The sequence below is a fragment of the Gasterosteus aculeatus genome, chromosome 9 (genome assembly GCF_964276395.1).
Source record: "Gasterosteus aculeatus chromosome 9, fGasAcu3.hap1.1, whole genome shotgun sequence".
Lineage (NCBI taxonomy): Eukaryota > Metazoa > Chordata > Actinopteri > Perciformes > Gasterosteidae > Gasterosteus > Gasterosteus aculeatus.
The window spans coordinates 5,061,807-5,344,508 of record NC_135696.1 but is presented as its reverse complement, the minus strand read 5'-3'; the positions used below and the strand labels follow the sequence as shown (position 1 = coordinate 5,344,508).

Sequence of the window (282,702 nt, the reverse complement as noted above, 5' to 3'; positions counted from 1 at the left end):
CATCTGCCACAAGCAGGCGTGTGTGAATCCCAAATGAATATGAGTTGCTGGCTTCAAACAGCAGCAGTCTATAAATTGTAACTGAAAGAGGAGCACTGCTGTCTCTGGGACGACCCAACTCAACCCTAACCGCACCACGCACACACACATACACACACACACACACACACACAGTTATAGAAACACTGGTCATTTACTCGCTTTCTCTAATTCAATCTCTTCTTGTCCTCTCTCTTCTGTCTGTGTCTCTCTCTCTTTGAAGACGATACCATCGGAAGTGGGTCAACAGAGAGCAATGTCAGCTTTTTACTGCTATTCGTACAGAGAGAGTGCGATGTGTGTGTGTGTGTGTGTGTGTGTGTGTGTGTGTGTGTGTGTGTGTGTGTGTGTGTGTGTGTGTGTGTGTCAGAGAATAAGAGAGGTTACGGTCATCCCAAGATCCCGCATACTACGGTTGAAATGATATGATGATAACCGTCCAGCCCTAATAGTTGATGGCAATTTACGCTCTTACTGACAATTTGTGTCTATTAAAGGCTGATATACAACCTAAATCAAATTCAACCTTTTTTCCCCCCATTACAAATGCAACCTTTGATTTTGATGAAATTGAAAGACACTTGAAAAGATCTTTCTTTTTCTTTCAGCTACAGAAGGAAATTATACATCTGAAGTTCCACCTCTTAGTACAAAAGAAACGTTGGCATGAAAATGAGTCTTGCTCTGAAACATGACTGTGATTGCAGCTAATTTGGTCCATTTGCGAGACCATAAAGTCACAGAGGTAATCATTCATTATTGTTAAGCTGTACGGAACAATGAAGACCCGGGCAGCTAAGTTCTCGTAAAAATAAAAAAACTAAGCTGGGTTTCGGAGTGAATCTTTCACCCTCAAAACCTTCCCACCGGCAGCAGCAGCAGATTCAATTAACAGACGTTTTGTTTTGTCACAGCAGGACACAACACGAGTGAAACTAATGTCTCATCCTCCATCAAGCATCCCAGTTACAATATGCTGCAACTCACCTAAACCGATCGCTGATCAGGAAAGAGAGCCACATACCAAAACTCTAATTGGGAGGCGTGTTTGTGAGAGACGAATATGTGAGGCATCAAAGTCAAGCAAATGCGTTACAGACCACCAATGTTTGTGTGACACCTTACAGCAAAGGTGGGACGTCTCGCTGTGAAACTTAACGGTGTCAATCACAGTCATACTGCTTTGTAGCTCTCATACAGTCACATCTGTGTGTGTATGTGTGTGTGTGTGAGAGAGAGAGTGTGTGCATATGTGCTTGTATATGTGGGCATTTGCTGGAGAGGTGCTTGTATGTGCAGTATCTATGTGTAATAATGTCCGGCTGCTTATGGATCAGGTGTGCGTTAGTGTGTCTGTTTGTGTGTGTGGGACTAGCATAGACGATCCCCACATGAGACCTCAGACACAAAGGGGGTAATGTATGTATGGAAGGGCCTCCGTGTCCCAGTCTTATGGAAATACAGTCTAGCTCACTGTCTCTCATACGTCCCGGTGATGCCTGCTGCTAAACCCCAAATGGACCATTATGTGTCTGCAGGGTGGGGAGGGTCAAGAGACCCCTGATGGAAAATGGAAATGGGGGTAGGACACATTAATTCAACTTAGCTCGAATGATACACCACGTGACGCGCACTCCAATGGGTTGCACACAAACACCTCCAAGCACCCGGCAGATGCACACATCCACCCAAGAAAGGCACACACACACACACACATTTGGTGGACACGTGTGTTTCAGGATATGCATGCACGATTAAATGCACAGGATTCAGAGACACGCACACGTATAGCCACACTTGTCTTGGACTCCAAAGCCAATGATGGACCTAACTCTGTCCCATAATCTACACGGGCCACATGCTGAGCAGATCAATGCCGTGATTACACCAGAATGGCTCCGGCTCAGGGCAGCGCTCGGCTCTGCTCTCCGGTGCGACCTTATCTCCCAGGCTTAATCAAATTGCCAGTTAGAGGTACAGGCCTGGTGCTGAAGGTTGTAGATGAGAGATGGCCCAGGAGAGAGGGAAGGAGTGTGTGTGTGTGTTTGTGAGAGAGAGAGAGGGAGGGAGAGGAATAATGAACACCACCAAGATGCTCCGCTCCGCCTCAGAGAGGGAAGGTGTTATAATAGATGTGGACAGACGTTCACTGTCAGGAGCCGGTGCTCAATTCAGCCTTTCATCTGCTGCATTAACACTCTTGTGCCATCGCTTCCCCCCCCCTCTCACCTCTACGCTTCGGCGGTTCTATGTAACTTCTTGCTGTATTTGGCCATCAACCTCCATCTCTCCTTCCCTCCCTCCCTCTTCCCTGTCTCTCCCCTGCTGCAGTCGGACACCCCCCCTATCTACCACCTAAAATCCCTCTCCCTTATTCTTCTCCTCTTCTCCTGCGCTCTCTCTCTATCTGCAGTCTCTCACTCAGATCTACATATCTTCAGCAGTAATTGACATTTTCCATTTGCCAGCCTCTTTCCCTATCGGCTGCCAGCCAGCGTCACCAAGGCAACAGCGATAGGCCCCTGTGCTTGGCAAGAGAAAAACACTGGGTGGAGGAGAGGGAGGGTTGGGGGGGATGGTGGAGGGGGGGTGTAGGTCTGCCTCCACACTGACTTTTCCCTAGCGCACACGAACACACACACACACACACTCCTTTGACCTGACAAGACCCTCGGCAGCCCACATAGGGAATAATTAATAAGCAAAAGAGAAATCATGAAGGCAGCGTCAAATAAATGCGTTTAAGCTAATTTAAGGAATTAATGAGCATTTTATGATCCCCCAGGGCAAGAAGGGCTGGCGATGTGCTCTATGTACACACATATAACTCTCTATGATGTTGTGTCCATATGGATTATGATATGAAGAGCTATTAAATATACGCATTTACATTTCATGTCTTTGTTGCACTGTAGCTGGTTGATGTGTGCGTCCGGATGGACAGATGGTACATCGTCCATTCTTTGATTGGTCTGCGCTTACCATTTTTCCAATCTCCTCTCCGTCTTTCTTCCCTCAGTTATCGTGTTTGTCTTTCTTTTCCTTCCAAACATGTAAAGTGACTGATGTCCTCGTTGAGTTCATTTGTGACTTGAATTACTGCAGCGTGCGCGAAAGGCAGCTTTGTTAGGCAAATAACTCAATAGCAGTGCTTCAGTCTCCTTCCCTTCAGCCACGTTCCAGCGTCCGTCCGAAGCACATGATACATGAGCATCATTTTAAACGACTCAACAACTCTCACTTACTCATTTCTTCTGTTCTCATTCTATTCATGACGCCCATAGCATGCTACTAAATGAAAATGCCTAACATTTGACTATGTTGGCAAATGAGATCAAATAAAATAAGTTCCAGCTATAACATGGTTGACAAAAGAACAAAAGGACCGTCAAAGATTTTCCTTAATTGACGACAAAATGTCCGTTTCAATCGCAAACCAAAATCCTGCCCTTCCCGTGTCTTTTCCTAATGATCTGCCAGCCATTAATGCCAGCCAGTTTTCCAAGTCGCACCGAAAGTGATGGCAGACAGCCCAGACAAAAGAAGAAGATCAATGTGAGCGCAGTGAGATAAATCGGGGCTATTGTACATTTGTGTTTTTGTGAGTGTGTGTAAGAATGTGCTGTCACCTCACCGTATGTACTGGGGCCAAGTAATGAGAGAGCATAGAGAGATCTGTCACCCTCCTCGGTCGTTCAACAGTTTTCCTTTTACTCATTATTTTGTTTTTCTTTCTCTGGTTATGTTTTGGGTCCATATAGCCCTTTTGAAAATGTTTTTTCTTTAAAGAGTTTAATGATCTTTCTGTAAATTGTGCACAGCTTTATGTCTTATCTGGATCAATCTTAAGGTTACGCATATTTGTTCACATGACAGAAGTTCACATTTCAAAAGAAGAAGCTTGTCACGGTGGATTTATTCTGAGGACACCAAAAAGCACTAAAAAGCTTTTATCTCTTCTTGGTTCGATTCTGCATTGTCCGGACCCCCATTACTGCCGTTTGAGGTGTCTTGTCAACACTTTGAAAAGCTTTTGGAGTACCAGTTGTTTTTTTTAGTACCAGGCAAACTTGCAGAAAGGCTGACTTTCCAGTTTGCTGTGCAAAATTACTCTTTTGTACCAATTCTTTTCAATCTCAACTTTGAACTCTGCAGTGTTTTGTGCACCTTCCAGTGAAACGTACTTTGCACTGCGAGTCAGATGGCAGCTTGTTATAGATACCTACACCACTTTCCTGCAATAGCCTCTGTAACCAAGTGAACTACAGACAGCCACTGACCTTAGTGGAAGCACTTTGTTGTGCGTGTTTCAGCCATGAAGTAACAACAGAAAAACAATGTATTCACTCCAACAGACTATTTGTTAGGTTGTTAGACATTTCAGATTGACTGGTGGTACCATAAGCTAGCAGATTCAAATGAATTGTTGCTTGAAAACAAGATCTGAGTAAGAACCTATGAAGGACAAAAGCAACGTATACGATGTATGCATCACTTTTATGTGCTTACATTCTCCCATGATCTGTTTTCATCTCTCAGAGACGTGTAGGTCAAATGAACTGGAAGCTGAAATGTGAAAGACCACTCGCCATGCTAAGGAACAATAACTGAAGGGGTGATGTGACATATTAAATATAACACACACACACACACACACACACACACATATATGCAATGTCCTTCTCCATCCTCCGCTTAGCATGCGGAGAAGGGAAGAAAGGAGGTGATGGCGGTGTCGAGCTCAAAGGATTGATAAAGCACATAATCAGCAGGGCCGGATCCTCGCCTCGTAAACGGCCGCGATGGCTACAGTGAAGTGATTTTCGTCCTCCTTCGGCTTCACACCGCAACCGGCGGAGCTGTTGTAGACCCGATCAGGGAGGAGATGGGCGAGATATGCCGGTTCTCCCCGTAACACACAGTCCTAATCAGAATTATCTCACAGATATCCAGTCTTTTCTTGTCTTTAGAATTTGGTCACCATGGAATGCAATCACACAAATAGGCCGTTGGCATGGCAAGGCCGACGCTCCAAATGACTTTGGCCTCTCCCATCATGTGTAATAACAGGAAGCTTTGTCAACACTGTGTCAGTTTTTACTTCTGTAGGAGAAAAGGCTCCTTCCAGGTAAATTGCTCCACTTCTCTCTTTGTCTGTGTGCCTGTTTTGACGTCCTCGCTTTCTCATCTCTCTCCTGCTATAAGTCGAGGCCTAGTCTTCCTCCCTTAATGAGCGGCTAAATATTTCAATTAAAGTGTCACCTGTCAGTCAGACAGCTCCAGGTGATGCCTGGTACTGTTGAGCCTACATCACAAATCCCTGAACTCAAACTGCCAGCGGAATTGATTTCAATCATCTCCGCCCGTGCACGTCTGAACCCGGGGACTAAGACAACCCCCCCCCCAGCCTCCACGGATACACGCACCTCCTGCAGCCCACCATCTTACATCCCCCACCACTGCCACCAACCCACAACCCACTCCGCTCGTCTCCCCACTTTAATTAGCTCTGGATTAAATTAAAAGCTATATGTTGGTGTTAATTGATTTATCGTGAGACAGGGTCTATAATTACCGGTTCTCAATGGAGAGATCTATTATGAGACGCTAGAGGCTTCCCCTCATTTCATTGTCTGACACTGTGTGTGTGTGTGTGTGTGTGTGTGTGTGCGTACTCATTTACGTGCTTCCGGTGTTTGTGTGTGATCGCCGCTGTAAGCATAATAAGCAGTGCTCCAGCCAGTCAGAGGTTAGCGAGCAGGCACCACTCAATGAGCGAGGGAATAAAAGATGATGCAAATAGATGTCGTCTCGCCATAATGAAACACAATTACAGCTTTATTAGAAGATGTAATTGCTTTGTTAGAGCGTCTCAATTTGTCCTTGTTGTGCGTCGTTTACTTCTGCCATCATACAATGCAGACGCTCATGCATACTTGACCCGCTTTGTAATATGTGACACCGCCCCTTCAGTTATTATTCCTCCAGCATTGCGAGTTGTCTTTATTGTTTTTATGGAGGGATGTGGGCTTTCACCGGTGACGGGTGCTTTGCTGTGAAGTACAAAGAGGGACCCTGAAGGCTTCGGCTGTATCGCTGGCATTTGGTATTCTGTGGTGCAACACGCGCATCGCACACACTGGAGCGTGCAGACAGCTCCTGTAGCACACTAGTGTCAGCATGGATACACACAATTTAAATGCAAAAGCACGCAGGCCCGCCGAAAAACTACAATGCACTCTCTTTTTTTTCTATATCTCCCGACCCAAGCTCGTCTCACCCGGCTCATCTAATCGGGGGGAGAAAAGTAACCTGTCGCACTTGAGCGTTTCCTTTTGCTTCCCACTCTTACTTCACAGCATGCATCCTAATCAGGGCCAGCAGAGGGCCGGGTGCTGCATGTCTGTCAGTTGTAACACCACGCGCCGGCCGACTGGCTGGCAGCAGGCCTGGAGGTGTGAAACAAGCCCAGTGGGGGGGGGGCTGCAGTCTGGCTTGAGCACAAGTCAAACAGCTGCGGACATCATGAGTGAGGGAAAGAGATGGTTGATGCGGTGCGGGAGTCAGTCAGCGCACAGAGGCGCTGGTGAAAGAAAGAAGCGTATGAAAGATTGAGAGTGAGAGGAGGGGGAGCAAAAGGAGAAAAAAGGAGGAGGGGAAGAAAGAAGAGGCCGACTCATGTGGAGAATGAGGGTGAGAGGAAAAGAAGGGAGGAAGATGGGTGGAGAGAGGGGATGAGGGATGGAGGGACATGGCTCATCTGCTGCTGCTTTCTGGCTGCTGCGACGTTGCAGGATTTCCTCGATCAGCCAACTGTGGAAGTGAATTTTTCCTCTGCTTGTCCCCCCCCCCCCCCTCCCCTCTTTTCCGCCAGCTCTCGTGCACTTTCTACCTCTCCCTCATCCCTCACGTCTCCTCACCGTGACCGAGCAATGGATTATATTCCTATTTCCTTTCCAAAGCTGTTGCTATGTCAGATAATAATCCCTTATCCCCCGTCTGTATGTCTTCCCTGTGTCTACATGCCTCCCCATTGTCACTCTATTCCCTGTTTCCACAGTTAAAGCCTGTTGTATATTTAATAACTGGGTTGTTACCAGATAAATCGTCTGAAGGTAGATGATCTAACATAACCTGCGGGTAGGTAGGTACATGGTAAGTTCAGTGGTTGGTTCCCATCAAATACTTTGGGACGGATGACAATCACTGCAAACGGATAAGAAGTTTAATCATGGAAAAGCATTTTTTCACTTTTTCACAAACTGATTCGGCAAATACTGTCTGTCACACATTTCTGACTTCCTGGTTTGATGTCTGGTTAAGTGTCTTGTCGTCATTCTTTTTTTACACGAGAATGTTAAAATCAAGTCCCAAGGCTCGCCCCAAAACACAGAAAATTCAGCAGCTTCAATTTTTCATCCAATGTTATTCCTGAACAGGTGAATGAGGGTGGCGTTCATCCATAAATGTATACATACAGCTCTGTCATAAGCTGGCATGCTGATCACAACACTATTGGTTCCAAACACATGAAATATGGATGTGTCTGGAGCCACGGCCTCTCTGCGGTTACATGTTTCTGCATCCATATTGAACTGCCATTCTGCGTGAAATCCATCAGCTCAGCTCCATTAGAGGGCACCGCCTGGGTAATAAAAGTCCCTCCAAAACTCTCTCCCCCTTTTTGCTCTGAGAGTGAGTGCTTCAGACAAGAATAACAATAACCGTGTCTCTCTCTGTAGAGGTTGCCTGTAAAAAGCATTCAGTTCAATTCCTGCAGGTTGCACCACAGCTTTTCAGGGAAAGTATAGTCTTCTGCTTTCGACACATTGGACAGAAGGTCGCAGCTCAACATCAAGGGACGTAACCTCAGTGCCTTTAACCCTTTAATACCCATTAAGGCAATGGCTAACGCCCGACATTTTTTGAAACCCAGAGTACCCAAAGGAAAGAATAACTCCACAAAGAGAGGCCCGCCGGCAATTCGCTTCTCAGACATCTAAAATCTCTAAAAAGAAATACGATATTGCTTTGAATTTGTTGAAATATGCTTATCTGTACTTGTGGAATGGGAAGTATTCCAAGGGCCTGCTGTGTAAAGCTGTAAGCTAGTGACAAGTGGTTAGCCTCAACCATTCCATATCTGGCTAGCTGTCAGAAACCGAAGCCAACTCCCCATCTAGATTCCAGCCCGCCCCATCCATCTCTCACGTCCTCCGGACGGACTGACAGAGATTAGGCCTGGATCCGCGGCTGCATACTACGCCTCATACTGCGCTAAGTGACCTATGATTAATTGCACATTATTAACTTAACTGAGATTGTTCTTCAGATACGTAGGCGTCGATAATGTCGGTTCCCTCTCTAATAGGCCACTTCTGACAGTGTTCGTGATGTGCCATTTCCTCCTGATGCCTCCCTAATGTATTCCCGCTTTGTGAAAATTTCACTAATTCGGGGAAAGGGGAGGTGGGGTTGGGGGGGGGGGGGGCAAAAGGGGACGGCAGATCGAGAGTTGCAGTATTCTCCCATCGGTTAGTTCCCCCTGAGGCACGAGGATGCCTTTAGGGATGAGGGATGTGTTAAATCCCAATCCTGGGTTCAGTTACCCTTTAGGGTTATCGGATGGAATCTCACCAGATATTTTAGAGGTTACACTGTTTATGTGTAGGTCATTGCTAAATTCCATTTTCCATTATTGTTTTATTTATTTTTCATATCCGAATGGGGGCCTTTATGCTGTTCATGACTCGGGGTGACATTCACACATCCAGTGAAGCAGGACAGGAAGGAACAGTATCTGTGATTTAAATCCAACAAATCCAACAAACTCAACTAAAGGCTATTTCCAACTTAATGCATATTTAGCCGTTGTGTGTTCTGTTACTTGTTTATCTTTTTTAAAACCTGCTGTACGTATCTGTCCTTCACAACTTTCTTTCTCACTTTCTCAGAGAGATGTGAGATCTCACATCTCTGATCTCGGCTCAACCACTTGTGTCGCCGGTTGACCGCCTTCTTCTCCACTTTTGTTCATCTTTCGTCTCTCCAATCTTCTGGGATCAGCAAGCCGTGCACCCTATATCTCCACATGAGATGTCCACACAAGACTGACTTCATCTAATGTCTCCTCGGACAGACACCCTCACCACACACACACACACACACACACATTTGAGTTCCCATCTGTGCACCACTCGCTCTCTAACATCCCTGCTCTCTCACTCAGGTGTGTTTGTGTGTGCGCTGTGTGAGAGACAGCGGGATTTATCTTCGGCCTCTGTGTGATATGCCAGCCTGCAACCCCCCCCCCCCAGCCTGCTCTGCAGCAGGACTTTAAACAGCAAAAACACTCATTGCCCCTGTAAATCCCACAACTTTGACCAACTAAAACCAGAGAGGAGACTGGCCGTTTCTGATGTTTACAGTAGAAAAAAGAGGGAGAGAGAGGGGAAATATATTGCTCAGTTGTATAGCAACTGTGGTACAATAGGCCGGAGCTGACTGCTTAGATAGCCAGAAGCACAGCAGGCGGTGATGGTAATACTGCTGTGTTGACATTAGCCAAGGTGGGAACGCGTCGCCGTTGCGTCGCACTTCTATTGTTGGCCAATTAATGCTTAATTAGGAAGCTCGCATCAGTCGGCGGCAGGGTCGTTAAGAGAGACGTCGAACAAATGTTACCTTTACGGATGCTAATCGAGCTGCTGTTTTTTAATTTATTTCACTTTCATTTTTTTCCCTCTTCCCTTTTTTTTGTCCTTGCGCCGCCAAGCGTACGGAGGGAGGCATCCATCTCGAGCTGTATGTGGGTGCTAGAGGGCTGAACTTTCTCTCGCCCGCCGCTGCTGCTCATTTTGTCTCTTTGTCCGTCTTCTTTCCTTTTTTTATTTACAACGCAGCTCCGATCTGGTTTATTATGTGCTCCCGGTTGTTATTTGGAGATGGATCTGCCACGCCACTGTGCTGTCACACTCCAACCTATGGATGGAGGCTGGGAGGGGCAAGGAGGCAGGGACGGATGTCTGGGTTTGGGGGTGGGGGGGTACAATAATTGGAGAAACGGTTGTGCGTGCTTGTGTGTGTGTGTCTGTGTATAAAGGGGGGTGGAGGGGGGTTAAGGCTTAGTTGGGGGAGAGCCAGGGAGAAGGAGAGCATGCAGTGTGCAGCTGGAAGAGGCAGAGATGAGCGGAGGCGTGAAATTGGCAATGCACCGTCCACAACCCACAGCCCCCTCCCAATCTCAGCCTACCGCCTGCTTGCCCCCCTCCGCCCCGTTCCACCGCGGAAGGGACCACGCTTCATGTGTGTGCATGAGTATTTGTGTGTGTGTGTGTGTGTGTGTGCGCGCTCCAATAAGCCACGTATGACACGTCGGGTTGGTATGCCCAAGTGATGCATTCTCTTGCTCCCTCCCCTTCGTTGACACACACACACACACACATCCAAACCTCCCTGCCTGCCCCTCCTACAGAGTGGTCATAACTCACCTTAATTGTTTTCCGTAGGTGGTGCTCGGACGCAGAGTGCGTGGTGAAATGTAGTTGGGACTGTGCGAGAGCGGTAATGGGAGTGAGGGCAGGACACTAGAAGGAAGGAAACGACCGACCTGCTGGCCTCTGAAGACACACATTATGCGTTTAGGGTGGACACACACGTACACACAGTGTAAGGGTGGCACGTGCACAAACACACGCCATGCAAACCCCTGATCACAAGGTCAAACGCACACACATGGAGCACTTTTACGTATATCTGCATTAATTATTAGTTGTGAATGAAGGTGTGTATGACACTTATTGCAGCCCTTTTCCTTTAAACCTGAGATTTTTGCATATGCTGGGGACCTTGAGACGTCAAAGTCCGGAATGCACAATGTAAATACTAATAATCCACATTGATGCATCCACATTGCCTGTAGGATTTCCCCTCAGACACAGCCACACCTCCAAAGGTGGTTGCACACGTGCACTACTCCGGACAGCCTTTTTAATCCGTGTCATAGTAAATACAGGCTCTGGGTCTGAGGTTGGGTGGCATGATAAGCTCATCTGTCCAGTGAGAAAGTTTTCTCTGCTACAGTGTCGACTGTTCTCATGTAATTAAAACAGCGGGCGCAACAAGGACCTGAAAGTCCTCCATTGTCACTCACACATCAGCAGCTAACCTGGACAACCTGCATTTGGGTTGACACACGACAGAGACGGTCAGTACGACGCTAATGAACTGCGCCAGCAGGACGGATTATGTGGCATTTAACTAAACATGTCCATAGGAAGAGGATGAGGAACAACAAGAAGTCCCCCTCCTGAATCACCTCGATAAGAGTAGATTGTATTCAATTCCTCCCTCTCCATCTACTTTGCATTGTGTGAAGGTACCTCTGTGTCACAGACCAACAAAATGCATAAAAAGCTGCCGTCTGGTGGGATGGACCTCCAACAATGTGCTTAGCTCTTTAAACCAATTCAGTCCTTGTTTTCCAACCAACGTTAATCTGGCATGTTTTAATTGTGTGACAGCATTTACGAAATTAACACAGTTAGAAAGTATTTTTTTCCTTTTTGCAGATGAGCTTGATGACTGAGATGAGGGAGTAGGGAGTAAACGAGTATGCGATTTCAGACACAACTTGAGTCTTTGGTCAGATTTCAGGAGTTTCTGCGAAGTAAATACAGAAATCTTCCTAAAATTGTCCTTCTTACTATATGTGTTTGTGTGAAATACGTTTTAAAACTTGTATGTATGTTGTATATATGGTTTTGAATGTCTGCATGCGTCTACAATGGATACTCACAATCTGTATGTGTGAATGTATAATGAAGTCTGTTAATAGGGCATCATCCGCCCTTACATCGCTAACCTTTTTCTGGGGGGGGTTTCCATCAGACAAGGCCTGGTAATGAGAGGCCAATTGACTCCACAAAGAAGAGAGCAAACCTTTCCATTGTTACGTCTTCTTCCACCCTCGTCCAACCCTCCTCGTCGGTCAAAAGCAGGAATTTCATTCCAGCCAGGCCCTACTCCACACCATCAATTTGTCTCCTCACACCCGCGCCCTCCCTCCTTCCTTCTCCTCTCTACCTCCTTTCTCCAATGCCTCCACCTCCTTCCCTTTGCATGTCTCCCTCTCTCCATCCATCTCTGTGCCTGTCACTCGCTCTCCCTCTCTCTCTCTCTCTCTCCCTTCGGCCTGTCTCTCTCTCTTTGCCTCTCGCAAGGTGATGGAGGCGGGTGTGTGTGGGTCTCAGAGAGCACGCCTCAGGGATTATACAGCTCGCTCGCATGAAAGATTCATGATGCCGGAATTGAGTGTGTGTGTGTGTGTGTGTGTGTGTGTGTGTGTGTGTGTGTGTGTGTGTGTGTGTGTGTGTGTGTGTGTGTGTGTGTGTGTGTACCTCGTGCTCCGGCACGACTGGAAAAGGGGAACAGAGAGAGAGACAGAGGGAAAAGGAAAGAGGGGGGGGGTGAAGAGTACAGAGTGAGACAAATTGACGGCGCACAGCAAGGCTTGCTCTCCAGGCTGCGATTATACCACCGGCTCTTTTTTTGCCCCCACTTTCAGACGCCATCTTGGTCAGGCCCAGAAGTTAGCGATTACAAAAGTCTGAAGAACAAGTGTGTGAATGTTTTAAATAAACTGAAGTCTCGATACTTTGGAGGAGGATTGATCTAAATTGACAGGCGCAGGGATGCCCTGTATTCACTACCAGCCAACTACCGCACACATTTCTCTAAAGAAAAATAACCAATATCATAAAGAAAGCTATCATGAAGACTTGTTGAAAAAGAAAAGGCCACTAAAGCCAAAATAGAATTGAATGAAGAATTCAAGACAGCAGTGTCCGAGGTAGAGACAAAAAAGGAGGCTTGGACGGCAATAACCGAGGTGATGATTGCTGTGTCCCCTGACACCAGAAATGCGGCTCAAGTAAAAAATAAATACATTTAAATGAAAGGAAAAAGGAATGAAAGGCCGAAGGAAACAGGTGGCTGAGAAGGACGAGGACAATTGGCAGAATGATTTGGAAAAAAAGACATTCGTAAGTGGGATAAAGAAATGAGAAAGGAATGGTGACACCAGGCATCACCCAATCAATCCTTTCATAAACATCATTTTCACCGCAGCCAAAGAGTTGAATCAAAGATTTATTCGATAAAAACTCAATGTATGCTTTGAAATAAATGATGAATTTAAATTAACAATAAAGGGTGTTCAATATGTAATATTAATGCCTTTTTAATGAAAGCACTTTTAATGTGAAATGCATTTAGTCTACAGGTATGTGATTGTGCTTGGGAATGTATTAAGACACTTAACAGTAATTACGGATTCATTGTTTAAAGTTTCTGAATTGGTAACTCTAACTTGCCTGTAGGTGTGTGAGTGTGAATGGTTGTGTGTCTCTGCGTTAGCCCTGTGATTGGCTGGCACCAGTCCAGAGTGTAGCCTGTCTCTTGCCTGAAGTCGGCTGGGATAGACTCCAGCCCCCCCTGTGGGCAGGATAAGCAGTGTGAAGATGGATGGATCTGGTCCAAAGTCTCACCTCTTTAGACTGGACTTGTGAAAAACCTGCTTAATGTATGTGTTTTAACCAGCCGGTGTGCATCCAAACTTCGCTTGCTTTGGTTACTACTTCTTAGAACTGAGTGGGTGTGCGTACCAGAAATAGCCCTGGAGTGTGGTCGTATTGTGGTGAGATAAGATACCATTCAGAAGTCTAATTTGAGTCACGCGTCCGGGAGTTTGAGCCGCCATCAGACACAAGAACACTACACAGTGGCTTATGGTGCCATGGATGGCACCCCCACCGTGCCGACCCACCGACATAAATGAGGGAGCTGTGTTTCTACGCAGGTCTGGACACTGATTACACGTAGAGGCTTGTGCCGCCAATGACCGCTCAGGACCTCGTTCCTGCACTATGTGTTGGACGTCTTGCCTCAGACAGACGCAGGGGTTCGGTTGTGCCTTTGGGCTTGTACATTGGGGAAAGGTTGTTGGTCACGAGTGCACAGCTCTAAGTGATCAATGAGGTTGGCAAACTTACCGCCTCTCACACTCTTAATCTATCTCTCTCTATTTAACTCCCTCCTTGCCAGATCCATGCCAGAGAGGACTGGCTGGCACCAGAATTAGTTCCGAGCTTGCTCAGCCAGAGAAAGTGTGTCACTGCCAAGTATCTATTGGTGCACGACTCGACAACTCTATTCATGTGCCTTCACCTTGGCTGTCTGTCTGCGAACAAAGGGACGGGAGGAGGAGGAGCGTTGGCGCTTGTGGGTGCACGCGTGTGCGTGTGTGTCATGTGTATGTGTTTATCTAACCTCCCAAGCCTGTTGCCCCCCTTTCCCTCGCCAGCAACTTCAAACACATTACATTATTGCTGCTTTTGATTGCATTTCAGATTAGAGAGCGCTGGTGGGGGAGCAGGAGAGTCAGATAGACAATGATAGAGAGAGAGAGAGAGAGAAATGATGGCCGAGGGAAAGGGATGGATGAGGATGAGAGATGTGGAACTCAGGGAAGAGAAGGGAAGGGCAGATCAAGGGGAGACAGACAGGGAAGATGAGAGAGAGTTTAAATGACAGACAGACACGAGAGAAGAGGGGAAACGGAAAATAAAATAAAAAAACAGAGAGGGAGAGCCTCTGGGGGAGCGTATTATACGGCCGTTACCCCCCCTCCGGTGCGGCAGAGTACCCACTATTCCTGTGACCTTGGAGGTCAGTTGGAGGAAAGCAGCATTAATCAAACTGACGCCCGGGCTGAGGCGGATGATGGCAGTGATGCTTACAACCCCCCCCCCATTTACCCACACCAAACAGTCACCCACCCACCCATCAACACCAGTAAACCCTGCACCACCTTTATTTGCATTCTCCCTCTACCCTCTTTTATTCTTTCGGTCTCCCGCTTCCGTTTTTATAGTTCTCATTCTTTCCGCCTCTCTTTCTTTTTTTTCCCATCATCCATCTCCCTCGTCTTCGCGTGCCCTGAGCCTACCCCGGCTCTCTGGATACAAACAGTGAATTAACCCATCTCCACCCTGTGTTAATGGACTTCTAAATACCAGCCCACGCCTGTGGACATGCCACCAACATTTGCATTGAATGTGGGATTGAGTCAGTTGCCTCCCAGCCACTCGCAAGAGCGTAGATATCGATTTGCTTGTTTTGCTCTCTGCGTTTGTGCATATTTTCGCTGAAAAGCCCGGTGGCGATTCAGATTGTCATGTTCGTGCAAATGCGTGTGTGTATGTAATGAATGTGCAGGGATATGTGAACAGAAATGAGGGGACTCTTTCTAATGTCAAACATGCAAGTAAATGCAAAAGCAATCATTGTTTGTTACAGCAAGCCACAGTTTTGACCTTAAGTCAGCAGTGAAGTAACTCATTTTTTAAACTTTTTAAAAACAATTGCTGAAAATAAATCTCATCCATACAGCAACAATGGGACTTATTTGGCCCAAAATGGACAGCTTTAACGCTCCACCCTGCCAGACAGACAGCCAGTGAAAATTCTCCAGGCAAGTGTGTACATGTGGTAGTTCTGTGTGTCAGTCAATGCAAGCCAATCAATACACCCAGGGCCTTTACTGGATCAGGTGTGAGAGAGGGAGAGGGGGAGTGTGTGTGTGTGTGTGTGTGTGTGTGTGTGTGTGTGTGTGTGTGTGTGTGTGTGTGTGTGTGTGTGTGTGTGTGTGTGTGTGTTTGGGATGGAGGTTGTTAAAGGAGGCCGGGTTAATCTGTGACTGCTCGTCTGCGCTGATGATAGTATTGATCTGGTGAAGATCATCTGAAGGTCAGGATATGTTGTCTCTCTTCGGAGCGCCTTGATGTTAATGCACTGTCTGTCCTTTCCCTGCTGGTTAATAACGGCAAATACCACTTCATTTCTAATAGAAACATCAAATATAACAGCCGAGGGAGCATCCAGACAGAAAAGGTTTTAGAATTTAGAGTTCAGACGGTCAGCGTTTGAAAGGATGGGAAAGTAGAAGAATTTATTCACAGCATCATTATGAGCAGCTTCTATAGCAAACAGAGATGCTGTGACGTTGGCCTTTTTTGATTGACACCTCCACTACCTTCAGTCTCTCTGTGTGTCATTATCATCATTTCAGAATGCTGAAACAGAAACTAGGCTTGTTAGCACTTAATTATTCGTTTAAATCTATAAAGGCAATCAATTAAGCTTAAGTGTGCAATAAATCTGATTAACCAGTCAGTTCCCAAAACACCATAAAATCCACGCAGGTCTTATACCCTGGTAATGAGTTTGCAAGTGAGGAGGGGGAAGGGGGCCAATAAGTGTGGGTGCTCACCGACAAACACACACACACACACACACACGCACACAAACCACTATTGTGTTTTTTACCTTTTTTTCAGGGTAATAATTTGACATATTAGCATTTGGGGATGAAAGATAAGCAGGGCTTAATGTATGCTAATATTAAGGTCTGCGACTTGTAACAAAAATAAAGCGAGGTCATCAGGAAAAGGCGCCGCTCTAATTAATAGATGAATTCATTACAAAAACAATGACTCAGTTTAAAAACCCACTCATTAACAAGATAAGGGTTTGAAATGAAACGTTAATGTGTTGACAATGAGAGCGACTACATTCAACCTTGGGATGCCGTTAGTGCAGCGTGTCTGTGCCTCTGATTGGGAGAATCTGCCCCCCCCCCCCCCTCCCTCCAGCCACCGCTGTATCATTCCTCATTATTCTTTGACACATTCCCTCGCCGTCTCTCCGCCTCCCTCCCTCTCATCCAGCGTCCCTCCGTCCCTCCCCCCTTCGCTGGCCTTTTACCTGCTCGCTCGCCTCGGGGGAAATTACCACAGCTCAGAAACGCTGTCCTATACTGCAACGCTCCACTCTGCCCTGCCTGCCTCCACGGCACACACAAACACACACACACACAAACGCACAAACTGTGGACATGTGCTCACTGTTTCTTCATGCTATTGTCCTCCTCCCTACAATGCATTAATACTATTCAGAGGCACAGCAGTACAGGGAGGATTATATTATATTATCTGGCATGTTGTTACCAAGGTCTGCCTTGGATTTGTATGCAGGACTTTGTACACGCAGGCGTGTGGGTTTTAGTGCAGCGTGCATGCACTCATTTCTCCGTATAATGGCTTTTATGTGTCGGACCTCTTCTGTTTAGGGTAATTCTTAATGAGAGTTAATGAAAAGGATCTCTGCGCCTCTTAAGGATTACCGTGCCGTCAGCTACTTGCAGTCTGTCCTCATTTCTCAATGCAACAGCGCAGACCTTGGAGATGAGCAGCTCATGCGGCTTTTAAACCACTCTTTGCTGTTATTTAATGGATAGGCCCTTCAATTACCACTGCTAATCAGAGTGAGGAAAAAAATTTGCTCACAGCTCTAACTTGCCAGGCTTTCAAGTAGCGGGAACACTTCTCTTCTTTCATGTGCTGATAGTAGCTGCATTCATTTGACTCCCTGCTCAGTCCGAATCATCATCATGACGGTCCCTTTGCATATGTCAAGTCATCCCTTTGGAAATGTCACTTTGAGCGAGGCAGCAGTGGCTCGCTGTCTAAATTTTGTTTACTCACATGAATTGAGTACAGATTGTGAGGCCTGCTTATAATCAATACCATAATACTGCCCCCCCCCCTCCTCCCACGACTCATCAGTCATTCTGCATCACACAGCAAACTTATCATCGTCTTCTTCTTCCTCAAGAATGCATTCTCACTGGGGAATGAGGATTTAAAGCGAGATCTGCTTTTGGATTCAAAGCTGTCATGAACTTTTTGGCAACCCCTCAGATCATGTTTGTCTGGTTAATTCCACAAGATTAAATGTTAAGCATTTGGGTGGCGCTTTGTTTTTCAAGCGTCAGGCAAAAAACATACTCAAAATTCATTCGATGATCCCATAAATTCATCCAGTCTGTCGTGAACTATGGAATTTATTTTGACTGTTGAAGCAAATATGTAAAGGCTGTTGGGATTTTTTTTGGATGCAATTTGTCTGATGTGTCTGCCTTTCATGAATCAGTGAGATGAATGCTCCTGGATGGACTTACTTTCTCTAATGGGAAACATGTTTAAATGACAAAAATGTAGACACGGAGCACACGCATTAAATATGCATGTGACACGCAAGCGTGCATGTGTGCACAGGCAACGTGAGATTGAAGCCAGCGCGTGCGGTTCTAATAAGAACGGGCGGTTTTGGTGTGTGCACATGCATTCTTGTGTGGGTGCGCATTTGTGGCAGACTCCGGCGGCAGGCTGGAAATGAAAACCGCATGCGTAACGCGGCTTATGATTGGACTGGAATTAAAACAAAAAGTCACAGGAGTGCACTGAGAGGGGAAATACAAGGAGAGGAGAAAGAGAAAGCGGGAGGAGGAGGAGGAGGAGGAGGAGGAGAAGTGTATTGTGTGAGAAGGGAAGGAGTGAGCGGATGCTGCAGTCCGACGGTTTCTGTCTGGGCTGCTTCTTATCAGAATGTCAGAGCGGACCTCTCCCAGGCTCGCGTCTGTCAGCAGTCTGCTTAAATGTGAAAGCAATTGGGGAAATTGGTAGAGTCAAAGACATATCTTAAAATAAGCTGTGATGACCCGGAGAGTGGCTGTGCAGAAGGAAGTGTGTGTGTGTGTGTGTGTGTGTGTGTGTGTGTGTGTGTGTGTGTGTGTGTGTGTGCGAACACTCGCGCGAACACATGTCTGCACGCAGAAATGTTCTCTCTCTCTCTCTCTCTTTCTCACATGCATACTCTCCCTCTCTTTTCATGTAGTTTTTCTTCTCACCAACATTAACGCGCGCAGACGTGCACCGGCGTAGCCTTTGATGGGTAAAATCATGTCAAACCAACAAGTCTCGGCCGTCCTTTGCAGTGCACAGATTTCCATCGTCATCTTTGATAGCTCTACATTTAGACAAATGATGCCACTTTAGACCCCGGGCTGAAGCCTCGAGTGGCCCATTCGTTCGGAGCCCGCACGGAACACAATTAACTGAGATGGCATGAATGAAAAGCAAATATCTGCATACAATTGCACAGTCTGTGATCTGCATAGACCTAAACATCCCTTCAGGCAATTCTCAAGGCATTCCCCTCTCCTCTCACCTCTTTTAACCCGGAGTATGCAACATCTGCTTTCGCCATTCAATCAGAGCTTGCTATTTCATTGGCTCTGGGCATCTCGCCTTGAAAGGGAGAGAGCAAGGGAGAGGGAGAGAAAAAGTTTTGAGCCAGGGCCCCTGGCTTTCTCATTAGCAGTCTTTCCCAGTGATGTATAGTGGCCAAGAGCTTTGGTGAGAGAGTTCTCACTGGTCAGACTTCCCCTTTGTGGGCTGCAGCCTTGACCCCACCTCACTGTGTGTGTTGTCTGTGCACAGAGCGGACATTTCCATGAGAAAGGGAAGCAGAGAAAGGACAGGGGCCGCGTTTTCTTTCTGCGAGAAGGCTGCAGACGCGGGTCTGTGGGTGCGTGGGCGACGGCCTCATCTATCATGCAGCGAACGGCCTGGAATGATCGGCACATGTCTCAGGACGTCACGTGATCAAGTCATTCCTGACAAAGGCTATCTCGGGTGGAGAAAACATTTGAGAATGCTAAGTAAAGTTCCCCAATGTCATTTTAAACCGCTTGTAGACTTTCACGACTCGTCTATTTCTGTGTCTTTCTTGCATGTTTTTTTTTATTTTGAGTACATTCTACCCGGACGAATTCCACAACAGCGCCCCATTTCGTTCTTCTCTGAAGCTCCCACAATTGGCTGCGTGCTTCAGCCACAACCTTGGAAACATGAGCAGCCCCCGTCCGTCCATCCTCTTTGGACGCTGGCAAACGGAGAGGGGCGGGGGGGGGGGGGGGGGGGGGTTGGAGTCCGCCTCCGCCGTTTTGGTTGGTCGGGAGTGACGTGTGTGGGCGGCACTTCCTGGTCTGCGTGCTCCCCGGGAGGAGGAGAGCGGAGACTGCGGCGTCGTTAGTTTGAACAAAATGGCTGCGAGGACACTGTCAACGAGAGCTCACTGAACGCCCACCATGGCCGTCCGCTGCGCTGTCTGGATCCTCACAGAATGTATTTCCCCGGAGTCGTTTCTCACTCTGCATCATTCGCGGTAGCCAGCCCGTCGCTAGTCGTCCAGCTGGCGACCTAAACAACAACAACAACAGAAAAAACACATTTATTTTGCACTTTAAAACAAGTTGGCTGACGGCTGTTGGCTTGCTCTTTTGACGCGAGAAGTCATCGGCGATTTTTTTTTCTTTTTTTTTAACGGAAAAAAACGCCCGATTTTTCGGTCGACGGGTATCGACGTTAACCGGCTACACGCCAGCTCGCGACATTTTGCTGCTTTTTTAAAAGTCATTTTTATTCGTGCTTTTGTTTTTGTTGTCAGTGGCGTTTCGTCCGCCTCCCCACCCCTCCTCTCCCACGCATTGTATCGTGACGCTTCTAACAGTAAACACTATATCGTTTTTTAAAAGTAATTTCACGGGATATTTTTTTTTTTGGGGAGGGTTTGTTTTGCTGAAAACATAACATTACCGTACCTGCTGTGTGGCCGCTGTTTACCTCGCTGTCTGCCAAGTCGGACTCGAACTGCGACTGAATCTGCGCTCCATCTCTTTACGGGTAACTTCTAGAAAGAAGACTTTGGACGACGCTTTTCTGCCTATTTTGTTGTTAGTTTTTTTTTTCCTGCCGTGAACCGACTCTACACCGAAAGCGGCCAACAACTGTGCTTAACGCAAAGGTAAGCCTCCAACACGTAGCTTCTTTTTTATTTTCTCCTGTGATGCCGATATTAGTGTTCAGAGGAAAATTGTCCAAAAGCTAGTTTCGTTGCGAATATCAAATACAAAAACAAAACACTAATCCATCTTGGCGTCGCGTCGCATTGTTTTCACCGTGCGACGCGAACAGCACGGCAATCAATGTCATCAAAGCGCCCTGCCACACATGACCGGTGCTTATCTGATACCCCGTTTCTCCACAGTATTCCTATTATAGGTGGCATGCTCTCATTGTGTGGGTTGGAGACGGACCGTGTGTGTGTGTGTGTGTGTGTGTGTGTGTGTGTGTGTGTGTGTGTGTGTGTGTGTGTGTGTGTGTGTGTGTGTCAATGTGTTTTTGAGAGGCGTCCCCTGCAAAGGAAAAAAGAAAAGAGCAAAACAACAGATTTGATCCCAAGTGTTCTCCCATGCGCTGCTTCTGGACGCTTGCGATGGGCCGATGCAGTGTTGTTTGTGTTGACTCGACATGGACGTGTTGGAAACTTTTCTGTTATATCATCGCTTTTCTGGACTGGAGTACACACACTCACACACACTATATGTACATGTGAGCGTGTGATGTGATGGTTTCTCTAGCCGACTGAGAGAATTGCATCGCCCCCTCTCCCAATCTTTCTGCAGTAATCAGGAGGTAATGAGTCTTTTAAAAAAAAAAAAGTAATCTATCATTCATAGCCTGCGCAGAGTGTGGTTGTGTGTTGTGCTCTGCACGCAGAGGCTGCGGTGTTCCCTCAGTGTGACACCCCCCTCCCCCCATCGTTCCCCTGTCACTGCTCTCTGGGTTGGTTCTGTATCTGTAGCGCTGTCGCATCCTGTATCTTTGCACACTGTTGTACATTCTCCACTCTCCTTTTTACAAGTACACTATTAAAGATCCCCGGCTTGGTGAGCAAACCCGGTAATACTGATTGAACTGTCTCCTTCCACACACCCCTCTTTCTACACGCTGTCCCCAGGCACTGGAGTATAGCTTTTAATATCTCCTACGCATGTCTTAATTGAAGTACATCATTTCCCTTTTACAACCCCCCCCCCCCCCCCCCCCCCCCAACCCCCTCTTCTCTCTGTCACCACGGTCTTATCTCCATCGTTACCCACCAGCAAGGTGTTGAAATAAGAAATGCTTGTCGAGTTGTCGCGGCGGCACAGGCAGCTGCAGTGAGCTGGTGGGTCTGTTTGGGGCACTTGCAGTACGCTCCCATTGGGGTGCCTGAAGCCGTGCCTGTTCCTGCCTATGTCTCGGGATGTAGGCGCACAGTGTGTGTGGGTCCGGATCGGCCGACGAATACGCACGTGGAATGCCGGCGTTTTATGGAGTTTACAACCCTTTTCGGGTGAACCGCAGTTGGTCAATGCGCTGCAGTTGCTCAGGTTGACTACCCAGCTGGGGCTGACCACATACACACAGGGTCAGGGGGTCCCCCTCCCTCCCCATGGACACAACTGTCTGTCCAAACGTCTGAAGAGGACGAAATAAGGGGATGACAGTGAAAGTGAAACCCAAACCCTGGTGAGAGGAGAGTCAGATAGACCGCAGAAGTAGCCACTCAGCTGGGCTCCCACTTCCCTGGTTGTAACCATGTAATCGCTATAACTAGCACTGCCGCCCCAGCAGGGGGTTAATCTGCAGGGCACCATACCGTGTGTGGGTGTGTGTGCATTAGGTCATCGTTACTGAGAGGGGTTACCCTAGAAGCGGGATGGGTTGCACTTTACAATGAAGATGAAGGCAGTGCTTCAATTGCTAGACCTTCTTAACAATGTTTTGTCTTTGTCTACAGAGCGGTATGAGAACAACAAAAAGCTTGGCTTTGATACCTATTTGGTTTTGAGGGGAATGCAGACATTTCCCGTCGGGGGGACATGGGGTAGCGCTGAGAGGCCGAGGGGGGGGAGGCATGGAATGTCAGTGAACGCTCGCCAACGACTGCAAATCCAAACACAAATTGCACAGAGCTATATGAATTCTCTCTGTCTATAATTGGTTCTTGCTCGGAGCCCCAAAATGAGAAATCCAGCCCCTCACAGGGGGCCAGAATAACATTACTTCTTGTGCCATTTTGGCAGCACCCTCTCATGTAAAACCCATAGTCCACATTGGCTCCGGATCCGACCCGTCTGTAGGCTGTTGGCATCTAGACATTGTTTGTGATTAGAGTGTATTGTTACAAAGCCACAAGGATCAACCCTCCACCCCCACGGCTCCTTATCGCCGAGGAGACAGCGTCATCCTTCTCAAAGGAAACCGAAAGCCTCCTCGCCAAAACCTGTACGGACAAAACATGGCCGGCCCAGTGGTCAGGATGCCGTTCTTAAACTGGTTCCCACTATGGGACGAGAGGGACGAGGCTGCTTGTCTCATGTCCCTGTATCGCCCATAAACAGTGCTGGGGACGTGTCGTTTGTGCTCTGCTAACCCTTCCTTAGTTGTGCTCTGGTGTTGTCAATCCGACCACGATTAGCCCAGGTATGTCCACGCATTATGTGGCTTATCAAACAGCTGGCACAGTCCTGATAGGTGCCGCGCTTAACACTGCCGTAGTAGTAGTAGTAGTGTTGGAGAGGGGGGGTTGTTGACACTATAATCAGTTTGATTCAATGGGAGGCCGTCAAATGCTGTTGCCTTTTTCCTCTTCAGTCTGGATGGCTATTTTGCGGGGGGGGGGTTGTGTGTATTTAGACTGTGGTGGGGATAGTGACCATAGGCAGCAAAGAAGCCAGATGTGGTAGTAGTACCCTCACTCGGTTGGACACCGCCCTAAAAGCCTAACCGTGCCAATCTCTCATTAATAATTCCACGTGCTTTCTTGACTGCGAAGGGGTTCGTTTTTTGTTGTTGTTGCATTTTCGCCTGTGTGTCTGTGCACGGTTTACACAACCCGGCTGCTCCCTCTAATCAGCTTTGGAATGAGACGGTGATCTCGCATTATGATAGTCATAATCTTCTCTGCAGAAGTAGACGCTGCCAAGTGTGTCGGAGGGGGCACTGCATTCCTTGTTGATTGATCATATAAATGCTCGGTTCTTCAGAGGACGCTCTGAACTATCGCTTTGGTCACCAGGTAGGAGCTTGTGACCAGTAGTCCTGTGCTCGGGTTTTGGCACACAAGAGCTTTTGGGGGAGTTTTGGCCAATGAGCGTTGGGCTTCTGGACACGTCTTCTTGTCCGACCTATGTTCCACCGAAGGGGGCGGAGCTGAAGGGGGCCCACTGAGGGTAAACGCGGCCGGGGATGGAATTAGTGGAGGGAGGGTGGGGGTGCCAGGCTGAAGCCTGTGAGTCTTGGCTGGAGTCCAGGGGAGTGTTCAATGTGCCCGAGGTCCAGTGCCCCCCCCCCCCGTTCACACACCCTCTTTCCCTCCCCGATGCTTCATGCTGGCTAATTGGAGGGACGTGGAGAGGGGGGAGACGGGCCGTCACGTGGAGGATCACAGAGAGTATGCAGGGATACAGTGCTCCCCTTCTTCTCGCTCCAAAGTGACCTCAGACGGCCGAGCTCGTTATGTAAAAGGCCTCCGGCCCCCACAGCGCTCCCAACGCCTTCTGTTTCCGTCTGTGTCAACAGCGCTAGCAGCACTCTGCTCGCTCCTATGGCCAGACCCTGGCTAGTAAGCTCAGATCACTTGTATTTTTTATTTTTTTGCAGTATTGGCAATGTTCGTTTCCTTCAAAGGGTTTTCATTCAGTTTGTGTGCGGAAGAACGTTTTAATCCCGTATCTGGAAATGGCCTCGTTGAGGAAGGGTTAAGACAAGTGTGAAGGCTAATTTATGTTGATTAAGGCACAATATCTGAGGCCACTCACGAATACATCAAGAAAGCTGTCGGCCCGACTCGTCGTCATATTGTACCTTTACTTCCAAATTTGCTCTGGTGTTATTGTCTGTATTCTAAGAACCACGTCATGAGCTACAATGCACATCTGCAGGATACAACAAATGAGCGGGAAGATCTCGCCATGCCTGTCCTCAATGGTACGATCAAACAAACTAAGCCAATGTTGCTCAGTACGCCAATGTATCCTTGCTAGCTCTCTACCCTCCGCTTCCAACCGTCGCCCTGCTTTTTCACGTCCTCGCCGTTCTCCTCCGAGTCAGTGTTATTGCTTTTGCCGTTGACAGCCAGGGATTTGTTGATTTGTTTATGTAGGTCTATATGTTAAACTGCAGCCTGATATACTGTCGGCTGTTTGTTGATTCACAAACAGCCAGAGAGCCAAAGCCCTCGCTGGTCAAATTCAAAGCTCAACGCATGAGTTTAAATGAAGAGGTTCTCATTTTTGGTCCGGGGTTAAAAACTAAGAGGAACTTGAGGTAAATTATTCTATTAGCCAACAGCACTTCATAACTATCTAGGGAGTCACCTCACAGCCTCCGAGCTGCTCGACGGAATATGTGCGTTTGTTTCAATCCAAAGAGTCAAACAAACGAGCGAAAGACACAGGCCAACGCAGACTGCGTCCACCTTTCCCCGTGAGCGCAAATCCGTCCCAAGAAAGGCCCCGCTCGGCTCTACGGCTTCTCCTTGAATCGTCGTTTGGCTTTGGCTGCGTTGCTGGCAGCGAGCGGGCCCACTCGGCCTCGTGCCTCACGCTGTTTTCCCCGTTTTAATGAGCTACTGTCGCGTTCAAAGTTTCATATCGACTCGGCAGAGGAAGCTCGGTGCTAATTTTCCAAAAGGCAAACCTCAAAGCTGTTATTTATAACGCAGCTCTGCCTCTCTCCCCGTCTGATCCTTTCGCTCCCTCTCGCTTTGTCCCCCCGTCTTCCTGCGTCGCCGCTCTGCTCCCGCCCGCTCCCCCTCGATTGGTCCCTCGTCTCCGCATTCCAGCAGCCAAGAATATCTCCGCCACGGCCCATTGAGCGGGTTTCCGGCCCCTTGTAGCATCAACCCGTGCCGTGCACATAACCACGATGCCCCCCCCCCCCCCCTCCACCCGGCGAACGCGTAGCTGGGGCACGAGGCCGGTGGCGGGGGCTCTGGGACGGAAACGTGCGCGCTGCAACAGTGCTATTCCTTGCCTGTCAACCATGGCATTTACTGGCCTCCCGCCCCATAGACTTAAATGCACACCTACACACATTTTGTTGGGGTACGGGTGAGGTCCGTGGCCTGAGTAAGGAGATAACCCCTGCAGGGCCTCGTGGCTTCGCTCAGGCCACAGGAATGGCCGGCAACACTCTGTTACCCCTCTTTTCTTTTTCTTGCACCTCTCTCTTCCGTTCTTTGTGTGATTGGTGTTGTGTCTGCGGCGCAGCTGCATGTCCCCCGCCCCCCTTCGAGTGCTCTCCCGGTGTCTCTCCCTCTTCCATTTGTCTCGCTCAGTCTTCACACTCCTCTTTCCCCCCCAACCCTCCTCCCCCCCACTATTCTACCCTGTGTAGTTTTCCCCCTTCACTTTCTCTGCATCTCTAGATACCAGCGACCAAGGTGCGCAGGTTTTTTCGGTACCTTTTTCTACCCCCCCCCCCCTCCACACGGCCGCCTATCTCTCGTTGTCTGAACCCCCCCCCCCCCTCCACCTAGCAAAATCCTCCGTTTCTCAAGTGAGGACTTCCTTTCGTTTCCCTCCCCTCTCTCCCTCCCTCCCTCCCTCTGTGTGTGCGCCCTGTCTGGTTCTTCGGTGGCTGTCGTTCTTAATTGGTGTTGCTCTGCGTCTGCTTTCATCCTCAGCCTTTTCCCATCTCCCTCTCCGCTGCATCCTTGGTAGAAAAAGACAGACATCAGACAGGCTGCCTCCTGGTTGTGCGTGTCGAGCTTCCACGTTTTTTTTTTTGTGCACGTTTGTGTTGTGAGTTTTCAGCCCCCTCGTTCCTGTACAGTGTGTTCTGGTTGTCATGCCTCCTTCTCTATAGCTCGAGCCGTATAGTCCCGGGATATGTGGCTGTTTTTGTGCAGCACAGGAAGAGAGGCTATACAGTGCCGCTCCTTCACAGTTTCCCGATTGTCCCAGTTTTGGGATGTTTTCATACTTGTCTGTATTCTAAAAAAAATAAATAAAATAAAAGCCAGGCTCAGACTACAGTAGTTTGGACCAGTCTCCCCCACTCAAAAGCCTGGGCTGTTAGCTTGGTTGTTGCCTTGTTCTAACCGTGTTATCTTCATGTGGGGGGGAGGGTTTCTGGTTTCTCCAAACTTAAACCACCTAAACATCTGATGCTTTTAATTGAAGCGAGCCTTTTAGTATTTGTGCTACAGTAAGCTAAAGGAAGGACCACCCGGCTACCTTTGCATCGTTACCCGTCTCTATTGGCCGCCACGCTGACTGACACACTATTGCTGTGTAGGTCAGGGACATCGGAACGGGACATATTTTGCCTAATTGTAGTGCCACGCTGCCAGTGAGGGTGAACCTGATGCACGGAGGACACCCCGGGGTCATTGCTGAGGGAGGGAGACCGGGGAAGGCAGGTAAGGTATATGTGTGCCAAAAGAGGTCAGGAGGGAAGCTAGGCCTCAGGAGACATCTGTGTTCTACCAGGCTGTTTTGTGTGTGTGTGTGTGTGTGTGTGTGTGTGTGTGTGTTATAAACACTTGAATATCATAATAATATAACACTTAGCCAGTAAATATCATGTGCGTCATGAATTCATTGGGATGGATGAACCACATTTGTCCATCAAAACTCTTAGGCTGGCTGACATAAATAGGGAATGGACCGTTATTAGGATGATCCACTGAATATGCACATTTTTGAAAGTGGCATTGATTTGAGACCACAGTCCTGTTTTAAAGATTAGTGCCCACTGCACTTAGGGAAGAGTAAACACACACATATTCTGTCCCACTGGTCCGGCTCATGCCTCTTTAGTAGTTCCCAGGAGCTGTCACCAATGCTGAGCCAAAGGAAAGACAGCCGCAAAAGTGGCACTGAGCTTCCGCGGCCCCCCGGGCCAGCTATCTATCTATCCATCTAGTTCGCCCACTAGAAAAAACTTTTGTGTTTCGTATTCTGTCAGTGTGCTTAAAGCCTGGTGTCCTTTCTGTCCCTCTAATCCTGTGCCTTTTTATCTTCCCGCCATTCCCTGCTGTCTTTGAACCAACTCTTCACACTGTTACTGCTCTGTCGTGGGCTTTGATTTATGTCTCTAACTCTTTTCTGTTCCTACGTCTCCATTGCATCGTTTCATTTTACAGTGTTTGACCATGAGTGAAAGTGTTTCTCAGAAGCACCTGCGATGATTCTTTTTTCTTTTAGGTTGATGATTGTGAATTGGAAAAGTTAATTTGTCTCTGAAGGGATTTAAAGTACAAGGCGCAAAAAGAACAGAACTTACACGTGGAATATGTCTTGTGTGATGGGAGAGTAATAGTAAAAAAGACGGAAGCAATGGACAGCGTTCATGTTTCATTCATAACTCCCTCTCTTTCCTTTCTGGGCAGCTGAGAGAAGCTAGCAACAGAAGAAAGAGAACCATTTGATGGAAGAAAAGCGAAAGAAAAAACAAGAAGAAAAGAAGACTGACGTCGCTCAGAAAAAGGTAATCGATGCACTTCTCCACACACAGCACACCAATTGAATGATCTTCACGTATTTCTTTTGACTCCACCGGCTGGCCCTTAAATATGCCACTTTTAGGAGTGTAAAACCTATTTAATCAATAGCTTTTTTATTCAAATCAACGACTGGCTTAAGCAGCAAAAACAACTTGACTAGCATTGTTTGTCGCATCAAGTCTGGAATGTGTCCCTGGTTTTAGATAAACAAAGATCCTGATTTCCTCCCCCCTCTCTTCTCTCCCTACAGGCCGCTGATCAGAAACCCAAAGGTGAGTGTCACAATAACACAACGCCCCCCCCCCCCATACCTTCCATCCACTGATCTGCATTAATAAGCTCTGGTTAACAACACGCTGACCTGTAAAGGCGCACACACACACACACACACACACACACACACACACTGTTGTGTAAGACTTTCTCATGCAAACATGTTATTTATGCACACAGTTCGTACTCCCGTACACAGATGGTCACACATGACGTGCACATGCATGCACAATTGTGCCGTTTGACTCTCAAACACACATGCTTACACACACACACACACACACACACACAGCAGAGCAAAAACAGCCTAGACTAACGCAGAGCGATGCGGAGAGACGCCCAGTGCGCCCGCAGCACCAGTCAGTGAAGCGTGAGTGTGGTTGGGGGGTGAGGGGTGAGGGGGGGGGGGCAGAGGGCGGAGGAAGAGCGGAATAAAAGAAGGACATGGCGTTTGGTTCAGATGCAGAGGTAGTGAATCCGAAAGGACGGCGTCCTTGCATGCCTCCGAAGTGTTAAGACGCTGAAATAGATCATAATAGACCACCGCCAGGAAACTCAGTTTTGGAATTCAGCGGTTTACAGAACAGCTGGAGTTGTTTCTGGTGTCCTCAGTTGCTTCTAGCTATGGAAAACGGTCACACCGAGCATCTTTCTGTGTTTACATTCGGATATATCAGTTCATTCATGCAAAACGCTGGAGATGAAAAAGAGGACAGAATGTGAGGTGGCTACCTCTAGCACCGCCTTGTGTGTGTCTGCCAGCGCCCGAGCACCCCCCCTCCCACGCAGTGCGAGCAACAGCTTGGCCATCTGGGTGTAGCTGCTGGGCCTTTTTAGCAGAGGTCACCGCGGCTCGCCTCGGACGATGACCCGTCTATTTAATTGCCCTCCCACGTGTGTGTCGCGTGGCCCCTCGTCCCAACTTCCAACGCCTCCACTCGCTTTGAGCATGCATCATAATGCCACTGCTCTTATGCTCGAGTGATTTAAGATGGAAATAAATTCTGTCTGGGCTTTATTATGATTCAGTCCCAAATAATTGTGCTGTATCTGAATACTTTTTTTAATTCATTTTTTATTGTGTAGAGCTTGAGTTTCTTTCGTATTTCTTTTTTTTACTGTTGGTTGCACAGGCCAGACAGCGTGGTTACATAGATTCGAATAACTGGCTTAGTCGGACTGAAAACAAATTATCCGTTTCATGTAAACACCTTTGTCCGACTGTGCGGTCCGACTACGATCCGATTAACACCCCTGGATAACTCGATCCAATCCAGTTGATAGTTCGACTATTGCGGCATGTAACGGTGAATCGGATAAGGAACTGGACTTTGCGTCTTTGCGCATGCTTGAGATCCCGACTGCGTCTTCTCTCCGTTATCAAGTCAGCCAATAGCGCCATTCGCATTCGCTGTGCTCCTATTAACATCATGCAAAGATAGTAGAGGGTTGTAGCTTCACCTTGCTCTCCGTTCGCCATATTTCTCGTAATGTTGATGTTGTTATTGTTTGTTGTTGGTAGTGGTGAAGCGGTCAAGCGGAAATGGCTGTATCACAACTCGTTGTAATGAAAACAGCGCCACCTATCGTATCGGATATGACATGCTTTCGGCCAATGGTTCGATTTATTCACTGTCATGTATATTGGGATAATAGCACTTGCCCCGAAAGATAGCATAGTCCGACTAAGCAAAGATTCGAATTATACCATCATGTAAACACACTCACTGTGGCTCTTTCTCCGGGAGCACACTGCCTCCTTGCTTACATTCACACCTGGAAGCGGCCTTTCACACCCACAGTCATCTCCGCTGCACTCGGAGCATGGCGGGGGTTTGAAGGCGTTGCTCGTCCTGACCTCTGAGAAATGGATGTTTAGTTGTTGTTGTCGGATGGTGGAAAACCCACATGGCCCAAATAAAAATGACCCACGTTGAGCTTGGGCACCTCAGCATGCAGCTCGGTGTGTGTTTGCCCTCATCTGTCTTGTGTTCAAACATGCTATTGCAGCAACAGTGCTGCATTTCTGTGGGCCAAGTGTCACTGGCCGGAGCTGCAAAGGAAATGTCGAGAGGGGAAATATGGCCTAGGGACAGGGGGCACAGCTGAGAGAGGGGGTGAGAGAGAGAGTGTCTCGGGGGCATTCCCGAGGCCACATAAAAGGGGAGAAATTAAGGGAGGCCAGAAGAAAGTAATGAAGCAGTGAGCGCTTCAGACGTGCGCCAAAAAGGGCCGTCGGTGTTGATGTGGAATAGGGCTAATGGCGTGGGCATTCGTTCTATGGGATGTTTAATCAGAGACAGCCAGGAAGGGACTGAGCTGGCTTTTCATCCGTGACACTAAATAATAGAGGTGTGTGTGTGTGTGTGTGTGTGTGTGTGTGTGTGTGTGTGTGTGCGTGCATCAAATATGCGGTGGTGATTTGTGTGCCTCCATCCATATCGGTGAATTTTGCCTACCTTATACACTCAGATATTCATAGACACATGCACATTGCACAACACTCCTCCACCCCGGCCCCCAAAACCTTTCTGTGCTTTCCTCTGCGCGGGTCTTCTTTGGGCATTTCGTTCATATGCATGAAAAATAAGATAAAGCTTTGCAGCGGAATGAACTCCTCTGCCCCCATTACGCATGCAGCTCCTCTGTATGCAGGGATCCAGGAGGCAGTGTCCTGCTGCCCCAGACCCCCCCCCCCCCCCCCCCGCCCCCTTCTCTCACACACACACACACACAGGCTGGACCCTATTACCTCAGAGGGATGCTGATTACTCGCCCCCAGCACACACGGAGCTTCACAATCCCCCCCATCCCCACCCCCACTGCAATCATAATCACTCGGAGTGACTGACCTGACAAAAACATGCACATGCCAAGACACACACACACACACACACACACACACACGCATATTTCCACACACAGAGGGAGTGGGTGAGTATCCGCCGAGCAACATTAAAACTGAATTTAGAGCCTTTTAATCTGCTACGTGAGCGAAGGAAATGCTCACAATCCCCGAATTGCAAGAGCAGTCATGTGTTTTTGTGTGTGAGACAGGGGTAGAAGGCCCCAATAAACGGTAAATGGACTGTACTTGTATGGCGCCTTTCTGTTCTTCTGACCAAGAGCTTGTGCACTAGATGTTACCATCCACCCATTAACAGCCATTCACACACTGATGACAGGAGCTCGCCCACAACTTCCCTCTGCCATGATGTGCTTCCACATCGGAGGAGAAACGCGCTTATGCTGCATTATGTTTGTCAAAGCGGCGAGGGGCGTCCACAAAAGACGAGAGTGCGTCGGGTAAATTCCGGATCGGATTAATTTGCAATTTCACATGCTATTAATTGCGTCAACACTTTTGAAAAGGGTATTTCATGAATCACAATCTAATTAGAGGCTAATTTGCTTTAGCATTCGGGCTGCTTTTCTTTTACGTTAACCTCAATTTATAAACACTCCATGAATTAATAGTGAATAGCTTGTGAATTACATCCTGTGGATTTATGACTGCCAGGCATGGTCCCCCCGCCCCCACCACCCTCCGCCCGGCAGACCCGGCGCTGCTCACCCGGCGTGCATGTCAAGTGTGCTAGTGAAGGATGGAGGGGGGCAGAGAGGGAGAGAGTGAAGGGAGCACAGACTCAAACAATGCAGCCCTAGTTGCGTGTTTGCCCCTCCCCCATCTGCTCCTCCCCCAACACTGGGCCGCTCCAAGTCAAATCTCAGGCTAGATTAGTAGGATGTAGCACGACAGATATGCATGAGAGTTCAGCTTGTGCTTTTAGGCAAAGGTATGGGGGGGGAACACACGCCTGCCCAAGGGGCCCCTCACACTCTTCCCTCTGACGGTTGAATTTGGCTCTGTGAGATCATTTTTCCGTGGATGCTTATAGTGCCCGTAAAATAAGTCCCAGTGGGGCCGCTGTGGGACGCTCCCGTTTGCCCAGCTTGTCCCCTGTGCTCTTTGTCCTCGGGGGCAGTGACTGTGGGAGACCACGTCTTCATCCCTCACCACAAGTCTTTTTTTAAAGACGCCCTTTCGTCAGGCAGCCGCTGTCCTCAGACACTGATGACCTCGGGGACGGAACCCTCAAACCGGCTTTTTAGGGCTAGAAAGGGGTTGTTGGGGCAACTCATAATCTTAACTGGACCGGAGGGGCACAGCTGAGTTGAGCAATCCAGAAAAGAGCCCAGCATTGAGAAAAAGGGGTGGGGGTGGGGAACTAATTAGTGAGAGGGGGAAAGAGGCGCGTTATGGGAAGAGGTCACAGGATGCACAGGAGGCGGGTCGCGAGGCAAAACGGAGGTGCGTAAGGCAACTGTCAGTCCCTATGGCAATGGGCCCTGTTATACGAAGGGAGAGGGGTGGGAAATGTTTGCCTTTTCTTATTCTGCGTGAGAGTGAGGCTGCTTCTGTTCTTCTCTTCTACTGACAGATGGGACCTCATAGAGCCCCCCCTCTTGACCCTCCCTCGTGCGCACATGCATTTTACCTCCTGTGACCAAAAATATATTATAGAAAAGCGCCGTGGTGAAAGAGACTATTGTCCCCAGTGTTATGGACCGCAGACCGGAGGTATGCGGGGTGCTGCGAGGTCTTCCCTTCATCTGTCTGTGTCCCAGATGAAGATGCAACGTTATTGGACCAAAACCCGATGGGCTCCTTTTTACTCATCGGCTAAAAGAAAACTCATTGCGCTGGTCATCCTACAGCACGTGTACCACTGTTGTACACAGAGAACATGCTGTATGCCGCTTCGCTACCGCTGAGCCTTTATTGGATCAAGTAATGCACCATTGTGTGGGGTAGATAGGCCTGTGTGGGTGTTGCCCCCCCCCCATTCTATAAACGTGTCTGCATAATAAAGTGACTCTGCAGACAATAGACAGAAGGGATGTGGGAACCTGCTCCGCCCGGCACTGGGCTCCCAGCGGCTCTTGTTCGATAACACATGGGCCCCACTGTCATGCCATATGGATTATTACCTCTATATCTGGTTGCCCCCCCCACACACACACAGCGCCCTCTCTTCATCTATGCTTACTCGCTCTCCATCCTCCCACGGTTGCTCTTGCCATTTGGTCTCTGTCTCCCTCATTGTGTGTAATTAACCATTTAAGTGTGAAGAAGGGCTATAATTAAAAGTTTGGCGCAAGGTTGCAGAGAGCACCTCCGCTGGAGGGGTTTCACCGGCTTTACAGCGCACTCCATCCAACATGTTAATTTAATTGGCTCTCCTTTTCAACTGCAATTAGCGGAACCAAGGCCACCACCACATTAAAGTCTAAATGTGGCTTTCACAGCACCGCCGCTCGAATAGGTCTGTTCTAACCTCGGCATTGATAAAAGGATTGTTTTCTGTCTCTGCATCATGTATCGGTTTTCTCATTGACATCGGTTAACTTTTCAGCGCTTTCGGTTATTCGTGACCCCTGCAGAAGAAGGAAAAAAAAAAGTCATTCGAAGAGCTATTCATGAAATGCATTTGTCATAAGCCGTCAATTAATAGTGCTAGAAGTATAATCCACCCGCAAGAAGGGCTTTAATAAGAGGACAAGTCCCTGTTAGTCTTCCAGTTGAAATGCACTGAGCTTGCAACTTTTCGCCGTGTGGATTTCATCATCAGTGGAAGCGGCAGCAGACGCTTCGCTTTCCTCATTTAATCGTTTACAGACGCAATTTTCATCCATGGGGTTTTCCTCACGTTGCTCTAATTTGTTCCCTTCGTCGTCTTTTTCTGCCCCCCCCCTCACACCTCCTTCAAAAGCACTTACCCATCCGTCGTGGATTAAGAAAGGATCTCTCCCCCTCAAAGTGATGAAGGCTGTCTCAGTTAATGTGTTTATGTTTGTTCGGTGTGTGTGTGCGTGCTTCCTTCTCAGGAGAACATTAATTCTCACTGATCCACTTGATAAATATGGGTGACGGCATAGATGGCCACACATTCCCCGATATTACAACAGCAGCTCTTGAATAATGAACGATGTCTCTTGGTTTTTTTTTGCTCACACAGAATATTCTTTTTAAACAGGTCAATGGTGTTTTATATGCATCACGACTATGTTAGAGTTGGATGTTATTGCTTGTGTGGGGGAAATTTAGATGTGGTCATCTGCAACCGGAGGCTACACCCTTGTTACTACAACAACAACTACACAGAGTGGAGGTTGCCGGTGAGCTCAGAGAATCGCGTGTGTGTTTCTGCGTTCATCTTCCTCCTCTAACTCTGGAAGATCCTTTTGTGTTTTCTTTGAATCAGGCCACCGGCGAAATGATTTCTTTTCTGCTCATGTGCGTAAGACCACCACTCTCCATTTAGTTGGACTTCTGCAGATGTCAGGACTTCTGTTTGAGCAGCGAGCTGCACCCAACAGTGTGACCTGCATCTTCAAGCCCCAGAACCCAGTTCTACTAGTTCTTCAAAGGATTTCAGGGTTCCTCACAAAATGTTTCTGAGTTGAAAAAAAGAGATGAAAGAAATGGAATAGGAGGCAAACACAGGGTGGAGAGATATACGGGGGGGGAGAGAGAGATGCAGCATCCCCCGGATGGAAAGGGGGCAGAGTGTATTCACCGGGCTGCTCTCTGATTGGCTGAGGCTGCGTCAGGCGGGCCGAGGTGGATTTAATCAGAGATGTGCGTCATCAGCTGTAGTTCCGAGCCAACAGCCAGCCCAGATACTGCTGGAGGGGGTGGGGGGGGTCTCTCTCATACATGTTTTATAAGTGGAGGCGCCCACGCGACAGCGAGTGTCAATACATCAATAGAAAAACAAGGTTTTGCCTTCAAATACTTTGCTTCATTTGTAGTTCTCTCGATGCCGAGGGCTTTTATTTTGGAACGTAGATTCTGTGTTTAGTGGCATATTGAAGTTCGCCCCCCCCCCTCCACCACTTTTGTGCGTCAGCGGTTCGGCAGGCGTCTGGATTTGTGTTGCGCTCGCTCGGAGGGACGAGCTGACCGAATACCTTCTGCGCTGCAATGTAGCAGGACCGTAGGAATAATTCAAACTTTAATCAAACAAACTATTTCCATGCCAATCGATTTACCTCTATTTCATGCTTTGAAGAAAACATCCCCTCCACACACACTCACTCACACACACAAACAACCTGAGCCGTCCTTGTCTCCGTCTCTCTCTCCATTTGTCTCTCTCCACCCCTCCCCCCCTCCCCTGGGTGAGGGCAGTCTCAGCTGCTGTGCTAGAGCAGCTATATCTATCGGGAGTGTAGAAAAACAACATGGTCATTTACCCGCGGAGCAGGAAACCGCGATCGGCGGCAGCTCGTAGGCCCCCCAGCCGTCCGGTAGTGGCCCGCTGGACGCGGGTCCCGCTCCTCCTGCGTGCATGCAGACAGACCCACGCCGTCCTGCTCTTCAGCTGTCCTCGGTGTTTCGCTTGCCAAGGGACACTTTGGCCAAGCTCGCCGGCAAGGTCCCGCTAATAATGACAGCTCCCGGGCTAACGCTCAATTAGACGGCCGGTCACGTCAAGAGTCCGGTTCAAGCCAAAACAGCAGGGAAAAGTGTGTGTGTGTGTGTGTGTGTTTGTGTGCTTAATGAAGGGGAGAAGAAGTGTCTCTACGCGTTTGTCCGTGTTCAGCCAGCAGAAAAAAAGCTTGACCTTTTCTATGAGTGCGTCCGGGCCGGTAACATATGTTGGACAAAAGGCTGCACGGAGCAGGTAACTCAACGGCACAGTCCACCCCAACGTGCAGTGCGTGCTAAAATAATCAATTATCAGCATCTGCTGGGTACTGTACACAAGAATGCACATACTTCAACTAGCGGGGTCACCATAATATAACTGGGCAATATCCGATATTATGATGGTACTGTGACTTGAGACGAGATGTTGTGTTGTCTTCTCCTGGTTTTAAAGGCTGAATTACACTAAAGGGATTTCCTAAGCTGACCACAATGTTGAAGCTGTATTTGCTTTATTTCACTTGGTGATGATTATTTATCAAAAATCTAATCTAATCTAAAGGAGTTGACTTGAAATGATGATGACTACAATATCCTTTTTTATTAAATATGAATACATGACATACCATGGCATTGATTAAACTGGACAGTCAAACTACTCCGTTCTTTTGTCAGTACTAACAAGTCAAAGACCATTTTGCTTCTAATTAAGGTGTAATAATGAGCCAGCGATTAACCCCTTGCTGCCTGCATGTCTCTCTCTGTCTCTGTGTGCTGTATCCATCCAGTGCCGGAGCCTGCTCCCACTAAGCCCAGTCCCGGCCCGCCCCACCACCTCCACCCCGCCAGCCCTACGCTGCCCCTCTCCTCCTCCTCCTCCTCCTCTTCTTCTGGCAATGGCAAACGCGCCTCCTGCAGTAGCCAACTCCCAACCCAGACTCCTCCTCTGCAGCAGTGCCAGTTGCCCTCTGCCAGTGCTCGCTACCCGCCCAGAGAGGTGCCCCCGCGCTTCCGCCAGCAGGAGCACAAGCAGCTACTAAAGAGAGGCCAGCCACTGCCCGCGGGAGCCCTCGGCGCGCTCACCCTCTCCTGTTCTTCTTCTTCTTCTTCCTCCTCCTCCTCTTCTACGAGTACCAGCAGCACTTCCCCAAACTCTGCTGTGTCCGCTGCGGGAAAACTCCACGCAGGTTTGTGTTAACACAGTGAAAGATGTTTGAAAAGAAAACATTGGCCCTGGATGCACTCTGTCACTTTGTTTTTGTTTGTTTTGTGGTGGCCATGTGCAAATTGTTTCACCCTCCAAACTTCAGTTGGATTTTTGTTATCATTTCAGTGCGTGTTTATTGAATACTTCACCCGGTGAGCTCATTAAGAGTCTGGCACTCTGCTTCCACCTTTGCTGCACCCACTTTACTTTTCCATAATTGTTTGAGACAAATCCCGCAGTAACATGCAGGAAATACTTGTATGCCACATTAACCTTCATTTCAGTTTTTCTTTTCACTTTGGCTCGGCACAGACACGGCGGTGTGCAGGGCCGCATGGACAGATTTACTGTAAGCATGATAAATTACGGTGATTGTAATTGCAGCTTACCGCCGCACCTTCACTTCCCGACAGTGTGAAATGATGTTGAGATACGACCCTTAAATGATGCGACCAGGCAGATTTAGTGTCTGAGCTGTTTTCAATTGGTCGCTTTGCTCTTCTTTCCACCCCTCCGACCTTCTCAACAAAATCTGATGGATGAATGTTCGTTTCCCACAGTGTTATTTGTGTCTGGCTTTGGATACAAGTGCTTCTAATGGTAACGCCAAATTCTTTCCAGGCTATGGAAAAATCTTGTTTGGATGTTTTTAGCTCATATCATAAGAACATTGTTATAGATCTTCACAGGACAACACACACACACACACACACACACACACACACACACACACACACACACACACTGTCAGAGCTCCATAGCCAGCGGTACTATTTTAATGAAGTCACTGGTGGCCGCTAAGATCACTGAGACTGAACCTGCCTCAAGGTGCCCCTTGTGTGGCTGCTTGTGTGCGTTTCTATGCACAGTGACGCATTGATAAAGGATAGCCATGGTTTATTTATTTAACGGCCATTACACTTCATGGACCACGCAGTGTTTCTTTTCACAGGGTGTTTTTCTAATCAATATTTCTTCTTTTTTGGGTGCATTCGTCCAAAGGGTTTTCCCTTTTTTGAAGAGCAATCGCAGCCATCTGCATAATGATGTGCACAGACCCGATGGTGCGCCTCGCGTCCTTCGTCTAGCGCAGGACGCAGTGACTTTGAAGACGTGGATTGAAGGATATCTCTGTATTGCGTTGTTTTTATGTGCGGGTTAGCAGGAGTCTGCTTGCATCTCTCCTGAGTTTCACTTCTCTCAGTCTATCTTCTTTTTTTTTTAATCACTGCTCCTCTGCTGCCTTTCATTACTGTCTAAAATCTTCCCGGGACGACACGGGTCGCTCCGTGAACAAATGTGCAGCAGCTCAGTTCTCTGAACTGCAGTCTGGTGAAGGGGTTCCCCGGCTGAGGGCTAGGCCCTAAATCTAGCTGCGGGCTCCACTCACTCAAGAGAAGCATGTCTTTTTAGATTTGAAAAGAACACGTATCTCTCATTTGGGCTTCAAGTCCAGCTGAGAGAATGGACCTATGATATCCCTATTATTGTCCCATTCCAGCAGTTGTCTTACTGTTCGGCCTTCCCCTGGGCGACCTGCTTTCCCAGGGGCCTCTGGGTACAACACAGCCCGTGGCGGTGTGGCCATTGGCTGGGTTCCCACCTTGTTTGCCTCTGGTTATTTTGTCTTGAGGGCTTCCCCACACAGCCGGCTGGATCCCGTCTGCTTCTCTAATAGCCTCCAGCCCGTCGCCCCGTTGATGCACATTTCGGCATGCATAATTCACAGAGAGGACGATGTAGTTTAACTTACTACTCTGCACTTCTGCACCTCCTCTGCTATATTTACATAAAACATGACTAATTTAGCAGTGAAAAAGCTTGTAAAAATAACACCAAATAAAACCACACCAGGTTTTTCTTTAGGCAGGCGGTGGTCGTCTTTGTAGCATCGGAAGGAACTGAAATGCAAAACTCCTCCTTGTATGTTTCGTTAGATAAGCCTGCGAGTACCGATGGAAAGTTTTCAGTGTAACTGAGAGTGAGGGGCGAACTCTGTCCTGGAGACATTTCTCTGACCTCTCTGGGACATTTCTCTGGCCTCTCTGGGGAGGTTACGGTGGCCCAGAGGAATGTGTTGAATGTTCCCTCGCACACTTTCACTCGCCCGTGCAAACACACAAACACATGTATGTGGATGTAGTGGCGCTGCAGCAGAAAGAACACACTAGTCTGACCTAGTTGTGTCCTCTCTGATCTGTGTCTGCCTTGCAGGCCAGCTGGCTGAGTTGAAAGGGTATGCAGGAGCACGCACGCTAGCGCACACACACACCCCTTTTATAGTTTATAAGCCGCTGCAGTAATATGAGTAGATATCCTTAGGTGGTTAAATACGCTTCCTTCCTTTGACCCATTTTCTGGGTGCTTTCCTCACATGTGGATCAGTAGTGACTGCTTTCCTTGGCCGTATTGAGTTTCAGTGTGTGTGATTTTATATCATCCTTGCTGCCCCCATCCACAAAGCCTGTATGGTTAACCCCCCCCGCCCCCCACACTCCTAATGCAAGTGTCTTTCCCACCACTCCCACGTAACCTCCGCTCTCCGAACCCTCATGTCATTGTCCCAAAAAGCAGACAGACAGACACCCCCCCCCCCCTCCCTCCGTCACACCCACCAGCCCAGTCTCTCCAGCTGACTGGGGACCATTAAGTAGTAGCAGCTAGCAGCCATCCAGACAAGCTCCCCAGTAGCAGGTGCTGGAGTGGTGGGGGGGGGGGTTCTCAAGACTGTGGGAACTGCGGCCCAACAGCTGTTTGTTGTACCCGCAGAAGGAGCACGCGGCCAGGCTCTCTGCTGGGTGCCGCCGAAACACTCTGCCCTTTCATTTGGGCCCTTTTGATCTGCAGCTAGCGCCGTTTGTTTTTTCTGAACACACATCTTGTTTAGCAGGGATGTGACGCAGTTTTGCTTTCCTATTGAAAAAAACCCCAAGATCTGTTAAACATATAATGTTCTAGTACCTTCTCACGGGCGCGTAGATCTGCCTCTTCAAGCATGGTACCATTAAGATGTAAAAAGAACCTCCCACTCAGATCGTGTATGTTTTTAAAATCATAATCACAAGAGCACTTGGCGCTAATGAAGCCGAGGAGGTATAGATTTGCGCCATGTGTGTGACACACACACACAGACACACAAGTGATAGAACCCTCTAGTGGGTTAATTAATCCAGGCTCTGTCAGGGAAACCGGAGAAGTCACCATGGTCTCGCTCTCTCCTGCTTTCTCTCTTCTCTTGGCAGCGGTAAACAGACGTGAATAATGAGCTTTTTAAACCCTCCTGTGACCATTTCCTCAGTCTTTCTTTTCCTCTCTGCTTCCGGAAAAACAAGTACGCCGTCTTTGATTGGGGAGGGGGGCGTAAAGCATCCCTCAAAGGGGAGACGGAGAGGGTCTATTTGGGGACAAAAGGCTCCTAAACGTCCCCTCCCGCTCTCGTCTCGGTCTTACGTCACCGCATGTTCTGCGCCTGATGGAGGCCGAGCCGAGTCTCTGGGCTCGCCGCCAAACGGAGGATTCCGTTTATCGCCACGCCGTTTCTCAGAGATCTCGTCGTCTCCCTTTTCTCGTCCATCGACCACCGCAAGTGCCCACCCCCCCCGCCCCTCGAGTTCCCCTGCACCTCTCCCCACCTCCCCCTCTCTCTTTATGTGCCCCTGCCTCTCTTTCCATTCAAAGGGGAGGGGGAGACGGAGACATTTCATTCTTGGCTACCGGCCCGTTCCTTTGATTATCCGAAGCTCGTCTCTGGCTTCTTTGCGTTATTTCGCGTAGCTCCAAAGAGAACGAGCAAAAGGCAGCCGTGCTCCACGATGGCAGCTTGAGGAGCCGTGGAGCGCCCCGTAGTTTTTTTCTTATTTTGGGCCCTTTTGTCATTCACAGAGCGTAACGAGTCTGCCCTCCTAATTGCAGCCGCAGTGAAAGCGGCAACATGTTACTGACACATGGTTGCAAGTGGCCGACGGAAATAATTGTCCCCTTTTTCCTGTCGTTCCCGACCGCCCGCGGACAAATCGAGGCTCTGCCAAGAATCTGCAGCCCTTTTGGAATATCTGGGTGTGTCGAAAGGGGAACCATCGGGGCACGTGAGGCTGAGCGGAATAAATGAGTCCACATGCGTTTATCCACATATTTATCTATGAAGTGTAATCCGAACCAAAAGGACAGCGATAAATACTGCGCCGGTGGGTAACAATTTCCAGTATGTGTAAAATAATACATGGCAACAAAAATGCTTCTGCTTCTTCTTCTTCTTCCTGGCTTTTTGTTTTATGTCAGTTTTGCTGCTTGGAATGTGGCTCGTTCACGACAGGAGCGCTAAAAGAAATCCGGCTGCTTTCCTGTCTTTGATTCATTTATCATGTTACCTATTTTTTGAACGACGGACTGAGGAAGAGGAGCGGGTGAGGGTGGACTGAACAACGTTTTCCTGAGGCTGCAGGCTCTGAGCTCCCCGGCTGTGTTTCAGGTCTGATTCAAATGTCACTCCTCTTTGACTGCAAAGACATTATCGACCGAGCTGGGACAAAAACCCAAAGAGGGGTAACAGCCCTGGCCTTTTCACGCCGCTGTCATATTTCTCTCTCTGCTTTTACAAAATAAAATACACAAGTCATAACTATGAAACACATATACACTGAATATTGTGCATTTGCGCCATGAATGTCTCTACACATGGAAACACTGGATTGGGTTTGACACATCTGTTCAATGAATGCAGTTGCCCAGGTTTTTTTTTTTTTTCTACATCCTTTGGAGTGAAATCCTTTGTCCATTTAAAAGATCTTCCAAAATGCTTCATTAATTAACTTCGAGCTTCCTGTGTTTTGGGCACCGGCTATACTCTTGTCCACTTTTAATGAAAGTTTGCTCGGAATGGTTTGTGCGAAAGAATTACATAGGCTTTGAAATTAGGCGTTCGCCTCGACCCTCAAGCCTAGTTTTTTGTCAGCTCGCAGAGAAGTGTGTGTGTGTGTGTGTGTGTGAGTGTGAGAGACGACCCTGTGCGATAAGGCTGTCTGGGCAGTGGAGATAAGTGTGTTCAGGCGAAAATTGCATTCACAGCCGCTCTGTAGCTTGTTGCTCAGTATCTTAAAGCAACATATCGGTCTCTTCCCTCATCTGACTGGATTGTTTGGGCCACTGGGTTCTTATCTCGTGCTGGAGAAAGTATAGCTATTATGGAATTCACCGCAACAATATGATGGAAACTAATAGCAGAGTAATGTAAGATAAAACGGCTTAATTACCAAACAAGGCAAATATTATATAAATGCAGCCTGGGTTGCCTAATTACCGGTTAGTGAGCCACGCTTACTGCAGCAGCTCAGGAGGGGAGCCAGAAATGTATTGTGTTGTTAGTAGGCTTCTGATGCCTGCTGAAAATGACTGCTTTCGTTTGATACGGTTCACCATCGAGCTTCATTCATTGCCAGTTGTGTTCTTAAGAATCAGGCATGTATTGTCATCAGGAATATAACGTCTGATAGCAATACGCGGTACTCATGATTGCATTGTGTCTGTTTCCTAATGCACGTGCACTATTGAGATTCCCAGCAGTTCTTGTCGGTTTTCGTGAGGCCGGCCTAGTGGATGTTCGCATGCTGGGTCAATAACCTCCTTGCTCTCACACACTAGCATTAATAAGATCATTGATTGGCTGCCTCCCAATGATTGATTACCCCTTTACAGCATTGAATCGGCCTATTATTGCACCCCCTCTCCCTCCCCCCCCCCACACACACACACACACACACACACTTTGATTAGATGCTTTTGTGTGCGATACCATGTTGGTATGAGATACTTGTTGCAAATGCTCCGTCGTGTGGTATTACACTGGTTAATCATGCTTGAATCTTGTGAGTAGGAGAAGATTTAGATGCAGTCCTTAGTTAGAAGAAGCCAGCAGACAGGCACACAAATACAGTATACAGGTTGTGTTCTGCAGTAGCTTAGTCCAGAGTGGTGGTGGTGGAGGAGGAGGAGGAGGAGGAGGAGGAGGAGGAGTAGCCCCAGCGGAGCGTAGGGAGTGATGGATGAGAAGCCGTCCTGGTTTCGTTCCAATAAATGAGCGGCGTTCCACATGGGCTTCCCTTCACAACCCCACCCAGTGAAGCCACGATGGAGACGGATGGGCCTCTCGCTGTTGGGTGGGAGAGAGGGAGGAATTAAAGGGGGGAGGAAGAGGAAGGTGAAGACAACGAACAGGGGCAGCAGGGAAGAGCATAGACAAGAGGGATGGAGTTAATAGGAGATAGAAAAATGGATATACCATTACTGATATGACATGTAGCACGCTTGGCTGTTAATTCTGATTATTTGTTGGATTGTGTAACATAAGTGTGACCATCTCTAATGAGTCTGATTGCTAGCATTAACCAACCAAGAAGATAAAATTGGTGCAGGGGAGTATTGCATCATTTTTCTTAGTCTTTCCCCATCCCCTTTTTTAACTGGCTTTTTATTTTCTCTATCCTTTTGTCTCTACTCCCATTAGTTGAGTGGCTGTCAAACTTTTTCTGTTATGACTCACTTTGGAGGAAGAAATAAACCGCCCCGGCCCACCAAAATTGTATATGATGAATTTTGATTTAAATAACATCTTTGTATGCTTTTTCAGATAATGAAAAAAATGCAATCACTTTCAAATAAACCAGATTTCTTTTACACTTAATATCTTTTCAAAACGACAATGTGCAACATGTGCAAAACTAAATGAACTGAGTGCATTCTGCGTTGTGTTCCTCTGTTTCACTCAACAATTTTTCTCTCTCCCCTTTCTCCTTAGACACGTCCCTCCAGAGTGGCTCCTTTGCCCAGTATGAGACCTCTCATTGGGGAGACTCTTTGCCAGTTGACAGCTCGTCCGGCACCAACAGCTGGGACAAAGTGATTTCTGACCGAAGTAACACAGAAGTTTGGCCCGCCATAGGCCACAGTACTCAGCCCTGCTACCCCGCAGCACCAGAATGCTCCTTAGGCTCAGCTAGCTCTTACACGGACACGAGTGCTGTCACTACTACCAGTGGTAATAGTTTCATGAGTATGGCCACAGGTGCCGCAGGCCAGCAGGCCCACTACTCCTCTCTTAAAGCCAACAATAACATGATGACGGGACCTGGGTCAGCCAACACATGCGGTAGTAGAGGCTGGGGCTCGGATGGGAAACAAGATGGTATGAATGGTGGTCGAGTAGGGGGGCCCAATAACTGGGGCTCTACCAATTTTAACTTGAACCTCAATCCCAATGCCAACCCATCAGCTTGGCCTGTTCTGGGCCACGAGGGTGGTGGAAGTTGTAGTATTGGCCCCAATGTGGTGTCAAACTCCCCATCCCTCCCACCAGGTATTAACTGCAATGGAAACATGGGAAATGGGAGCCTGGGGGGAAATGACGGGGGAGGTTGGGTTGGCATGATGAGTGCTAATGAAAATGATCAACAGCACCCTTCAACTAACACAAGCCTGTCCTTCAAGATGGAACCTTCTAACCTTAACAATGATGGACCAAACCACACTAAGCAGCAGCAACAAGCTCAGGAGCCTATGAGCCCTATTCACGGGATAACAGGCTGGGGAGGCCAGTCCCCCACTGAATCCTCCCAGCTCAATGGGGACACAACCGGCAGCTCTGTATGGGGTAGTGGAGAAACCAAGGCAGCTGACTCTCCCAAGGAATCGGGCTGGGACTCTGCTCCCTCTGGAGGCCATTCTGCTTGGGGCCGGCAAGGCAGTGGTGGTGGAAGCAGTGGAAGTGGTGGCTGGGGTGACTGGGGGAAGTCCTCTGGCGGCGGAGATGCACCTAAAGGCTGGGAGTCAGTGGATGCTGGTAGCTCTGGTTCAGGCCAAGAGCAACAACTCGGCTCATGGGGTCAGCAGCCCAGAACAGCCCCAGCGAGCGACGCAAGTGGCGACAGCAACGAAAGTCAATCTGGCCACAGAGACAGGTCCTCCAGCACAGATTGTACCACTGTGCTCCCTCGACACGACCTGGACCCTCGGGTGCTGAGTAACACGGGTTGGGGACAGACCCCGATCCGACAGCACACTATATGGGAGATGGAAGAAGCCAACTTAATTGAAGGAAAGAGCAAAGGCAGCTCAGCCTCCACAGGAGGGCACAGCTCTAATGTTGGACCCTCATCCATCAATGGAGGTACCATCAACCCGAAAATTGGCCCCAGTCAGAGGCCTGGGTCTGGAGAAAAAAATGACTCCAATGAAGGATCGTCTTCCTCTGGCTGGAGAGCCCCTCCACCTCAGCCTACCCAAACTGGATCAGGATGGGGGAACCTCCCACAGTCGCACAGCAAAGCACCAAATGGCACTACCAGTGGCTGGGGTGAATCTGTGCCTCCCAATGGTCCCAGAAATGGAGGCACACCATCCTGGGGTTCTGAGGAAAAATCGTCCGGTTGGGACCATGGCCCCGCAAAAAGTCAACCGACCAACTGGGGAGAGGGCCCCAAAAGCTCCCATGGATGGGGCAACAGCAATGGCGGCTCCAACGGCCCGAGCAGTGGGGAGTGGGGAGAGACGGAGGTCAAGAACAACGGATCGTCCAGCAGCATGTGGGAAGGAGAAGGAGGTAATGGAGGAAGTGGAGGCTGGAAGGAAAGCCCCAGGGGAGGAAATAGAGGAGGAGGCTGGAGTAAGCCCGCCCCTGCTGTGAGTAATAACAGCTGGGGGGAGAACCCACGCGCCAATGGCACGATGCAGGGGAGCTGGGGTTCTGCCAAGCCTCAGGAAAGCAGCAGCAGCAGCAGCAGCAATGGCAGCGGAGGAGGTGGAAGCATGGGTTCATGGGGTGGTCCTGGAACTGTAAAGCAGAACTCATCCAACTGGGGAAATGGCAGCAAACAGGACCAAGGCATGGATCCCACTGGCTGGGAAGAGCCCTCCCCTCCCTCTATCCGTAGGAAGATGGAGATTGACGATGGAACGTCCACCTGGGGGGATCCCGTCTCCAACAAAAAGACTGTCAACATGTGGGATCGCAACAATCCCAATAATAACCCGGGCAACAGCGGCCCACCGCCCAGTAAGAGTGGTGGAGTGATAGTGCCCAACAATAACAACCCCAATCACTCGGTTGGCCCTGGCAACAGCAGTCACCATCACACCCACCACATGCACCACCACCCCCCTCATCATGGCCAGCCCCCAGCTCACCTGCAACACCATGGAAACAACAATGGGTCATCCAACAATGGCTCCTCACATCCAGGTGGGGGCCCCCAGGACAGAGCCCCGCTCGCCAACCCAGGTAACCCAGTAGATGAAAGTAAAGATTGATATTCAAAACAATGTACAACTGATGTGTATGTTTAGAACAATTGCAAGTCTCAGGAATGTTTAAAAATTGCATATTTATCTATCAAAAAGATTTTCCTTTTTAAAAAAAAAAAAAAGGAAAGCATATATTTTACTTAATCTTATTAGGCGTTCGTATTGGGGTATTAAGGAGCCTGAAGGATATCTGAATAGTTGTTTTTTTACTCAATGACTCACAAAGTGGTAAAACTACCAATTAAAAGCATCAATGGTTATTCCATTTAAAGATTAGTCCATGGAATAATTCTCTCAGTGATTACTGAGCAGATATTGTCTGAGATATTTCAAGCCTCTTAATGGCTATGCATACATAATTAAGACTGCACTGCACACTCGGGTCCGTTCAAACCTGAAGACAAAGGCCATGCTTATAGAAATGGCACAGCTCCAACACCCAACATTCTCCTATCCTTTTGATAGTGAATGAAACCATTGCCCCCTGCTGTTCACTAATTGCAGTGCAGCTACCAAAAAGCATCATGGTCACTGTAAGACGTGCTGATCCGTTACAGCGAATCACCGAGGGGAGGAGCTTCCACCGGCTTTCTCCTCCTCCTCCTCCTCCTCCTACGCCTCCATATACACACACACACACACACGCACACACACACAAATACACCCCCCCGGACTAGACTGAGCTTGTAAATGGCTTTCTGTTAAAAGTAAAAAAGAGTATTGCCTGTGAAAATAGCTTTGTTCTAATCCACCTCTTTTTTTCCAGGTTGGGGAGAACTTCCCAATGTTCCACCTAAGTCTGAGCCTACTTGGGGAGAGACGGCGGCTCCAACAGCATCCGTGGACAACGGCACCTCTGCCTGGGGCAAGTCCACAGGGGGAGTAGGAGGATGGGGCGACGGGGGCCACGAGTCCTCTGGACCCTATGGCAGACCCAACGGCCCCACAGGTTCTTCAGCCTGCAAGCCAGGTAACACACACGCAGGATTTGCATTGATAGTGATGCATTATAGGAAGTAGGCGTAGGCCGAGATGCAGAGATACGGTACCACCTGCTCTTGATAATAGTCACACTGCCATACTACCAAAGCACACTGTTACACAGATGTGCCGGTGTACCACATTGCCATGTTGACTGGGAGGCCATTTGAGATTCGGGTAGTGTCCAGAGGCGCCACACCCTGTAAAATACGGATTGAATGGAACATAAACATGCGGTGTGTCTCCAGACCTGTATCATTGGTGCAACTTTGAAAGGTTTTTGTCAGTACTGTATTGTTGCTGGGATTAAAGCCGCTCCACACCTCAGTAGGTCTTGGTTCTTGGTTCTGTTGTTTTGAGCTTGTCCATTCCCAATGTCCGTAGGAAACGTCAAGGATAACCGATAAGTCATTTCATCGCTTTCACAGGTCCCAAACCTATGCAAGACGGCTGGGGAAATGGAGGGGAGGAGATGAGCATGAATACAGGCCAATGGGACGCTGAGGACGGGGACATGTGGAACAGCCCCACGTCCCAGGAGAGCAGCTCTTCTTGCAACTCCTGGGGCAATGGACCCAAGAAGGGCCCGAGCAAGGTGAGAAAACACCTGGAATAGGCCCACAGATGTTGATGGCAGGAGTCAATGTCTTTAAATAATTAAAATAATGATGATGATGAATGTGCTTGTGTGTTGTCAGGGCAAGATGGGCAAGCCAGATGAAACTTGGATCATGAACCGGCTCATCAAACAGCTCACTGACATGGGCTTTCCGGTAAAGTTCCGAAGTTTTGTTTCCCCCTCCCCTTCCCAACTCAGCGAAAACTATGCAACCTTTTGGATCTCCTAATTACGAGTGCAGAAACCCCATATAGCATAGATAATCAAACCAGGAGGGGAATATACCATCCAATGATAAACACAGCCCTCTGAACTCCTGGATACTGTTAAAAAGAGAAAAGTCATTCCAACCATGCCTATGTTTCACCTGCGTTACAGAGAGACCCTGCTGAGGAGGCTCTGAAGAGCAACAACATGAACCTTGACCAGGCCATGAGTAAGTTAAGATCACAATTGAAAAACATCCGTATCAATCATATGGGAGAATGACTTTTTTTTCAATTTTGTTTGGTGACACTGTATATTTGCTCGACTTAAGTCCACTCTCCTCTTTCCTTCTCCCAGGCGCCCTGTTGGAGAAGAAGACGGACCTGGACAAGCGGGGCATGGGCATGTCTGACTACAGCAACGGCATGAACAAGCCTATGGTGTGTCGGCCCTCTGCACTCTCCAAAGACCCCTGCGACCGCACTTCCTTTCTTGACAAGGTCAGATATGAACTGCAATAAGGCACTAAAATATCTGTTGAAAATGATTAGTTTAGTAAGCCGAAGGGTTGTAACTCCAAAGATCTGATCATTTTCTGTTATCAGTACCAACTTTAATATAACATTCTCTCACTTGATCGTTTATGTTTCTCATGTTATGATTATTGTTTTTTTCCTTATCCCTGTATTCCCTCATTAACCATTTGTGTTGATGTGGTCCAGGATGGTGTTCTGTCAGATGATGCCCCCCCATCACCGTTTCTGCCTTCCCCCAGCCTGAAGCTCCCCCTGGCCAACAGTAGCCTTCCTGGGCAGGGTCTGGGGCAGGGCAACCCGGGGCTGGCCATGCAAAACTTGAACAACAGACAGGTAACAACGACAGCATGCAACTTACCCAATGCTGTAAGAACTACCTCTGAACTGCAGGAGGGCACAACATTTGTGATGATATGTAAAACAGTATATGCATTTGGTTCCAAAATGGATAGCAACTATCCACCAGAAACATTCATACATGTTATTTGTGTTCTACAATTTCAAGATTGCAAAGTATTTGTGTCTTTGAAAAACCTGAACGTCGTATTGAGATTCAATGGCTTGTTCAGGATTTAGGTGTATATGATGCAGGGACAGAAATGGATGAATATGAGTTGTTCACACACACCTTTCTACCCACATGCACTCTCAAAGCTCAGCTTTTTTATTGCTTCTATTGCTGTCTTATCTGTCTATGACCTTGCCTGAAGTGCCCATTGAAAATCTCGATCAAATATCCCCCCCAGAAAATGCTCGATCAAATATCCCCCCCAGAGGCGGTCATGCCCCAGAAAAACTACAGTGCGTCCTTGAAGCCCAAACAAAAGCACTGAATAGAAAGAGATTTTTATCACCACGGAATCCAAAATGTGAATGAAGCCCTTCTGATAGAGAAAGTAGTTACCGTTTTGTGCTCTGTTCAGTGTGCTTTGGTGAGCAGCGTATAGTGTGAAGTTAGACCTTGGAGGAAATGCTTTAAAACGTGTTTTTAGACATTGCTATGTGGCTTGAGGATATCATAAACCCATGCGTTAGCTTTTGAGCAGACTTTTAAAAAAATCATCCAATTCAAGTGCAGTAAATTAATGTAAATTCATAAACCTCCTCTTAAGGTCTTGTTTGCCGGAGTGGCCAAGCATGCACACATTTCCTCGCAACTCTGCGGCTCAGCACTCCAGCTAAGAAATGGCCCCAGTGGTTTGAATAAACGGGGAGCTTTTGAAGACGTTTCATTCCACCTTAATGACTCCTGCTTATAGATACCCAGTGGAATGTTTGGCAGTAGTGGAGCAGCACAAACCCGGGCGATGCTGCAGCAGCAGCCTCCTCAGCCACCAGTGCCACCTCTCAGCTCCTCCCAGCCTAGTCTACGTGCTCAAGTGCCTCAGTTTCTCTCCCCTCAGGTAGATGCACACACATAACCGCGTATGTATTTAATATGAAAAGGACTGATATCCCATCTCTGATCTGTTTACTTAAACTGAGGGAGGACTGCAGGTGGGGCTGTTGTTCTTTCAGCCTTATGTAGCCCTTGATGATGATGATACGTACTCAACAGTACTATTGCAAAGTCTCGATACAGCTTCTCATTCAATTGAATGAATGTTAGAAATATTCAGATTTAATAACCACAAAAGACGTGAAAACACAATATTTCTTCTGACAATCATTTTTATATTGTTACATTTCTACATTCCTTAATATTTAAAAATATGTTAATTAAAATAACGTTATGTATGGTGTATGTATATAATGTTTACATGTATAATGTATATGACAACGTCCGAAAAAAGAAGAGTTTTATAAGACCCTTCTGGCAGACGTTGCTCCTCTCTGTTCCGCATTGCGTGCAGGTAGTAGTGAGTAGTTTAGTTATTTTGTAATTTGCAATGACTAACGTGTCATCTATATTTCCTGTGCTCCCTCTCTTTCCTACCGACCAACCTTCAGGTCCAAGCACAGCTCTTGCAGTTTGCTGCAAAAAACATTGGTCTGAACCCTGCACTTTTAACCTCACCAATAAACCCTCAACAAATGACCCTCTTGTACCAACTTCAGCAACTGCAAATGGTGAGTCCAGGTCCTTCGTTCCATCTGTAATGAGGCCGATGTCACCTAAATTTATGTTTAAGGAGATGACGCCAGACAAACAAATTTGAGATGGGATGGGGTGACAAATTTAGAATCTGTCCATGTTTGCCAACACGTGGAAAAGTAGAGTGACGAGAGACCCCTCTTTCCTACTATTTTGTATTTTCTCGCTGTGTCATTGTGTTTTTTAATGCGTGTGTTGTGCTCGCTGTTCCCTTCATTCAGGCGTATCAGCGTTTACAAATCCAGCATCAGATGATGCAGGCGCAACGCAATGTTTCCGGCCCCATTAGACAACAAGAACAGCAAGTGAGTTTTTTTTTGTTTTTGTAAACAAACATAATGATTCTCACATGATGGCTTTACATCAACAGAGGAAACAAAACATCATGTATCACCGCAACAGTATTTATGCAAATTGTGATACATGAGAACAGGTTACTTCCCGTTTAACATGCTGCAGAAAGGCTTTCTCCTTTTTGTTCTCCTTTTTTTGCCTTTGTTTCTGCAAGAAAGCATCCTGTTGAAAGAAGAGGTGCTTTTGTGCTTCCTTCCCCCTGTCTACTCCGCTTTCCAAAACGCATTGATTGTCTTTCCTTCTCCTCTATTTCATTTTGAATCCCCTTGTCATCCCGTCCTTCACTGCTCAAAACGTCTTTTGTGAAACCTCTTCTCCCGTCTTCCGTCTCCCAGGTTGCACGTACAATCACCAACATGCAGCAGCAGATCCAGCAGCACCAGCGTCAGTTGTACCAAGCGCTGCTGATAAAGCAGCAGCAACTTCCCTCTCACTCCTCCTCCTCCTCCGCCGCTGGTCTGCACGCCCCCGGTGCCCCCTCCGGAGGCCACGGCTCCGGCAAATCAAGCCACGACTCCTACGGGGGCCCCCACCACACCCCGGGCCTCGCCGACACACTGCACACCAAAGAGCCGCCGTCTTCGCCCAACGCCTACAGCTCTTACTCCCTCTGTGAGTCTGGCGTGGGCACGCTGTAAAGGGGATTTTGGCACATTTGTTTTTTGTTCGAATCGTTTGAAGCTCCCTCAATGTAGCTGGCCTGATGGGAATAGTAGGTGTTCCTCTGCACGATGCATACATAGTGACCTCGTACTGTACTGGGTGGCCCCCCCACAATTGATTCAGTGAATGCATTTATTTGAGAAATCTGGCAACAATAATTGTGTATTTTCCATTTTTGTTTCGAGCTACTGTAGTCAGCATGAATGTCTTACCACTCACTGATATAACATGGATACGTCTCTAATATCCCTTTTTCTCCATGTTTAGCTGGACTAAATACAAACATGAATGTAAACTGCATGGAGGTTGGGGGTTTGTCCCTGAAGGAGCCCCCCCAGCCCCAATCCCGCCTGTCCCAGTGGACGCACTCTAACTCCATGGACGGCCTCTCTGGCAACTCCTCAAACATGGAGAACAACCACAATAAGCACGGTATGTGGAAGAGCTGAACGTTATTCTGGATCCCCCCCCCCCCCACCCCCCTTGCACATGTGTGGTGTTGTAAAGTACCACTAGGCTGCTTTCCCTTCACATTGATTTGAACCACAAGAGAAAAGTAATTTCTTTCAGTAGATCCAATCGTTATCTTATTGATGAAAGTGTTTAATGGTTCATAGCTTATTAAAGACTTCTTTTGAATACAAGCTTGATGGAAAAGTTTGGGTAACTCGATAATGACCGTAACTTTCACAAGTAGTGTAAAAAATTGCCGATCACAATCGTTTTCCCACCTGCATTGTTGTTTTCACACATTCTGGCTGCAAGTTCCTTCTCGCTAAGACAAAAGAGGCTCAAGCTCTTTGGCTCTCAGTAACTACGGTGCTCCCCGGATTCCGAGCCCTGACACCCAATGGTGTCAGAGCTGGTAACTTGGAAATATTAAGTCCTTGAACATAATACAATATGAACAACTCTTTGGGGCGTTATGGTGGCAAAGTACATTCATTCATTCAGGCGTGATGTTAACCGATGGCCACACCACATTCTGCTTGTTGTGTGCTCCAGCTAGAGAAACCAGTTAACACCAACTGCCTCTCTTGTTGACTCTTACACTTTTGAGATATCATCGCTTTCGGAAAATGTTTTTTCACACATTCTCTCATCTTCAGACCTACGCTGAGAACAGATCCGTTTTAAATTGACATCCGTGTTTGCCTGACGTGTATTCTGTGTCGATGACACAGACATCCAGAGCATCACCACACGCATGACAACCAGCAAAATGTTATTCAGAAAAGACCTTTGATGCAAATGTATAGCACTGATGTTGAAGCTAATTATATGAAGATTACAGCGTATCTTGTTATATTTATTCCTCATTATGTTGTACAGCTTTCATTTCATTCTGTTCCTCGTCTTTGCGTATTCTAGGTGCCATATCTGCTGCCTCTTCCCTGGGCCCCCCTGGGAAGCCCACCCATCTGGACGACTCCTACAGCCCATACAATCTAATATCCAGCTCGGAGTCCCCCACCAGCCCCATGGTGTCCCAAGAAAGCTGGGGCCAAGGCAAGAGCCCCAATGAAAAGATCTCCAATGGGACCAACATTAACTGGCCCCCAGGTGAGGACCAGATCCACATAGGTAGCGGCTCGAGTGCCTTATGAACATTTTCAGTAGTGACGCTGGCATCAGAGGTGTTACTGATAGTGAGTCATGAGTCGAGTGTGACCGTGAGCCAGCAGGCACAAGACCCTGAAGATGAAGCAGATTATGAACTCGATCATTATGAGTTGTACTTTTCCTATTGTGACATGTCAATATGTTCTCTGTGAAAACAGACGTAGGTCAATTTAGTTCATGGTCCTGAGTAAGAACTGCAGCAGCTGGGCAACCGTATCACCTAATTTACAAAAAGGTTAATATTTTGGTAGGCAACCTACATATAAGGTTAAGTTTAGTTCAAAAGACGATGCTAAAGCCGCAACTACAATTTAAAAAAATAGGAACTGACTAATGAATTTCTGTGTCGCGCACCTGTTTCCTCCACGTGAGATAAGCCCGAGGAGAGCAGCGGCTCAGACTGGGGAAGTCGTGAGATGGCAGAATCCTTAATGGAGCACTTCTTTTTGCTCCATTAGAGTTCTGCCCGGGTGTGCCATGGAAGGGCCTCCAGAACATCGACCCCGAGAATGACCCCAACATGACTCCAGGCAGCGTCCCCAACGGCCCCACCATCAACACCAACATCCACGACGTCAACCGATACTTGCTGCGCGACAGGAACGGAGGTACGAACAGGAATCATTTCAGACGACCGGGAACCGTTGACAAATTAATGTGTGAATGTCAGCTCACTTTAGAGGTGCTGAGCCGCGTTACTCTCCCTCCCGTCATCTGCTCTGTACGGACGGATACGTGACGTCTTTTTTAATGTCTTGTTTTTCTCACCGTCTCTGTCACCTATGCGACAACATAGCCACTTCCCCAGCGCCGCCACTTCAGAATGACCCTCTGCCTCCCGCCAGCAGCGACTGGCCAGTCAGTGGCCACTCTAGCTCTTTTCAGTCTCTCTTGTCCTCTGATGGAGACGGCTCAGGTACACATCCGGAGCATCTTTCCTCAGTGTGTGGACCTGCCAAACCTCTTCCCATCCAAATTGGAGCCATACTTAATTGTGTTAAACCTTGCCCCGACCCCCGACCCCCGACCCCTGACCCGTGTTCATAACAACCTCTTTAAGTCACACCTAAACCGGCACCCCTTTAGACAAAAGATGTACCGATACTATGACAGCAACCTTACCCACATGTCACCACCTTCTAGCTTCTGCGCCTTTTTGACTCAACCCACAAAAAAAAAGACAAGGCTCACCCAGCCGTGCATGCCATCGACCCCCACCCTGTGTTGTGTGTGGGTTTTTGTTCAAGATGACTGTGGTCAGACACTATTCCATTTTAGAAGGAAGTCAGATATTTCACTGAAGTCAAGAAAAAGCGGTTTTGAAATTGAAAAATAAACTCGACCATATACAGGTCGCACATAGCGTCCACTCTCACTTGGGTGTTTTTTTTGTGTCTGGCACATTTTACAGCAGATGGATTCCAGGTGGACGCAGTGCACTAACGTTTACCTTTTTTTGCATGCATTGGTGTAAAATATTTCTTAAATTGAATGACATTAGGAAAAGCCACTGAAGCGAACGCTAGCATTAGCATTAGCCTAACCAGTCCATTGACAATATAAATATAAATGTGGGGAGCCTTTTAACCAACTGTGACGCCACATCGTGGTCCGTGACGGATTTTCCTCCCTGTCTCTCTGTGTAAAGGCAAGCTGTCTGAGATGAAGTCCACCTGGCCACAGGGGCCCATCTCCCAGGGCCAAGCCTCTTTGTCCCACGAGCTGTGGAAAGTCCCTCAGGGGCCACGCAGCAACGCGGCCCCTTCACGGCCCCCACCAGGCCTCACCAACAGCAAACCCTCCTCCACCTGGGGCGGCAACTCTCTGGGCCTGGGCCAAGGATGGAGCGGCTCCTACGCCTCTGGTGAGCACGCTCCTACACCACGATGCAGCGCTTTCATTTCTACTAGCGACGCCTGACTGACGTAGATCTGTCGGCCACAAAGTTATTCACGGTTCCTCTTCACTTTTCAGCCAACCTGCAATTTCAACTGCATTTCAGAGCATGGAGTAAAAAGAAAAAGGAAATCTGTGGAGCATCTTATGTTTGTTGGCGTAGATTCTCTACTCAGGGAACATTGCTTAGCGTGGGACACTCAGGGAGGTTTTTTTACCCAGACTTTATTCAAACATCCCATCATTATAAAGACACAAACATCATGTTTTTGCTGAGCTTTTTCTGCTCAGTTGAAAGCCATTTAAAAATCTGTTATTGCCAATTACATAAAAAAAAACATATCAACATGGGCTTGAATTGAGGACAGCTCTCATTAAAACGAAAGCATCAGTCTCTATTTCACACCCAGTCAACGGGTGTAGGTGTGCAGAGGTTCACAGCTGCAGCAGTGCGCTTGCTACCTAAGCGGGAACACGCCCTGCTAAACTGACATCTTGAGGTTTACCGGAAGCCTCATTCAGACATCATGTATTTATAGGGGCCTTTTCTTCTGTCAAAACACGTCTCACTTCTCGCAGGTTGAAGAGGAAGTTGAACTTGTAAAAGTGTCAGACGAGAATCATGTGAATCACTTGGCAAATTGAAAAAAACATTACAGGCTGAAAATAACACATTATTTAGAAATTCTGTTTGAAATGAGTTTGAGTGATGTCACTTTGTATTTGCACATTGTCTACTGCACCAACAGTATTGTAAATCACTAATACTATTTCACCAACAACATTTTGTTGTGACGAGCTGTGCAGCTCTACTACTTTTCTGCATACACTTGATACATAACGCTGTGTGCATTTCTTGTTTCAGAGGGAACCACCTGGAGTACTGACAGCTCCAACAGGACCAGCAGCTGGCTGGTGCTGAGGAACCTCACCCCACAAGTACGTGTTCCGTGCTGCACATTCTCACTAGGTTGATGTTGTTATCAGGAATCGGAAAGATCTGCTCGGTGCCATGTATCTAACATGTAATTAATATTATTCTACAATTCTGCAATGGAAACAAGTGTTTACTGAATAATCTCAGATATTAGCCGTCACTGTCAATTGTGTTGACTTTTGTTTTCTGTGGTGCTCCAGATTGACGGTTCGACTCTGCGGACCCTGTGCATGCAGCACGGACCCCTGGTCACATTCCACCTCAACCTGACCCAGGGGAACGCCGTGGTGCGCTACAGCTCCAAAGACGAGGCCGCAAAGGCCCAGAAGTCTCTGCACATGTAAGCCTCAGCGGTCTTGCGTCAGCCAAAGTGGGGTCGGGAAATGAAGGAAGCTTTAACACTTTCTTTCCCAACTTCTCCTGCTTTCAATAGGTCACAGTGAGCACACGGTCACACAGCTAGAAAAGGGTTTCACCTAATGTTCCCCTTTTTCTTAGTGGTTTCCCATGCTGCAACAGCTCAGCGTTTCAGACGAGTGCAAACAATGTTTTATGTGGTGATTCATGCAGCAGTCATCTGTATTGTAGTAATAATAATAATGTTGTTGTAACAATTCCATTTTGAATGGAAGGAAACACCAGCTCACTGCCAGTCTCCGGTCACATTTGTTGTTTCATGTCTAATTGCCTCAGGTTTGACCTAAATTTGGCTTTGCTAACAGTGGCAGCCACGGCAGCTGGTTGTCATAGGAACAAAATGCAAATTATGTGACCCACTTTATCATTTGCACGAAATGTGGTTATGGGTGGGCCACAAAATCAGATAATAGCATGTTAGAGCCCTAAACAAACAGCACTATATGAATGTCCGCTATATGCCGTCCCCTTTTTTACTTCATAACATGAAAACTACTAAGTCTCAATTTCTCGGTTTTCCTCTCTTGTCTCTCTCTGCAAGGTGTGTGCTTGGAAACACCACCATCTTGGCGGAGTTCGCCGGCGAGGAGGAGGTGAACCGCTTCTTTGCACAAGGCCAGTCCCTGGCGAACAACACCACTAGCTGGCAGGCCAACCCAGGAACCAATCAGAACCGTATGGGCGGGGCGGCACAGTCCCACTCCATTGGCCAGTGGAGCTGCGGAGGCAAGTCCGGTGGAGGCGACCTGCTGTGGGGCGGGATGCCCCATTATTCCAGCCTGTGGGGGCCGCCAGGCGGCGACGACGGCCGTGTGATCGGGAGCCCCACCCCCATTAACACCCTGCTGCCTGGAGATCTGCTGAGTGGAGAGTCCATGTAGGATGACGCCACGATACACCAACCAACCAACCAACCACCACCACCACCACCATGTCACGTAAGCCATCGGTGGTGGGTGGTTTGAAAAATAAATAAAAAACTCAATATGAACAGGAGCAAAACCCAAGCAAATCATGTGGCGATAATCAGTATCAATTTGAGCTGTTTGAACTGTGAACTGTGAATCAGGAGGTCGGAGTCCGAACCACATAGACTGCTGACTCCGGTCCTGCTGTTTTGCATCGGTCCGTTTTTCCTTTGGTTTACCTTTTTTGGTATTTTCTTTAAACGCATTGTATAAAACAAACTGAAATGAGACACGATACAAAGAAACCTTTGGAGTGTTTTTAGTTTTTCCATAAGTATACATGACGTTCTGTGTGAAATTGTTTTGGAGACTGTTTTTAGGAGAAGCAATCAAAGCTGCCATCTGAGACTTTTCCTTTTTCCCTCCAAAAAGAAGACAAATCCCCAAATAAGACTTAAAACGACCATTCCCAGCATGTCCATGGCCAATGATGGGGTTCAAAGACCTTTACTAGTTCCGTTTGTTCCTCAGCACTAAAATTAGCCTTAAGTGCTCTGTGGCCCAGGTCCTTCCCAAGCAGCCTTTTCTTTGTTCTTTCTTTCTTTGGTAACTCAAGAAATAGCTGAAATCTTGCACAGTTTCACCTCTGAACCAGCAGGTGTTACAGGACACGACTGCCACTGGGCGCTGAGCGACGTCGTGGCCACGTGACTGGTCCCTACCAATCATCAGCTTGATTATTTTGCTTTCTCAAAGGGATTGACACAGCTGTAAAAATGTTCCTTTTTTTGTATGGCTAGACCCAAGCGTTTTTTTGATATCTACGATATATAAGCTGAGAGAAGATTATCTGTCAACCTCACTGCGTGTCTCTGGTTCCGTACACGCCTACGTAGGTCCAGTGGCACCCAATCACTGCAAGCCCAGATCCTTCTGGTCACCTTCAACCCAGTCGCTTACTGGTGCTTTGCTGAATTTTCTATTGTCAGATTTGTTACGAAGCCCAGCGGTTCGTATGGTCGGCCAGAGAGAGAGAGAGAGAGAGAGAGAGAGAGAGAAAAAAAAGAAAACCAGAAGAAAAGAACACAATTTCACCTTACATTGTGCAATATACACCATAGACCTTTCTTCCGTCCGCCGCAGCTGGTTTCTTATTCGTTCTCTCGATTGTTGCCGATCGCAGCAAAAGACATTTGGATCGTCACAAGCCGAACACCCTTTTTCAAAACAAACTTGGATTCCCTCCAGGCCGCCAATCCCCCGCCCCCCCCGAAGCTGCTGGGGAGAACTCTGCAAGGAGGAGGAAGCAGCTGTTGAACTGTACTAAAGAGTGACACAATAATGCACACTTCCTCTCCGCATGCCACAGCCGCACCCAGCAGAGAGTCCACGGTGGGATCGGACGGTTCTGGGTATCTGGCACAATACCAAATAAGAGGGGTTTCTCCTAATGCAGTAGACCTTCGAGTGTTCCTTGCGTTTGGTACTGTACAAACAGAAGAGACTTTTATAAATTCAAAGGGTTTTATCATAGCACTTATGAAGAGCAAATCGCTTCAACCGCAATCCAATGAATCAAAATGGAGGAGAAAAAAAGGAGCAGCGTGAACATTGAAAAAAAAAAAAAAAAAAAAAACGAAAGAAACTCTGCTCTTTTATGTACTATATGTGTTGTGTTTTTCCTCCGGTAGCAGGATGAAGGGAAACACAAACTGAAATGTACCATTGGACATTGGTGAACAACTGCAGTCTGTTTAGTTTCTTTCCTCCTCTGAACGATATCGAAGTGAATATCACTGTTACTCCAAATACTTTGCCTTTTTCTGTTTGGAGGTACGGGACTCACAACGTCGGGGGGGGGGGGGGTCTGTGCTGTGGTCGCTCTGGGGGTTGAGCGGCGGCCCCTACAGCGCAGCACTTCACCCCAGCCCCCCCCGCCGTGCCAGGCAAAAAACGCCTCCCAGACTGGCAACTCATGGCTCACAGCCCTGGACCCCTGGACGTTCGTCCCGCCCTCTCCCCCAGCTCCACGCTCTTTGACACACAGATCACTTTAGCTGGAAGAGGGAATAGTCATATTTCTGGAATTTTCTTTGCCACTGTTCATTTATTTTTCTTTGTGGGAAAGATCCTTCTGACTTTATCTGTTCCAATGTGTCGTCGCCTGCAGTGGTCCACACAACTCTGGCTGCTGAACCGGCCCCCTCACTGTTGATATGCAGAAACACTTTGGTCAGAGGTGCCTCTGCACGTTCGCCCTGTGTATTGAATGCAAAACGAGGATCAATACTACGGAGCGCCATTGATTGTCAATTTGTTTTGAACTGATCGTGCTTTTGTGTTTAACAGTATTCTGTAGTACTTCCAGGTAGTACCTTGAGATGTGTAAAAATTGGGTGTCTCAGACGAGGGGTCGTGGGTGTTTGTTGCGCCAAGCTGCTCCGCCTGTTCCAGCCCCCCTTCCCCCCCCCAAACCCCGCCCTCGCCCTTTGCCTAGCTGCTACACGCTGTGACCTCCTCTCCGGCTCCGCCTCAACCAGACCCAGTAGCCCCGCCTCCTCACTCTGACCAGGCACCGACAGGCCCCTCCCATCTGTTTCTATGCAAAAGACTCGAGGCTGGGGCCCTTTACAGCACGCCCAACCTCACTCGGGAACGAGCACTCGTCCCAGAGCGCGGCGAACCCCTTAGCGCCCCCCCCTCAGAATGCGTAGAGTCAGGCTGAGCCCCCGGAACCGTACCCGAGTCCGAGCACTTAATCAAAAGGTAGGGCCTTCCTCTGTGTGCTGGAGACCCTTCTGTCCACTGTTACTCAGGGTCGGGCAGTAGATGGCGGCGAGTGCGAGATGGCGCTCTCTCGGCCCTCTTAGCCGGGGGGGGGCAGGCAGGGGGGCAAAGTCTTAAACGGGAGGACCGTCTGCGCTTCATGAACGGACCTCACGCCTCCAACTCGATCCTAATTGGAAGGGAAAAGGCTGGTTTGGGATCTTTTTCTATATTGACTGCGTCGGGGGCCCCGATAAAAGTCACCAACATAATGTGCCAATATAAATTAGCTGTGTCTTTACAGAGAGCACTTGTTCCCTGTTTGGAGGAGCTTTGATGACCTTTGCAGAGGGCGCAGCGGGGGGACAGGAGGGATGGAACAAATGGCGGCAGCATCACACCCTCAAATGGCTGAGAGTTTATTTGATTTGTTATGCTTTTGTGGGGATCGCCCCATGCGATGGAGAAAATCTTTACTCAGTTGGGTTTTCCCAGTTTGCTACAGTGCACAGTTGATGATGGGTAATCCCGGGTACATATTTTTTTAAAACCAAAAATAAAATTGCATTTTAACGTCATTTTTATGAAGTTTGACATAAAAATCTTAAAAATGCTAAAAAATCTAAATGGAGGGAAAAAAAATCTATAATATGTTAAAGCTCTGCACTTCTAGCTGAAACGTCTCCGGTCATCAGCCTCTACTACCACCATCTAAAGGGGTAGACTGGTGGCCGGGGTGCCTTTTTTGTGGATGCTGTATTTATCTGGATTTTATGTTTGTGTCCCGCTCAAAGCGCGACCGCCGAACTGTACGTGTCCACAGACCCAGACGGCTCGGGACAACTGTATCAGCCTCGCTCTCCTCGCTCTGCGGAGTGGGGGTGGGGGGGGGGGCACATCTCAAGAGGTACCAAGTCTTAAAAACATTTTGGAAAAAAAAAAAGTTTAAAAAAAAAACATGGCGGAAGAAGAAGAGGAGAAAAAAAAGCAGGCGGGGGAAAGGCTACCTTTCAGGACTCGCAGTCCTGCAGCACACAAGCAAAAATCACTATTGCCTGTTTCTGTAACTGCCTTGATCCAAGCTCAGACAGACCCAACAGCCCCGGACCTCCTCCTGCACCCTGACCGTGAAGGGGTTTCCCATGCTGCACCAGCATCCAGAGGGCCTCCTCTCTACACCTCCGCTCTAGATAACCGTGTGTGTGTGTGTATTTACATAGACGTGTATCTATATATGCACACACACATGCATACTGTCAGTTTGGTGTGTGTGTGGTATGACCTCTTCAGACTTCTTGGATCGTGACCTCTGAAACGTTTCGTTTTTGTTCGAAAAAGATCTTAGTTTCACACAACTGAAAAATGAGCAATATGTATTTTCCCCGCAAATAAGTGAAACGAAGGAGAGAATTTGGGGGGGGGGAGAGGGAGGGGGGTGTGAACTGATACTTTATTGATTGGAAGCATCGGCTTTCTTGTATGGAGTTGGATATGCACGTTCCGGTTTCGCTGACATATTACAGTACTCTGAAGTGCTCGTACTGTACATATGTGTATTTGTTTGTTAGTTAGCCGTCTATAAGCCCAACACAACCAGTCCAGTCAGAAATCACAGACATATCAAAATAAGACAAAATATTAAACGCAAATACTTGAATCACGGAGCGCCAACAATGTAATGTGAAGTCTTTTTTCTCCTTTTGTTCTCTCCATCTGACAGGTACACCCAGGGGCTTTTAGACAATAGAAAAACATGTATTGCATCGAGTTACAAATACAAAATCTTTTGTGGAAAAAAATGCAAACGTCATCTTTGATGTGTGCGTGAAGGTCAGATGTTCGTATGAATGTGTGCGCGAGAAACTGTGTAGCGGGCACGCGGGCCGCTGTAATGCTCCACTCAGTATGTTACATTTCTTTTGTTTTATTTGTTTTTTTCTGTCAAAAAACTATTGTGATAGACATTGTTATTATCGTCTAACGTTGCACTGAGTGTCTTCTGCCCCTCGCTCAGCTAATCGTAGGTAAACGAGTTTAAGTACTGAGGGGAGACGGTGACAATTCACGTGTTCATGTTTACTCAAGGACTTAATGGATTTGTGTTCATTCTATCTGTAAAAAGTTGATCTACCTTATAGTGGCTTTTATTGTGGAATAATCCAGTACAAGGATTATCATTGAGTATTGCACCATTTTGTTCAAATTCTACAAAAAAAAAATGGAAAAAAAAATGTAACATAAAAAAAGTTTTTAAAAAATTATAAAAACAAAAGGGGGTAAAAAAAAAAAACCAAGAACTGTGGCCATAGATAGTTGTAGAAGGACTAGAGATCCCTAAGTTAACTAAGAGAAATAGAACGGGATGACGTGTGGGAGGTGAGTTTGTTACAAGACTCATTTCAGAGGTGCCTATCTTTTCTGTTTGTCTGTTTTTTGCAAAAGCCACCTGTCGTTTACAAGCATTTCATTCATCCCAAGTTCAAGCTAATAGGAATTTATAACGGGAATGTTGAGACAAATTGAGACTAATTTCATCTTCCATCAAATGTGGACATGGAAATCTTGCAAAATGAAGACTATTGCTACTTTTAAGAACTCTGGGATTGATCAGTGTTGCGTCATTTCAATAGTTCTTTCGTTCAGCGTCGACAGACTATCTCTATGTATTGAGTTGTGATTTTATATTTCCTGTAAGCGACAGTTTGCTCGATATCTTGCACACTCATTAAAGATGTGGATTTTGTCTCAGGAAGGCCAGGGTTCCAGATCACAACTCCATCATTTCTAGATTTAATGTTTTTGTGAAAAGAATTAAACTCTAAGCGAGCACTGAAGGTCACGAGTTTAACAGAATATAGAAAGTACCAAGTAACAACGAAAAAACGTTTGTAGCAAGTTATATATTTACCAAATAAGACTAAGAATCAACTTTGAAAGAAAGCCGAGCGCTTTACATGTGAAATCTAAGTATAATTGCTTTACATTTAAACTGATCAACAGTTTGTGGAAAAGACAGTGACAGAAAAATGCATTTGTACGTTTTGACTTTAAAGTTTCCATCCTGTGGTCCAGGAGCATTGTGCAAGTATTGTATTGTTTTGTTTTAATGATTCTTAAGTCATCTCTCCTGTCTGTCGGCATGTCTGCTCCTGCGACAGGTGCTTGGAGGTTGGTTGACGTGTAACGGATGGTTCTCAGAGGCACGTTTGGGGGGAAATAAAGCTGGTTTTTAAAGGATCATGATCTATGCACAAGTGGGAGGGAGGAGTCCGAACCGAGCCGCTGTGCTGCTGCTGTTTGTCGACTCGGACTCTGGGGTTCAGGGTTTTATGTGGGCTTGTTGTCGTTTGTTTTTCTCGTGCTCAAATCTCCTCCAATCGGCGTCCCTCATCATCATCATCATCAGCATCATCGACATCTAATGTTTGAGTAAGACTTTACATTGTGTGTAACCCTTAACCAATGAGCGCTTATTCTTCTGCTAAAGCACTGTGGGTTGTACTGAAAAAAAAAGCCCAAGACTTTTAAGGTCATTTTCTTTCTTTTTTTTCTATGAACTGGGAGGAGGAGGGGGGAGGGTTGTGGGCCAATCGGGGAACTCTGCCTTTGCCTTTCTCTTTACTTAGGAAAAAAAAAAAAAAAAAACATTATGGAAAATGTCTGTAACTGAAATACAAAGTTGTGGCTTTTAATGTTGATTTGTTTCTCCTCATAGAATGTGATTGTTAAGAACATACACCGGAAAATGTTTCCGTGGATTATGGATCTTCTTTCGGACTATATTAATAAATTACAAATTTTCTTGGCTGTTATTGGGTGTCATTTTTTTTAAATGTGTCCCCCTGGTTTCCATCAGTGATTTTTAAGTATTGTTTTATTTAATCAATACTGAATACGTTTAGAGAAGCAACAGCGAATAATAAACAATTTATTCAAGGGTGGGAGACAATACAATGAAATGGCATTTAAAAAAGTCCTAGTATTGTATTGGAATAGCACATTTCCACAAGCAATTCAATGAAAACATCCAAACATGAAGCAAGGAGACTTAAAAATAGTTTGAGGAGCAAAACAGCAAACAAAAGTCTTTAATCTGGATTTAAAGGAGCGGACTACGCAGCTTTCTGGGACTTAGTTTCAGATACAGTATGTGGAACTGAAGCTGCTTTGACTGGGAACAGAAAGTAGACCCGTCCCAGACGACCATCACACAAGGTATCAGCAGATCCGAACTGTACCGTGGCCCCCGAACCATTCAGTGCGCTTTAAACCGACAGCCGGGATCTAAAGTAAATTCTTTGACAGGAGGCCAGTGTGAAGACAACTGGAGGGATGTGATCCACTTTCCTGGTCCTAGTGAGGACTCGAGCTGCAGCGTTCTGCTTGGCTTTTTACAGAGACGCATAAACACGCCGTCCCAGGAGTCAAGCGTACTGGAGATAAATGCATAGACAAATGTCATTGAAAACAATACTTTGGGGTCAATAAACCAGGCAGCTCGGGCTGTACCGTCACATTATCCGCAATGCCAGCGGGTAATGTGGTGTGCAGGAGGTGCAGCGGTTTGTTTGGTTCTGCAAGGAAACCGCTTGTTACGCAGGTTAGGCAGATTGGACACTTTGGTCTTTCAATTTGTGATTTATTTTTTTAGAGTGGCCCCATAACACAAGGCATCCATTACCACCTTTGTTTGAAAAGAAATGAGAAATAAAGGCCACATACGAACCAATAAACAGGATCTGTATGGAAAAGTTTGATTGATTCTTTTTGAGGATTTTAGGGTCAATGTAATAAGTTTGTCAGGTATTTAAATGTAAACTGGGGAGTTTTTGGCAGATTTTAGTGCTAAAGAGAGGGGGGCGGGGGGGGGGGGGGGGGGGGGTACAGACTCCCTCTCTCCTCTCCCACACTCCTGACCTGAAGACGTGCAGGGGGAACCTTTCTGTCACAGCCTGCTGGAGATACTGCAGAGGTTCTATTGTACTAGTTAGCAAAGATGGGGCCAATGTCTGACATTTCATTTCTGAGCATCACTCCGAGGGCCGAGGGCCCCGCTGGGGCTTTCGTAATGGTTTTCGGGACAGGATTTCTTCTGCTGGCAGTTTGTGTACTCAGATGAAGCCTGTTCCTCCAGATGCCGGGGTTGCGGTTTTCGACCGAAAGCCTGCAACCCGGTCATCTCCTCGTAGATGGGGGCCTGAGGGTGGGACTTGAGGGTGGAACTGCTGCGGGCTTTGCCCTGACGATCATTGAGACAGAAGCAAAACAAATCAGTGAAGTGCAAAAGCAGATTTCCTGTTAAAATCAAAGTTTGTCCGCTTTTATCTCGAGGCAGAATCTTTAACACAAAGTCCCAGAGTGTCACCGTTAATAATAATAATGGATGTTTTACGATTGTTCAAAATACACCATCATACACTTCTTAGATTCATTTCTCGTCTTACACTCAAACTAAAAGAATTAGGACTCAAATTTGAAGAAAAACATGGTTACAACTGACAGCAACAGGTTTTGAAAGTACTGTGGTTTTGTGGTCACAGACTCGCGCCCTCAATATGCTGCTGCTTTTCGGCAACGTGTAAACTCCCGCCTCCTTCTCCTCGCATAGGACGAGAGCAGCGCGTTACAATACGAGGTCCACTCACTTTATAGAACACCACAAACAGCAGGGCGAGCAGGAGGATGAGGATGACCACCGCTGAGGACAGAGCATACAGCAGGGTGGAGTAGTTGGAGCAGCCGCACTGACCTCCTGTGAAGAAGCACATGGAGACGAGAAGTGGTGATTTAAACGGCTGCTGGGAGAAGAAAGTGCATTCACAAAATAGCGTAAGACGTAAACAAAAGCAGTACGTTAGTCTGTGGTTTAAGAGGCGGCTCGAGTGCGATGGGTTCAGTGGAACTGCAGAAGACCACAGAGCCGAACTTCCTTCCCATTTGTAGGCTGCAGTAATCAGCAGCAAACAGATATTTGATGGCTCAGACACAAGAAATATATATATATATATATATATATATATATTTAAACAATATATAAATAATGCTTTAGTCCAAGTCTAAGGGCTTTAGTCTAAGGGCCACAAGTATGTAGATTAAATTATTACTCAAACATTTGATGGCACTGTCGTTTTCAGCAACTGTCACTCAAATTCACAGAAAACACTTGTCAGAAGGAGACTTCCATTGTTGTTTCCGGTGTTTTTACATGACTGATAATAGGAAATCTTTAGATTAGCAGCAGACAGACCACCTAAGACACATAAATGTGGTACTGCTCAACCTTGACATTCAGAAAGTGGGACTGCACCAGAATGATGACGACATACACGATTACGGGAGGATTTAAGAAAGGAAAAACGTATTGCGTTAGTGACGTCTGTTATGGTCTAGTTCTGTCGGTAGTGAGCACACAGTGAAAAGTGCTTCTGTAACTGAAGAGATGTCGACATTTCAGATGATTTCTATTCAAATGATTATTTGAAGAGAAACAAACAGACCGAAATTACATTAAAACAGTTGTTTTTCAGTCCCAGCCGCTGATACGAACGTTATTAGTAGCAGCTGTGTGAGCAGAAGGCGTAGAGACGGACATCAGAGACCAGAACACGTGTGCCACAAAAGAACCAAAGCCCGAAAAACAAAACTTGGGTGAGACGACGTAACTCCGCTATGGAGTCTCCCCCCCCCACCCCTGCAGTGATTTGACCCACCTTGCACGGACACAAAGAACGCACGTGTCCCCAGACCGGTGCTGGTGTCGGGCCCGCCACGCAGGAGCAGCTGGCAGCTGTACAGGCCGCTGTCGGCCGGCTGCAGCTGCAGCAGGGTCAGGTTGTAGGTGATGCCCCCGGGGCCGGGCGCCGAGGACAGCTGCACCCTCTCCGCGGAGAACCGGGAGGACGAGGGGGAAGGAAGGGGGCTGCCGCCGTGTTGGTGACGCTTTGAGTGGTACAGCACCTCCGCGGGCGCCCGGCCCCGCTGCCGCTTCAGACTCACCCCCTCAACGGGCAGGGCCTCGCCGTGCGGGGGGAGGCAGGGGAGCACGGCTGAGCCCCCCGAACACGTCTCTACCGACCCTAAGTCGGCCATGGCGGGGGCATCTTCAGGAAGGGAAAGGGGATAAACCTCAGAAGCCATTTTGGTCTCGCCGCTGAAGCTCAGCACGGCCGCGCCGTGTGAGAATTCATTTCTGATCTTTTGACATTAAACTCTCGAGTCAAAGTTAGTCTTGTCTCGGCAGGTGGGCACGCGGGGGTTTGGTGGTTAGCAGCCTTCCTGTGTGGAGTTTTACACGTTCTGCGTGTGTGTAAATGTGAGAGTGGTTGTTTGTCAGTCTGTCGCCTGGTGCCAGCTGGGACCCCCCCCCCCCCTAAAGATAAGCATATAAGACTATCTTGCTTTGGCAGATCTTGCCGGTGTAATACCCGACAGCAACATAATATACTTCATATCTTTACAGTTATTACCCAGTGTAGGGTTCATATTGATTCCAATAGCACACACTTTAGTTCAGTATTGGTGTAAAAAGTAACACAATGGAAACTTCCTGAAACCAAATTGCGCATCTATGTCCTGAATGAGCTTCTTTCTTTCTCGCGGTGGCTTATTGGCACACACTTCCAGGCATTAGTCATCCTTTTTGAAGTTGTAGTTCGAGTGCACCCGGACCCAAACCTGGATGATACACCAGCGTGATACTCCTTTACCACACGCTTTGTTTCACAACACAAAAAACACCTTTCGCAAAAACCAACACTCTTGTATTTGACCTTCTTGTTAAGAGTCGTGGAAAGCTCAAGTTCCCCGTGGGAGCAGAAAACTAGTGAAAAAGGTGAGTGTGACGTGGGAAGAAAGGAACGGACGCTCACCGGCCGTAACGAGGAGGAAGAACTCGCTGCTTCCAGGTCTCCGCTCGTCCTCGGAGGAAACGGTGGCCACAATGAACTCACACACGTAGCGGTCCGTGTCCGCCGCACTCAGCTGCGAGATGGTCACATTCAGAGCGTGGAGGTTGGCGTCTCCGCTGACTTTGATGCGGCCCTTGTCCTCGCCGTTGTCTACGGTGTGCTCGTGGCCGACGTGCTTGAACAGGACCTCGCGGGGACGCAGCCAGTGGCGCTTCAGGTAGACCCCGAAGGGCGGAGATTCCCTCGGCTCGACGGCGCAGGGGAGAAGCACCGAGTCGCCTTCGTTCCTCTGCAGGAACACCATGTCACTGCGTACTTCATAGAAGAGAAACACACATGTTCATCCGTGTTCTTGTCTGGTGATCACAATTCTCTACTTTCAAAATGCCAAATGATCAACTCACCAGATCCAGTCTGGGTGATGAAGATGAGCAGAGCCCACAGGGGAGCCACCTTCGTCATGTTGAACGCCGCCAGAAGACACTAGTCGCGATCCTGGGGCGGTAAGTCGCTGATGTAAACCATCACAGGTCACATGCACGCAAGAGCTGGAGAAACAAAAGCTGTGGGTGTAAATGAAACCCAAGAGGAACTCCATGAAGCTCCACCTTCAAACCTCAAGACACAAGAGGAAGAACACACGCACGCACGCCAAAGCTTCGGAGGCAAAGTGAATTATTGAGGCATTTCATCACAGCTCAGAGCAAAGGTTCCGTTCACATGGATCCAGCATCTGCAGTGGGTCACAGCCAAAGACACTCATTCACTTGGGACCTTTTCAGGAGGAATCAGGAATCATTTTAATGAACGCCGTTCACACGGTCTGGTGTCTCAAGCACTTCATATTTTTACAGGTTCCAGAGGTAATGATTGTGACGGACGGCCGGCGTCCGAACGCGACAAGTCTGCTTTCTGATTATTTGCCTGAGGATTCTCGGAAAAGACGCCTGCCGACTGAGCTTCGATACTTGATTGACGAGCACTGATCTCAGCTGCTTTTATAATTTTAATGCTCTGATTAAAAGGCCGCATGCTCCTGCTCCAAAGGGGGTCTGCAGCCCCACAGTCATGTGCATTCAATCGTTTAATCAATCACATTTAGATCACCATAAGTTAGAATGTCTCAGGGAGGTGGACCAAATGTTTGTGCGGTCTCAAACTTGTGCAACACAGCATGTGCTGAGCCTCGAACCACAACCTCACAAGGATGACTAATGCCTGGAAATGTAAGACAATAAGCCACCGCAAGAAAGAAAGAAGCTCAATTCGGACATAGATGCACAATTTGGTTTGAGGAAGTTTCCATTTCATTACTTTTTACGCAAATACTGAACTAAAGTGAGTACATTACATACAGGTTAACATTAAGTAATACTTTGCAATATGGTCAAAAAGGAAGGAAACAATATGAACCCTGCACTGGGTAATATTCCTATTTATAAATACATGATGAAAGACCAGTTGTGTATTACCTACACAAAAATAAGTAAATTAACTAACAGCCAAGACCGCAGATATCTCGCACGCACACACACACACGCGCGAAGCGATTTAAATGAACGACAATAAACAAATGCTGATAGAGAACATGATGAAATGTAATTTAATAAAAAGTGGAGATTGGAAATACGACATATGTATTTTTAGACTAATTTTAATTAATTTAATTTAATTATTTTTAAATGAATATGTAACAGGTAAAGACATGACCATTAATGCTTCCATCACTCACTCAGTCACTGCGGTTATTAAACTTTGGACACAACATATTAAGAGCAAACAATCTATAAACATATTGGATCTAAAACCAGATATTTTGAGGGTTTCTGTCCTTTGAGAAGTGGCGTTAAAGTAGATCATTGTAGTGGCTGAATGACATCCCATTTAGGCCACTAGAGGGAGTCTTTTTTTTTTTTTTACTTATTTAAATTCCTTAGCAGTTATTTTTAATTGTTTATTCTATATCCCTCTAGCCCATAGCCTTATATTTTATACCGTAACGTTAAATTGTAAATCTCAAATTAACACGCCATTTTCTTGTACTATGTTGTCTTGACCGCCAAGTCAAATTTGTTGTATGTCAAACACATTTAGGTAAATAATGTTTCCCGATCCCAAAGACAAATAGAATAGGCTCCAAAGTAATGCAATCACTTTATTAAAAAGAACACGTGACACTGACTGGTTACATATTAATTAAATGGCTTCTTAGAGCCGCTGGTATTCCCCAAATACCAAAACATCTGCTCCAAAAACTTCATTTATACAAACATGAATTTGTTTGTTTTTTATTAAACCAAAGAAACACCTTCCTTAGGCAGAGCGCTCCTTTTCATAATCCACACTATTCAACATAAACATTTTCCATCAATAAAAAAAAGGATTTACATTTCAATGCCCAAGTTGTTGTACCTTAAATCACTGAAAAGGAACCACGGTTGCTTCTCTCAAACACTACACCCATCTAAAAGTCCTCAAAAAAAATTAACAGTTTAAAAACACTACATGAAGAAACACGACGCCTAGCGGCCCGTCGTACAGGACAGACCGGGACTAAAACAAGCAGGTACTTACTGGGTGTAACTGACCTTCTCATGCCAGCTCAGTGGGTTTTAAGGCTGATACGGACGGGCTATGAACAACAGAAACAAATACAGAGGAGTAAGTGATGTGCGCAGAGGAAACAATGATGCCACTCTAAACACCCACAAGAACCCCCCCTCCCTCCCCAGCCCTCCCGGTCCACACGAGGCCCAAACAACCCGAACCCTCGTGTCAGCGGCCCGATACCTCAGAGGCTGCGCGGCTGATTGTCAACGTTTAGGTCAGATGAACCAAACCCAGCAATACAGAACAACGCAGCAGAGCAGGTCGCCTCAGGCCGAGCTTCATGCCCAAATGACAAGTAGGGTTTAAGAATAGACGTCGCCACCATCCACTGTGAGGGATTTCTTCTGAACTCTTGCTTTTTGATTATATCATTACATCTTGAAGCAGGAAGGTGATTCAGGGAGTTACGTCACTAGTCAGCAACGTCTGCATCTACGAGTCATTTAAACTATGAACCCGATCACCACTGAATCGCAGAACTCTGTAAAACTGGACTTTGACTCAGAGCTGCTGTGTTGTTGGGTTTGTTGTTTTGCATTGCCCCCCTGTAGTGGGGACACGACAAACTAACATTACAGCATTCATGCATGTTTGAGTACTAGTATACATGTAAAGAGGAAACGGTTAATAGATCAGGAAAGACATTTAGTTTCCTTTTCAGAGTGCATCTCCATGTAGTATGTAATCTGCAGCTATGAGGTAACATGCAGTATTTAGAAGCACAAGTTGGCCAACATCAGAGCTTTGCGCTTGTGGTGCACAACAAAATCTTATATCTCCTTCTGACCTAATGCAATAGCATTTTCTTTTGCAATATGTATCCTTATACGATGCGAGGTGAACCCTCAAACAGATGATGGCAAACTTGGTTTTTAAATACCTGAACCCTGGTCGTTAAAAAGAGCATAAGTACACCAGTACAAACCTTCATCACTCACCTCCACGCACGTCAGGACAAACCAGCATTGAATTTCAAGATGAATTTTATTACAACAGATTCATAAAACATTACAAAGGATGCATACAGGAACCCTCTTGACCAGGACATATTAAAAGCAAACCTGGAATAAGGATAAAGCTACGGACTGAAGAGTCGTGGATTTTTAACACTACTGAAGTCGGAATCATTTGTCACTGAGACCCTCACCAACCAAGGTTGGGGACGCAAGTCCAACAGCACCTAAGCGCGCTGTGAGGGCCCCAATCTATCCAAAATAAAAAAGAAAATTCAAAGAATCAAATGTTTACAAGAGAAACTTGCCTTTGTAAGGGGTCGGTACGTTCATGTAACTCCAGCAGCTTCAAAAGAAATATGAATCATTTTAACACACTTTACTTCTATAAACCTGAGTGAAACCTATGTGTGGGGAGGGGGCAGGGGGGGGGGATATATATTCTCACATGAAACCAGATGACAACAAAATAGTTCTCAGGAACTTGTGTGGTGATTGGCTGTTCTCCAATAAAGATGTTACATGAAAATGTCCAATAGTTCTAACAAATGTTTGTCTTCACCACCGCTGGTCTTACTGCGCTTTGCTTTGCAGCTAGGTTTGAAAAAGCACAAGGATGAGAGAAAGGTGTTAACCCCAAACCTAATGTGGTGGCTGCTTTGCCGCTTCAGTAGCGCCCAGCCGGAGACATGACGGGCGGCCTCATGCCCATGGGAGGGCCTCCCTGGTAGGGGGGCACCATAGGAGGACCCTGCCCGTAGGGAGGCATCCCCCCAGGCATGTAGCTCGGCATGCCCTGAGGAGGAGCGCCGTACTGACCTGCAAGCAGAACACAAGGAGAGGACAGTGCGTTAATACTGCTATTCTAACAGATCCCACAGCTTATGTTTAAAACTGCAGCTTATGCCGATTCCATCGATAAACACATAATTGTAAGTAGTTAGACCGTGTCCTCTCCACTATTACAGAAATGTGTTCAAAAGTATACTGGCGTCCATCTCGACACACATTACAATCCACCCAGGCAAGACGAAGGTGATTAAAGTACAAATCAGTAAATCACCAAGTAAAATCAAAAGTGAAGCAAGTCAAGTAAATACATACACCTTGCTTTTATAGCATCTGTGTACTGTTCCTCTAGTTTGTTCACCCGAGTGGTGGCTGCTGGAACAAAGCTGTTTTTATAGAGCTTTCTTCTACAATACATACCCCCATCTAGAGGGAAGAAGCTGAATGTCACTGTACAAAAAGGTGGAAGTGGTCCTTTAAGATGGAGCAGGTTACCCGCTGTAAAAGTCTAGTGTACAGCTTTGACTCAGACAATTCCAGTTTCTGTTCTTTAAAGGAGGTTTCCAAACCATGACACCAGACAAAAAGATGGATTTAATAAAAGCACACAAGTGGCTGCTTGTACTCCTGTGTGGCCTGTAGGCAAACTGCATGGGATCAAGTCCTTCTCAGTTCTCCTTAGGATTTATGACTTTTCATTACAATTGATGTGAGAGCAATTTGTCTAAAATCCTTTAGATGATATCATTAAGATAGCGACAATAAAGTGGTTCCATTTAAGATTCACAAACTCAATACATTTAGTCTCAGGTTTGGATCTTCGGGCAGAAACCACGTCCAATGTGCATAACAAGCATCTTCTTACCGTGCATGGGGTGCCTCATGCCAGGCTGTTGTGGCAGCATGCCTTGCTGTGGGGGCATTATGCTGCCCACAGCCGCCACAGGGGGAGCAGCAACGTGGACCTGACCCGGCCTGGGTGCAAGTCGCTGGTAACGGGGCAACTGGGCCCTCAGTTCCTCCTGTTGGTAGAGACAACACAAGAGCGCATGTTCAGACTGAAGAAAATCTAGTGTGCCCTTTACAGCACAAAGATAAACACTGACAAAAATTAGGAGGAATTGGGTACCAATGATGCCGTGCCCTGATTTCACACTGAGGACATTCAAGTTCAGAAACATCCTTTAACAGACCCACAAAGGTGCAACTACACAGTAAGTGTATGGAAATACAGGCTTAACGGTTGGCAAGCTTCCTATAAAAGTCTAACTTTACGATGACATTAACATTAGCATTCCAGACTAATGGCACACCGACCCTCTCATCCATAAACGTGCTCTTATACGTATCAGTCATTACTTACTGTGAAAAGGGCAAAGTAGAAAGCTCAAGCAACTTACCAGTGAGATATCCTCATCAGGATGGATCAACTTACTAGTTGCACTCGTGGTGGTGAGGGTGGCAGGTTTGGTGGCCACTGTGGCCGGGGGTTTGGCCACAGTGCTGCTAGAGGGGTTAGAAGAAGAAGCAGAAGAGGAAGAAGAGACAGAGGGCTGGGTGTAGGCGGGGAATGTTGCTTTGGGCGGGTCGGAGGCGGCAGCTGTACTGTGGGAGTTTGGAGCTGCAGCTCCTGAAGTGCTCTGCTGGGCCTGTGAAGAGACGCATGTAATGGTAAGTGAACGGTACGCCAAGAACCTGGCGCCTCATTCTGCGTTAGCTTGAAGCACATGCACAGATATAAAGCTCACGGAGAAAAGGGTATGTCAGTTGTCAGGGATAACTGTTCAACAACATTAAGGCTGGCGTGTTCCTTTTGATGCAGTGTCATTCCCTTTGGCAATGGGCGTTGTCTAAAGCTTGAGAATTAACAGGCAGAGTTCCTAAATAAGCAACATGCAGCTGCCACAGACAAGTCGAAGGCCTGTCTGCGAGCGTACTTGTGGGGAGTTAGGAAAGGGAGGCTGAGAGGAGGCAGACTGAAGGTCTGCAGGTGGAGAGGAAACTCCGGCAGCGTGGCTGTGAACACCAGCGCCCATCTGCAGCATGGCGGAAAGGAGATCACATGTAACATGTCCACTCCATCCAAATTCAATAATGAGAACTAAATGTCCTACATAATAGCGATGCTGATTGAAAAGTAAATGAAATTGCGCTGAGGAAGTGCAAAAGAAGAACAGCGGATTACAGAATGTGATAAGCGGTACATCGGAAATCCGAAGTATTGAGAAGTGAAAGCAACTGTGTTGACTGGAAACTGCAGGGACAGTTTAATAAAATAAAGCATTGCCAACCATCTACTTTAAATCAGTAGACAGGCTTAGATAAAGCTCTAAACTAAGTTCGAGCATGTGCTGCCGACTGGAGGAGGTGAGGGGGGGGGGCTGCGCATGGTTCCCACCTGTGCCGCACTGGGGAAGAGGGGTTTGGTGACAGCCGGCTGGGCCACCGGTAGTGCCGGTCGACTGGGCATCACTCCGGCTGCAGCAGCTTGGGCCATGTGGGGCATCCCTGGCCTCGGGGCCATGTGAGGTGGCATTCCTAAACAAACGACCCAAACAGGTCAATTAACCTGTCTGGCACCAGAACATTGTGGACATGCTATTTGTAACCACGTCAAAAAATAAAACCACAACTCACCGTGGGGCATACCGGGCATCCCAGGCATCATGGGAGGCATCATTCCACCCATCTGCATCATGCTGCAAAAGGCAGAGAGACCATGCTGATTTGGTGTTACAGAGGAAAGCGAGGATGCAATGATGCATGTGCGGTAACGCAGAGACTTTTATTACTATTATTAAAGAAATAATTTGAAATTCTGAAACTGAATAGCATTAAATCTAAAATGGTAGCATTAAAACGCATCAATAAGTCAATCAATACCCTGGTGGCATTCCATGCATGGCAGGGGGCATGCCGTGCATCATGGGAGGTACGCCAGGCATCATGGGAGGCATTCCTACAACAACAAGTAAGACGATACGTTTTGATTAAACAATACATCACTCCAGACCTCTCAAGAGTTTCCACGTCACATCTTTACAGCCGCTCAGTCAGCAGTAGTAGTTCAGAAAAGTAGTGTGTTGAGTTTAATTTATTTGAATTTACGTGTGTTTAACATGAAGGTAACCATGAAAATAGGGGATGAAAAAAAGGGAGAAATAGAATTCACACAATGTACTGTTGCATTTTTGAGTATGAGGAAAACCTAACATCACAAAATCCTAAAATGTAACTCTCTAATTATCAGACAAGAACCAAGTCAAGGTCTGCCACGTCTCATTCGTCTAAACACCTAAACATTGAAGGCTAAAATCAGTCATTATTCATTTTTCAACACGAGTTTATGCCGATTAAAAACTTCTTTTTTTTTTTTACAGAGCTCCTTGCCTTGATATCCTCCATGGTGCATCCCAGCTACACCGGCCAGGGGCGGCATCCCCATCTGGGCCATCGGAGCAGCGTAGCCTGCTTGGGGCTGGACAGCAGCGACCTGCTGAACTGATGGTCCTGCTTCATCGTCGTCGTCGTCATCCTCATCAGAGTCGTCTTGATTGTTTGATTTCTTCTTTTGGCTCTCTGAAAAGAGAAAAAACATATTATTTAAGGTAACAGGAAGCTTACACAAAATGAAAGTTAACTTAAGGTTCTACCAAAAGAAAGTGTTTTTGTAAGCACACCGGACGTAATAACATTGTAGAAAATACATTTAACCAAGATGGGACACCCAATGTTTACCCACTACCACTTGGGGGTCTTACCATATTTAAATGCACATTTAATCAGTCCAAATACACAAAGCCATTATAGGAAATAAAATGTAGGTAAAAACAATAAATTCAGCTACATAGCCGTTGACTGAAATTGGAATGGAAAATACATTAAATTATACAAACCTTGAGATTTCTGTTCTAATGTTCGTCTTCTTTCCTGCATGTCTTTCTCTGGAATACCCTCCATACCATAGATTTCCAGCTCGATGTCAACTCTTCCAGGAATCGCATTTGGTACACTGTCAATTGTTTCTTTGTGTACCTGAAAACCAAGCAGAGTGAGCCAGTGGATACGATAAGTCATTCACTTCCCACTTTCTGCGGAACCAAAGACACTCAATAAATTAAGTTAGATAAATGACAATGAAAGAGTCACTTACCTGCATGCAATGGATAGCCAAGCCCGGGCCTGTGTACAATTTCTTGTGGCAAATATGGCATTTAAAATGCTTTGCCTTCTGGTGCTGGATTAGGATCTTTTCATCATCAAAGTCTCGATTACAGTACCTAGAGTCAAGAGTTAAGGATTGTGTTCGAAAGAGAAAGCATCACCATAATGACGGAGCAAGTTGTAAATCGGCTTATTTGATGAAATTCCACTTTCGTGTTTCTCGATCTTGTATCCTTATGGTTGAAATGCACTTCTTCAAAGTCGCTTTAGATAAAAGCGTCAGCTAAATGATATGTAATGTAAAAACTCACCATGTACCACCCGAGCCAGTGAAAAACATGCAAGCCTCAATCATAACGTTAGTGATTAAACATAACGATATTGAGCCAAGGCGTAATTAACATAATTCATGTTCACTTGTGTTAGACACAACTGGAAAACCGCACGTTTCTCACTAATCCAGCTCAAGCCCAGTTAGATGTGTCACTGAAACCTCGCCTCATAGCTAACAGTCTAACCATTAGCGAGCTAGCATCGGAACGGAGACAGCTCGCTCACCTTTCCTCTCAGCATTAACTCGACGTAATCCGTTACCGTTAACTGCACACGACTTCAAATGTTTTTGTGGTATCAATCCTAGACTTGACTAAAATAAGAAAATAAAAATCCCAAACCAATCTACTAGAGATGAGCGAGTCGTTAAGATAGCGTTAGCTTACAGGCAGATAAACCCTCCGAGAGGCTAGGCTTAGGCCTTCCTTTTGTCAAGCTAACGGCTAGCCTCTGGCATTTCTACGGCGATATTATGTCACCGAGGCAAAAAGGATACCAGCACCATGGCTTCATCTGCTTCTTCTTCTTTCGTCCCATTTCTAAAGAATACTGAAAGAGGAGTCTTAAACGTTATATACTGGTATTATTATCTGTATAACAACAGCATGCTGTAGTCCCGTAACAACGCCGAAAATGGCGCCGTGCTCAAGGAAGTTGTAGTGGAGGCTGCAGTCTCGCGAGCACAGAAAATAGACGTCATGTCATAGACACGCCCCAAGTTTAGGAGACAGGTTGATATGATGTACTACCAGAATACTGTCATAACTAGAACTAACTGCCATACGAGCGGGTGTGTTGTTGGTGTTTTGGGTCAGCATCTCGATTTTAGTTCACTTGGGATTAGAAGAAAATAAACCAACTACCACGAGTTCACCGAAGCAATTGGAGACATAATTAAACAAAGTAGCTCTTCTCAGTCTGAAACATCCCATAGCTGCTTGACGTTACTGTGACTTGTTCACGTCCCTGTGTTTTGTGGACATGTGACCTAAAGTGGCCGGTGAGTGTAGGTTTACTTTAGCACTAGTTTGACCAAACCAATGATAACCGTCAAGACAAATTCCTTGTATGTTTAGCATATCTTGGCAAATAAATATTTCCTGATTCCTGATTCCTGATGATACTAGCAGACTTTAACTAATTCTGCATTGACAGCTAGGTCAAATATATAAGAATCATTTAGTTTTAGTCTTGTGTGTATATTAATTCATGAAAGTGCTCCTCAACCAATTTTCTGGTTTCTGGAAATTGAATAGGATCCAGTGGCCGTGGTTGTGAAACTAAATGTGATGGCACTACATTGCATTAGAATTACGCTAATTAAAATTGTGCAAAAGCAAACTTAAAAAATAGCAGGTGTAGTGCAACAAGTACAAGCCCATTGACATATGCCATGATTTTGGTGGTTCTAGAACAGGGGTCTCAAACTTGCGGCCCGCGGGCCAATTGCGGCCCTCGGGACGATATTTTGTGGCCCCATCCTTAATATGAAAGTGTAATGTTAGTGCGGCCCGCAAGTTTTATACTGTAACCCCACTGTCAGCTGCTGTGTGGGACATGTTATGATGTTCTGGTTTCCTACTGTGTGCTTGTCCAGTGAACGTGGCATGCATGTGACTGACATGGGGGGCGGGTCGTGTGTGTCGGCCGAGGTGCAGAGAGCAGGAGGGTGAAATTCAGTTTCCTGCTCTCTTTCGCGCAGGTGATCATGTGACTAACCGTTAGCATCGCTCGTTTAATAAAGTTTTCCTTTACGACTCACACTAACAACACATGAAGCATCTGACGTCACCGACGAGCGTCTCCGTCCATTACTACGCAGCTTCGATTCACGTAACTTCACGTTTGGCCATAAAGGAATTCCACGGTCACATGACCTTAGGTCTCCCCCGCTGAGTTAAAGGAGGACTAGTGTTGTAGTCTCATTCGGACCGATCCCCCAGGGTGGGGTTCAATGACTGCTTTTGAAAGTGAGTGTTAAGTTGTGTTATTGTCGACCATGTCGTTCGGATGCTAGTCTGGCCCGCGTTCAGTTGAAGTGGGCTGCATCTGGGCCGCAGCTGATTTGAGTTTGAGACCCCTGTTCTAGAATCCATAACAGTGGAGTTATTGAACGTTATTTGCCATAAATATTGAATATTATTAATAAAAAACACTCAAAAGCCTTTATCAAACAAAATAACAGGTGCAGTACAACAAGTACAAGGCCATGGACCTATGACATGATTTGATTTGTAATAGTGATGTTATTGAATATTTCTGTAATGTGTTTTTCCGCATTGCACTTTGCAGACGGTCCCTCGTCTCACGGGCGGCCGCTCATTAAGATCAATGTGATTTGTACCGCTCCTGCACTGGTACCTTATCGGTAAAGTTATTGTTAATAGCGGTTGTACTTCGCTGTCAACATCATTACGGTTACAGAAAAGTGTCGTTTGTGTTTTAACGGTGTTCTGCTGACGAGCTGTTGAACCGTGAAGTCTGAATCTGTGAATATTTTTACCGAATCTTACCGAACTTTATGTTGCGTCACCGCTTGATGGCGACAACGGTGCAGAAATATGACCCTGGTCCGTGCCTTGTCAAAACGAGTCACTGTTTGCCATCTGCGGTCTTCTTGGAAAGCACGTTTATATCTTTTACAAAATGACACATGTATCCCTACATATCTATCTGACATATATATCCACATTCTTGTTTCAACGCGTTTGGTTTGGTGCTGTATAGTTTCCCCCCCAACAATGCCCCTGCAGCCAGAAAGAGAGAAGTGGGACTGTATCCAACCCATCATGTCACAATGAGATGTTCAAAACATACACATAATATAATATTGTACCACATACGTTTGGCCACGTTGGGCCATAAATGCCTGTTCCCTGTAAACACCAGAGACCAGTGGATTGGCCAAAAGGCGCAGTATGATATTTACTGATCAGCATGTGTTTCATGTCCAAAACAGTAAAAGCTGAAGGAATTGTATTTTAACCCGGCACTGATCCCACACACACACACGCAGGCCACACACTGCAAAGACACTCACACTGCTGACAGAACAGGGTGGCAACAGGGTTGTGAACGCCACCGACAATGTTTCCCTCACAGCAGCCTCACCATCAGTTTGTTTAAACAATGGTATCGTTGCGTGTCAACGTCAGTCCGCTTCTTGCGTGTGAAAAAAAAAAGAAGTGAAATAAAAATGTGGCCTGATTGTAACAAGTGTTGCTCAGGCACCGCAAATGCATTTGCACAGATTTTCCTCACCTGTAGCTTCACTTGTCTTCTCTTTCTCACCAAGATGACTGATTACCTCTGAAATTGAAGATTTATGATGGGGAAACCCAACTGAGGCAGCTTATCTTGCCTGCCTAATGAATTCTTCATTTTACACCTTTCTCTCCACATGCTTGTGCCGGCTAGACGGAGACCACTTTGGGTAAGAGCTCAAAGGGCCCCCTCTCCGAAAGGGTGATTATTGCACGTATCATTGATCACTTTGACGTATGCATTTCAACAAAGCCGGCAATCTACAATGAGGCCCGGAGCTCTAGTGAACACCGGGATTGGAGTTTAAATTAATCTGGTTTCAAGGCAGCAAACCTGCTTGTTTTTAGCACATCTCTTCGCCAAACAGGGGAGGAATTCCTGTCCCAAGAAGAATATTGAATACAACCTGTGTGTGTGCTTGCATGCATGTGTGTCATGAGCAGAATCCAAAAAAAAATCCCATTATGTTTCAGTATAAAAGTGTTTAATGTACTCCAGTATGTACATATCAAATCTACAAAATATGCATAATGTTAAAATATTATCAACACTCATTTTTGTGTCATAAAGCTTATTATATACAAGCCCGGACCATTTTGAACCAACTTTTAAATAGGACACATACAGAGTACAGCTAGCTCATCACAATACAGACCGACCAAACACTTCACATAACGTACAGTAAATGTAAGTAAAGAAACAAACTTGACAGCAGATGCATGATAAAATATTAATTTGTTTACAATTACATTATAATAATGTTTGTGCGAAGCAGTTACCAGCGTAACATGAGGTTAAAGTACAGCACCGTATGAGATTGACAGCTTAGTGCTGGGGTCGTTTCCCATCCCGGTTCAATGAATTAACAATTTATTTTGTGACAGGAGGTAATGAGGGAGCATTGATTTACCTCTTTCCCCCCATGGCCTCCTGATATGGGAGTGAAACGACCCCAGCCAGGATGTAGTCGAGGTCAGGCATGTGTGCTCTTCTTATTTGGTTATGAGAAAGAAAAAAAAAGCTAAGGTAGAATGTGTAACCCCGCTTTAATTCACTATCTCTCAACATCTTTGATATTGTCAACCAATCACAAAAAAACACTGCAAATATCCAGAAGGGATAACAAAATAAGAAAAAGTGTGTCAGTGAGAGATCCATTACAGATCATCAACATTTTATGTTACACATGACGGACAAAGATTTGTTTTGCCTGAACAAGATGTGGGATGTGCTCTTCCCCTCAGTGCTTGAAGCAATGTTTTGGCATCATTTTAGAAAGCTTAGGAAAAGTCTGAATGGCACTTCTGCTTCTTCTCTTTTTTTTTTTACTAATCTGTTCGCACAATAATACAATTTTCACACCACTTGCACACAAAAAAAAGACACAAGTTTGAGGTCCAAATAGGGTTGAAAACAAATGAATCCTTTTTGGGGAAGCGCCAACTGCTGAAGGCAACACTGAGAATCAACCCACACTTCCTTTAAAGATAAATTAGTTTTTCAGAGGTTGCTGTAGCCTGTATACTCCATGATCTCTGTGCAAACGCAGAGACCTTCAGCCATCCTGCAGTCTGCTTAATCTAAATCTCTCATGCTTATGAGCTGTTTGTAATGATGACAAAACACCATCTGAGCCTAGATTCTTATATGACCTTACCATTAATGTATTGGTGAAGAGGCTGCAGGCAGATTACAGGATTTTCAGGAACTCTTCTGTCAGAAAACCAATTGCACCGCAGGGTTTCACGGCTGTCACCCCACATGAGAGGCAACTGTGCACAAATACTTTTACCAGCCTGACATCTCCATGAGAAGGCACCGTTGGATTGGGGAGGGAGAGGCGGAGAAGGTTAAACTATGTTGACCGCGCTGCTCCAGCCGGTTTCTGTTGAGTTCGACCTGAGGCTTCTCATCCGTTGTTGTGTTGGCAAGAAAAGTCCCACAGACTGATATGCTGGAGACAAATGTGCAACAGAGAAGTAGACAAAGAGCAAGCGAAGGTCGGGCTGCATTGTGAGCAGAAACGACGGCACGGCTTAACCACAAAAGGGGTCGGATGGGCGGAGAAAGGTGTGAGGAGAAGGGCTGCTGCTTGTCAGGTGCCTCCCTGCGTCAGAGAGGTGGATGTAGGACGAGGGCGGCTGTACGACGACCGCGCCATGAGGCTGAGCTGCCTCATCCAGCCCGGTGGTCAAGAATAAAGGGAATGCGGTCCGTAGGCGGCCTCCAACGAGCCGGTCAAGGCGTCGGGGGCAGTCGCACGTCGAGCAGGCCGTAGGCGAAGATGTTCCAGAAGACAGCGCAGAGCACGAACAAGGCGTAGACCGAGAAGAAGATCCAAAACAGCGACTGCTCCTGGAGCCGCTGCTCGTAGTTCTGCAGCACCACCACACCCAGCGTCAGGCCGACCACCACCCCTCCCAGGTGAGCTACGAAGCTGGGATTGGGACATGGGGGAAAGGCCGGCGGGTAGAAGCGCAGCCACACCGCCCGACCGAACTCTACGCTCACTAGGAGCCGACAGAGGGAGAGAAGGCACGTGTTAGCAAGGTTTCCATACGGAATGACAGATGTAGTGAACAATCTGTAAAGGAGTTTTACTCTGCTGCCAACAACTAGAAACCTGCCATTGAGCTGTCAATAAATTAGATTGTTAGACATGGTCCATGTTCGTGTTTCCATGCTGAGTTGCAGTGGAGGGGCAGTAACCAAAAAATAGGAGTTTACGGTTACTGTATTTTTTATTATTTCAACCCTTCTCTTGTTGTTGGAGGAGCTGAGCGACACAGCAACATACAAAAAAAGGCCTCTTTGAAGCGACAATAATAATCTTCTCCCCTTCACAGACATGTATCCACTGCAAGCAAGGACGTGGAATCCCACACAGCAAAGTGATTTTACTCACTTTGATTGATTGTACATAAAAAGTAACTGCTGAACACTGAAAAGCCACACAGTTTCATTTTAGACAAGAAAACCATTGCTCAGAGATCAAAGTCTGCTGATAGAAAAACATACAAAAAAGATTGTGCATATTTCGGGTGGGAAATGATTCTTAAAATGAGGCGAAAGGGGCGTGTGGCATCTAAACCGAGACTTACTGCAAACCAGGGCCATGGCCATCCGGAATAACTTAAACTGACACTTCATTCCCGACCAGTTCTACAGAAAGAGAGAGAAAGGGAGGATGTGAGTTATTCAGAAGGTCATTTTTTTAAGTTTGGATGATGAAGACAAAACAAACTGTGCTAGAAGGTCAATTCCCCCTCAGAAACACACATGCTGCCATGATACGACATGAGATCTCGTCCGATTCGCGTCATCTCTTAAAGCCCCGGAGACACTCTGACCCCCAGTCTGTTCCTGCTGCGTTAGATAATGTGATTCCAGCTGAGAGGAGGGAGACAGGCTCTTCCATCCCAACGCCAACAATGATGTGGAGTGTCTCGCAGGGTGAATTATGAGGCACCTATTGCAAAACAACAGAGCTTCACCTTGAGCGCCTCGGCCTAATGGGCCTGTGATGACCCCCGGGATGGGGGAGTTTTGAACAGAGCAGAGCAGACACGTCAACAGAGCGCAGTGCAAAGGAAGGTCTTCACATGCACACACACTCATAGGAAAATGGGAGGAAAACGTGTGATGACAGTAAGGAATGTATGGCATCTGCAGATAAAGCGGCACCTGCTGATGCTTTGATGACGGCGATGCTCTGTAGTGACAGGAGGACTGAGTGATGTGAAAATCGTCCACACACAACACGCAAAAAAACTCACCATGACCACATTGGCCAAATGTGCTGAGACCAGAGCATAGACTCCCCCGGACGAGCCGACCACTGGGGCCGTCATGTCGGTGACAGACACCGCCAGAGACCCTGTAGGGATGATAAAGGGGACAGGTGTGCAGGTAACTACCACCTCAGGACGTTTTTGTTTCATTCAAATTACATTACATTAAATTCAAGTTCATGGGATTGGAGGACAGAATGTTTATTTAACTAAACTTTATTTGATTTGTCTGGCAGTCTGCATTTTTGTGGATGAATGTATGTGCAAATTGTCTAATGCTATAATGCAAAAGTGATAAAGGGTGTATTTTATTTTATAATGTGTTGAATGCTGCAGTCTTCAATACAAGCATTTCATGAAGAAAGCTTATTTGTGTTAGCAGACGCTGTCTGAGTAATTTAAACTGTTTTTTTTAACAAGCTGTGGCCATTTGTGGACTGAAAACATCTATTTTGAATGGCATAGAGGCCGTGATTCTACTCTCTTTTTAATGTGGGTGTATCATAAGTCCGCCTTGCTGAATAGACGCTTGCTCATATGGTACAAGCACACACTGAGATTGTATCTAAGGCAAAATGCATTGGTACGAATTGAGCTGCCGAAAACAGGGAATTGCTCTGCTTGGCGCCTTAGTACCAATTCATCGCATGCACAAAAGATCCAATCAAGCATTCGAAAGTTGAAATGTGGGTACATTCAGAGTCATCCAGGGAAACATGTTTTTACCACAGCTGGAGACAGAGATGTGCTTTGTGTTTCTATTAAAATTGCAAATTTTATTTTATTTCTCCCTCCATTGTTCTTTAACTCATTTCTTTTCCTTTTCTTCTTTTTATGGCACTGACTTGTGTACACTTCTGATGCTAATGAGACACGACTGCCCACATCCACCCACGTCCACAATCTTCCCACCTTCCTGCTCTCTAACTCTCTATCAAATACAAATGTGCTTTACTTGCCTGACGCATTAATGCATGCATGCATTTATATAACGTATATCACAATTAACATACATGCAGATTTGCTACCTCTCTCATTTGTTGTTTGCTTCAATAGTCAGTTTTTTGTTCCATGTTCTATCATTAAGTCTAAAAATATAGCTTCGCTGCCATATAACAAGAAAGGTTGGATGACTAAAAGCTCATTCTAGATGGATAGGTGTGTGGTACATAGTGCAAATATATCTTTAAATTGAACCGACTATCGTCGAAATCAGTAGCTTTCAGCACCGAGGGGCCAGTGAAGGGGGCCACAGGGTCAGTGAACACGATTTCAATAAGCAAGCCACCTCAACATGTACAGTACCAGTCAAAGTCTGGACACAGCTTCTCATTCAACGGCCTGGTTCCATAGCGCAGTGATACCAAAGTTCCAAAAGGAGCTCATGGCCTTGAGAACAGAACGCGCTCAGAGTTCACAGATTCCAAATCATCATAAGGAGGGAGGATGCGATAAGCGATGACTTCTTTGCATCAGATGAACCCTTTGTTTGAAAAGGTTCCTTGGGAGAAAATGGGGTTCCATTAAGAACACATTTCATCCAAAGACCCCTTAGAAAGATGTCTTAGGGTTTGATAAGCCTTCAGAACGACTCTGGAATTGTTTATAAAGAAAGAGTCCCAAATCAGTGAGCTGGCTTCCAACCCTGTGATTTTAAAGGAGCACATGAAAGGACTTCAGTTCCTCCTGTTATGTGTCCCTCTCAGGTGTGAGCCATAATGGCAGCGCAGCGAGGGAGAGTAATAACAGCATCTGACTCACCAGGTCATTGAACACCGAGCAGCTAAATGACCACACACACCCACACATGCCGCTATTAGCCGATATCATGTTTGCTTCTCTCTAAAAGGAAGGATGGCTTCAAGTGAGAATCCTTTTCTCAAAAAAGTAAATAATAATATTTAAAAGTCTAGAAAAAAAACTGCCACCTTTAATATATTTTGCACTGCCATCAATATATTAACATCAATATTAAAGTTGAACAGTATTATATACAAATAACACAAATCCAAAAATTACACTAATTTAAAGCACTCTACGTTGCTTCCATCCTCTTCAAACACACACAAACACATACAGGCATCCAGACACTCAAACACCTGGTTCCTGTGTCTGGGAAGTGTAGCTGGCAGGATGATCTCCTTCCCTGTAATTAACTCTGTTTGATAACACTATATTAGTCTGGTTGGGTGTGACACAGACACACACACACACACACACACACACACACAAGGTGTCTCATTGTCATTTTTTGTCTTTTGCGGTTGAGTTTGTTTGACTTCACATTCTCTTTACCGCTGTTGTTCCTGCCAGTTGCTGATCCGTCTAATGTTCTTTGTACGGGCAGGCCTGTATTTATTTTGCTGTCTATAAGTGAGTACTTGTTTGTTTGCATGCAAGTCCATTGATTCCATTAAAGTGTCAGAGTTTGTGTTGGCCCCAGAGGGCGATCGACGTCTCTCAGAGTCATTACTTGGCCTCTGAACTCTGCCCTGACCCCTGCTGTGTGGGTTATGTGCCAGCTGAGTCTTTCTCTCTCCACAATTGCTTGTTGTTCACACAATCTCATTGTGTGAACATATTTAAAGTCGTTGTGTGCATGTTAACTGAAGACACAATGAGGTATGCTTAAACATTCATGTGCTCGCCTAATAATCTATGCATAGTGACACACAAACACAAACAGAGTTTTGTGAGATATTTGCGATTCAAAATAAAAAGGAAATAAATAAAAAGAACAGTGAACGGCATGGGAAATTAAATCATTATTTCCCCCATTTATCTATCCTATCCTGTCCTGTTTTAGAAAAATGATCATATATAACTGCAGCCACAAATACAATGATTAGCAAATATCAACTTCTCACATCCACCAACGTGTTCCTGGATGCTGAATTGTGAGTTTGGAAGAAAAGCCAGGTCAGACACAACAAACCCAGCCTATTATAGCCAAACACAACCAAATGGGGCCTGTCCTCTTCCCCTGACGGTCAATATCTAATTAAAACAGCAGACACGTGTGTGTTGGTCTGTGTGTGTCTGATTTATGCTGCGTTTCCTCCTCATTGCAGTGCAAGGTTAATCCTACCGGCCACCACAGCTGGTATCCCCAGGGTGTTTGTCACTGACCCCTGCACGTGCGCGCACACACACACACACACACACAAACACAGACAATTACAGATGGACACTCAGAGATGGACAGAGAGAAATAGAGACATCCTTTCCATGAATATTAAACAAAATTGCACTGACTGGAATAAATCTCTCACAATCCGCTCAGCTTTTTCATGCTATTTGTCACACACGCAACATAAATGTATATGCAGTGCGTATAGACACCACATACTCACAGCCACACAGTGTCACAAAGCGGATGACTTTTATCGATGCAGTGGAGAAAAGCATAGCCCGTGATCGCACGTGCACACGCACATAGCAACGTCCAGTCTCAGCCGAACACGGACGCTGCCTGAGCTGCTGAGGTTGACGGCGAGGAAGAAAGTGAGCGGTGACATTTTGTTCTTCTCTGTTTAGTTTTTTGTTTTTTTACTCACTTTCTAGTTGCTAGCTCGCCTCCTCCTAAATCTCAGCCACTCTTCTCCCATCTCGATGTTTCTCATATCCTGTGCACCCTCTCCAAACCCTCTCAGGCTTATTAACACTTGTGTATTCATCATCCCCTCCTGCGTCTCCCCTCTCTCTCTCTCTTTCGCTCTCTCTTCACCCCTACCTCACCCACTCCCCTTCCTATTTCATTACTTTGTGTTCTTCCGACCGAGCTCCATTTGAGAGGACTCTCTCTGCTCTGCCCTATTGTACATGGCCGTAGGGGGATGCGGGGGCTTTGCCGGGACCCTGACAACCCCCAGCATCCCAACACGTCTGGTATGGAAACAGAAACACAAGGCCATCTGTCCTAAACATCCCACACACACACATACGCTAGATATTCTCATTGACCATTATCCACCAACATACCGGCTGCAACCCGATAGGCCGTTGGATGCATGAAAAAACATGCAACAGGCAGATGGAACAACGGTGGAGTTGAAAGGGAAAACTCCATGATGTGTGATTGGGTTTGTCTCGGGGGAAGAGAGAGTGTTTAGATGAGAGGGAGGGAAATGTCTGCAGGGAGTGGAGAAGGACTGAGATTCGTCATTGTTGCATGTGTGTGTGTGTGTGTGGGTCCAGATGTTCACCTGCCAGCACACCACACATGTAGACCAGTCCGATCCGCAGGGCTCCGTGGACCATTTCTAGAGGGACTCCCACCAGCAGCTGCATGGCCATGTTCAGGCTCAGGTGTTCAATCCTGTGAAACACACACATCCAGTGAACCATCGGTAATCACAATCCTTGCTGCTTCATTTTCAGGTGATCGTTGCAGACAACAGGTGTTATCTGGCTGTATTTGTAGATGCCAGATAGTAGTAGTTGCTTTTTTTACTTTTAACAATGTAAGGAAAGAGATGGTGGGCAGGTCAGCACGTTAACCGTTTGGTTACTTTGGTTTTGAAAACTGGGAAGAATCAATGTTTCTGTGCAGCTATTGAGTATGAAGAAATATGAAATTGCTTGCATCACGTTTGGTGATGGATTGAAGCTGTATTTACTGTTTCAGTTGACACTGTAAATGAAACACACCAATGTTCACCAACTCCTTCCTTCCTTCTCTCTCTCATCGTCATCATTGTCTCTCTCTCACTTCAAACACTCCCCTCCTCTGTTTTCCGTCTCCGTCTGAATTCCCCTTCCACGATGCGAAAAGAGGATGACAGGACAAAAAACATCACCCCTCCCCACCCCCCCCTCCGATTCCACAGTTAGACGACAAACAGTTTGTATGTCCGTGCGTTTGCTCAGCAAACAGCTTCTAAATCCCAGAAACGAACACGAGCCTCCAAACACAGACAACCAAAACCAAGCAAGGAAGACAATGCATTTAGTTTGAAGCGACCGAGACGTCTCGGTTACAACGCCGACAGAGAGGATTGTTGCAGTGGTCACGGAGACAATGTTGGATCCAGATTGGCTTGGAGAGGCCAGTTCAAGTGCCCGAGGACAACTTGTTTATTTCCATGCGGCCAACGAGGCTGTGAGGTTGCAGGGCCGCACCGACATGCACATCTGTGGACACCCATGAGAGGTCCTGCTGTCTCCACGTCTTTCAGGGTGCTCAACAAAAGGCTTGACTGGCGAAATTTATTTTTACGTCTCAGATACATCAAGCTACTTTAGAGGTTACGATGCGGTTGTACTGCAACAGTTTCACTCATTAGCGTAAGCCACACTTTTCTTTAGAGAGGTGGACAGAAGCCGGACAAACGCAACAGGAGTACTTTACTCTCCTGTAACATCTCTTTGCTCTGACAGGAAGATCAGCTTCCTGAAGTTTTCCCAAAGCACTGTGGACCCATTGTGAAAAAAAGGTAGATACATTAAAATTGAAAAGGGTGAGAGGGAGAGTATGCATAATCCTTTTCTGGGAGGTGTTTTGAGGCCAATATTTACGCTCTGTTTCAGTGTGGCAAATTGGGAAGGATCAGTTTGAATGAGCTGACAGGATCATTACGTGCACAAGAGGGAGAGAGAGAAAGAGAGAGTTGAAACTGTCAAAAAATAAATAAACCATTGCCATTAAAATTGGACACATTGGTGGACGAAAGATAATTTCCTTTTTTTTCCCAACCAAATCCCCTGAGGACCAAAATCTTTTCAATGTGCTTTTGTGTAATTGGTGAACGTTAAACATCCCACTTTCCTTCTTTTCAACCTTCCATTCATTCGTACTCTTTTATCCACACACTGTCCTCCCCGCCATCTGTCTGTGGCACCTCCAGGTTCTCCTAATTAAATTACCATTTTATTAGTTCTCACTGTTGCCTGACACTACATTTACCCGCAAGGTTAATTAAGTTTGGACACCCTGCGCTCAACTGAAAATCAAACAGTCCTCGGTAGGACTATGTTAGGACTCCTCTACTTGCTGATTTGTTCTGTAACATCTTTCATTGAGTTTTAGAAAATACATCCAAAGACTCATTAGCAGCCTCATTAGCAGCTGTAGCGATCTCACGTATCTTCCTTGTTTGTTTCTTTCCCTCATGACTGAAAAGGATTTCATTGCACTCAGTGATTCAATTGAGTGTGTCCCTGCAAATTAATTGCACTGTGTAGTTTTGTTTATTAAATCGTTAACGGGCTCTGGCTCACAGAGTCTTTCAAACGTCACTCATAGATATGCAGTACCTCTAGTTTGGATTGGGCCTTCAATAAGACATTCCGTCCTTCAACAGTGTCACACACACGACCCTTGAAACATTGTAGAAACACTCACCCAGTGTGCATGAATATGTAGCTGAGGTATCTCCAGGCCTGTGTGCGTAGCTGTGGGTGGTAAGGCAAGGGGCTCTTCAGGAAAGACGGGCTGGATACCTGCAGGACCAAGCGGTCCAGCTGGAAGCCGTAGTACATGAACACGGCCACCTGGGAGAACACAGACGAGTAAACACAGCTAGTGTGATTTCGGGGGGAGTGGAATCAATACACGCGCCACAATAAGCACGATGAAATAGTGGGAAACAAACAGGTCATATCATCATCTACACTCACAATAATCGGGAAAAGTACATTTAAAGAATATGCTTTTGCGTTGTGTGGCTTGCAGGCAGTTGATACTCAAAAGCTCTGCAGCCTTTAACCTTTAAGCAGACGCGCTTTACAACACAGTTTAGGCTCATCCTCCACAGACCAATTACCTCAGCAATAGTAATAGCCAGGATGAGCCAGGGTGGGGGACAGTAGGTGTAGCTGTCAAAGTACCACTTGCGGTCAACCTCGCGGGGCAGCGTCTCGTAGGCGACGTGTCGGATCAGCCGTTGGGACAGCCCCAAACCCGCCTCGTCCCTGAGACTGCAGCCCTTCAGCTGCCGGCCCCCCTGCAGGATGGCCCTTCGGAAACTGTTGGAGCGCTTGTTGCTCATCTGGAGAAATGCGGAGGCCGGTTTGGGAGACAGAGGAGGCAGAGGAGGAGAGCCAGACAGGGAGAAAGAAGGCGGAGGGGAGCTTTAGGGAGGATTTAACATTAACAATCATCCAGTTTTATTAGACATGTGAACTTTAAAAGGTACTCCATTAAATATATGTACAAATAGATTCTCAACGCGTTCTGCATAGAGGCTACACACCCACACACTCATTACTCCAGCACCAGGATGGGCCCTTTCCCCCTCGCCATGGCAACAAAAGGCCAGTAGCATCACCTAGCAACCACCAAACCCCTGTCTTTGTCCCGCTCTTCTTTGAATAGTTTACTCCAAACGTGTGTATATAGGTTCATTTTTTATCATCATTCACAAAAGATCACACCAGTCGGTAATAGTTTTTTTTTCAAACCTGACAAAATTAATATTCTGCTCCCATTTCAAGAGGGTTGCCATCTATTTGATTTAGTCTGGCTTTTTTGAGAGCACGTGTGTCACATTTTGACACACACACACACACACAGCTCAGAAAGAGTGTCCTTGACATTTAGAGGCTGAGATAATGAAAATAAAGCAAGGGGTGAAAATGTACTCAGCATACAGTGAAATAACACCTGCTTCTGCATGCATCAACCACTATCTACAAACGCATGAACAACTGAACAGGCTCAAAGGGCACAAGTGACAGGTCCCCCTTGGCCTGCATGGGGATAATGAAGGGACTCCGAAAAACCACAATGTGACACAGAATCATCACAAAGAGGCACAAAAAAACTGCAAAGACAAACAAAATGCCGACTACAAGGAAACAAAACGCCACAAAATTGACAACTACAAAAGAACCACAGCTAAGTCAGGGCTTTTCTGTTTCAAATCTTTTTTTACTATCAGATCGTATTTTTTCTCTTTCAAATCTTTTGACAGTTTAACAGACACACAGCCTTTTTAATAGACACTAGAAAATGATCCCAGATATTATGATTATACCATAGTGGCATACATGAAGGGAGAGGATTTATTAATGTAGGGATTTTGCCATAGCTGGAAATTAAGCATAGAGCATCAACTAGCGTAATGCTATTCGACCAGCTCAAGGTCAGTGTCAGCACAATCTCCAGCTTTGTCAAAATCCCTTCATAAATAACACACACTGCGCTGCATTCACAGTGGCAGAGAGTGGTGGAGATTCAAGTGTGGTTATTGAACGGTACAATGGGCTGGATTCTGCTCCACAGCCACATCTGTCTGTCTAAAATGCTGCCACTTAATCATTCAACCCTGTTAGATATTAGTGTATTTTCTTGTCAAATTCACATGAAATGAACTAATTAATGGAAAGAAGGAAGGAAAAACACCACGAAAATGTAACAATGGGTTCCGCCGTGGTGGGTGATGCACCTGTAAGAGGCATATGCTCAGGATATATGAGTGCAGCTGTAAGCTTCATCCCACTGTGGCTAAAACAGAGTGATTCAACCTGTTTGTTAATATTTAAGGAAGTATATACTGTGTAGTATACGGAGTTTGTCCTAATACATAACAGAGCCAGCTTCTACCAACAACAGACGCGATGCATTCTGCATGACAGAGAGCCAGAAAGAAGAAAGAGCCCAGGAAGAAGGTAAGGAGAGGGAGTGAGCCGTGATATGAACGCTGACTGTGACAAAGCAGCCAGCAGGCAATTACTGACTATCGCATTGATGGAAGAGCCACGCTGCTAAGGGGAGACGGCAACAAACAAAGCCCTCACAGGTTGTCTCCGTCTGTCCTCGACTCCTTCTCCGCTTCTATTCCCCTTCCTTCCTTCCTTCCTTAGAGATGCACGTGCAGAAAAAACAGGCAGTGACAATGAGCGTGCTGGAAGAATTATAACTCTCTCTGAAGCTCCTAAATTGCCTTCGACTCCTTTGATCCTTAGAGACCATTAACGCGTGTCCCTTAGAAGGTCCGTATTTTGTGTTTACATACCCTACATTCCTTGAGCTATTCTGCTCACACGTAGAAGCTCGTCACACCAGTGTTGGTTCACATTGTAGAACATTTAGCCTGAAACCCGAAAACATTTGATGATGTAAAAAAAAGAGAATTCACATGTGTCCTCAGATTTTAGAGGCTGAAACCAGAAAGTCGTGGTTACTGACAGCTTCACCTATTCACAAATGATCAAAGCAGCCGTACACTGACTTTCTGAATTATTTCACCTCTCAGTACATTATTTAAAGCCATTCTGTTGTCATTAAATGTTTCAAATGTTCCATTGCTCAGCATCCCAAATATTCTTTACAATGATTTGAAAAATCAAAAAAAGAGCAACTAATCGTCACATGTGAGTAACTGGAACATAAATAAATATTGCATATTTTTGCCTGATAATTGATTAATTACAAACTAAAACTAAAAACTGTAACCGCTCTTCCCCATTCATTGCACAGCGTAATTTAATAAGAATAATCATGAATACGTCACCCTACTCCCCCTCCCTTGTGTTTACCCCCTTTGCGGCTGCCTTCTGTGAATACATGAACCAGTGAGGGGGTCAACACAATAGAACACACAGATGCCGGCACCCCATTCCTCTCCGTCCCAACTTCAGCTGCATGACCCACAGCCGGTCACAGGGCATGAATGCACCAGTAGGAAACCTACAGCAGAAAGCCTCCATTGACATGTTTCCAAGCTTCCTACAGTGCTCCTCCCTCTCTCACTGTATCAGACAATACGCCGCTCTGAGGAGCAAGAGAGAGACGGGGAGATGAACAAACTCCCTATGCTCTCTAACAACGCGAGGACCCCTCACGGCCACCCGGTGGGAGTGGTAATCTGTTGCCACTCCCACTGCGATCCCACTCCACACCTTCCCGGGTCAGCAGCTCGGCCTCCCACGAGGAGCAGCAGCGAGACGGTGGAGAACAGAAAATTAGAAGGTTATGAGGCAGCAGCACTGCTGGAGATGCGTGAGTGAGCCAGTGGAAAAAACGGCAGCCGGCTGCAGTTAGAAGGTGAAACTGAAAGTGGAGCAAGGTGAGCGCTGAGAGGAGAATTTATTGCCAGACTCAAAATTGTTTCCTATGAGGAAGACTCGCCACTTACCTGCTGAGCTGATATACGGCTTTTAGACGTGGAAATGAACAAAACTGACAGCAATAATGCATGCCTCTTAAAGTTAAAGTTTGTATTTATTACATGCAAACATTTAGAGGCAAAACGATCAAGTGTTTTATGATAATGGGAGGTACATATATCAGTTGACTATGAAAACCACAGCATGCAAAAACATTTAAATTAAAATAAATTAAGGACAGAGGCGCCAACAAACGATTGAGTTTCACTGGAGACGGATATCAGCGAGCCCAGAAAGGATGAAACATCTCACCAGGTTGACAAAGTCTTGGTAGCAGATCTTCCCGTCGGCGTTGCCGTCGGCGAGGGCCAACAGGACTTCTAGTTTGTGGGGGTCGAGCTCGGAGCCGTAGGTCGCCAGCAGGTCCCTGAACCGCTCCGTACTGATGAAGCCCGAACTATCAGGGTCATACTGCGAATAGACACAAACACGGACCATGTGAATAGAATAGACTGAAATAATCTATCGATTACGTGCATTGAATCAAATAAGCACCAGATTCAAATGAACATGTGAGAAGTTAATGAGCAGGCAAAATCCCCCCAGAGCCCATTTGTCTGTGCAGCCAAACATTAAAGGGCCAAATCCATCGGCAGTGGTTTAGTCACAGTTTGAGCATCTTATAAATGAGCCCTAATTGCTCCGAAAAGGTCCAACTGTCGAGACGCGGCAGTAACTTTTAACAGCTTTGGGTTTTACTTTGAAATGACCACATTTGACCACAAAGCCTTAAATACAGCCAGAAAAGAGTTAGGCATTTAAATGTGTCTGAAAAAACACCAAATATTCTGACAAAACCAGAGCTAGAGATCCCGAAAGCCTCCCGAGCAGCAATCATCAAGCACTCAATGGGAAAAGAGCTGTGCACTTTCCTCTGGCTTCGTCACCCCACATCTTGGTCGCACACATTCTTTTCTTTCCTTAGCAGTTAACATCTTCGGGCTTCAAATGTTAAGTGACAATTTGGACTGAATGTGCCACTTGAAAATACACAAATCTAAAAATCCTTGTGTTTCGTGTTGTAGACTATCTCTAAGCAGCTTCCAGGACAATGAGCAAGGACACTTATTATACTCCTACTCCCTTTCAAATGGAACAGACAGACAGCAATTCTACCTGGAATCCTAAAAATCCAGTTGCTCTTGATCATCAAAAACAGGGATAAAAAAATATATTAAAAAGCAGCTTTGACAGTATTAGTCCGTTTTAACTGAGGCCAAACTGGCCTGGGATACAGATCAAGGACTTGAGCGTCTGATTTGAATGTCAGCTTGTTAGTGGATGCATGCATAAGACAGCTGCTACCTCTCTATAAGCGTTGTGTGTGCGAGTGTGTGTGTGTGTGTGGCTGTGCGTCCTTGTATCTGTATATTTGCAAATGTGCTAGTGTATCCAAGCCCAAGTGCATAAATAAAGTGCATTCATGCATAAAGATGTGACATTTAGACATTATGAGCCGCCTGCCAGATTCCAACACCCCTGAACCAGAAAGAGTGTGTGCGTGTACGTGTGTGAGAGTGTACGTGTGTTTGCCGTACGCCGTTGTTGGCCGACTGAGTAAAGCCAGGCTGGCAGCTCCACCAAATGACCACGGGGAGAAGAGCTTTTGGCTCTGATTCATGTTGTTTTTTTCTCCATGTTACCTAACAGTGATGAGAGATTATTTTTAGCCGTTAAGGCTGCAGTAGTCAAAATAACTTTCACTTAATGTACCGTAAAAAATGTGATTTGTGGTGTATGATATAGGATTTCCTTCCAATAAGCGTCCCTGTTTCTGTGTGCCAGGCGAGCTGATGCTATAGTTGTGCTATAGTAGGAAAGTGTAGAAATATGGCAAAGAATAACTCCAGATGTAAGATCACACACCCACACAGAGGTGAATGTCAGTCTGTTCTCTTGAAGGAGGCCTCCACCTTTACCCCCATCACACCTGTTGCAGGCAGTGAGTGCAAGAAGGCATCACAAGAACGAGAGGAGGAAAAGGGCTGCACCCTACCACAATGACACAGTTGAGAACTTCAAGTTCTATTGCAAAAATGGATATTTTTGGTGAAAACAATAATTGGTAGATGACAATAATACAAATGAAAAGCTGTGAGAGATGTTGTGTGTGTTTGGCATGTTTTACCACCAACAGCTCAGAGCAGTATTTCCCAAACTGTTTCTTTTTGTGGATCCACATAAAAATGTGTCGACCCAATTCACGACAAGTCCTTACTTTAGACCAAATTTGTGAGTAAAACGACGTTCCTGATCTTGTAAGACCCCCCGACTGAAAAACGATGGGGTCGTTCCTTGTTTGTTTGCCTTATATCAGCTTGAAAAAGTAATACGGTTATTTAGAGGAGACAAACGTTAAATACTTCATAAATAAGACCAAATAAATGCATATAGGTGGAGATGACAAAATCTGTTTTTTTCCTCTCATCAGCATAACAAACCGAATGTTATAAACAGGTTAAAACTTTCAGACCGTGCAGTGCAGATACAAACATGCAAATCTAGAGGCACGCATGGTGAGGAACATTAAACTAAGGAGGTAAAGTATATTCATTCACTTTAAATCTTTTTCTGCTTTATACCTTACAATGACAGATTTGCTCGATTGCATCCTTATTATGTGACAATTTACTTAGGCAGTGTGAAGAACCTCTTATTCTGGTGCCATCTGATGTTTGCATTTTGTGTATTCTTGTGTGTTTGGATGAGAAAAGGCAACTCGGGGGGGTCACAAGTGTAACCTTACCAGAGATGAGCTGTTCAGCTATAACTACCGGTTTCAATGTGCACCATCTGCCACATGGAATCCACCAGAAGAAGAGGAGGAGGAAGGAGGTGTGGCATAAATCATTTGTACAACCCTGTTAAACTAGACAGTAATCCCACAATGACTCCGCAATTTTCCGGTGCTGTTACGGTTATGGAAAGGCATACAAACAACAACTCCCTAATGGGGTAAAACTAGCACGGCTGAGCCAAACATACACAGCACCTCCTTCCAACAAGTCAATCTCTTTCACACACACACGGTGCATTAACACTAATACGGGGGCTCCCTCAGAAGCAAACATTAACGGTTCAATAAATGTGCCAGCGATCTTTTTTTCCTGTCACTACCGGAGGCAGGCAGCCATGCGTCCGTTTCCAGGAATACTCCCAGGCTCCCTTTCTCCCCCCCCGGGCTTCATAGTTGGGGGAGCACAGTGTGAAGTCAACAGGCCGGTGTGACGACTCGAAGAGACGGTGAAGATGAACTTCCTGTTTTATTTTTGTAACCACGGCACTTCCTGTATCTAGTTTCCCCCCACAGCTGAGTTTAGTTTGCAATCACCCCCACCTGTATTTAAGCCTTAGTTCCCCACTTGTCTGTGTCAGGTTATCTTTTGTGTTTCCTAGAGGTGTATGTTTGTAGTTAGAAGTCCCCAGTGCTGTTTTTGGTAAACTTGTTTTTTTACTTCGTTGCCAGGCTCTCTTCCTTTTTTTGTTTCTTCAAGAGCGTGTGGATTCCGCCTTCGCCTGTGCACCCTTTTGTCTTGCATTAGTTTATTTTTCTAGTAAAGGATTTCAAACCTGCAAAGAACCTTCTGTGCCTTATTGCTCTGCACCTGAGTCGAATTCATGACCCCTCACAGCCGGCTTCTGGGGTGCAGCAGGCGGAGGGGCACACAGTCAACAATGGGCCTCCCATGGCAATTTCATGCAAGGTCCAATCCATTCGCTCCAATTAGGGTTTGTTTCTCTCTGATGCAACTGGAGGTCCGTGCAGAGGAGGACATTTTATGATACAGGAACAACTCGCCATCCGAGATTACGCAAGATCACAAAAAACTCAACATTTAAACGTGTCAGGATTTAGGACAAATCTCAGACGGTTCGTTTTTTCTGATAATCGGCTGCCGAAAAAAAAGTTAATTCATTCTCAACGATAACTGAGATTACCAGCAAATACTTATGATTCTGAGCTGGAACTAGTAAATTATTACTATAAAAAAATACTCTTAAAGTTAAATCGATTAATGCTTACATTTTTACTCAATCGTATTGCCTTTTTTCATTACAGTAATGTAATAATTAATTCGTGCAGGATTGCTGGGAATGCAGTTCTTAAATACTAAATAGTGTATCAAAACACACTGAACTTTTTAAATAAGCACATTTTCTATTTTCTTTACCATGGTATTGTATCCGCTCCATTAGGCTGGTTTTGCAAACAGCAAAAGGCGCATGATGCAAATCCCTTAGATTAACAAAAGCACAAACACACACACACACACACACACACACACACACAAATCCTAATGCAGACGACTACCACACAACATTCCCTGCCAATGAGCTTTGGTATTGAGGCCATGGTGTCAGTGGGGAACAACCGGGGGGGGGGTAGGAGTAGTAGGAGGGTTGGTCTGGGCGGTGGTGGGGAGGGAGGGGGGGGAACATTGCACACAATGCAAGGCTTTTTGTCTTTTTCATAAATCTGAATATTAAGTGGAGGTTTGTGAGGGTCAGGGAGTTTGTTCTGACTACTGTAGTTAGCACAAAAGCCTGGAGAAATTCTGGGCCAACATTAAATATACAAAAGACTAAAGTAAAAAAATATACTCAAAATAACTTAAATTTGAATAAATATAGCCGGTGGGGTGAAAGACTGAGCAATCGCAAGATCTTTTTAAAAAGTAGGTGGATATCACTGTTTCTAATCATTTTTTCTCATCTTGCCCATATATATGTACATATACATTCATGAATGTACTGTAAAAAAATCTCACTTATCTTATTGTTGAACTGTTTCCATTAATAAATTCAAATTAACTAAAAAAAAAAAAAAAGTACAGCTATAGATGTCCTCTGCTGTGCCTACGGGGTTGGGTACATTATGTTTTTTGAAGTTATTTGAGATTCTCCAATCAACTTTTCCAATACAATAACATTTGCCCAAAACCATCCGGGTGTTTTGAGCTGCAGTTGAGCTGCTCGTGAAAGAGAAGAGGAAAATGTGGGGTGTGAATGAAGACTAGTCGAGGGTCATTTAAGCCAGTGAGACAGAGAGTAACTCAATCCTGTACGGGTTTACTAACAGAAAGCTGGCGGGCGCTCTCAGATCCTCTTACAACTACACGCACAGCAAAACATGTACTCAAGGGCTGATGCAGTGACTGACGGCGCTGCAGCAATCGGCCAGCAGTGGAGGACAACGCTTTATTCTTCAAAACCGGTCCAAAAAAAGAATTTCCCCTCTATATTTGTCCTTCTTCAAAGTAATCATTTTGTTATTGTGAAACAAAATGAAAGAGCAAAGAAATATCAGCAGCTACATTGCTGACGATAAACAAATTAATGCGGCGTCGGCAGAAAGCCCGACCCACCCGGGGAGCTGTGGGGCAGACAGCTCAAAGTGTACCATGTCATCCAAAGCTGTTGGCTTTGAACTGGTATGAAGACCTTTGCTGAGATTCATCCTGTCACTCACACTTTGCAGAAATGCTTTGAAACAAACTGACAGGGGAGCAAATTCTTCCCTACATGCCCTTAAAGTATTTTAATTAGACACAGGAAAGTAACACAACCAAGCGTAACAAAGTCAGCGCCGTAACACGTGGGACCTGTCTCAGAAGAAATGGACACGCTACCTGAAATGCAACACATGGCTGCTGCCCGAGGCATTAGCAGAGGCTGTTCGTCGCATGATCATAACATCCTCCGGGCTGATGCCGCCATCAGCATGGCAAGGCTGCACACTTACACACACTCCGTTACAGCAGGTGGAATGGAAACACACTCACCTTCTCTTACCTAATCTTTTCAGACCGTGCCCTTAGAGGGGTTTGCCTGTGACATCTTTCTCACCTCTATAGCTCACACACACACACACCCACACAGACACACACAGACGATTTTTGTTACATTATCTGACACAGCTGAGGGAAGACGGGAGACGCTGTGTGGTTTTGGGGCTTTTCGGCGGCCCCCGGTGGAGGGCCCCCCCGATCTGGTCTCATTTGAAAGACTCGTTCAGGTTGAGCAGCCGACAGCATGTCGGCAGGCGGAGGCTCTGAGTGGCGGTGATGGAGAGGTGAAAGGTCAAACAGACTGAAGGCTGACACACAGTCATTACAGTCATGGGTGAGAATCGTCACTCCAGTGAGGGGGGTTTGTGTGATGTTGGTTTAAGTGGCCGTGTGAATTTATAAATGACTCTATAACTCATAAATAACTCACATCTTCTCTATTGACATCTTTCAGTTCATCCACCACTTTTGGACGTGCATCATCAACAACTATTTGAGGGATTGCCATGATAGTTTGTATAAACATCCATTGTCCTCACAGGTTATATACAAATGGACCCTTCTGACCAAGAGACTTTTATTTTTTTTATTCTTTTTTATTTAAACATCTCTCCGACTATTGGATGGATTGAAGACCGTTGTTCTACAGGTATCTGTAGGACGTTTTTTCTGAACGTAATGAGAGAACAAAGCTAATGGCATTCCCTTAAGCCTGGGCTTTAGTGTGATGGTAAGTGATGATAAGCACAGTTTAGCATTCACTTTCACAAATTCAACACGTCAGATTTTAGCATCAACGCAATAATTCCCTCGGCCATCAAGCAAACACCCAGTTGAAGTATGATCCAGATAACGTACAGATAACCCTTCTATTAAGAGCAACTTGTCTTCACTGAGCGGGATGTGGAGCCTTGCACACACGGATGGACACATAAAGCGGCGGTGCGCTCACAGAGGTCCGTCTGACATGAGCAAGTCCAATCTCTAGTCTGTGTCTGACATGACAGCTCCCGGCTCGGCGGGCGCTGATGCTGGGGGGGTACCAGCCAGCAGCCAGTAGGTCGTTTCATTGTTCTCTGACAGAGACAGAATTCAGAGTTACTCACACAAGAGCGGTACTGTTCAGAGGAGGAGAAGCGAAGAAGCGGGAATGTTGCAGCATCTAACAAAACAAGCTCGGGGGAAGAATTGTTCCACGAGTTGCGTTGGATGCGCGTTCTATTAAATCTCAGAGGAACCCCTCCTTCTGTGATGACAAAAAAACAATCAGCTCAAGTTGACCGTGTTACACGGAGACTCTTTTCAGTCCGGCTCTCGCTTAGACTATCCTTCCATTTTGCAATTTCATCATCATCAAAGCATTGGAATTGAATTTGCCTGCATGTCACCCGCGAACCAATTCCCTTCAGATGGGCCGATCCAATACCTCCGCGCTGCTCGCAGTCAGGGTTCACCTCAGACCGCAGCGGTGCAGCGGGAACGGATGAGCCGTCGAGGTTCCACACCATTAATTACCCAGGCAACACCTCTCCCGGGGCGGAGGATTCTGCAGGAAAAGGTCAGCCGTCTGGCTCGCATTAAGACCAGCTCACCATGCATGTCACGGCCCCCCCGCTGGCCCAACAAGTGCTCTGCCCACGTCAGACTTTAGACACATGACTAATGCCTGCGCCAGACTACTAATAGCCCCCAAAATGCCACAGCAGTGCCTGTGAATGCCGCCAAAAACATCACCAAGACACTGAGGCTGGATTCTTATTGTCAAAGTGGACTCGGTTTCCCTAAACACGGTTTCCCTTTTCCCAATGAATTCTCCTAACCGTCTTACCTTGACCCCGTGACATTTTCCACAGAGGTCAAGGAATAGTGGTTGGGAATGGACGTGGCCACCGACAAGTAAGGAAAGAGAAGTACATCAAGGACAGAAAAGGAGTAAAGGATTCAAAACCACAGAAAATAGGAGAAGCAATAGATTTAACTGTAGTTTGGCAGTTCAATTGATACTCGTTCTTGTTCTTGCTTTATCTTTATCAATACAGGCCGGGTTTAATCTCACAGTCATGCTGCGTCATATTGTCTGTTGGAGTTATAATTGACAGATAGTTTATTCAATCGTCTGCAGAGTAAAAGTAAGCAAATGAAAAAGGGAAAAAAGACTGCGGTGATGCAATATCGTTATTTATTTTCAATTGCATAGAAATTACCGCTGAAAATGAGTGCTGGACTACGTTTACTAATTTAATACATTAACTTCCACTCTAAGAGCATTTGGGGAAGTTGGAAAGATTATCAGGTAATTCAAGTGTTTGGGGAATACCAACATCCTACTTTGGAGAAATTGAGTAATGATATTACATTACATTACATTACATTACGTGTCATTTAGCAGACGCTTTTATCCAAAGCGACTTACATTACACTTTAAACCCACGGCTTTTTTCACATTTTTGCCCGGGGAGCAATTAGGGGTTAGGTGTCTTGCTCAGGGACACTTCGACATGGAACAAGGGGCAGCCTGGAATCGAACCACCAACCTTGTGCTTCCCAGCACACCTTCTCTAACCCCTGCGCCACGACGACCCCATATGCGTAGCTTAATCTCAAAGACTCTGGGCAGTTTCTGTGTGAGCATAAAAACACACTAATTGGTGGTGGAACTGGCCGCAATTCAAACAGGCACAAGCTAAAATATGTCCTATGGCTCCGGCAACGGCCAGCGATCGTCTCTGCAACAAGATAGCATAATGATGCATGGAGTGTGTGCTTTAACAGTATCTAAAGAAATACCCAGACCGTGCCCAAATAAAATCAGCATAGCTGGCTGGACAGAAATAAACCACAGTTGCTGGCAGGTGAAATTGCTGCGTTTGATAGGATTACCTTCCGCTGCCGAGTCGATTAAGAAACAATCTGACGAAGCATACATCAGCAAGATCAACAAGCTGAGAGAGGGCCCCGCTTGTCCCAGCGCAGCACTCTGTTATAACCCACTTTCATTACAGCACCTCCACAGTTTCTCACCCTCTCTCCTTTCTCTCCATCGTTACTCATGTTTGTTTATGAGGAGTACACCCCCCACCTCCCGACCTCCTCAGGGAAAACTCCAGTGAAAGACCGGGGGTACAAGTGTTGCAAAGACTGCACACTTGAAGTTGTTATTTTCCCGGCTTATTGTGCGAGGAGATAATTATTGTAGGGCGCAGACTGAATGCACTCTGCTTTGAAGTGTGAGGAGACAGAGGAAGGGAGACAAAAGAGGGGAATAAGGCCAAGCAGCCGATAATTGTGAAGTGTTGTTTGTCATTTTTAAATAGAAAGCAGTTGGTAAGGGGTTTCACACTCATATTGATTATTTTTTGTGTTTTGGAAATGAGAGGAAAGCTACGTGAATACATGAAGAGAGAAGCATTTAAACTCAGACGCTTAAGTTCTCTCTGCAAGCAGTTGCTGCTATCCAGACCTGCAAATTATTCCAAGTCACATATCAGTCCAAAAATAATTGAAATTTCAAGTGAACGGCATCACTGGTTGAGCTATATTCCCTCAGATTAGATTCATCAGCAGGTACAGAGAGAAGTGTCTGCAGGTCCTTCTGGCCACTCTTCCTCCATTCTCTTCCTCTACTGTCTTTATTTTGCTCATCCTTCTTTTCCCGCCTGCATCTTTTATGTTTTAATCAACCCTTTTCTCCCCTGCTCTCCTGTCCTCTGCAATGGGAAATGCACATGGTCTGCCTCAAGCAATCACATTCTCTTGCATTTGTACATTTCCTCCAACTCTCACCAATAGAACCAATAACTGAGTACACACAGCCGATATTCATGGACAAAATTATTCTTCAGACGATGCACTTTGATGCTTTTCTACATGCAAAATAAACTTTTTATTTTAGCGACAGTGATTTACTGCAAAATAAGATAGCAGGGAAGAGCAGATCTTGCAGATCTACACTGCAGTGAAGGTGAATTCAGTCACAGATTTAAAGCAATCATTGTATGAATAATACGCACGCCAGATTTCCATATGGTTCATTCGTTAGATTTCTGTTGCTAAAGTCACCTGAAATTTCTCTTTCACTCAGAATAACTAGAATTGGCCTTCTATCACAGTAAAGGTGTTTCACGGCGGATGGATGACTGACTGGCCTTATCAACGGAGCGTTGGGTCACCTGCCTGCTTGACAGATTAGAAGCCCTTATACATCTCTCACACACACACACACACGCACACACACGCAGTCATCTGACACTGCCGCAAATTAGCACGGACCATCACGTCTCCTTGCCAACTGGCCTGTAACCAGGCAACGTTGGTCGGTGTGAAGATGTCTTAAGTGGGTGCATGCGCATCTAGAGCGTACACAAAGACGGGGATTGACATGTGCATAGGTGTCAGACAGCAAGGTATTACTTTTCAATCCCTTGGCGTCTGATCCCTTACAGTGCTGAACCTGAAGCATTAGTACACAGCACATGAGCACACACGCAGACACACACAGTTATATACCAAGACAGAAGCAGCTTTACAGTTTTGTTAGCATACTCTGATCCAACAGGTAGTTACATCCAAACCACAGGAGCTGCTTCACCTTTAGCAGACACCGTCCGCTACCGTCCCATGTCACCTTGATCATTGATGGAAATCTCAACAGAACTGGGGGCTTTTAATAAGGTTAAAAGCCTTCAAGACACCATCCACTTCAGACCACATAAATTAAACCTCGGATTGGCCAGACATCAGAAAAATAGATCTCAGATCATTTAAGACCTGAGCATGGCGGGCAATCCAAGCGAGATGATGTTCAGTGTCTCATTCCCTCAAAGCTGCAAGTAAAATCAAAGCAGCCAGTTGAAGTCATTTCAAGTTTACTCTTCCTCTTTCTTCGTCATTGAAACTTAGGGTTTGAATGGTGCCTGCGGAGCTGGTTTGTGCTTTAACTTGTGTTCAGCAAACCTCAAGCAATATTAGTTTCTGCTGAGTGGGTGAAATGTAAAACCTTTCCTTTCCCCGCCACCAGGCCTGCCCATTGTTGTGAATAATGCTGCCGTCATCTTCATCATCGTCACTAATTAAGGTTGAATAATGAAATAGAACATAAAAAGCAGCAGAAAACTATGTTACTCAACATCTTGAAGACCCGAGTACTTCATGGTGCAGCTTAATATAAATGTAGTGTTTCCAGGCAACGGTGTATCAATACGTTTGATCAGCCTGCAGCTCGTTCTGCCTCCGCCCCTCCGACACCTTGGCTAATTCCCATCGTGTGGCAGCAGCTCACACCACAGACTGCCACTCAGTGTGTTTACATGATGGTATAATTCGAATCTTTGCTTAGTCGGACTATGCTATCTTTCGGGGGGTGCTATTATCCCAATATACATGGCAGTGAATAAATCGAATCATTGGACGAAAGCATGTCATATCCGATACAATAGGTGGCGCTGTTTTCATTACAACTAGTTGTGATACAGCCATTTCCGCTTGACCGCTTCACCACTACCAACAACAAACAAACAACAACATCAACACTATGAGAAAGATGGCGAACGGAGAGCAAGGTGAAGCTACATCCCTCTACTATCTTTGCATGATGTTAATACATTACATGCTATTTAGACCTTCAACTCGCATATAAAGAAGACTTCAAGGACTGCCTATTTTCATCTACGTAACATATCAAAAATCAGGAACTTCCTGTCTCAAAGTGATGCAGAAAAATTAGTTCATGCGTTTGTCACTTCCAGACTGGACTACTGTAATTCTTTGTTATCAGGCTGCTCTTGTAAATCTCTTAAGCCTCTCCAGTTGATTCAGAATGCTGCAGCACGTGTATGAACAAGAACTAAGAAAAGGGATCATATCACTCCTGTATTAACTTCTCTGCACTGGCTCCCTGTTAAATCAAGAATAGATTTTAAGGTACTTCTCCTCACCTACAAGGCACTTGCTGGTGAGGCACCGTCGTATCTTAAAGAGCTTGTAACACCTTATTGCCCTACAAGGCAGCTGCGCTCCATAGATGCTGGGTTACTTGTTGTTCCTATGGTTTTAAAAAGTAGGCTGGGGGCCAGAGCCTTCAGTTATCAAGCTCCTCTTTTGTGGAACCAGGTTCCACTTTCAGTCCGGGGGGCAGATTCGGTCAGCTCTTTTAAAGTAAAACTTAAAACGTTCCTCTTTGATTCTGCCTATAGTTAGGGCTGGCTCAGGTTAGTCCGGACCAGCCCTTAGTTAAGCTGCTATAGGCTTAGAATGCCGGGGGAATTCTTAGGACACACCAAGCTCCTCTCTCACGCTCTCGTTCTACCATAATTCAAGTTTTATTAATGCACATGACTAATTCAGCTACTTTCCGGGAGTTTTTTTTGTGCTTTCTCCCCTATCAGGTCTCCGTAGATCGTAGTTCCTTCGGGACCCTGGTCCTGACACCTACCGTGGCCATGCTGACGCCTGCTGCTGCCATCATCATCATCATCATTATTTTAGATATTAATCATATTACTGTACTCATAAACCGACATTACCCTCTCCTAAAGTCTCTGTGCTCTCCCTCCCCACAGGCTTCTGTAGATGGTGGTTCTATCTGATGGTGGTTGCCCCTGCAGTGGTCCTGCTGTGCGCCTGGCTTACTACTCACTATTACTTGAATCATTTCTGTCATAGGAATTGCATGTATTATACATTGTTCATTCTGTACACATGGCATCCATTGTAGTCTCTCCATCCCGGGAGTGCAATCCCTCCTCTGACGTTCTCCCTAAGGTTTCTTCCCTTTTTTCCCTCTTGGAAGGGTTTTTTCATTTTTTGGGGAGTTTTTCCTGTGCCGATGGTGGGTTTCGGGGCAGAGGATGTTGTATGTGTACAGACTGTAAAGCCCTCTGAGGCAAATTTGTAATTTGCAATTATGGGCTATACAAAATAAAATTAATTGAATTGAATTGAATTTAGCGGACGCTTTTATCCAAAGCGACGTACAATAAGTGCATTCAACCATAGGGTACAAACTCAGGAGCACAAGATAGGAGCACAGCGAATGGCGCTATTGGCTGATTTGATAACAGAGAGAAGACGCCGTCGGGATTTCAAGCATGCGCAAAGACGCAAAGTCCAGTTCCTTATCCGATTCACCGTTACATGCCGCAATAGTCAAACTATCAACTGGATCGGATCGAGTTATCCACGGGTGTTAATCGGATCGTAGTCGGACAAAGGTGTTTACATGAAACGGATAATGAGATTTCAGTCCGACTAAGCCAGTTATTCGAATCCATATAACCACGCTGACTGACTCCAGTGCCTGTTCACCATCTCTGCCTCAACCCTTAACCCTCAGTGTGAATAGGTCAACATGTGTTATCTGACCTGGTCAGACACTATTCAAAACAGGTACACAAAAGTGACCAAAGCACATTCCTTTGCTGCACTATAGAAAAATCTCTCTTTTTAAAAACGGGAAATTGCCCTAGACCTTCATGTCCTGTGGAATAACATCTGCAGAGGTTTGAGTGCAGCTGGTTTGAGTGCAGCTGGTTTCTTCAGAAATACCCCATGTCTGCTGCTGTATGTCTGTGTAATTCAAAGTTATCCCCTTGAACACGAATTCTAGGACCTCAGATAGAATTGGAAAAAGCACAATTCTAAAGCCAGAAGTCTAAAGGAAGCTGAGAGGACGAAACAGAGGGTAAAAACGATCCGCATTAGTGTGGACGCGGTTTGGCGGCAAGATGCAGCAAAACAGAGCGATAGTTTAAAAGCTGGGGGGAGAGTCTAAATGAGAGAGATCGAGCTGCATTGCCCCCCCAGCTGCCTCCAGAAGCAGAGGGGATCGCAGCAGAAGCGTCCGAGCGGCCCTCAGCAGACTCCAGCGTGTGCTTGGATAAACACTTAACCCCCTGCCGCTGCTTGTGAAAGCATTCACACTGGAGCGAGGCATTTATAAAGAGACACAACAAACACAGAGACAATAACGCACACAAATGGGACTTGAGCCCAAGAAATATGAACACCCGGCGGGAGGGAAAGGGCTTGAACCACTGTGGCCGTCACTGCTGCCCCCACGGACACAAACGTGAGACGTACTTGCCCAAAGGCACAGAAGTCAAAGCCCCGGCGACGGCCCTGCCATGCACACATGGAGCTGTGATGGAGAACCCAGCTAAGGCCACGGGAAGGTCGCTACAGAGACGTCGATGGAGATTGGTGACTTTTTCTCCCAAAAGCTGCCGATTATACAGAGGTGCGAACCCCTCATTAACCAAAGGCCCGACCGTGCACTAAACATCCCTTCATCCCCGCACGCATTCACACAATAAGAAGGGGAACAAAAAGAAGGGAGAAACATTGGTTTAACACGCTGTCCCCGGGCTTTCTCTCTCTGCCATTCAGTCCCCTTCTTCTGCTCCCAGTCTTCCCACAGGTCAATCCCCACCCCCGCCCCCATAACACCATCAAAACCCGGCACCACTGACGGCAGCGGTTCCATTCAGCATAGAGATTTATGATCTCTAATAGCTGGCAAATGGACCCGGGGTGGGGGCTGCCTCGAGGGGAGGCCCCGACTTATTTTCTTTAAATCCGAAGAAGAAAAGGCACCAAACAAGGGGCAGCTGAGCAGGGCTGAGGACGGGGGACCGTCGGAAACATTTTCAAGCTTGCCATCTGGGTCGGGTGGGACCCTTCATACCGTCTGTCAATCTTCAACCAGAAACCCACCCCCACGGACATGGCTGTCGGGTGTAAAAGGACGTGTTACGATAGAATAAGTGACGACTGTCACCACTGACACTCCACTTCCTGAACGGTTTTGGGGACATTTTGGCAAGAAGTAGCTTTTATAACTCTGCAACAATCAGGCGGTCAGCTGTCTCCTGATCCTCGGTGGTGCTGCTGGTGGAAAGCCCCACTTGGGCCCTCCACCCTCTACTTTATAATCCTATTCCCATAATCCTCAGAGGTCAGCGCTGCAAGAAACAGTCCCTGCTCTCTCTATAACAGACTCCCCTTTCCTTTTAAGGCGAGAGAAGGGTGTTTTTCAAACTGCATTATTGGAGTAAGAAGAAAAAACTTCCAGGAAAAGCACTTCAGGGCCCTAAAGAGGTTAGGCAGAAATAACAGCAGACAAAGAGATTCATCACATTCATCACACACACATGAAACCATGAAAAGAAATTCAACTATTGACGAGGAGATTAATTTTTATTTTTACTTAAAATGATTATGAAGATAAGAAATGTGCTCAGTTTATTCAAGATTCAAAAGTTTTCTTACCAATTATCTACCTGAGCTTCTTTTTCTTTGATTGAAAGGAACGGTTCGTCCTTTTGGGGAATACATTAATTTGCTTTCATGCTGAGGGTTGGATGAGATGGTCAATACGTTTTGTGTCTGGGTAGATCTCTTCACACAAGAGCTGTAACCCTGAAATGATCTAGAAGCAACCTGGACGAGTGTTATGTGAGAATGCAAACGTGTGAATCAGTTGAACCCAACAGAACCCGACTGCAAAGTCTCTATAATATCCAACTGAGCCCATTTGTGGATAAAGTTACTCATTATTCAGGGTCAAAATCAGTAGTTTCAAGTGTTCTTCTTTACGGCTTCATGTTCATTCTGTAAGTTACAGTAATTTAGAGTAGAGTAGTAGTAATGCATTAGGACACACCTTCAAGACCGGTTTGCTAAATATTGTCCAATAATGAGATAAAACCGGTCCGCAAGGCACAAAAGGTTGCGGGCCGCTGCTTTAGAACATGACGACCTTGTGATTGATAGATTGTTACCAAAGTGTTGCCTTCGACTTGTCTGGGGTTTTGTCTTACCATTGTAACCGTTTCAGTGTATTTTCAGTTCATGAAAGCAACATTGTTTTCTGTTTCCACAAACCAAGATGGCAAAAATATCCCATACAACCAAAGTTGAGGCGTCTCAACTAGAGTAAAGTCCCCAAAACAACGGCTGACGTCACAGTGACTGCGTTGACTTCATCTGCACCTACACACCAACGTAAACACTGTCTACACACGTACCCAGTTAAAAAAACGCTAACTAGGGCTCTGCAGCAAAAATCATTTATAAAAAGGGGCCATGCTTCACCTGTAATGGAACTGTAAGTTATCACAACCCTGGCAGCTGTTCCACCGAAGGAGATCATTTTATCGTAACGACACCCGCCGTGCCAGAACCCGACAGGCGCCCTGATGAGCCGCTGCATCTGCAGCTGTGGCTGCGGTAAACCTGGCGTCAAAGATAAGAATTCCCCCCAGTTCGGCCACGAAATGCTGAGAGGATTTCTATTAGACGCGACGACTATGTCAGGGGCGATGATGTTGTCAGCGGACGGGACGGCCTGAAGGCTCTCCTCGGCCCCGTTTCCTCTCTCAGCACAAACTTGCAGTGATCCAATTCCAAGCATGCAGCTGTAAATATCAGGGAGACTGCAATCAGAAAGCATCAGGTGCACACTGGGATACAATCACATCCACGTGGGGCGATGACATGACAGATTGTCTTTTGGCTTTAGAATGGATGCGGGACAGATTCACACTCACAGCCACAGAAATGTACTGTAAGGAAATTAATACTGGCCACATCCCACATGGCTGCGTGGTGGCTGTCGGTATTCAAGAAAACAGCACACATACAGCTGGTGGGGAGGTTCTTGAGAAACCTCGAAATTGGTGCAATAAATGTTGTTGTTTTGAGCATCAAATGAAAATGATAATAGCAGATCTCCAAGGGGCCGGGGAGTCATCTGTCATTCTAATCTGCTCCCAGTGCAGCAGCACTGCTGACGGCCACCACATCAGGGAACTAAGAAAGTTTCTGAGAACGTTTAGAGAAAGAGATATCAAGTACAGCACAGACACCTTGAAATTGTAAAACCTCACAAATTATCTCCGACAACTTATTTTTTAAACAATCGGGGAGGAAATTGTGATACAGGTTTATTCTGAATCTACATCCACGTCTTCCTGTTACACATTCGAGTGAGGCTGTTCTAAACAGCACATGAATTCTTGACTCGCGCTAAACTAATCATTGAATTAGGAATAACAGAACACTGGTGTCAGATCAGTTCAGGTTAAATTGCTCAAAAAGAAGAGATTGGATCGGAGCATCATTTTCAAGAACCAAACCAGAAACCAGATTGCAATCAGATTTTTCCACCAGCTCAATCATGGAATGGCTCACAAGTCCTCAGAGAAGGGGATTGCTGACAGACTTTGGAGTAAACGTGAGGACATTTTATTATGAGTGGGTCCGACGCCATCCGTGACCCACTCTGTTGTGTTTGTGCTTTTATCTTTTTTTTCCTCGCAATATCCTTCATCACTGAATCATACGCGAGACGTCAGCCAGGTTTGCCCTACACGGAATAGTTCCATGTCGCTGTGTGCTCTGCACTCATGATTCACTTACCTCTTCTACGAAAAACACACCAGCAGTCAGTCACAACTCTGCCGCGAGGTCAGACCTCTCACAACGCAGTGGAAGGTCACAAATGGCCGTATTTCCCATTGGTCTTTTTTTTTTAGAGTGGTGTTTTCTCCTTGTCACAGTCTCAGCACTTCTGCACTGCTGCCGCGTTCTGGCAGCGGTGCCCTGTAAGACGACACGGGGGAGGACAGGACGGGAACGATCCGAGTGAAAGCCGAGCACTGCCGCTCACCTTGGGCATCCGCTGAGCCCGCCGAGCCGGGCCAGGCCGGGACGGGACGGGTTGCCATGACAGCAAAAACAGGCCATCCGGGGATAGCTGAAGACTTTTGGTCAACAAGCCCAAACCCAGGCTTTACTGTGCTGGAAAAGTCAGCAGGTCATGTTCCCGAAAAGTGATGTGGACTTGATTATCTCAACATGTGAGGGTGATAGTAGTAATCAGCACATCGATAGAAGCAGTACAAACGTTACTAATTAAGACTTTTTTTTCAGTTAATCTAAAAACAAATGGGTCATGCTGTGTTTTTGGCTTAAGGCCGGGTTCTTTCAAATCCATATTATTACTTTGATCACTTTTTTTTAATAACTTGTTTGAACTTTATTCTTCTCTTTACGGTTAACAACGGGTTGTTAACAAACAGGAGAATAAAGCCACTTTAAATCCAAAGTAATTACAGGAGCGTAAACAATCCAAAATAAATACATTTTTACCAGGATTACTGCAATGAGATTATGTTACTTTGTTCCCATCATCTGTCTTTAAGAACTGATCTTGGAACTGAGACAACCACAGAAATCTGGGGAAGCCACTTGCGTACTTGATTTATTTGAGCAATCTTACATGCTCGTCAGGCAGAGGAATCTGAGGCAGGCCTGCAGAGAGAGAGAGCGACGGCCATGGCAGGAGATTATCTCGCTATAACATAGTCCCAAAGCTGACTGGGACCCCCATCCGATTTGAGCTCAATGTGGAAATCCTTTTAATTCCTGTAAGTGAGACAAAGCGAAGACACTCTGCTTTGAGAGGAAAGCTTTAAGCTTCTGTACACAAAACAGATGAAGGACAACCGAGAGAATAAGCAATGGGCTGTACATGATCTCTTTAATTTGCACAGAAAGAAATGCTACTTAGCAAAAAGAAATGAGCAGCCTAACCCTAACCCACAAACCAAACGTTCACCATACATGGTTTGGCGTTGGTGTCGAAAGAGCAGCAGAAAACGCTGTTACATCTGAATAACGAGGGTCTCAAATTGCATTGTACACACCGCAGCCCGCTATGACTTCAGTGCCAGCTCTCCAGGGGGCGGACGAGAACAAGGAATAAACGGTGCTTCCCTAACAGCGAAGCAACAAATAGAAAGGCAAAATTATCTGAATGCCAGCAAACATCTTGGAGTTTAAAATCCACGTGTAGACGGCCCCCTAAATCCAGCGCCCACAAGCCCGAACATCTGCGCCGGCAGTCGCCAGCTTCCGTTTGTGGTGGTCGTCAACGTTTGCCATCTGTCCCGGGAAAGACTTAACTTCTCTTCCAATGGGGCAATGAAAGAGTTGGCGGAGTTGAGCGCCCGGTGTGGAACATTCCCTAACAGGCAGCGCTTGATTGGAGAGGCAGAAATCAGTTAACGCGCGTGCACACACACACACACACACACACACACACACACACACACAGGCTTATTGTACCCGTGTCAGCAGTGCACCTGCCAGCCTTCACAGCAGACCTGATGTGCTTATGGCATCGGAATACGTATGCGTGTTTGGAACTGGGAGAACATTCCTATGGTGACTTTAATCTCTGTGACAGAAAACAGATATTTTCCATTGTGTGCTTCATAGGTCCCTCGAACCTCTAAGAAAACCCCAAAACAGCAGGTCGACAAATACGTCCCACACTCTCGCACACATCCAATGCACACGCACGCCATCGGGAACAGCCCGTCCCCGTCAGCGGCTCCGTAACCATGACTGTGGGAAGGTATTACAGTCCCAGCCTTCAGGAATGAATGGACCCGCCGTGTGTCTTTGATCCCCCCGGCGGATCAGAGAGACGCAGTGAAACGGGAAGCAGTTTTAAACATTGGTGCTTCATCGCTGCGTTGCAGTTCAGGAAGTGATCCTCTAATCTGGTCCTGCTGACATACGCAGACCCCAAATAAATAGCCTATTGATACACGCTGGCGCTGCCTTCACAATAGAGGCATCTTGTCAGATGGTCACATTCACTCTATCCGCACTCACTTCATGCAACCATTGGCCAGGTGTGCAAAGTTTAGAAGATAAGCAGGGTTTAAACCTCCTACTAAGCTCCACCAACCTCCACCATCTAGACGTGGTGGTCTGTTTAACTGGTCCAGCTTAACCACGATCAGAACAATAGGCCCTCAATTAGTTTGTTAAGCCTCAATGCTTGAAACATGAAACTCTTCCAAACACAATTAGGTCACAGCCAGCAGTGACAAAGGCTCACTGAAAAACACTCTAAGCTCCTCGATCTTCTTTTGCTGATTTGCCTCCATTTTTGGTGTCAGTATTGCACAACAAATGACTTAGCGCTTTGAGACAGAGTTGATCCAAAGAGATGAAAGCGTTGATAAGCAGACTGAGACTGAAGCTGCACGTCCACTTGAAAGCTGGTGGCGACTTAATAACATAAAGATGAAAGAGTGAGAGAGGTAATAAGTGAAAGAGAGTTGGAAAAGAAAGCAGACACGTCCGGGATAATCTGATTTTACAAAAGTCCTTAAAGGCAGCATGCACACACACCAGGGGCTTGTTAAGTGGGTGTTTTGTGCTGTCAATACAACTGCCTCCCCTTGACCTCCAGTGATGGATTTACATTTTCAGGCGTGGCGAGTGCTAACATGCTGTATGTGCACACACACCTAAAACACACAAAGCATATGGAGGTTTCCAGATCATAAAGTTGTTTGACTGTCAAAAGAGACACTTTGGTGAATTCATTGCAGCGGTGGAATGAAACCAATTAGGAGTAAACACGCACATCTTCTTTCTCACATTTACAGATCGACATGCAGGCAACAGTCGCCTGCTATTTTTATCTCAGCAAAAAAGCAGAGACCGTATTCACACTGTGCCAACTAGAACGGTGCCTTTCATTAAGGAAATCTATTTAGAGCTCAGCAGTGGACCAAGGCGGAGGAGCAGGAAAAGATGAGCTTAGATTAAAAAATCTCAATGAAAAACATTTGAGGCTCCTTCTGTTTGTTCATCCCCACACGGGCCCCCGGCGTTTTTTAATGACGTCGGGCGGGGCGCCGACAACTACTTTCACCATCCTCAATGAAGACAAGGTGGTTGGACACAGCATCGCACCAGAGTGGTTGTGGTTGACTGAGCTCCAGGACTCAGCTGGTGTCAATCACCAGCCAGGAGTTAGACGAGCAGGTCGGCAGACCGTGACCCCACCATCTGTGTGTGTGTGTCTCTGTGGCAATTAGCACGACATGCATATCAATATCACAAAGGTAAGTATAGGGGGGGAAAAAATACTCATCTACCCAGTGTGTGGGGAACAAATTAAGAAAAGACAAGGGAGACGGGAAATTGCTTTGGTCACACGTTTAAAATAATATCTTTTTCCATTTGTTGAACTCCGATCAGATCTAGTCTTTGAGCCCATGCAGCTGAAATTGAAGAACCTCACGGATGCATAGAAATACCTTCAGAACAGCTGCATCCACAGTGACCGTTATGATCTCACCGTCTAAGCCTCCTTCTTCTTTTAATGAAGGTGAAACTGACGGGGCGTGGCGAGTCACGCCATGCCTGCTCGCACCGGTAAACGCAGCTGAGGGAAATCCTCATCCATTAAGTGCCTGTTACCTGGGCGCTGGGCCGTTCATTTCAAGTGTACTCAAAGAAAAAGAAAAAACTGAAGAGGATGCCAGCTGCGTTGCGCACGCAGACGACCAGGCAAGAGGGCACAGGCAGACAAAACACATTTGATTAAGGACCTCTGTCAGGGTTGGGTAGGGAGGCAGGACTCAAATGCAGACTTTAGAAAACAAAAGACTTTTAATAGTCAAAAGCAAAGGGGCAAAAACGCACACAGGAACCGTGGCAACCGTGGTCATTTGGCCGGCTCCGGAGCGGCAACTGCAGGGCACGGAACGTCTCTGGAATGGCTGGCTCGGGGACACGGGAACACCTCCGCAGTCGGCGGCGGCGGCTCGGGGACACGGGAACACCTCCGCAGTCGGCGGCGGCTCGGGAACACCTCTGCAGTCGGCGGCGGCTCGGGGACACGGAAAACCTCCGCAGTCGGCGGCGGTGGCTCGGGGACACGGAACACCTCCGCAGTCGCCGGCTCAGCCCCCTCCATAACCCCCTCCTCAAGGGCCGGATCCCAGGCGGCCCTCAAATCACCGACGGGAGGGTGGGAGAGGACCACGGGATGGGGAGGGAGGGAGCCTGAGTCTCTGAGCGGGGACTGGAGGCGTCGGGGACATGAGTCTCGGAGCCGGTACTGGCCGAGTCGGGGTCGGGGCTGAGCGTCTCGGGGCCGGTACTGGCCGAGTCGGGGCCGAGAGTCTCGGGGCCGGTACTGGCCGAGTCGGGGCCGAGAGTCTCGGGGCCGGTACTGGCCGAGTCGGGGTCGGGGCTGAGCGTCTCGGGGCCGGTACTGGCCGAGTCGGGGCCGAGAGTCTCGGGGCCGGTACTGGCCGAGTCGGGGTCGGGGCACTGCGGCGGCCCAGCGGGAACGGGGGATCGCTTCTTCCCCCTGCCAGGACTCCTTCTGGGGTTTAAGAGGTCCCAGAGGTCGAGACAAGCCCTTCGATAGCTCCAGGGACCGAAAATAAAGTCTGTTCTACGCTGCCAGAAGGGACTTCTTACGTCCAGGTAGTTCGGTCCGAAATCTGGCAGCGGGTCTCCTGAGTTCCTTCGTGGTCGCGTCATTCGGTCAGGGTTGGGAAGGGAGGCAGGACTCAAACGCAGACTTTTTAGAAAACAAAAGACTTCTAATAGTCAAAAGGCAAAAGCAAAGGCCAAGGGGCAAAAACGCACACAGGAACCGTGGCAAAAATACAGGCAGGGACCAAGAAACATCCACGACGATTGACAATGACGCAACGAGTGACAGGAGACACACACAGCTTAAATACACTAGGGAGGTGCAGGTGATTGGACACAGGTGGAAACAATCAGACAATCACAGACGATGACAGGACAAGGCAGGAAGTGAAGTTACCCAGGGAGACAAGAAGCAGAAAACTACAAAATAAGACAGGAAATAAAACCACCGTGACAACCTCGCTCTTCTCTCTGGACCACTGAATGTCGGGCTGACGAGTCCCTTGCAAAGCATGACGGACACCACTGGGAACAGGTGGCTTCCCCGCCATTGAGTCTCCTTTAATTATTGACGCTAGTTGGGCTTTTCTGACACCACGGCCCACTGCCATTATTTCAGTTGCTAGGTGACGGGGTGGTGATCATAAATCAAAGACCACGCGGCACACAGTAAGTCCCCCGGGCCAGACGACATTCCTGAAGGATCTGAAAGACTCGTATTTGTGGTTTGAATAACTTTTGGATCATAACTTGAATTCAGAAGCTTTGTCAGGCCACCAAGCAAGAAAATGAAAGGGGGAGACACTTCCATGAAAAGTATGCAGCCATGTGAAAGTGTTTAATAACTAATCTCCTTGGGCCGCGTGCCTCGGGCATTTCAACATGCCATTGGGAGCAGGTTGTCAGCACAAAAGGCAACCGAGGACACACGCACGGACCTCTTTCTCACACTCACACACAAGTCCAGAGTCAAAGAGAAGTCTTCTTCAATTTCAACAAGTGACACACGTTTGTGCTGCAAGGCTGCAGTAACAACGCAAACCAATATTGTCCTTTGGAAAGAAACTGCAATGATATACAGTCTACAGTTTGTATACACCTTGTCTCTACAGGTTCGTCACCTTCTTTGAGTTTGTTGGGTTTACAAGCACTGGGACATTCCCAGTTCCCTTCAATAAATACTTAGGGAATGTGCGCTCTGCGTGAAGCCCACCATAGTAACCAAATCACTAACTGTGCTAGGACAACGAGACAGACATCGGGGCTCTGTGTATTCCTCTTGTTAGAGATGAAGACCAGAAGCAAGAAATACTGAGCAAAAACACAAAAGAACTAAAAAGGGTCCTCGAGGAACAGTGGAATGGGGAAATCCCTCTGCCAGGCTTCCCAGGGAGGTTGCAGTTTACGCCCATGCCGTTCTAAAACTTTGTTCTTTCACTCTTGGACATTGGTGGGAAGTTTGAACACTAAATTCGAATCAGTTCAACCTTGAATCGCGGTAGACGTTCATGCCAGATTTGCGAATATTCCCGAGATATTACATTCATGGCAATTGACCGACGGACAACCCCAAAGACATACAGCAGAGTCAACTTTAACAACACATAAATTACATGTAATCCAGCTTCCATGGCCGCGATCTTCCCAGATTGGTATGTGTGTGTGTGTGTGTGTGTGTGTGTGTGTGTGTGTGTGTGTGTGTGTGTGTGTGTGTGTGTGTGTGAGTGTGACAGAGGAAATGCAGAGGCACTGTGATTATGAGGGAGGCAGAGAGGGCAGACTCCCTCTGTGTTCCGTTTGTTTCAGGCGATAGCGACACGAATCAAAGCGGCCTGTTTGCTCCCTGACTTCCTGCGCGCAGAGGAGGGAAGCACTTATACAGCAACAAAATCCTCCCCGGGGAGAAGGAAAGAGGAGTGAAGGGGAAAGCGGACAGAGCAACCCAGCACTTTGATTCTGGCCCACGACGGTCTGAAATCCAGAAACCGATTCACACGGGGGGGGGGGCGCTCAGAAATGATACGACGGGAAGGCTTTTGTGCACTGCCCAAACGGATTTAAAGACAACAGAACAACTGAGGACAGTCAGAGTCCTCAAACAAACAAAAAAAGAAGGATGCTGGGGCTGAAGATGATGCTGTCCGTCCTCTGGTGTGTAAACATTGCTAATGGGATGGACAGAAACTAATGCGCCCTGCGTTTGACGAGGCAGGGAGGCCAGAATTGGTTAACACAAGAGATACATCGTCATCTTCATCTCACATCTTACATTGCCAGTGTATTACATTTCCTGTAACATCTTGTCTCAGACATCTAGAGTAACACCATGGATACTTTTCACATAAAGAGCCACAATTAAAATGTGTCGGAAAAGCAGGCTGACGGTTAATCGCAGGATTTCTCTTTGTAATCCTGCCTCCTCCTTTTGGCCAGTGTGAAAAGCGGAGGCGAAAGCAGCCCATGCGATGTAATTCTTGACGGGACGAACTACACATGCGCCGGTCTTAGAGGCCCTTTTCTCTCTGATGCGGAGACGCGTTCAAAGCCCTGCTTTTCCTCGTCTTTTGTGGCCCTTCATTCCTCTTCCATGAGTCGCAGAAGCCGGGGTCTGGGAGGTCAGCTCCCCCCGACAAATGGTGCGACTTATTGTGACGAAGAAGGAGGCGAGCAGAACAAAAGAGGTAAAAGGGCATTTGTTGCTGGCAGACCGAGCCAATCCACGTGGTTGTCATTTTTTGGGGGAAATTCAAAGCTGTGCCACACGCATAAAGGCAGGCTGTTTGAGAGGCCCACTTGCTGCCTGTCTATTGAATATGCTCCATTACTAATACAGCCGCCCACACACAAACACACACGCAGAAGCACCACACCCCTGCTCGCCTTTCACATAATCCCGTGGGACCTCCGTCCCTCCCCGAAAGAGTGAGCCTGACACGAGCCTGTGATTCAACCCTAAACATTCCCGCTGCGCGCGCACACACACACACACACACACACACACACACACCACCCCACCCCCCCCGAAAGTAGGGGGCACCAGGCAGGTGCTGCAGCGGACGGAGCCGTGCGTGTGAAGGAGTGTAAGTGTGTGTGTGTGTGTGAGAGATAGGAGGGGGGGGTGCATTTGCCGTCTGCCAGTCCAACATGCTGCATGCACAAAAAGCCGGTCTGGGTTCCTCTTCTCCTGGGGTTTCCTGGCCTTATCAATGTGCATGTGTCTTTGTGTGCGTGTCTGTGTGTGCGTGCCCACGTGTGTTTCTTACAAGACCGTTCTGACTGGTGACAATGTCGGATTATGCCCCCCCCTCCAATTGCATTATCAGGGTCAATGTGAGCCGCCGACACACCCTCGGCCTCCGGGGTTCTCCCGCTCCTCTCCTCTCGGCCCTGCGGGTGGTTGGTGCGACAAAGCCGCGGCTCGCTTACATGTTACGCTGTGATTGCTACCCAGCAGGCAAAGGATTTAAACCAGCGTCCGGCAAGATTTTGATCTAAAAATATATTTGCCTGATCCGCCTGAATCACAAACTGGGGCTGCAGTCTTCTTCAGCTGAGATCTAGTAGTTTCACCTCATTTAGACAAATGAAATTCCAACAGGAGGAGACAAATCAAAAGCAATCAGTGATGCCAAAACGTACAGACTGCAGCGAATGAGCGCTCAGCGCTTTTAGGATGCTCCGAGCTGCACGGATCAGACAGGATGCCAAACGTGCGTGACGTTTAACACTTCAATATGTGATTTGAAGCTGGAGTTACATTGTTTTTTTCTGACAGCTACCTCTTTGGGCCAATGTGAAACATTTCTCAGTGCAGCTTTAAGTCGGTTATAGACAAAGCCACTTTTACAGCATAATTACAATGCTGAGGCCATGGTGCATGCATCCAGATATTTCAAAGTAATTAATAGAAATGTACTGTACCAAAGCAAGAGGTAAGTTTTTCTCCAATGCTCCGGGTACACAACTACATCGAAGTTCCTTCAAAATATTCCCCATGTTTCATGACCTTTAACCACGAACAATGCAGCGTCTCATCTGGTCGACACATCTGCGTTGGTCAAAGCTAATAATGCAGGTCACCCACAGTTCACGCTCAGATGGGGGCCTCCAAAGACAACACTGCTCCACAATGAATACAAGAAGACGGTGAGTGACTCAAGCCGCGGCAGCTTGCAAGTATACATACCTTGTCAAACAGAGACTTCCATTGCTGGGGCGAGGAAAGAGAAAGGAAAGAAGCAATGAGTGACAGAGTGGCAATAGAGAGGCAAAAACAAATCTCAGAGGCAGGTGCTGGAGTGGAGAGGAGCATCTGTTAGGAAATGATAAGTCTAGGGCCAAAATGACTTCCCTCTAATTGCAGTCTAGAAATCCCCTGCAGTGATTATCTGATCATTGTGTTCAATGAGACAGAGCAAAAGACAATAAGGTACAAAGCCTACAGGGTTTCTTATTAGGGGCTATTTGAATTAGCAACGGCGTGTGTGCGTGTGTGAGTGAGCATTCCTGAAGGATGTGCTGTGTGTCTTTGTTGGCTGCTCCCCTTACCTCAGTATTCTAAATCCTTTCATCTCCAGTAATGCCATGACATTTAGATAAACCTTCAGAACTTAATTGTTGGCTCATGCTTTGACATTCAACTCAATACAACCACCCTACAGCGTGGATTTGCTCGTGCGCAAAAAAAAGCGCGTCCTGCTGCGTAAGATCCACAAGATAAACTAGCGGAAAGGGGGAAGCAGTGTATCATAGGTCCCTGTGTGCTCAGTGTACTCACGTCCTCTGGAGCGACGGGGAGAACGTCGGTGCTTTCCAAAACCTCGATCTCTTCGCCCTCCGCGTTGGACGCCACCGCCGGGGAAGAGTTCACGGGTAACTCCCGGGTTGCGCCCGCCATCCTCGGGCGGCTCTTCTCCGAACGACCGCGCGGAGAGCTGCAGCGACCTCAGGAGCGAGTCCACATGGACCACAAACCCATTTCGGCCACTAAGTTTGCAACCAGAAGCAGGTTGAGAAGAAGCAGAGCATCACCTCCAAGTCGGAGCTGTCTTGCCTTGCGGAGGGTCGGTCCTGGAGAAATAACAGTATGCGCAGATCAATTCCAAATAAAAAGGTTATTCCATGCGCGCCCCCACGCGTAAAATCAATCTTAGTCACCAGCTGAGGAAAAAGTTGATCTGAATGATTGTTTAGTAATAAATCATAACAAAATAATAGTGCTGGGCCACCGTCCGCCACATCGTTAAGTCAGCTTGTCACAGCGGTTTGCGAGAGCTGGAGGAAAGCCTGCTGGGCGCGCTGGGTCGCCAAGAACAGAGAGGCAGCGGTCCAAGTTTGTGAAGCAGCTGGAGGGGGCGGGGGGGTCGGGGATGGGGGGGCGACGTTTCGCAGAGCGAGTCTCGTCACCTCGACAGAGGCGACTCAGCAGCGGTAGCGATGGAGGCGGCGGCGAAGCGCAGATCCATCTGAAAGAAATGATGACATCATCAGACACTGGAGATAACATGAGACGGAGCGAAGGGGGGACAGCCGGGACTTGGATGAGACTTGTGTAGGGGAAGCAGGTGTAACTCAACTAAAACATCTTCCGGGAAGCTGCCCAATTATGTATTTTCTGGTGCGTCATGATACCTGGCACGCAGGGGAGACATCCGCCTGCTTTCCACTGCGCGTGCCGACGAGGAAGCCTCAATGGGAGTCGGGGGGAAGAGTGGGGGAGAACGGGGGGGGGTGTTGTAACACGTACCGACCGCCTGCGTTGGGACTGTTGCTCGGTTCAGCTCCAGGAGACACCGGCACTCGGATCTGCACCAGCCGCGTGCGTCCCTCCGGGGATGGAGGGGGGTGTCACGGTGTGGTTCACTTCCTGTCTTATTTTGTAGTTTTCAGCTTCTTGTCTCCCTGGGTAACTTCACTTCCGGCCTTGTCCTGTCATCGTCTGTGATTGTCTGATTGTTTCCACCTCTCTAGTGTATTTAAGCTGCTTGTGTCTCCTGTCACTTGTCGGGTCATTGTCAATCGTCCTGGATGTCTCTCGTTCCTGCCTGCCTTTTTGCCCCCCCAGTTCCTGTGTGTGTTTTTGCCCGTTGGCCTTTTGCGTTTTGCCTTTTGACTATTACAGTCTTCTTTTGTTAATCGAACTCTGCATTTGAGTCCTGCCTTCCCACGCACCCCAGACAGGGGGGCGGCGGGGCTGGATAGCGGTGAGGGAGGGGGTCACCTGCTGCTCCCTCTGACGGGTTTCGAGGAACTACCGTCTCCCGTGGGTGCTGTCTGTCCCTGGCGCGGAAGTTTCATGCCTTGTGTGCGCATGATGATGAGTTGGAGACATTTCCTCCCCCATTAAAGATTAAATAATGTCGCCTTTACAGGGTTTTCAGGAACCCTTCATTACTGGTGAATTCGGAGTTCATATTTTGTACATGCTTTACAAGACGACAAAACATGTTTTGTCATCTTTTTTGTTCATTCTTTGTTTAATATAAATGTTAATTTAAGAAAACACAAATAAAGGGACGTTTACCCATTTCATTCATGTTTGCATTGATACATTTAATATCCAAACTCATCGGGATGATTTGTACATTTTCATTTAATTGGATGTAAATAAATATATTTTTGTCCTATTGCTAAGTGGTCTCTGCAGTGAGGGTCTTTCTAAAAGAAAGTGTGAAGGAAGAAACAAGTTAGGGATTATAATACATCCAATCATTTTCAGCAGGGTGTAAAAGGCCACTACAATCATCCAAATGATTGGGTCCCATTTCAGATAAACACCTCCCCAACAGAACTAATAACTGTGTGGAAGCGATGCAGAAACGATGTGTCTCACTGTGGTTGATCAGCATCGTTCTCCCCCAGGTCATTTATAAAATAAAAACAATATTAGTTCATATTTTTATATATATATATATATATATATATATATATATATATATATGTATATATATTTATATATATATATATATATTTATATATATATATATATTTATATATTTATAACAATGTTGGGTTAAAGTTCAATTGTGAAGCTCAAAATAACTTCCTTTTTTAGTTTGTGTAAAAGCAGTAATAAAATCCATATGAAATACATCAAGTGACACACTCTAAAAAATGTCACCGTAAATTAACGGTATTTTACTGGCAGCAAGGATGCCAGGAATATACAGTTTTTTAACGGTATAATACCATAAATGGTTTTTACACTATGTTACCGTAAACTTGAACCAATTTTACTGTGAATTAACTGCCATTTACTGTCAGTCGACGCTAGTTACTTACTGTTTTATTTACAGTGCCCTACCATAATATACGGTATGTTGTCGTATATTGGATTACAGTTTGTTACCATGCGATTACTGTTTTTGTGTTATAAAACCAGAATGTTACCGTTTACTTATAACCGTATACTTTTGCATTTAATTCCCGACAAATCAAAGAAAGACAACAAAACTCATTTTGGTTATAGTGGTTGGAGTTTATTAGATGCCTTTAAGAAAAAAATGTTAGGCATTTGTAACCAAGAACAAAACCTAAAATATGCCGCATGTATACAATAATAAAAAAATGAATCATAAAATTATTAGGAACAAGGTAAACTAACTGCAACAATACGCTATGGAACACTTTCAATTGACTGCACCAAACGGCTGGCGTCCTTAATCCAGAGCCTCTGTAAAACAAACCAAAATAAAATATTTAGAAACACTGTTCATTGGAAAATATTGAAATTACAAAGATGAGGAAGACAACAAGATGTAAGGAAAGAGAATGTTAATCATGCCAGGCAAATAATACTTACCAACGTTACTTGGAGAGACGAGGCAATGACAAACTCCTCCGATGTTGAACTGCACAGGTGTTCTGGATGAACTGAGATTACACGTCTTTAGGCAATTTAGGCAATGAACACAATAATACAAATATTTATAATCTTTACATTCCAGCCACTGAAACGACAGCGAAGGTGGCACATGGGATAGGGAGGGTGGGCTGTGCAGCGCAAGGTCGGTGGTTTGAATCCTGGCTGCTCCCTGTGCCAAGTTGAAGTGTTCCTTGAGCAAGACACCTAACCCCCAAATACTCCACATTAGTTTATGTCAAACCACGGGCGTTTTGGATAAAAGTGACAGCTGCATGTATAGTAATGTCCTGTAAGTCAAAGTCATCATCGTAGCTCATGAGATACTTATATCTGATTATGATGACTTACAGGACTTGTTTTTCAGTGGCTGACATGGGCTTCCATACATTAACCTACAACAGATTTAGATTGTGATTCACCGCACTTGTATGTGTATTTCCACCACTTCATAAAATATATGTAACATGCAGTTGAATTACGGTAGTCTGCTATTATTATAAATTGACAGCTTTAACTGTTTATTCATGACATTGGCCGTTCATTTACATGCAAGGGATGGAAATTTAACTGTATGTTACAGTTATGACATACTGTAAGATACCGTTAGAAATTCACCGTAAATTTACAGCAATTACAGTGCAGGGCCTAAGCGCCCTAGACCGTTTATGGAGAGAACGAATAATAGGACCTTTTTGGCTAAATTAAACATATAATTAACAAGGTAAATCCATTAATTAATAAACCATGTCAGTCTCCTGAGGACCGATCACATCCCCTCTTTCACATTTTAGGGAGCAGAGGGTATTATTGTCTTGTTATGCACCAATGGGAATTTCCATTCAAAGTGGCTAATTGGACTAAATAAACTGACGTGGCAGCTGTCATGTGCAAACGTCAGCTGCAGAGCTGTGACACGACAGGCAGAGGCATGAGTGTTTGAGCCAAAAGCAGAGAAACAGACACGATATCTAGCGGGAGAAACACCCGCTGTGGGGAAATGAGCTCATGTTGCCATTAGGTTGCCAGCTGGGGAGTCTCGCCTCATTTTGACAGGAGTCGGGTGTGTTTGCAGGCAGCGACTTGCTCCCAGAGGCTCTTCCCTGTCCCGATGGACCCAGGTACACTTTAATCAAACAACATTAGCAATGTAACACATCTGTTCACATTGTTGTTTGTAAAGTGGACGTTACACACTGTTAATGTCAAGGTCAACGCTTTGGTCCAGTCCGAATTAGTGACACTGTACATTAAGAGTAGAAGAAGTGGGATATATCAACCATTGGCCAGTTTGGTCTTTGGAAAGACCTTAATGCCCTCTTTGTGTCCCTCTGACACACACATTTACCAGTGCCACCAGGGTAGGCGGTACTGGCAGGGGACTCCACTTTAGTGGTTGAATAAGTGTCTGACCGTCTCACATAATTGTGGTGCTTTAGCAATGTAGTAGAACAAGAAAATACTGCAGAAGTCCAAATGCAGAATTTTGGGTTGAGTTTTTAAAAAAGGTTTGTCATTCTAGTCTAGAACAGATGAACATTTAAGGTTGATTAAATTAAAGCATATAATCCTCTCAAGCAACATCTCTCATGGAGCCCTCCACATTCTGCCCAGTTCGTTCAACTAAAACAGCTCAAGACTAACGTGCTTACATTTTTCTGAAACATGGTGAGTAAATTGGACTCAGAATTGAAGATGTACCAATTTTTAAGTATTTGATAGTCGGGTTGAACTGAAACATATTTTGGAAACCATTTGTGGGCAAAATCAAGTATTTGAATGATTACTTTGTACTGTGCTGGACTAAATAATGCAATAAAGATATTATATCTCAGCCACAAACTCAAAACGCAACGTCCTCTTTGTCTGACCGCGGTGCTCCTCCTCGAGCAGCCGGCTCCTTGAGGAAGTTGTTGTTCTTGTCAAATCTCATGAACAGACGTCAGTCGGTTTCACACCGCATTTTAGAGTAACTTTACACGGCTTCTACTCATTTTATTGGCAAGTCACGGTGGATTTGGCTCAAGCAATGCTGCCATCTTGTGTCGCAGTAGGTCCGGTTTTCATATCATCACAAGATTTATCCGAACAATATGAATTTGATGAATAGAACCTATAATCTTGTCGGAATAGGATTTAAAAAAAAAGTATATATGGTGCTGAATCACTGTCCCACACATGTTCATACAAATAAACAAAGTAATGACCTGAATGTATTCACGCGAAAGCTGCCCACTACTGGCCCCAATCTGCAAACGTCTTTGAAACTGAAAATAATTTCCTTCACACCAGATGTCATACAGATATTTGTTTATTGTAAACTCTTGGAAAGGCGGGGCTGAGTGAATACATCAAACTAAACCAATCGCATGGAAATCCACATCTTGGGCCACGTTATTGCATTTTCTGTGATCAGTCGAGGTGAACGGAGATCACAAGGGCTGTTCAACTTTACCGTGCCGCAACCATTTTAAGAGCTCCTGTCAATAAACATTACTACTACTACAATTCCTGGATCATTGGAAGGTGGGAAGCAATGTGGAGAACTCGGCATGGTGGTCCTTTAGTACAGCAAGTGTTAAAACTCAGAAATGTGATCGGAAAGTCAGAAGCATGCTAATACAAAATGTAGTGGCTTTGAAGGGTCAATGATAAATATGTTAGCATACACTGAGGGAGGGGGGGGGGGTAGAGAGAGAGCAGCAGCAGACGCTTCCACACATCCAGTGATCAAACACTGACCTGCTAACACGTACAAAAAAAAAACTGTGCATCCAAGTGTTTGGGCCTCAAACAGTCTGAATGTCTGAGGTTTGTGGGGGTTCAGAAGCAGGCGGTTGAGTGAATGATTTCTCTGCATTCACTGTTTTGAGCGGGAATCAGACACGTTTTTGTTAGAGACAAACAAATGTGAAGTCTACTATATCATATGTGCTATTTACAAAGTTAAGTCTAATAAAAGCATTAATGTTATTGCAAACTATTGCTACCACAGCGGAAACGGTTCGCTTCAGTCAGCAAGCAACCAAAAAGCAGCGATACACGTACGCAACTTCTTGTTAGTCACTATGGCTCATCAGCAGCTTACCTCCTCCAATAGAAATATATTACTTTGCAAACATACAGATCAAGGAAATTGATAGCAGTTTCAGTACAAAATTCAATACTGTTCTGTTTTATCCCCATTAAGAGAAAAAGACAAATGGAAAATAAAACAAATGTTTGGTAAACTAAGCTTTGACACGTCAGCCAGATGTGGTGACGGGTCCCACCAGCTCCGGATGAACCGCGGGGGGGTAAAGAGAATCACCGCGACTTGAGCAGCAGCCTGTACATGGCAAAGCCCAGCATGGCGCACACCGAGGCCCCGACGCTCGCTCGCAGCCAGAAGGTGGAGCTCTTCAGGTCCGCTTGGCTCACATGCCTGTCAAACAGAGGCAAGCACAGACGGGCTGAAGGGACGGGCGAGAAAGAGTACCGAGATGAACGGACAACGTGCCAGAAGAGCATGTGGATGCAATGGCGAAACAGGGATGCGGCCTTGAGACATGCTGAGAAGAAGCCAGTCAATCAGATGAGGGACATGCAGGATTATGATACGAGACAGCAAGACCAGAAATGATCTGTGACGTCTCTGTAGGCTGAGGAGGCAACTGTGACACAATCAAATAGGATAAAATCAACAAGGAGGTTCACAACAACCGAATGAAAATGAGACGGAGATCAGAACGGAAAAGTGCGGGTGGACGATTCTACTGCAGTACAGAAGGCAACATCAAGGAAGGAGCTAAATGATGGATAAAAATTATAAAAAAGGACTCTGAAGTGTATAAAAGAGGAGAAAAAAGAGAAATGTGGCAGGGAATTATGATGTAGAACATGTACTTTGCAAAACAACTTTGCAAAACAAAAAAATAGCAAGCATTCAGACAAATGAGGCAATGAGGCATTGTCGACCAATTAGATGTGACGAAACTGTTGCAAAAAAGACCTTCTGAGCACAACGGCGTAGAGTTTGGCCCTGACTGTCTGCAGCAGCTCAGAGTTGAGGAAGTTCTGACACAAGCAGAAGGTGCACCGGTTGCAAGTGCACATGCAGCGCAACCGGGCGTGGCTGAGGAGAAACACACACCAACACGCCGTTTATAATCACAAACACACATGAGGGAGAAAGGCACCGTAAAGAGTGTTAAGATCAACAAGGAATAAGCAGCATGAGGCAGAATCCACGGACACCGAAGACGGATAAACGTCCACCAACCCCGCTGAACAAAATGCAATTCCATTATTTACTCATTTAGGAACAACGGTGAGTGAAGGAAAGAGGCTCTGAGATGCAAGAACGAACTAAAACTCTGGTCACCAGTTTTCAGTCACATCTACATCGTTAAATCGATATCTCTCCTGTGTTCATGAGTAAAGGACTTTTTATTTCTGGCTCATTGAGGTGAGTTTTAACCTTGTCGATGCGCTCGAACCACCAAAAGGGCATATTTTGTGTGTTTAAAAACTAATGACCTTTGTTTGTTTTTTAAACGTGGACATGAAACCTGAACTATTTAGAACACGGAGAAGTGGTTCAGCCTTGTGTGGCTGAAATGTGCACTAGAACAATAAAGATGATCCTCACCACAAAACTGTTTACTGATCTTTTATAAAGAAAAAAATAAAGATAACACCTATTTTTCACATGTTTTGAATGTATAAACACCACCTGCCCCTCAGCAGTGGTGTTTTTTACCAATGATCATCAAGGTTGTTTAAGAGCGGTTTGCTTTACCAATTTGATCATAATAGCACGTTAGCTTCGCAACTCAAACGTCATGACAAATTTTCATGACCAAATTACATACATCATATGTTCATGCAGGATGATTTTACTGTAGAACTGTTTTATTACACATCATTAGTTTCAGCTATATGCACATGACAGTGCTAAATGTCCTGTAATGACTAATTTTGGACCAGAAAGTACAGCCTATAAACAAACTGGATTTTGCTACGTCAACTAAAGTTGCAACACTGACAAGTAGAACAAATGCAGATCAACCGCTCTGTACTCACGGGTACATGGCCACAGTGGTAAGTTTGGTGAAGATGTCTCTGCTGGGAGCGGCCGCGGTGTTGCAGGTGAAGGACTGGGGAGGGGGCATCTTGTGCTTCCTACAGAACTCCAGAGGACTGCAGCCGTACACCTGTTTGACCTCCGGCTGGTCCGACTTCGCTGCGATCATCATGCACGGAATCTTGCTGTCCATGAAGTATTGCTGAGGGAGAGAAAGAGGGACGGTTAGGAGTCGAGGTGTCGGTTGTGCTCCGATGGGACGTTCATGCCGCACGCGCAGCTTTTACCTTGAAGACTTTGGCGCAGTACTCGAAGGAGTAGGGGTTGCCGACGTCGTACACCAGGCCGACAATGTCACAGGCCAGATCGCCGTCGGACAGGTAGTCAAAGTCAGGGAACACTTCGTGAAGCTGAGGGGAGGGTTAGAGGACCACGGCTGACTTTCAACAGTAGTCACATGACAGACAGTTGCAGGTATAAAAATAAGTTTTTAGAAACAAGTTGCAATTGCGACAATGAAATTGTAAACCAAGTAATACGAGTGGAATCTTTGAAACTCACAAGCAGGTATTTCTCCTGGCCGTATACGTAGGTGGTGCTGATGGCGTAGTAGGATCGGTGTTCCTCGCTGATCGCTTTTTGGCGCTGAGGAGAAAAAAGACCTCATGTAACCACAGATCAGGACAATAAAATGTAAAATATGATTGAAAGCTGCACTGGGCCAATTCTGTTTACTTTTACATTTTTGTAGAAAATGAATGAAAAAAAAAAATGAAAAATATGTTGCAATAGTAATCTGGCTTTATTTCTGCTCACCATGAGGTTTCTACCCAGGAACGCTTGCAGGAAGCCGCTCTTGCCGCTTCCAACGTCTCCAAAGACGTTGCAGCGGAAGACGCTACGCTGGGTCTGCTTCTTCTGGAGGTCAATCTTCTTAGCTCTGGTCACTGCCCGGGGAAACATTCAGATTTAACTGTCCACTAGTTGGTGTTACGACGGTGTTGATTTACAGAGTTATAATGTATTTGTGAGGTCACAATAAACAGCATTTATCGTTACATTGGGTTACGTTGGGTTTGCATGGGGGAGATGTTGTAATTCACCTGTAATTCCCGATGCTTGAGACTCCTGCTCAGCAATTATTGAGTAACCGAGGTAACCCAAATACTCCAGGCATCGTTGGACATCCAGATACGTTGTTAAACTGAACAAATGCAGGTTGAACCCAGAAGATAAAAAAACAAGACATTTGTCAGTTAATTGACTAAATTTGATATTAAATGATAATTCTTCAATCATGAAGCTCAGTGCCCTCGTGTTAGATCTTAGGGTTAGGGCTAGTATCTCCTTGGTCCTGCCATCAGAGGGCACCAAAGTAGAACATCTAATCATTCTAAAGTCAACATTTAAATACTGCACAGTTGTTGTTTTTCAAAAATGTATTGCTTTTTTTTTCTCCCCGCATTAAGTCAAAACCAAAAAGAACATTTTCACCGCGGTCAAAAAGAAGTTTGTCAACGACACGTCTGCATTAACAAAGCAGTCCAGCAATCCACTTACATTCATATTGCCATACACACACACATAAACTTTTTTTATAGACATATATATATATATGTCTATAAAAAAAGTTTTTAAAGGCTTAGTAGAAGCTCTGAATGTAAAAATAATGACATTCTTCACCCCCCTCAACTTGACTAGTGGCCACTTACGTCCACTGGGAGAGGTATCCCTGGTAGGTGATCCAGCCCTGGTCGTTAGTGCAAACTGTATTATAGACATCCGGACCCCAGGGCATGTAGGGAAACACATCAAACAGGTCCCTCGTCTCCTCTGGTGACAAGGCACAGTCACGGTCCTGGTGGACACAGAGCTGGGTTACCACAGCTAAACAAGAAACGTGTTGCTCGACGTGGCAACACTTAGTTTGTCGCCGGTCGTCTGTACCCGAGTGAATGAAGAGGACGGACCGGAGCGCAGATTCACGCGGCTCGTGACTGCGACAGAAAAGCAGGTCACTCTCACTCATTGACTTCCATCCTAACCTTGCGGCTAAGTCTCCTGTCAATCCCTCCTTAGTGGCCGCACGTTAAATCAGGCCTCAGCAGGTGGTCAGCGCCGGCTATCTGGGTGTATTTTGGTTTTGCTGCCCCATTTCCACACTGAGCAGCTTTCTGTGAAATCCTCTCCGGGTAAAGCACATACAGAACCGCGGTTCACGGGATCGTACCTTGTCATGTTTGTCAAAGACGCTCTGGAGGAAGAGGTAGGCATTGTGGTTGAGCTCGGTGGTGCTGTCTGCGGGGAGCTTCAACCTAGAGACAGGGAGGCATATCACTCATAGCAGGGGTCATGGGTCAATGAGCACAGCACCAGACGCACACAGAGAACACTGGGAAACAATGGGACACATGTTAGAAAAGGGAGAAAGTGAAAGGGTGCATTTCTAACGTGCATACAAATCCTTCATTGCTCACAACTACAGTGTTGTATCCATTATTCCATTTAAGGTTTTGACAAAGTGAGCAAAAGTGCGGCATCACCCTCGAATGAGTGACAGCGAGTCCCTACACACAGTGAGGGGAACAAGGAGGCGCTTCGATAAGACTCACGGCGGGAAGAGGTAGTCCTGATTTAACTCCAGGTCGTCGTCGTAGCCAAACCTCCTCAGCACCGTCCACGTCGTCTCATGGCGACCTCGCTGGATGAACAGCGTGTGGAGGAACAGGAAGCCTGGAGGAGAACAACCCCAACGATCGGGACCAATGTGACGAGGGATTTGCGTGTGCACATGAACGCAAGAGAACCCGTTCAGTCCTACCTTTCAGAGTGAGTCCGTTGTCACACACTCCGTCACTCATGTTCTTCCTCACCACATTTTTGACATCCTCCAACGCCTGGGACTCGAGTGGGGCGTTGAAGCACGTCCGCTGGGAACGGTCAGAACGTCACCTCGCCAATTTGGTTTCATTTATTTTACAACACCGGGACGTTGTCGGTCACCGGCCAACTTACTTGGAAGAAATTGAGCTCGTGGTCGTTGAGGATGCCATCGTTGTCCAGGTCCGACACTTTGAAGATGCGAGTCAGGGCTTTCACACAAAGTGGCTTCATCTGGGAATCAAAAAGCGTAAAACTATATTTCCTTTAAATAAATTATTTTGTGACTCGCCTGCTAATTTTCTGTGATGCATTCTGCTTTAGACAAAACTCTCCAAAATGGTTAATAATAGAATTATTGTTTTACTTCAGCCACAGCATCAGAAAAGCAGCGTGGTGGAATTCACACAGGACGTTTCTCCCTTACGTCTTTTCTCTCTGGGCAGTAAAGAGGACCCGTGGGGTGCAGGACGGCCTTTTGGGCGTAGTAGAACAGCTCTGAGATGTTCTTCAGGTTCTTTGCTGAACACTTTAAAGAATAAAAGCGAGAATCATCATGTACTTAGAATCCTGTCTGCCGGGCACCAGGATGAGATAAAAGCTCAATCGAGCCAAAGTACATGAACAAGAGTACTGTTGCAGGCCACCATTGAGAGGTACCACCGGGACAGGTGACCTGCACCCGAGTAGGAGGGAACGGAGAAGTAGAGGTTGTGACGTGTGGTGCAACACGGCAGCGTAACGTGTAAATACAGTAGGTGTGTGTAGAGATAAGTCAGGGTATTAACACACAGGATCCGTCTCAGCGGCAAGCGTGTTTTAATTAGCTTGTCTGGGGAGAAAAAAGAAAAAAGGTCACAGCGGGTGTTAATTGTTTAAATCCTTTTGTACAATTGTTGAGCTTCCGCGTCGTAAACACGGGACATGAGCAAATAAATAGCGTCTTTCCTGAAAGTAGGAACTAGAATCGCTACAGCTTCCATTTATATCCCTCCAAAATGTCATTGTTATTTCATTTCAGCCTATAACTGTGTATTGTGTCATGGCGTTACATAAAAACATAAATCATCTGCTGCAGTGGTCAACAGCCTGGGGATATAAAAGTATTATAAAGGGGTCAGAGTTTAAATAGAAAGGATTACTCACACATCTGACAATTCAACACGTGGTTTAGGGAGCAGCACGCGTTCTTTCATAAACGTTCATGAGCAAAAAAAGGTCCCAGAGGGCTTTGCTGATAATTATGGTTAAAAAAAACACTATTTTAATATTTTTACACCATCTGTGAAACACTGCCAATGAAGTAAAAAGGACAGTCTGCATATTATTATTTTAATGTTCTTTTCAATAATGATAGATGTCGATCTCCTTTTCTGTTTACATCCCCTTAGACTTTGTGCACTGAGCAACACATCAATACTCCGTCTGTTTCTGAAACCAACTAAAACACATTACTTGAATGTGGAATAATGAATCAGCCGCTCTAATGCTTCAGTATGCGGAGACAGTGGGAGCGGTAAACAGATCCGTCGCTCACCTCGACGCAGGTCTCTATCTCGCTGTGCCGATTCATGATGGGCAGTATGGTGTCCATGCTGCTGTGTTCCACCAGGTCGGACTTGTTCCCCACCAGAATCAGAGGGACCCTGAACACACAAGATTCCATTTAACAGGACTAAAAACATCAAATGTAACAGTAACCTTTTGTTCAACGCAACACTTTTCTTTTGATGGACTCCACGACTGTCCTCTATCCACAGAAAACAGTCTTTGTTGGAGCAGTTAGGCCAGAACACCCTCTTCTCCTCACATTGCATGATCCAAAACCTTCTTCAGACAAAGAAAACCCACCTGCTGTCCTTGTCCGTGTTCTCCGTGATGAGGGGGATCCAGTGGCTCGTCACCTACGGAAAACAACAAGGTAGAGAAGATTCAAATCCAATACATCGCCCCCCCCCCCCCCCCTCGAGTGCCACTGGTCTGGACACCAACACCCCCCCCCCACCGGTTTTATGGGTTAATTGAAACCAATTATGGAAATACTGGACGCAGCGGTCGCTCACCTTTTCAATAGACGTCTTGTTGTTGACAGAGTAGACAATGCAAATCACGTTGGCCTGTGAGAGAGAGCGACACAGAGACCCTTTAAGCTCACAGCTGAACGCAGCATTCCTCCCAGGAGGCAGTGTAACGCACGGACCCACCTTGGTGATCTCCTGGAACAACTGCTCATCCGTCTGCTCCGCCTCTGCAAGAGACAGAAGTGTGCGCCGCGGTTAAACCAGAGGAACGCATTCGTCGTTTTCACCCAAATGTACAACTTTGTTTCACAAAATGTGTAACCATAAATCAATGCATTTGGATCCTGAGGAAAGAGACGGAGGCTTAAGGTACCCGAGTAGTCCACGATGTGTGTGGGAACTCGTTCGGGTGTGACATCTGCAGGTATGGTGATTTCCTCAGCCCGGTAGGGAACCTGGGACGAACGGAAAACACGGCCGGCGCTTAAGTCACACAGACAACCAGTGACGGGTGCAGATCAATGGTGTCACACTCCACAAAAGTTCATATCAAGGTCGCGTCTGGGAGGCGTCATCAACTGCCAACGTGATAATCATCGATTCTTACCACGCTGGGGAACTCCTCGCTGACCAGCGACATGATGAGAGACGTCTTCCCCACTTTGGCTGTTGGAGGAGGAAGAGGAGAGAGGTGACGGTTTAATGAGACACGGCTTTCAGCAAACGCGTCACCCTATCTGCTTAACAACACATCACAATTATTGGGCTCAACAAGCTATTCGGGCCACGGGGCTGGGACACGGATGACGTGTGATGGAGATCACAAGCACCACGTTTGATACATTATGTGCACGATGTGAAAAAAGGTGGCCAACACAACATGTTGGGAGAACAGCTGGACCTCCTGGGAAGGAGAACCTACCTTCTTCCATTATAGAGAACATTTTTGCAATTTTCTGCAAGAAAACATGATAAAAGCTTGCAATATTTTTCCAGATGTTGAGATGTAAACATCCATTTTAAAAAAAGGAACCAGCCATTCCCAGACTAGGGACAACGTACAATTAAGTGAAACCGAATGTTTCAGGAAGCTCCAGCTGATGCTGAGGCTTTTATTTTTGAAGGACGAGTGAACCATCATCACGAGACAGAAGCCCCGCAGGCAGCTTGAACACCGCTGTCCCAAACACCGTCCACACTCAGCTGTACTTACGCTCTCCCACTAACAATATCCTCACGTCCTTGCGCATCCTCCTCGCCGTCGACGGGCTCCTTAACCCGGCCTTTGATGCACATGCACGCTCCGGTCCGGGTGAAGGGTACAAGCGGCCGACGCTCCTCGGCCCCGGCTCGCCCGCTAGCGGCTACACCCGCACATGTCAGCACAGGGCAGGACGCGCACTGTTCGCACGGCCGTACAAACCGCCAGGCGAGCGGAACGCGAACGGCGGCGTTTCTTCACTGCTCTCCGCCTGCGGGGATCGGGCGGTCTGCGGGCGGTCAGCGGTGCAGTGCGGAGCGCGCTAATGTTCACACAAGCTCGGCCGGTGACGCGTCAGAGGGCGCCGCTGCGCTGCGCCACGCCCCTTCTGGGTGCCAGCAAAGATCGTGTATTGATGACAGAACCGCTTTAACAGCCACAACCTGAACGCATGCAGCGAACGCTTCACAAGCTGTATTGTTTTAGATGACATGATGAGACTGTGACTTAAAATCAGTGGTTTAAAAAACACACTATATTCTTTAAAAATGTCCTACATCCTGGATTTCAGTAGTGTTCCAGTGTGGTGTGGGCCCAAAATGAGCCCTAATACTCCTCAAGGGTTTGCTCACATTCTAGTATTCTATCAATAGTGGAGAAACAAGTTCAAGTGAATTATAAGCCTGAATTGGAAGGTAAATTCAAAATACGTCTTTGTAAGTCTGTCATTATTATAGCAAAAACACTGCACAAAAACCAATGTTTATACCTACATGTAAGAAAGTAACGTTCCCTATTAAGTAGCATGAAATGAAAACACAAGTTAACTAAAAGTACCATATAACTTTACTTAAGTTCTTAATAGTTTATCTCTGGCTGGTTAGCGACGTAATATTTCTGGTACTGGAAGAATGGCGTGAAACTTAATTCACATGCCTTATCAGACATGAAACTATTAGAATTTGTGCTATTTAGGCTATAATTTGTCCAATCTCATTGGAAAACTCATTCATCAGACACATTTTTCCATTGAACGTTGTTTATTTAATTTGACAGTCAGACGTTCATACAAAGCACCTCTACTTCAATATACATGGGACTAAATCATAACACAAGACAGACTCTGTGATTCTGTAAGAAAGGTAAGAAACCATGGCATGAACTTGTTTCTTAGCCTGGTTGGTCCTCTACCCCCGACCATCAAAATAACCAGCCTATGCCTCATATAATCATCTACTGTCATCTGTGATTAATCACCAATGGATACTGTTACTGAAGAGGAATACAAATGTAAGTCTAGAATTCCAAAAGCATGAAATAATTGTTTAAACAATATATTAGACATTAAGAAACGTAATAGACAATCAAAATCAACAGTGTGTGAAAGGAATGAATCTTTCAAAATGTGCAAATTGAGTGAAACCGATTAACAAGATAACTACGGAAACCACCGCACTTACTCACCACCTTGTTCGCAAGAGTTAATCCTTCTGGACTTTTCTGCTTCATTTGACGCAGTAAACCACCAGATCTTTATCTCTTCCCTTCAGGAACTTGGTGTCTCGGGCTCTTTGAAATGCACTTATTGTGAGTCACTTTGGGGTCGTCGTGGTGCAGGGGTAGAGAGGGTGCGCTGGGAACCGCAAGGTTGGTGGTCCGAGTCCCGGCTCCCCCATGTCCCAATCCGAAGCGCCTAACCTCTAATTGCTCCACGGGCAAAAATGTAAAAAAAAAATTGTATGGGTTAAAAATGTAATGTAAGTCGCTTTGGATAGAAGGTAATAATGTCAATAAATACTACGCTAGGTTGCAGTGTTCTCACAAAGAATAATTTTGATTTTCACAATAACTCCTCTGGGCAGTGACTTTACGAGCTGAAGCAACGCGTAATCACGGAGGCACACCACGCAAAGTGGCATTGGCAGCTTGTGCCGGTGAAAGTGAGCGTTTGTCAGGCACTATGTCTTTTCCAAAGCAGAACCTTTTAGTCTCTCATTTCCCCAAATCACACTTATTGCACCGGGACCTCCTGCAAACCAACACGTGGAACTGCTCACGTCATTTCCCCCTTATCATGTTGGCTTCGTCTGCATCACAGAAGGAGTGGAGAGAGGGGTTAGGAGCTCGTATTCACACACCGCAGGATCGTTATTGATGACAACAGGATCTTACTGGCGTAGTCCTCTGGTGTCATGGGTTGAGCGATGACCTTTCGGAAGGCCTCCAACCACTCCTTCTGCTCCTGCTGCTGCTCGCACATGAAGACAAACTCCCTGTCCGGCGTCTGCAGCGTGACGCCGCAGTGCCACCGGCCTCCTCTGGAGCTCGGCCCGCCGCTCTCTGCAGCGGCGTAGCCGTGGCTCGCCGTGCCGATGAAGACGGCGCCCAACTCAGAAGCATCCTGGTTTCGATGCATAGTCGTCGTATTTTTGTTCCAGAGCACATGTTAGAATTAATGTCAGGAACTCACACATGAATGTAGACGTTTGCTTATTAACGCAGTCGCTTGATGCAAACATCACAGACTCTGTGGAGGGTTTCTGTTATTTACCAGTGGGTTTTTAAAATACAGAAGCTTCCTGTTCATTGAGCACAGTGTGAACCATCTCTTCTTGAAGGGCTCCCGTTGCTGAAAGACACAAACATGAATACACACACACACACACACACACACACACACACACACACAGAAAGAAACACACACAAAGAGAATTCCTTCAATTCATGTTCAAATGCACAAAAATGATAAATGGATGAAATTGGTTTTTGGAACAAACTGAGAGCATAGACGAACCGTTGGCCCGGTTTTCTCCATGTACCCCTCCTTCACACAGCGTCCCGTTATCTGAGGTATTAACTGTGCAAAGAGGCATCTCCGTCAACTCACAGAACGTTGCACTTGGACTTTAACAATCTACACAAGCGACTGATTTCAAAGTTTCGTCTTACGTCGTTGTCTCGAAGAGTGGGATGTTTCCTCTGGAGGTACTCAAGGCGCGTGGCCCGAATGGCGTTGAACAGGGACACAATCACCTATACGGCATCAGATATTGAAGAGCAAATCAGAGGGATATCATCTGCATCCAGTTCACTGTCTGCAGTTTCATACAATTCAGGTTGATTAAGAAACTACTGTATATTTCACTATGACAAACATGGATTAGTGTATGTTATGATTAAAATGCATGTCGACTGTGAGGGCATCCCTTTTGTACTTCTAGTCTTTGAGAAACACTCAACTCTGAAGTGAGGTGTCTCACTAAAACCTTTGGTCACTATGGTAACGGCTCACCTGTCCTTTTTCGTGATAAACAAACAGATTCCTTGTGCGTTTGCCGTTGGCGAAGGAGATTTGCAGACCGTTAGCGTGGTTGATCTTCTCCGGCTGAAAGACTGCGTTAAGATCCGTCATGGAGATTACGGCTTTGGGAAGCTTTGACTTTGGTTTGAAAGACGCACGGGGGGGGAAGGATTTCACCAGATTAGAAACAAAAAGGGTCTTTGTACGCTCATCCAACATTGTGGACTCCACGCCAATGTGTCATAACTCACATCGTCTTTGATAAAGTATCGGAGGGTGAAGTCTCTCCGGGACAGCAGGAAGATCCTCTTTAAAAACTGTTTTTTGTTTTTGCCCTTCTTCCATAGTGTTGACTCAAACTGGTCTGGTTAGATCAAAAGAAATGGAGAACCACTATACTTACAGAATCATGTGTATGAAAATATGTTTATAGGGTGGCATTTGATTACCTGAGCAATAACTTGGCTGATTGTTTTCTCCTGTGAATTCTCTCCTTTCGTACTTTGCACGGATCCATTGATCCTTGAGGACACTACGACAAAACATTTCCATTTCCTCATGGGTGAAAGACAAGTGTGAATAAATAAATACCAGAAATGAAGTAGACCTGCGTGGTCACACTGTCTGCAAGGACAGATCCACCTTATCAAGCAGCCTAGTCTTTGTTCCTCCTTTTGTACCTCCCCACACCCATCCACCAAAAATACACTCTGGCTTTCCCTCCCATTGTGCCCACGAGGCGAACGGAGGGTGAACGGCGTCACTTACAAGCAGTCGTTCTGCTGCGGCCGATAGAAGAAGGCAGGGACGCACTTCTCATACAAGGCCTTGGCTGCAGAATTCCCCCCCTGCCGCATGAACTGAAACCACAAGATGCGAGGGACAGTTCACAATAAAATATGTCTTTCCTCTGGCTGCAGTACTTTATCAATCATTTCAGAGAGTAACTGTTCTAGTTCCCTTAGGAAAAACTTCCAAATGTATTTATACTTTCCAACATGAAAAACAAAGCAAATAACTGATCATACTTTTTTGTCAGCTATTATGTAAAATGAATACAAACTACAAGACGATACCTCTACTAGTGCATCGTCCCAGATATCCAGACGTATGGATTTCACTTTGCTGATATCAGGCAAGTTGCGGTGAATGCCGGAGCAATTCAGGCACACGAATATGCCGAGCGTGTAGGAAGCCCAGTCCGGCTCTGTAAGCAAGGAAACGGAACTGCTAATTATGTGTGTGTGTGGGTGTGTATATATAATTACCACAAGAAAACCGCCGCAACTTCCCCCCCGATTATGAACTATGACGTTGGAGACAGTTCTGTTAACAAACATTACGTGGCCTGATGGCGCAGACTGCTGTTTATAAGTCCACCAACTCCAATGAAGAAAAGCAAGTGACACACACAGAAATCACGTATGATGGTTTACGACAAAACATAATCATTTTGGAAATCAATCAGACAATGTTGGAATAAAGGTACTCACCAGGAATTCCACAGTCAGCACACGTGTTGTTACCAGGCTGTCTCACCAAATTGAGCAGGAATTTGTTATTTCTGTCCAAACTCGCCATGGGGGAAGGTTAGTCCGTGTGACTCCCGATTAAAGAGCCGTCAGGTGTCATCTCCATTCTGAATGTCCACATGAACGCTACGGTGCTGCCCTGCTCCGCAGCAGGTGGATAACATCACTTCTTCTCACTGGCACGGTGGGGCAGCGTTTCCTCTTACCGGCACAGCACCATGGAGTCCATTGTTCTGCACACAAACACAGAGCTCCAGAAATAACAGAGAAAGGAAGTGGAACCAAAGTCTCGGTGTAGCAGGGCGAAAACAAAACACGTTTCTTCGCTATAGGAGGCTTTAAAATAAATACATTCAAGCAAAATAATAATAATAACAAAACCTTTAATAATGTAGGATTCACCGGTTATTGCATGCGTAGTTTTAAAAAGCTCTAAACAAATTCTTATTATACTCAAACCAATTATCATAAGTGACTCTGGCTCTTTAGGACATGACGTTCCTTACCTTGTTTTAATAGAAGTGACCTCATGTAATTTCCGATAGAGCTCCATTCAAACCTGAGCAGGTGTTGCCAGAGGAACCGGTAAAATTTCACTTTTGTGAATCAGTGTGCAAGTCCCGCCCTCTTTTACCGTTTGTTCCGCCTTTGTCTCTGAACTTCTGGTTGCTGAAAACACAAACCTAGGTTCACAATTATATATCAAATAATTAATCTTTCTTTATTAAAACGTAAGGACAGACGTTTTGTATTTTATTGAATCTTTGAATAACACATATTATGATGCCATGAGCTTACAGGCTGCATGAAACAATATTTCTACAGAATCTAATTGAAAAGACTAAATTACCCTAAATTAGGTAACTCTATATTACAACATCAACAACAACAACAACTTTAGTATCGTTATCATTTGGGTTTCATCAGCATCATTCTTTGACAATTTATTTTATTTACAAACGCTGTTTTATCAGGAGGGAAACCCAATTCTACCGGGGACAAAGTTCCACACCGGAACCATTGCAGTACAGCTGTTGTTTCACGCCGTCGGACTTGATCGCGTTGGACAACAACCGAAAGTGCAGAGTTATGCAAACTGTATTATGTTGTAGATAAAACAATCGACCATCTATTTGAATTTAAAATGATGTGGGTCGCCAGGCGACTGCTGTCGTCTGTCGCTCAGAGAAGTATGTTGTGTGGAGACATTTTACTCGTTGTTTGCGCACATTTATACTTTGCGGACTAGCAGTGTGAAGCTAATTTGACATGGCTAGTTTTCATTGCTAAGTTCAACGGAAGCAGCTAACGGTAGTAGTTTTGTTTCAGACAGTTATCTTGAGTTTACGCAGCCTTTGAGTCGGACTGTCCTTCACAGTAACGTTAAGTGAAATGTCACGAGAAACCTCCACCCATCACGTGGGGAGCCCGTGGTGTGACAGCTCTGTATCCCCTCTGACAGCGGTCCGATCTGACCTGCCCGATCCCCTCTTGTCCGTCCCCCAGCAGGGCGGTACGCAGGCCCGCCCGCCTTGTTCCGTCACCCTCGTCACGGCTGCCTCCCGGACCTGGAGCCGCGGTACCTCCAGTGTACGTGTTGCTGGCGCAGCCGGGTTCCCGTGGCCGGTTTTGAGACCCTCAACGCCGCCATCTCCTCCACGTCAGAGCCCTGCGACGAGGACAACCGGTCCCTGGACGCGTGCTACACCTCCGAGCAGCGGCACGCCATCCTGCGGCTGCTCAACACCGCCACGCCGTCGGAGCTGGCCGGCGTGAAGCTCCTGCGGGGCCGCAAGTCGGTCAACATCGTGGAGTACCGGACCAGAAACGGGCCCTTCCCGACCCTGGAGAGCGTGGTGAACGTGCCGCTGCTGAAGCACAAGAGCGCCGTCACGGTGTTCAACTCCATCCTCAACCCCGTGAAGAAGGAGAAGAAGGTGAAGATCCAGTTGGCCAAGTTCATCAGGCCGGAAGTGGACAGGTCCTGGTTGGAGGTGAGCTGCACAAACTGCTGGTTTTCATGTGGTGCCACGTGAGGGGGGACAAGCAGAGACAAAGTCCTGACTTTCAGCCCCTAGAAATAGTTTTCAAAGTTCCACAAAGACGGCATCCTGTATTTCCCTTTTTTGTTCCGCACTCGTCTGCCTCTACACTATAATATACAATAGTATAATTGCAAAGAATCATTTGCTTTGACCACCTTTCATGCTTCTGCTTCTGTCCCGTCAGGATGCCAGTAACATTGTGTCCCTCGTATGTGGGACTAATAAAATCGCCTGGGCTCAAGTGGACCGGGGGATGACGGTGCTGGATTGGCGACAGGTGGAGTGTCCAAATTTCTTGAGGGGAACATACATGGCGTCCGCGTACTTGAATGATGTGAGTACGAATACAAAAGTGAGATTTGTTGAAATTCGTAGGTTTTCCGTTCATAAACTATATTTCTGCTATTGTCCATTTGAGGAACTTAAAGAGAGCCCCATATTCGACTGGCAATTTCATTCTTCCTCCCGTTAGGTTTCAGAGGTGGTGGCCCTCCTCCCACCGGCGGACTTCTACATAATCGAGAAATCCTCCATCTCGGTCCAGAACACGGCCCTGTTCCCCATCATGGCCCACATGAGGACCGTGGAGGCCTTGCTGTTCGCTCTGCTTGAGCCCAGAAACGTGCCCCCAGAGTCCAACATTCCTCCCCGGTGGGGATTTTCGAATATAGAAGACGTCAAAACATTTTTTATTTAGTTTGCGAGTAGTTTTTGACCTCCCCCCCCCTCCTCCGCAGAGTTCTGAACATGATGCGCGCTGCGGTGGGACGTCACTTCGGCCTCATGCTGGGCGAGTCGCGGACCAGCGGCGCGCAGACGGTGCGGCGGCTGATGACCGAGTCGGTGACGCAGAAGCTTCCCCGCTTGCGGTTCCCTCAGGAGCTGCTGTTGAAGCACAGGAATTCCTTCCAGATGGGCAGCAGGAGAGGCGGCGAGGAACTGTGCGACGCTCTGCTTCAGGCTGTGGCTTTCTACGAGCTGCTCAGCGAGTCCTCCAGTTAGCCCACGCCGGGTGCGACCTCTGACCCCGCACTACGCCGGGTGTGACCTCTGACCCCGCACTTCGCCAACCCAGAAAAAAGGAACTTCCTGGATGGCCCTCCGAGCCCCTTTGGGACTAAAGCTGAACGTTTACCTCAAGGAAGAGATTAGGCGCTGACTCGCGCTACATTTAAAGTATTGGATGTTCTTACTGTTACATGTTTGGATCTAAATGCTGTCGGCCATCCTCCCGCCGTTTGTTTGTATTGAGTCATAAAAAGGCCCAGCACATCAAAACAGTCGTAAAAAATAACAATTTACAAAAATATATTATGTTTTATTTCATTTTTCATGATAAAACATAACACATGAAAACACTGTTATCTTAACTGCGTTCAATTTATTTAAAAAGGTGGAGAAAATCTTTATACAGGTGAGCTGACTGGAGTAAAGCAAGGGAGTGGATCAGGTTGTCGAGGAGAAATCTTCTGCCAGCAGTTGAATAGTGGACCTCGAGAGGCCCAGCTGTGTGCTGCTGAGGTACCTCAGACACCTAATGAACATCAATTATTTTAATGCAACATTTTAACCTAAAATTATTGCATCAACTTAGACAATATTAGTTAGATCGGACAAAATATAATGGGTGATTTAGTAGTGCGGTTTAAAATAGACTTCCATCGTCTGCAGCTCTAAACGATAACATTATCAGGCTCACCTGCTGGGCTCTTTCTGTTCCTGCGCACTTTGAAGGCGACAGATGTGTCGGAGGACCGCCATGTAGTCGACAGCGACCGCTCGCCTGCTCCCCAGCAGGCCGAAGGCCGCGCTGCCGAGAATCTTCCTGCTCAGCCCGAACCTCCTCCTGCGCACGCTGGGGGAGCGGAAACAGACGTTAAAACAGACGGCTGACCGCGAACGACCAGAGAAGGAGAGCGGACTCGCCTCGGCGCGCACGGTGCACCGCCGCCGAAGGTTAGGCTCTGTCTTTTTGAAGAGGCGGGCCTTGCGTCTCCCACTTCCTGTCTGCACTTTGCCGCTTTCGTCGACGCCTCCGACATTCTCCAGCAGCACCTGTGACACCCGAGTCCCTCGACGGCCGCCCGGATCTCCAACAGCCCCTCTCGCCTCCAGGTCCCGCCCACCTCGTCGTTGTCCTCGCTCATCTCGTCCAGCGAGCCGTCCGTCACCCCGGCTCCCGTCCAGACGAACGCCTCGGGGCAGCGTGGGCCCGTTGTGGAATCGAGGTAGGACATGAGGTCGAAGAAGTCCGCCAGGGCCTCCAAGCGGCCCGTCACCGCTTTGCCGGCGTTCGCCTCAGTCTCGTCCCCGGATCCGGTGACCTTCTCTGGTGGCAGCGGTGATGATGCTCTTGCAGATGTGGCCGGGACACGCTTCCTTTTGCCGAGTCGAGATGTGTTCTTCCCCCCGGCCTCGATGGGCAGAAGAAGCTCCAGGTTGGAGTACAGAAGAGGAACGTGTCCCCTCCAGCTCTCGGCCAGGAGGCCCAGGAGCTCCTTCATGTCCGTTTCAGCCCAGACCTGCAGCTGGAGGATAAAGGGAAGGATCGACAAATGGTGTTTGTTCGTTTCCATATGCAAGGCGTGAATACTTACCATCAGTAGGTTTAACAGTTGCCGTTGGGTCACGCGGTGGAGCCCCAGCGAGCTTGCAGTGCAGCCTGGGTCGCCTGAGTCGTCTCCTCTTCCAGCAACACTCGGGTCTATTTCGGGGGAAAAATATTCCTGCAGATTTGTTGGGTTTGGAAAAGAAATTCTTGTCAGTCTTTTTTTTCAGAGCAACTCACGGCGCACACGAGAAGGCTCCTCGGGCGAGGCCCCTCCCCCGAGCACCCACAGCTGCAGCTGCAGCAGGCAGCGCCTCACGTCCACCCCGAACAGCCCGACGAGGCCGTGGGCGTCGTCCGACTCCAGCCGCACGCCCTCGGCCAACGCCACCAGCCGCAGGTAGCTGCAGACGTTCACCTTGCAGAGGACAGACGGAGGAAGTTTCACTGCGAGACTACCGGCGCAAACACGAGATAAGCGCGAGCTCCCCGAGGAAAGACTCGCACACGTCCTCCCGAGGTGCACCAGGGCGTGGAGAGAACGATCGGACTCACCGCCGATGGCGTTTTGAACAGCATCTCCTCCAGGCTGCAGTTGAATCTCTCTCTGAATAAAGGATCTGAAGGAGACGTTCATTTTGCATCACAATTTCATCTTTAATTTTGAGTTTCTTCAGGAAATAACACTGTGCATTTACCACTGGTGGTCAGAACGACTGGTCTTTTAGTGGTCGTCATGAAAGTCTTGATGGCTGTGAGGAAACCGACGTCATCATCGAATATGACATCGACCTGCGGGGGCGGGCACATTTGTGTGGTGTGGTATCCGTAATAGGTAATGCGTCTTACAGTGTCGGGGGGGGGGGGGGGGGGGTGTTACCTCTTCAAACAGAATAAGTGACGTTGCCGTCTTTCTGTTCTTCGGCACCGTTTGACCGCAGCCCGGCCGCAGGCCGTCGGGTTCTTCGCCATCTGTTTTTGGACCGCCGAAGTGAGCGCGATCCGCTTTGGCCTTCTTCTTGAAGTAGTCGGCCAAAGTGGCCGCGGGTGCAGTGGTTTTTCCGCTGCGACTGCAGCCGCCGAACCTCTTGGCGGCTCTATTTCTTGAGGTCATGGTGGCGATTTTGGGACGCACCGTTTTTCCTGTTTAAAGAAAAGAACACAAGACAAATGCCTGAGGTGAGGCCTCCGTCACCATGGAAACACCACACAGACCGGACGCCAAAACTATCAAATCAACAGTGATTATTGGGGTTTCAACGAGCTCTGTGAGCACAATCATCAGTCGTACCAGGGAACGTCTCAGATTTAGGAGGGCAGCCGCTGGCGGCGTAGTTGTTGAAGTACGTTGGTGTCAGTGGGTCCTTCCCCGAGACCTCCACCAGGTGGGACTGGGTAGCTTCCTTCAGCTGGGCAAGAACGTGGCGCCCGCTGCGCTGCGAGGAGCAGTTCACCTCAAAGACCTTAAAGCCAAGCTCCTGAGCGCAGGCGTACACCGAGGCGGTCTTGCCCACACCTGCAGGTCCCGTGATCAAGGCGGTGCTGCACGGCGCCGCCTCTCCGGCGTCGACGTCCTCCGGCCCGGCCTCGCCCTGGAAGTCTCCACAGTCCCACGAGTCTGCACGAGAGGACCTTCGTTACTTTTCCACACCCCAAAAAAAAGGGGGGGGGGGGGTTTCCCCGTTGGTCATGGCTCATTAACCCTGTACAGAAGGGCGCCACATGCCAGCTCATACATACGATTGCTGTTTTCTTCTTGTTTCCTTTCGGACATTTTTCTCCTCTCGTCACAGTCTGCTCTTAGTTTCCATTTCTTCAACCAACTGGACGCCATCGAGGAAAAACGATAAATCATGCTCACATTGATTTCAAGTTCACTGCACGAGTGGAAGACAGAAACAACATGAGGAACAAATGAGGAACTGACATTCGCAGTTTGTCCACGGAGGCAGAGTTGCCGATGATTTCACTCGAATGCCGAGGACTGTATTTGTCTGTCCATAGGACGTCCTCCGAACTGGAATCTTTGCAGAAGAGATGGGCGAAGGGAATTTAAATCTCGATCTGAAAAGGCATAAAATCATGTCAATGGGCAATCAAACGCGGGACGGGTTTACCCGTTTGGGGGAGGCCGCAGGTTTTGAGCTCCGGGTGATTCATCGGTCCAGAGCTCGGTTCGCGGCCTGCGGGGTCACCACTTCTCCTCAGTCGGTGAGCGCGACCCAGCTTGTTGCAGATAGACGTCTCCAGGCCAGCCGACGAGTGACAGCGAGCCACCCCGAAGGGTTCCTCCGCAGTGGGACTACACCGCAGACGCTTGGGCTGCCTCTCAGGGCCATCGCTTCCTTGTTTCCTCTTCTCCTGTAGGTCGTTTTGTGGGGACCTTTTAGTTTCTGCTTTTGAAGAAGATAAAAAAGGGGTGCATAACTGATCAGAGATGAACGAGTAAAAGATACAATTAGATCACATTCAGGGTAAAAACTGCTACTAAACCTCACCTGTGGTTCCAAAATCCTGCAGCTTTTCACCTGTGTTCTTCTGCAGAGTGCTGAACACTGTTCCGACTGGAAAGGCTGGGTTGGCTGTTTGGATTTCTTCCAGACAGATGTGCACAGCTGAGGGTGACAGCTGTCCCCTGCAGGAGATATTTACACTCTCTGTCTCACTTCTCACCAGTGGCGCGCGGGGAAACCGCACCGATTCCTGCGGCTTCTCCACCGGCCGATCCGGCCTCCCCTCGCGGCGCCGCTTAGTTTTACCGTGCGGCGTTTTAAGCAAGAAAATTGGCGCGATCTTGACGTCTTTTGGGGGGGCTTTTCTGCAAGAGGCGCCTGCGGCAGCGGCTGTACCTCCTCCCGGTGATGTTCCATCGCCCAAGCAGCTGGACGTCCTCACCTCGGCCGGGCGCAACACATGTTCGCTTTTCTTGCTCCGTTTGAGTTTGTTTTGCATCGCAGAAAAGGTCACAGGTCAGACTTCGGGCTTCTGCGCGCGGCTAACATGGTGACAACATGACGAAAAGAGAACATTTTATCTGACACCGAACGAGGTCGCTTTTAGCGCACCAAGACCTTTGACTTCAATTCATTAAAGCAACAAATACATTCGCATTCTGGGCTTTCAGCCGGTTGGTTTTGCATGAAGTGAAAAAACGCTTCGGAATGACGTTTAAAATGTGCGCGAGGAGTTCGGGTTGTAGCCAAAGATCGTGTATTTATTTAACATCTCAACGAGCCTCTCGTCCAGTTTGACAAGTGAAACGAACCGATTCATATGAAGAAAATCACACAGGACTGGACGTTGTTGCTTAAAGCTGACGGCGTTACAAAAAAATAACCACAATGTACGAGATATTTTGATCTACAATCACAAACTCCGGTCCGCGGTTTTTTCTTTTTGACGAGCAGAATAAAAAGCAGAGTGGTACCTCTGCTGTTGTCACACGCTTTGTCAGAGCGTGTTTTCATGAAGTAAGGTTTGACAATTGCGTCTAAAGGAATTTACATTGGTGTTTGGTGCTTATAATACACATATCTGATTTTATATTTAAAAAATCCAAAAATACACCTTTTAAATGTATTTTTCTCTTTTGTCACAGCTCATCACAATGTCTAAAATGCTCTTTATTCCGACACATCGCAAACCAGTGAAGTCCAACTGGACACACTGTTCTCCAACAGCGAAGATGGAACTTGGATGAGTCTTGAAAGGACACTGCTAGAAGTAGGGGGAATAGACACGTTTGAAGCATTTACATTTTTTGGAGGGAAGGCGGATCAGTCTGCAGACAGTTCCCTCATGGAGACACTTTGTCATGCCTGCACTCTGGTTAATCCTTTTTATTGTCGGTACTCACTAGAGATGCAACGTTTCATTTAGCATGAAATATTCAGTGTTGCCGTTCATTATCAAAAAAGTTTGCATTTTAAATGCTTATCAACACTGGAGCTCAACAGAAAGAAGTTAACGAACACTTAAATTAGTTCGTTGACTTGCAGTTGAAAAGATTGGTCAATTGAATCCGGCGATAAGGACTGCATGACGCGGTCAAGGGAAAAGAAAAAGCAGCAAGAGCATTTCAAGTTAACAAAAGCATCCATTTGGAATGGATAGGCAGAGATTACGAAGTGCAATGATGCAAGAGTCCAGAAAATGGCTACAAAATGACAGACCCAAATAAGGACAAATTAATTTTATTTCTTTTTAAATATAAAAGTCCCCCTAGCCAGAGTGTACAGTTACTGGTTGTTTTGATAACAGTGAATGTGTCTCCCTTAGTCCAGATGGACACAAAACCTTGAATGAAAAAAAGGGAGGAAGGAAAAATGTTAATTTGGTCGTTCACAAGGAAAGTCAGATGAAATTACAAATGGAATGAACACAAGTAAATATTCTAAACAATATACAGAACCAAGAGACTGGTGAAAATATTCGCCTTTGGCATAAACTGCACTTAACAGGACAGACAGAATAACTGACTTGGACCTGTAAGCCATCCATCTAATAAACAGCATTTTGCTATGAGAGAAAAACAGCAATCTGTTTATTGTTGGGAGTCACGACGGGGCACGGCTCAACATTTGATGCGATTACACGTAAACACAATTCGGTCAAAGCTTCTGGTACTCAAAACACATGTCAGAGGAAAAAACAAAACTAAGCACTTGTGATTGCAACTTGGTCGAACCTCAAAGTGAAATTAAACGTGAAGGTGATCTTAACATGCTGTGCACTCTGCGCGGGAGGAGGGGGGGGTGCTGGTTTTTGTTACGGTAAATCATTTGGAAAAAAAGTTATTTCCTGGTTTGCCTTGAGCTGTGATCAATGCAGGCCGAAAGGCTTAGGGTTGAGTAGTAGGGTTTTTGTTTTAGCACAAACCCAGACAGAAATGATGCTCTTGTTGGGGATCCGAGGCTTACAGTACATCGCTTGTCATGGCAATCTACCAGCACAACCCGTTGGGGGTCCCGACACACGCGAGACACGAGTGTAGCCGTACGATCGGTCATTCACCACAGTGATGTCAAACCCACTGACACCAGAGGAAACAGCATGAATAAAAACAATGTAAAAAAAAAAAAAAGGTAAGTCTTCTAAAATACAAACACACCATGTGCTAAAAATAAACCAGCTAAAAGGAGAAGATCTCCACAAGGTTATTGTGTACAAATAATCATAAGTGACATTACCAGTACATTTGAACTGTGGTCCGGATGCAGCGGTCTCTAACGCGGACGTACCAAAGTGCCACACCGCTGGACTCCATTTGTTCTCTGCAGCAGCTCCTACGGCTCCACTCGCACTCGCCAGCCCTCAAATTCTTGATTCGTGCAGACGTCGTTGCTTCACTTTTATATTCATATTTGGTTCAGTTCTCACATTCCGGAAACTTGTACTACCTTGTGTACTAGTCCGCTCCAGGTCGGACCCTTCAGCTCCTGCACCGACCGAAGCGCCAAACGGTTGGTAATGTTCACTCAAGGGAGAAAAAAGAAAAGAAAAAAACCTACCAAAACAAAAACACAACAATCGTTGTTCCATCCCTCCAACATCAGTCCGTTAGTGAGCTTTTTGTCCTCTTGCCCTGCTTCCCCCCCGTGGAGCTGACGGCGTTGCCGTTGCAGGCCGCCGCTGAAACCAGAGCCTGGTCCTGCTCCGCGTCGGCGGCCGGGAGCTCTTGCTGGATCTGCCGCAGGCGGGCCATGGCGCGGTCGATGGTGGCGGTGCTCACCAGGTTGAAGTCGTGCATGCTGACGAGATGCAGCAGGAAGTTGCGGCAGAGGTTGCGACGGACGATGTGAGCGCCGACGTTCTCCGCAAAGAGCATGATGGCCTGATTCATCTGGTTGTCCGCGATGAAACTGCCAGGGGGGGGAACCGGAGAGAGAGAAGAGCTCAGTTCCTAGAGTCTTAAAGCCGAGTAGCTCAATCAGACGGAGAGTACAAGTGGATTTCTAAGGGCTTCGAGTCAAAACATGTACTTCTAGTCACCTCTTGAGAATGAAAACTGCTTAAATGTCGACAATAAGCGCCCCCCCCCCCACTCCCTCCAGGGCTTTTAACTTCAGTGTAAAGGAATATTTAAATGGAAGATGGAGCGATTGACCACCACTTCCCACGTACCCGTACTTCATGACATGTAGGTTCCACAGCTTCATCACTTCCTTCTCTCCCTCGTTGACGTCGGTGAAGTCATCCAGTTGCTGTATAACAAATAAAAAAAAAAGACTACATTTACAAACAGACACAATTATGGGGGCGCGGGACACCAGAACTCACGGCACCGTCAATACCTCGGAGAGGAATGGGACAGTTCCTCTTTGGACCTTGATGAAGACTAACTACTGCATGTAAAGCCAGAAGTCACAGGGAATCAATACTGAAGTGATCAACATGCTGTAAACAAGTGTAAGAGCGGGCCGAGGGAGCGTACAGTGTTGGCAGAAGTTATTTATGGGGGGGGCAGAATGAGTATCCCCCCCTTCATTCTCTTGGCACTGCAGAAACACCACCATTTTTATTCCATGATAGTAACCGATGACACAGCTTTCCTGTCACAACTCTGTGCTTCTCGACCTCCTGCAGTCCACGTCGCTACAAAGCATCACGGCGTGAGCTGAAGAGTACATTACGATCCTGCGTCTCCATGAGTGTGTGTGTGTGTGTGTGTGTGTGGGGGGGAGGGCTACTCAATTCACGCCATGAGTGAAGGGCCTCTCACCGTGCCAGTCTTCTCTCTCAGCCACTCCGGGTCCCTCTCGTCCTCGCTGTCCTCCTCCATCTCCTGGGGCCGCAGCGGCATGCAGCTGTCGCTGTGGAAGTAGAGGCGGTTGTGTCCACTGACGTACGTCCTCTGCTGCTCCAACTCTCCGTCCTCAGTCTCCAGGAACTCGGACAGACTCGGTTTGGTCCTCTTGGGCCTAGAGGACACAGCGAATCCCTTTATGAGCACTGCGAACGCTGGGAATTTAATCTCACTTGTTAAATATCGCGTGTAGCGACACCTCGATGACCTCAACACTGGTTTCTACATTTTGGGTGAGAATTAAGTTCTGATCACTGCTCATGATCAGTTCGTCTCACTTCATTTAAACACGTTATTCCGGCTTTTCCAGCAGCGTTGTAGTTTACCTGCAAACCAGGACGTGAGTTACAGCGGTCCTCTTCACGGGGCCGTTGCGGCTGAAAGCGAAGCCAGGTTGGCTGTGGATGTCCTGAGGGTTGCCAACGTAAGACCCGTCATAGCACTCGTTGATGGACACGTCTATCCTGGCTCCTTTGGGGTGAGGCTGCACATTTATATAAAAACATTAAAAAAGAATCAGTGAAATGAATGGGCAAGCCTGCACTTCATGCCAACATTACGACGCATTTGCACACCTCTTTGAAATGGTGAGGCATCTTGGGAATAATTATGACCACAACGGGCTCCTTACCACATAATTGAAGATGAAGCGGGAGTGGGAGAGTTTGAGGTGTTTGAGCAGGCTGTAGAGTTTGCTGCAATTCAGGGTACACCAGGGACAGTGAAGATCATCTCTTGCCTCTGTTTGCTGCCGCGTGTTATTGTTGTACAAGAACTGAACACGGACAGATCACGTTAGTTACGAAGCAAAACAGAAAGGGTCCACCTCCAGCAGATGTGGGAATGTTGCGCTCTGCGGTCCATAAATGGAACGGTCCAAAACACATTTAAAAACAAAAACAGACATTTTGCATTTCAGCCACCTGCCAAAAGTGTCCATGTGAGTCAGTGTGTCCCAGGGGCGGGCGTGTGGCTTACTGTGGTGCCGTGTACCTGATAAAATATACGGAGCTTCTGTCGCGGCTCACACAGGACCTGCTCTTTCCTCGTCTGAATGTCTGTACTCACCGACTCTTTCACTGCCGACGGGAACAGATGGAAAGGTTAACAAATTCATGTCATACACTCAACGTGTATGTGAGAAAACATTGAAATATAACAGTTTGGACCAGAACATCCACACATCACTTTGCTAAAGCCTCTTTCAGACATGGAACATTTCAGGCTTCATCTTCCACAGGACATTTCCATCACAGCCTGAATGTAATGAGAGATTTCAAACATTTTTTGGAGTGTTTACAGGTCTTTGAAAAGGTTCATCAGTGATGAATGTTGAAAAAGAAAAACAGACACCAGGGGAAACACCGCATGCTGTTCCTTACTGATGCGTCATGACTTGCAGCGAGACATTTCTTTATTCAAAAGAGTGACAAGTCAAGAGCAAGTCTCAAAAGGACTCAACAGCTGTGCTGTGACTCAATGACTCCTAAAGCAATATGACCCATTCAGCTTTACTCTGTACTGAATGTTCTGTACTGGTGTACTTGTCCAGCCAGTTAATAAAAGCAGAATCACTGTAGAAGTATTTATGTTCGCTCCTTCCTTCTTTAACTATGGATGTCTCCTCTGCTCCAACATGGGACTAAATGTAATTCTTCTTTTTTGCAAAAGATGATGTTTCCACAGAACGCCATTATCACAACCCCCCCAACATCCCATTCTCAGCCAGCCTGCTCTTCAGAGAGGTGAAGCTACACCGCGGTGGTCCTACTCACTCATGAGGGCGGCTCTGTGGTTGCTGGTTCTGGTCTCCATGGGGCCTGAGCTGTCAGAGTTGCGCGTAGCGAGGGGCTTCGCCACGGGGGCAGTGGACTTTCCGCTAGCGTCTCCGGTCCAACGCAGCATGAACTGCAATGTGGGTCCCTGAGAAAATGTCTCAAACGGCGGCAGTCTCTGTGGGGGAGTCAGAGAGAGAGAAACGGTCAGCGATGAGGAAAGGAAATCCAAAAGCTACGAAACAGAGCCTGAAAAACTGCATCCTCATCAAAACAGGTGCTGTTTTGTAGAGCACCTCCTCACCTTTCCATCCAGAATGGTTTCCCACGTAGCTCGCTTCTTGCTGACGGGACTGTCCTCCATCCCTTGCATCGACACCTCGTACTCCCCGTCCAGCAGCTGTAACCTCCTGCAAAGAACCAGTCAGGTGACTTTCACGGAGCCAAACCAAGGAACTGCAAAAAAGTCGCCCTCAAAACGTGAAAAGGAAACCGTACCTATTCTTATCAAAGACGGTCATCTGTGCAACGAAGGTCTCCGTGGTCTCGCCCTCCTCTCTATGAGATAAACTCCTCTTCTTCCTACTGGGAGTATCTATTACATCTTTAAATAAAACAGAATGAAAATACACAAGAATAAGAGTGAGACATTTCGAAACAGCAGCCATCTCACATTATTATCCAACTGCTGTGCTTGGACAAAGACCAGCAGCCTCCTGTGGCTCTCTACTGAGCCATCAGTCTCCCTACGCTGATAGAACTAAATTAACCGTTAAATAATTCATCCCAACGGAAACGGTACTTGTGCAGCCAAATCAGAAGATGAAAAGGGCTTCGCTGGTGGAATTCCTACCAATGTTCTCGTTGGCCTCTCCATTGACCAGACCAACAGCGTCCCTCCGCCCTGTGCGCGACACCCTGAAGAGGAGCGAGTAGGACTTGACCGTGTGGCTGTTGCTGGGCTCAAACTCGTTGCTGGAGACCAGTAAGGAAGGGTAGGATCCGTGCTTGGTTTGGTTACCGTCAGGATTCAAAGGCACCTGCTTTTTACCTGTAGGCACTTGCTTTATCGGGCAACTGACATCCTGGAGGGGGGAGAAGAAACACACTCAATTTGACAGAACAGAACATTATGTAACATTGAGCTACTTGCTGCTAAAGCTGCCATGAGAATATTGGACTTTACCTTGCGTTTTTTATGGCAGACTTTGACAAGTAGCACCTCTAAGGACACAGAATTTTGTTCATTTTCGGAATTCTGAGATGGCTTTTCTGTGTGGGGAAAAGGGGGAGGAGTCAATCCCTTTGTAGCACAACAACAATCCCGGTCCCTGCTGTCACCATTACCAGTGTGTGTTTGAACAATACGGACAATGAGCGCGTTCACAGGCATACTAATCATTGGGTTTTGGGTCTTATTTGAGGTTTCCATCCAAGATGGAGAACCCCATCATTTTCATATCAGCCACTATGTTGCGTAATAACATAAGGCCTTAATGTCATGCAACATCAACAGGTTATGGGCCTGATGATCGTAAAAGTAGAAGCTTGAAGATAAACACAAAACCTCTTTACTTCTGCCCATTTATTTATGCATTTGGAAGTACTTCCCATTGCACAAATAGGCTCCACATAAGCATTGAGTAAAGTCTGCTTACCATCCTTATGGAAGAACCCAGTGAAGGTTAACTGTAGATGTGATGACAAACTGAGGAACCAAGAAGAAACGCACAGGTGAAATTGGGTAATACCAAGTGATACAACTAATAATATAAGGGGTCACAGATGATGTCAATAGGATTTATTTTTCGATTTTGTTTTCCCCTCAAAAGTACCCAGCTGTTACCTTAGAGAATCCTGCTCTCCTTTCACCCGCTCGACTGTCTGCAACATAGCATCCACTTTGAATGTTTTCCTGGTAGAAGGGAACACAAGGCAGAGAGCGTACAGAAGTAATCTATTAATTTTTGTGGCTGAACAGAAATGAGATATAAAACATGTCATCAGAAATCACATCATCAGATCTCATTACCTTCTGGCGTTTGATCGTCCGTTTCTGTGAGACATGAAGGTCAGCGTCCTGTGCAAAAATATGGGCTGGAACGGAAGGAAATGGGAATTCACTAAATCATTGATTTTCAGTGGGCTATTGAATAGATATGTTCATTTGAAAATATAGCTCAGTAATTCACTCACTGCAATCAAATTCCTTGTGCGAAGGAATCTGTATATCTGAGTTGGTTCTGTAAATAGCAGGGGGAAAAAAGTGTGATTGTGGTATTTTCATTGGACACGATGACATCACTGTGTTTTCACAATACGTTTAAAAACGAACCCACTAAAATCTGAAACATTAGAACATCCATTCTGTGGTCGATCTATTTTGCTGTGTCAAAAATAAAATAATCTCATTGCTTAAACATCCCCGAATAAAAGGGGGTGTTAACAGGTGGTGGCTGTAAAACACCCAATAACTTACCAACCAAAAGTCTATGAGTTTTGATGGTTTCCACTGTGATCACTGCTACGTGAATACAGTTAGCAGAAGATCCGCTGAGTTAAAACAAACAATATAAAACTCCCTCGGGGGAGGCAGATAAACGAGGGCGGCCTGTCAGCCAAAAGCAATTATTAAAAACAAAACCAGTCCCCATAAAGTTAAGCGGTTAACTGCTGTAAGCCTGTTGACTGCGTCGGAAAGTTCTTCTGACGTTACGAGAAAGAGAAAAAGTAGCACTGCTGGGTGAAGGGTGGTTAAAGAAAAGCTCACTTTCAAAGGCCTGCAGGAAGAGCTCATGGTCGGCCTGGATCTGCTCCATCTTCGGCTTCTTCACGGAGTTCATCATCGCCGACGAGGCGGGGTACACGGCGCCGTTAGCTTTGCAACTCGCCCCGCTCATAGTATGACCGGAGTTCTGCGCGCGAAACAACGGCACATGCTAATTAAAGAAACACCGTAACGGGACAATCGGGGGCACGTTAGCCAGTTGGAAAACGCTCGCGCTAGCTAACGTTAGCTCCGCTAAGAGCGCAACGCTAGCGCGTTAACGTTAAGTTCGCTTGGTATTTCGGCGTAACTTAGTAGCCACTCGTTCATTCACGCCGCGATAAACACAAAATGATTTTTAAAAATCGGCACTGTCGTAAACACTGGTCATGAATAACGGCGACCCACCCTGGCCGATGGCATTAATTTGTTAGCCTCGCTGCCTCAAGCACAAGCCTGACAGGCTCAACAGCAGAAAGCCATGGAGGTGAAGAGGAGGCGACGAGACGCTGGCTAGTTAGCTAGCAATGTTAGCATGGTTGACTAGAAAACAAACCTCCGTATGTCGGAGACTCGCAAATAACAGTCACGAATATCGTTATATATATCAGGGATGGTTAGAGTGTTGTGGATATCATTGTAGATAATCTATCTGTAACGTATTGTCGGTGTGGGCTCCTTCAATTCGTACTGAACAACAGAGCTGTAGTCAGTCGTGAGCCAATAGGAGACGGGCTCGGACAATCCAGCGCTGTGATTGGCTGCTGACCTGCGGGGACGACACACCGCCCGCTCTCGCTTGCTGCGATTTTGCGGGAAATCGAGGTAATCAGATTTCTCCTGAAGAAAACCCTGCAGCTGTAACTGTATTCTCCTATTATAATCATCTGCGACTGTCAAGAGATGACAGTTATTATTCGTGTAAATTCTGGGTAGTAGTACCACAGTAATTATACGGTGTTGTGCCATTTGTATTATATGGAAAGAAGGTCAGAACATTGTAATTTACACAAAATAGTTAAACTAAAATAGTAGTGGCACACTTAATCATATATCTCATACAATCACATTCTCGTTTAAACTTAACTCTACCTGCAGCATAAATGAATAGGTGTGCATGATACAGGTACAGGCTACATGGGCATTGAAAATGTAATATTTCTTTTTTGCAACATAAAGTACATTTTTTATGTGTTCTTGGGTCCATATGCTCATTGAGGAACCTGTTACATCTCCTAGACCTTTGATAAGGTTCAATAAAATATTCAAAATTAATTTTCTGACTTTGTTAAATTGTTTTTGTTTTATAATCCCCACAATGAACAATGTTGCATTTACTTTTACTTTTTTGACTAATACATGTGTTATTTTGTGCGATTTAAATGATGGATCTGAATATGTTGCAGCATTTAATTTTGTTTAGCCATCCAGACGCTTAATCAGAGCTTTGGATGGGTCGCTAAGGAGAAGGATATAGTGAGTATATTGGATAAGAGGTATTGGTTCTGCCGGCAACTCTTCCATACTGCCACAGCCTGAACACCTTGAGCTGATGAAAGATGAATGTGGGGGAAACAGTAAGATCTTGAAATCATGCATCAGGAGGATTTATCTAATTAAAAAACAGAGTCTTGATGAATGATCAAAGTTGCAAAAAGTCCATTTATTACTTGCAAGCAGGAGGCCAAATACACCAGCACGTATCACAGTGCTCTGTGGAGATGGCGTCTCCGAGCAGTAAAAGCGCTGAGTTTTATACATATAGGAAGGCCATTCTCAGTGGCAGGTACGAGAATTTGCAAACCAAGTCGAGATAAGAACCACGGTTAAGATGAGGGTAACACACACTGCTCCTTTGTACGAGCGCCTGTGAGAGCAAGTTAACTCCCTTTTTCAGACACAGCTGCATATGGAAACCTTAAATCTTTTCTGCTTTTGCACATCAGGGTCAAACACAGACACTTGAGACACAGGTTTAGCACAAGACAATGTTATAACATATTTTTACCATTACAATACTCAGTGATGATTTATCTGTGTTTTCATGTGAGATGATGGGCACTGCCTTACTGTGGATCGTGGACGTCAGGTCAAATAGATTGCTTCAGACGAAGTGCAAGGTTCGAAATTGTGCCACTCAGGAAGCAAAGAGGATTTACTGTATGAGATACTACAATCTCCACCCAGAATCCAGCAAATGCGGATGGTGCTTCATTTTGTTTGGGTCCCGGCCCATGAGTCAATAGCAATGAGAAGACGTTTAAAGCAGCCTAAAGCGCGTTGATGAGTGAGAGAAATATTGTTAATTTAAACATCAGTAGGTCAAAACCTATAGTAGTGATTTAGGGACAAATCAACTATGGCAGAATAATTAGACAAGTAAGATATCTATCGAAGCAGAAAAGGGGAGATTATGACAAGACCAAGGAATGGCAACACTAGTCTTAATAGTTCCCCTTTATGGAATAAGAAAACATAATAATGGAAAGTGTAAATTCTGTGAAGAAGAATTAACTGTGGACAATGTTTTATTGTTCTATCGGAGGTACGATTCAGTGAGGGAAATACTATTAATGTATTAAAGAAACGTTTCAGTGCTAAATCAACAAGAGTAATGAATATAACCTGACGATTCATTTTATTGTCATTGTTTGGTTTTGTATAAGATATTTATTTTGCGTATAAAAAAACAAACTTCACATTAGTGGGTGGCAATAACGCGCCCACCGCCATTAAAAGCAAAAGAAGAAGAAAAAGAGGAAAAAGAAGTAAAAGAAGACGTTCGATCGTGTTTCCCGACGGAGCCATTTACAGACGGAACCGGAAACGCGGCCAATCAAAACTTTCACACACACACACACGTGAGAGAGCGATTCCATGCTTGCAGTCGCATCGTAGTTACAGTTTAAAGCGGCGTTGATCCACCTAATATCCGCGAAGAAACAGTCGGACGTGAACCCGTAACGGCTTCGTCGTCAAGATGGCGGAGATCGTTCAGCACCGGATCGAGGAGCGGATCCCCGAGCTGGAGCAGCTGGAGAGAGTGGGACTGTTCACCAAGAAAGAAGTCAAGTAAGGCGTTACATGTCATTTAAGGCAACATCTGGCAGGAATACGGAGGGACAAACACATCTGTTCTGTCATGTAACGTTGGTTATTACTGTGTCATTGACCTCTCCACTACAGAGTGGATCCAATGACAAATACACACTACAGCAAATTCAAGTTGTAGGTACGGTTTCACATAAAAATGTACAACGGTTCTGATTCGTGAGATTTAAATATTTCATCATATTTTATTTCAGATCCATAATCAAGAGAGCAACGGCTCTGGAGTACAAGCTTCACAGGTTGATCGTAAACAAGGATGACTTCATCGCATACATTCAGGTAGGGCTCCTTCATCATGTGACCCATGTATTGTCTTTGTTACGTTTTTAATTAATAAATGCACACTGACACATTTAATTTTATTTCACAGTATGAAATCAACATTTTGGAGTTGATCAAGAAGAGAAGAGCGGTAGGTGGTTTGCTTGTTGTCTGCCATTCAAAGGAATATTGGCATGACACATTGTGCTCGTGTTTTTTGTCACGAACCTTTTGTTTAACATCCGTGCCGATCAGCTTTCTCTGAGATGATGTGGCACTAGTTGACCCGGCCTCGCTTTGCTTTGCAGCACATACACTACCAGTTCAAAAGAGAGGAGATCGAGTTCCCCATCATCCATAGAATAAACAGCGTCTTCAGAAGAGCGACAAACAAGTGGAAGGTACCGTACAAACCATTTTATTTTATGGGAAATTGTCAATGTATTTGGGATGATTTGCTCTCAATCCAACTGATAAGGACTTTTTGAGGCTCTCATCCAAATCGTTTTCTTTGACTCCACGTTGCCTTTTTAACAGAATGAGACATAGATAGTTTAGTTAGTTCTGGCTGCCTGACTGACATGCCGTCTTTCAACAGGACGACGTGCAGCTTTGGCTCTCTCACGTTGCTTTCTGTAAGAAATGGGTATGTAACTATCTTACCATTTTATTTTTAAGTACAACTTTAAGCACCGCTTGTTCTAACAATGTCCGTCCGGGCGTCTCTCATTAGTCCACCAAAGGCCAAATCAGCAAGGTGTTCTCATCCCTGCTCGCTATACACCCCGACAAACCAGGTACACAGGATTCTGCTTTTCAGTCCATTCTAACAAAGTGAATATGAACCGTTATGAGCCGTGACGTTGTGCACACTCGCCCTCTTCTCTCAGCCCTGTGGATCCTGGCAGCCAAGAGTGAGCTGGAGGATAGAAACTCCTCTGAAAGTGCCAGACACTTATTTCTGAGGGCTCTGCGCTTCCATCCCGAAGACAAGAAAGTCTACCTGGAGGTAAAAGCAGCCATGTGTCACCTGTGCAGGGGCGGGAGGTGTCGTTGGAAGAGCGGTGATTCATGTGTTTTTCAAATATTTATTTCCAATTGTCACCCACAACCTCCATGTCAGTACTTTCGTATGGAGCTGCTGCATTGCGAGAAACTGAGGAAGCAGAAGGAAGAGCTGGAGAAAGCCGAGATGGACCTGGTGAGTGGCGCAAATTCAACAAACTATTCCAAAGTCCATTCGTACGTGCACATAAGGGCTGGATGCAGTGCTTGAATACTCCTCTCTTCATTGCCTACAGGGTGAATATGAGTTTTCTGCAGAGATCCTCACTGGCAAACTGGCTGAGGTTGTGTACCGAGAATCTACGGGGAAAATCAAAGGTAGGCGGTTGTATTTCTTTTTTTAAGTTGATCTCCAGTTCTGCTAATGAAAACCGATATTGAGTTTCCTCATTCATCATAAACTTAATCAATCTGTATGAGTTATTTGTACATTGAGTAAGAATAATGATACATTGGAGAAGATAAGAATTGAAGTGAAATGGTTTGAGTCTTATTTGGAAAATATGTCACAGGTTTCCCGTCAAACCACAAACTGTTGTCTTCACACTGTCTTTTTCAAGATTATACTAAAGTGTTTTGGGTAACTTTTGGACAGCCGTTTTGCACTTTTATGCTATGCTAAGCTAACTTCTCTGTCGTATTCATGAAACTGACGTGAGACCAACTCTGCCAAATGTCCGACTACCTTTGTACCTAATGGTCTTTCCTTTCTTTTTTTTGGTCCAACAGAAGCAGAGTTCGTCATCTCACTTCTGAACGTAGCCGCTATCTTCGACTTCACCAAAGAACTCCAGGACTTCATCCTGCAAGAGTGAGGCCCCAGCGTGCTCCTCCATTTCATTTTTTAACTCCAACACAACTTCACTGCTAAACACAAGTGTCGTGTCGCAGCTTACAGACTAACTACACAGCCGACAGCCTGACGTGGGATTTCATGGCTAAGAGGGAGCTGGAGGCCTCGGTGGCCGGGGAGGAGCTGCTGACCGCCAGGGGCCGAGCCGCGGATATCAACCGCCGAGAGGAGCGGTGCTGCCAGGTCTACGAGGAGGGGGTCAAGAGCCTCAACACCGGTAGGGGCTCAAACACACACGTGCTTATTTGGGCTATTTTCCTAAATCACTACCTGTGTGAAGTTTCAGTACAACAGTCATCCAAAGTATTGAAAGCAGTAAAAAATACAGTGGCGTTTTAATTACGATGCAGAGACACATTCCTTTCCAATTCATGTGCTTTAGATTAACAGTATTTTTTTACAACGTTGTGTTCGCTGTTTGGCTTGATGCACGTATTTAAGCAGCTGTTGCTGTGCCCTGCAACCTAGAGCCCATGTGGTCGTCCTATGTGACCTTCTGCTTGGAAAGGCTGAAGAGAAAGACCAATGTCGACGAGCTGAGGGAAAAGGTAAGTACAGAAAAAAGATAACGTCACAGGCGTCAGAGTTGTTAGAGGGGGATTGTTTACGTGTGTGTGTGTGTGTGTGTGTGTTACAGAGGCAGCAGAGGCTTCTGGGAGTGCTGCAGCGTGCCCACGACTCCTCACTGCTGAAAGAAGGTTATTACAAGAACTGGGTAAGATAATGGCTTTGTTTAAAGGTGATTGTAGGAGGCCTATGTGCAAAAACACAAGCCGTCTTGGTTTTAAAACTAGTTGGCCCTTTTTTCTTTCATGCATGACACACATTTCCTGTTGACGTCCACTGTTTACTATCTGCTTAGCTACGGATTAATTTAGCTGCAGAATCAAAGTTGAAGGATAGTAATTAAAAAAAGGGAAATGGGAGGAATTTCCATCTGTGACTTTCTCTTTGGTTGTCAAATAAAGTTGCAGATGCTGCTCTCCACGGGAGATGCTGAGAGAGCGGCCAGCGTTGCCATGGCAGCCACGCAGCGCCACAGCCAGTCGGTGTCAGTGTGGAGCCTGAGTCTGCAGACGCTGATGCAGTTGGGGAGTGGAGACATGGGCCGGCTATTCCAGGAGGCTCTCGCACTCGTCAATCCCAAGGTACACCGACCAATCACACGCAGGTTGACTTCATAGTTTGTCCTCAATCGCAGAGCTTTGCAGTTTTCTGCCGCGCACGCGGAGCTCATACGCCTCGTCTGCTGTGCTCCCACTGAACAAGTATAATGGTTTTCCCCGGAGGATGGAGACACTTTGAAAAGGACGTGCACCCTTGCATACACACACAGAAAAGCCAGCAGCACTGCTGTATGAGTGGCCCATATTAGTGACCCAATTAGTCTCTATTTCATTATAATAAAGTCCCCCAAATGGCCTCCCCCCACCCCTTTCCTCATGTGAGGAAAGCTTCACGCACTTAAAGCAACCGTACGAGATGAAGCCCGACGCTAAATAGCTTGTGTAATTATTTGTCATTAGAGGCCACCTGTTATCTTAATTCAACGTGAATCACATATTATCTGACCGGTAAATGAAGTCCGGTGGCTGTAAAAACTAGCTCAGGAATTATCCATTGTCCCAGAGTTTTAACCATGGTCGTCTACATATGGAAACGTGCATGTCATGAGTTACTTTACAAACAAAGACCCGGGACGAGCAGAATGTGAGTAATGTGTATATACTTCAAACACAGCGGCGTTAATGAGCCGTGCTAAAGGAAGCAGACATCAGGGCGCCGCTGCCAGCGAAGCTACTACAGGAACCCCATCAGAGTGCGACTGTTTAATAAGAAACACAGTATGCCACACATTTCTTTCCTATTCTTTGGGTTACCCCCTTACACCTTGAATACACTTTGACTCAGAGCTTTTGCAGTAGTGAGCAGGATATCTGGTTGGAGGGGGAGAGGGGGGCTTCACAAGTGGCCCTGAGAAGTAGTTGTGTGAGCAGGATTACGCTGCGCTGCTCATTAGGCAGGTCTTTAGTCTCAAGATAAACTCTCCTGGACTGTTGGGAAATGTAATAAACCCTTCAGTGTTTCGGTAAGTAGGCAGCGCAGAAGGAGACGTGGATATATGAAGGAAATGAGTGAATAGGCTTTCTTGATCCAGCTGGATGTTGATTTCCACTGACTTTGACCTGAGCACTGTGGTTTGAGATTAAACGCAAGGATACAAACCCAGAAGCCTGGTATGATCCCTGCGCAGTTCTAGGTTTCTTTTAAAATTAAATTTCAATTTTTCACAGTTGTTAAAGTTTACAAGCTTAAATGAAAGGCATCAAAGCGTTAAAAGTAACATTTATTCAATTTTGACAGGAGAGTCTACCGCTGTGGCAGCTGCAGGTCCAGTGGAGCGTGGCCAACCAGAGTCCCGAGGAGACGGACGATGTCTTCAAGGTAGTCTACTATTACCACACCGTCACTGCAACAAACCAGGCGTTTGTCACGGCCTTTAGACTTGTGTGTGTGTTTCTTGAATGACGACTGGCGGGAATCCGTTGTAATTGGTTAAAGGTTTGCAGAACTCCTGCATTAAGGAACTGAAATCCGTAAGAGCGGTTAGCGCTCTCCACAGATATGTAAAGCCCTTTACGCCTCTGAAGAGTTTGTTCTCCTGCTTTTTCCCCAGAGAGGCCTGCTGTCTACAGTAGCGGCAGTTTCCATGGAGATTAAAGAGAGCTACCTCGATTGGTCGTACTCCACTGGAGGCTACAAGAAAGCAAGGACGACCTTTACGAGGTAAAAAAAATTAAAAAAATCCCTTCGCTCTTGGTGTTGTTTATTTCAATGATAAATAGTGGCAACAGGAATGCAATGGGATTTGGAGGAAAAACACTGCCTGGAATGCGAAATAGACTCAGAAGTTTCTTGTGACAAAGCTGTAATGATATTTTTTTTCTTATCCAGCTTGAAAGAAAACCGTCCGTTGTCCAAGGCCTTCTTCACCAGGATGATTGAGATCGAGAAGGAACAAGTACGTTCGGCACAACTGCTCCTCGGTCAGGATTTAGGTGGAGAACACATAATATTGACTCTGAATGTTTCAGAAGACTTAAAAAAGGAATTGCGGCGGCAGATGGTGGACTTGGGTTAGCAGTAAGCAGAGACCAGTGTGATAACACTTTCTGTATATTCCAGGAGACTCCCAAGATGAACAGTCTGAGGGACTACTATGAGAGAGCCCTGCAGGAGTTCGGTACCTCGGATGATGGTGAGGCCTTAAAGCTGCATTAGTTGAAAATATTTAATCACAATATCTGGTTAATCAAGTACCAGTGACATACAAAGTTTCCATCAAACAAACAGTGCTGTTTTTTTCTTCTAGTTTTTGAATATTCAAATGTTTTCTGTTATTTTGCCAAAGATCTGTGGCTGCAGTACATCCAGGAGGAGCTGGGTCCCCTCGGACAGCCAGAGAACTGCGGCAAGATCCACTGGAGAGCCATGAAGTTCCTGGAGGGGGCGAGCGTGGAGAGCTTCACTTATAAGTACACGCTGTTTCAGACCGGACACTTATGAGGCGCCGCAGTACGTTCACAATCTGTGGAGAAGTTCATCGGGCGGAGGAGCAGGTGTTGCCCCCCCCCGGTCCTGGAAACGGTCGCTGCTCGAACCCTTTGTAATACTTCAATTTTCCAGTTGAAAGCAACTCAATTTCTGAAGTTTGCTGTCCATTTAAAAATAAGTTGTTATTGATTAAGCTTCTGATACTTGCAGCCGTATTCTACATCATACAATTGTAATTCAAACTTTCCCGTTTCATTTACAGCCATTGGTGCTGCATTTCATACCAGACTGATGCTGGTCACATGTTGTATTGTAAGAATGTGCAGTTTCAGATGAATTCAACCTTAATTTGACTCTTTGAGAGGACACTCGTTATGTTGCCATGACAATATATTAAAACCGTTTTATTCTTGGTGTTTCTCTGTTTTGGTCCATCTGAGACGATGGAAGTAAATGCACACAGAAAACTCGGGATACACAACATTAGTAGTCAATAAAACACAACTTTTCTCTTTGCAGGTTAGTTAAGTTAAAATGATTAAGATTCACTTTCATGGTAAGAAATACAGCCTTAAAAAGAACATATCCATAAATATCAAGCAGCACTGGTTAGACATTTCAATAGTTAACACCAAAAACCTCAATTTGTTTTGTGTGCCAACAGTGGAATCTATCAACTACGAGGTAAAAGGTTTATATAAATAGATAATGGACTCTAATACAAATAATGCACCCATACAGTTCTATCAAGGCATTTTAAGATGTGATTTCTTTCATAAGACAACAGTTTACAGCCATATGTCAGATATCATTTGGGTGGAACTGACAATTAGCATACTTAAAACATGGAATTCATTTCAGGTCACGGTAAGCTGGACTCTTACTCACCAAACTAGTCGGTTCAACCTTGAGTCCACGTGGACCTTTGTGGCAGATTGAAGACTTTGGATCAAGGCGTTCCTGACATGTACCGTTCACATGGACGGATCGGATGAAAACATTTAGAGATTTGTTACAAAAAATAATGATCCCTTTAGCAAATAGGTGAAGTACCATGACGCATACTAAAAGCTTTAAGTATAAGGCGTTTTACTTAACTAGTATCTATTAAAATAACACACATTGACCAGTTTACTGCTTCTAAAATCATTTTTCTATGCCAACTATTTCTTTGTATCAAACCTGAGAAAGATTTAGATGTATTAGGAAGATGTAGCATCTGTGTGGTCAGTGTTTGCTTCACACCCTCCTCAGAGCTTCTTGAGGAGGATGTAGGTGAAGAGCACCAAAATGCCGGCGGACAGAAGCCCGATGGCACACTGGTGGACTGTGATGACATCCTCCAGGGTGTTAATGCGCTCCTCCATGGCGTTGGTGTGGATGTAGTCATAGACGGAGGCCCCGACGCTCCACACCAACCAGGCGGCATCCACCAACGCTTTCATAGTGGGAGAGACCATTGAGAGGGCCGCCCGCAGCCGGGCGCCAGCCGCATCCGCCGCTTATTGGCCCCACTGCACTGCACGGAGGGAGAGAGAGACGGGGGGGCACGGTGCTGTGAGGAGAGAGCATCCTGAGAGGATTGTACAATCACTGCAACACTGGCGTGTGGGAAGAGTGAAGGAAAATAACTGTGAGGCAGAAATCCTGTTGCAACAACGCTTCTGGGGTTTGTGTTGTCATTTGATTAAGCTCAACCATGAGGTCAATTTACTCCAGTGCAGTATTTCAGTACCATACGAGAATAAAAGCATATGAGGGTTCTCCTTACTCAACTGAAATGCATTTATTCGGTTTAATTGAAAAAAATACTTGAAACGTGAAAGCCCTAACAGGGTTTCCCATGAACACCGCTACGTTATTATTACTTCAAGTAAAACAAATGTGTATGCCTGACTTGATGAGATGCAGATCAACACAGAAGGTCTTTACCCCCCCCTCCTCCTCTGACGACATGCCGGTATCAATAAACTTGGACTGGCCTCTCGTGCTCTGACTTGATTTGGTCTCATCAATAAACTGAGAATGTGCAGTGCAAAGGGAACCTGCGTTGGAAAGGAGGAAGCATTCTGGGCTCCTGTTGTACGCACACATCAAACTGCGATGACGTTGATTGACGGACTCGAGACTCACCCCGGGGTGTCAGATGTTAATGAGATGATGAAGATGACAAAGATCAACATCCGTCCTGCTGTTGCTGGCGTGATGGAAAATGTTCTTTATAAGAAGCCGGGCCTAATCCTGACAGTTACAAAGTCGGACGTTGCTATTTCTCTTCAAGTTAGCCTTTGAACATACACATGATTTCCGGTTCAACCCTTTAACATAAAACAGTTTTCCGCTAAAGTCTATGACTATATGATGTTAATTGTGATTGATAAGCTAATAAAAACGCACAAGGAAGAAGGAACGTAACACCCAAAGACACAACGTAGTGCCCATATTTACACAAACAATGGCCCCTTAAGCAGAAAGCGGCACAGGATTTATTTTATTTTGAAAAGAAAATGGGCCATTTTCCGGAGTTATTGTGGGCTTCTTGTCTCATGGAGCAGCTGACTCCCGAGAGCGACACCTCGAGCAATGAAAGTGGAGTCTGGCCAACACAACACAATAGAAATGTATCACAATCAAAGAAGATTTGATTAAAATAGTTAAATGAAAATATTTGATCGTCATAATAATTAAAGCGAAATGTCAAATTAGAATAGAACGCCACCGATAAGAAACCACAACATAATATAGAAACCATACGACATGCGAACGAAGCTGCCGATTGAATCTACTTCAAAGCATCCAGCCTGTCACGGGCTGTCATCAACTTTAGCTCCCTGGTCTGATCGGAATAAACGAATAAAACAAAGGTAGTGTTGTGTGACACGTGCGCGTCATGGAGCGTCATGGCGCGCCGCCGCCACCAGAGGTCGCCGCGCGCCAACGTGTCGCCGGTTTCAGGGAGGTAACGGGAGAGGTGTGATGAACCTGGGATGCGTGTAGCCGCCGAACGGTATGATCCAAAACAGGGGAACACCTCCGGAGAGCGCCGCAGTAGGAGACGCTGCTGGAGACGCGTGCCCTGGGAGGGGGCTGGGGGGCGGTGCGCAGCGCAGCGCAAATGGACAATGGCGAGCCGACACACGGCTGGAATGTGTTCGCTTTGCGGGCAAAACACGTGCTCATTACTCAGCGCAGCGCTGTTTGGCCGTTTATTCTTATTTACTTTTACTCTAAAAGTCCTCTGACGGGAGGATTGGAGGGGGGGGGGGGGCACACCGCTGCGCTCCTCCGACGAGAAACTCTAATTGGAGACGAGCCAGTGACGCGCTGAAAATAACCAGGTGACCACTTCGCACCGGTCCATTTTGGGGAGGGCCCCAGCGCGGGGGCGCAGCAGCATATATCTGCTGCCTCCAGCTGTTTGGGAATATCCTGCTCGTGGTACCGGGGCGACAGCGTGGCCAGTGGGGCAACAGCGGGCTCCTCTCCCCACCCCTCTCTCTCTCTCTCCGCGTCACCTTCCAGGATGGATATTTGGATTGGGTGGATTGGTGGGTGCGCACGAGGATCTCTCGGTGGGAGATGCAAAAGCATTTTTCTTTTTTTAACGAAGAGGAGGAGGAGGGGGGCTGGCACAAGGCTCTACACTGTTGCGTCTGCTTGTTTGTCCCCCACCTCGGGGGGGGGGGGGGGGGGGGGGGGGACTGTCCGACTTCTTCCAACACCCCCCCTCCGTCCCTCCAACCTCCTCCTTCTCCCCCACCCCCAAAAGGATACTCTTGCTCCATCTGGGACGCGTGCCACGCGGAGCGATCACATATTACTGGGGCGTTGGTGGAGCCGGAGCTGTCGGTGGATGGACGCTGAAGTTCAAACTTCACTCTCGGTCTCCTTGTTCCGAGCGGCCAGACATGCCGAAGCAGAGAGTCGACGCCGGTTTTTCACGCGGAGCTCCCCTCCCCCCCGTCTTTCCCTCCCCTCGGGAGGCTTACACCTGCGCGGTATACGCAGGTACACATGGCTTGGATCACCTACTCCCCAGCAGAGGGTCATCGGGTACGTATCTGGCAGATCACTGGGTTTCAAACTCCCCTTTTTTTTATTCCTTCATCACTTCGTCTGGAAGTAAAACCACGTGGTGGAAAAGACACAATGGGAATCCACTGGTGGGGGTTCGAGTCCCGGCGATAGGACTGATGATGATGATGATGATGATGATGTTGTGTGTGTTAGAGGCTGGGTCTTTGCGGGCAAGGTGAGTCCTACATTTGTTCAACTGGCCTACAAAGTCCCAGTTTCTGGCTCATGTGACCACCAAATTAATGTCAATAGTCTACACCACTGCTGCATGTTAGGAAAAGGAATAGGGAACAGATGGGAAGTCTTTCAGAGAGTAAAAATAGCTTTTCTTTACAGAAGCACAGGAGATGCAGTCTCACCACCAAGCTTGATAAGTTCAGATCTGATGTTTTTGGGGGGTTGTATAACAGCGATACTATGGAGAAAAGCACAGAGTAAAGTAGGCTAAAATAAAGTCATCAGAGTCACTAATATATACGACAAATCCCGATGTTCAGACGTGTAATATTGTATGAATATTACACAAAATGATTTGAACATGTTAATAACCTAGTAGGTCAACCAGTGAACGTCTTAATAATCGGCTAAAATCTTTTTGATTCGTCAAACATGAACTTTAGCGCCTTGTGAAGGAGAAGCTTGCTTCTTGGGTATTTCTGTCTGGTGCTTACAGTGATGAACAAACATGGCCTCATTCTGCTGTACAGTGTTTGATTAGTATTTCTTTTTAAATCGAATCGCATTCTTTGAGCCCAGTCATAAAAAGAAAAGCTAAATTCAAAGTGAAAAACTACGTGATTGAACGAATTCCTCATCAGAGACCATAAATTAATCCAACTTCCGTTGTGTTACAAATAAACGACTCCGTCCCTCCTTGAATTTAGACAGCTTGTTTAGTCCAAAGTGTGTTCTATTTGTTCAGTATAAACACACTGAAATGAATAAAAATCCCAAAGTGCCAAACTCTTATGTTGAAGAGTGTCAAGTGGGGAAGAAGTTGTTCTGGAGGCGCGTTTCTATATCCGTCCTGACCCTAACATACCATAGATGCCTCTCTAATGAGTTTAGCATCCTGACATGAGATGCTTTATGTAATTAATAGAGCGCAGGGCCGTGGTGCCATCTCCGTGCTGCAAGTGACACATAGGTAAGACATTCACTGATGCTTGGGGTTTTTAGTTATTTTTAAAAACAAGAGACCTCAGAGATCATTAAAAACAGTTGTGTGAAGTAAGTCGGGCTCCCCTGGCATCGGGCTGTGTGGGGAAGTGCTCACATTACTCATTCACGTCAATTTTATTGATTTAACGCTTGATCATGTGTTATTTGCGGGCTGTTGACGGATCAGTGGCACTTCATTAGTTTCCTCCTGCTGCTACTTGCTACCTCTGTAAGAAGTCAGATTCTAATTCAAGTCATCCGATCATTAGACACAATAGAAAAAATGAACCACACAGACTTATATAGAGATGTGCGTTGCGCCTCGGATCAGCTCAACTGTATCGTCACCGTTTTCCCTCCAAAGTGGCTCGATAGAGAGCGACGGCACCTCGCGGAAACGCAGCCAAAAGCTTTCCGTATATGCCGCAGGAGAGTACGGGCACCAGAGCCCAGGGCCTAGTAAGGGAGGCCTGGAGCCCGCTTTGAACAAGCAGCTACGGGTGAACTCCGGCAGAGTCACCGAGCGCACTGATTAAAGCTGTGATGTTAAACAGCGTTGGCTGCTGCCGCCTGCCAAAGCCTGTCTCAGTGGCATTTCGTATTGTTTAAAAGAGGCCCGATCGCGCTCATCTCGCCACTTGCAGCGCAGAGGTTGCTTACTTCTTTTTGATTATCCACCACGGCTGCGTCGTCGCGTCCTCTCGTCTCGTTGCAGGGGTTTGAGTTCATACTTTAAATAGAATTTTTTTTTTCCTGCAGGTTGTTTTGCGCTCTCCGGTCACTGGGTTCGCTCGGCTGTCTCAAATCGGCCGCATGTTATTGTGAGCATCATATAGAAAAAGTCTGCGAAGGTTAGAGCCTCAAGTGTGTTTACCCTTTCCGTGGAAGCTGAACTTGTAATGAACACACGGAGACCTTTCTTCTCGGAAACTCGGCTCTGAGCTCATTCAACCCCCCCTACCCCCCTTTAAAACACTACTGCAAATCCCAATAAAACTTGTCCGTTATAAATATACAATTCACAGATACTGGGAAAGCATGCTGGCTTTTATGGGAAATATATAACCCGCCCCGCCGACGTTGCGGCCGTTGCGTTTCTTCAGGCGCGACTGAGTGGACAGATACAAAAGTTGTGCACCAAATCATTGCAAATGTTGTAGTTTGATCTCAAAAGTTTGGAATGAGAGAGTGAGAGATGAGCCAGGGAGGGAGGGAGGGAGAAAAGGCAGCAAGAAAAGTGAGGGACTTTTAGGGGCAGCTGTGTTTCATTAACCCAGTCATAATGCCCCTAAAAATCCTTATTGCTCTTGCAATGGTCAGCAAATCTCCTGGGGCGACACCTCGAAGTATCTGCGAGCGGCGTGGAGGGAACGCACCTCAACAACCTCTCACACTGCACCGCCTGGGGGGGGCGGGGCGCATGTTGATGTATTCTGTGTGTGTTACATTCAGAGTCTAACCTGATTCACCGTAGAAGTGCTTGTTCAGTTGCAGAACGCGGGGACGGAGGGACGGTGGCGGCGCCGGCGGCGACCTTCGCCCTGAGTTTCAGGTTTGCTGATGCCGATCGGCACGAAGCCGCGAAACAACTCAACCTCAGCAAAGTTACTAACCACACCAACGTGGCTCTTGGTCAGAACCAACCGCGCCGTCACCGGGTTTCCCCCCCCCCCCCCCCCCCCCAAAGTCTTCCTGGTTTAGCATGCAGACGGGGGAGTCGACGCCACTTGTCCTTCGGGAATTTGACTTTGTAATCAGGTGCCAGGGGACAGACAGAGAGAGGTAATGATAGATTGAGGAATAAGAGAGCCGACAAGCAGCGAAGGCAGACTTATAGTCTTAAGATACACAGCAGGCCGGTAGAGAGAAAGCTCATAAAGACGGGTAAACAATGTGCACATATACGAGTTATGGAACAAATGTCAACCCGGGCAGAGACACATATACAAAGAGAGAGGGACACAGGCTGCACAGGGACTGCGATCAGGGCCCGGGTGAGGCGAGGTGAGGAGGAGAGCGAGTCATCGGGTGAGAGCTTTTTCTGTTGAGTTTCCCAGCGGAAGGGAGGAGGGAGGAATCCTCCTCACGTCGAAGAAAAGAGGCAGACAAGACAAGGGCGGCGAGGGAAAGTGTGGACGATGACTCAGGGCCACGAAGCACATGGTGATGGAGGGAGGGAGGAATTACTCATCAGGGCATGTGGAATCTCATACGGCTATCACAGGACCGACAGTGTGCTCCCCCTCCTCCCCCCCTCCCCCCGACCCCACCTGGGGCACCGACACCAGTCGGCCTTTCACTAAGCGAGAAACTGAGTGAAGATGGAGTTCTCTTCCGGTCGGGGGACCTCAGGGCGCCACGAGGAAGTGACAACAGAAGAGTGTAAAAATGTAATTCTGTGTTTCTTTTCACTGAGCCCACAGGACTCCCTGCACCCTTTTCATGTCTCCGCCACCTGGCTTTCCGCAGCCTGCGCCTGACTGCCAAGTGCATGTGGAGAAATATGCATTGCTGTCCGACAATGCCATTTAAATTTCAGCAATGGGCTATGAAAGCCTCGCTGATAATCGAGGGTCATTCTGGGTGCAAGAGGCAAATCACAGGCCAAGTGGGTTAGAGTTTCCAGAAAGCTGGCGGAGGTCCGAGTTTTTTTTTTTTAGTAAATATTGAGGCAATTTGAAAGTGTTTCTGCACCCTGTCTGCTGACATTTGGCTTTTAAATTAGTTTACAGGTCGAAACAGGCCTCTCTGCTCCTTCCCCGAATTAGGAAACAAATGTCAAAATGAGCTTTTACAAATGACTGAAAGTGGCTTTATGGTCATTTATCTACAGTTACCCTTAGAGCAGGAGGACACACTTTAAGTCCAGCAGTTGCAGTTTGTGACTGTTGCTGAATCAAGCTTTTAAGCACATTTCCGCTGGTCTAATTTAGATGTTTAATTTAGATGTCGTGGCGGCTGTGGGTGAGTGGGGAGCACGATTGTCCTCCAATCAGAGGGTTGTCAGTTCGATCCCAGGCTCTGCTAAACCGCATGTCGTTGTGTCCTTGGGCAAGACACTTAACCCAACATTGCTCCTGTAGCTGCGACTACAATGTGTGAATGTTAGTTACTGATGGGCAGGTGTCACTGTGTGTGGTTCTCCTGTCATCAGTGTATGAATGGGTGAATGATGTCATGTAGTGTTAAAGCACTTTGAGTGGTCAGAAGCGCTATACAAGTACAGTCCATTTACCATGTTTCCACTACACCTGTCGCTGAGGTTTTGTAATATCTGCAGTCGCAGCAAAAAGCCGAAGCTGGCGATGAGAACGGCGCAGCGGCGTGACTCAACAGGTGTAAGGGCCCACCCCCCCCCCCTCCTTACCGGTGGTGGCACAGTCCCAGATCAGTGCGCTGGCCGTTAGGGTGTGGGCTGAGAAGAACCACTCAAACCCACTGCAGACAAAAGCAAAGGGGCGAGAAAAAGTGGAGCAGACGTTCCCTGTGTCGATTCCTCCGGCCGCTCGCTTTGAAAATGAGAATTAATCTTCCTGACCTGCTTTTAGCTTTGTGCTTGCTTTGGTACGACTCGAGCACAGGGGGGTAATGAGCCGTCGTACATCTGTGATGATTAGCAAGGCCTTCAGACGAATGCACGTGACGCTGTTGTTGATTGTCCACTGCCTTTTTGTCTGGTTGTAGCAGTTTGTTGGATTTATTCTAGTGATAATTATGAATCACTTAATTCAACTAGAGACGCACCACGATGCCCCTGAAGGAGATGATGATTAATGAGCAGGTTTAGGCAGCGGATCGACTGAAAGGTTTTAAATAAACGCCACATAAGTTGCTGTTTGCTCTTCATGTGGAACAACCTGCTGGCAGGTATATGACACGCCACCCTGCCCCTTTGAGTTTTTTCTGATTAGGTTTGTACTGTGTGAGTTTCTGCAATAGCCTGAGGAGTAACGGTTGAGAAATGATCCACTGTGCTCATTTGAGTTGAGGCCTAGATATTTTTAAAAAGTCATTCCTCCTCTCATCACCTGCCAGCCACAAACGGGAGCCGGTCGGTTGTTTCCTGGCTCTTTTTTTGGTTGATGGTGCATGCTGGCAGACCTCATCGCCACTCTCGCTTTGCATTGCAAAACTTGTTGGGCGGCTGAACGGGGCTCAGCGCCCCCTGTGCCCCGGTGTGGAGTAAAAAATGAGCTCTGCAGGGCGATTGGCAGATGTCGGTGCAATGCTGCAGCCACGCCGATGTGCGGAGTCAGCAAGTGAGATCTGTGTGCTCACGTGGGTGTGTGTGTGTGTGTACAAGGGGTGAGGAAAATGTTGCCAAAGAGGCGGTTCAACTGGCAAAAACTCACCAAACAAACCTGCGGCGGTGAGTGTCAATGGTTGCCAATTTACTTTCCTGCATACCTCCTTTACGACTCTTATTGCGCGCTTACAGGGCTAATGGCGAGCCCTTTTTAGGGTGCCGTTTCTTTAAAATAAAATAAGCGTCCGAGGTTAGTAGCCAATTGGCCAGATGTCTTTGTGACATTTGCAGCAGACAAGGGGGCAAAGTAAGCGTTTTCAGTTTTTAGGCACGTCACAGCCCCATGGTTGCTCTGATCTTTTCGTCTCCGCGCTGTGGCTCTCTTGAAGTCCCATCGAGTGGCTCGAGCCAACGTCCTCCCCGTCCACAGGGCCTCTGTGCCCAGCGTGGCTCGGAGGATTCTTTTTCAAAAAGGGAAAACCAAACTTCCCCAAGACCTTCCATTACAGAAAAGAGGTTTTCCGCTTCGATCGAACGCTGTCAATGGAAGTTATTCAAGCTGCTTGGCTTTTTGAAGGGGCGGGGGGGGGGGGGTTGTGTTGGTAAAGTCAGCGGCCACAGAATAACGGGATTCAGCCTGGTTGGTTTCCAGAAGAATCGGTGATTGTGCCGACGTGTGGTTGTGTTTTTTTACAAAGTGGTGCATGCATGTGCTGTTGTTCTGCAGAGCGCATGTGCTGCTGGTTCTGTGAAATATCTGCATTGCTTTTCTAACTGTAACCTTTGCAGCTGATGTGATGCCATGAATAAGTTGCCCCTGTGTGTGTGTGTGTGTGTGTGGAGGGCGTCCGGGTAAGTGTTGAAAGAAGAGCGTTTTTTTTATGTTTGCATCAGAGTGATGGGAGCCGCAATGAGACAGACAGGCTTGCGTCGACCCGAAGCCCAGTAATGGGCCTTTTCCTGGAACTCGACTCACATTCCTCGGGCGGAATGTCTCCAAAACCAAACCGTTTTTTGGAAAATACCTTTTACATCTGCATCCCAAATATTCTCTTACACTTTAATGACTTACACCTTGTTTTCTTGTTATACTTGGCTACTTGTGTCTTGACTCATCTGCTCAGCATACAGGCTGGTTTCTTTGGGGCAGTCTGGATGTTGGAACGTAAATATGCCGGCCTATTGTGTGACTTCATGCAGAAACAGTGTGTCGATCGATGTTTTCTGTCAAATGTCACCATGTTCCTAGAATTATTTTATTATATACACACACACCACACATGTGGGGTCCGAACAGACGGCGCTGCTGCTTCTTTCTACACAGTTAGTCTTTTGTTACTGGAATGTTTAATTCAATTTCCTTCTAAATATAATGTGTATTCATTTTATCATTTACTCGTTTATAAAAAAGAACAATCCACACTGAAAAGCTGAAGTAAGATTTTGTGTTGAGATAAAAAATATGAGCTTGTTTTCATGTCGGTGGAATGTGCTACACAGCGAGTAATGTTGCTGGTGTGACAATGCTGTCAAAAGATCATTTTCACCGTCTGCAAACTGCGTACATCTGTAGATCGTCTAACGCCGGGGGGGCATGTCAATATGTGACATGTGACACTACCGTCAGCAGCCTGTTAGCTTAGCTTAGAGTCACCAGCACATCTTAAACTCTGCAATCAACACAGTTTGAAGCAAATTGAGGCCTTTAAGTGCAACTATAACAGAGTGTCACTATCTCTCGCCTGTTCAGATTCAGACCACCTGCATCACTGTCTGACGTCTCGTTCTCCCCGTTTGCTCGCATTTGGTGACATTGGAAACTTGTCATTGTCAAACGGCCTCAAGCTTTAGTATAAAAATGTCTCAAGGCAACACCAGATAAAAGAGGGTCGGATGCTAAAATTAAAGCAACAAGCTGAGAGTCCACTCGCCAGCAGTGCTTTAGCAACAGCTACAGTCGTTTTATAAATCAACTTGTTATACAGGAACATAGAATAAACAGTCCCACTTTCCCAAGGCTGTACGGGAGGATGGAGGTCAAAGGGTTTGGAGGATAAACTCCTTCCCTCCATCGTACCCAATGCACCCGTCCGCATTAACCTGCTCTAATATAAAGTGTTTGCAGACAAAGCCAGAATCATTTCATTATTCACAAATGTTGAAGGCTTGAATAAGCACCCCTCCCCCTCCAGGAAGGAACTTTGTGTTGTGAGTCTGCAGTCTCGCTGAGTAAAATAATCTAATTTATAAAAAAAAAACCAACAAGCTGCAGCTCAAATAAAATCAAACTGAAATCAGACAAAAACGTAATTTCAAAAAGGTAAATCCCAGAGGATTCCTGCGCTCTTATACACCTTTTCCTGCAATTTTTTGCACATTAACTCAATTTATTGCAAAATAACTTGAAACAATGCATAGCTGTCCCTGAGGACAATAGCCTTGGCTTGGCTATGTTTGGCTGCAAAGATCGCGAATAATCCCAGTGAGATCTCGGTGGGACCTAATAAAGCGAGCGCTGAGGACGATAAGCCATTTGAAAAACTGGTAGGGATTGGATTTTGTTTTCAATTGCCAGAGGTGTTGCCAGCAGCCCAGTCAGCGTCCAAGTCGGCAGTCAGCGATGAGAATACAGTGAGACTTGGGCTGTAGTTTTTGGCGTGTTCTTTGTTTGGCAAATAGGGTTATTTACACAGAGCAGCGGACACATTTCCAGTGTACAGTTCATCAAAGTTGTAGAAATGATCTAAGATCACAGTAGCAAATCAATTACGGATTGTTGGATAATGATCTATGGCTCAATAGAATAATAATGCTCAATCCATTAATAGCATACCCAACGGAGACATTACACTGATGTACTTCATTCAGACAGGTGGAGCACTGTGCTCCGAAAGGCAACTCAGCAGTTTTTGGCCATATTAGCCACTTTTAAAGCAGTTTTCCCCCTCAGGCCGAGCTCAAGTTGCAACCAGGCAAACATCCCATTACCACATTGGCTGCAAATATAGGAGCCAAGCGTATTTCATGCTGACTGTCACATGACAACGACTAGTTTGGGGAGACTTTGGCATGGCGCCGCAACGCTGCTACAGATACGGATGTCTTTCGGGTCGCTTCGGGACTCGTTGTAACATCAACTTGATCCGCTCTCGGTAGTCAAAGCAAGTTGTGTCACGGTTTGGGTTAATGTCTGGTTTTATTTTGTAGTTTCTTGCCTCTGCTCTCCCTGGGTCATGTCACTTCCTGCCTTGTCCTGTCCTCCTCTGTGATAGCCTGTCATGTCATGATTGTTTCCAACTGTGTCCAATCACCTGCACCTCCCTAGTGTATTTAAGCCATGTGTGTCTTTTGTCACTTGTCGCTTCATTGTCTTTCGTCCTGTTTCCCGCAAACTCTGCGTTTGAGTCCTGCCTTTTTCCCCACGCAACATCCCTGACAAGTTGGGGCTTTATGAAAAACTCTGGGAGGCAAATGTGAGCCTCTTCAGCTGGTAAGCACCACGTTAACTGCCTTGTTCTTTGTCGTGCTCGTGCACAGAGGGATGCGTTGTGTTGCCGGCATCAAGATAATCGAGTGGTCACAGTCCAGAGTTCCCTTTTTGTTTCCCTTACTGGCCAAAGACACGTTTAATGAGTAAAAATGGCTTTATTATTGTTGATCTGCCTTCTTAAAACTACTATCAAAAACACCTGTGACCAGACGTCCAGATTCCTAACTGTCACACCATCTAAACACCCAACTGTGACTTGCCAAAAAACTAAACCACTGACAATGGCGTGTTGTGAGTCCTGCGTGCAGCGCAGGGAGAAGTAAAAAGGGAGAAGGAAATAAAACATACAAGGGCTGGTCTCGTACTGTCAGATTTACTGCCATGGGGTCACCAGTAGAAGCGGAGCTGGAGCAGAGTGGTGCGGAGCTAAAGCCCCCCCCCTCCCTTCCTCCTCCTCCTGGCCTTTTTCTAAAGTCGGAGGCTGGTCTAACTGCACAGTTGAAGACGTTTTAACTCTTTAACTTGTTGTGTGCAACGTGTTTGCATGCGATTCGCACAGTTCTGTGAACTTGTGCGCGTTTTCTTGTTGGGGCTCCGTTACTCGTGTGCACGCACAAGTGTGTCTTTGCATGAATAGCCAGTTGTATGGAATCATTCACAGCACAGACTCCACACAGTTCACTGTGTGTGCACAACAACACAAAACAGAATCACGGTGCGAGATGATATTTAAGCAAGCGTGGTATATATGTTCATTTAGTAGAAAATAAAATGGGTGACAAGACAGGTGTAAGTGTGTGTGCGTGTGCATGCATTTGTTCGCACTATAGTTTACCTGCGCGCTCCTATCAAAGGTCGACGCACGCACCGTCCGAGCAGGCCGGCAGGATGTTTTTCATGAAGCGGCGGGCTTAATTTAGGACCAAGCATTCTCAACATCCGTCACCTAACTCCCAGCGATGTCAACACACAGGCCTGCGTGTGTGTGTGCGTGCGCGTTTATCCAAGCAGAGGTTAAATATTCCAGAAACACACACCGACTGTGTAGGCTGCTAAAAAGATGCACACCCTCCCTTTGAGCAGTTCAAAAATAATAACTGCCGCTTTACAACTACAGATTGTAATAAGCCGTCTCTTTGATAGGATTCCATTATGATTTATTAATGCTGGCTGTTAAACAAAAAAAACTCCCTTGACCCTGCCAAACAGTCCTAATCTGGATTTCTTCTTCTAGAAGAATTGGCGTAGCTGAAGCTCAAGCTTGGCCGTAAAATAACCAAACAAGCACCGTGGTTGCCAACGAACAAGCAAAAAGGCGAATGCCAACGTCTGCCAAAGACTTCAGCCTGCACCCAGTGTTCCCTAACTCGTGCATGAAAGATATGCTGCCTTCTTCTTTGAATCAAAACATTTCTGCCTGTCTGCATGAAGAAACAGTGTTATTCATAAGACGAGAAGAGCGAAAAGCCTGTTGTGAAGCGCTGTGTAACATAATTACGTTGACTTTTGAGCTTGAGGCGTAATCCATGTTTGATGAGCACATGCACACACGCTGAAAAGGAGCAATGTGTTTTTTTTTTTGTAAAAGCCATATAATTAATTTTCCATTTAATTCATTTCATAAAACCCAAATTACAAATTTGCCTCGGAGGGCTTTATAGTCCGTACACATGCGACATCACGTGCCCCGAAAACCCTCACAGGCACAGGAAAAACCCTTTAACGGTCAGAAAGAAACCGTAGGGAGAACGGCAGAGGAGGATCCTTCTCCTGGGATGAACAGACTGCATTTGATGTGTACGAACAACGTAAAAGATCTACAATACGTTCAATTAATTTGACAGAAATGATGCAGGACCACTGCAAAGACCACCACCATCAGACATAAACACATCAGATAGAACCACTATCCAAAGGAAAGAAGCAACGTCTGTGATGTTGGTTTATGATGACAGTAATAGCAATGTGATTAATGTTAGTAATGATGGTGAGAGAAGCAGTAGGTGTCCGCAGGGCCGTCGCAGGGTCCAGACTGAACCACATCTATGAAAACCTGCCAGGCGAGAAAGCGGAAAATACTCTGTAGAAGAAACAGAGCGATGTGCACTAAAAAGATGTGAATTCTTTTAGAAGGAGAGAGAGGAGCTCGTTGTGTCCTAAGAAGTCGATGCCTCTGGCAGCTTATCCGAGGGCCGGTCCATGCTGATATAAGACCTCCTCGTGACTATCTGACCCCGAGCCCGCCGCCGTGTTAATGTCGCACGGAGCGCACGTGCTGCGATGCGTCGGGTGTCTGTGGAGAGTGCTGAGAGAGGAGGCGTGTGGAAAGGAAGGAGGGCCACGCAGCGCCGTGGTCGGATCGGGTTATCGGGGGCCATATTTAAAAACAGTGGGTCAGAGTCCAAGACCTCGCTCACTCAGCACCGCCTTTCACACCTGCTCCTCCTCCGCCTCCCTTATTTCATCCCACTTTAAGACAGAGGGGAAGGTTATAACTGAGGCAGTAATAACATTAAGAACATTTACGTTTACATTAAGTTTCCTGTTTAAATATCCAAGTGAGGCATTCCTTTAGAGTATGAGCTCATTTTCATGCATTTCCATAACAGAAATCGAAGCATCTAAGCAACTCAGGTCATTGTGTTTTTACTCAAGGCGTTTGAGATAAATCAAAAAATACTGTCAACTGCGATAGAATTGTATATATTTTTTTGTAAAATCTTGATCTCTTTGCTAATCGGTGTGTTAATGTGAGAGTGAATGTTGTGCGTCTCTGTCGGCTCTGTGGTTGACTGGCCACCAGCCTGTATCTGTTATAACATCATCTGGGGGCAATATTTCTGAATTTAATATAAATCTACAGACCCAAATAGAAGATTAGTAAAACAAACACCTTGATGTAAATTAGGCAAAATAGGGCAAAATCTCTGCCCTATCTGCCCTTAACTGACCAGTGGATGGAAACAATATATTTGCTTAGTGTTTTAAGATTAAGGGGATACATTAATGTTGCATCTAGAAATGTAGTAATACAAAAATTTGAATTTCTGTTGAGAATACAAAGGTAGATGTATTAAAGGTAAAGTAGTTTAACTATTGCTCTTCTCCCATGAGGGATTAAGAAATCTGAGGCGGTTTAAGGAAACAGATGATTCATACGCAGATCCACTGGCAGCCACATGAGTTATGGGTCGTTACAATAAGCCTATTCAGTTCATTACAGTTAAAAATGTTGTAGTTCTCACACTGGCCTTTAAAACTCAGGTAACTCCATGGAAAGGGAACTAATGAGCTGTGTTTTTAAGAAACGCTCAAACCTTTTGGGAATTTGTCTCTCGGCTTGAATTCTGACGTGAGTTTTATCTTGGAGCAGCTAACCGCTGCACAGTCACTGGTCCCTGTTGGTTAGCAAATAGCTCAACAGTCAACGGATAGTTAAAACACACTGCCAAACTTTCATACATTGGGCCAATTTATTTGGCAACCCTAAGTCTCTGGCAATGACTTCTTTAAGTCCTTCAGATGGATTCAAATCCACCGACACAAATGCTCAGGACCTGTTGGCAGCGATCGCGGCCGACGCCAACAACAAGACACGATGACTTTGTCCTGTTTTCTCTTCTCTCGACTACCTCTGGGTTCCGGCAGAGTGAGTCACAATCCTGCCGACACGCAGTGTGCTAATCCCCCAAAAACGCCCGCACGAGGCGGAGGAAGTCCACCGGGGGCACACGTCGTCTTTTCAGATACGGAACGGGCCTCCACACGTGCACTGAAGTGAGCGTGTCCTTGTAGTGGCGTTCTTTCCGTCAGGGTTAGTTTAAGGTCAAAGTCCGGCAGCTGCTGGATCAGCTGGATCGGTCCGTCTGGGTAAACATGCAGAGTGAGAACGAGCGGGTTTTGTGAGGAGGGCTTAGCAGGAGGGTTGCGTGTGTGCGTGACAGCATGCGACTGTGCAAATGCAACCATTTGTGTAAGAGGGATTGTGCGGATGCACATCGCGGTTCACACAGGATGGCCTGCATCCCGTCTAGAGATGAGGAGAGGAAGCGTTGAGAGGGGAATCAATACCACAAGCTTCAGGTTGACTGCCAATGAGTCTGATCCTTTTCTTTTCTTCCAAATCGTCTGTCCCCAATGAGTCCTAAGTTAACACTGTAAAAATAAAATCCCACTTCACTTAATTAATTCAGTTTGAAAAAAGGCTGTTTATCAACAACGTCCTTTTCCTTCCCTTCCACACACAAGCAGCCAATGTGGTACAATTGATGTATGGTTGGATTGTTGCTAAAGCTACAGGATGATTGTCCATCCATCCATCCATTGTCTAACCGCTTATCCTGCACACAGGGTCGCGGGGGGGCTGGAGTCCATCCCAGCCAACTTCGGGCGATAGACAGGGTACACCCTGGATTGGTCGCCAGCCAATCGCAGGGCTACACAGAGACGCACAACCATTCACACTCACATTCACACAACTACGGACAATTTAGATTCACCAATTAACCTGATCCCCAGAGCATGTCTTTGGACTGTGGGAGGAAGCCGGAGAACCCGGAGAGAACCCACGCAGACACGGGGAGAACATGCAGACTCCACACAGAAAGGCCACTGGGTGGAATCGAACCCAGGACCTTCTTGCTGTGAGGCAACGGTGCTAACCACCACGCCACCGTGCCGCCCCTCAGGATGATTGTAGTCATGGTAAATAAACTGGATGTTGAGGGTAGCTAAAAAACCTCCATTTATTGTACACATCAATGTCGATTTACAAGCCTATGGGAGAAGTGCTTCATGTGTGGAAAAAGCAGTATAAAGCCTTTTGTGGCTCCACAGGGAGCGGCGCAGAATCTGAAGTGATGTCATTTGGAGCGTTAAAGGCCTCCGTAGCCGCTCCTCTCCTCTGCTTAAGCTCAGCAGCTCGACGCGACATCGGGCCGTCAGCTGTTGCATCGTGCTTAATGTAGGTGCCAGGTTTTGAGTCCAAAGTTTGGAGGTCCCAGCTGGATCGATTTGTTGCACGGCTCCACGTGGAGATGAACAGCCTAGCAGGTATGACTGACTGTATGAATGACTGACTACAAATCTGGAAGAGAGGCACTTGAAAATGTTCAACATCCATTTTATCATTTAGCCTTCGATGACAGGACAGTTCATAGCTGTGTCATATTGTGAAGTGTGTGCATGTGTAGCTACACAGCTCGCGTCCGTGTTGATCTCATGGAATGTCAATGTGGTCCAGGGTTAAGCGGAGCACGTCTTGGGTGTGGCCCCGGAGTCCCCCGGAGCAACGCTTTGACGCCGCGCACCGGCTCACCGAGACGCAGCCCAGGCGCTCGTGCTCACGCCGCGCAGAGAACGGAGAGGCGAAAAGGACGCGCGCTAAGGACGAGCACAAAATGTACCCGTCCACAGATGTGCGTGTGTCCCCCTCCCCCTCGGCTTAAAATCAACGCGTGCAAACACACACCCACGCACACATGAGAACACACCCCTGTTGTCTTGTGTTGCTCGAAGCGCAACGAGGAGCATATGACTCAAATCAGGTGTGGTGTGTGACCTCTTAGCGGACAAAAGCGTCCCACAGAGAGAGACCATGAGGGGCGGGGGTTGAAGCTGCCCCTCCCCGCCGGTCCTCTCCATCAGCAGTCATGAGGTCTCCATCCCGCTTCGCCTCGCTGTGTCTCGTGGTTCAAAACACCATAAAATGCTGCCGGCTTGTTGTCAATAACCTGCTGCTTGGCCCTGAGGGGGTGCCGCTGACTTTGGGGATGGTACGTTTTTTTTAAGGCGTATTTTGCAGAAGTGGCCCAGAATGCGGCCTTGGAATTCTTTGGTTGGTTTTTGCATGCTACAAATGTATATTTTCTCAAGCAGTCATTTAGAGCAAATTAAAGTAAGTAAGTAAATATCCCTTTTTGAATCTTGTTTAGTCTAATTTACTGAACTCATTCTAGACGTCTTGCCGGCATAACGAGATATATGTGCACGTCGGTATAACTTCCATACATCACCATGCAGGGATCCCAACAACTTCACCCGCAGCCCAGCACAGCCAATACCATATATTTTTAATGCAGGCAGTTAAAACTTAAAATGGCTAATAAAAGGAATGGTCCCACACCCACAGCACGGAGTCTGTGACATGGAGGCCAGCAACAAGAAAGGTAGCCGGGATGAAGGTTATTAAGTTTACTACCGGACATCCTCTCAAAATGTTCTCTGACTTGGTTTGATAGCTTAAACCAGCTGAAAACCGAAACGGGTGAAATCCAATTGAGCAAAAACATCTGGGGATGTGTGTTTTGTTGTTTGTGTGTGTGAGCCGGATGTCGCATCACAAGGTGTGACGGGTGGGAGCCAGCGCCTCCTTTGGGAGTCAATGAGTGAGTAGACTTTGTAATGTTGGATTCTTGTGTTCACTTCTGTGTAATATGTTGAATAAAGATGCCGTTCACAACAATATCAGCCGTTTCCTTGTCTTTGTGTATGTTATAACTTTTATCCAACAGAATATAAAATGTTTAATTAAAATTCTTAATATTGTCTTCTGCTATTTAAACATGGATGGTACTTCAAGTTTCTGGTATTGTTTAAACATGACTTAACAGTACTGTTTGGGGACTACTTTATCGGATGTTAACATTTTAGTTTTGTTCTCTTCATACGAACAAAAAACCCCCACTATAATATGTGTAGAACATCTTTAAAAATGTTCCTGGAAGAAAGCACACCACCTAATTGGTCATGTGACCACCTCATCAGTAAATTGTACCTTTGGTCCAGTTCTCTTTACTTGTTGCACATGACAACGGCTCAGAAATACATGTCCCCTGCTCCTAATAGATGAAGTAAGACAACAATGATGATTCATTCATTTGCTTGAGTGCGAGTCACATGCATCGTTGCAGTTCTTTTTTTTCCCTTTTCTTTTTTACACAATGAACAATTACAAAAATCTTTTGTTTTCAAATATCTGCTAAGGTCAAAAACACTTTGTTTGCACTTAAACACACGCATGAGCATATTTGAGGTAGACTCAGGGAAGCTTATCGAGTTGTCAGAAGAAAAAGTCTATCAGGCTGTGTAAATAAAAGTAGTCAAAAGTGGAAATGATCTGACTAAACCTCGTTGAGCTCTGCTTGTCTGAGGATGTGTGACACACACGCACACACACACACGCACACACACACACACACACACACACACCAATGAGTCAGACATTCCATGCATATAGAATACATTTCTCGCTCTCAAACACAGTATTTGATATGCTGGGTCATCGTGTTGCGAGTTTCTGTGGTTTATTACATGCTGCTGCTAGCGAGACACTTTCCCCTGTCTATCCGGGACAAACAGAAAGAATGAGACTTTTAATATGTTATAAAACCGACGCTGTGGAAGCGCTGCAGCTCTCGGTTCGTTATCTGGTAAGAGTTGATATCAGTGTTCGCTATCAGATGTTATTTACGTCTCTGGGATCTGTGGTCTTTGGTCTGCTTCTGGACACAGTTTGGCAAACCGATAAATTCCTTCGAATCCCTCAAATAAATGATAAACTCATGAAGCGAAGTTTGCATGAAAGCTAAAAAGAGCTGTCCTTTTAAAAATAAATAATAATCATCGAAGCTTATGAAACACAAAGCAATGTGGGAAAGCACTGATCCAATGGGTTCAAAGAGGAAAAAGGTACACACGAGCTCCACCCTGCAGCTGCGGCGGCGGAACTGCTCACGCCGTCCAGTCGAGCATTTGCAAACACGGGGACGTTCCTCATCTGTGCTGCACCAAACAGCGGCGACGGCGAGCCAGAAGAACTTTAAAACCGACCCCTCACATCCTGTACTCAGAAACACCTGCTGTTAACAACAACTCAACGTGGCTGCTAATGCTAAAACGTCTGTGTTTATCATCTGTAAATCCACACAGCTGTTACCGTCCTGTATAGCTAATGGACAATGCCTCCACACCTCCAGCACAAGGGACACATTAAGAGAAATAGGAGGAGGAAGCGGCCCACTCACTCCACAGACCAGTAGACAGTGAGTGTGTGTGTGTGTGTGTGTGTGTGTGTGTGTGTGTGTGTGTGTGTGTGTGTGTTTGAAATGTAAAATGAAAAATGAAAATCTTCCCTGCAACAACATGCCCATGAAGATGAATAATAACATCCATTTAAAGTCAATTGACAGTTCATTTTTTAAATACTGCATGTGAATCCAGAGCCGGAGAGATTCTCAGGAAACGTCACCCTTCTGTTCATCTCAAAGTCTCCTTTTTACTTGTCTGAGATTTAGGCCCCTTCAGAGCTTTTAGCACATGCACCTACTGGTGGTCTCAACTGGCTGAGTTGACCCTGAAGGCATCAAGCACGACGACTCATGCCTTAGACCGCCACACGCTTTTCTTGCTCGCATTAGTGGAGTCCCACAGAGGGAGATGATGTTTCAGATGCTAATAGAGAGACGCTGGCATGTTCTGTTGATCAGCCTCTTTCCCCAAAGGGCCCCGATGCATTTTTCACCATGGGCCCTTTCTGTTGAAAGCAGCAGGTGGTTCGTCCGCAGTGAGCAGCGAGCAGCGAGCAGGAAAACATCCTATTTTTGCATTATAAAGGGCAAGATGTCCATAACGATGCAGGGGAAAGGCTGAATGGACAAGGAGCGACGCCCGAGACTGAACCTCAGCGTCTGTCTGGGTTTTCTACGAAATCTCCAATTTCAACAGCGATCCTTAAGGCCTACAGAGACACATGACCCGTGCACTTGGTCACTGGGATGGCTGGCTGTGAACATACACACACACAAAGACATTTGCACACACAAACACAAGTTCCTCCCCCCCTCCCACACACACACACAGACACACACACACAATCCGTCCCTCGACGAGCGCTCCCTCTTAGCGACCCCTCTTATTTTTTCTTCTCTCTGAAGGCCGTCGCGATTAGCAGACGGTTTTGCCATCGCTCTCCTAAAATAGCCACCCGTTAGCACAGCCAGATGGTTTTGAAACATCCACGGCGAGCGGTGCTGAGTGGAGGGGTCGAGTGCACGACCAAGCACACGGGTGGACCCTCAAGTGGAGGTTTCTGTCCTTATGAGTGCCGGTGACCAACGGATGGGTGTGAAACAAAGGCTGGTGGTAACTGCAAGGATGTGTATATGGCCGCAACAGGTGGAGGCACAGTACTGGAACAAAAAAAAAAAAAAAAGCTTGGCCGCACCGGACAATGAGACTTTTGGTGGAATTGTAAGTTGTGTTCATTTCTAAAGACAATGTGAAAATGCTCACAGTAGCTGAAAGGCCTTTACACACCAGGGTGCAACAAATACTGTACATAAGTACGCACTACTCAGCCTCTGTTGTTGTTCCATCAATATCTGCCTAAAGAATTCAACCCATTTCCCGAGGCTTTAAGAGTCAGAATCTGTGTGAACCTATATACACAGCCAGGCAAACAGTGTTTTCTAAGAAACATCCAACAATCCAATCGGGTTTTCTGAGTAATCAAAACCGCGACAAACAGGATTATGAACGTCAACTCAATAAAAAGCTGCTGACTAAATTTACAAGCACCGGTGACAACCATGTGCAGCATCTGGTGTGACTGGTGGCGTATCGAAGGGACTTTGGCCATGCTGGCACCCACCCAATCTGTGAACTGAGCCAGGCCAACCAGGAGATGCATCTCGTCTATGTGTGGGTCTCTCACAGGCATTTTGGGAATTAATAAATAAGAAAATTGGGCCGAAGCTGGACACAGCAACCAAAACATGCGGTCTCCTAATGAATTAACCACATCAACTCTTTTTCTTCAGTGCCATTCAACCTTCCTCCGTCTCTCCCTTCAGGCACCAACCGGGGCTTGAACACTGTGAGTCACGTTGGAACAAAAAGCCCCATTGAAAACACACACACACACGCAAAAACTCCTGATCAACTTTAGCCAGCCCGCCTCTTAATAAAACCCCCTCTTCTTCAGTATCCTCCCCCCGGCCCTCCCAATCGCCAGGCAGAGCCAGACCACCACAGCCAAAACCCTGCGAGAAAACCAAATCTATTTATGAAGTACCCCGACTTTCTTCCTCCAACAAGCCTTTTCTGTCCCTGATGACACATTCATGGCTTCGACAGGCATTCAAGATCTGATTTATTCACTTCAGTGGCTGAGTTTGCCCAAAAAAAGGGCTGGTCAGCTTCTTTTATGTTGTATTGCAGTATTTGATCTGCAATCCCAAATTAACATATCTGGTTTTGCTTCTTCTTCTCGTGTGCATTGTATGGAAGCCCATTTGCACAACTTTTGAAAAACAAAAAATGATCCTTTAAGTCATTGTAATGAGAAACTCATAATTATGAGATTATGAGATCCTACCCTATCCTATAATTTTTTTTAAATTATGAGATACTAAGTCATAATCTAGAGATATTCATCTCATGATTGGAAATCATTATCATCCTTTTTCTTTCTTCAAAGAGGCGCAAATGGGCTTCCATAGTATTGTCCTAAACCGATCACTGTGTGCAGGCATTTAAAAAATTAATTTTTAAAGAACACAAACACGTATATGTGTTAATGTCAATGATGGAAAATGTATCACTCCAACATTTACTTGAACAAAGTCATAAACAATGACAGAAATATTATTCTTTTATATTCTTAGAGGGAAGTGCATTTATCATGAAAAATGGCACATTTCTTACTGTAATACAATCGTTTTTATTACTCTCTCTTTTTATTACAATCGTAAGCAGCATTTTAATGTAAGTCACATGGTAATATATGAATATTTTTTTAACTTGTTTTTGGTTCTTTAAAAAGGTGCAAGAGCATTTCCAATGCTTCCCAATGGTTCTCAACGGGGAGGTTTTCAGGGTGTCCAACATGCTGCCTGAACTCGTTTGTCACGACGGTAGCAGAAAACATGTTTTCTCCAGGCGCTGCGCCAGTATTCACAGCAGCAGTCTACATGGGCGGAATCTCTCCGGGGTCCACAGAGTTTGAGTCACACACAAGTGTGTGTGTGTGCCATGTATAGACTGGGATAGCAGGTAAAGAGTCACTTCCCAGTCAGCAGTATGGACTTCTGTGTTTTGACCCCCTTTGTTGTTCAAAGATTTCTTACCTGTATACTTACATGGGCTGAAGCCCGGACCTTTGCGCAGCCTTACATACTTATGGGCATGAAGGTAATGTGCATTACACCTCAGGATTATTTTTTTTCATGGGGCTTTTTCCTACTTATGTTTGCAGGTCTTTAATAGACATTCCATATTGAATGGGAGGAGATCTCGCTCAGAAAAAAAATAATGATACTGTGGTTGGATTTTGCAATATCTGCCCGGAGTCCGGATATAACAGCAGCTGAAACGTCGTACCAGCTGCTCTCTGAGCAGAGTAGTGGTGCTTTGAGGTGAATACTAACTTCAGCATGTTAATATCCTCACAGTGACAATGCTAGCATGTAAATATACCTTGTTCCGTGTATTTACACAAATTGCTGCTCAGGCTGACGGAAATATCCTCTGTTTTGTAAGTGGTCACAAACTAAACTATAAACACTTTTACAGCTAATGCCATGATTGTGACATTATAATTTGGAGGCAAAATATCATTTGACCTTCTGGAAGCACCACAAACAGTAAATGTTATTTATTTTAAATGTTGGTTATTGTATTAATTTTATAGCTATTTAAATATTTTGATTTATTTGTTTTTAACTCCACTTGCTTGAGTGAATTTATTTACATGTTTTATTTACTGGTGTGAATTTTGATTTGAAGTTATTTATTTTTGGCATGCTCTCGCCCGTGCCGTCACAAATTGGTGCTTGATGCTTTTTTTAAATAGACGTGCATCCTTTTATGGGGTTTCCTGCTGCGCAAGTCATTTTAGACAATGGTGTATATTGATAATATTTGTATTAAATTGTAGGTTGGTGATCCAGAATATAAAACAAATATTTGTTTGCTGTTGGAGAATGACACACTACCTCCCTGCAGGAACTAAGATTATATCAAAGTTCCACTGCTTCAGCCAAAGGGGCATTGTTGGCAGTGGCGGTCTTGGTCTTCGGCTCCATAATCACCTCATAGTAGAGGGCTAATGCGTCTCATCCAATACATCATCTTGCTTTTTGTTGCCAGAATCAATAAGGGAAACATTTGAGCTGATAAACTGCGATTCTAGGTTCCACTCTCTACAATGTCGGCAAAGTCTTTCAGAGATCGAGAGAAAATGTTGCTAATAATTCAGCGCGGCTGCTAGCCTCCCCCGCTGCTAAGGCGTTTGTTACGCAGGTAGCTAAATTATTAAAAGTGATGGAAGGAAATGTTGTAAAAGGCTCAAATGTTGAACAGAAGGAGAGATAGCGTTATTTTAAGTGTAAAAGCACGGCAGATACCAGACAGCTGGCTACTCTGGTCACGTGCAAATTCTACCTTTCATGAAACACTTCGGATTCTAAGTTGCTACTGGCGATGACACTGGCTTTTACAGTGCATGAATGATACCTTTATTAAAGTCAACTCATGTTGCAGCTGGCTAGCTACCTCACTAATTCCACCATCCGTTCATTAAACACTGGCTGGATCGGACTGGATCCTCTTACGTCACTAGGAGACTACTTTGTTGTGAGGAGAGCAAGCATGAGCTCTGGATAATAGGGTTTTATAAGGTTATTATACACTTCCTCAAGTAACTAACAGCGCTGCAGAGTGAGTAAGTCTACTTATTAATAAAAAACTGTTCAATGAACACATTGAAAGTTAATGAATTAAATGGCCACAGCATCTTGTAGAAGAAGAGGCATACAGTTAGCGAGGCCAGAGTTCAGATCCGTATATAATATAATGGCAGTACAGTACAGTTTGTATCAGTAAGAGTGTGTAAATGTTTTCCTTGTTCAACCCTTGCTATTGTGCTTGCTTATCTGCAGAGCGAGTTGCATCATTTGGATCACTGTTCCGTATAAATGATGCAACTCTCTCACTTGCAATGAAAAATGACAAATCTCCAGGTTTCACTGTATTTCACCCTCACATGGCAGACGTGCAGGAAGGCTTTGTCTGTTAAAAAGCTGTAATTTACACGCCAATTTTCTCACAACATTTGAGGTACATTTTCATCATCCCTTAACACCAGTGTCGGTCAGTCAGGGTAACTGAATTAACTAAACAGCACGAGTATTGTCTGTTTAAATGTTTGAAAGGACACATGTGATTTTAGAATTCACAATATATAAACAGCATATAACTTGCCATAGAGTGCTGCTGTCGTTTGTGGTTATTCCCACAAATAACAGACATTTAAACACCATTAGACACCATTTAAAAGTTAAATTCAAACATAAAAATGTTTATTAAATCATTTTATTTAATGACTTGTATTTGTATTTTTACTGCTTATTCTTATAATTATATATACACAATATGTGTTTTATTGCAATTATTTAGACGTCACAATGACAAATGTAGCCGGTACACATAATAAAAAGAAATGGTCCGTTCATTGCAGACGACAAGCGAAAAATCCATGATGCACGTTGATGTGCTGTTCAACATGTACGTCAAAAAGCACAACTCTGCTGTGCCTTTGCACGTAACTAGGTTAAGTAATCATCTACGTTACGTATAAACATGGACCAATTAAAATCAAGACATTACTGGACATTTGCGCAGCTAACGTCACTACACCAGCTTCCCCGTGAAATTCAAAGTCAAAATGACGGCAGCGGTGTTTGCCGATATCCCACATTTTAGACGAGTTTTACAAAGCTGTGATCGGTGTCTTCACGAGGAAAAGGCGGCGGGTGGATTTTATGTATGTGTGTGTGATATGCAATCCTGATTTCATGATATTGACCATGCATGTGTTGCGTGCATGTGTGCATGCACGCACACATGCACGCACGCGTAACGTGCGTAACGTTTACTGTTTTGACGTGCTAGCCTAAACAACAAATCAGGTAATCAGTCAGTCACTCAGTGCCTACCCGCTTACTGACGTCACCGCACGTCTCTGCTAAACACCGAATTGGGTCCTGACCCCCCAATACTTAGAGGGAAAGCCTTGAGGAGACTGTGCAGACCTGCAGCACAGTGTGTTTGTGTGCACAACCCCGGCAGGGTGGGGTGAGAACCCGGAGCCATGATGCAGAGTTCTACATGGAAAGAGGAGCGCTTGAAAGTGAGGATGACTCAGTGTAATCGCCCAGTTTGAATCTCAATACAAAGGGCGGGGGTTAAATCCTGTCTCCCCACGCCCACTCTCCAGCCGTACCAACCACTCAGACAGGATGCGGAAGAGACCAGAGGGGGGGGGCTTGACCGAGACCTACGCCACACTCAGAACAGGCCGACACCAACTTCATGTGAGTCACAAAGGAATTTCCCTGAGTTTGTTTTAACCAGACTTTCAACTTCCTATTTGAGATGTGGCACTAGTGATCTGGGTCATGTGCACCGAAACACAGACCCGACATTAGCAACCGTTAAATCCAAAATCACTGGTTTTCCTGCAATTATGCACGGTTCGTCAAACAATTATTAAACTAATGTCGGAAGGTGTCACTTAATGGGAAATTCTTTGTTTGAAACCACTGAATGCTGAAAGCACATCTTGCCTTTCTTCTCAGACTTGACATGCGGTAACCTCAGAGGAACCCAAATGTCTCGAGACATAACTGCCTGCAATAGAAGAGCAGAAAGTAAAATACAAACAGCTTCAGCAGTTGATATTTTTCTGCTAGTTTCAATACCTTTTTTTAAATTGAATACTATTGTGAGCTGGGAATAGTTTGTGTGTGTCGAGGATGTGCGTCTGTGTCATTACAGGCTGACGGGCGATGAGTCGAGGTGGTGTTTGATGCTCATCTCAGCGGCGGGCTTCAAACAAACTGTCGCCCTGCCTGTCTGGCGCGCACACACACACGCGCGCGAATACACACACACACACACACACACACACACACACACACACACACACACACACATTTGTAACTCTTTTTCTCTGCTTCTCTAGCCAACGGAGGGATTTCTACCAGCAACAGGGCTGACCGTATGAAACCCTTTGAGCACGCTCCGCATGCCTGTCAAAGCACAACAACAAAGAGGCCGCATCCAGTTCATCAAAAACAAAATTAATTTTCTGTGAAACAAATCTTCAAAAAGAGCACTTGAAAGCAGCACAAACATTAGCAGACATACACACGCAAACATTTACAGAATGCATATGTGGAACAATATTTGTGTAAACACCAGTGCGTGGCAAATAAACATGAAAGGCGTATAGTATACTTGCTTTCTCACATGCACACATTTAAACAGCAGCTACAGCAGCTGAGGGATCTTGCTCTTTGCTTTAGTGGAGGGCTGGACCATGAAAAGTTGCCATTGGCAACCATTTTTAGAAATTGGCAACCAATTCCTGGCCTTTGGTTTCTATCAATCGCCAACAAATCTTTCAGGGATTTTTCACACCAAGAATTGAAGGTGGACACGTTGACGGATCATACTTATGTGAAATGACATAACATCTTTGTCATTTATTAATTATTATTAGGTTAAATTAAACCGCATAGAATCTCAACTACTCAAAATACAGATGGGTGAAAGTTTGCAACCATATTTTAGGTTCCAGCGACTAAAAGCTGGTGCACTTTTAAGAGCTAAGGCTTGTAGGCCTGGAGGAGCCATTTCCTTAAACAGATGCATCACAAGGGCTGCACAGACCATTTGATCATGACTCTCTCCTTTGTAAAAGAGTGACCAACTGAGCCGTGTTGCCTGTTAGTTCATATCAGAAGGCCGTAGGCTGAAGCTAATAAGATCGGCATAGCGGTTAGATGTGAACAGAGCAGAAGAAACTATACAAGCCCTGGGGGACGCCTCGACAATGCTAGCTTTAGAGCAGCCATTATAGCGGGGCAAATACATTAGAGCCAACAGTGAAACCCAATACACTATGAAGCACTGCCAAGAAATGTGTCTGTGCTCTTACAGCAACATTTAACCATTCGTAGGCAGCAGGCTTCTAATATAAAACTTTGGAGTTTAGTCCAAATTTCTAATTCACCATATTGAACATCTTCCCAGAGAGGAAGGGACGTGACAAGGAATTGATTGTTCTCGCTGAAACTATCCGGGGCTTTTGGTTATGTTGTGTGTGTGTGGCATACAGAGGTGGGCGATGAATAAAGAATAATAGCAGAGCAGAATTAAAAGATAAACAGAGACAAAGAACGGCAAGATCACACACGAGACAAAGATCAAGTGGCAAAGACAACAGTTGAGAGATTGAGAAACCAAAATAGGCGGAACGAGGAGGGGAGGAGGAGCACGGCGGTCAGCAGATTAAGGCGAGTCGAGGCATCTCATTAGCTGCTGAGAAACAAAGGACGACAGGATCTACGTAGTGTCAGATGTCCACAACGCACGCTGTCACACCACTGACGGGCCGGAGTCCGACTGCTGCCAGAGCTGCGTAAAGTACTCGAAGGAAAGCCAAAGTTTGGAAGGCCGACAGAAATACACATTTAATTTAGCTTGGAGATAAAAATGAGCCAGAGTGACACATAAAACCTGAGTGAAAAAGTGTTCACCCGAGAAGAAACAAGAAGTCTGTTTTGAGTCACTCTGTAAATCATTTTAAATCCTGTTGGCACACACTTAGTCAGTGGAAAATGTTTAAATATGTATCCATCTCATGTTGGAATTGCTTCAAACTCCACATTTAAGTATAGATATAATGAGGACATATAATATACTAGTAAATGTTATTGTGGAAATCCAACCTGTGCCTCACAGTCTTTATTAAACGTTTTAAGCACCAGAGGAGGTACATCTTATTAGTTTTACTTAAACGTGTTGAAGGTGTGAGCAATGGGGATCACATGGAATAGAAGTATGTATTAAAAAGAAATAGCTTTTTATTGATGATTTACTGATTAAAATGAATAAAACCGTATAAAGCTTATTTAACAGTGAAAATAAATTAACTTATTAATCTACTTATTATCAAAGAAAGCAAATAGGCAAAAGACGCTTTTATTTTTGCTTCTATAATGTCCGATGAATCATTTGGTCAGACTGCAATCATTTCCGTATGAAAAGGGAAACACGTTTATTGAATTGAATAAAACGGAGCAATTCACTCTAAAAAAAATGCTATCATTTATGACCTAGATTTTAACTGGTGTTTACATTTCTGTTGTTTGTAGGAATAACCAGCGCTGTAGGGCAAGTTGTTCATTGTTCTAAACTCATATGTGTCCTTTTCAAACATTTAAACGGACAATACTGGTGCTATTCAGTTAATCCAATATATATCCATAAATAGCATATATATGGTTAAGAAAAATTGATAGTTTAAAACACAGACTTCAGTGTGTCAGAAAGGCTTTTAATTGAATTAAGAACTCACAGCCTTGAAACTGTGCAACATTGTTTACAAACGGGTGCAGCTAAGCGGCTCCAGCACAACAGCTCAAGCACACAATCTTACAAATGTATGAGGTTAAGAGATATGAACCATTCTGCCCATCTTCAACAAATCTTCCTCATTTATTGCACTTACTGAACCTGGTACAATTGAAATAGCCTAAACCCTTAAACCAGTCAGTCTTATAAAGAAGCTTCTGCGAGTTTCACTCCATTTTCATCAGTCTTTCGTTTGCGCTTTGGCAACGGGAGCCAAGCCGAGCACATTTCTCTGAGTCATCAGAGGGGGAACGGGGGGGAGAAGAAGAAGAAGGGGGGGGGGGGGGGGGGGAGAAGGAGAAGCAGGAGGTGGCAAGTCTGGAGTTTCCCTCCCTCTCTTTGCAGGCAAAGGCTGACACTGAGCAGCAACAAGCTGAGAAAACCATGCTCTATTGTTTCAAGGCCGCTGGCAAAGTGGGCCTTCCTGAAACTCTGCAAACAACCATCACACACACACACGCACACACACGCACACACAGGAGACTTGGCAAAAAACCTGCTCACCGAGAGAAGTGCCAAAATGGAAGAAAGCTATTGTGTGAGAAGTTTATTTTCATAGAATCTGTCTTCTTTGCTTGGCAGCTTTACCAGAATAAAACTTCAAGTACCATAGTAAAAAAAAAAAAAAAAAAAAAAAGGGAGAGCAACATACCCTGAAACATTTAAATGTGTCTCTAATGACGGGGTGATCATCTTGTTGCAGGGAGAGATTTTTTCGCTCCATGTAAAAAGGTTGGTCCTTTGAAATGGGACTTTGTGGTCGTAATGTGACACTTTTCCGGTTAAACTGCATACTGGCCAAAAACAATATAATTGAAGCGATCCCACCTTACTACTGGAGGCGGGACTCGGCAGCAGTACGTGCTTCTTTCTAAGTGGATATAGACAATGCTATCGCAAGACTGACGATGGCCTCTAAGACGTAACATTTCTCACCCTCTAGAAATCCATCCATCCATCCATCCATCCATGCCCTTTAATTCAACATCGTACAGCTTGGCATCTTTGGACCAGCAGAGAGCACAAGAAGCTTTTCATGCGCCTCAGAGAGATGCATGACAGAGGTTTGTAACGTATGAGGGAGACATGGCGGCAGACTTATCGTGGCATGGCAGGAAGTCAAGAATCAGGAAACATTTATTGCCAAAATATGTCAAACATACAAGAAATTTGTCTTGGCGGTTGGTGCGTAAAATGCAGCTGCTGCGCGGCACAATCATCCATCTCTCTTCTTTGGCTCTGGTCAAACTCTCTGCGGGTTCCCCGCACCCCCCCCCCAGGACCCGTGAGCCAGCTCAACCGCTTGTTTTCCACTCCAAACGCGGGGACAAATTTGGACAAGAGTGACGGCGCAGTCTATTTTCTCCACCTGGAGGCACGGAATGGAGGGGAGGGAAACTCAAGACTGGTTTTACCCACTTCCTGGAAACTGTAAAGCAAGCAAGAAGCCCCACCGGCAGCGAGAGACTGAAATCCCTGGTCAACAGCATTATGTGTGAATACTGAGTGGGAGTGTTCCTGTGTGTATGTGTGTGTGTGTGTGCGTGTGCGCGTGTCAGAGAAAATGTTGTAGATGGTATAGAGCCAGAGGATCTGCTGATGCCCACGAAGATCTGTTTACAGTGAGTGACCCTGACGACCCCCCCCCCCCTCAAAGAGGATGCAGGAGTCACTGCCAGCACGCACTCAAACACACACCCACATCACCCAGGCCACATTTCCCAGTGGACATGGATACAGGGGTGTCTAAGGGCACCTGTTAGGAACATCCGGAAGGCTGGATTCCAGGAGAAGCATGCATCCCCGTTGTGACCCTAAAGACCGAGCGGGGCGGTATAGGAGATACATGGAAGCGTGATGGGGGGGAGAAACGCTCCTGGAAGCCAGCAGAGGAGAGAGCCCTGCGCACAAAGATTTACAACCGATTTTATATCGCATGGCAGAGCTCGAGGAAAGACAAAAAATGAAACACTTGTGCAAGCAAAGAGTGCTGGGAGTTTGAAGGAGTGTGGGAGTTTGAAGGCCCGCTGAAGGTTGGGATACTGGAAGGAGTGGGAGACTTGGGAGAGCAGGTGACTGTTTAAAAGCAAAAGAGTCAAGTTTGTAAATTTCTATCATTTAGCGTCTGGCTAGTTGGCGAGCTAACTCACTACAACGAGCAGAACAAAGTTGTCACCAATCCAGTGTGTGCTTTCTCAGCGCTGTAACAAGAGTGTGTACACTGCTGCTCTGCTAATTCCACTTTCATACCACCGTGGTTACAGTACTTGGGCGCGCCTGGGAAAGGTTTATTAGCATTATTTCTTTAAAATAATAATGATGGGTTCAACTGATCCCTGAAGGCCACCTTCTCAAATGAGCACATTCGAGGCGACGTGAAACTAGCCCATTTCCAGTCTTTGTACTAAGCTAAGCTAACTGGCTACTCCAGCTTGATATTTGGTGTACAGACGCGACAGCAGTATCAATCTACAATTCTTGGCACCTAAATTAAACATGCATAAGTATCAACATGCTAAACGCTCCTTAAATCCTCGCCTCCCTGCTTCGTTTTGCCCTCTGCCCTCCACAGACAAGCACCTCTGGGCTTTTCACATTTGCACATGGCGGCCAGGTTTGGAGCCTGCCCGATACATTTCGGTAGTTGACACACACGGATGTGCACGCTCGCCAACCCGCTTGTCTGTCACAGTGTCATCAATGTCGCGCGGCAACCGTGGCAGCGTTAATGGAAAAACAACACGACCCGCACAAAAGGGACTGGTTGAGATAAATAAGACACACCAAGGTACTCCACGTGTACACTGAGCGAAGCAAACTGCCGTGTAAAATACGTGAGCGTACGGGAACGCCCAACGTGTCTGAGTGGTACCACTGGGACAGAGATGGAGAAAAGAAAGGGAGAGAGAGAGACACACAGAGAAAAGTGGGACAGACGAGCATTAAACTCCGCCCGCCCCTCGCCGCTGAGGGGAAGCGAAGGAGGTCACCCACTGCTACGAGCGCTCAATCAACCTGCGCCTGTGACCTTGCTCGTCCCGGATACGGCGTGCCCGCCGTTTGTCCGCCTGCTAAGCTGCCATCTTGCTGCCATCACTCTGCAGCCGGTGCCAGGTTACACCACCAGGAGCCCAGAGGTGCGGCTCCACCAGATGCACTTTTCTGCCCCCCGAGCTGTGCCAAGTTTCCACAGCAGACAGCTCTGTTTTACGTCGTCGCCTGGCGTCGAGGGGGGCCTCTGGCCAGGATCATGACCAGACGTGCCCGGGTTAATTAGCATATGGGGGGATCCGCTCGGCCTATCAACGGGCTGCAGAAATATTATTACAGGAATCAGTTATTCCTATCTGATACGCCCGACAAGATGACGCTGCACGACAAAAGAATACAATTCGAAAGTTTGGAAACAATTATTTCTCATTGGATTTATTTGTCAATTCTTTTCCAGAAACAGTTCTGAAGCAAAATTATATTGAAAGACATTAAATGATCAATTGGTTGTAGGATATTAGAAATAAACTGACAACCCGGTTCATAAAATTAATAAAATGCATATAGTGTGCACCAGAATACAGCCATGATTCTGAAACTGTGTAATCAATAAAGTAAAGACAATATTGTAAAACCCCTGTAATTCTGAAACTGTAATAGGATAATACCAATGTAGTTATGATTGTATTTGATGTAATGTAATCAACTGGAATGCATGCATGTAATACTTGCACAACAACTGATATTGACTGAGTTACATTGAACTCACCAGAAGACCACTCCCAGAGGTGTGGACACTAACTTTCACACCTCTAAACATTGTTAGAAAACCATTGTACAGAAAATGGTTTCAAACTAATTGATCAATCGACTACTTGTTCTAGCACCAATAACAACAAGCTGCTATACTGCTCCATATTTCATCCTGTAACAACTGACACCTAAAAAGAGTCAAATTAAACGGAACAAACACATGTTGCGTGCGCGCAGAATGACAGAACAGCTGTACTCTTAGAGAAAGTGTCACCCCCAAAACACGGCAGCGTGCTAAAATGGCAGATGGGGGGAAAAAATATATATATATATATTTAAATATTGCATCATCTCTGAACGATTAATTTATATGAGCATCACAGAGCGCTGTTGAAGCTGTATGATGGAGGAAACAGCTGAACCGCATGCTGGTGCAGATATGTCCATCAGCTCTAACATTCAAATCACATTCCTCTGCTGTGTGCTGTCGGAGGGGCCTTCCCCCTACGGAAAGTTAGATACAGCTGCAGTGACGGCTCCGCTGACCACAGCAATAAAAAAAAAAAAGACAACACGGAAAGACAGCAAATGGACATGGGATTAGGGAAGGGCGTTTTTCTGAATGGATTACAGGAGAGCGGAGGATCCTCAAGCATTCGCCTGTTCAGTACGTGGCCGTTTCGTGTGTGTCTGTGTGTGCGCGAGTGACAGAGGGATAGAGGGAGGGGCAGACAGACAGGAAAGTGAATGTATTTCATCTTTAAAAGGGTAGATTCCTGGGTGAAGTACGGTGTGTGCACGGTGCGAGCGCGTGTGTTCGTGCACTGCAGAGAGGCCAGCGTGGGAGGTGTAAGCCCGCCAGCATCCACTCCTCTTATCGCTCCACGGAGCAATGTGGAGAATGAGGGTTCTGGGTTCAGCCTTGCTGATCAAAGACACACACACACACACAGGTTGATATACATCCCCCACCTTTCCTTCCTTCGGCTTTTTTCTACACGCACACACATAGAATCACAAGCTCAGCAGATACAAGCCATCCCTTTACTGTGGATAAAAGGACGAGTGAGATTAGCTAAATATGTGAGTTGGACATGTTAAAAGACGAATATCATCTGTTTTTGCTTCCACTGTATAGGGTAAGGTCAGTTCACTGTATCTCACACAGTGGAGTCCGCTTGAGAGGTTTTAATGTTGCGTTCGTGCGTTCTGCTACCCGATTGTAAGTTACACAAAAATGTAATTTCATATAATAATCCAAAATGACATGAAAACTCCCACCGGCTTTCGTTGAGGGAACCAGTGCAGTGACAACCTCAGGGTCGGCCTTTTAGACCATAGAGATGAACTAACTATTATTTTCATTGTCGATGAATCTCCTATATTTAGAAGGATGATCACTTATTTGGCCGAGAAAATGCAACATGGCGCCTATCGAGGTTCCAACTCATTTTAGATACCGGAGTGTTTGAGGAGAGATTTTTGTGCATATCAAGCCTCCTTAGAGTCCCGGTTCTGCTCCTCAGACCACCTTGCAGTCGGACAGCAAAGGAACAGCAGCGGAGCGCAACTACGTCTTTCACTCACTGCCTGCGCATCCATCTGCTCCACCCTCCCCTCCGTCGTCTCCATCTCCAAAGCACATCCATCTACTTGTGCTCGTTCCTTCCCCGCCTCGCACCCATTTCTCTCCACCGCCGTCTCTCACTCTACCTGCTCCCCTCCCTATTCCCCTCCTCCCTTTAATTATTTTTCCCTCCCCCATTTATCTTTTCTTTCATCCATCACAGCTTCCTTCTCCTCTCTCTTTCACTCCCTCCTGTGTTCTTGTATTTGGTTGGTGGGTCGGCACGGTGCTTGTTATCCAGCACCTGTCCCGGCTGGATTACAAAATTGGACAGGAGAGGAGGACAGGCAGGCAGCTCAGCAGCTACTGCAGCAAGACAAATCCGAAGAAGGAAAAAAAGAAAAGAAAAATGATACGTATATGTTAAAAAATAAGCCAGCGGACGGGAGCCGTCCAGAGAGGCACTCAGGACACCTGTCTGTCCAATCTTGACAACAGGACAGACAGGTTGTCAGTAAGAGACTAGCAGGCAGGCAGGGGGGCGGACGGGTAGCAGATCGTCACAGGCCGTGGCGTGGCAGCCGGCCCGGCGCTATGAGTCCGGCATGGCGACGGGCCCGAGGGTCGGGGCGCTGCGCGGCCGGGTGCCGCTGCCTCAGTCTGGGCCTGGCGCGGTACTGCAGGCAGCGAATGATCCGACGGATGGACCTTCAATTACTGCGCGTTCAAAGCCAAGTAATCAAAAAGACGCCGTCTCCTCCCGAAAGCCGCAGTGGGGAGTTAGAGGAATGGCGTTGGGTACAACGGGGTTTCCTATACAGTATATAATTCTCTGTGAAATTATCTGTGTGTTAATGTGTCTTTCCTGAATTGTGAATAGAAAACCACCGTGTTACAAAGAGAATGTGATACAAAGTCGTATTAGAGCGACACTGGAGAAGTGAGCGGACTGGATCCAGGCTTTCAGTACTGGTGCGGCGCTCCGGTTTCACCATATGGTGAAGATTTCACTTCAGACCCAACACCCACTGATTCCAATCCCTCTGACTCAGCAGAATCTCTGCTCCACAGATGTGGCGACAGCTTCTTTCACGGCCATCCACCCAGAAACAGTGAATATGCCAAAACTTAAATTACAGTGCAAAAACAAAATACACGGGAGAAACTGGCTGAAGAGCTGCAGACGATTCGGGGAGGGAGGGGGGCGAACCTACTTGGAAGAGGAGTCAGAAGCATTGCAGCACTTCTTGTGTTGCTGTCTCGTTTCATCACAGAGTTAAGAAACAGTGAGCTTGGGTCACCAGGCTGCTGGAACCTTTCCAGGCGCTGCTGCCAGCTATTTCCACAGCCTTTTTTATTCCTCTTCTAGAGGCTCTGTCCCCCAGATCCCTTACACTCTGGACGTCTTCCTACTAGGTCAAGTTCACAATGACAGGAAACCACAAAGCCTTCTACCTCTTTAGCCAGCTTTTATTGAACTTCAGAGAAATCACATCCTTAGAGCACTAAAGAAACAGACCATCAAATACTACCCACCGTTTCAGGAGAATTTAAGGGGCAGGGAGTCATTCAATTTAACGTCGGCCAATTGAAACACGCTCTGGCACGGATCAGGGCCACACAGTTCCCAATTTTCACTAGTGGACTGGAGATCGTTCTTCCGGTTTACTGGAATCCCAAAGCCCCAAAAACTGCCAATTTGTGTGTTTGTACTGGTTAGCTCGGGGCTCCGTCGACTAACCGCAGGCATCTTCCTTTATATGCCAACATGCGGATTTACAAGATCAATGGCGAGAAGGCACAGGATTTCATTTTTATGAAATGAAATAAGTGAGCCAGGAGGTGAGTCAGTGGAGGAACTCGTCTGAACTGGGTGTGCAGCTTATTGAGCTCTGCGGGGGGGGGGGTCATTAAGCTCCAGAGGACCCAACACATCATTAGAAGAATGTCAGGAACAGAGGGTTTTCTTTTTCGACTGTCCCCCTCCCCCAAATGGTGACGTGATTGGCACCCAGTGTCTATCAAGCCCTTTGGATTAGGATGACATCCATAAAAACAAAATGAGTAGAGTATTCGGTTGTTTCTTGGAACCCACAAGCTCTTTATTCAATACCCCAAGCTCAAAACTGCTAACATCTTTAAATCACGGTCACAGAATTCAATATTCAGTGTCGTCTTTTAATACTGAGACTTTGGACCCGACTGTGGCTCTCACCCAAACGCACATTGGTGCCAACTCATGTTATAATATGTTATAAAACAGGGTAAACGTTCATTTCTACAGCTTAAGTCTCAGACAACTTAGTTTAATTCCATTTCTTTCATAAATGTAACCACGTTACAAATGAATCCTTTTAGACACGTGAAACCTCCAATTGTAGTTGGCTAACCCTCAAGTCAATGTGGATATTTGTGCCAAATCTGCAAAGTTTCATTCAGGCCGCACCAGGGACCGGTAGATAATCAGTAGCAGCATTGTCGTCACTCAAACAGGACAAACTATGAGTAGTTGGGGACTATTTGAAGCGGCGGATGGATATGCATCTGGTTCCTCAGCGACCACTCACACCTTGGTCAGAGCGCACGGGTGTGCAGCTCTCTGATGCGTTTTTAATGCTACACCATTGGTTTTGGTTTTTACACGAAGAGAAACTCAATATCCCCATTAGAGTCGACCTGCAGTTGGCTCGTGCTCAGCGAGGCGGTGGAAGCGCAGGAAGGCTAAGCCGTTTAAGACCGCAGGTTTAGACGACCGGGGACAGTTTGCCTCGGTTAGCTGCCGAAGGGTAACTGACCACGGCCCCGAACTGACCACGGCCCTGCTCCTATTTCCTCCTGGGTGTCTTCCGGTAACGAGCCATTACGCTGGCAGATCAATCAAGACGCTGAATGCTAAATGAATGGCCACTGGAACCAGATTGAATAACTGCTGGTGGTGTGGTGGGGATGATTCACATCTGATAAATGAGACTCTAAAAAAGAAATAATAAGGGGACTTGGAGATTTCCCAAAGTCATCGGAGCAGTGGGGGAAATGTAGTGTATCTGGTAATCAATACCATAAACAGTGTGGGTGGTCAGTGGATTACCAATACTCTGGTAATGTACTCTCAAACCAGCAATGAGCTGAACTTGACCCAAACAGTCACTGCAGTGTGGACGTGGGAGGGAAAGCAGGATGTGGAGAAACGGGTCTGCTGAGACATGTAGAGGCAGAAATCACTCATCGGGGTTACTAAGCGCTGTTTCTTAACAATGCAGATCTGATACCACCCCCACAAAAATCATAATGCAAGCCTATTACTGCTACTGCAGCCATTCGAGGGAGAACCCAGCCTAAACACAGCTCTTTTTGGAGGGTTGGGGGGGTTTAAGTGATGCGGTTGTCTAGTTAGTGAATGTGAAGCAGCCTCTCACAGAGGCTGAATGTGAGCCGCTGCAATCACAATGAATAACAGATGTGTTCTGTGAACAGAATCCTCAGATTGAGGGGAACTTGAAGAAAACAATTTGCTCTTAACAGAATGGGTCCCACGGGTGTGAAAACAGCATCGGGGAAACACAAAGCAGCAGCCAGGAGGCTTTGGGCTCCCAAATGTTTTATTAAAATGTGCGAGATCAAACACATTCGGAATTCAGCTTTGGATTTTTCACGGGGCAAGCCAGCTCGGCCAACAATGATCAGCGGTGGGGTAAAGTAAAGAAGGCGCCGAGTGCGGGCCGCTTTGCTGGAAACCGGTTCTTCCAACGGATGAAGACACGTACATTCTGACAGTCACTCCTCCATCCGCTCTGTACACAACGGCTCAGGTTCAAGTGACCATTCGATCCCCCGCCACATCGTCCCCAATCACCACTCCATCAGTCACGTCTACCCCTCACACAGATATCCAGACGACCTCAAGCTGCTTCCTCTCTTTGGTACTCAATGATTTGGTGCTGTATACTTTGAAGAGACAAGTCCCATCAGAGCAGGAGATTATGACCTCAATCTATTATTGACACGGCTTCTGTGGGCATTGAATCATTTAGAGCCATTAGATGACATTTATCAACACGGCAACAGTTGCCTTCAACGCCGTCTTTATCTGCATTGTGAATGGAGCGAGACAGGAGGTGGGGGAACGGAGGGGGGTCCAAGTCCTTGGGAATGAACCTGATGAACTCCCCGAAGGTGTATGAAATAACAGAAAAGCTTAATCTCACGACAGCTCTCCCATCTAGTGGCCAAAAGCCGCCATCTCTTCAGAAATGTCCCATCAAGTGAAAAGCAGCAGGATTTAGTGAAGAAAATTGGATTTATTGCAACTGTGAAAGGTCAGATCACAACTTGTTGATACAGCATCCAAACCAAATTTCGTGGTCGAGTTGGGTGACCCCAAATCAAAATCGTTTCTTCATCTACTCACAAATCTGATGAACAAACATTGATAATGAACTATGACAACATTGTTCCTACTAGAGGCATTTTAAAACAAAGGGTAAACATGACAATAAAAGGGTATTCCTTCAGTTTCCTGGAATTCTAGCCAAAGTTATGAAGACGTGGAAAGAACCGTAAATGTATGCGGTACAACAGCAAAGTATAGCAGATCATCTAAAATCATTCCTTAAGATAAAAAAATGAATAGCTTACCATTTAACCTAAATATAAAATAGATATAAAACAAAAAATAAATAAAACAACTGAACGCAATTATTATTATTATTATTATTATTATTATTGGACTGAAGCTGTTGCAGTGATTCTAACCAATAAGAAAACTCCAGAACTTTTTCTACCGACCCGGTCACACAGCCGCACACGCCTGGCCTAGTGGTCAGCGTCTGCAAACTGCCCTTGCTCGGTGGGGGTGCCGTAGTGCCTCCAACGGACGGGCTGCGGGTGGTGCACCTCCGGGCTGTAACCAGCCATCAATAGTGGGACGACTTCGTGCCTTCGCTGGAAGGGTGAATACCGCAAGGAAAAATGGATCACATCCTGTGGACCTGGAGGAGGGCAGAGAATACCAGAACATGTACAAATTCAAAAACAGGGAGGGCGTCCTCTCTCAGTGCAAAGTGCACAATAACGCAGCGTCTCGGAAGCTGAAACATGCACAGGTGTGTTGCTCAGGCAACGCTATTATTAGAGCGCCGCAATAGAAATACAAGGTTAGTTCTTCTGGAATTGGAAGTCAGAATATCAGCAGAGATCACTGATGGGACCTTTCACTTGGGCCGCTGAGTCGACTGCAGGGAGAAGAAATTTTACCCAAAATATATTTAGAACATTTGGTGTTGGAAGTTATGCTTTAGTCTCTTTATTTTTGCCTTTTCAAAACAAACAGAATACACACATTTAAATTATATTTATATTACATACTTATACACATAAGAAAGGAAAAAGTGGGGGACCACACACAAAAAACACACAATTTGTATAGTAACATGTATATTTTTACCGTAGGGATTGATGCCAAAACAGTTATTTTCCCAGTCAATCAGCGTGACCTCTTGGCTCTCCTTTTCCCAGTCCTCCTCCTCCTCCTCCTCCGGTGGTGGTGGGGGTGGTATTCCTGAGAGTGTATGGTTCTCTGGACAGGCTTTCCGGTTTCTAAAAAAGAAAAAGTTGTCAGATTGATTTTTTTCTTTTTAACGAAGTGAAAATGGCCATATTTTGTCATATAATTCTCGATAATCTGGTGCTGTCTGTGTGTATTACAAGTATTGAAATATAAAGCTATTTAGAAGTCAAATTTCAGAACCCTTAAAAAAAAAAAAAAGGAAGTTCCCCCCAAAATCATGAATACAAATGTTCTCCCTTACCTGTTTAATTATTATTCTAAACCTCTTAACTATTTAGTCGGTCTAGATTATTCTGGTGTGGCTTGCCGGGTTACGGAGCCAACGGCCGTGGAGATGTCTGCGTTCTCTCAAATAAAATGGCGCTTGGTGTGTGGCGCTGAGAGCAGCAAAACAGCACACTTAAAAAACTCAACTCCTCGTCCCATGCAGAGGTGTCAAAAGTATTCATATTTATTACTCAAGTAGAAGTACAGATACTAGGGTTTAAAAAGACTCCTGTAGAAGTACCAACTCAAGCTTTTTACTTAAGTAAAAGTATAAAAGTACTGGTTTCAAAACTACTTAAAGTATAAAAGTAAAAGTAATGTAAGAAATTCCATTAAGGACAAACTCTTAAATGCGTAACCTCGCTTACACAACATGTCAGTCCGTTACAATGTGATCAGAAGGTGCCTGCAGATCACGTGACCTGCCGTTGGGATGATGGAAACATGGCGACATTCAGAGACAACAAAACAACACGTGTATCTGACTTAAACAGATAAAACCACAACCCATTTTCCAGTGTCACGAGTCAGAGGACGGACACACACGTTGTTCTCATTGATGAAGAGGAGGAGGAAGAGGAGGAGGGTCCATTTCGCTAAATACCAACTTTCCAAAGGCCACTTTTCCCACCCGGTGTCGCTCCGATCTGCCGGCGTATCGCGGAAAAAACCAATCGGGTGTCTGGATGCTAAGTGTTTATACTTCTCATCCAACCACAATCAAATTCACTGTCCGCATAGCGCCATTTATCTAGTTTTTTGTGTTTGTGTTTTTGAACTACGACAAGCCGGAAGTAACAAGGCTGTTTTTAAAATGTAAGGAGTAGAAAGTACAGATATTTGCATGAAAATGTAAGGAGTAGAAGTAAAAAGTTGTCTGAAAAATAAATACTCCAGTAAAGTATAGATACCCAAAATTTCTACTTAAGTACAGTAACGAAGTATTTGTACTTCATTACTTGACACCTCTGGTCCCATGTTAGCAGAGAGAAGGCTGACATCACTTCGGACCTAATCTCCTAAACTAGGCAATTCACACCTAAACTATTTAGATTTATAAAAAGCACCACAGGCAGGAGGAAAAATGAGTTTAATTTTTCATATTTTTACCTCACCTGTCCGTCAGAACAGTTGCGTCTCCATTTTAACCAAACCAACAGTCTCCACCAGCCTAACATCTAATGTCATACAGGAGAGATCTCACGGACAGGTGTGATCGGCTACCTGAGCTTTTTCAAACACAGATTTATTCAAAAAGGCAGGTACCTTCTTCTCTGGTTCTTGGACAGGATGACTCGTGGCGCCATTTGTTGACAGTCAACAGGCGAGGCGGCGGCGTCTAGACTGGCAGCCCCCTTCCCCGACACACCAGCGAGGCTGCCCGCACTACAGACCCTGCCAGCCGCTGAGGCATGAGTGACAGGGGAGGCGGGGCCTCCCCGTTTCTTCAGTGTCCTCGGGGGCGCTGCCTTCTTGCTCTTGTACCAATGGTTAACGTCACCCTCAACCACACGCGGTGGCTGGGCGCCGTTCCCCTGGGTGAACCGAGCCGTGCTCTGGGGAGGAGCGGCCAGCACGCCATTGAGAGCAGCGCCTCCACGAACCAGACCCGGGCCCCGACCGGAGGCTCTACAGGTGCTGTGGCGAGTTCCTCCTCGTCCACCGTCACGGTTCATAACGTTCTGAGGCATCACGACACCTGGAAGAGGTTAACGAAGCGCGAAGGATGAAAAAAATGATCATGACCAAAAATCCTTAAATATATTAAAAATTAATATAGAGCAACTATTTTAGATATTCTTTAAAAATATTAGAATTTGGGGATGAACCCTAACCCCTAGAAAAAATATTTTCACCCTAGTACATGTTGAAAAATGAACATGTGTGCTATTTCTTTGCAAATATTTGAATATATTCTAATTTGCACTTTAGTTATGGCAAATATGTTTTGGATACCTTTCAAGAGCAATTGTCAACAGAGAGAAGAGGGAGAATTAATGTTGTAATTATCTTGTTGAATTAAATAGAGCCACTGTTTTTAATTTTAACATATTGGCTACTTTTAATTTTAAAACGTAGGCCTGGTAAACAAGTATGTACTTTTATGTTGGTGTGAATTACGAGGTGTAAAGTTGATGTTACTGTGAAGCCTAACCTTAATCTTAAGTAACCTCAGCTAGAGGGTGTACTGAATGAAACATAAATTAACGTTAAGTGTTTTTTTCCCCCTCTACTTTCTCTTTTCACTGTGCTTGATTTGCTTTCACGATTCCTTGACAACTGTACGGTTTGATTAACTTAAATATAACTTTAACGTTACGTTAGCGGGCCTTGCTGCATTTAACTCAAAGTTAAGTTAACTGTTAACTTCGAGGCTAAAGCTACTCTAAGACGTTAATTAGATTTCCACAACATATTTTGAACTGTTTCTGTACGAACAGCAGCTCCTGTCACAACAACTCTCCAAACCGCCACGGAAGAAGACAGAAACATTAGCGTTTACTTTAATAAGTAATTTAAGTTAATGTAACGTTAACTATCGTTACTTCGGCTACGTAGCGGCTGCTAGCTAAAGCTAGCACGCTAACATCCCCGGTTAGCTAACGTTAAGTTAGACTTGTGATTGACAGCCATCGTCATACACGTCCTAAGCGGGGGGGGGGGGCAGCTAACACATTACGGCTAAGTAAATCTCATAATTGAGTTTTCAATCATTAATTACCCAATCCCGTGATTGGAGTCCAGCATTAGAACCTAACGTTTCGTTAACGTTCTTACCTGCGCGCCTCCGCGGTGTGCGAGCGGGACGAAGGACGAGGCACAAGTCAAAGTCCCGCCGACAGGTGGCTCTAGAGAACCAAGTGTGTGTTTGTAGAGGATTTTTTGAATTCTTAAAGAGGGACTTGTACCTGGTTCGTGCATGAAATCCGCCCCCCTGCGGTTATCTGGTGTGTGTGTTTGTTTAGCAGTGCGCGCTCATCCCGGCACGTTAATGGTCAAACAGTGACCTCTTGCGGCAAAAGGGGGAACTTCATTTCCAGTCGTGTTGTCCCATTGCTTAAATTGTTTAAATCTCTCTCTGATGCGACCAACCTTCAATAAACAGTGATTGTGAATTATGAGATCAGAGATATACCTGGATAAGAAAGGGTTACCTTAATGTCAGCTGAAATGTTTTGTATGTACAACACAATCACTACAAGTGATAATTTTTTTATTTCTAGAAATAAGAAATCTCATGAGCCAGCCTCACTGGAAAATTCATTTTATTGCTGTTTATAATGAATACATCGCATTAGATAGCCCTGATAATTCCAAATGTGAGAGCTGCATGAAATGGATTTGTGTGAAGTTTATCCTTTTTTGCAAAATCTAGAATGGTACAAGTAGCTGCAAAGTAAAAAGATTTGTGAAGCAACCCAAGACACAAATCAGCAGTTATTGGCAAATACGTTACTACTGCTCATAATGCTCACCATTATCTTTACGTTAGGAAGACAGTTTACAGCCGTTTCTAAGCAGATTGAAAAGCAGTGAACTTACTAGGGGCTACCAAAGAACTGTAAACTGAAATATGACGTCCCCGACATCATAAAAAATCATTACGTTGACAAAATATTCCCAAAATGCTAACCAGGCCTGCGTACTGCTTTTCTAAAAAGAAAGCCAAAAGCAACACGCCAGTTACCTTCTCAATGAAACTGTAGAAAATAGTTTATAGTGTATCAATCTGAAAAAAGAGCGGTGAGTGGCACATGAATACAAAGTATCACTATATAATTACAACATTTACAAGTCAAGGACATGTCAGACGTAGACATAGAACCGTCGGAAGAAACTATGTGAATCTAAAGCGATGTCGTCTCGAAAAATGTCCTCAAAGAAGGCACAGACAGAAGAAAAGGTGAGCCATGCAAAAGGAAACAACCTTGTTTTTTCTTTTGTGCAAGGAAGCAAAACTTTGTTTTGAAATAACTACATAATACAGCAGATTGTAATTGTTTCCCCTCCCCTAAACAATGCCCTCTGTTACAGTACCAACGTGAGTGTTACACCGACAACAATTACAGCGACTCAAGGTCAAAAGGCTATTTAGGGCCTTATGGGAAGAGTGAAATATCCAGTTGTACATTCGTTATATTTACAGTATCAAGAGTTTCCAGAAAAAAAAACTTGCAACCTGTAGGCTTCAATGACAGTGTTTCCTCTACAATTATATTAGAGTAGGCCCCGCCCCCCCTACAAAAGTCTGGGATTATTAAAAAAAAATGCACGGTTCTCCAACTCTCCCTCCCAATCCCCGTCGGGGAAACACTGAATGAGATTACCAATTCCATTTTTATCTCTTTCTTTGTACCAAAAAGTGAGTCTCCTGTGCTGCTCACGTACAATATATCTGAGTTGATTTCACTGAGCGTAGAGAGTTGATTTGGTGACCCGGTCCCCACACCCTGTACATTCATCTCCTTACATTTCTACGCAACATCAATGGGGTGTATCGCTAGCAACGATATACTCTATTTATTTTTACCCCAAACCGATGCATCGCTGGCAACTTAGCAGTCATGGAAGTGACAGTTTAAAGACGCACGCTCGGTCGCAGCTTCCGCTCCTGAAAGTGACGCTCGTTTGATCCGGACCGGCCAAGGGCTGATTGACACTGCAAGCTCACTGGAAGACATGTTCTCACGAAACAACTGAGACGAAATCACCTTCAATTAACCATCGACGACTTTACTTAAACGCTCCTTCGCTTGCACGCCCCCCCGACACACTGTGCTCTGTTGCAGGCTCAGGGGGCCTTATTGTTTTCTCTCTCTGACCACCGTTCCCTCTTTCCTCTATCCTCTCTTTAAACTTACAGAACGCCCACGTGACAGGGAGGAAAAGATGAGCAGTTCACAGACCGGGACTGGGTTCACTCCATTTTTTTAAATCATCATATGAAACGGTGCTCTTGTGGATGGTTAGAGTGATCATTGCACCAGCAAACATGTGTGTCACGTTGTTCCAGTGGCTATGGCAGGGTGCATGTGTCCAGTGCATTTCAGCGTCTTTAGTGCAGGATATTCCACTTTGTCGTTGACAGTAACTACAGCTTAGATAATAGACGGCGGGTAGAAACAGAGCAGGTGTAGAAGACTCTGACCTGCAGTCAGGGAGCAAAAACACAAATGAAGCTCCCTTCAGTTCAGTGCAGCGGTCCCATTTCTACGGGCTCTCTTCCCGCCACCAACAGCAGGTGGCGCCGCAGGTTCATCTAGGCGCTCCAGCCGGTCGGACGGGCTCTGTTTTCCTCTGCTCTCCTCTACAGGCTTCTGACGCAGGTTCTGTTCAAACGACTGGAATGACACCCCACCCCCATCCCCCGCCCCAAACGAGACCTGGAACGGTTCTCATTCCAGTGGAGTCACTCCTATTCGCCCTTGATCTCCAGGATGGAAGGGTTGTGGTCCAGGATGGACAGGATGATTTTGTCCATGTACTGTCGCAGGCGTATGTTGATTTCCTCCTGCTCCTTCAGGGCCTCCATTAACTGTGGAGAGAGACACGTTCGTTTCCCACATTGTCACCTCAGTTCCCCAACAAGCACTCACAAGGGTCTTTTAGTTCTACGCCACTCTCAACGCTTAAACATACACCGTGCATTTCATTTGTGTATTTCATTTGCACAAAACACACGTTTCATTGTGTTCAGTTATTCAAGTTTAAGAAAAGAACTCCTCAATATGCAGAGTACCATCAAATCAGAAATACTGTAGTAATATGCAGAACCCAGTGATTTGTAAGTAACCTACTAATAGTAACACCTGTGACATTATTGAGAATAAATCCATCCAACATGCACGTCTGGTTTCACCTGATCTCTGGAGGCGGTCTCTATCTCAGCGGCGAGGGACTGGGCCTTGGTTTGCGTGGCGAACAGCGTCTTGGCTTCGTACAGACTGAGGCTGAGGATCTGACCGTTGAGCTCGTCGTTCTGCTCCCTCAGCTTCTGGTTCTCCTGAAACAAGCACGCAGGCAGAGGATGAGACGAGCACCCGGACGGACCACACGAGCTTCGTCAGCAGCGATGCCGCTTTTTTAGATTTTTTTTTTTTTTTTTTTAAACGGCCTCTACTCAAGCCTCAATCAAGCCGCGGGTCAAAGCGCTGCAATTCAGGAGCCTCATCCAGCAGCGGTCTATTTTGGCATCATCTATAGGGACATGACATGGGTTATGCGTGTTACAGAACAAACCGCTACCCTGACTTTTTCCACTGCCGTGTTATGGAAGCTCCGTGATTAGGTTGCCTTTGAGGGCTGATAGGAAGTCAGTGTGCTTTTCCCCTCGTTCCTCCCTGAGTAATTTAGCGAGGGAATTGCAGCACTGACCCCGGTTCAGCCCGGGCACGATCACTCTACTCCGGTGTGATTAGTGGTTAATGGGGAGGTCGAGGGAGCGATTTTACCATCAGACCAGGACGGAGCCGAGCCCCAGACAACACCAGGTGCTGGAGGTCGTGGGGGAGAAAGTCCTGGGACACAAATCGCTGGACACACACACACACACACACACACACACACACACACATAGAGACACTTTACAGGAGTGTTCAGGAAAGGACAAGATAGTGAGCTAATCCCCATGAAAGGCAGAGGGGAGTGAATCTCAGATTAGATCAGAATAGGAAGCTGATTTATTGAGAGGGAGTAGTATGGTTCGCCATCCGGCCACAGGCGGGACGTGGAGTTTATTATCTTAGGATAACACACACACACACACACACGCTGCACAAACTAGCACTTCTAAATGACCACTTACAGAGGGGCCCAAAGGTTTGATGTCTATTTTCCTTTTTTTTAGTCATAAAAATGGGTCGAGTACAGGCACTTTTTCCTACTATTATAGAGGTCTGAGAAGCACTCTAATGTTTACTTTGCACCAGGTCCGTCCTCATTACCAGACTTAAAACAGTTACATGACACTTGGGTCTGACAGGCAAGTAACTCGGGGGAAATATCAGCAGAATACGGAAAGAAAAAAAAGAAGAAAAAAGTGAAAGAAAGTGACTCATTACTAAACACATTTACTCTGCAGCTGGTGTCATGTTGGGATGAGGTGCAACACATTTTAAGGCTTTTAAGGGAACGTGAGGGGCCAATGCGATTGACTGTGAGCGTCAGCATCCCTTAACCCCACTGGCAATGTGTGATAATATATGTAATACATCACCCTGCTTTGATTGGATGCACTTAGCAGCCGCAAGAGTAACAATAATTCATGCGCTAAATTGAAACTATAACTACAGAGTTCTGCAGGAATTTTGCCAAAAGCCCATTAGAATCACTGTGCAAGTACAGTGGACACAATTAAAAGTGAACCTACTTAATAAGAAATGAGTCAGAATTGAGACAAAGTTTGGATTGGAAGGATTGGAAAACAGGTGTTTGCTGGTTGGAATGAATAAAAACGAGGGGTCAGACAACAGCTTTTCAGACGTTGCATCTCTGCACAGCAACATATTCTCCGAAATCAATGTGAGACGATCATCTCTGCAGCTTTAAGCGCGCACCACGCTGCCCCTGCACTAACAAAGCCGGCCTTGGGTCGGTACCTGCTTGAGCCTCTTGACCTCGTGCTCCAGCTCCACCTCCCTGGTCCTGCTGTTGAAGTCCGCCAGCCCGGAGGAAGAGCTGCGCGTGCGGCCGGTCCTCTCTGCCTCCAGCTTGAAGAGCTGCAAATGCTCCAGCTCTCGACGCAGGTCCTCGATGAGCTGCGCACAGAGACAGGACGGACGGAGGATGTTACGTAACGCCGATACAGTGTGCTGCTGCAGCTCTGTAGGCGTGTGAGGCCGCGGAGCCAACAACCCACTCCGTGCGTCTGATTGCATTAAATATCCCCTCCCACCTCCTGCATGGCCTCCTTTTCTTTTTGGAACTGCTGCCTGTTCTGCCTCAGTTTGTCCATCATTTTCTTGTAGAGGTCCATCTCGTCCCTCAGGCGCAGACTGGTGTCCTCCAGCTTGTCGGTCATCCTCTGCTTCTCCTGACGAAGGACAGTTTGTTTCGTCAAACATAGACGCTCTTCTGAGACAGGAGTTCCTGCAGTATGCAATCATTACAACGGCCCAAACCCACTAAGACACTTGTACCTCTTTGTTAAGGAACACAGGCCTTTCATATTTGATAATAGAGTTAAAGGCTATATAGAATATAGAGTTAATGAGATTTTACATCATTCAAAGATGGTCCCCCCTCCTCAACAACAGCAGATGCCCCAGCCAGAGGTTTGCATAAGCATGCTCGCAAGTGCCGACCGCCGATTCAGTCTTGTCTGGGAACGAGGTTTGTGTTCTTTCTCTTTCACTTCGTTCTCCCCTGTGGGTTTGTAGAGCTGTGCCACGTCAGAACGGCGTGATGACCAGCGCTAATTCATGAGAATTGTGAATTAGGAAAATGAATAGTCTGTTGTTTCATATAGTGAAGCAGAATTAAGGGACATGCTAGAGCCAAGGAACAAGGTGAAATAAAAATTTGCCATGGCATCGCCATCTATGACTGTGATGGCAGTGGATCAAATATCCAAGATGTTTTACAGTTTAAGTTATTGCATTCCCAAATTAAAGGAATGGTGTGATCCTAAGGCTAAACTTCAAATTGCAGCATAACAGTCGAACAGGATAACATCAAACTACATCTCACTTCTTTCTACCTTCATTTCCTTCTGGAGCTCCAATGTGTGAAAAGACAGATTGAACAAAGGACGGACAAGATTAAGAGCCACGTACAAAGTAAAGCCACACGTAAACGCTGCTCACCTCATCCAGTTTCTCTGTCTGTGATTTGAGCCGACTCAAGCTCAGACTCATCTCGCTGTTCTCCTCCTCCACCTGCTTCACCCTGAAAACACGACATACCTTGACGTCAGTTTGCACTGCGCTTTCTCTCAGAACAGGGAAGCATGTCGGTGTAGAATGAACTCTCGTCTCCACTGTCTCTCTGCATCTCTGTGACACCACGCGGGGGACGGGCCTCTTACCGGCTGGTCAGCAGCTCTATCTGCGTGCTCTTGTCTCTCTCCATCTTGCCGTAGGACTCTCGGTGTCGTCTCAGCCCCTCCTGCAGACTTTGTTCCGCTCGCGTCTCCTGGTCTTTCAGCTGCTCCTCAAGCTCATGAACCCTGCAGCGACGAAAACATACACACCGCCGAAAATTAGTTGGGAGGTGGTATCACAACCGGAGCCGAGGCGCACCTCTTTTGAGGACGCCCGGTTGACAGACTCTACCTGTGGACGATCTGCGTGTTCTCCTGCTTCAGCCTGGACTTGACATCTACGTTCATCAGGATTTCCTTCTCCAGTTCGGCTACCTTCTTCTCCAGAGAAGTCACCTGACAGAATCAGAGGAGGCTGAATCCTGAACTCCGTGAACACAATTGATTTCTTAATTACATTAGAGGATTCAGTGAGATCTTTGATGAGGAGTTAGCGAATGTCTCTCGACAAAGAAAAAATCTCACATTGTCGTTAAAAAAACGAGAACACACTTTCCTGACGAAGAGGCATTGTGTAACTCCTGAGGTTTTAAGGGCTTTAAAATGATAACCCCATTCCATTAAGTGACGTAGGAGACGTCCTGACCGGGCTCATCTGATGAATTAGTATCCCGAACGACTCTTTACTCCGTGATTCTCAAGCCACAGCGTAAAGAATGCTGAATGCTTCACAGGAAAGCTCAAATACACATCGACATATGGGCCAACAAAACTGTGCACACACACGCACACACAAGGACACCAAGCGCCATCGTACCTTCTCATGGATGTCGATGTCACAGGAGTCGATGCTGTCTCGGAAAAGGTCCTCAGTGCTGCCGTTACTGCTGCTCAAGTTGCTGTTGTGAAGCAGCTGCCTGCGCAAACACACAAGGACCCGCACTTAAAGAGCCTGAACGCCCCGAACTGATCCAGCTGCGCACCAGCACACACACACACACACACATATATATATACTGTACATACGTATATGTGTGTGTTAGAAAGAGACAAAGGACGAGTTCTCTGCTCCGCAGTGGGAGATTACATTGAAGGTAAAAGACTATGAGGATGCTGCCAGAAAGTAAAGCCGCCGCAAATAGAATTCAAACACACACACACACATTGGTAGATGACTACAGCTGAGAGAGCAGCAAGTTTCTGATCCATTACTCAGATTAGCGATATGCAGAGGAGAAAAATGGAAAAGACAGAATCGATTCCTCATGTCTTTACCAACCAGCCCAGCTGTGGTTTACATCCACGTCTGTCCAAAATGTTCATACTTTGACACTCGAGAGCTGGAGAGACAAGTGTTTTATGAACTCAGTAACCTTTGACAACCACATTCTGTTAAGCAAATTCCTTGAACCTCGGTGGACATTTGGGCAGAAACGGAAGAACATTCCTTCTAAGCGTTTCTCAGATACTGCATTCACGAGAACGGACATCCGTACCAAAAAAAAAACCTGCCGAGGCTTGAAGAGGAAAACAGGAAGGAGCCGGCACAGAAGAACAGATAAAGAGCGCAATAAAGTGGAGAGAGTAATCAAACCAGACAGAGAGTAGCGAGAAGCAGCCTAACCTTATATTGAACACATAGATCAGGTCTGACAGGCCGTTTTCACTCTGTCGCTGTGATTCAGTTACTGCGGGAGGAAGTAGGACAGCAGGCTGGACGCAAAACACTTCACTCAGGAGAAGACGGAGGGGAGGGACACATGGCTAACACTGAGACGGCTTATGTCCAGTCTTTTTGTTTTTAATCAACGCCGGAACAAAACAACGACAATGATCAGATGTGTTCCACCCACATGTCGTGTATTTCTTTTCCTCCTTGTGAGCAAACCGGTCACCAATCAAGCAGCTGTTGGAGCACAATGATCTGACATCCGAGGTGGTGTTAGTGTGACTATGTCAATAAATACAGCAAACACGTGGCTTTATACTGCAAGGTAGTGGGTGACCTTCCACACACACACACACACACACACACACACAGGTGAGTGGCTTACCTTCCAAAGGCAGTGCTGGTGATTTTCCTGTTGGGGCTGCATGAGGAAAAATAAAATGACAAACACTTTTTATTACCTAGAAGTGGCAGCGATACGTTTAGACTCAGCCGGCCCAACGTGGCAGTGCATCTAAATGCTGATTACCGTAACGATTTGGGGCTATTCAGCGTGACAGACGTGCAGGGAAGAGAGAAAGAAACACTGAAGGTTGTGTCAATGATAACACAATATCGCTCCCGTTCAGTGGGCGGAGATCTCTGTCAGCTCGGCAACACTCGCGCCAAGAGCCGTTCAGTAAGACGGGTCTGTGTTTGCGTTGGATTAACAAAAATGGGCCTCTCATGTCATAAGGAGCTTTACCGATAAATATCAGACAAGTCTGTCCGACAGGCTGATCTTCCTGCAGCATTCGACATGCCAAGTTCAGAGTGAACAATCCTGAGTGATGTATCACTCCACCGAAGGCCTTCTTTAAGTTATTAAATAACATACACAGGAAAGGGCAACACTGCTTCCAGTGTCTTTACACAACTTCAATCTTCCCAAAATGCACTCATGTGTGGCTACATAACGTACAATATGTAAGTTCAACAATAGGTTCTGTCCATATTTACATATTTTGGCAATAAATGTTCCTGCATGCTCATTGGCTAATCCCTAAAAAGTCCCCATCAAAAACATTTAGGCATACAAACACCAACTGACGCCGTTGTCATGGAAGCGTGGCCCCCCCCCAGCCTACGGCCCCCAACCGCGAAACTGTTGGCTCTGTCAGCACTGTTGCCTTAGTTTGTGCTGATAGTCGCAAATCGCTGGCTCAGCAGTTGTGGAGTTCGGAGAGGCAATGACAACACCCACCAATCTCGTTTAAAGCGCCTTTGAGTGATTCAAATGTTTCTTTTGTTGTACGTACAATTATATTTTTAGTGTTATTGACATTTGATCGCAATTTTCATTCAAATCCAACAATCCATGACACATTTAAAATAGTTTGATAAATATTCATGAAACTGAGTAACTTGAATGAACTTAGTAACAGAGTATGCTGCTCCGTGGCAGGAGCCCCTTCCTCTGTCCCTTCTGAAACCTTCAAAGCCTAAAAACTACCATTCTTTGGACTGAGCTTTATTGTGCCTTTTCCTCAGTTTCACACTCATCAAGATCAATTCCCCCCACCTTCCTATTTCAACAAAATCCACTTCCTTCCACTTTTCACTCTCCCTTACCTCTGGCTCTTCCCACTCACACTCTTGCCCTATGGCCAGCGCTACCTGGTTATTTATGGGGAAGGTCTAATTAACGGAGACGTGTTGGATGATAGAGCTGTCTCTCTGGGGAGAAATACTGCACAGTGAGCAGCGAGTCAAAGGAACAAAACTATATTGAAAAACATTACTCTGCAACCATGTGTTGTCTGTGTGTGCACTGCTGTGTTTGCTGGTATCCAGCGGTCTGTATTAATGGATTATGTTTCCAATAATAGATTCCCTGTTACAACGCTCTGTGAGATGAGCCCAGGAGTGACCGACATAATACAACTGACATAATAGCTGACACAGGTTACAGTGGTCATTATTATATTATTGTATTTTAATACACAGTGGACGTGTTCAAAACCGCTGGGATGACAAATGTTAATTAAGTAGGTATTTTTATCCGTCCAACTTCTTATTGCAGCTGTTGCAACCAACAGGATTTTGATGTGTGTAGATCTTGTGTGAGTTTGGGTTGTGTGCGTGCGGGTGTGTGCGTGCGTGTCTCCTACCTGTTAGTCTTGAGGTTTTTCAGGCGAACCTCCAGGTCGTTCAGCAGGTTGACCTTTTTGCTACACTGAGAGCAGTAGACGTCCATCAGTTCACCGCTGTAATGCTGACGCACCTTACGAGGAGTCTGCCCCGCACTGTGAACACACACAGACACACACACATCTTTAGCTGCACGACACACGGACAAGACGCCATCTCTCTATCCGCTATACAAATGACGACAATATGAATGAAAAGTGAAACAGGGAGAGATGATTTCAAAGATGGAGGAAGATTTTCTTCTGACAAATGACATACAAGACTTTGTTTGGAATTAATATTTGAATCCGGAAATTTAACTTGCAATGAAAAAACGACACACTCCCTGTTTTTGTATTGTTCCAATAACGTCCTGAAAGTAAACACACAGTTTTCCATCTCTAAAAGTTTGAGTCACTGGTTCCAGAGGCAGTGAGTGAGCCTTTTGACCCACTTTGTGCTGTACTCGTTCAAACCTCTTTCACCTCCTGTAAATCCGAGGGCCTCATTTTGAATTTAAAACTCCACTTAGGGAGTTTTGTCTGCTTGGTATGCGAGGAAAGAGACGCATTGCCACTCTATCAGCCTGGAGACTTAATCCCATTAAACACGGGCCTGTTGAATATTAACGTGGCCTTCAGGGCAAGAACGCCTCGGCTACACTTCAAGCCTCTTATAATAATACAAGTCCGCTGATGGATCGGCCGAGTGGAGCCTCAAGTCCATAATATGTAACAGAGTTAGAGCTTCAGGAAATGATCATTGTCTTCATCAGAATCTAACCTGTGAGAACCTTTCTACCTGCACTGCTGGACCGCCAAACATTTGTTAATGGTCTATGAAGAAATGAGAAAAATGCTGGATAATAATTATATTAATAATATGCAAATTGAAGGTGTGCAGTGACCACCTCGCCTTGTTCTTTCACCCTCATGCCCAAAACATCAGGACTGTGCTTTTATACTGAAACTGCAGAAGAACAGAGGCGACTATGCGTCAACATCCACTTAGTTACATAATCCTTTAAAGGGATGAATTTAATTACCCAAATTCTATTTACTGTTGCAAAATAACCGACAAACACATCTGATTCTGTTTCTTTACAGGATGTTATGGAGGCTTAACGTGAGTGTTTGAATATTAAAATATTTGACCGTTATGAAACCATAAATAGACACAAAGTTGACTGTCAGGTCGCCACCCTCAGGAGGCGTCGGTGTGTTGGCACCAACCAGCACTCGAGGGGGCCGGACGTCAGCACGGAGGTGAGAGCAGGGCCCAGCTGCGTCTCATCCACAATCACCCACCTGTTGCTGCCTTCCAATCAGGGGAGGTATTTAGGAGCGGCCCCGAAGCCTCTTCCCCGCCGGATTGTTAGTCTTGTTTGTGAGTCAGACCGACAACTCAGGTCGAAGAAACAGCAAGAAGTCAGAGGCCGCTGTTCTAAAACTAACCAGTGTCCTGTCTTCCTCTTTTCACCCAGGCACCTGAACGGGCCGCATGGCCCACGCACCTCCCCGGGAATCCCGCTCACTGTTTTTCCCCCACCTCTGGAATCCGGGACCGCCGTCAACACCCCGTCACCTCCTAGTCCGGTGCCCCCTTTTCACGAATAAAATACATGGTGACTAACAAATCTGCATTTGGGTCTTTTCCAGTGGATGCAATACGTGACAGAACAATCCGGCCAAAGACATGGACCCAGCAGATCTACAATCTGTCCGCGGGGCCGTCACCAATCAAGGAGCCCTGCTAGATCAACACAGCCTAGCACTTCAGGAGATCATGAAGGGACTACAGGAGCTCTCAACCAGTGTCGCCGGGATACAACACCGACTCAGCGCCCCGGTTGGTCCTCCGGCTCCGGCTCCAGATCCTGCTCAAACACCGCCAGTGCCAGTCCCTCCCTACCATCGGGAGCCACAGGTTCCTACCCCGGAGAGGTACGATGGCGACCTCGGCAGCTGTCGAGCCTTCCTACTACAATGTGGGTTGGTCTTCGACCAACAACCAACTTCATTCGCCACGGACGGGTCAAAGATTGCTTTTGTGATTGGACTGCTACGTGGAAAAGCCTTAGAGTGGGCCTCAGCGGTATGGGAGACACAGAGTAATGTGGCAAGTACCTACCCAATGTTCACCTCAGAGATGCGTAAATTATTTGACCACCCAGTGCGTGGTAGAGACGCATCCAAGAGACTACACGCGCTGCGGCAAGGTACCCGAGGCGTCGCAGACTACGCCATTGAGTTCCGGACGCTAGCCGTTGAAAGCGGATGGAACGATGAGGCCTTAGAATCTGTTTTTTATAACGGATTAAGTAGCCAGATCAAGGACGAATTGGTTTCATACCCTGAACCAGAGACTTTAGAGGATCTGGTTCAATTGGCGATTCGGGTAGATAACCGATGCCGGGAGCGACAGAGAGAAAGGAGGCGCAGCGAGTCACCCCTCCCCCGAAGGGTAGCAACCTCATATTCTGTTGGAGGGGGACCTCCCAGGTACAACGCCAGATCACCAGCGGGGACCAACAATGAAGAGAGGCCCGAGCATGAGCCCATGCAACTAGGCCGATATCACCTTGACGAAGAGGAGCGGCGGCGCCGGTTTGACAACAACAGCTGTCTTTTCTGCGGGCTACAAGGACACTACCGTTCCTCCTGTCCTCGCCGCTCATCAAACAGGAGGGCTCGCTAGATGTGGAGAGAATACTAGCGAGCCAAGTACCCATATCTCCCAACCCCCGGCCCAGAGCACCACTGCACGCCACGCTCTCAACAAGAGGTCAGTCTTTTCGATTTCAAGTTTTAATCGATTCTGGGGCAGACGACAGTTTTATTGATGCTGATGTGGTGAGACAACTGGGCCTCAACACCACTCCTCTGGAGGGGGCTGTTGAGGCTGCTACTCTTGACGGCAGGCTGCTGGCCAGGATCACCAGCCGAACCGAGCCCGTTAAGCTATTTATTTCAGGTAACCACCAGGAAGAGATCAGCCTGTTAATTATTTCCTCCCCTAAGATTCCGATCGTTCTAGGACTTACGTGGTTGGTTAAACACAATCCGGTAATCGACTGGCCAGAGGCTAGGATAACCAACTGGAGTAAGTTTTGTCATGCTCATTGCCTGCGGTCTGCAAGTCCGAGACTAGAGAACAGCCAGGGATCCACCCAATGCGCGGCTGACTTATCCCTCGTCCCCACTGACTACCATGACCTGGGGGAGGTTTTCAGTAAGAATCGGGCCTCATCACTTCCACCTCACCGCCCGTACGACTGCGCGATTGAATTAAAGTCTGGTTCCACGTTCCCCAGTAGTCGTCTGTACAGCATCTCTAAACCGGAACGGGTAGCCATGGAGAAATACATTAAGGAGTCGCTCGCCGCCGAGCTCATCCGTCCCTCTTCGTCTCCATTGGGAGCAGGTTTTTTTTTTGTCACCAAGAAGGACGGTTCCCTCCGGCCATGTATTGACTATCGCGGTTTAAACGAGATAACCATCAAGAATAAGTATCCGTTACCACTCATGAACGAGGCCTTTGATGCACTTCAAGGGTCCACAATCTTCACTAAGTTAGACTTGCGTAATGCGTACCACTTGGTGAGAATTCGTAAGGGAGACGAGTGGTTGACAGGATTTAACACACCGTTGGGGCATTTTGAATATCAAGTCATGCCGTTTGGATTGACTAATGCCCCAGCGGTATTTCAGGGGCTGGTTAACGACGTGCTCAGAGACATGTTGGGACGTTTCGTATTTGTGTATCTTGATGACATCCTCATATTTTCTAGAGACCCCACCGAACACATTCAACATGTCCGCCTGGTGCTACAACGTCTCCTGGAGAACAAATTATATGCCAAAGCGGAGAAATGTGAATTTCATGCCGACACTGTTTCATTCCTGGGCTACGTCATTTCTGAGGGACAGGTGAGGATGGATCCAGCTAAGGTGGAGGCAGTACTTGGATGGCCTAGGCCCGACACGAGAAAGCAACTTCAGAGGTTCTTAGGGTTTGCTAACTTTTACCGACGGTTTATTCGGGATTACAGTGGTGTCGCCGCTCCCCTTACTGCACTTACCTCCTGTAGCAAACCCTACGTGTGGACCCCAGAAGCAGAGGGGGCGTTTGGGGAACTCAAGAGGCGGTTCACGTCTGCTCCCATCCTTGCCCAACCTGATCCGTGCCGGCAGTTTGTTGTCGAGGTGGATGCCTCTGACGTGGGACTGGGAGCGGTGTTATCCCAACGCACCGCGACGGACGGTAAGCTCCACCCCTGTGCTTACTTGTCGCGTCGGTTGTCCCCGGCCGAGCGCAATTACGATGTGGGCAACCGTGAGCTACTGGCCGTCAAGGTCGCCCTAGAGGAATGGCGTCATTGGTTGGAGGGTGCGGAACTACCGTTTGTGGTTTGGACAGATCACAGGAATCTCGAGTACATCCGGTCAGCGAAACGCCTCAACTCACGTCAAGCCAGGTGGGCCCTGTTTTTTGGACGTTTTTCCTTCTCCCTGACTTACAGACCTGGATCACGTAACACCAAACCAGACGCCCTATCTAGAGTGTTTTCCAGAGAGGAGGAGGGGCGAGAGCCGGACACCATCGTCCCCAAACACTGCTTGGTCGGGGCAGCCCTGTGGAGAATAGAAGACGAGGTAACCTCTGCCCTCAGAGTCAACCCGGGGCCAGGTAATGGGCCTCCGGGCCGGCTATTTGTGCCAGATAATGTGAGAACTAATGTCCTGCAGTGGGCTCATGGCTCAAGGCTGACGTGCCATCCCGGAGTGGCTCGGACCATGGCATTTCTAAGGAGACGGTTCTGGTGGCCAACCATGGCTGACGACACAAAGGGATACGTCGCAGCTTGCCAAGTGTGCGCACAAAATAAGGTATCTAATAGACCTAGCGTCGGATTTTTACGCCCCCTGCCCATACCACGACGCCCATGGTCTCATTTGGCACTGGACTTCGTGACCGGACTACCCCCGTCAGAAGGTAACACAGTTGTACTCACCGTGGTTGATCGTTTCAGCAAGTATGCCCATTTCGTTCCACTCCCCAAGCTCCCGTCAGCAAAGGAGACGGCCTCTATCCTTGTCAAGGAGGTGTTTCGCATACATGGGTTGCCTTGTGACCTGGTCTCGGACCGGGGGCCCCAATTTTCCTCGGCTGTCTGGAGAGCCTTCTGTAGGGCCATTGGGGCCACAGTCAGTCTGTGCTCGGGATACCATCCACAGACCAATGGTCAGGCAGAGAGAGCTAACCAGAAACTGGAGATATCTCTTCGATGTCTAGTGTCTGCTAATCCCGGGTCCTGGGCCTCCCAAATCTACTGGGCAGAATATGCGCACGACACCTTGCCCTCTTCCGCAACAGGTATGTCCCCTTTTCAATGTTTGTACGGCTATCAACCTCCCCTTTTCCCATCCCAGGAGAGAGACATCGCCGTGCCCTCCGTACACAGTCACATCCGTCGCTGTCACCGGACCTGGCATCGAGTCCGCGCGGCCTTGCTCCGCTCCTCTGAGCATTACCAACGGCATGCCAACCGCCACCGGACGGCCGCCCCGACCTACAAAGTAGGTGACAAGGTCTGGCTGTCCACTAAAGACCTTCCACTGAGGACGGAGTCTAGAAAACTGTCTCAGAGATTCATTGGCCCGTTCGTAATTGAAGGGGTCATCAACCCGGTTGCGGTCCGATTGAAGTTACCTAGGTCCCTTCGTGTTCACCCCACTTTCCACGTGTCCCGTCTTAAACCGGTCCTCCTCAGCCCCCTCCCCCGCGACCCCCCCCACCACGGATCATTGACGGTGCTCCGGCTTACACAGTGCGTAGGATTCTGGACTCCAGACGCCGGGGCCGGGGAACCCAATACCTAGTGGATTGGGAGGGTTTTGGTCCAGAGGAGCGGTGCTGGATTCCCCGCCGCCAGATCCTGGACGCCGTCATGGTGAGGGACTACCATCGCCGTCGGCCAGACAGGCCTGGTGGGGTGTCTGGAGACACCCGTCGGAGAGGGGGTACTGTCAGGTCGCCACCCTCAGGAGGCGTCGGTGTGTTGGCACCAACCAGCACTCGAGGGGGCCGGACGTCAGCACGGAGGTGAGAGCAGGGCCCAGCTGCGTCTCATCCACAATCACCCACCTGTTGCTGCCTTCCAATCAGGGGAGGTATTTACGAGCGGCCCCGAAGCCTCTTCCCCGCCGGATTGTTAGTCTTGTTTGTGAGTCAGACCGACAACTCAGGTCGAAGAAACAGCAAGAAGTCAGAGGCCGCTGTTCTAAAACTAACCAGTGTCCTGTCTTCCTCTTTTCACCCAGGCACCTGAACGGGCCGCATGGCCCACGCACCTCCCCGGGAATCCCGCTCACTGTTTTTCCCCCACCTCTGGAATCCGGGACCGCCGTCAACACCCCGTCACCTCCTAGTCCGGTGCCCCCTTTTCACGAATAAAATACATGGTGACTAACAAATCTGCGTTTGGGTCTTTTCCAGTGGAGGCAATACGTGACAGTTGACCACTTTTACACTCTTACCTGGAGGGAACGGACGAGCCGAGGTCGGAGCAGCCGTTCGCTCGAGTCTCGTCGTCCGGGCACGGGCTGCTTGCAGCGTAGTCCGGCTCCTCCCCTTGGCCGTAGTCCTCGAACTGCTCCTCGTTCAGCGACGCCGAGGACAGGTCAGAGGTCACCGAGACACTGGTCTGACCACACCTGAGGAAAGAGAAGGGGGCGATGTTATCCTTAGTTGTTTGAGGGAATACTTTCCCTCATAGCTTGATATGCTAAACAGGAAAAGAAAAAAGTAGCAGAGAGAAGACAAATATGAAGCTGAAGGAGTTTTATTTAAATATTCAGCCTGACTGAGAACTTTAGAGAGCCTGATGTTAATCAGGGCGATGGATATAATATAAAACAGATGCATGTCCCTGAACTGTGGACTGATTTAGAGCTTACTTCTCCCCAGGAAAAAAGAGATGCCCCAGTGCGTCTTCCTTGTCCTCAGGTCTGACCGGCCCGTCGGAGGTGTCCGAACCCTGGGTGCTTTCCACAGCACTGTCTCTGTCCGACTCCCTCTCCCTGCCCTCGTCTGCCGCCTCCTCCTCAGGACCCCCCACCTCCCCCGGGAACAGCTGGCACTCAGGGACAAGGTCAGGAGCGGGCCGCGTGCACATGATGACCGGAAGGCGCTCCTCCTCACCGACCTGAAGAACGATGGGAAGACGGGAGTCAGACACCGAACAACAGACACAGAAGGTAACTGGCAGTAAATGACAGAGCAGATAGTTCAGTTCAGAAAAAGAAAGAATGCTGTTATTGTCCATTATTTAGGTCAAAGAAGGAGGCAAGTAGGTAAGTGTTTGCTTCTGTCTTCTCCTTCTCCAGAATTTGTTTGAAGAATTTTTATTGAGGATTTGCATTTGTCAAAATGCATCAAAAAATAAACAATAAACAGAATACCATAACTGCATATAAGAAGTGGTAAGCGTGACGTCTTGTAATGTATCAGAAATATACAGCCGAAGTCCTTTGTTACACATTCAAGTAGTCCTTTTTCTGCAAGTTTTAACCCTTCTTTTAAGGTTGGTCCTCCCACTTAGTGAATTCCTTCACTGTGGGAATGCTCTTAACCTCACATTGGGAGTTTAGGGGGTGATGAAAAGGTGAGAGGGCGACAGGGCAAAGGTCACAGGTCCCACTCCGTCTAGTTTCACTCTCACACGGCTCAAATCTCAAACAGAACAAGGACTCAGCGTGACTGAACACTGAGGAGGAGAGCAGGCCAAGATGTAGTCAGAGAGGAACCGAACTGACTCTACACACTATTAAATCTGTCTCTCTCATACCTGGAGATTTACTGATGTACAAACATTAAACAGCCTATCTTCAATCCCATGCTTGGGGCTTGGGGTCGAACGCAAAGCTGAAGGCCACAAAAATAAACTTTAGATCTTGCTGGATTTACAGCAACAGGTGTGATAGAAACGTGTATGTATGTATAACAAAAGTAAAAATGATTTATCCACCTGGTCAAATAACAAAAGGTGATTTGGATTTGATTCTATCCTACAAATAAAAGGACAGAACTTTTAATTTCCTGGGTAGGAATGAATAGTGGAAATAAAAGGGAACGTCCAGGTCAAAATTGGTCTGCATATTGTATCTTTCTCTAGAAACTAGAAACAGTTTACATACAAGGAGGAGACCAAGAGAAATACTAAATGAATCTCATAAAAGGAGGGTATATTTAAAAGAAAATAAATAACCATACAAACATGCCGGTAATATTGCTTAATTCAAAACAATGAGTTTGTGAATGCAGATCTAGATGTAAATGAAGTTGGTCTTTGAGTAGGGAAAATAAAAATAAGGTCCCAAACCTTAGATCAGTAAATTACAAACATTACTGCAAAAATATGAATATCTGTTTAGAGATATCTGCTCATATTCCAATAATGTATTCATATTTGTTTACATCTCTATCCCACAACGCACCTCCCCCAACAAAAAAACCTCACACAAACCTGCATTCCTGTACAAGTGAATTAACAGAGAGGCAACGCGGGGTCCGTAGCCGAGTCACCACCGATAACACCAACGCAATATTACAGAAAAACCTGAACCAGCTCACACTTTGGGGACGTTGGACACCTGTTGTGTTTGTTTTGAGGAGCAGACAAGAGGAAGTTCGTCTCATACAGGATGCAGTAATGGCTGCAGAGCCAAGCTTCCCACTGCAGGCTGAAAAGGGGATTCTGCCTGTACTATACAATAGACAAGGCGTATGTTACACTGGTGCAATATGCAGAGTGGAGGTTGAATTTAATTATTATTTTGATTTGTCCTCTGTTTAGGTGAACACTCGAGGAGGAACGAAAGCATCATTCAGGCCGCCACTGAGCGATTTCCTGATAGCTACTTTGCATTCTGGTGAAAAGAGTAAAGAAGTGATAAAGGATGTAGGACCTGTGTGTGTGTGTGTGTTTACAGTACGACTCTCTGGTGGACTCTGTACTCGAGGACTTGCCATCACATGAGCCTACACGGTGTGTTGAGTTGGCAGGACGAGCCTTTCACTCTTTGGCCTTTTATCACCATGAATTGTTTGCTTAGGTTTTTAATAAACTCTGTTATGGATGTTTCATCGGTGGGTTTTCCCATCCAGTGAACTAATCTGAATCCATTCAGTGTTTGGTAGCACACCTTGTATATTACACCAACATCTATATGATATTTCAGAGTATTTGTTCTGCAGGGTGGTATATGTTATTTCAACACCATCCTTAAATCTATTCCACATCTTAAGATGATGACTTCTAATGGGTCGAAAAAGGGATTAAGAAGTTTCCCTGTTCAGCTTGGATCCACGCCTGTGTCCACCTATTATAAAGACAAAGAGGAAAAGAGCAGAAGCTCACAGAAAAAGCATCATTCTGCCCACCGTCAGCGCTGTTGCACTCTCTTTTGAAATATCTTTCAATAAAATAGGAAACTAGATTTCTGATCTCTCTGTGGGTCCGCTGCTGCAGGGTCTGACCTAGTTAAGATACAGACATTCTATCTTTTCCCTGCTTCGCTCTCCACCCTCCCAGGTGAGGCCAACGGCAGACGAGAACCAGAACATCTTTTTCCCGAGATGAGAAGGTGATACAACAACTACATCCGTAGGTTTGTGTGTGGATTCTCCCCCTCCAGGTGCCGGCTGCTTGGCTGAAGAAGCCAGTGGAGTCTGTCTGTGAGAAATCGCAGGCGGGACACCGGGAGCATCAGAGGGAAAAGGTCGGTAGCCCAGATTTGCAGGACAGAGTACAAAAGAGGCTCTAGCGCGGCCGGGCTCTGAGGGAAAGATCAATTATTTACACCCATTGCATCTGCAATAGAGATGAAAGCCGTGAGGAGGAAAGAGCGAGCGGGACGGGAAATGAAGAGGATAAATAAATGAGGGCCGGAGACATCTGAAACTAACGGCGAGCACCGTTGCAGTGCGCATCTGTCCAACACAACACAACACACCCGCCTCGGCGTGTGTCACAAGGGAGGAATAATCTGGCCGAGACGCGTTTTTTTTTTTCCAGGAGTGCATGGATGTTGATGGAGTTCATGCAACATGGATGACGACTAGAAATCACGCTGAGTCGTGAAGCTCGGAACCGTTGAGAAATGCATTTGTCATCCTGCGGTGGATGAGCAACGCGTGGGAGATAGCGGCGAAAAATGAGATGCAGTTTTTTGGGCGGGGGGGGAAGACACGTGGCTCATACTCACATACGAGGCATTGCAATGTTATTTCATCTGACGCGACGGCCAGTTAAGTCATGGAACCATCCAAACGCACAAGGCAAAATCCTCACAGACACACAGGCAGGATCGGTCAGTGTCTCATGAAGCCAGAAGGCTGGATGTGCTGTGTCGAATGTTGTAGAAACGATTCGTTTTCTTCATAGTTCATTGTGTTCCTTTTACCTTTATCGGTCCGGCATCTGTTCTTTAATATCGGAGGCAGAAAACAGCGTTTTGCCACTTACGCTCTCACGCAGAGACAGAGCGACATGACCTCATTTCTCAGTGAGAGGCTAATTAACGGGACGTCCCCGGCCAATCTAGAAGTCGCAGGAGGCCACAAGTCTTTATCGGGTCGGACCATTAAAAGTACATCCGCCTCTGCTCGCCACCCGTTAGTCCAGGGTGAGGGGTCAAGACGGGTTTAGTGCTGAACAAGCCACTAATCAGCCCTCCTGCCGCAGCGGAGAACTACGTGGACGACGATGAGTTTCGCACCCTGAACGTCTCATTCTATCAACAGGAGATTCACTCCTCTTTCAGATCTGATCGTGCTGTCTGTCGGTTTTTTTTCAAACTTTACAGAAATTCAAATCAATAGTGGACACAAAAGTGAAGATGGTCCGTGCTGCACTAAATCATCATAGCATTCGAATAGTTTAAAAGGGACAGACAAGTAAACACGGACGACAGCGATTGGATGAGCAGGCGCACGGACCGGCATCGACCGCATTGATCCACACCGATGAAGCTTTGATTTAGTGCAATTTAGCAGAAGAGGGCCTCCAGGGTGAGCTGGAGAGGGTCGCTCTAATAGGAAGGGGGGAACATAGAGGTGGGATTGCTGACAGGACGATAAAGAAGGGCAGCGGAGAGAGAACAGCGGCCTCTGTGCTTGTGTTTGTTCATTTCTTTCTCTCTTTCTTCCATTATCCTAAACCCGGAGCTCCTGGACTGCTGCCACCACAGAGATATTCACCGATAGAGTGAATTGCTCTGCTCAGATATTCAGCGTTGTTACCGTCGGGCCTCAGCCTCAAACCCCACCGGCTGGGGGCAAGAGGGCAAAAGAGGCTTCACAGAACCTTAAATGGTCGATCTGACTCACCAATGTGTACAAAAACAGCAGACATGACCAGCAAATTACACGATGCTAGACATTCGTTGAGCATTCCCTCTTCTCAGATTGGTTGTTATTCATATCTAAACTATTTTTTACTTTTGAACTTTTGTTTGGCTAATTGCTGACATTTCAACTATTTCCTAATATTTTCAAGTCAAATCACAGACTCATAGAAGGAGCGGACATAGCTATGTGACACCATCTTGGTATTATTGTTTGGCATTTCGGGCGTCGCTAGCTCGGTTTTTGACCATTTCTGTGTTGTTGTTTTGCAACCAGAGGTGACGTGAGAAGGTGGAGCTGAACATACAACCGAATAAGCCTTTAAAACCTTTTATGAACTGAAAACACACTGAGACAGAAAACCCAGGCAACACAGAGGTAGTCACCTGTCAATCACAAGGTGGCCCCCCCCCCTAAAGCATACTCAGCTAAATGGTCTATTTTAGTCCAAACGGATTATAATTTACTAAATGAACATTAGAATGTATTGAAGAAGAATTGCAACCAGAGATTGAGACCATGAACTCATGTTTACAATGTTTTCTGAGGTTACAAAATAATAATCTTATCAATCAATCAAGAACAAAATCAATAGTTAGTTGTCAACCCGAACGTTGACACGCTGCCCCTTCAGTTGTTCAGTGAGGCACACTCATTAGACTTTACACAAAGGGGAAGTAATGAGTCACATTTCTCTCCCGTTTCATAAAGTCAACATTGTGAAACACACACACACACACACACACACACACACACACACACACACACACACACACACACACACACACACACACACACACACACTAAGCACACTAAGCACACTAAGCACCCGAGACTTCCAGTAGTCAATTAAACCATCTCTTCCTCCCAGTGCTCATTCATCTCCAAGTCAGAACTTTGAGTCAAACATGAACACTGGGGCTTTCTGTAGTGCAGACACACACACACACACACACACACGCACACGCACACGCACACGCACACGCACACACACACACTAGTTTCCACCTGAGTCCAAACAGGTAGCTGCTTTATATTACCAGGAATGTTGCAGTGGACAAAGGACAGTGTAGGGAGGGACCAGAGCAGCACACTGAGCACGTTTCACGTTTCTCACCATGCAGAATTAAAAAAAGAATGTCCACTGTGTACAGCACCAGCACCAGTCAAACGTATATGAACCCCACGTTACCGCTGGCATATTGAGGTGTGATTTAGAGAAGTTGTCACACCAGGCAGGCAGGTGCATGTTGGGTTATTAGCCTGCAGTCTCTGTGCCAACCACGCGTCTTCATACCAAAACAAGGCAGGCCGCTTTAACCCTCAGAAGTCAACCCAAGGTTGTGACTCAATGGAGCTGCTGATAATGATTACAGGCAGAGAAAAAAATACTTTATTTTCAAGGTGCACGACTCAAGCATAGCTGCAGGGACCCTCCCTCACGTTTGGTCCTCAGCCCATGTGTGTTGTGTCCAGCGTACGGACCGTCCTCCCCGTGTCATCAAACTCACGTCCGGGGAAAAGAAAAGAAAGTCTTTGTCTTTCTCCTAAGTGCCTGTTTGTCAGCCTTCCTGCTGTCAGCCGCTGAATGGGGGCATTTCAGTGGCGGTTAGGGGCAGACCCCTCAGCAGGTGGTCCGACTTGGCCTCTTTTCACCCGTTGCTTGAGCCGTTGCTTAAGCCATTGTCTTTTGCGCTTTGGAACAATAACTACTTTAAATATTTTTCCCAAAATATGAAAAAAAACAAGTATGAGAAGTTCGGAGACAAAAAAAGGCTTGAGAAAAATGTGAGCGTGTTATAGATAATCCTTGGTTTTGTCCAGAGATTACTCTTCCCTCTCTCTCAGTACCAATGTGATGTTATATGTGACATCATAGAAAGGAGTGACTGTTCTAAACTCATGCAGATTAGCCTCCATTCAGCCTGCGCGGCTCAGCACTGCATGCTAATCTAGTTATTCTAGTCCTGGTGCACACACGGTGCAACGTCAAAGACGTGCCGCTTCTCGTTAAAGGGAAACGTGATCAAACAATTGTGAAACAAAAAAACCCAGCTAAAATTACATTAACGTAATCAAAGTGTTTTCTTTCTAAAAGAGAAAAGGGTGTTTCCTGCTCGGATGAAGACGAGTGAATCTCGTTGTGTTATGTCACAGACCAGGAGCATTCAAAACCACGAACGTCTGACGTTACCTGTTGCCATTAAAATCTTCACAAACAAAAGCCACCGTGCCATTCTATTTATGGATCACCGGACGGATATCACAACGGACAATATGGATCACTTATGTTGTCAACAGCGCCTTGTTTATTTAGATCTTCTGAATTCTGAAGATGATCTCGATATCGCACACCTCTCTACTTTAATTGTTTAGGTAAAACTGTAATATTATTTTCTTCCAGGCAGCTAATCAAGTATCTTCAAATACATGAAGTCAATCCTCAGCCCTGTTGTACACCCACTCTGCTTTCAGTGTGGCCGCTTCCAAACACAACTGGATTTTTTCGGGAAAAACTTCTCTTCTTTCTCCAAATTATGGTCTAAATAAAATTTTTAAAAAGCGATAACTCGATTCAGACTGAATATTTACAGTGAGGATGTTAAAAACACATGACGGGAGGAATCATAACATCCCACGCTATCTTCTATTCCAGTGCCAAACATCATTCTCCCATTGGTCCTGTCAGACAGAAACTACTCCTCTATGAGCCGCTTCTACCCGCCCGGCCTGCACACGCCTTCTGTCTCGCTCGCCCTCCTTTATCGCCTCCTTGCAGCCACCGATGCTTTTTCTCCAATTGAGCCCATTGCGAACCGCGGGCGCTCGAAAGAGAGAGAGAGAGGAAGTGATGGGGAGAGTAGACGGGGGACGAGGGGGGAGACAACACGAAGGGACAGACAGACTGTGTGCCAGGGGTCAACACACACACACACACACACACACACACACACGCTCATCTGAAGGGGGGGGGGGCAACGGACCCTGCACAGCCGCAGAACTCCCCCCCCTGCACGTATAAACTACCCCTGCTTTCCTAAATGTCACGCCTGTCTCTAACTACAACCCTCAGGTTCCTCCTGATGGAGTCCCTGTTTTGTTCTCGCTCTGTCATGTGATCAGCCCGCTTGCCTCCAGCTGGCTGCGTGCAGTGTGCTCCGCTTACCCCGTCCACTAGTGAGGGGAGTCCATGGTCAGCAGTCCCCCTCTTCACGCGTCCACTGAAGTCATCCACTGTTCACCGGGGGCAAAGTCCGCTGCCTCCGCTCACACGCAAACGCACACACACACACAGCGCACACACCTGCACGCACGCGCAGGTGTTCCCTTGAGAGGCCAGTAGAGCTGGGATAGTCCAAAGGGTGAGTCCTTGTTAGTGGTTCAGTCCAAAGTAGAGAGGCAGAGGAGCAGATGTACCGTTCCCTTTAAAAACACTGCACCGGCTGTCTGGTGTCTCACACGCACTCACACACACACACACACACACACACAAACACACACACTCACACAAGCCCAGACTCTGCACCTCACACTCTTTCCCTTCCTCGCTGACTGCGTTCGCCGGCCGACTCGCGTTCACACAGTGAGAGCTTAGATTCAGGCAACAGTTGTTGAATTCACGGCCGCTCCCTCCCCTCGCCAACAAGGTTGCTTAGCAACTGGCTTCTGTGGGCGGGGCTTGCAGGAGTCCTCACATTGCAGCACAGGCTGCTCACAGGCTGCCGCCTACTCAGGCTATATTTGCATGTCAAGGCCGGCCCGCCTCAGTGTGTGAGTCTCTGCTGTGTGGAAGAGGCCAGTGCCTGTGTGGGCTGGGGGGGGGTCTTCAGTGATGCAGCAGATTCCACAAGATGAGTAAAAAAGAAAAGGTGGTTGGTCACAATGGGAAGAGGAAGAAGGGGGGAGGAAGCATTAGAGAGAAGGGGGTGAGGTGGGGGAAGAGCAGCTGGAGGTTAGTTTAGTTTGTTCCTTGTTCACCCTTATAGGGGGTCTGGCTCTATCAATATAGTTAAGGGCTGAAATAGTAAATGAATCAATTAGTATGTTATTGAATTGAAACTCTTGGTTCTGAAGTTTTGGACTGTTAATACGGAAATAAAACAGGCATTTTAATTTGGTATTTGGTCAACGTATACATGTCATTATGGGCTTTGAAAAAATGTGAAAAACATACTTTTATGGTCAATAAAATCCATCCAAAAGTGTCTTAAAGTGAATAAACAGGAAGCTGGCTGATTCTTTACAAATACAATGTGTTGTATTGATGTACTAATGTAATTTATGTGTCTGCATATTTATAAGAGTTGATAATTACTTTTCCATACAATACAAAATCCCTCTCAACCAGGCTTCTTGAAAGCAAAAGTATTTCTGCCACGCGAAACTTTTAATTCTACCGCACCAGTTTCCACATTTCTAAATCATCTCTCAGAACATCAGGTCCTCGAGGCCTCGAGCCTTCAATCTATTCCTCAAAGAGTCTTCAGCTTTAAGCTTTAAAGAAATGTGCTCTCTGTGATGTTTACCATCGTTCCGTTCTCAGCTCTTATCTCAGCTCAGCAGGGCGTTTCAATCATTGTCCGGGCTTTTCCTCCTCACGTGTATCTCAAATTGCTCCCACTCTAGTCAGAGCTACGGAGAACAACTCGGAGAGAGCCATGGCTTCTAGAGGCGTCTGTCCCCAGTGGGAAGCTGGACGTGGCTCCACCATCACACGCCAACACCACAGATGAGGAGGACGGAGTGCGGTGGTGTTGAGCGCTAATTAGACGACGCCGTCAGCGCCATTTAGCGACCTGTGAATCTGCGTCTATGCGTTTTTCACAAGGACAACGGGATGACCTGGTTTCGGCTGTGCTGCACAAAGCGAAACACGCGCTCATGGATTCATTCGTCTGAATCTATTATATGTCTGTTTGTCTTCACGTAGTTCCGTGAGTTCCTTTGTACACACTCTAAAGACGTGATGACAAACCGGCTTATATTTCACTGGGAATCGTTTCTCAAATATGTGCATCATTGTCTCTCTGAGAGGTCGTCATCGGGGGACGTCCCTGCCTTCCATATTCCTGCTGTCCTACTTAAATTCGGTGGACTTCTTCCCCGCGCTGTGGAGACATAAATCACACACGGTGCTGCCATCACAACGAATCCCCTCGAGCCTCTGTGCCACTTGAAATAAATAACACAATTTTTGTTTTGTTTTTCACCGCCGGCTATTTTTGTGCTTTTCAACTTTTGCCTGTATATATATATATATATATATATATATATATATATATATATTAGGGGTGTAACGATTCATTCACTGAATTGATTAATTGATTTATATTCCTGCGATCTGTGCTCCGCAAATCGGCATTCGGGACGACATATATCGATTACAAATCGATTGAAATGGTACATAATCGATTGTATCAATACTTGGAAACTGCACATTGGATTTAAGTACAAAAACTGTATAGATGTGTGTTTGTTTGTTTGTTTGTTTTTTAGCACTTTAGATACGTTAAACGTTACTCGATTCAGTCTGCCTGTCTGTGACGTCATCAGTGCGCAGCGGCAGCCGCGCGAAACTCTGAACAACAATAAAACACATCGTGGAGGAGACGGCTGCGAGCGAGACATTTACAAACCAACTTATCGATCCAACGTGTGGAAACATTTTGGCTTTTGCAAACACGGAGGTGTTCTAAATAAGTCGGTCGCTGTTTGTAGAATATGTAGAAGCCAAATAAAAAAACACGGAAACACGATGAATCTTTCCGGCCATCTACTAAGGCGCCGTGGGATTAAACAACGCCGACAGTCAGGCACCTCTAGCAGCGTTACTGCTGCAGCAGCAGCAGAAGGTAACTCCAGCTCTGCAGACACCTCAGGCCTCGCCAGCACCAAACTCAACATCACAGTAACAATTACCAAGTTTATCTGTAAAGACATGAGACCCTACAATGTGGTTGAAAATCCGGGGTTCTGTGAATTGATCCAAACATTTAGTTTAGTTTACATTGAAAATGGCACTTGATTCAAATAAAAGGTTAATACATTTGCCATTAATTGTTGTTTGCTTGTTTATAATATCCATAATTAATTTAAACCTGATTTCCTTACAAGAAACAACAGCGATCTCGGAAACTTTGCCTGCACTGTCCAGTAAAGTTACTGAATCGATTTCAAGTCACTGAATCGAATTGAATCGTTCTAAATTAACCCAGATCGTCCATGAATTGAATCGGCAACCATGAATCGCGAATCGAATTCGAATCGTTACACTCCTAATATATTTTTCCATTAGGCTAGAGGAGGAGGAAAGGGGTCCGTCTCTCTCTCCAAGTAACTCTCTCTATTTTAAAAGATTTTGGCGACAGAACAACCAATGGCCAGCTTCTATTTGTTTATGTGCAATTTGTTAGAGGGTTGGCCCCTTTCCCCCTTTTTTTCAAAGGAGCCATTTACAATTCCATTCATGTCTACCTGCCTCATTCAGGCGGAGACGCTGAGTTATGGGCCGAGGGCCTGAGGTCTCTTTGCACTTTCACAAAGTGTTATCACAGTCGAGTCAACCATGTTCAGAGAGGGGACATTATCGCCTCATAGGAGGTAGCAAAGAGAGAAAGACGGCGGCTGAGGAATCTGCATGAAACTCCTCATAGGTGAATGGAGACGGGGCCAAAGCAAACTCAAACACATATGTAGTAGTAATAATACCAGATCAAAGCAATTACATGTATAAGTGTTTGTGGCTGAAACAGCGCTTTGGGATTCTCAACCAGCTGCTGGGATCCACAATGCAGCAAGACATTACATGATGGTATAATTCGAATCTTTGCTTAGTCGGACTATGCTATCTTTCGGGGCAAGTGCTATTATCCCAATATACATGGCAGTGAATAAATCGAACCAATGTCATATCCGATACGATAGGTGGCGCTGTTTTCATTACAACTAGTTGTGATACAGCCATTTCCGCTTGACCGCTTCACCACTACCAACAACAACAACATCAACATTACGGGAAAGATGGCGAACGGAGAGAAAGGTGAAGCTACAACCCTCTACTATTTTTGCATGATGTTAATAGGAGTACAGCGAATGCGAATGGCGCTATTGGCTGATTTGATAACGGAGAGAAGACGCCGTCGGGATCTCAAGCATGTGCAAAGACGCAAAGTCCAGTTCCTTATCCGATTCACCGTTACATGCTGCAATAGTCGAACTATCAACTGGATCGGATCGAGTTATCCAGGGGTGTTAATCGGATCGTAGTCGGACCGCACATAGTCGGACAAAGATGTTTACATGAAACGGATAATTCGATTTCAGTCCGACTATCCCAGTTATTCGAATCCATGTAACCACGCTGAATGATACCACCAACCAACTGCCGACGTGGCTGCAGCGAATGGCGAAAATTCAATTCATTCAAACAAGCATTTGAGTGCTTTACCTGCAACAAGTAGGCCACGTTTGAGGCCATCGGGTCTCACAGGGCACAATTGGTAACAGTACGTAATATGAAATGTGGCACTTCAGATGCAATAATTGGCGTTGTGCAGGGTCGGATTTTGGAGTATATGAGCTCTGACAACATGCAAGTGCCAACAGCACAACTTTGTGCGATTGGTTATAATGACAATGTAGGCGAGATGGGAGGAGCAGGGTTCAGTTGGAGTGTGAGCGAGCCACGGATTGAAAAGTCTGAAGTCTTGAGACGTACAGGCAGACGTAACTGAAAATGTGCAAGGTGACTTTAGGAAATGGAGACTATGAATATTTTAGTTTCACTGAATCGGGAGGCAATGTGCACATGTCCTCTATCAACAACCACAGAGAGATATAAAACTGTAGACAGTGATATTCGCACAGATGTACTGCAGTTAACACATGCCCCCATTGTTAAACATCTCCAGCTGTTTATTCAGCATATACATATTCATAATCTTAACACGACCAAGTTGCATAATGCCCAAAAGTCACAGCTACTCAAAGCCAGAACGGACAGATCTGACAGAGCACTCCATGGGGTCCCCGGCAATACACCCACCAATAGCAAGTAGATCGGAGGAGCACGCCTTGCTTCATAGTTAGATATGACTTTTCATTGAGCACACGCCCCACACTTTACTACTTGTTTACCCTTCTGTTTATACGCTAAACTAAATTTTGCCTCTTGATGCATACATGATAATAAAGTTGAATCTAATCCAACCTGATCACAACATAATTGCGAGCATGAATAGTGCAGTATTCAATGGACCTCTATGCCGTGTTACTATCCGCTAGTGTAGATAGTAATAATAACAACATATATTGTTTCGGAAATATGAGCAACAAACACAACAAAAAGGGGTTGATCAGCTTTCATAGAACTGTAGTTCAAATGGAATAGAAGCAGCAACGTATCCAGTAACTCAGGATGTTTTAAAGAAATGCTGCGGGTGAAATATGTAAAGAATGAGCCTTACTTCCTACAGCGGGACATGTCTAACCTTTTATTCTCTACATGGCTGCAACATGAGTGAAACCAGGCTACTGGGTTAATGTTGCCTGCAGGGAGCCCCCCCCCCCCACATTGTTTGGGGGAGGGGGGATCCATTACGGTTCATATGGTGAGAAAACATCTGTTCATGGAAGGAAACAATGTACTCTGACACGTTTATGAAACAAAACGCTACAATACACCCATCAAGAGAGGAGGGTACGCACTTTAGACAGATGTGCAAACACACCCGCGGAAGTCATCAAGGTACAAAAGCTTGTTTAACAGACAGACAGACAAAAATGTTTCCTTTCTTTGCTTTGTATTCAAATGTAAGTGTGACTTTTAGTTACGTTAATTTACCCTTGGCTTTAAGACAAGACTTCACATCAACACTGTGGTATTTCCCAATCGGCATGCGGGTAGGGCTGACATAATGACTCCATTATGTACAAAGTAATTATGAGTCCATACGCCTCACAATTGTTTTGTCTATTTAGGCCATTATGAGCCAATGCATTGCTCTGGTATGGTGATTGTCTGCTGTGTTAAAGAGAGCACAAAATGATTAGTTGTGACCAACACACTCTGTCGGTGTGCTGAGCAGAACCCGGCTAACGTCTGACTGACAGCAGATCAAAGGGCGGTGATCGATACGCAGCCTGGCACATCCATCTATCAAATCGCCCCTAGACGCGGTGACGGAGGTGACGGGAGGGATCAATGAGGAAGTGAGGAAGACAAAGTCTGATAAGGAGCAAACGGGAAGGGGAGAGGGGGTAAAAAAACACAAGATTTGTGTTTGAAAAGTCACAGCAACACCTAATAGTCTTCAACCAGTGCATTAGCAGCTCGGGGAGGATAAAGGAGAAGTGTGAGAGAACTTCTGCAGAATGTTCGGGGGTTTAATGGAGGTTTTACTTACTTTGTTTGTTTGTGTGCGCTGAACCAAAACAGCGCAACCAGACAATGGCTGCTAATTAGGCCTGACGGACAGCAGGGAAACACTGAGCCGGGGAAGGACTTATTGACTGAGGTCATGCCACATGAACACACTCTGCAGAGAGATGAATGATCGCCAGACCTTTTCTCCTCACTGGACACTTTAAAGTCTTCTGTAATCATGAATGAAGGCTGCTGTGGTGCTTCACAGCGGTTGCTGTTTTGTATTCTTTTTTGTGTCTGGTTCCAGTTGCACAGCGAGCCGTGTTGTGGCTGTTTAAAGCACGGTGAACATTCACACCGAATACGCCTCCTTCTTTCAGTCACTCTCTTGTTTGCCTGGAAAAAGGATTGAGCGAGCTGTGCGTTATGACACTGTGGAGGACTCAGGTTTTTGGTGGTGAAACACCTGTTGAAACAAGCGTTAAACTTCTTTTTATGGCTGCAACACAACCGCTCGTGTGGAGGCAACATCGATGTGTGAAATCGCCTGGTAGGTTGCTACATGTGTTGCTCCTGCGTCTGCCTTCTAACTGCGGCAACAAGTCTTTGCTGGACAAAATGTCCCAGTGCAAAAAACTAAAACTCTGAGGAATTTGTTCATTATCATTTCCAGGAGGGGAAATGGGAACTGTGTGCGCTTGGGAATCAGTGTGCACCTCCGTGTCTGTCCATTGCTAAATTTGCATTTTGCAGCCAAAACTTGCATAATTATATATTTTGGGGGACCAATTGCGCTGAAATTGACTCACAATTTCTCAAAACGACCAAACTACAAATACACACCTTGCTGAGTGTATCGCTGGAGAGCCGAGTAACTACGTTTTTTGTTTAGATGCTGTGACGCGTCTGTTAAGTCTTTGGCCTGCATACATCCCGGCCTCAGAACAAATACATCCAGGACTTTCGGGCTCTATCAAACACTCCAGCCGTCGTCGTTGCAGATCAAAAATATTTTTGTCTACAATGCTCGCAGTCACAACTTGTCCTCCCCTGATTGGTCACTTCCTTATCACATGAACCTCGTCCTGGAAGATCCAAAACAGCTTTAAATATCGACCGACTACCAGGTCAATTCGACTGGGACAACTGATCCCAGGTGCTGCTGACACAGCTCTCTTTACCAGCAGCTGTTGTGCTGTTAAAAGTCAGCATTTTTGCTGAGGAATCGGCTGTTTTTGGAGCCATGAGGGAGCTGCATGTCCATGTTATCAGTCATAGTGAACAGACATCTGAAGTCATGGTTTGCGACTCTGAGGAGGCCAACGGACACAAAACAGAGAACTTTATATTGCCTTTTTTCTTCTTTACGACCAAAGGTCACAAATAAAATGTAATCGAACAAGAGCAGCAATTGCAAGAACCGACGTGTTTGCCAAATTTATCAGCCTGTTGTCTAGTGAACTGTAAGTGTTCATTTTAAAGTAACTTTGATGTGTGCGAGAGAGTTATAGAGACAGAGAGAAAATAAAACGTTACACAAAAAATGAACATGAGCATCTTTAGCATAAAGCATGACCTGTCATTATTAAAGACTACTACATTACTCCGTCGTATTAAAAAAAAAGGGGAAGCCAATCTACTTCCCTTTTCTCCGGCAATGCACGGCCATCTTACACGAAGAGTCACGTCATATTCGTTTTCAGGCCCTGCTTGTGTGGATGGAGATCATTTTGAATTTGATGCCACATGCCTGGACTCAGGTTTTTATAGAAAACATGAGTTTGCATGTAGCGTCCCTTCGAGGTGTGTGGCCCTAGAGATCATTTTCACTCAGTTTGGGGAATCAACTCACAGGTGTGATGCAATGCCATAACTCACCACGTGTGTTTACTTGTGATGTTTATGGAAGAGGGGAGAAAGCGAGAGAGAAGGGAGAGAGACGGAGGAAGCGTTGATCCAGAACCGACCTCTTGTGACAGTTTCTCTATTCAGTCCGCACATCACAGGACAATCAGCAACCTAATTAAACAAATAGAACGAATAGAAGAGAAAAAGAGAGAGAGACAGATGAAAGACGAGGGGAAAAATAGAGAAAGTGATGCTGGAGGGAGAAAAAATTATGTGTGGACTGATTGAAGGCTAGTGAGAAAAACAAAGGAGGATATGAGGCTCAAAGAAACAAAAAGAGCCCCAAAGAGAAAGAGAGAGAGAGGATCTAAGGAGCTGGTGGAGAAAATCCATGATGTCATCGGGAAAGGCCCAAATAAAACATGAGCAGCAGAGTAGAAATAAAGCAAAGTAAGAAAATGGAAAGTGAGACGATAACCATTTTAGTGTGGAGGGGTCTACACACATGACAAACGCTGGCTCACATTCGGGGGGGCTACAGTGCTGCTGCAAGCAATTCCGTTTAGCAGGGACAGGGACACTGATCACGGCTAACGGGACGGACGGACACACAGCAGAGCTTTACCCGGACCTCCAGCGCTGGTCAGTAGAGAGTGACAGCAAGTTAAGACGGCGAGAGAGTAGGACAGAGCGGGATGTTTTAATCTCCAACGACCCCAGAGATCCTGTGGCGGCCTGATTCCCTGTGTGACCTTGCGATGCCAGGAGTAGAGCATAAACTAAGAAATAATAAAGGGTAAAACAGACACTGACAAAAGGACTTGTGAATGTGTCCTGTTGGTCACAGTGATTCAGCTGTCTGACACTTCGATCAACGCCATCATCCAGATTCGGTCCGTCAGGCACAGTGCAGTCTCTGCCATTGTTGTGATAGCCCGCTAAATACAACGCACACTCACATCAGCTTTGATGATGTGTTTGAGTGTGCATGCACTGATGAGTACTGGCCGTGTGTTTTGGTTTCTCTGTATAGAGATGAAGATTTATTTATATATCTTTGGTCTAAAGTTTGCAAGATTGCAGATGATCGGCATGCACGGTGTTCTGCTGAGTACCGTGACATCTTCGTCCTCAGTCTTTCCAGGAGGGACACAAGTTGGCACGCTGTCTGCACTCAACACTAAACGACGATACGAGGGAAAGACAGACGAGTTTGCACCAATGCACCAAGTCAAATTCCTTGTGTAATATGTGTAACATATGTGGCAATAAATGGCTTCTGATTCTGAGGTAATGAAGTGAAGTTGGAAGTGATGTCACTTGAGTCCAGCGAGTCCTGCAGATTAAATGTTTACATTACAAGTTATTTAGCTGACGCATTTATCCAAAGTGACTTACATTACATTTTTAACCCATGGCTTTTTACATTTTTTTGCCCGGGGAGTAAATAGGGGCTAGGTGTCTTGCTCAGGGACACTTCATCATGGGACATGGGGCACCCAGGACTTGAACCACCAACCTTGCGGTTCGCAGCGCACCCTCTCTACCCCTGCACCATGATGACCCCACTTTAAAGAAGTCTTTAGTCCACAACGTCTAGAACAACATGTTCTGATGTGATGCCCCTTCCAAAAGGGTTCAAAATAGGATTTGTTGTTACACCAACGTTGCGATTTTGGTTTGATACTACTAGGTTTTGTGAGCCTCATTGCTATGATTACAACAATAACATGGGGTCAGGGTTAGAAAATGAGGTGGGCGAGGTCGTTCTTGCTCTGTCACAGCGTCACCCGGCTTCCTTCTTTGATCCCGTCATTAGTCATTACACATAAGTCATTTGTAGGTAAAAAAAAACCTTCCTGCGAGGACTGTCTTGTTCCTCATTTTAAAAACACAGATATTTGCTTGCCTCAGCAACAAGACGCAGCTCAAACCACTGTTTTTTTTAAATCTTAGCTGAGGTTCGGTCATGCTCTATTTCATTTAAGAGTGTACAATACAACTCCATTCTCTCCAGATCTGTTTGACATTGCAAACTAAAATACAGTACTACTCATTCAAAGTATGATGTAATGAGGAGGTAGTGTGCTCCGGCTGCAAAGTTTGAACGAGATTGAGACGTGAGGTTTACTCGCATGGTGCAGTAGTGCAATAGACTGTGCACAGAAGCAAATGCAGGTATGCTAGTGAGTGGATGAGTGTAAAAGCTCGTGCTTCATGCTCTCCACCCAGATGCTCCTGGCAGGAGGCGACCTGGGTCCACCAACAGACGGTCAACACACACACACACACACACACACACACACACACACACACACACACACACACACACACACACACACACACACACACACACACAGGGATATGAAGAGAAAGTCAAAGCTCAAAGTCAGGGTAAAGTCACGTAAACTTACACTACAACTATTTATACGGGCTGAATTACACATTTGGAGCATCTCTACGGTTGAGGGATCGACACCAAGATGCTGTGAACAGCTGAGCAGCTAATGGTGACAAACCACAGTGAAAACAGCTCTGCCTTTACTCTTGCAGTTAGTTGTTGGCGTCTTCGTCGGGACTGAATTTAAAGGAGGAGCGGCAGAAATAATTTCCACTGAACCTCCTTCTTTGGCCTCCTCTCAGACCTGCCTCGTTCATCACATTAGTTTCAGCTCGCTCTCGTATTCTAATTCATCTCACAATGCTGCCTCCAGCTCAAAAAGTGGCGCATTGCAATATTCTCAAATCAGCGACATGAATGTTGCAATAAAAAGATTTTAAACACTTTCAGTGGAGTTTGTAAGCCGATAGACATGGCGGCTCATGGAAGAACCCAGCGACGCAGGCGCTCCATCAACAAGGCCATCAAATGCCGATGAAAAGCAACATCCATCACAAAGTCGAAGGGTTTCTTCTGGTGCTCTGAAATCGGTCTTTTGGAGACTGAGGGTGAGAGTTTAAGGGGGAAGTGAAAAGACTGTGGCGGCCAACAACACAGGAAGTACGAGAGTGTTAACGCAAACGTTGCTGCAACGAGAATAGACACGTTGATGTCTGTGCACAGACAGAGACCGTAGAGAGGTGAGCGAGGGCCTGTTGAGTGCAAGAGCTTGTTGGGCAAAGGCAACCCGTACGTGTGATGGAGGGAGGGGAAGAGAGAGAGGGAAGGTCTCAGTGATGTTTCATTAGCAGTCCTCTCCTATAGCTACCGGATAATCATGTCTGATTGGTGGCGGCGTGTCCTTGACTGTCATTGGCGGGACTCTGCTGGGTTTTATCTCCGTTCCAGACTGTGTGCGTGTTTGTGTGTGGTCGCATGTGTATAAAAAGCCTTTGAAAAAGCCTTTTGATTGAACAGCTAAGCCACAGGCTGATGCCAGAAACACTGCGAGGCTGTGGAGCTTGTGCGGCTCCGAAAACGACCAGGAAGCAAACCCGTCCTTTGCAATCAGCCCATTGTGGTAGACGTGGCCAAGCTCCTGGGAATGCAATGTAAATGGCTTTCATGTTCAAGATGATACAAGGTGAAGCGGAATGGAAACTTCCCTGTGTTCCTGTTTTTATTTGTATAATAAGGAATGCCTTCTGTGAGTTGGGTTGTGATGGGGTTTTGCATTCTAGGAATAAAAAATGTCCTAAAAAGACACTAGTCTACTGGTCAAGCTGCATTCAAGTAAAATTTAAAAACATCAGACCTTTTTAGAGTGAGAAGGAATGCAATACAAGCAAGTTTTGCACCTGTGACCAAACTTTACACTGAACCAAAGACGAAAACAACAGAGAACTGTGAGGCCTGATGAGTGTCCACCTGCTCCAACGAGCCCCGACTCATACAATCACAGGCCAAGCGGCTCGGCCATTAATGAATCAGATAACGCTGCTGCTGTTTGCCTGTTCTCTCCCTCTTATCTTTTCTTTGTTTTCTCTTTCCTCTCACCTCTCTTCAGACCTCCTCTGTCTGCATTCCTTCTGCTGCTCTTGTCTCGCTCCACACTTTCGTTCCTTCACATCCATCAATCATCCGTGTTTGCTTGTTTTTTTTTGGTCTTTCCATCCTTCCTCTTACATCTGTGATCACACATGCTCTGAACACATCCCATGACCTCCTTTATACTTACACAAAGTCAATATACCGTCAACTGACAAATGCAATGAATGCCAATTGATTACTGCTTTAGGCTAAACGTATGGTAGTAAATCCTCATGCTGGGCTACAAGTGCTACAGTACTCAAATCATTATTGCTTACTGAACTATGTACACTATACTGCACGCTGCTCGACCTGTGATACTCGTGATTAGTCGATTAGGACGGTGTACAAACAGGTGGGACCGGGCGGACTACTGGAGGTAGAAATAAACGATCCAGTATTTAATACTCAACAACACATAACTCTACTCTAACTGTGCCATGTGTTTTGTTTAGAATCAGAATGATCTTCACTTGCAGCGGTTACAGGCCATGGTAACAGATTTACAGCTCGGGATGCGTTTTACACCAGCGTCATATAATAAAAACTTGCAAATTGCAAAAGAGAAGATATTGAATCATCAGACACTGTTATCTCTGTGATGTTCACGTGCTTATTTAAAAAAAAATAGGGACAAACCTTTCCGTTTGTGCCTAGGATATTTTATGGAAGTGTAATTATTTCTGCAGGAAAGTCCACAGAAGATGCATCTCCAACTTCAAAAGAGATTTCAAAAATGGCGTTAAGAAAAGCTGCGCGTCGTGAGCTCACAGAAAAAGCCTGCAGCGCCGCTGCTGTCCTCTGATCCCATGACAAAACGCTGAATCTAACAGTCAGATATTCATAACTCGCCTTCACATCACATCAACCCAGATGCTTGATGATTTGGCGTGGCACATCGTGAGGTTTCCTCGGCTGTCAGTCAACGGAGCTGGCTGTCGTTGTGGCCAGAAAGTTCACCGTATCGCTTCGGGATTGTCCAAACATCACGTGCCCGCCGGCCTTCCCACATGCCGCTCCACACGTGTACTGGAAACCACAAAGGAGTACGCGGAGCTGAAGCGATTCGTCAACCTCTGCGAATCACACCGGCCGCCTGCGTCTTCAACAGAGACCTCACACAAGTGGATTTCATCATGGTGCGTTTCTTAGATTCTTACGTCCTAAATATATTTATTGTATTTTCGTCAAAAAGAGACCTAACAAGAAACCCTCTGGTACTAATCAACTAATCATTTCTCAGTGATTTCCAAAACGCATGTTTCAGAGGTTCACCCAAAATTATACATGACTATCGTCTGAGTCGGGTTAAAACAGGACGCAACAAACCGCAACTTCCTCCCAAAGGGCTTCTGAGGTGTCATAATAAGATCCTCGACTCGTCTGTGCGCTCCGAGTATCAGGTCCGATCAATGCGTTCATGTGTACTTGGCTCGGCTTCCATTGAGTGAAGTTCTCAAGACCAGTGTGTGGGTACCAGGCGGACAACTTTTCATAAGATAGGTCTCCATCATCCCCCTGCGAACCCCTCCCTCCTGAGGGGAGCAGACAGAAACACCTGAAAGGGGCAACTTTTATTGTGAGAAATCTACAGGGAATTGTTCTCAGTCAGCGGTTTCGAGACTGTCAGGGATGCGGGGAGGCAGGACTCAAACGCAGACGTCGAGTAACAAAAGAATTGAATAGTCAACAGGCAAAACCGCACACAAACCAGGGCAAAAAGGCAAGCAGGAACTAACGAACATCCAGGACTATAGACAATGACGCGACAAGTGACACAAGAGACACACGGCTTAAATACGCTAGGGAGGTGTAGGTGATTGGACACAGGTGGAAACTATCAGACGATCACAGGGGAGGACAGGACAAGGCAGGAAGTGAAGTTACCCGGGGACTCGAGTGGCAGAAAACTACAAAATAAGACAGGACGTGAACCACACCGTGACAGTACCCCCCCCTCAAGGGCCGAATTCCAGACGCCCCTAGACTAGCCGAGAGCAGACAAGGGGGGGGAGGGAGGGAATCCGGAGACGTTGGTCGAACCACCCGGGAAACTCTGGCGGGCGGCCAGACGACCGGGGAGCCTCTGGGGGTTGGCCCGGTGGACAGGCAAACGGCTGGGGAGCCTCTGGGGGTCAGCGTGGCGGACGGTCATTTGGCGGCTCCGGAGCACCGACTGCAGGGCACGGAACGTCTCCGGAATGGCCGGCTGGGGAACACGGAACACCTCCGCGGCCGTCGGCGGCTCGGGGATACGGAACACCTCCGGAGTAGTCGGCGGCGGCTCGGGGACACGAAACACCTCTGGAGTCGCCGGCTCAGCCCCGCCATAGCCCCCCCCTCAAGGGCCGGATCCCGGATGGCCCTCAGATCACCAACGGAAGGGTGGGATAGGACCACGGGATGGGAGGGAGAAAGCCTGAGTCGGGGAGCGGGGACTGGCCGAGTCGGGTTTGGGGTCACGAGTCTCGGGGCCTGGAGTCTCGAGGCCGGTACTGGCGGGGTCGGGACTGAGAGTCTCGGGGCCGGTACTGGAGGGGTACCCAGGGACACGAGTGGCAGAAAACTACAAAATAAGACAGGACGTGACCCACACCGTGACTGAGACGGTCAAAGTAACTATGCGCGATCACTATGCAATCTGGCTGTAGATACACACATATGGGTGACAGGGCTTCATTTGGATCTGCCGCATTCGATCACAAAGGTCACATTGAAAAGTGTCACCACGGGCGCACTTGCTTCTGAGAGACAGCGGTCACAATGCGAACCGCCACGCCTTCTCAGGAGTGTGGCCAACACAAAGAATTTAGAAATTTGAGGTACTTCCTGCTTCACTTTTCATAACCGCAGGACGCTATTGTTGTGGTTTTGGTGAGATCTTCGACAAAGGCGTTAAAGTAGGTAACACAAGCGGCTCTGATGTGGCATCAGTGCATCAACATTTAGCCCCACAGGACGCAGCTGTCGGATCTTAATTTGGATTAACTGTCCATGAAATGACACAGCGATACGACCCATGAGCTGTTTGCACCGTCACATTGCTGAGAGGGAACTGATGTTGACCTTTCCACAAACTTCCGCTAAGTCAGAGGGAGTTGGACTGTAAAAAGAGCCAAATGCCAGTGGATAGTCATCATGGGGAAGTGTTCACGCTGCAGTCAGAGGGATGTTGCCTTGTCTTCACAATGCGCAGTGCGGCTCGGGTGGCTGGTTTTCACATCGCTCGCACAAACACAAACAACGGTAAACATGCCCTTTGTTTTCTCGCTGGTTCCCTTTTTCACCCCCTTTTTTGCTTTTCTGTAGTTCTTCGTTCCAACGTTTGTCATCACCCCCCCCACACACACCCTCCTCCTCCCATCAGAGTTCTTTAATCAGACCGTGAAATGACAGCAGACTGGCAGAGCGATCTCCCCCCTCACTGCTCATTCTGAAACGCTAGCGTGGAAGGGGAGGAATGAGGGGGATGGAAGTGGCAAGAGATAAAGAAATGAAAGGAAGGGAGAGCAACATGTAGGCCAGCAAGGGGAGGAGAGAGGAGAGGACATGAGGCAATGGGCAAAAGAGACATCCAGAAAAAGAAGAGAGAAGAACAACAAGCAGGCAGCAGGGTGCTAGAGAGTGACGGGTAATAAATGAGAGTAAGAGATGCGTTCTAAACAGAGCATGTGGAACAGACTATAGAATATTAAAAGAAAAGACCAATCCTCTAACCTGCTAGAAGAAGAAGGAAAACATCAACATTTCTCCATGTGAGGACAAATGAAGTGTAAATTCCTGCAGCAGCTCATCAGATCGGGGCCGTTTTCACATATTTTCTGCATCAGGGTTTGCGAGGCCACCCTGCTGTGAAAGGAATCGGGAGCACTTATAATTATCTTCTGTCTAATGTAAAGGGGTGCGAGACAAAAATGAGGAAGATATTGTTTTAGAAACTCCAATAGGGTCCTGCATCAAGGCCTTTACACACCTGGAGGGTTTTCTTTCATGTGATTAACGTGCATGTCAATATCCATTTTCCAGCTGCTGTATTTGTCATGAGCACTATCAAAGAAAGGTGAAAAGGGGACTTCTTCCAGAACGAGGTTGATTCTCCTGAGCGTTCGCACCATAAAGGCATCAAACAATCGCTTTGAGTCGCTCGTGTATTTGGATGGACAACTCTTTTCAACCGTGGCAACGGAAGTGCACACCAGATACCACGGGGCGTTTGGCTCATCAACTGTCTCCAGAGAAATTGAGATTTAAATGACCATAGAATGTAAATTAAATCATTTTCAGGTTATAGACGTTATATTCCTCCTCAGTGTTGTCAACTCACTGGTGTGTGTGTGACCCAATGACTGGGAGCTCAAACGTGGAACAGGCTGGTTAACTCAAAATTCACCAAACACTCATCAATCATTTAAGATGAACAATGGGTGAAATATTTGTGGTGACACGCCTACAGGTAATTATAACCCAGTCCCGCAGAAAGGTTTGTTCATGCTGCTCTTTATAAAACAAAGTAGTTGCTCCCCGTCACACACACACAAGTCCCAAAGTGTTCAACTGGAATCTGAGCACATCACAGAGGCCAGCTGATTGTAATATCATTAAGAACTATTGAATGATTTCAACTGAAGTTATGCAGAGATTATTCACTTTTTGTTTTAACAGTAGTCTCCTATTGATCCTGCTCTACCTGAGTTTGGTACCCTGGAGCTGAGCACCAAGGCCAAGACACACACACACACTCCCAGGTGCTCAGTGCACCAGTTCAATCCGTCTCTGCTGCGAGCCAAATATATATATATATTTCAGCACCTGCCTGGGACATGCAGGATATTTCTCCTGTACTAATATTTGTGTGTGAGTTTTCAGGTGTGTGAATCCCAAAACAGCGAGAAAGAAGCCAATAAATCTCTTTTACAACATCTTTTGCACTAATGAGACACCTCTCACCTTCTCATTCTTCTTTCTCTCTCACACACACGCACACACACACACGAACCATGGCAGGGCTCTTCCCTGGAGAGCTCTGGGATTCCTTCCTCTTCTTGCTATAGCAACACACATCTACACCAGAAGCTTTTTTCCCCACAACCCGTCACTGAAATAACTAAGCGTCTATGGATCGTAAATCTAATTATAAAAAATATGCAACATATCTTCAGCCATCAAAATGAGAGAGAAGTGCTCTTTTACGTGGAAAGGAGATGAGGTGCCGTTTACAGCTTACCTCCAGTACACTGAGCAGATGTTTATAGAGTGGTTGCTATCAGTGAGTTGCTTTAATAGCAGTCATTAGTTTCACGTTAATTAGTTTCTATCACAAGAGCGAAACTCTTTAGTCGCTGGTTTTTATGTGAAAAGCTTCCACGTCTCGTGCAGCAGTCCAGAGCTGAGAGAGTTTCTCATTCTGGTTTTCTAATCATGATATTCCTCAACTTAACTAATTTCCAATATGTTTCATTTTTTATTCTGCTTTTACTGGCGTCATCTTCTTTTCCTATTTTACTAGGATCATGCAGCCAATGCACCGTTCCTCTGAGAGAGACCTTTACGTGGATCCGGCTGCAGCAAACTGCATAGCATCTTTGGTGCTGAGTTATGACTGCGTGATGAAGGACCTCTTATTACCTTTTATTGCCTTTTTTTATGAAGACCATGAAAGTCCGCTGACTCACTGCTCTCAACCGGCCCCCGGCTGGTAGGTGTGAGGGAGAAGAGTCGGCTCACTTTGATCAGCTAACAAGTAAGAGGGCTACACACACAGCCCGTGCTCCGAGGGCGGAGACACTTTGCTATGTGTCTTTTTTAATCCGCCACAAATAAGACAGAGGTAAACCTGCAGAGGTCAAAAGGAGTGTGTGTGAGACACTTGTAGTCTAGACAAATCTGCACTTTTTTTTAATAAAACTTGAATTAGTACTGTTGGGAGCGTGAGACATGAGGTTTTCGTGCTAATCACTGCTTCTCTGTGCACGAAGAAAGAACTTGAACATGGTACGGGGGGGTGTGGATAAACGCCCTGGTATCATACACTCACACGCATATTGTCAGTCGGGAGAAGAGCTCATTTCTTTTTCGCCAGCTATCGCAACCACATTTTCGGGGTTAAACCTTAAAACACTGTGCATTCATACTCAAACAGACAGTTAAACTGTAAGTGCAGCACCTACCTGTCACTGGGTGGAGAAAATGAGAGAAAATCAACAGTGAACGATAAAACGGAATGTCTGCCACCTGAATTTCAAAAGGAAGTGTGCAGATGAGACAGTATTTCCAAAAAAGAGAAGTGCTTTGTAGAGCCTGAAAGACACGGCAGGGAGCGACTGTATTGCATTTCACCCAGTGTGAATATTTCAAGAGCACTTCTTGCTATAATGAAATGTTATACTGTGCCAACGGCAGAAAGAAGACTTTTCTAAACCCGTGGGTTCATGTTCAAAGACAATACAATATTGATGCAAACTGTTTACACTGAAGAGCCTGCAGTTTTTTCTCCACCATGAATGGAGCAGCTATTCAATCGACTTTAAGTTATCGATGTTCGCAGAGGAAGTGGATTTGTATGTAAAGTTTCAAATTTCCAGAGAGATTGTCTCTGGAATTTGTGAAATAAGTCTCTTATGTCACGACTGTGGGTCTCAGTTAGACGATGACGTAAAGATCCTTCAGTTTCAGATGGACGTCGTGAGGAGTCAAACCAAATTTACATCAGTTGAAGTTTATCTGCGAACCTCCAGCCAACACCGCATAAACATGTACCTCCTCCACTCAACAAGGATTTTGTTTTCAACACACAAGACCACTTACAAGCAACAAGGTGAATAAGTGAGTTAATCTTCTGCGGTTGAACACTGCTTCCAAGTGGACGACATTGCAAAGTACAAGCTGCACTCAACTACATCGTTGCTGATGTTTCCACTCTGTAACTGTAACTACTGTAACTCCTGCAGCTGAAATGCTATAAACTATTCAATGAATTCATTAACAAATAAGAGCCTTTTGTGTCATGAATGGTTTTATCAATATTTTAGCAATAACAATATTTGTTCTACATATATCCATATGTAAATGCTAACCCCCAGACAGTATACTGGGATTCCTCTACAACCGCCAGTCACAATGAAGCTGACAGCGATGTTATTTCCATAAGATCCATAATTACTAAATGTACTCCTGCTGCTACTGTGCTGCAGTGCTGATATTCACTAAGATGTTAATGCAGCATTGACGCAGATTAATGTATTCGTTTTGGATGGTTTGGATAATTATAAATCATCATACATTTCCGTTCAAGTGGACCAAAGTACACATGCACACACTTTAAAATCGTACCCAATAGCAGCTCTTAGCCTTCTCGTAAGGGCCGAGGATGCACTGCGCAGCGCTTTTCTTTTTTGAGCCTCCAACATAACCTGCAAAGAAAAAGAGCACATATGACTGGTGTCAGTCTGGTCTCTGCTCTCTGTTAAAAGCACACAGATGCATTTGGTAACATAGTAATAATGCTGGGGAGGATTTTTGGTGGGAATTGTTCTTTTTCATTTTTGTAATACTATGGGTTGTGCTTTACAAATCAGCTGATCATTTCATCACTACAAGAGATCACACTGTCACATTTTAATTTGATTTGATACATCTTGTAACAACGTACGTGAGGAGTAGCGTTCACTTGGGTTTCATGACAAACTTTGACGTAAAGGTCTTACGTAAAGTTAACGGACATTAACTGACACTAAGGTGTTAAATGAACGTTGTATTATCGATGCCAGGTCCACATGACAGCACTCAACCATGCAGAACTAGAGACCCAATGTGTGGGCCCTGTAGCTGGGGGTCCGTCCCCCCCCCCCCATGTGCCCTGGTTGTGGTGGGTAAGCTGACCTGGTTTTACACAGACTCCCAGTCTGGGCGGAATACAAAGAGAACAGACCCGGCGAAGAGGAAATATGATGAGTTGGCATAAAGGATACTTCATTCCACTTGGACGAGCAGCTTATTAGGGATTCACGGGATTCAACCGATGCTCTCCGAGCTAACCAGCTAAATGTTCTGCAGACGTGTCTGCTGATTGTTGCTGGCAAATACATTTAACAAACTGAAAGGATATAAAAAATCCTCAAGAGCACCTTCTGATCTAAATTATTACCAAAAGCGACTGGTTAAGGGAGCAAGTTACGGTAACATGCGTGTTGCCCAAGGCGGCGCGACGCGTGCAGTGCTTAGAACTGTTACTTCCCTCACAGGGACGGCGTGTTCTGACCTTTCATGGTGAAAACACCGCGGCAGAAGTCTTTGAAGTCGATCCTCCCGTCAGAGTCGGGCTGCAGGCATCCGGCCAACCTCTCGGCCTGAGGAGAAGTCACACAGACAGAAGTGACCACACATTTCTGTCGGGGGGGGGGGCGAGCGATGCTTTGTTTTTGTAAAAAACACTGTACATGTCACAACATGACACCGATGACAGGAGCTCCCACACACAGAGCCACCTGCCTGTCACTCACATTCACACCGTTCACACACAGAACCAATTTGGGGATCAATCCGCCGGTCCGCTGATTGAAGGACGACTGTGCTCTCCGGGGGTGGGGGCAGGTCATATCACTTCTTTGCCTTACACAGGCAGCGTATGGCTGAATCTTTATTATATCGACTGTTGAACATTTTTGGAAATGATTGAAAGAGGAATGAATGTTTTTTTTTAAATTGAAACGTTAGAAATAGTTTGATTAACAACGGTGAAGCTGTGTTTTATAAGAAAACTGAGCGTTGCCAAGCCGACTCAATATGTGTGCTGTGAAAAATAAAACTATTATCGTCAGTGCAGAAATCCAGTTATAGGAACATATTGGTGTCTGAAGGTTATTGAAAATGTGAGTGTGTACACTCACTATATATGTATATGTGTGTGTGTGTGTGTGTTAATGCAGGTCTGTGTCTCCCACTGAATCATTAAACCAGCCAATAGACAGCCGGCTGAAGTACATGACTCACACGCCCTTTCAACACGGCACTGAAAAGGCTCTGTACGGAGATAAAGAGTGATGCAGACCGCATTCAGTATATCAGACAGTTATCATCTCATGCTGCACCAACCTCCTCTTTATTAGCAATGCAAACACTCAGCGCATCGAAACTGAGACGAGATCACACTGAGGCCAACACGACATGACGCAGACTTTCCATAAAATACGGGACCCATCCAACATCTGATAGACCCACATTTAAATAACAACCCATTCGTTTATAAAAGCATCGGGAAGAAATAAATCAGACAAGGCAAAGGGAGTTTGTCTTGGACAAGGCCGTGGGATTTGACCATAGTAATATAAATGATGACACGTACCTTTTGTGTGATACATTATGCTCAAAAAGCATTTATGTGTTGACAGTACATTGGTTTTTATTTGTAGGGTGAATGTTTGAGTTAACTCATCTAAAAGATAAAGATTTGAGGACCAAGAAGCCGCCACCTCGTAGGGTGATTGAGATTCAAAGGGTTAGGGTTATTTCCCTAAAGTCAAGTTTGTTGGTGTTTTTTTGGTTTTCCTGATTAAGAATATTAATAATATTCAGAATGTAACCCATCACAGCAAATTTCAGAGAGTTAAATTGACTCTGTGGGATTCAATTTTAACTCTAAGCTGGTGTTTATATTGTCCCAATCTTGTCAGTGTTAAATCAACACTCAATGATTTAACAATTTAAAACACTTTAACAAGTTAACTTTGAATAAGTGTCAAAAATAAATCTGGCCATTGTTAAATACATTACAGGTCATTTAGCTGACGCGTTTATCCAAAGCGACTTAGATTGCATTTTTAACCCATGGTTTTTACATTTTAGCCTGGGGAGCAATTAGGGGTCAGGTGTCTTGCTCGGGGACACTATGAAATGGGACATGTAGCAGCTGGGATTTGAACCGCCAACCTTCCTGGCTCACCCTCTCTACTCCATGTCCCACAGTACGTAGAGTTAAACCGAACACCAAGAAGTGTGACACTGTACAGTTACATTTCAAACCTATCAAAGAGTGGAAAGTTAACTCTAAGAATTTTGCTGTGTTTTGTCTTCGGTCAGATTGTATTGGTTAGACCACTTAGGTCTTTTAAATGGATGTTCTGAGCTTCAGACATCAGTGCTCTGCACCACGGCTGAATGACGCATGGTTCTCTTTGCAAGCTAACCACAGGCATTTCAAATTAAACGGAACTAGAGTTGTGGACTGAAACAGAAACAACTTTTCTCATTTTCACATATCAATCAAGTTTAAAACTAGAATGACAGACTTGCGGTTTAAGGCCTCTGCCAAGCTGTGATGTATCAGTTTACATCGATTAGACGCCTGTGCGAAATAGACATGATTAGTATATAAACTATGAAGTCCATATGGGACGGATGTGAGGTCACAGTGAACTTTGACCTCAAAATTCAAAAGGTTGTCTAGCAAAAACATCAAATGGGCCTTTTATTGGAGATGTGACACTTGCAGTCACATAACAGTTAATCTAGAAGCCTGGTCACACGTACTAAGCTGCTGATGAGACCATTTAGAGGTCATTAGAGGACAAGCAAAGAATCATACCTATTTTGAATGCAACACTCTGCCTTCTGAATACACTGTGGGCCACATGATCATAACATGTTAATCTCAAATCATGTTCAACCAAAAGAAGAAAAAAGGTTGAATTACTAGTAGAACGAGATTATCCCGTATATCACGCTGAATAACAAAGCGTTCCTGTGACATGTAAAGTGCTTCGCACTATAGTGTGTAGGAGCGACGACCGCGTGGATAAGAGTTGCTTCTACTTTATCCTGTGAATCTTTTCCCCAGGTCAGCGGGAGGCTTCGACCCCCCCCCCCCCAGGAGCTCATCAGCGTCTCCATGCATGTTCCTGCAGATGAGCAACACAACACTGGAGAGCCAATCAACCGCAGAGTTCAGTTCCCCCGACGCGCAGCGAACGTCCCCCGTTACATGCGTCCAAAATATAGACTCATAATATTCCCCATTCATGGCGAACACGTCTCGATAAGCTGCCCTGTTTTAGGCATGTCTTTTATAATGAGCTATTTCTCAAAGGGGAAATATACTCCATTTTTTTCTCCTCCTGTCCGTTCTCGTTGGACTCGAGGCCTTCCTTTAGAGTGGACATGCTAGGAAATATATTAAAAAATATGATTTGATTCCATTTGCTTTGTGCCATGAATTACACTTGGGATGTTGGTCAATTTTAAAAACCATTTAGCACACACGTTTTGTCATACATTTAAAGTCTGCAATTAGAAAAGACTACACAACCGACTTGCAAAGCAGACACCGACATTATCTACGATGCAGACCAGACGCTACAGGATTCACTGTCCCCCATCGAGGTCCAAGTGGTCTAACAGGACAGGACGGGCCAAAGCGAGCTGGTTAGCACGTTCAATTCTGCAGATATCTCTGCTTTGAATGTTGAATCCTCGCAGTATCTCGCACATTACACCTGTGGTGGCCATTAAACAGGTAAATAAAAAAACATGAATCAAAGAGTTTGAGGCAAAAGACTTCATCGTCCATAAAAACACAAGAACAAAGAAACTCATGTCCTGCATAGCATTGTTAATTAAACAATGCTATTAATGAATAACATAGCTAAATATTACCATAGAAAATAGCTCCTAAAGCACCATACAGACTATAAACAGCAACAAGTATTCAACAACAACTTCCAGGTTAAAAGGCTATTAGTTTAATTGCTCGGCTGCCTATAGAAGTTGGGTGGCGGACGGAAACCTTTTTAGTTGAACCCCAAAAGACCCCCCGAAGCGAAAGGCGCGCGTGTCGTCACCTGTTCCACTCGTCCAAACTGAGCGCCCAACTGCGCAAAGTGCGCAACGCGGACGAACCCGTCCGAGTCCGAGTCACACGCGTCGAACACCTCTCTGAGTTTCCTCACGAGTGTCAGCAGACTACGCGGCTCTTCGTCCATCTCTTTAATGCGAAGAAGACGTCGGTTCTCCCCCGACGTGAGAGACGACGGCGTCGCGTCGCCGGGAACCCGCTGCGGCTGAGCGCGCGCTCGTGGATGCTGCTGATGGACCTTGAGGGGACACGTCCCGTTCCAACTCGGATGCTTTCGCCGGTTGTCCCGTTTTTAACGTTATATTGCAATGACTTGTGGGTAATTCCTTTGGAATTGTTCGTAAAGGACGTGACATGTCTGCACAGACACTCGGCGGTTGGACAGCGGGACAGCAGCCTCGCGCAGTAGCGGGAGCGCGCCTCGTTGTCCGTAATTGATTATAAAATGTCATCTCTCGTTTTGCCAGCGTGATTTCCATCTGTTCCTTCCAGTGACGTTGGTGTAAAAGTCGTCTTTGGTCGGTCCAATTCAGACTGTATGTTTCCAGTTTTCAAGGACTTCTTTCTTTCTTTTTAATCATTTCTTTTCACATGTTATAATGACACAATGCCTCCAGTGACCGCACGTCACTGGTTCCTTCCTGTTTTTGACACATTTGATTTGCAAAGTGAACTGAAATTCTACACCAAACTTGTTTGGAGTTGTTGATACAGTTTTTAAACATATTGTTCCCTGAGTGAGCTGATTCTTTATCCAATTTTTTTTTTTTTTTATCATCTTGCAGACGTCGCTGCCTCTTCGCTGCCTCTTCGCTGCGTGGCATTTGCGAAGAGGCAGAAAGTCTTTGCTCTGCACTATGTTTTTCCAAAAATAACAACAAAAAAATGCTAAACAATAACATTTCAACCAAGGTTGAGTTTTACTCGGAGGCAATCTTCTATCTTTACACTAGATGGTGGCAAATTGTACTCGCCGCACCTTTTAGTATGACGCTCAACTAAATGATCACATAGTTACATTCCACCACTTATTATCAGGCACACGTGTGACATCCTGGCAGCGCTGCGTGACATGGGGGGGGTTCATTGTCTGAATCTCCGCTCACGCACACATTTTTCGATATATCTGAGTTATTTAGAAACAGGATCTGCATATCTTATTCTCAACATCATCAGACCAAAAAAGGAAGTGTGTTTACTGTTTGAACTTCCCCCAATCGCTCTGTCTTCAAGAGGATGTGATACATATTAAGGAAACAGAGAGAGAGGGAGTTAGAGGGAGGGAGAGGCCCGTGCTTGTATGTGCTTTCTTACACAATTCAGTCTTCTTCATGTGTCAAAGATGCAGGTTGTTTGTGGCGGACAATCCCTCTGGATATATCTGTTATTCACTTCTCTACAACTCTGGGGTAGGTGTCGTACCGGAGCTGTTTCTAAATGAGTTATATATTCATCGCTGAGATTTATTAATTTCTAACAACAACATATTTCCCACACAAGTATGTATATTTTCTGTTTGCTCTGCGGGTAAAATAAGAAGCGAAGAACTGCCATGTATCATCAAAACAAACAACCACGCTTTTTGTAAATTGACTAAATATTGGTGTTAGCCTCAATATCTCTCTTGTTGAATGTCATGTTTCATTGTTATTGGCACAATCCCCAGTCGGGTACAAAGGGAGCGTCACCGCATGCAGCAATCACAGTTGGGGCTTCACTGTTGTACTGACTCAACATGTGAGAAACTCAACTGTCTCTTGCTGCATGTGAAACCCTCTCCCTCTTCCTCTAGGAAGGCTTTCTGTTTCTACCTCCTCTCCTCTGCCACCGCCGACACTTCACATCGATTCAAGGTCAACGTGCTTCACGGTTCTGGCTTGCCGGACACCAATGGGCCACCGGGGGGATAAGTTCATGTTGTACCGGGACAAAAAGGAGGTATATGTTGTATTTTTGAGGATGTATCTTGTATCTTCTGCTTCCAATGGGACACAGGGGTTTTAATCTTCTCTGTGTGTTCATTTGTTTATTAAGGTGGACTCTCAAGAGCTGTCGTCCAGCGCTGAGGAGTTTCGGTTCACCGTGAGAATAAATGAGGGCAACCAACTGTTCTGCTGTCTCTACATGGAACAGGGTCGTACTTTCAGTCCTTTCAGTCCCTATCTGCATTTGGAAACCCCACAAGGTGAGTCCATGATTCGTTTTTTGATCTTTTCAAATGCATTTCCTGATGAAAATCTGGCATTGACTGATTCAAACCTCAGTTTCTTGACGGAGGCAGACTCTGATTCAGTATAGTAGCGGTAGTGGATCTCCTCTAGTCTCTTCCTGCTCGCTTTTCACTTCAGTTTGTGCAGTCACTCCGTTCAGTGCAGTGTTAATTTCTTCTACGAAAACTATGACAAAAAATGTTCGTTAACGACCTTTTTTCCATGACTAAGACGAGACGAAAACGATCTTAAAAAATAAAAACTATAACTAAATCTATTCTAACTTTCGTTAACGAGACAAGACGAAAATGTTGGTGGTTGACAAAGTCACAATACTTTTTTTTAACGGTCCGTTACAGGCTTCTCCAAACACGTCTAACATAATAAACTCATTGCAGGTTCTGAGGCCTCACGCATTTCAACTATAGTTCTATAGTATAGTAGCCACATCGTGAGAAGACGGTGTTAAACCGTCTTGTTCGTTCGTTACTAAGCATAATAGACGCGTGCACACACGTGTGAAATAATGTATTGCACCGATTGAAAGACGTTAAGGGGTCTCTTTAGTTGGGACAGTGGAAACAATAAAGGACCATGATGTTTCCGGTGGCCATGTCAAAAGCATTGCAAGTAAACAGACAAAGACAACAAAGTATTGCGTTTAGATCCCTGGTCCTCATGAAGTTGTTACACACTTGCCAATTTGTTAAATTGCCTTGCAAATAAATGCTTTGCTATTTGTTAAAATCCAAATCCTTTCATGTAATGATGTTTCACATGTCATTTGTATCAGCGGAGAAGGATTAAAATGACTAAATGTGACTAAAACTAAGACGAAGACTAAATCAAAAATAGCTGCCAAAATTACCACTGGTTCAGTGAGAGATTCGATATGTGGTATAACATAATAAACACTCCCTTCCTCTCCAACCCCCTAAACAACATGTTGCATGCAGGTGCTCTCTGCGGTGTCTCATTGTCCTCCGCTCTGTGGGTGTGTGCAGCGGTAGTTACATCCTGCGCTTCATATAGAAGCCACACACACACACACACACACAGACAGAAACATCAAACACAATGTGTGCATAGCCTCCACTGGTGACGGTTACAGAGGGAAGTGTGTCTGGTAGTGTGGCGAACCGAGGCTTCTTTTTTTTGCATAGTTGACATCACTGCTGTGTCAAAGGAGCAATGTTAAAGGCACACATGTGGAGATAGCTTCATGGGCCTCTCCCTTTCTTCCAGATGCTGCCCGCACTTGCTCGTTACCTCCTCCGGTGTTGTCCGTGCATCCCTCCACCGGTACAGCGGTAAAGCGTGGGGACACGCTGTCTTTCACATGCTCGGCCCCCGTCCCGTCCGGGTCTCACTCCCAGCCAAGCTACGACAAAATAACGCTGACCTTCTTCTTGCTGGGGGGCCCTGAGCGAACGGGGGCAACGTCTGTCGTCCTCAAGCCTCGATCCAGTCGGGGATCGAACCCTGAACCCCGGCCGGGGGTCTTCAGCGTGGGGCCGGTGAGCGGAGGAGAGCAGGGAGAGTATTCGTGCATTTACCAGATCACCAAAAGAGGATCGGTGGTTAATTCAACCGCCAGTAACGTGGTGCAAATCACTATTACAGGTGAGGATGTCCCACATACCTAACAGACCCCAACCCTCAGCATCCCTATTGTTCATCTAGTCGTTACATAGACATAGACTTTAAGTCTTTACTAAAAAGTTATATTTATAAACCTGCTTTGCATTATGTTCTTTTGATTTAATTCCTTCAAGTTAATCAATCAAATTGGTATTCTTTGTATTTAAAAAAAATGTTTGATTGTGATTATGTTTTCACACGTGTCTTTTTAATAACACACCTTTTAATGTAGTTTTACATTTTGGAATAATAATGTAATTAAACATAAGTCTTATTTTATGAATAACATTTGAATCGATTACCATATCAATGGGATAACATTTGCAATGTTTAATTTCAAACTAATAACTATAACTATGTTTTTTAGCTTTTAACAATGAATCCATCAATTGTTATGTTTTTAAAATCCCATAATATATTTTATTGGCTTTAATTGTTTCTTTTATCCCGATTACCCAAACATGTTCAATTTATTATCATATAAGACAAAGCCAGCAAATATTCACTTTTTAGAGGCTGGACATATTGTAAATTGTGGCTGATGTTTCATATGGTGTTGCTTTCAGACGCGTTGCCGGTCCCCATCCTCGTCCTTCAGCAGCAGACGGACGTGTGGCATCTGCTCTGCACAGGCTCGCCCTCCTATCCCGGCGCTGTGTTCTCCCTCTACCTGGCCGACTCTGAACTTCCCGTTGCAGCTCAACACGCCGCCTTGATCAACTATCAGGTCACCTTCCCAGTGCCTGTCCAGGACACCCCAGTGGCTTTTTACCAGTGCCAGTACGACGTCCGACTGGGAAGCCAATGGAATAAGTCAGGGCGCAGCCCCCCATTGGCTGTAACCAGAGGTGCAGATTCACGCTGGAGCTGTATGTGTGTGTGTGGTCTTATTGGAGCGTAATCTGACATGTGAATATTTAGTTATTTTCTCATCTTTACAGGGTTTCCCGCTCCATCACCAACAGGTAGAACTACAATAACATGTCTTTATTCTACGTGGATATTAATCTATTGGGAATTGTAAGTGGGAGGAGGTCAAAGAAAAGGAAATGAGTCAGTATCATGTCTTCAGATTCGTCTCGTGTGGACTGGCCTCTCGTGCTGGGCTCCTTCTCCGCTGGGGTGTTGTTTCTCGGCGTAGTGGCTCTCGTGGTCGTGGTTGCACACAGGAAAGGTATGACAAATAATCTCTACTTTCTCACATGATGCATTTGCAATGTCATGATAAACTTCCCTTATGTGAACTACCTTATTACATCCTCTCTTTCTTCTCTTTTTTCCAAGTCAAAGCAGCAGCCGAGGAAAAGAAGAGGAGGTATATTTAAGTCCACATTATTTTCAAAGGCCAAATTACTGTATCTGTCTGCAGTGATCTGCTGCTCTTGAAGGATTTTTTATTGCCAAGTATTATTTTACACATACAGGAAATTGTTCTCTGCATAAAACCGCCCCGCACAGTGGGAGCAGTGTGCTGCCGTAAAGGGGTTAGGGGTTCGGGTGTCTTGCTCAGGGACACGGGACATGGAGCAGCCGGGATTCAAACCGCCTACCCGGTGGTTCCCAGCGCACCCACTCTACTCCATGTGCCTTTTGGAAGAGCTTCTCATGGGTTCTTTGTGATATTATGGGTTCCATTAAAACACTTTTTTTTGTCCTATGAACCCCTTAAGTAAGAAAAAGTCTTGTCAAAGGCGTCGGTGTTTAAAGGGAGTGGCCACAATCCCGCCCGCACATCCCCATAGACGCTAGATGGTGAATTTAATTAACCATTAATTAACATGGTGCTGATGTAGGTTGTGACGCTGTCGATGAAGTAGTAGAAAAGGTTTCACTGTGCAGAAACTGGAAGGGCTCCAGATGAAACACTTCGAATAGAATTTGGTTCTCTGAGTCGGAAACTAAAAACTGTGTTCCTGTGAGGAAGAGCTGAAAACCCTTCCAGACGAATGTAGTTTAGTAAGCCCCTTTAGTTGTGATAGTGTATTAAGTTTAGACAGTTACATTGCTCAGTGAAGCAGCAAGTTGTTGCGTGGATCTCTCTGAAATTAATCTTTTTTCAGATTACAGTCTTGCCTCTTTGCAGCTCAGATTTGTTTTTATCTAACTGATTTTAATATAACTTTTTAAATGCATTATCGCATTGCAGAGTCTGTATTGTTTCCTAAAATATTGCTCTGTTGAACTTGTGTTGTGCTGTGCTGTGTTTCAGGCAGGAAGCCCAGTTCTGGACTAAAGTTCATGCCAAGGACCATGTTGTTGGTGAGTTTTACGACAATACAACTTGTTATTTGTTCCCTTTCAATTTCATTAGTACCGCTGTAACTGGCAGATATTCTGAAAAGAGCTTGTCTTTTTTCTTCTCTGTTTTACAGACCTCACACTCAGGCGAACAAGCTTTCCCACCCAGGTATTTATGAATCAATACTCAATCTCCATTTGAAAATCTTTTTAGAAACCACGATAAAGCAACGGTTGGCTTTTTGTCATTGTCAGAAAATCCTGTGAAAGAAACAAAACCAAAAATGCGTTATGACTTCTCTCAATACTCTGTGGCCTTCTGAGTCTGTGGCTTCCAGCCTCAAACCCAATGATTCCTACACAGGATATGGATCCAAACAGATAGACACGGCAGTTCTTGGCAAACAGTACTCAAACAGGAGTAAATAGTACATTTTTTTGGAGACAATTTCCAGCAATAGACAATTTCCAAACAGTGTTTGGATGCAATGTTGTTGTTAGTAGGGAGAGTCCATGAATGGCTTTGGTCTTTTCATAGAATTTGTTGACGTTATAAAAGCACAATATGACCAGATGGATCCCACTGTGCATGTTCCACTTTGCTACAGCAATTACTGACATAAAAACGATGCACATAGTGTGCAGTTTTTATTTCTGTTATTTCTGTGGCCTCTCCAGCACATATTTCCTATAGATTCTCTTTCACAAACAACTGTAAACTTCCCTGAACCCTTTAATGTAAACAAACACACACACATACACAGACACTCCTACATGCACACTGCCAATCAACAAACATACTGTCAACCACAGATATTCCTCGTTAGTTCCGTAGTGCAGTGCTCGCCTGTAATCAGCTGTAATCGCGTTCATTGATGAGCTCTGGTCAGAATGAAGATTCTCTCCAGGCTCTGGCTCCTCTCGCCGCTGTTACAGAAGAGACACTTTAGACGACAGGACTGGAGACTGTAGACTATCCTTGACCGTGGACTTTAAAAGCAATAAATCAAGAACAACAGCCTTTTTTCTCACACACAGAAAGAGAAACATAGCAAGTTATACCAACACAAATTGCATCCGTTCACTGACCTTCTACGTTGGCCCATTTACAATAGATAATAGATTTTAGGATAACCAGATTCCGTGTCCCATTGGATGCCCTTAAAAGGAGTAAACATGAGTGTGGGTCTGGAAATAGAAACTAATACATTATAATGTGACAACAGAGATAAAAGTGATACTTTATCGATTAATCAAGATAATATGATGTGCTAATTACAGATACCCAGAGAAACATGTTAGACAATGAACGCAATGGAGTGATAGGACATGACATTGTGGTGAGATTCTGAGTGTTGAAGCCATTACCTGGTTTATGTGTGTGTTTATTCATGTTTTACGTGTAGGAATGGGACAGTTTGGACTCGACTACTGAGACAGCCTCCAGATCTCCGCTGTGGAACTCACACTCCACATTCTCAGCCCCGGTGCATTAGAGATGTTTCTGTTCTTTAACTTCCTCTGGGTGTGTTTGTACCTTATTTACGTTTATTAATGTAGCATCGGCCCGGGGTACACCGCAGGACAGGAAGGTCTATTTCCTCAGGTCCTATTTCACGTATAGCAGTAGTGTTGTACAATTTGACAGGATGTGATGTTTCATGCTGCTGAGCCAGTGAATATACAGTCAGGCCCATGAATATTTGGACATTGACACAATTTTTGGCTCTGTACACCACCAGAATGGATTCAAAATGAAACAAGATGTGCTTTACGTGCCGACTTTCAGCTTTAATTTGAGGGTATTTACATTCAAATCAAGTGAAGGGTGCAGGAATCACAACAACGTGTATATGCGCCCCGTTTTTTAAGTGACAGATTTTGCTAATTGCAGATAATGTAACATGTATTGTGTGTAGTGAGGAAAAGCCTCCTCCTGACACTGCTGTAGTTCTGCTAAATAATCCCCAGAGGGCGCCGCTTGGACGCAAATTGAATTTCACGCACAGCACACAGTAATTTAAATAGTGCCGTTTATCTAGTTGATCTCCAGTGCCGTTTATCTAGTTGATCTCCAGTGCCGTTTATCTAGTTGATCTCCTGCCGCAATGCAACAGTCGCTCAAATGTGCAGCAGCTTACTTCTTACCTCTTAGTGTATCAGGTCGTTCTCTCTGCACATTGTGGGAGAATGTGCTGAGTCTTCAGTACTGTGTGAAAGTAAGACGGTAAAAGGACTCAGGAGAGAGAGAGAGACGCCTCTCACCTGTTTATGTGGGTTTAATGGAGGACATGCAGTAGATAAGAAAGAACTGTCTCTTTATGAGGACTGCTTTACATTTTACCGGCCTTTAAAATGACAAAGGGCTTTATATCAGTGGCAGAAATGGATTCAGGGGAAGGTTTGTCTTGATTTCTCTTTCATAAATGCAGCACGTTTATTTTTGGATTGCACAGTCTGCTTGATTCTTAATGCTTGAGTCAGTTGTGCTCTTTTCTCTGCCACACAGCAAAGATATACAGCTTCAGATTGTGTCCTTTTCGGCTGATTTCTTTAAATTCAGCCGAGGCTCCGGCGACGTGATGACTTTAAGAGGCCTCCCCACAGCAGACTGGCTACTGCGTGTGTGACACACGGAACCACGAGCCGGGTCGATGTTAATTTAAATGGGCCATCTCAAAACTCATAATTGCCCTTTTAACGCAACCCCATGCTGTGCCTGTAGGAGCGTGTGCAGACTGAACACGAAGGTGTGCGCTTTCATCTGAAGACTGGGGGGGGTTTTGGCAGATGCTTGTGGTTTATGATTTCAACCAGTTTATGAAGTTATGACCAGAGCAAACATTTAGCTTTGATACCATGTCTCACATGATTATCTCAAATGCAAACCCTGCGACCAGTTTTATTCTCACCACTTCAGCTCCAATTGTATTCTCTCTGACAGTGTTATTTTGTGAATAGTTCATTTTTCAAGGACATTTTTAAAAATAAAAGCATGTCAATCAAACACAACCTTATTGGACCCTCAATGTGCTTAAATCATGGACTGTATATGAGCAGAGTGGTCATTGGGACTGCAAATTTGATTCCTTGAGTTTGGTGTTTTAGCCATGTCTGCTTTTTGAAACCAGTGAACAGAGGTGACCATTGGGCAGAAGGAGTGGAGGAGAGACGGCGTACATAGCCCGTCAGCAACCTGTCAATCACAAGGTAGCCCCGCCCCCCAAAGGATACCCTGCTTCATGGCCCATTTTACTCTTAATGGAAACATAATTTAAATAAACCTCATGGTGAATTGAAAACGACCTTAAACTAGCGATCGAGACCGTTAACTAATGTTTACAATGTTTTGTAAGTAATAAATCAAGTGAGAAGTAGTTTTCATACAATCTGACTTCCTTTTGTAACCAGAGGAAAACATCACAGAAAATGGAGGTTTTAGGACACTGCCGCACTTTTCAGAATTGGATGGTGGCGCCTGGCTGAAATGTAGCTAAAAACATCAGATCCCAGCACGTTAAAGGATTGTTTCAGCACCGTGTCTACCAATGGGGCAGTTGACGACTGAACTGTGAGCGCTTAGGTTAGCTGTCAGCAAGCTAATGTTAGCTTTGCATTAACTAGTTTCTGTACTTAACTTTGGGATTTCCACATTCCACTAACTGTAACACAAGTTCTATACTGTCAACAAGTTGAATGCTTGCTGCTCACCTCATGTTAAACATACGGAGTGCCAAATCAATAAAGAATGATGAATTTCTTTTCTTCTCTGATGTGGGCGGGATGTGAATGTGCTCCGTGTCTATCTCCACCCACGGCTTGAGAATTACTTTGATAAAGGTGCACCCTATTTTTTCCACAGGTGGGAGGCTTAAAGAGACAGGCACTCTGATGAAGTGTTTCAGACAAAGGGGGACGACAGAAAGTGTTTAGAGAGAGGGTGTTGTTGTATTCAGAAATGAAGAAACGCTGGACGGACAGAGGTCATCGCAGATCAAAAGGTTAAATCAAATGTATTTAATTAAAGAGATGGTGTTGTGGAACATCACAGCTGAGGAGCCGCTGGTCTCAGCAACCAACAGGCCCCAGGTCAGTCCTTTTGACCATCCCTAGTGCCCATTTGTCGCCTCCACCAGTGAACTTGAGAACAATGGTTCCTACAGGTATTTATAACAATGCTTAAAGGTGTGAAAGTTAGTGTACACACCTCTGGGAGTGGTCTTCTGGTGAGTTCAATGTAACTCGATTTCGAATGGCCCTTGGTCAATATCAGTTGTTGTGCAAGTATTACATGCATGCATTCCAGTTGATTACATTACATCAAATACTATTAATAACTACATTGGTATTATTCTATTACAGTTTCCGAATTACAGTGGCTTTACAACATTGTCATTACTTTATTGGTTACACAGTTTTAGAATAATGGCTGTATTCTGGTGTACATTATATGCATTTTAATTAATTTTATGAACCGGGTCGTATATTTGTTGGAATTCATAAAGCATTCCAAGTATTGTTCTTCGAATCTTTATTCCAACTTCTTCTTCTTCTTCTTCTTCTATTTGTGTGGACACAAGTCTCACCTATTTTATGAAAAAAACTGCTTGTTGATATCTATTCTACTTTTTTCATAATCACTGATTATGTTTCACTAGTTCTTCGCCCCGCTCCGAGTTTTACATGAGTGTGTATTTGTAGTACACACGGACATTCGTGACACCCAGGCGTGCGTTAGTTTTAAGAAAATCTTTTTCTTATTCCTCCGTGAACACAGGTAAGAAGTGCGCATCAGCGCCAAGATACAGGTACACTCTTTGTCCGCTCTATCTTCTTCTTTCTCTTTTCCTTACTTTTTTCCAAGCGCGCGAAAACATCTCCCCGTTGTCTCTAAACAAGGACCACTTAGGTGACCTCAGTGCCTGTTCACTTACCAACACATATACATACTATTGCTTTGCAAAAGAACCTATGCAAGTTTAATCAACAAATAATTAGAAAATCAAATACATAAATAATGGAATATAGGGGGGTGTCCATATCATATCCATCCTGGGGACCCCACATATTGCGTTTCTTAGAGTGAGACCTCGAGGGCTAGAGTGTGGAGCAGCGTCAGAATCTGGTTAAAAAAATATGGAACTTCTGTCCTCAGAGCCAAAGTATACACTTTTGAGGCTTAATTTCTCTGGATTAATGATGGCATGGTTGTGCTGATTGGTTCATGGAATCCCAGAGTTTTTTAGTTTTGGCTTCCGGAGTGTTAAAGTGACACAACCTCTGCCAAAAGCCCCATAGGCTCCAATAGAAATCTGGCGACATATTTCAAAAAAACTCCAGAAGGTACACGTTTTGTAAACTGCGACAGGAGCCGTATTTATTACCGGACAGACATAAAAACCACATCCATGCGTTCGGTAGAGTCTTGGGTCTCGTAAAAACGTCCTATTTTTAGACAGCTGTTATAGTTTTGTGCTAAAGGACACTTGTTTGAGGTGTGGAATCTGTGTAACTCTCTGTCCTGTCTCTGCCCTGTTCAGCAGCTTGTTAATGAACCCAGGTGCGCCGTTGCCGTGGATACTCACACACACGCTGCGGTATCTCTGTCTAAGACTCACAGCTGCTCCTATTACCTGATTAGTGGAGTCACATGATGCAGCTATGCTTTCTGTCAACAGACCAACATGATAAAGACACTTGCCCTCCCTCCCCCCTCCACCCTGACCTCTTCTCACTGTTAATCACTCACTCAGTCAGACTGTCTAATTGTCCTCCTCTCTCTCTTCCTCACCACCCCTCCCTTCCTCACCCTCCCTCCCTACACCCCCCCACCCCACCCAATCCAATCCAATCCAATCCAAATAAAAGCCCCATGGAGGGAATTCTTACTGTAATGTTTGTGATGAATCCTATCAATTAATAACTTCTTAGTTTGAATAACAAACATTCTGTCTCCCAAGCCCCCCTCACCCAATTCCATCATGTCAAAATAAAAGCCTCAATGATTATCTGTACCTTAACCATGAAGCTCAGAATGAAGCAGTTTCGTTGAAATACATATTGCTCTTTCAAATACCACTACAACCACTAAGAATATTACTAGTACTTCTAGTAGTACTACAACTGATACTTCTACTACCATACTACTAGTATTTCTACTGCTATTAATACTAAAACTACTACTAATGTTATTGCAAATACTACTATGGCTAATAGTATTAGTATTACAGTTGTTTCTACTGCTATTGATACTAAACCGACTTCTACTGCTGGTACTACTAATACCCCAATTACAATTATAACTAATACTACTATTAATATTACTACAAACAATTTGAAACCTTTTTATTCATCTCAGCTTTTGTTATTTCTGTATTTTTTTAAATTCATTTAAGCTCCAGCAACTGTATTTTTTAGAAATTCTATTTAAATTCACCTTCCCCACTTCCTGTATTTTCAGCAGTTTTTAAAAATAATTTCAGCTTTTCGTATGCCTGTATTAACAGCAATGTTTTAATATTCATTTCTGTATTTCTTTTGCAATATTTCACATTTATTTCAGTTGTTTTCATTTGTACTTTTTCAGCAACTCTATTGAAATTCCATGCAGCTTCTCCCATTTCTGTATTTTCAGCAATTTCAAATTCATTTCAGCTTTTCTAATATCTGTAATTTCAGCAAATTTTTCAAATTCCCTTCAACTTTCTGTAATTTCAGCAATTTTTTAAAATTCATTTCAGCTTTCAGCTTTTTGCATTCCAACGCATTTTCAGCAGGAAAAGCATTTTCTAGTTGTTTCTAATATCCTATAGTGTGAAATAAACATGAGGTTTTTGGACACAGGGAAACATGTGTGAACATGTGCGATTAGAAACCCTCGGCTTTTGAACATCAAAGAAACACAACACGCACACATGTAGAGCATTATGATACATGTGTGGAAAATGATCTGTAAGAATGTATGTAGACCATATGTGTGTATTCTATCAACACACATATGGTCTTTCTCATTTCCCAATTTGTACATCCTCGCTTCCTTTCCTCACCTCCTCCCCTAGCACAGACAATAGTAGATGCGAGCGGAGGAGGACACTGTTACCCTGTAACCATCATTTTGAAGCAGTAACAGTGTAATATGATGCAAGGCTCAGCTGCAACGGCTGTCTGGGGCTTTGTTATACTGTTGTATTGCACAATCACTGTCTGATGAGCATAACAGTGTAAATTCACTATTCCGTCAATTCAGATTGTGGCCTAATGTGAAAAGAATGTCATGCACCTTAATTTGACAGGCACTGTAGTGTAAGTGTCAAGGGCGACGGTGGTGCATGGAGTAGAGCGCCGGGGACCACAAGGATGGCGGTTTGAACCCCGGTTGCTCCATGTCCCATGTTGAAATGTCCCTGAGCAACACGCCCAACCCCTAAATGCTCCCTGGGCGCCTTTACGGCAGCACACTGCACAAAGTCGCTTTGGATAAAAGCCTCAGCTAAATGACATGTAATACTACTAACTATTATATAAATAATATATATATACACGACAAATATAGTGTGACATTTGATTGAGTGATAGTGTAACACACAGATATTTGGTCTTTTCAGCAGTTTGGACTTGTAAACATTGTGTCAGCATTCCAGCTATTCCATTGGGGGTGAATTACATTCAAGATAAAAGCATGATAACAGGGTAAGGTATCATTATGGAATGTGGTCAGATCAGAGCCTTAGGAAGAGATACACAAGCTGTCATCATAACTACACAATTGTTAAATTGTTTTTTGTAGCACATATATTACGGTATGTTTAACACCACAATTCAATCTCTCCTGCTTTCAAATTGTTGCAGCTACAAGTGAGATAATTCACACTTCTCTGCCCTCTTGGTAGTCACGGCATTCACATATTCTTTACACGAAATGTAACGGATGTGGTCCAATGTTGTGAGTCAAAAATCCCGGGAGAAAACAGCGGGGAACCTCACACGCAACCAGGCCGCAAGAAACCAAACTGACAAAACAAGAAAGAGAAGAAGACGAACCCACAGAGGACAAAGGCACTGCGGCAGCATCTGTGGGGACGGACTAATGGGGAAGGGCAGCAGGTGAGCTCAGGTATCTGCAGCGCTAACGAGCAGCAGGTGAAACTAATCAGGCCGAGGCAGACGCTCAAATGTGGCGGGAAAACACAAATAGGAGAGAAGGGAAGTGATCAAACAGGAGAATAGGAAAAATAAAACAGGAAACACTAATGAGTGACTTGAAACAAACAAAACTTACCTGAGGCACATTAGGACAATATTTTTTATTTATACTTGGCAAATCAGGGTAACTGGAAGTGCAGTTTACCATGAAGAATCTTAAACAACTGACTTTTAAAAATCTTTAACAAGTGACTTATAAAAATAAAAAATAATAATTTCAAGCAATGCAGTGAAGCATCACAAGCATTTCTCCTGAAAATGTAACAAGAAAAAGTACTCAAACACGTGGATGTACCTTAAATTAAACATAACAGTGTTTGAGTGAGTTACATTCCACCACTGTGAGTCTGTCTTCAAGCACACAATAGACACACACTGCTTTGAGGCACACAAAAAAAAGTATCATACATCCATGACAATTAATCTAAAACCCACAGAAACGTGTGCCCGTACACACACACACACACACACACACACACACACACACACACACACATTCCCTTGACATCATACTTTTGTCCCCTTAACAAAGAGGCATTAAAAGAGCGCCGGCTGTATGTAACTCTGACATCACTCAAAGCCATGAAACCAAAACTCTCAGTTTTTTTACTCAGCGCCAAGCTTTTAGTCTTGTTGGGGGGGGTTTGTTAGCACCCGAATTGTTTTTCGGGTGTGTTCACCCACTGCACACACGGGGCCATCGTACGCCGCAGGTTGGTAGTGACGGTGCCAATGGTTCAAAACGGCAGCAACGTGGCTCCAATATGGACTTAAGCACACCTTGAAGGGACAAGTGTGCCACGTGACGCTTTCTTTTCCGTTTTCGAGGCTGCGTTAATGTGAGCCGGATTACAAACAAATAAAAACATGCCTGTGAAGATTATGTTCCATAACAGAGCCCTCTAAATCCCACCCACTCTTCCTTTAGTTAGTTTATTTCATGCGCCTGTGCTGCATTAGTTAAATCACACTCAATCAATTAAGGAGACAAGCTTAATCATGTGGATCAGGTTTTACTCAAAAATACTTACATAATGCTTAATTTAAAAAAAAGTCTAAACAATGGAGCAGCTATTATTTGAATATTATTTGCCTCTAAAATCCTTCTTCAAGAAGGTGCTTTAATACGCTAATCTAGCTTTCACTGGGGATGCGTGAAACATAATAAAAGAAGCAGTCATTCATGGATACAAATTGTGCAATAATTCAGATCGTTGGCCTACATCCACCAAGTTACTGGATTAAAAGAAACACAAGAACACTGAGTTTAATTATTTCTGTGAAGCCGGTCATATTTTAGCAAGTGTTACACTGAAATCAATCATGCAGAAAGGTGATTATAAGTCCCTTCCCCTTCGAATACATAAATGGGGTTTAATTGCTTCAACTTCAGTAACAGACTGAGATACACAAAGGTGGGGTTTATTACATTGTATGGGACCACGGTAGATTGTACAGGTGCAATAAACTAGCAACTATGTGTCATAAAATTGGCAATAACACATTTTTTCTCAAGCAGGAAATTGTTTCAACAAATGAGTAAAATGGTAAAGAACTTCATTAGAGTTTGAAAATTCTCAATATATTTGCATTTCTACTATTTTCTTTGCCTTTTTACATTGGTAATCTTGGAGTTTTCCAGCACCAGAAGCAAACCAACGGTTTATTTATCAATATGCAGCCCTCCTTCTCCCCAACCGCCCTGGTAAAGGAATCTTCAGGGTTTTTCGTCCACCACCAATCCTTTTCCTCGCTCCCAATCCTCCTGACCTCATTTGTGGCCTCAATCCTCAACCTCTTTCTTGCTCTTTCCTCCTCTAGTATTCTCCCTCTTTCCAGACACTGATCTTCTTTTTTTCTGTGACAGTCTTTCAGCTCTCCACTTAAAAATAAACTACGGGTCTCGGTTGAACCTTCCTCCCCACTTTTCGGTCCATCAGCGGTTCTTCAGTTGTCTTCCATGTTGTGTTCGCTGACTAGGCCCGACTCCCAGCGTTGCACAAGAGGGCTCTTCTGTCTCGGGGTCCGAGGACTCTGTGGGAACTGGGTGAGAGAAGACGGGAGCAGAGGACAGCGGGAGCGAGCGGTAATTTGGAAGCAAGAGATGACGAAAACAGGATGAAAGCAAGTGCAGAAAAAGGAAATTAAGAGCAGAAACATCAGATATGTCAACCAACACGGCATAAATGAATTTCCTCTACGATATCTTGGATGAGCATTATTATTATTATTATGAGACAGAAGGAGGTTAATACGCTTGTGATCCAACACGGTGTTTGGTGTGACTCTACAACTCTGGCAATTTTCTGCTGCAATCCTGCGTTTATTCCTGAGTCTAATCAGGAACCTGGTCTAAGGAGAAAGCAGATAACCAACTAGCAGATAGAGAGGGAGGGAGACACTTGTGAGTGCTGGAGAGGAAACAGATCAAAACGCAGCTAACACCGAACCGTCAAACTGAAGCTGAAACCCAGCGTATCAACGCCAAACTGAATTAAAGGATAGCAAAGTTTCAAAGAGAAGCACACAAGGCAGGTTCAAGGAAATTAAGGGGATTGTCCATTAACTTTTCTCTTTCACCAGTATTGACTACATAAACACCCTAAACACACACATTCCCGCCCACACTCACCTCACAAGCTCTCCCTGCTTCTCTCTCTCAGATCTGTTTCCGTCTTCCTTTATCTATGAGGATACGCTTATTAGTGTGTTCAGTCAGTTATCAGATGTTTGTGGCCCATGTGAGGTTGAATATGAGGCTGACATCCTCCTGAGCATCAGCTTCATGTCAGTTATGTCTGGGTCTGGCTACACAACCTATTGTATGTAGGCTACATGGTTAGGATTATGATATCAAGCTAGCGATTGATGCTAGTGCTAGGCTAGGCTGGTGTTTAGCGAATAAACTCAAATCAGTCGAGTTGTGAGCTGTAGGGAGGGAGATTGGGAACTTGTATGTTCATTATAACCTCATTAAGAAACGTCTGATCATCTAATCTTGCTCTGTAAGTTATGCTGTATCTTCTCAACGTGAACATCATGATGCCATGTCAATTACCTGATGACACCAGTTAGCCAGTCTATGACAGTAGATGTCCATTTGTTAAACATTAAATATCCAATTTATTTTATTTTATTTAAAAGGAAAGTATTATTATGTTATACATTGTACAGTTGGCCAAGAAGAAGAAAAATCAACATGGAAAGATGGAACCAAGGCTGTGTCTACTTTAGGCTCTTTACCTGTGTACAGCTACTTTCCAAATTTTGCTTTAATAGTACACATAGGCCCTAATGTGTTGTGTGTACATTATACAGCCCAAACCTGAATGCTCTGCTACAACAAATTGTGAGAAAATGGAAAATATTTCCTACATTTTGAATACAAAATACATGTATTGTAATTTGATACATTTTCTGGCACCAGTATATTTTGCATTTCATTTTAATACATTTATTTAAGAGGTATTTTGTATCTAGATTTATTTTGATGTATTTTTGTCTCTGTATCTCTGCTTCCTATGAACTGCTAGAGAATCTTTATGATTGTGGAACCTGATATCCGTTGCATTTCAACGAGACTGAGGAGGGTGATTTGCCTACATTTTCATGTCCTCTAGGTGCACCAGATAGGTATGGTTGGAACTTCATCCAGCAAAAAAAGAAAAGAAATCGAAAGTATAAAATGTCACTCTGTGGTCGAATGTTCAGAACTGTTATAGCCATGTTATAACCCACGCACTGTTACAACCCACCGTAATGTTTAAATTTAATTGCATTAAATTACCAACGCTGACTCACCTCTGGCTGGTCAATCCTCTCCTCTTTAGGCTGACCTGGAGGCCACAGCCCCAACTTGCCAACTGACTGGCGTCCTGCAGGAGAGAGAGAGAGAGAGAGAGAGAGAGAGAGAGAGAGAGAGAGAGAGAGAGAGAGAGAGAGAGAGAGAGAGAGAGAGAATTCATTAAAACATGGCGAGCAAGAGTTTGCATCAGAATAGCAATCAGGCAAAGGTTGTCTTTCTGTGCTCTAAACTGTGAGAAACGAAGCCCTGAAGCAAATTAATTAGTCAACATGAAGAAGTGGAGTGAAGTGAAGAAGGAATAATGCTGCTTTTACGTGCAATCAGGCGGAATGACAACACATTCTGGACATGCAGGTTAAACAGAAAGCCCAAAAGAATGGTAGTACGGCAAAATGAAACATATTTTGCTCTGGTGACGGAATGAAATATATGTGTTTACCATTTTATGTAAATATTCTATAAATACATGCGATACTCAGTTATTTTATTTATTATATACTATTCTATCGACGTATCATCCAGTGTAAATTCTCATTGCTGGAATTATCTGCCGGTGTCACCATATTTGACCATCCTGCTATCCTTCATCATGTTCGTTTTTCTGTCTACCTTCTACCTGATTCCACATGAATGCAGCATGGAGGGAAAGAAATATGAACGTTACCTTGAAGAACGAGAAACTGGAAGTAGTCACCGGAAACAAAAGATTATGAAAATAGGAGGCATGACTCATTGTCTGTAATTCAATTATTCATTAACCCACACTGAGTCACGGTCATTCAGGTACCGTGCGAGCACACCACGGCCTGATTGATGTGTCCAACAGAAACCCATGACAGCTGGGGACAATTTTATTCATGTAGAGTCACGTTTGTTACAAACACAGGACTTTCACCAAGTCAAGAGCTGTTTGTGTCCCAATTGAAACCTGGAGTCATCGTGTTTTACCAAACCTAAGTCATGTTGGTGCTTTTCTGCTCTGTTTCAATTTGCATTCAATTCAATTTAATACACATTTTTAAGACTGCAACACAAATGCGGGAGAAAATACTATTCCCTCAAAACTTCATTCAGAATGCAGCTCGGTTGTGTGTGGGGGCACTTTTGTAGGACACAAGGTTAATATACATGTATCAATTACGCAGTATCCCCAACATGAAACCTGGTTGAGAATCGCTGCTATACAGTTTAGCGCACACAATGGCAGCAGGCTGTGTTGGAAACAACGTATTTCACTTTTTGCTCTTGTTGTCAAAGCTCTCGATATCACTATAGGAACTACAATAAAACAAAGTTGTCTTCACTTTTTGAATTCTTCATCTGAAATTGGACAATCCAATGCTGATTTTGAAAGATGTTTAGTGGTTTTCCAATGACCAGGAGCAAAAATGAAATAATGTGAAATAAAGACATGAAAATGATGCTCAATTCAAGCATCCCAGCACACAAACACATTTGCCATGTGGGTTCAGCCCGGCACACACACACACTCACTCCAAACACCAACCTGCTGTGTGTCTAGTTCCCCCTCTGGATGACGACGCAGGTAAGTCAGGAAAAGCCAGACCATTCAGTGACGAAGAGGTTGACAACGTGGGGACTGGCGTGCTTCTTCCTTCCTTCTCTCCTGTGCCCCCATACAGACTGGCCCTCTGGTTGTGAAGCTCCTTTTCTCTCTCTTGAGTCTCCCGGATGTCTTGCTCTACTTTGACCAAATTTGTTGAGGAGCGCAGCTTGAAGAAGGGATTCTCCTTGGGTTCCTCCTCATCCTCCTCCTCCTCCTGCTGCTCGCTCATTTTAATCCTACCCCGTCCTCCTGTCCTAGAAGATGAGACGCTCGGACGCCCAGAGTTGACTACAGTGACGGGCCCTGCCTCCAGTTTGGCGTGGCAGAGCTTCTGTGCTGGAACACTGATATTGCTTTCTAGGATGATGACTTTACAGGCCATGCCCTCAGATGACCCTGGTCCTCTGGGAGTCCTAGCGGGGTCACCACCTCCCATGACTGAGCTCGTGCTCTGAGTGGGCAAATATGACCCTCCTATGGTGGATGCCTGCGATGAGATGTCCTCCTGGTTCTCCAGGGTTGAAACGTCACTGGCAGAGGACCAGGACGTGGGCTTACTCTGGGCTGACACACTCAAAGTTGAGTCACTGGGTTTCTGAAAGGCCTCGAAAATCTGTTTCCTCTCTTTGATTTGGCGGACTGTGCCTTTGTCATAGAAGCCTTGAACTTTGCCCAGCTTGACCAGATCCTGCTCCCTCTCGGCTTCCTCGTGTATCTCTTGCTCCATCTTTTTGCCCGCTAACTGCCTGTCTTTGCAGTGACTCCTCTCAGACTTAGTTACGGACTGGCAGAGAATAGTTTTTCTTAAAGGGATCTCTACATACTCTGGCGAGGTGGGTGGATTCGGAAGCCCTCTGGATCTCCTCAGACTGTGTTCACGTTCTACGGCCCGCCGCATCTCCCTCTCGATGGGGGTCTCTTTGGGCGCAGCAGCTGGATAGGCCGTGGAAATGGTGGTGCCCTCCAAGGTGCTGCATGGGGAGAAGTCCGCTGAAACTCCACTATCGCTCTGGCTATCATCACACGAGTCAGTCTCCATCCTGCTGTGTTTAGCAGGCACGCAGCAGCAGCGTTTATCTATCTCAATCTTTTGCTTCTCGACGGTTTTGGAATTTTTTGGCCGTTCTCGGACGCGTTGCCGCTCAACAGTCTTGATCTGCGCTCCCTCTCCACCTGTCTGCGTGCCTCCTCTCAGTGTGCGGTCCCCCGCCCTGCTGCGCTTTTCTCTCACAGCGACCGCAAAACCAGACCCCGCCCCACCCCGATCAGACAGCTCCATGACAACAGTAGACAAAGGTGAGGCGCTCTTGCAGAGCACCTGTTGTGCAGCTTCCTGGTTTACTCCCCTGGGGGTAAGCTCCCTTTGGCTCTGGGGCAACAGCTCCCCCTGCGGTTTGGCTGACAAAAATGCAGGGAAGGTTGACGTTGGGTCTTGTTCAGTGGAAACTGATGTATTGGGAGAATGTGAAGGGTGGAAAGGCTTGCCCTCTGCGTCTAGTGTTGTGATTGATGCTCCATTGATTCTGGCAAAGGGAGGAGAATGAGCTGCTGAATTTGATTCAGGAGCTACAGCCGACATCTTATCTTCAGGTTCACTACAGTCAAAACCATCCGGTAAGAAGTTCGGCTGTGTGTCATTCTCCTCTGTAGTCGTCTCCTCCGATAATGCATCTAACTCTGTATTTGCGGGCTTAGAGAGAAGAGGTGGCCGTTCAAGACTATTTTGTCCATCGGGAGACGAAAGGTCCTCTGTTGGGTCCAACATAAATTCATCCAGCTCCCTCACCAGGGTGGAAAGACTCTCTTTCTCAAAGCATTCCTCCATGGATGAAGCACCGAGGGGAGGAGTCGGGAAAGCAGCTTTGCGTGAATCAACTGACTTCTCCTCTTGAGCCCGGGATTTTTCATCTAATACTGTCCCCATCCCTGGTGTCTCTGTGGGGATGCAGCTACTAATTCTTGTATGTTCCAGATTTTCCGATGTGGTTTCATCGCATGTTTTGGTTCCTAGTAGCGCTTGGTTGCTGCCCAGTGTTTGGTCTTGAGCTCCTAGCTCTAGGGCGTCGATGTCCTCTTCGGGTTGTGCCCTTGGAGCATCTTTATCTTGCAGAGTGGAGTTGTGGCTCAGGGTTGCACTCTCTTTGCCTTGCGGCCACAGCTCCTCGACCCACTCGTCCAGCGCGTTGACTCGACCCTGCTCCTGCCATTCCACTGGCTTTGTTGCCATGGTGTCTGATGATGTAAAAACCCCTTGCCAGATATTCTGCTTCCAGTCAGTCGGTCTGAGTGAAAGCGGAGAAACACAGAAGGAAAAGAGGAAACAATAGAGTGATTACCAGCGTTCAACAACTCACATGGTGTTGTGGAAATTGAAATAATGTTATGTCTGAGTTGACAGCGAGTTTCTGAACTTTTGAGGTGATATGTAGTGTTTTAGCATAAACAGATGTCCAAGATGATTTAAATGATTTGCTGTGGTATTCCCACACAAGGGACTCGTTGTACGGTATTTACAGTTTGTGGAATAGTTTTAAAACCATAAATTCCATAAATTCCATATTTTTATTTCTTTTTTCAAACCTCATTCAACCTGTTGTCCAACCCTGTAGCTAGAACTGAAGAAAGAAAGTGAAAGTCATGAGCTTGGTCTGTAAGGTGCTAAATCTTTCTGCAGAACATTCACCTTTCTTTTAATCTTCTTACGGCTGGACAAAGGGGCTCAGTGTACACACACATACACAAACTGAAATAACAATAGGATTGTCCGCAGGGTTTACTGAATGAAAGGAGGGGTTTGCTCCTCTCTTTTTAATATACACACACTGTCCCTCTGTTATTTCAATATTGCTTTTGGCTCAATAGTATGCCCTCGTCACACCTCTCTTGTGCACACACACAACCCCTCTGTGCTCTTCTTTTGCATCCTGACAAACCAATCAAATTCTCCTCCATGTTGATTCTCTCCAAGCAACTCTGGCAGGACTCCAACTCTTTGATTGGTCGTTTAGGGGAACGTGGATCAGAGCGCTGGCCATGATTAGTCAGTGATGATCCACTGGGACGGATGGACAGATACAATAGATAGATGGTCAGATGGATGATGGATGTAAAGATAACAAGGACTGGCAGCGTGACACGGCAGGACTAATGGGAATCTCTGTAGTGACAATGATGGCAGAGCACAGTCCCCACGGCTGAACACAGCGGCCTAATGGTGGTAAATCAGTATGAGAGCAGTCATGACAGCTATGACAGTCACTGTAGAGCCAACAATGGGGAGTTTTGGGAACCATTCACCAGCTGCATATCATCACTGGCTTTGGGCTGCCAGTTGGTACAATTGTGTTGTCTATCATTCCACCATTATGTTCCAATGTAAAATTGTCAATACGGTGTCCTACACTTTACACAACAATGGTGCTAACTGTAATTATATGGTCATTTTTGGTTCATGCTAGAACTATTTATAAAGCTTCCACCCGAAAAGGCCAGGGCTGATCATGTTGCAGCAAGCCAACAACAATCATGGTTCATAGTCACAGTTTTTGGGGTTGTTTGGGTGTTTTCTTTTAACATCCATGCTTTCAAAAATGCTCCAAGAAATATTTCTTTGGAAGAAAAGGGGTTTTAATGTAATCTTTGGTCTCACAAACAGTCCTTGAAAAACCCTTTCTGAGTTCTTCCTTTTTTTAAAGTTTATGTTTATATTATGAACAAACAGTATATTGAAGTAGGCATTGAATGTGACCATGACTTCAATCAGTACCCATTGTGAAATGCATCTTCGATATCTTCATACTGGCTGTTTAATCACAGGATGTGACTGAGGAGAGAATGGGATAGTTGGCATTCCCAAAGAGTAATCACTGTGTCTAAATGCCACTCAATAATTGCATCTGTTTTGTGCATACTGCACCTGTACTGATTGTAGACACAGAAAATAACTGGGCTATAAACAGTCAGGTATTAATTGGGGTGGATTACTTCCGGCCCTGCTAAAAAATAGACCGCCTGTTGACAGAGACAACGAATTTCATGAAGGTAACATATTGTAATTTGTTGACTGAGAACGAGGAGCTACATTTATTTTGAAACGCAGTGTGAAAGCAAGCGTTTTGTCACAATGAGAAGGTACTTATTGTGATCAATTTAAATCTTAAATCTATTGCAAATATCTGCTTGAACAGTTTATTCCCTCAAACCCGCTGATTCTGTTAAAAATCCTGCTGAAAACAAACAAGCTCAAATCAATTAATACAACAATCCTGCAACACTACAGCATATAAACAATCCTCTCATTTATATTGTGGTACGGGAATGACATCCGACTACTATCTGGCATCCCCTAATGAGATATTCTCCCTATGAACATTTCCTGCGACATCTAATATGGCATGCTGTTCGGTTTCATTTTGTAAGAGGCTCAGAATATAACGGTTCTTCAACTCTCTCTTTGGGTAACTGAGGTTGCAAGTGATTGTGGATTAGAACTCCCTTAACACACTTATGTTTTGCTCATTATCTACAAAGAGGGCGCACTTTATCAAAAGAACAGCCAAACCATGATCATCATTAAAAATACATCTGCAACGGGCCTGGCAAATAAACTTACACTCCTTTCTGGGGTCAGCAGTGTCCTAAGGTACTTTAAGATCTGAGGGTATTAGACAAAAATGCAAATTAATTGAAAATAAATGCAGCCAACTTCATCCCTAATTAGAACCACTTCTGCTGCTGTTTAATGGTTGCTGACATAGTTATTTGCGAATTTTACAGTCACTTACTTTGATATGCTTTTAGTCACCGAGGCAACACCAGTGAAAGCTGGTCTCTACAAGCTCGGCTGCTAAGAACATTTTTGTTACGCAGTTGTTTTCTATTGTAGAAATCATTCACCAATCATTTATAATACAGCTTACAGTTCAACATACCTGTCAATTAAATGCTTTGAAGATGCCCTCCGACAGACACTGAGACACACACTTTGTCTTGTTTTGGGTCACTCTCACAGCTCTGCAGCCTCGCTGCCT

The 282,702-nt window shown here is 45.9% G+C and overlaps 15 protein-coding genes and 4 long non-coding RNA genes across 41 annotated transcripts in view; 6 read left to right on the top strand and 13 right to left on the bottom strand.

Annotated features, from left to right (window-relative positions):
• Positions 1-19,969: 19,969 nt before the first annotated feature.
• tnrc6c2 (trinucleotide repeat containing adaptor 6C2) lies at positions 19,970-61,111 on the top strand. 8 transcript variants are annotated; one of them, XM_078080250.1, is made up of 23 exons: positions 19,970-20,805; positions 28,228-28,325; positions 28,592-28,613; positions 36,838-37,236; positions 44,047-46,524; positions 47,314-47,517; positions 47,957-48,123; positions 48,227-48,301; positions 48,526-48,583; positions 48,712-48,854; positions 49,077-49,223; positions 50,150-50,293; positions 50,841-50,960; positions 51,207-51,290; positions 51,675-51,951; positions 52,270-52,434; positions 53,374-53,565; positions 54,084-54,233; positions 54,422-54,541; positions 55,274-55,489; positions 56,387-56,460; positions 56,659-56,798; positions 57,417-61,111. In XM_078080250.1, the coding sequence occupies exons 2-23, from the start codon at positions 28,266-28,268 to the stop codon at positions 57,754-57,756; spliced, it is 5,775 nt and encodes a 1,924-aa protein (XP_077936376.1). In that variant the 5' UTR covers positions 19,970-20,805; positions 28,228-28,265; the 3' UTR covers positions 57,757-61,111. The 8 variants fall into 8 exon arrangements, with proteins under 8 accessions (XP_077936376.1, XP_077936381.1, XP_077936379.1 ...); XM_078080251.1 differs by lacking the exon at positions 19,970-20,805 and adding an exon at positions 27,137-27,255; XM_078080255.1 differs by lacking the exon at positions 36,838-37,236.
• A 3,353-nt stretch (positions 61,112-64,464) lies between these two features.
• Positions 64,465-71,657, bottom strand: cd7al (cd7 antigen-like). 2 transcript variants are annotated; one of them, XM_040187136.2, is made up of 6 exons: positions 71,031-71,657; positions 68,861-69,004; positions 68,418-68,771; positions 67,260-67,649; positions 66,195-66,301; positions 64,465-65,788 (listed from the first exon to the last, which is right to left on the bottom strand). In XM_040187136.2, exons 2-6 carry the CDS (start codon positions 68,916-68,918, stop codon positions 65,567-65,569), a joined length of 1,131 nt encoding a protein of 376 aa, XP_040043070.2. In that variant the 5' UTR covers positions 68,919-69,004; positions 71,031-71,657; the 3' UTR covers positions 64,465-65,566. The 2 variants fall into 2 exon arrangements, with proteins under 2 accessions (XP_040043070.2, XP_077936388.1); XM_078080262.1 differs by having other exon boundaries at positions 71,045-71,423.
• Positions 71,658-72,031: 374 nt separating this feature from the next.
• Positions 72,032-78,024, bottom strand: znf207b (zinc finger protein 207, b). Its single transcript, XM_040187135.2, has 10 exons — positions 77,802-78,024; positions 76,962-77,088; positions 76,705-76,843; positions 76,199-76,387; positions 75,692-75,767; positions 75,446-75,507; positions 75,207-75,346; positions 74,209-74,457; positions 73,674-73,830; positions 72,032-72,838 (listed from the first exon to the last, which is right to left on the bottom strand). The coding sequence occupies exons 1-10, from the start codon at positions 77,840-77,842 to the stop codon at positions 72,687-72,689; spliced, it is 1,332 nt and encodes a 443-aa protein (XP_040043069.1). The 5' UTR covers positions 77,843-78,024; the 3' UTR covers positions 72,032-72,686.
• A 3,012-nt stretch (positions 78,025-81,036) lies between these two features.
• On the bottom strand, positions 81,037-122,379 carry rhbdl3 (rhomboid, veinlet-like 3 (Drosophila)). Of its 3 annotated transcripts, none has more exons than XM_040187262.2 (10): positions 122,260-122,379; positions 121,291-121,978; positions 120,700-120,723; positions 94,723-94,881; positions 91,125-91,349; positions 90,704-90,852; positions 88,566-88,678; positions 84,346-84,446; positions 83,671-83,731; positions 81,037-83,079 (listed from the first exon to the last, which is right to left on the bottom strand). In XM_040187262.2, exons 2-10 carry the CDS (start codon positions 121,408-121,410, stop codon positions 82,808-82,810), a joined length of 1,224 nt encoding a protein of 407 aa, XP_040043196.1. In that variant the 5' UTR covers positions 121,411-121,978; positions 122,260-122,379; the 3' UTR covers positions 81,037-82,807. The 3 variants fall into 3 exon arrangements, with proteins under 3 accessions (XP_040043196.1, XP_040043197.1, XP_077936387.1); XM_040187263.2 differs by having other exon boundaries at positions 122,145-122,320; XM_078080261.1 differs by lacking the exon at positions 120,700-120,723 and having other exon boundaries at positions 122,260-122,372.
• A 1,590-nt stretch (positions 122,380-123,969) lies between these two features.
• On the bottom strand, positions 123,970-124,425 carry LOC144383237 (uncharacterized). Its single transcript, XR_013450609.1, has 2 exons — positions 124,315-124,425; positions 123,970-124,185 (listed from the first exon to the last, which is right to left on the bottom strand). It is a non-coding gene; the product is annotated as an uncharacterized LOC144383237 (long non-coding RNA).
• A 2,242-nt stretch (positions 124,426-126,667) lies between these two features.
• On the bottom strand, positions 126,668-136,002 carry rhot1b (ras homolog family member T1). Of its 2 annotated transcripts, XM_040187235.2 has the most exons (20): positions 135,554-136,002; positions 134,948-135,006; positions 134,714-134,795; positions 134,524-134,567; positions 134,383-134,436; positions 134,171-134,223; positions 133,857-133,965; positions 132,747-132,848; positions 132,455-132,553; positions 132,261-132,369; positions 132,052-132,172; positions 131,670-131,754; positions 131,152-131,297; positions 130,543-130,643; positions 130,256-130,386; positions 130,001-130,084; positions 129,727-129,849; positions 129,439-129,641; positions 128,366-128,488; positions 126,668-127,798 (listed from the first exon to the last, which is right to left on the bottom strand). In XM_040187235.2, the coding sequence occupies exons 1-20, from the start codon at positions 135,588-135,590 to the stop codon at positions 127,681-127,683; spliced, it is 1,983 nt and encodes a 660-aa protein (XP_040043169.1). In that variant the 5' UTR covers positions 135,591-136,002; the 3' UTR covers positions 126,668-127,680. The 2 variants fall into 2 exon arrangements, with proteins under 2 accessions (XP_040043169.1, XP_040043170.1); XM_040187236.2 differs by lacking the exon at positions 128,366-128,488.
• Positions 136,003-136,562: 560 nt separating this feature from the next.
• Positions 136,563-142,043, bottom strand: LOC120824966 (arf-GAP with dual PH domain-containing protein 2). The gene is made up of 13 exons (XM_040186189.2): positions 141,851-142,043; positions 140,881-141,043; positions 140,336-140,607; positions 139,919-140,049; positions 139,611-139,702; positions 139,292-139,374; positions 139,094-139,206; positions 138,834-138,980; positions 138,491-138,574; positions 138,336-138,398; positions 138,093-138,170; positions 137,714-137,942; positions 136,563-137,628 (listed from the first exon to the last, which is right to left on the bottom strand). Exons 3-13 carry the CDS (start codon positions 140,421-140,423, stop codon positions 137,600-137,602), a joined length of 1,137 nt encoding a protein of 378 aa, XP_040042123.2. The 5' UTR covers positions 140,424-140,607; positions 140,881-141,043; positions 141,851-142,043; the 3' UTR covers positions 136,563-137,599.
• Positions 141,290-143,775, top strand: tefm (transcription elongation factor, mitochondrial). Its single transcript, XM_078080249.1, has 5 exons — positions 141,290-141,564; positions 141,881-142,368; positions 142,604-142,753; positions 142,892-143,070; positions 143,157-143,775. Exons 1-5 carry the CDS (start codon positions 141,519-141,521, stop codon positions 143,419-143,421), a joined length of 1,128 nt encoding a protein of 375 aa, XP_077936375.1. The 5' UTR covers positions 141,290-141,518; the 3' UTR covers positions 143,422-143,775.
• On the bottom strand, positions 143,717-148,311 carry atad5b (ATPase family AAA domain containing 5b). 4 transcript variants are annotated; one of them, XM_040186184.2, is made up of 13 exons: positions 147,466-148,311; positions 147,085-147,360; positions 146,895-146,991; positions 146,708-146,790; positions 146,259-146,585; positions 145,848-146,110; positions 145,666-145,759; positions 145,523-145,587; positions 145,208-145,385; positions 145,017-145,123; positions 144,346-144,947; positions 144,119-144,274; positions 143,717-143,953 (listed from the first exon to the last, which is right to left on the bottom strand). In XM_040186184.2, the coding sequence occupies exons 1-13, from the start codon at positions 147,917-147,919 to the stop codon at positions 143,866-143,868; spliced, it is 2,790 nt and encodes a 929-aa protein (XP_040042118.2). In that variant the 5' UTR covers positions 147,920-148,311; the 3' UTR covers positions 143,717-143,865. The 4 variants fall into 4 exon arrangements, with proteins under 4 accessions (XP_040042118.2, XP_077936373.1, XP_040042117.2 ...); XM_078080247.1 differs by having other exon boundaries at positions 144,346-144,941; positions 147,466-148,152; XM_040186183.2 differs by having other exon boundaries at positions 147,085-147,363; positions 147,466-148,146.
• An 833-nt stretch (positions 148,312-149,144) lies between these two features.
• Positions 149,145-157,097, bottom strand: suz12b (SUZ12 polycomb repressive complex 2 subunit b). Of its 2 annotated transcripts, none has more exons than XM_040186186.2 (17): positions 156,723-157,097; positions 156,318-156,462; positions 155,744-155,790; positions 155,580-155,644; positions 155,394-155,462; positions 155,206-155,255; positions 154,734-154,819; positions 154,401-154,632; positions 154,046-154,151; positions 153,852-153,957; positions 153,548-153,725; positions 152,766-152,851; positions 152,404-152,547; positions 152,099-152,256; positions 151,689-151,887; positions 151,091-151,170; positions 149,145-150,828 (listed from the first exon to the last, which is right to left on the bottom strand). In XM_040186186.2, the coding sequence occupies exons 1-17, from the start codon at positions 156,735-156,737 to the stop codon at positions 150,519-150,521; spliced, it is 2,076 nt and encodes a 691-aa protein (XP_040042120.1). In that variant the 5' UTR covers positions 156,738-157,097; the 3' UTR covers positions 149,145-150,518. The 2 variants fall into 2 exon arrangements, with proteins under 2 accessions (XP_040042120.1, XP_040042121.1); XM_040186187.2 differs by having other exon boundaries at positions 151,097-151,170.
• A 1,945-nt stretch (positions 157,098-159,042) lies between these two features.
• Positions 159,043-165,570, top strand: utp6 (UTP6 small subunit processome component). Of its 2 annotated transcripts, none has more exons than XM_040187205.2 (19): positions 159,043-159,386; positions 159,620-159,704; positions 159,796-159,837; positions 159,995-160,087; positions 160,285-160,332; positions 160,420-160,483; positions 160,577-160,695; positions 160,810-160,887; positions 160,988-161,069; positions 161,481-161,562; positions 161,643-161,821; positions 162,073-162,152; positions 162,242-162,319; positions 162,573-162,752; positions 163,969-164,049; positions 164,282-164,391; positions 164,560-164,626; positions 164,791-164,863; positions 165,017-165,570. In XM_040187205.2, exons 1-19 carry the CDS (start codon positions 159,295-159,297, stop codon positions 165,169-165,171), a joined length of 1,788 nt encoding a protein of 595 aa, XP_040043139.1. In that variant the 5' UTR covers positions 159,043-159,294; the 3' UTR covers positions 165,172-165,570. The 2 variants fall into 2 exon arrangements, with proteins under 2 accessions (XP_040043139.1, XP_077936374.1); XM_078080248.1 differs by having other exon boundaries at positions 159,080-159,386; positions 162,049-162,152.
• LOC120825552 (uncharacterized) lies at positions 163,935-167,478 on the bottom strand. The gene is made up of 2 exons (XR_005713130.2): positions 167,293-167,478; positions 163,935-166,678 (listed from the first exon to the last, which is right to left on the bottom strand). It is a non-coding gene; the product is annotated as an uncharacterized LOC120825552 (long non-coding RNA).
• A 1,372-nt stretch (positions 167,479-168,850) lies between these two features.
• LOC144383234 (uncharacterized) lies at positions 168,851-184,598 on the top strand. The gene is made up of 2 exons (XR_013450608.1): positions 168,851-169,212; positions 171,886-184,598. It is a non-coding gene; the product is annotated as an uncharacterized LOC144383234 (long non-coding RNA).
• A 5,292-nt stretch (positions 184,599-189,890) lies between these two features.
• On the top strand, positions 189,891-194,925 carry LOC144383233 (uncharacterized). Its single transcript, XR_013450607.1, has 2 exons — positions 189,891-192,321; positions 192,409-194,925. It is a non-coding gene; the product is annotated as an uncharacterized LOC144383233 (long non-coding RNA).
• A 10,275-nt stretch (positions 194,926-205,200) lies between these two features.
• On the bottom strand, positions 205,201-209,768 carry LOC120824568 (uncharacterized). The gene is made up of 4 exons (XM_040185443.2): positions 209,534-209,768; positions 208,022-208,454; positions 206,366-206,517; positions 205,201-205,910 (listed from the first exon to the last, which is right to left on the bottom strand). The coding sequence occupies exons 2-4, from the start codon at positions 208,444-208,446 to the stop codon at positions 205,735-205,737; spliced, it is 753 nt and encodes a 250-aa protein (XP_040041377.2). The 5' UTR covers positions 208,447-208,454; positions 209,534-209,768; the 3' UTR covers positions 205,201-205,734.
• Positions 209,769-210,004: 236 nt separating this feature from the next.
• rab11fip4b (RAB11 family interacting protein 4 (class II) b) lies at positions 210,005-252,507 on the bottom strand. Of its 4 annotated transcripts, none has more exons than XM_078080245.1 (14): positions 252,332-252,420; positions 226,533-226,780; positions 226,113-226,289; positions 219,555-219,689; positions 217,790-217,825; positions 216,553-216,652; positions 216,028-216,131; positions 215,781-215,921; positions 215,560-215,641; positions 214,650-214,787; positions 214,354-214,512; positions 213,208-213,288; positions 212,616-212,759; positions 210,005-212,291 (listed from the first exon to the last, which is right to left on the bottom strand). In XM_078080245.1, exons 2-14 carry the CDS (start codon positions 226,748-226,750, stop codon positions 212,172-212,174), a joined length of 1,635 nt encoding a protein of 544 aa, XP_077936371.1. In that variant the 5' UTR covers positions 226,751-226,780; positions 252,332-252,420; the 3' UTR covers positions 210,005-212,171. The 4 variants fall into 4 exon arrangements, with proteins under 4 accessions (XP_077936371.1, XP_040042621.1, XP_077936372.1 ...); XM_040186687.2 differs by lacking the exon at positions 252,332-252,420 and adding an exon at positions 234,149-234,678; XM_078080246.1 differs by lacking the exon at positions 213,208-213,288 and having other exon boundaries at positions 252,332-252,507.
• A 359-nt stretch (positions 252,508-252,866) lies between these two features.
• Positions 252,867-258,573, bottom strand: LOC120825210 (rab11 family-interacting protein 4-like). Its single transcript, XM_040186690.2, has 3 exons — positions 257,996-258,573; positions 254,422-254,509; positions 252,867-253,573 (listed from the first exon to the last, which is right to left on the bottom strand). The coding sequence occupies exons 1-3, from the start codon at positions 258,134-258,136 to the stop codon at positions 253,482-253,484; spliced, it is 321 nt and encodes a 106-aa protein (XP_040042624.1). The 5' UTR covers positions 258,137-258,573; the 3' UTR covers positions 252,867-253,481.
• A 503-nt stretch (positions 258,574-259,076) lies between these two features.
• LOC120825571 (uncharacterized) lies at positions 259,077-267,105 on the top strand. Of its 2 annotated transcripts, none has more exons than XM_040187244.2 (11): positions 259,077-259,418; positions 259,802-259,947; positions 260,044-260,194; positions 261,465-261,842; positions 262,427-262,708; positions 262,802-262,825; positions 262,933-263,034; positions 263,145-263,175; positions 264,070-264,119; positions 264,233-264,267; positions 265,505-267,105. In XM_040187244.2, exons 1-11 carry the CDS (start codon positions 259,310-259,312, stop codon positions 265,592-265,594), a joined length of 1,398 nt encoding a protein of 465 aa, XP_040043178.1. In that variant the 5' UTR covers positions 259,077-259,309; the 3' UTR covers positions 265,595-267,105. The 2 variants fall into 2 exon arrangements, with proteins under 2 accessions (XP_040043178.1, XP_040043179.1); XM_040187245.2 differs by having other exon boundaries at positions 259,273-259,418; positions 259,806-259,947.
• Positions 267,106-273,293: 6,188 nt separating this feature from the next.
• Positions 273,294-282,702, bottom strand: part of misp3 (MISP family member 3) — a 9,478-nt gene continuing 69 nt past the window's right edge. The window contains exons 1-4 of one of the 3 annotated variants that reach the window (XM_040187573.2): positions 282,604-282,702; positions 277,613-279,954; positions 276,102-276,175; positions 273,294-274,343 (exon numbers count right to left, since the gene is read on the bottom strand). The exon at positions 282,604-282,702 is cut by the window's right edge and continues 69 nt beyond it. In XM_040187573.2, the coding sequence (XP_040043507.1) occupies positions 274,248-274,343; positions 276,102-276,175; positions 277,613-279,899 (2,457 nt within the window). In that variant the 5' untranslated portion in view covers positions 279,900-279,954; positions 282,604-282,702 and the 3' untranslated portion in view covers positions 273,294-274,247. Of the gene's footprint in view, positions 274,790-276,101; positions 276,176-276,655; positions 276,722-277,612; positions 279,955-282,603 lie in introns of those variants that run through there. The other 2 variants (XM_078080242.1, XM_078080243.1) reach the window with 2 other exon arrangements.

Bases quoted from the DNA above. Each gene is read 5' to 3' on its own strand.
- cd7al (XM_040187136.2), bottom strand. From the start codon at position 68,918: ATGACGAAGGTGGCTCCCCTGTGGGCTCTGCTCATCTTCATCACCCAG. The intron at 66,302-67,259 runs GTGGGTCAAATC...GCTTCTTCACAG, and splicing joins GTTCTTTGTGTCCGTGCAAG to GAGGTCAGTGCGGCTGCTCC. The intron at 65,789-66,194 runs GTGAGTGGACCT...AATGATCGTCAG, and splicing joins TGTTTGTGGTGTTCTATAAA to GGCAAAGCCCGCAGCAGTTC.
- znf207b (XM_040187135.2), bottom strand. From the start codon at position 77,842: ATGGGACGAAAGAAGAAGAAGCAGATGAAGCCATGGTGCTG. The intron at 75,768-76,198 runs GCAAGGAGCTCT...TTGTTGTTGTAG, and splicing joins GCACCATGGAGGATATCAAG to GAATGCCTCCCATGATGCCT. The intron at 75,347-75,445 runs GTGAGTTGTGGT...TCGTTTGTTTAG, and splicing joins GATGCCCGGTATGCCCCACG to GAATGCCACCTCACATGGCC.
- rhbdl3 (XM_040187262.2), bottom strand. From the start codon at position 121,410: ATGGCGGGCGCAACCCGGGAGTTACCCGTGAACTCTTCCCCGGCGGTG. The intron at 91,350-94,722 runs GTGAGATGTTTC...GCATTTCTCCAG, and splicing joins ACCAAGACTTTGTCAACCTG to ATGAGCAACAAGCGCTCCAA. The intron at 83,732-84,345 runs GTGAGTTTTTTT...CTCTTTCTGTAG, and splicing joins ATTTGGCCAATGTGGTCATG to AACTGGTCGGGAATGAAGTG.
- tefm (XM_078080249.1), top strand. From the start codon at position 141,519: ATGATGTGGGTCGCCAGGCGACTGCTGTCGTCTGTCGCTCAGAGAA. The intron at 141,565-141,880 runs GTATGTTGTGTG...TCCGTCCCCCAG, and splicing joins GTCGTCTGTCGCTCAGAGAA to CAGGGCGGTACGCAGGCCCG. The intron at 142,369-142,603 runs GTGAGCTGCACA...CTGTCCCGTCAG, and splicing joins TGGACAGGTCCTGGTTGGAG to GATGCCAGTAACATTGTGTC.
- LOC120825571 (XM_040187244.2), top strand. From the start codon at position 259,310: ATGTGCTTTCTTACACAATTCAGTCTTCTTCATGTGTCAAAGATGCAG. The intron at 260,195-261,464 runs GTGAGTCCATGA...CCTTTCTTCCAG, and splicing joins GCATTTGGAAACCCCACAAG to ATGCTGCCCGCACTTGCTCG. The intron at 261,843-262,426 runs GTGAGGATGTCC...TGTTGCTTTCAG, and splicing joins GGTGCAAATCACTATTACAG to ACGCGTTGCCGGTCCCCATC.
- utp6 (XM_078080248.1), top strand. From the start codon at position 159,295: ATGGCGGAGATCGTTCAGCACCGGATCGAGGAGCGGATCCCCGAGCTG. The intron at 162,753-163,968 runs GTACACCGACCA...CAATTTTGACAG, and splicing joins TCGCACTCGTCAATCCCAAG to GAGAGTCTACCGCTGTGGCA. The intron at 164,627-164,790 runs GTACGTTCGGCA...TGTATATTCCAG, and splicing joins TTGAGATCGAGAAGGAACAA to GAGACTCCCAAGATGAACAG.
- LOC120824568 (XM_040185443.2), bottom strand. From the start codon at position 208,446: ATGCCTCAGAACGTTATGAACCGTGACGGTGGACGAGGAGGAACTCGC. The intron at 206,518-208,021 runs GTACCTGCCTTT...TTTCTTTTTTAG, and splicing joins TCCAAGAACCAGAGAAGAAG to AAACCGGAAAGCCTGTCCAG. The intron at 205,911-206,365 runs GTAAAAATATAC...GCCCTCCTCCAG, and splicing joins TTTTGGCATCAATCCCTACG to GTCCACAGGATGTGATCCAT.
- atad5b (XM_040186183.2), bottom strand. From the start codon at position 147,919: ATGCAAAACAAACTCAAACGGAGCAAGAAAAGCGAACATGTGTTGCGC. The intron at 147,364-147,465 runs GTGAGGTTTAGT...CTTCTTCAAAAG, and splicing joins GCAGGATTTTGGAACCACAG to CAGAAACTAAAAGGTCCCCA. The intron at 146,586-146,707 runs GTATGTATGAGC...CCTCTCGTGCAG, and splicing joins ACAAGAAGAAAACAGCAATC to ACTCGTGGGACTGTGGAGAC.
- tnrc6c2 (XM_078080250.1), top strand. From the start codon at position 28,266: ATGGAAGAAAAGCGAAAGAAAAAACAAGAAGAAAAGAAGACTGACGTC. The intron at 48,855-49,076 runs GTCAGATATGAA...GATGTGGTCCAG, and splicing joins GCACTTCCTTTCTTGACAAG to GATGGTGTTCTGTCAGATGA. The intron at 52,435-53,373 runs GTATGTGGAAGA...TGCGTATTCTAG, and splicing joins GAACAACCACAATAAGCACG to GTGCCATATCTGCTGCCTCT.
- rhot1b (XM_040187235.2), bottom strand. From the start codon at position 135,590: ATGCGCAAGGACGTGAGGATATTGTTAGTGGGAGAGC. The intron at 134,224-134,382 runs GTGAGCGACCGC...TGTTTTCCGTAG, and splicing joins ACAAGACGTCTATTGAAAAG to GTGACGAGCCACTGGATCCC. The intron at 132,849-133,856 runs GTGAGCGACGGA...TATTCTTTAAAG, and splicing joins AGATAGAGACCTGCGTCGAG to TGTTCAGCAAAGAACCTGAA.
- suz12b (XM_040186186.2), bottom strand. The intron at 153,958-154,045 runs GTACGGTTTCCT...GGTTCTTTGCAG, and splicing joins ACCGTCTTTGATAAGAATAG to GAGGTTACAGCTGCTGGACG. The intron at 152,548-152,765 runs GTACACGGCACC...GTCCGTGTTCAG, and splicing joins AGCTCCGTATATTTTATCAG to TTCTTGTACAACAATAACAC.
- LOC120824966 (XM_040186189.2), bottom strand. From the start codon at position 140,423: ATGGCGAGTTTGGACAGAAATAACAAATTCCTGCTCAATTTGGTGAGA. The intron at 139,375-139,610 runs GTAAGTGACGCC...GTTTTGTCGTAG, and splicing joins CCGCAGCAGAACGACTGCTT to TGTCCTCAAGGATCAATGGA. The intron at 139,207-139,291 runs GTAATCAAATGC...TGATCTAACCAG, and splicing joins TCAGCCAAGTTATTGCTCAG to ACCAGTTTGAGTCAACACTA.
- LOC120825210 (XM_040186690.2), bottom strand. From the start codon at position 258,136: ATGGACGAAGAGCCGCGTAGTCTGCTGACACTCGTGAGGAAACTCAGA. The intron at 254,510-257,995 runs GTGACGACACGC...ACTTCTCCTCAG, and splicing joins AGTTTGGACGAGTGGAACAG to GCCGAGAGGTTGGCCGGATG. The intron at 253,574-254,421 runs GTCAGAACACGC...TTTTCTTTGCAG, and splicing joins CGGTGTTTTCACCATGAAAG to GTTATGTTGGAGGCTCAAAA.
- rab11fip4b (XM_078080245.1), bottom strand. From the start codon at position 226,750: ATGTGCACGCGGCCCGCTCCTGACCTTGTCCCTGAGTGCCAGCTGTTC. The intron at 214,513-214,649 runs GTGGGAGGGGAT...CTCTGTGCGCAG, and splicing joins AAAAGGAGGCCATGCAGGAG to CTCATCGAGGACCTGCGTCG. The intron at 212,292-212,615 runs GTGAAACCAGAC...CTCTCTCCACAG, and splicing joins AGACCGCCTCCAGAGATCAG to TTAATGGAGGCCCTGAAGGA.